At 37.8% G+C, this 288,358-nt stretch overlaps 5 protein-coding genes across 11 annotated transcripts in view; 3 read left to right on the top strand and 2 right to left on the bottom strand.

Moving 5' to 3' along the window:
- Positions 1-14,032, top strand: part of LOC114647132 (ectonucleoside triphosphate diphosphohydrolase 7-like) — a 36,878-nt gene extending 22,846 nt beyond the window's left edge. The window contains exons 6-13 of the mRNA XM_028795672.2: positions 586-689; positions 777-836; positions 3,468-3,619; positions 4,158-4,324; positions 4,663-4,990; positions 12,052-12,137; positions 12,380-12,541; positions 13,477-14,032. Coding sequence (XP_028651505.1) covers positions 586-689; positions 777-836; positions 3,468-3,619; positions 4,158-4,324; positions 4,663-4,990; positions 12,052-12,137; positions 12,380-12,541; positions 13,477-13,693 — 1,276 coding nt within the window. The 3' untranslated portion in view covers positions 13,694-14,032. The remainder of the gene's footprint in view (positions 1-585; positions 690-776; positions 837-3,467; positions 3,620-4,157; positions 4,325-4,662; positions 4,991-12,051; positions 12,138-12,379; positions 12,542-13,476) is intronic.
- Positions 14,033-14,082: 50 nt separating this feature from the next.
- LOC114647134 (CREB3 regulatory factor-like) lies at positions 14,083-89,144 on the bottom strand. Of its 5 annotated transcripts, none has more exons than XM_028795675.2 (9): positions 88,742-89,144; positions 62,995-63,143; positions 62,606-62,725; positions 54,510-55,236; positions 37,548-37,721; positions 32,751-32,940; positions 32,025-32,098; positions 27,137-27,259; positions 14,083-15,008 (listed from the first exon to the last, which is right to left on the bottom strand). In XM_028795675.2, exons 2-9 carry the CDS (start codon positions 63,001-63,003, stop codon positions 14,914-14,916), a joined length of 1,512 nt encoding a protein of 503 aa, XP_028651508.1. In that variant the 5' UTR covers positions 63,004-63,143; positions 88,742-89,144; the 3' UTR covers positions 14,083-14,913. The 5 variants fall into 5 exon arrangements, with proteins under 5 accessions (XP_028651508.1, XP_028651507.1, XP_028651506.1 ...); XM_028795674.2 differs by lacking the exon at positions 88,742-89,144 and adding an exon at positions 88,160-88,455; XM_028795673.2 differs by lacking the exon at positions 88,742-89,144 and adding an exon at positions 88,082-88,454.
- Positions 89,145-104,496: 15,352 nt separating this feature from the next.
- Positions 104,497-113,898, bottom strand: atpv0e2 (ATPase H+ transporting V0 subunit e2). Its single transcript, XM_028795671.2, has 4 exons — positions 113,658-113,898; positions 111,996-112,043; positions 106,242-106,345; positions 104,497-105,178 (listed from the first exon to the last, which is right to left on the bottom strand). Exons 1-3 carry the CDS (start codon positions 113,759-113,761, stop codon positions 106,252-106,254), a joined length of 246 nt encoding a protein of 81 aa, XP_028651504.1. The 5' UTR covers positions 113,762-113,898; the 3' UTR covers positions 104,497-105,178; positions 106,242-106,251.
- Positions 113,899-122,098: 8,200 nt separating this feature from the next.
- Positions 122,099-185,669, top strand: pyroxd2 (pyridine nucleotide-disulphide oxidoreductase domain 2). 2 transcript variants are annotated; one of them, XM_028795670.2, is made up of 16 exons: positions 122,101-122,435; positions 123,373-123,392; positions 123,903-123,996; positions 135,462-135,535; positions 139,558-139,713; positions 139,904-140,057; positions 142,823-142,884; positions 143,307-143,404; positions 149,076-149,217; positions 149,452-149,586; positions 149,812-149,884; positions 163,175-163,331; positions 172,875-173,029; positions 180,489-180,595; positions 183,561-183,681; positions 184,425-185,669. In XM_028795670.2, exons 1-16 carry the CDS (start codon positions 122,321-122,323, stop codon positions 184,499-184,501), a joined length of 1,740 nt encoding a protein of 579 aa, XP_028651503.2. In that variant the 5' UTR covers positions 122,101-122,320; the 3' UTR covers positions 184,502-185,669. The 2 variants fall into 2 exon arrangements, with proteins under 2 accessions (XP_051778905.1, XP_028651503.2); XM_051922945.1 differs by lacking the exon at positions 180,489-180,595 and having other exon boundaries at positions 122,099-122,435.
- Positions 185,670-194,321: 8,652 nt separating this feature from the next.
- zgc:123010 (uncharacterized protein LOC641500 homolog) lies at positions 194,322-257,111 on the top strand. 2 transcript variants are annotated; one of them, XM_028795666.2, is made up of 16 exons: positions 194,322-194,505; positions 210,225-210,328; positions 211,025-211,108; positions 211,588-211,650; positions 215,408-215,575; positions 218,061-218,186; positions 219,907-219,949; positions 220,857-220,947; positions 221,080-221,221; positions 221,335-221,439; positions 234,863-234,953; positions 235,519-235,555; positions 245,291-245,368; positions 251,870-251,972; positions 254,393-254,520; positions 255,396-257,111. In XM_028795666.2, exons 1-16 carry the CDS (start codon positions 194,448-194,450, stop codon positions 255,529-255,531), a joined length of 1,557 nt encoding a protein of 518 aa, XP_028651499.1. In that variant the 5' UTR covers positions 194,322-194,447; the 3' UTR covers positions 255,532-257,111. The 2 variants fall into 2 exon arrangements, with proteins under 2 accessions (XP_028651499.1, XP_028651501.1); XM_028795668.2 differs by lacking the exon at positions 194,322-194,505 and adding an exon at positions 194,544-194,638.
- The last annotated feature ends 31,247 nt before the right edge of the window (positions 257,112-288,358 follow it).

Genomic DNA, 288,358 nt, shown 5'->3' with positions numbered 1-288,358 from the left:
TTTTGAAGAAATCTCTCCATGGACAGCGGAATTCAAGTGATGAAGACGTCAAGGCAGCTGTGATATTCTGGTTTGAAAGTCAAACAGAAGGTTTTTTTTTCAAAGGGGTTAAAGTCATTGCAGGAAAAGTGAATGAAGTGTATTGAGATATCAGTGGACTATATTGAAAAGTTAAACAAACATTTTTTGAAAACTCTTCTCTTTCCTACTGAGGTAGATAAATTATTGAATGCCCATTGTATGTGTCTCACAGCCTTTTTTCACAGCCCAACTTGCCTCTAGACTCACAATATCCTTTGGTTTAAAATGGCTTTTAATCCAACCCCAGTGGTGACTGAGAGGTGAATCTGAGGTGATCATTCGTTCTCTGATCAAGTAGTGTGTAACTTTCACAGAAAAATGTCTTCGCACTTAAAATAGTATGATATTTGAGATTGTGCTCTTTGCATAATGCAAAATGCCCTTTCTTTTATTATTTTAAACTCAAAGCCGTAACTGGTGACCACTGTAAAAGGTGAAAACAATGAATGACCTCCACCCATCGTTAATTTTTTACCTATTTCAATGGTCACCACTGTGTTTTAGTCAACAGTTGGCAATCCTTGAGGACTTGAATACTGATGTGCCCTTGGAGTTTGATTTTTTATATTCCAGCTCTCATGCAGAGGTGATTTCTGGAAAACAGGAAGGTAAGAGACTACATGTGTTATTTTTCAAAATACTACTAATCTTTCTTTTAGACTGACAATTAAATACTTACCTTGTTTCCCCCCCAGGTGTGTATGCATGGATTGGTATTAATTTTGTACTTGGCCGCTTTAACCATGCAGAAGATGGTAAGTGATTTATTGTGATGGGTTATAAGTGTAACAAATGTTAAATTCCTTAAGATTCTTTTTTTAAAATGATTCACTGTTTTTTAAGTGTCTCATTAATGTTCTGTTTTCTGTGAGTGAAAGAGTTGATGATGATGATGATTTTTAATATGCAAATTATATCCATACATTTTACATCATAAGCACAGTGTCTTTAATTTGTTAACAATATATTCAAACATATCAGTAAATGTCAATAAATTTATTCTAATTGACATCCTCCTTTTACAAATGGTGTAATTTAAAATGTTTTGAGCTGGATTTAATATGGGAAGCATCAGTAAAACCAAAGAAATTATATTTTCCAAGATATTCTCATGAATAAAACTACAATTATTTTAATGACTGCAATGCTTACATATGCCACTCAAATAAAAACTTTTGTCTTGCTTATATAGCCACTCTACTGGAGTTAGCGTAATAGTTTCATTTTTGGCGTAGTGGTTCCCACTGATGTAGTCGTTCAGAATGGTGAACAGCTGGTGGTTAACAGGGTCAAGTCTGGAGTTTTGGGTGAGTGCGGAATCTCATTAGATCCACATTTTTTGAAACCTCTGCAGTGTGAGTGAGGACTTTGTCGTAAAAAAAAAAGAGAGATGATTGACAGCTTTCCTTGCCTGTTTTCCCGAGCTGTCTGTTAAAAATACCAAGGCAAGTAGTGTAATATTGACTGGTTCTCACTGGGCACTTTGAGAGATTTCATCAAAATAGACTACACCTTGGCTCCTGCTGGCCATGAATGTATTGGGAATTGGAGAATTACCACCATATTTCCATTATTTTCACAGATGTTATTAATCTGATCAGAGTGATGCTATCCAAGTTAAATCTCCAGCTGCAACATGCTTCTAAAAAATTCTTAATTCATTAGCTTGAGGTAGTTCTTGAAATATTGGATGTGCTGATGCTTCATTTCAGGACTTAACATCCTGTGCACCCAGCATGCACGGACCTCAATGTTTAATTGATCTTTAACTAATGGCAATAATGTCTGGTTCTGAAACAAGAAAGATCCACCTTAATAAAAGCATAAGCGTGTATCAGTTCGTGCATCCATCCGGTTGCTATGGTTCTGTCATTCCAAAAGACGGAGCATCATAAAACATTTTATTAATAAAATATATTCCATTTGTCATTTCAACAGAGGACACATCACAAACATTAACTCTGCTCTTACGAATCCCATACCAAATGGCATATGCATTGCATGGTGCACAGCAAACATTACTACTGAGGTCTTCTTTGATTACTGAGAGATCAACCCACCTTAGATGATTAGTGCAGCTAGTATACTATCAACCCCAGAAACTTTCCATTCACATGTTCTAGTTCACAGAAACTCATTTTTGGCCATTTTAAAAATCAGCACCACAGAATACACCTCTTAGGTTCAGGTTCAAAGCCTTTTTCATCTCCCCTCATACGTTGCATTATAAAGGGTAGCTGACAAAAATGTTAACTTTTTGAAATTTTTTATTTATAAAAATGGTTTACTTTTTGTTTTGTGCAGAAACAATAGTTTGTTAACTGCTGCATGAAATTCTAGGCCCAGTTGACAGAAGCAAACATTCAGTGCTTACCAAGAAATCTGCTGGATAAATTTTGCACAATTGTTAGTCTGATGTCTCAATTCTTAAAAGAATTTGTTGTTTTAATCACAAATAACAGAACCTGTAAACTGCATCTTACGTTACTTGTAGGCTAAGTACATTTTGACTGTAAAATATTCTTCATAAAACATAAAATGATTATTCATATTGTATTGATTTTTTATATTGCTAACTTATAAAATTGCGTAAATTATAATAGTGGAAGAATGTGAATTTTCTTCTTTGATAACATGGATAACTTCAAACCTGCTGTGTATTATTTTGAGTACGCTTTCTGTTTTGTTGAAGACCAGCTGTTTAAACAGTGTGGCAAGCGGCTGGGGGTGGCACCCAGCCGGGATGCCCGGCAGGACCGGAGGAGGGATTACGCCTCCTCCAGACCACAAGGGGGCGACTGCCCTGGTGGCTTTGGGGACCATGGGAACAGAGCTTAGAAGCTCAACCCTATAGGGGCCCGTGGTCACCGCCAGGGGGCACCCCAGTGCCTGAGGAGCCCTGGCCCTCAGCACTTCTGCCACACCCAGAAGTGCTGGGCGAAGACGACCAGGGAGACCCGGAGTGCTTCCGGGTGCACAGCTGGTACTTCCGCCACACTTGGGAGGTCCGGCAGAAGCTAATCGGGAGGCACCTGGAGCACGTCCGGGTGTGTATAAAAGGGACTGCCTCCCTCCATTCGATGGCTTGAGTCGGGAGGAAGAGAGACGGAGCTTGTGAGGAGAGGAGGAGTAGAGGTGGCCTGAAGAGAGGAAAAGGCATTGTTGAGGCCTGGACTTTGGGGGAGTTTTGGGGTTCTGTGTTGGGTGAACCATCGGTGTCCACCTGTCTGTGTCTGGGCCAGTTTCCACAACAATTAAACAATTAAACAAAATTATATTGTATTGTATTTAAGTGCTAACCCAATTCTGCTTTAAGGGAATAGCATTACAACTAGAAGAATAATTCCTTGAATTTTGTGTTAGTCAAATTTTTTTTCCCTTTTCAGACAAAGATGCAATATCATCTGTGACGTTAGGCTTTCAAAGTCAAAGTCCAAATATGCGAAAAAGTACAGTTGGCATAATAGATATGGGTGGGGCTTCTCTTCAGATTGCCTATGAAGTGACCCCCACAGTTACATTTAGTTCTCATGAACAGGTAATTTCAATAAAATATATATTCTGCTGGACAGGCTGTCTTTTTTTGCTATATACCGGTACATTAAAATTGTACCATATTTCCCACTTTTATAAACTTTATCCCAATTGTTTATTTTATAGTGGCTTCCCTATCTATCTATCTATCTATCTATCTATCTATCTATCTATCTATCTATCTATCTATCTATCTATCTATCTATCTATCTATCTATCTGCCTTATCACAGTTTAATTTGAGGATACCTATTTATTTTATTAATTTTCTAAATCAACTTTTTCAAATCCAACTTTAACTACTTTTTCATGATCTAATTATGTTGCTATGTAAAGTAATCAGCTTAAAAATGATACATTTTAATGCCATGAGTGCCAAATTAGACTTTCACTTTACTAATTTATTGAATGTGAAGTGTTAATATAACTACCAATTGACCAAGCTGTAGCAAACCCGAGTTATCTCAGTATGCATTGGACATAACATATAACTGTACCATGCTTTTGATATTACTGTAATGAATGTGATTTTTTATCCTGCAGGAGGAAGAAGCAAAGAGCCTTCTTGCTGAGTTTAATCTTGGCTGTGATGTTCAACATACACAGCATGTGTATCGTGTGTATGTTACAACCTTCTTGGGTTTCGGTGGAAACATGGCTCGACAACGTTATGAAGATATCATATTCAATCAGACTGTAACTGAAAGCAGGTATGGTCTAATTAAAGCAGACTGTTGTTTGTAAGTGATACATGAGTTGAAACAACAAAAACGTTAGTCTGTTGGCAAATTTAAAAATCACATTATTTTGATGTATTTTTGTGTATATCTCACATCCATTTCAGACTTTGTACATGTACATTTAGAATATCTGTTTTATAGTTACTGTATCTATTCATTAAATGTTTTATGGGGTTTTAAATACAACATTTTAAATTATGTCCAGCATATTCAGTTAATTACTTCCCATATAAAATTTATATACCACTTCGCTGAAGGTAAAAATTGTTATTTTTGTAATTGTGTAATACAACATTCTCTGTTTTCAGGAACACTGCTGATCAGATTGGTATGAGCATTTCTAAACCTTACCTGGACCCATGCCTTCCACTTGGTCTAACAGATACTTTGGACAGAGATGGAAATAAAGTTTTTCTACGAGGAAATGGGGATTGGCCTCAGTGTCTAGGGGCTGTAAGACCTTTGCTTAACAAGTCAGACAGTAGCAGGAATACTTCTCTTGGTGGCATATACCAAGCACCTATTGATTTCAGTAACAGTGAGTTCTATGGATTTTCCGAATTCTACTACTGCACAGAAGATGTGCTGCGTATTGGTGGTCGTTATAGCAGCAGAAAATATTCCAGAGCAGCAACGGTAACTATGATTAGATTGAATAATATACCTTTACAGATATTAAAGGCAAAATTAACCATTTTTATTTTTATTGCACATTTTAATTATAGATTAGTAATTTTAAATGTTACAATAAATAGCCAAGTTGAAAAGCTTCCGTATGGAGTTCTATGCTCTCAGATGATTTATCTCTACAGAACTTTGATTCTGCATAGTCCTAGCTTTAGCGGAGATTCATCCATACCACCCTGCTCTTACAGCAGCAAAAGAGCAAAATATATAGAATTTTTTCCAAAATGAAGACCTGTTGTGACAGCAGTGTGAGCTGTCTTGGCCAGACAAGTTGTTCTCTGTGACATATGTGCATGTGCCGTGAATTCTGAAGTTCAGTTTTTGTTGGGTCTGATACTGTACTGTATATGGTGTGTGGTAAGGTTGATTCCAGTGACATTATTTTTCATTGTGGTAACATTTTTGTGGAATGTCATATTTTTCAAGTTCAAGTTTACTGTCATGGTTACATAATACAATGAAATGCTATCAACAGTGAATACCATACCATACATTAAATACAATATCAGGCGATAAATATGCGTAAGAAACTCACAGCAGGTATGAAGTCGTCTGTATAAGTAGCTGTTGTGTAGCATTATCATCTAACTGTCTCTAAACCTAGCGGTCCTCTACAATATGGTAGTACAGAAAGGATGGGAAAAAAGTGACTTTGTAGGATGGCTTACTTCTTACTTCTTTCAAGATACCGATTACCTTTCTGAGGCACTTTGTGTGGTTGATATACACTGCTGAGCCAAAACATTATGACCATTCTCAAATGAAGTGAATGACATTAAATGTCTGATAACAATGGCAATGTCAGGGATATTTTAGACATTAAGCTGATTTTATCTACTTGTAGTCGACATGTTGAGTGAAGAAGGTATGGGCAGCAAGGCTTGTGGAGTGTGCACAGTCAGCCACGGTGAGTACCTTCAAATTATAGTTTGAAGAAGGAAAACCACAAGCCAACAAAAGGATGTCAGGTGGCCAAGATTCATCGATGAGAGAGTTAAACAAAGGCTATCCTGTCTGGTATGAACCAGCAGAAGGACTATGGTGACACAAAACACAGATAGTTTTATTGATGGTTGTGGGATTTATTCTGTCACAACACTTAGCGCAAAAAACTTTACTGTGCATGGGGCTGAGTGGCTTTAGACCAGTAAGTACCTTTGCTGTCCACCATCAAAATTCCCACAATGATCACTTGAGTGTCAGAACTAGAACTTGAATCAATGGAAGAAATTCATCTGGGGATGAAATTGCACCAGAATGCACTGTGGGAATAAGACAAGCTGGTGAAGGGAGTGTAATGCTTTGGGCAGTGTTCTACTGGGAAACCCTGGATCTGAGCATTCATATGGATGCTAATTTTAATTACCTAAACATTATGGCAGACCTGGTACGCCACTTCATGGCAGCGGTATTACCAGACTTCGTGAATTGTTTGGGAATGGTTTGATGAAGGTTTCAAGGTTCTGTCCTGGACTCCAAATTCTACAGGTCTCAATCCAATCAAGTTCAGTCTATGGCAGTTCCAATTCACACCTTGCAGGGGTTACAGAATGTGCTGCTAAAGTCCTAGGGCCAGATAGCACAGGACACCGTCAGAGGTCTTGTAGAGTCCAGCAGATCGGAGCTGTTTTGGTGCAACAGCATACTAGGCAGGTGGTTGTAATGTTTTGACCCATCACAGTATACAGTGGGTACGGAAAGTATTCAGACCCCCTTCAATTTTTCACTCTTTGTTATATTGCAGCCATTTGCTAAAATCATTTAAATTAATTTTTTTCCTCATTAATGTACACACAGCACCCCTTATTGACAGACAAAAAAAATAATTTTTGAAATTGTTGTAGATTTATTAAAAAAGAAAAACTGAAATATCACATGGTCCTAAGTATTCAGACCCTTTGCTGTGACACTCATATATTTAACTCGGGTGCTTTCCATTTCTTCTGATCATCCTTGAGATCACCTTCATTTGAGTCCAGCTGTGTTTGATTATACTGATTGGACTTGATTAGGAAAGCCACACACCTGTCTATATAAGACCTTACAGCTCACAATGCATGTCAGAGCAAATGAGAATCATGAGGTCAAAGGAACTGCCTGAAGAGCTCAGAGACAGAATTGTGGCAAGGCACAGATCTGGCCAAGGTTACAAAAAAATTTCTGCTGCATTTAAGGTTCCCAAGAGCACAGTGGCCTCCATAATCCTTAAATGGAAGACGTTTGGGACGACCAGAACCCTTCCTAGAGCTGGCCGTCCGGCCAAGCTGAGCTACTGGGGGAGAAGAACTTTGGTGAGAGAGGTAAAGAAGAACCCAAAGATCACTTTGGCTGAGCTCCAGAGATGCAGTCAGGAGATGGGAGAAAGTTGTAGAAAGTCAACCATCACTGCAGCCCTCCACCAGTCAGGGCTTTATGGCAGAGTGGCCTGTCGGAAGCCTCTCCTCAGTGCAAGACACATGACAGCCCGCATGGAGTTTGCTAAAAGACACCTGAAGGACTCTGAGATGGTGAGAAATGAAATTCTCTGGTCTGATGAGACCAAGATAGAACTTTTGGCCTTAATTCTAAGCGGTATGTGTGGAGACAACCAGGCACTGCTCATCACTTGTCCAATACAGTCCCCACAGTGAAGCATGGCGGTGGCAGCATCATGCTGTGGGGGTGTTTTTCAGCTGCAGGGACAGGACGACTGGTTGCAATCGAGGGAAAGATGAATGCGACCAAGTACAGGGATATCCTGGACAAAAACTTTCTCCAGAGTGCTAAGGACCTCAGACTGGGCCGAAGGTTACCTTCCAACAAGACAATGACCCTAAGCACACAGCTAAAATAACGAAGGAGTGGCTTCATAACAACTCTGTGACTGTTCCTGAATGGCCCAGCCAGAGCCCTGACTTAAACCCAATTGAGCATCTCTGGAGAGACCTAAAAATGGCTGTCCACCAACGTTTACCATCCAGCCTGACAGAACTGGAGAGGATCTGCAAGGAGGAATGGCAGAGGATCCCCAAATCCAGGTGTGAAAAACTTGTTGCATCTTTCCCAAGAAGACTCATGGCAGTATTAGCTCAAAAGGGTGCTTCTACTAAATACTGAGCAAAGGGTCTGAATACTTAGGACCATGTGATATTTCAGTTTTTCTTTTTAAATAAATCTGCAACAATTTCAAAAATTCTTTTTTTTGTCTGTCAATATGGGGTGCTATGTGTACATTAATGAGGAAAAAAATTAATTTAAATGATTTTAGCAAATGGCTGCAATATAACAAAGAGTGAAAAATTGAAGGGGGTCTGAATACTTTCCGTACCCACTGTATATAATGAAGGAAGCTCTGCTTCAGGAATAAATGCAATTAATTATACTAGCCAACCCGCGGCGTAGCATACACCGCATAATTATGTATTGATGGGTGACCACTTCCTGAAAGAAACCGTTGTCAGTACTTGTAGTCACAGTTGAGAAACACTTTTTTAATGTCTTTTAAGCACAGGGGAAACACTGAACATGTGAAACATCCGTAATGTAATAAGCCACCAAGAAAAGTAAAATTGCAACAATGGTATCTACAAAAGTGAAAACAAATTCGAGCCCCGTGTATTTTTTAACTGCCTTGTGGGGCTGTAGTAGTGTTGCTGCTTTGCGGTAAGGAGACTCTGGAAGATTGTGTGTTCGCTTCCCGGTTCCTTCCTGTGTGGATAGTGCTTTGAATACTGAGAACACCGCTATATCAATGTAAGGAAGTATTATTATTCCTATGTGTCGAGCGCGCTCTCTCTCTTGCGCGCGCGTCTATATGTATGTATGTATGTGTGTGTGTGTGTGTGTGTGTGTGTGTGTGTGTCACACGCTCTCGCTCTCTCGCTGCACGTGGTCCTGTAGGCAAACGCCGCAAAAATAATATATTGATAGCTGAACACTTCTGGAAAGACACAGTTGTCTAAAAGGAGAGAAAAAAATGAACATTTGCAAAATCCGTAACGGTGCTTTCAGTAAGAACAATGCACATGCGTTTAATTTCATTCAGCGATTCAGTTCTGAGACAAACATGCCTCTTCTTACCTGGTCCTCCCCCGTCCACCTTCGTTCTCTAAGCTTACACACCCCCTGGTCATGTGTCCGCTTGCAAGAGCAAGTCACGGAGACCCGCCCACCAACATTAAGACCATGGCGTAGTTGAGAAACACTTTTTTAATGTCTTTTAAGCACAGGGGAAACAATGTACATGTGAAACATCCGTAATGTAATAAGCCACCAAGAAAAGTAACATGCTATGCTATGCACAGAAGTGAAAACAAATTCAAGCCCCGTGTATTTTTTAACTGCCTTGTGGGGCTGTAGTAGTGTTGTTGGTTTGTAGTAAGGAGACTCTGGAAGATTGTGTGTTCGCTTCCCGGTTCCTTCCTGTGTGGATAGTGCTTTGAATACTGAGAATCAGTATCGGTATATCAATGTAACGAAGTATTATTATTCCTATGTGTCCAGCGCGCTCTCTCTCCCGCGTGCGCGCGTGCCTGTATGTGTGTGTGTGTCACACACTCTCGGACTCTTTCTTGCTTGCTGCACGTGGTCCTGCAGGCAAACGCCGCAAAAATAATATATTGATTGCTGAACACTTCCGGAAAGACACAGTTGTCTAAAAGGAGGGAAAAAAATGAACATTTACAAAATCCGTAACGGTCCTTTCAGTAAGTATAATGCACACGCTTTTGTCGGCCAGTTTTTGCCAGCCGACCATCGTCGTACGGTCATTCAGCGATTCAGTTCTGCGACAAACATGCCTCTTCTTACCTGGTCCTCCCCCCTCCACCCTCGTTCTCTAAGCTTACACACCCCCTGGTCATGTGCCCGCTCGCAAGAGCAGCTCACGGAGCCCCGGCCACCAACTTTAAGACCATTGGATGAAGCAGGTGAGACGCTAATGAAACAGAGGCACAGGGCTTATTGATTTTTAAAGACTGCTTACTTCATTGTGTTTTAACCTCAGTTGTAAAGGATTGTTTTAAGGATCCCATGGGATACCCCTCGCAAACCGTTTTTCACGCTGCATATGGCGATTCACCTCCGCGAGAAACATGCCTCTATGAACAGTCAACGTGGCTTGGAGGTGCATGTGGCCTCTACGACAGACGAATATAAATGACGCCGTTTTTTCTGTGTCGTCACATCCGAGTTGGTGGGCGTGGCTCTGCGAGTTGTCGTCGCATCCAATGGTCTTAGAGTTGGTGGGCGTGGCTCCTTCCTGCATGCGCCATGGGTGTCTTACTTGTTGGCGGCTTAGTGAATCCACGCCCCTTCCGGCGTGCTTTCCATAGTCGGCTACTTGTCTTCTGGCTTAGTGAATTATATATATAGATAGTATGTACAGTTACTTAAATATCTTCCATAATGGATACTGCTAGCATTAACTGGCAGTCAGCTTACTGTTCAGTTGTACTGTTTTAAAAGAAAAAATTAACTATATTTCTCTTAAATACACTTAAAATATTTGTAAAATGTCATGTTTCAACCAGGGTTCCTCCCTTGGCTGAGGTTCAAATTCATGTTTTATTGATTTTTTTTATATACTTTGATTTGTTGTTTATGTGCATCATTCCTTATTTTTAGTTTTTTCATTGTATATAATCTGCATTTGTTATATTCCATGTGTTTTGTGTGTGGTCCCCCAATAGGCGTGGCCGCCTGCCAATTACTGCCAGAAACTGCCCACCTCCTTATAAATCTGGAGGGTCTCCCATAGTTCCTGGCGGTTCAGTTCAAATGTGCTTGGAAGTTCGGTGAGTGTTTCTTAGTTTAGTTCTGTGCTTTTTGGAGCATTTGGACTGTGTATTGAGCCTTGTTCGCCTTTCTGGTAACTCCTTTTTTGCCTTGTGTGCTCTATGGAGCTTCATGTATTTACAGAGCTTTTTGTGAATTAAGCCCCATTTAATAAACATTCGGTGCTTGCCCATATCACTAACCAGGGTTTGACAGATATATCCCCCTCTAGTGGGCATTTGATGGAAGTGCTTTTGGAACTTATTGGGACTTAACTGCTTCAGAACCCCCAGCTTACACCATTTATTCATATAACAATGTCTTATATGAACACTGTGTTGGAAAATTCGGTTTTAGACACTGAACTTCAGTCAGCTTGGACACTACAAGCAGGGCCTGTTCTTTTTAAATTAAATATAAACCTGTGGTCCAATCTGAGTAGGTCTGACCTCATCGTACTGCCACCAACAAGCCTGTGTTTGACAGCAGCTGCTCTCTGTTATCCAAGCCAGAAAAGGTCTTATATGTGTTTGGAGGGTTCTTTGTTTTTATTATAACACACAAATACATACATACATATACAGTATATGTTTATTTTGAGCTTCTGTAAAATTTCCCCTTTTGGACAAGCAAAACATCATCTATCTCTAGCTGTGGAATACGTTTTTAATATATTCTCATACTGCTAAGTACAGCAAAGTGGAAACACTGTTCCCACATGCTGTCTATAATATTGGTAGTTTAGAGGTTACATATCACACATTAAGTAATAAAATCTATTATTTGTACCTTTATAGTATACCTAAAGTAGCTTTTATATCTGACGAAGAAGAAGACTCTCTTTCATATGGTGTCATAGCATTCACCTGCTATTTGCTCAATAGAGAATAAGCAGAACTCACCATTTTTATTTTATTATAGGAAGAGCAAAATACTCTCTGCAGATCTAAAAGAATAATCAAAATGCTAGATTGGTTTTTCCAGTGACCGGATAACCAAAGTGCAACAAAAAAATGATATATTCTTTGTACATAGATTGTTCATGTTATGGGTTCTTGGAGAAGAAATCTGGATTTGTATGTGAGAGGAGTTCATTATTTTTGAAAAAGGAAAATTGTCAAAATTAAGATCAATTTGAATTTCAAGCCCTTTAAAGCCCAGTTTAAGTTGAGCTTGTCAAGGAAGGACTTATGCCTCAGCGCTCCCAAGATTTATTCATTTCCTTCAACTTAAGTGTTATTTTCTCCCTTATGTAGGAGTATTGTGGCACCCAGTGGTTAACATTAAAACAGCGATTGGATCAGAAACTTTTTTCTACACAAGCGGATATTCATAGACTGAAGTAAGTGTCATTCATTTTTGGTTTAGATTTTTGTACAGTTATCTTATTCACCTAGAATGTCATACTTTTTTGATGTGCTATATTATTCTTAAGAAAAGTCAGAATCAATCTAAAATGTGATTATAATTAACAGTTCCGACTAGAAAAGTATGGTTTTAATACCATTATAATCATCATGGCATCACTTCTGGTAACGAGTTAGTCCCAATAGTATAACATCTTTGAATTTTTTTTATGATTAGGTACCAGTGCTTCAAATCTGCTTGGATGTATGAGGTGCTACATACTGGTTTTAAGTTTCCAAAAGATTACTCCAGCCTTAAAACTGCCCAGTTGGTATATGATAAGGAGGTACAGTGGACATTAGGTGCTATTCTTTTTAAAACCCGATTTCTTCCACTCAGGTAAGAATTACATCTTTTAAAAGCAGTAATGGGAGTATGCATTGTAATTGCAGGGCAGTATATTAATTTAACACTTTGTTTTTCCTTAATGTCAGATCATTAAGTCTGTGTAGGACCAGAACTTATTTTCAATTTTTCTGGTTTAACAGAGCTCGAGTTGGGCTAGTAGAATTCTTAAAAAAATTATTTACACACTCATTCACTGCATTGCTTGCTGCAATGATATTTCAAATCTGAATCTATATGCTGTAGACCTTTAGAAATCCATTTGAGCTGTGTGATCATGTACTGGGAAAGAAGCAGGGCTTTTATTGTTTATTTTTAAATGTCCAGTGTACAATTGCAGCAAACCCTCCATGACCAACTCTGTAACTGGTACATTAAATAATGGTGGCATCAGGCTTATAGAAGCTACAGCAGCTTTTCATGGTACACATCCAGATTGTTGTTGGTGAAAATGGAACTATGGGCCTAGAATTTGTGCTTCTTTTTAAACATCAGTTGTTTGTCTTAAAATGTTTTTAGCTATTCTAAATGAAAAAAAAAATGTCATGCCAGTGTGCATCCATTGTTTTTATAGCACCGTTTACATGATTGGATACAGCCTGCCATTTTGGCTTCAGTGTCTGCATTTGGCTAATCCTGTTTTATGAACACAATACACTACAATGATTTTTTCTTTTCCAAGGAATATTTTCAGTGTTAATATTAATTTTCCTCATTGACCACCAGGTGTTTATGTACTAAAATAAGTATCAAAATAACAGTCCTTGTAATTTTGCCACATATATTTTTTAGAACAGCATTTTGAAATGAATTGATTTGCGCAGATATTGGCAACCCGTAATTCTTTTAACTAACTGACTGACTATTTATAAGGATGAATGTGTAAGGGTTGAGTTCAAAAGTTTCTTTTTGCTTCAATGTCTCTACAGGGATCTTCAGCAAGATGGTTTCAAACAAGTACATTCCAGCTGGCTTCGCTTCTCTGTTGTCTATAACCACTATTTACTGTTTGCTTGCATCCTAGTAGTGGTCCTTGCCATCTTGCTCTATATCCTCCGCCTGCAACGAATTCATCGGCGGGAGCATCGTTCAGCTGCCACATTGGATCTGCTCTGGGCTGAAGTGACAGAGCCATTGCCTGTGTGAATGGACACACAACAGTTTGGAGAGCAGTTGTGTGGGAGGAAATAATTTTATGAGCCAGGATGTTTTTACATCATCATTTTATAATGAAGTAGTAGGGTCCAAAGTCAAGTTTGTTTGAGAGCTAAATATTTTTCCATTAACTGTGAATAAAAAAAGTTAATTTCTTTCTTTGGAATATTCATAAATGAAAAACAGTATAAATTAAAATTGTGATTCAAGTGTAATATTGCAGTCCTCAGGGTATATGTATTTTGATGTCAATTTGTGTGGATAATAGTAAATTTGAAGAAAAAAAAATTTAATGATTAATTTAAATAAAGTGCACATTTTTATAAAGTTGTCAGATTAAGATTCTTTTTTTTAACACCTTAAATAAAGGCTACAGAGTATGTGATTGTAAAAATATATATTTATTAATAAGAGGTGATGCATATAAATAGTATATTATACAAGTTATACAGTATACACTGGTGATGGGGAACAAATAATATTTAAAATACAAGGCTGTTCTATTTGCACGGCACTTAAAATGGTTTTAATTTAACTTTACACATTTTGGTAAAGAATTTAAGGAGCAGACTTAAAACATTTACATGTCAGAAGAAAGCAGGCTTTCCATTAAAGTGGAAATAAATACTTAGATCTAAAATACACCAAATCCCTGCTGAGTTAGCTTCTATCGAATACAGTACTAAGATAATACAAGATTTAAGTGAAATTTTATATTATTGATGATTCACTATATAGTTCTGGAACGTCTGGAGCAAGAAAGAATGCCTCCCTTAATTATTACCTGTACGTTTTCGGGAAGGTAAATAAATGCTTACCACACTTACTAAGGAATAAGAAAATAATTATGTCTGACTTCATTTTGGAACACAAGTGATTTGCATGTGACATTTCAGATTCTCTATACGGCAGACAGTAAAATGATCTATGAACCTCTCAATAGAACCTACAAACAAGTGCAAAAAGCAAGATGCCTGCAAACAGGTGATCAGAAATTAATTCTTCATTAGCATATAAAAAGATTGGAATATTTTGCCTTTAATCTCATTTCAGATGATTCATTCCTGGTGAAATTCACTCATTCATTTATCCTGTTAAATCCATCTCGCTTAAACAAGACAGACAAAGAAGGTGAAGAGTGAGTGTTGGTGGTGCTGCAGGGTCTCCCAACAAAAAAAGGCTTAAAATCCACAGCCAGTAGTGTGGACCCTTCAGCTCTGGCCCAGGCTCTCTTGTGCTTCTCCTGTTGCCGTCTTCTCAAGTATCTTTTGCACAAACTCTTTGGTCTGACCTGCCACCTGTGGCCCTGTCAAGGAAAGTATTTGAAAGCATGAGACTTCCCAACCCAGCAGAGAAAACAAGACACACACAGGTAGGTACTAAACACAGTAGATAGCCGAAACTTGGAATGACTTCATTCTACCATAGCCTGCCTCGAGCTGAAATATCCAGAACTATCTGAAAAGATGTCACATTTGTCAGGTACAGTAACTTGTACTTGGTTGTAGATTTAGTGGAAACTCTAATTTGTTCTGGTTTGAGTTTTTATATACAGTATAGGAGTTGGAAGTTTTGTGTTCCTGCATGTCTGTATTGAAATAAGGAAAAAAAATGATAAAATATCTGTAAAGATAACATTGTACATTGTGCTTTATTTATTTAAAAATTTATATTGTAGGCACTGCGGTGGGTTGGCACCCTGCCCAGGATTGGTTCCCTGCCTTGTGCCCTGTGTTGGCTGGGATTGGCTCCAGCAGACCCCCGTGACCCTGTGTTCGGATTCAGCGGGTTGGATAATGGATGGATGGATATTGTAGGCAGCAGGCAGTTTTTTTATTCTTTATTTTGATAAATCTAAACACAACTTAACACAATTATGGCAGTAGGGTTTGAAACTGACCCGTATGCTACTAAAATTAATAAAACTGAAAATTTTGATTGAATATCAAGAATCCTTAATCAAAAGATTGTTTTTGTTTCATTTACATGTGTAAATTTTGAAAAGGAAACCAGCAACAGACAAGTAAACATAATTTTGCCATCTCCCAAATATCAGTACTGCTAGGAAAAGTATGCCTGTCATGCACCAGTTAAATAAGCGTAGGGAAGTCTGCATTGCCACCGAGTTTTGATCTAGTTTGAAAAAATAAATTTGAAATATGCCTACTTATTTGAATTCTTTGCTTTGTTTTTAGAGGTAGTAGCTTCAGATGACTGGAATATTTGCTCACATGAAATGTATTTAATTTTGTTTATTAGATGGTCAGATGAGAAGCAGATGTTTTATCTCTTTTAATGGCCCATTTTTTTGTAAACCTCTGTTAATTCAGGATGGTAAGGTGGTGCCCCTCAGCTGAAGAGTTCCCACCTTGTGATCCACTCTTGTACACCCACATTTACTCACATAGTGCTGGTTAGCCAAACATGCACATATTTTGATTATGGGTGGAAAACCAATGCAAACACACGGACAATGTGCAGGCAGATTTTATGCATGCAGTGACTGAGCCAGTCATCCGGAACCTTAAACACTGCACCACTTTGCCACCTTCACTTCAAAGAGCCAACTTTTATAAATATCTGATTTCAAAAATCATTATCAAAATTTGAAAACAAGATGCTAAAGTTTTACTCCAATAACACACCATTTGCAATATGTGCTCCGTCACTACAGCATTTGATTTGCACTCATACAATACCAAGGTTTGGTTTTCTCCTTGTGGTGGATGCTTCCTTTACTTTTTTTTGAGTAAACTACTAACAGCTTGAACGGCAGGGGAAAACATGAAAGTTCAGCACAAGTAAAAATTGCCAATTTATCCTGTGTAATTAATAGTATATAAAACAATCTGTTCTTGTTGAATAAAGGAATAATTGTTACGAGAACACAAAATATTTAGTTCTTTCCTTTATCTATACAGCGATTTGATCGGACCACTACAACAGAAATTTCAAACTTTACCAAAGCTAACTTCCAAAAGGTGTCATAGCCGAGAGTGGTGGTGGTGGGGACAAGCTCCTATCATCTACAAATGCTCCCATGACATGTGTCTCATATAGCTTCTGACAACTTAAGTCTAGTTCTTGGCCTTCACATGTGGCTTAGTTTCTAAATCCGGCGGAACTGTTTCTGCTAACAGGAGAAGTGGTGACAGCGTGTTACTGGCACCATAACCAGTTGCTTTGGGCAGATGGGACTCATCAATCCGGGAGGACCGCTCATCTAAGAGAAGGAAAACATGGATTATAAACCTATGCTGCCTAGTAGCTATACCCATTCATAGAAAAGGCTTTGGGAGTCCACCCTGAGGAAAAATCCATAGTCAGAGTCCTGAAGGCAGCTCGATGTCAATACTGAAGCTCTTTCCGGCAACTCCTACAATCAAGCTGGCTCCAAATGTAATGTTTCGCATTTCTTTGGATTTAGTCATCACGGCCTAAAGGGAAGTTTGGGGAATCTGTTGTCTGGGCAGCACAAGACCCTCATATACTGTTGCCCAGGCATGTGCCCTGGAGAAGTCACTCCAGTCTCACCTCACGGTGCAAGCACAGCATGCAAGACATCAATTACGGGTTACAAGTCCCTGCTCAACTGGCGCACAGCTGGATGCCATGAGCTGTCATCGATGGTGGGAGGGATCTTTGTTTCCCATTGGTCACCTGCCCTCAAGCCAGGCAGCCCTCAGCCAGTAAGGTGTTGACAGTCCATGGTGTTCCTGAAGCTCAGAGTTTTGCTCAACAAGCAGATTGTTAACCACGCACTAGGAAAATCTCACTATATCATCAAGCTGTAACGTGCAAACAATGTGCACTGGCCAGTCCTATGACTTGAAAGAAATTGAGGATGCTCATAACGCAGTAATTGATCATAAACTGCACATTGTATGTTGACATAGCAGCACTGTAGGAAACAAGGCTACCAGACAGTGGATCCCTGAAGGAAGAACATTATACCTTCTTCTGGCAGGGGAAGGGTGTCGAGAAAACCAGGGAACAAGGAGTTGGTTTCGCCATCAGGAACATCCTGCTCTGCACGATTGAACCTCCAACGGGTGGCACAGAAAGAGTTCCCATCCTACGCCTCTTCACATCAGCAGGTATTGTAAACCTTCTTTGGTATCTATGCACCAACCCTAAAAGCCACTTCCGAAGTCAAAGACTATTAACACCTAGGTAGCGCTGTTAACAGAATCCCAATATCAGAGCACATTTACCTCTTTGGAGATTACAGCGCTAGGGTAGGTGCAGAGCGAGAAGCCTGGCCAAGCATGTCAGGTCATCACAGCATAGGAAAAATGAATTAGAATGACCAGAGCATACTTGAGTTCTGCTGCCATCACAGGTTGTGTGTTACAAATACTTATTCTCAGAACAAGGCACATCGTAAAGCTTCCTGGAGACACCCAAGGTCAAAGCACTGGCACCCACTAGACATGACTTCCTAAACAGCATATGCAATACCAGAGTTTACCACAGTGCAGACTCTGATACTGACCACTCCCAGATTGTCTCAAAGGTAATGCTCAAACCAAAGAAATCCCATCTTTCTAAGAAGAACTGTCAACCAAGAATTAACATCAGCAAGACCGCCTACACAGACAAAAACAAGGAGTTCAGAGAGGGACTTGAAAAGTCCCTGGCTAGCGACCAACAACAGTGCACAGGAGCAAGATGGAATTCCCTCCGAAACACCACCTACGGTGTTGCCATCATGACTTATGGCAAGAAGAGCGCAATAATGCAGACTGGTTTGAGGCTGGCATATCTGTGTTAGAGCCAGTCTTTAACGTGCTTATCATTTACAAGTGCGACCCAAGCCAGAAAAATCTACAGAATCTGAAAGACGCCTATCGCATAGTCCAACAAACTGTTTGGCACTGTACAAATGACTATTGGCTTCAACTGTCAGGCAATATTCAAACTGGCAACATCAGGAGCATGGATGAAGGCATTAAACATGCAATAGCTAAACAAATGAAGAAGTATGCAACTCTGACATCTAAGACAGGAGACGTAATCACAGATAAAAACAAACAAATGGGACAAACACTATCTAGACCTTGTGGAACACAGCTCGGACACAGACAGGCGGACACCGATGGTTCACCCAACACATGTTTATTTACATACTCCATATTTACAAAAGTGCAGCACAACCCCTAAACTCCCCCAAAGTCCAGGCCTCACAATGCCTTTTGCCTCTCTTCTTCAGGCCGCCTCCTTTCCTCTCCTCCAAGACCTTGTCTCGTCCTCCCGACTCCAGCCATCGAATGGACGGAGGTGGCCCCTTTTATACACACCTGGACGTGCTCCAGGTGCCTCCCGATTAGCTTCTGCCGGCACTCCCCAGTATGGTGGAGGTACCGGCTGCGCACCCGGAAGCACTCCGGGTGTCCCTGGTCTTCTTCCCCCCAGCACTTCTGGGTGTGGTGGAAGTGCTGAGGGCCAGGGCTCCTCAGGCATTGGGGCGCACCCTGGCGGTGACCACGGGCCCCTATAGGGTTGAGCTTCTAAGCTCTGTTCCTGTGGTCCCCAAAGCCACCAGGGCGGTCACCCCCATGTGGTCTGGGGGAGGCGTAAGCCCTCCTCCGGGCATCCCGGCCAGGTACAACCCCCAGCCTCCTGAGACAACCTGTACTCCATAGAAAACTCTGCCACTCTCAAGTAGTGTTAGATGTCACCAAAGACCTACCAGTCCTAGAAGACCTAGATGCAGAACAAACTGCAAAGCCCTAATATGTGGAAAGGCAGCGGGAGAGGATCATTAAATGTGCAAAGACAGCCTTACTAAAGCCACTTTATGAGTTCCTGTGCCTCTGCTGGAGGGAAGGTAAGGTACCACAGGACATGCATAATGGCAAGATAGTCACCCTGTATAAAAATAAGAACAGTTACCAGGGCATCTCCTTGCTGTACAATTTGGGCAAGGTCTCTGCTCGTGTGGTTCTAACTCAATTGCCAAGTCGCATGCTGATCGCATTTATCCAGAATCGCAGTGCGGCTTTAGGGCTGAAAGATCCACAGTTGACATGATCTTCTCTATATATCAGCTCCAAGAAAAATGCAGAGAACAAGACAAACCATTATACATTGCAGTTATCGATCTGACAAAGGCTTTTGAGCTTGTGAGTAGGACAGGTACACTTCAGCTGCTAAAGAAAACCGGCTAACCAGTTGCTTAGTATTATAATCTCTTTTCACGAGGATACACAGGGTGTGGTCAGCTACAATGGATGGATGGATTATATTATATATAAAATTACTATAAATTATACATATACTTTAAGAGCCTAATACCAGTATTTAAAGTGGCAAGATTAAATGTTGTAAAGGAAATGCTGAAATTTGATCTCACCTAAGAGGAGGCAGATACTCAAATTTCTCATTACAATAAAAGCAGTCTCAGCTTTTTGAACAAGCAAGTTTAGCTCAAAAGTTTCTTTTGTTTAAAGGTGAACCTCATACGCTAATGTTTTCCAACTGTGTATTTCAAAAAACTCGTATTATTTCCAAAGTCCAAATGACAAACAGAGTAACAGTCAATGGCTGTCAATACCAGTGAATATAGTGCACAACATTGCACAGGAGGGGTATGAAGATGTACTGTTCAGGATGGCTTACGATATTGGTTCTATACAGAAATAACACCGAACACACACACACTCGTGTCTGGAACCTTGCACCGCTTACTAAAAGGCAGAAAGAAATTTAAGGTACAACTTAACTATCAGTTATAAAGGAAAAAAAAAGCCTGTGCCTATTCTGGTGTGTTCAATTTGACATTCATACAGACCGACATTCAAAAGCTGGTACCACTCTTAGCTCTGTTATTTTAGATTTATGTATGTAAATATATAGTATTCTTTTGAATGGAAGTATAAGTGAGAAGACGACATTTGGCCAATACAGGTTCTTCCATTGCTGACCAGCTAATCTGCATTGAGTTCTATCCTTGTCGCCAACAGTCTGAACAGCTGTGTGCAATAACAGCACTGCAAGCTACTTTAAATATATTCAAAGGTTCAGTGCTGGGCAGCCACAGAGTCTGGTGGTTTTCAGTCTAACTGTTCTCTAAATTAAATTCATGCTCACATTTTTAAATGTAGCGACACCAAGAAAGCATGGTTTTCTTTCCGACAAAGAATTAAGGAAAGTTTTTCCTGTTTATTACACAATTGTAGATTGCTTTTGCTGATCTACTTGAGATCTTGCTTTCTCGTATTTTTTTCACAATGTTACTTTTCACGTGTGGTAAATTACAGGTGCTGGTCATAAAATTAGAATATCATGACAAAGTTGATTTATTTTAGTAATTCCATTCAAAAAGTGAAACTTGTATATTAGATTCATTCATTACACATAGACTGATATATTTCAAATGTTTATTTCTTTTAATGTTGATGATTATAACTGACAACTAATGAAAGTCCCAAATTCAGTATCTCGGAAAATTAGAATATTGTGGAAAGGTTCAATATTGAAGACACCTGGTGCCACACTCTAATCAGCTAATTAACTCAAAACACCTGCAAAAGCCTTTAAATGGTCTCTCAGTCTAGTTCTGTAGGCTACACAATCATGGGGAAGACTGCTGACTTGACAGTTGTCCAAAAGACGACCATTGACACCTTGCACAAGGAGGGCAAGACACAAAAGGTCATTGCTAAAGAGGCTGGCTGTTCACAGAGCTCTGTGTCCAAGCACATTAATAGAGAGGCGAAGGGAAGGACAAGATGTGGTAGAAAAAAAGTGTACAAGCAATAGGGATAACCGCACCCTGGAGAGGATTGTGAAACAAAACCCATTCAAAAATGTGGGGGAGATTCACAAAGAGTGGACTGCAGCTGGAGTCGGTGCTTCAAGAACCACCACGCACAGACGTATGCAAGACATGGGTTTCAGCTGTCGCATTCCTTGTGTCAAGCCACTCTTGAACAAGAGACAGCGTCAGAAGCATCTCGCCTGGACTAAAGACAAAAAGGACTGGACTGCTGCTGAGTGGTCCAAAGTTATGTTCTCTGATGAAAGTAAATTTTGCATTTCCTTTGGAAATCAAGGTCCCAGAGTCTGGAGGAAGAGAGGAGAGGCACAGAATCCACGTTGCGTGAGGTCCAGTGTAAAGTTTCCACAGTCAGTGATGGTTTGGGGTGCCATGTCATCTGCTGGTGTTGGTCCATTGTGTTTTCAGAGGTCCAAGGTCAACGCAGCCGTCTACCAGGAGGTTTTAGAGCACTTCATGCTTCCTGCTGCTGACGAACTTTATGGAGATGCAGATTTCATTTTCCAACAGGACCTGGCACCTGCACACAGTGCCAAAGCTACCAGTACCTGGTTTAAGGACCATGGTATCCCTGTTCTTGATTGGCCAGCCAACTCGCCTGACCTTAACCCCATAGAAAATCTATGGGGTATTGTGAAGAGGAAGATGCAATACTCCAGACCCAACAATTCAGAAGAGCTGAAGGCCACTATCAGAGCAACATGGGCTCTCATAACACCTGAGCAGTTCCACAGACTGATCGACTCCATGCCACGCCGCATTGCTGCAGTAATCCAGGCCAAAGGAGCCCCAACTAAACATTGAGTGCTGTACATGCTCATACTTTTCATGTTCATACCTTTCAGTTGGCCAACATTTCTAAAAATCCTTTTTTTGCATTGCTCTTAATTGATATTCTAATTTTCCGAGATACTGAATTTGGGACTTTCATTAGTTGTCAGTTATAATCATCAACATTAAAAGAAATAAACATTTGAAATACATCAGTCTGTGTGTAATGAATGAATCTAATATACAAGTTTCACTTTTTGAATGGAATTACTGAAATAAATCAACTTTGTCATGATATTCTAATTTTATGACCAGCACCTATAGAATGAGCACAGAAGGCACAAATGACAATGAATTAGATTATCTTGATTTGGATGTATTGTTTTTATATCTGTTTGTCTATGCTTAAGATTTGTAAGTCACTTTTAACAAAGTCACTCTGATCCTTCAGAAGCCATACCTTTTTACCCCCAAAGCATACACATCCATAAATCCATTGTTCAACTGGCTTAATTCATTTTTTTTTTTACTACTACTTCTTGGCGGAGACCCGAGATGCAATTGATTACATTTCTTTTGTTTTTCTAATAGCAACACAAGCAGGATTTGAACCCAAAATCTCAAAGTTTGAAGTCCAAAGCCTCAGTCACTACAACACACTGCCATTTCCAGATCATGGGTGGCTGCAGATGATCCTGGCAGCATTAGATGAAATGCAAAAAGCAGATCTAAACAGAAAATATGGACACAATACAGTGTTGCTGCCATGCACTTGGTAACCTGAATATTGTTTGATTGCATGTTTGATTGATTTTGCTTGCTTTGTCATTATTTACAACAATCATATTCTAATTTGTTTGGTACAGCACAAAATGTGGTGCAGTTTGATCTGTAACTAATCAGACTCTGGGCAGGATAAACCAGTGCCTGGTTCTGGTGTTAGAAAAGCAGGCGAAGCATTCTCAAAGGCATGCAAGAGATAGAATATTCTTAGACCTCAATATGTTGAAAAATACGCATTTGTATCTAGACTTCCAGAGTTTAAAGGCAGCAGGCTACATTTGCTTACTGCTTGCTTGTGTTTTTGGTATAATCTCCTTTCTTTGTTACTAGTGCCAATGTGCACTAAACAAACACTCATGATGCCCATAACACGTGGTAGTGCTTGAGAAACCCTGACTGAATGATCCCCAGCTGCTTATATGAAATCTAAAAAAAACAGCTCTTGGCACCAAAGCCTACTTAAACGGAGCAATATCTCAATCAGGAATTCATTAATCACAAATTCGCAATTTTTTAAAATTTATTCATTCACGATTCACCAAAAGTAGCCAATGTCTTCAATTTTCTTGTGTTTGTGTTCCTTAATATTCCGCAGTAGAACCATTATATTTATGCTCCATGATAAAGTGTTTTCAGGGCTTACATTTTCAAGTTTTTTAGAATCATGAAATATGTTAACTCCATTAAACCATTTTAATTAAAAGCCGCAACAACCAAATGAAAATGAATTAATGCAGAATTTTATTTTGAGTACGCTGTAATAATTCACTGGCATCATATTATTTTTGCTCCATCAATAAAAAAGTGTTTACAGGGATTAAGTTTTCAAGAAACTGCCTTTTAAAAAAATCTGAAAATATTTAGTCCATAAAACTATTAAAAGCAGCAACAACCAAGTTAAAAAGCATAAACAGAGGTTTTATTTTGGATACTTTAATCGTATCTTTCCAATTGCCAGTGGTATGCAAGCAGGATAGTTTTTTAACCAGTCAGCAGTACGCTGCTTTCTGTCTGTTGTGGGAAAGTGGGATTCAAAGCTGGTTAAGGCTGGGAAAGACATAAGAGGAATAGAAAAAGATGTTAAAAATAAATGGAAGTAGGCTTGATTAGAGAAAAAGTTGGGTGATGGACAACACTTTGGTGTCACCAACTAAACTTACTTGCCACTGTTTTTTGCAATTTTGTGGTATAAAAACCTGCGGTGCCACTAAAGTGGACAAAAAGGTACTGTTACAGCATGACATGGATCAATGGCAGCAATTTGTGTTGCCAAGTTTACAGCACCATTGCCAGGAGTGTCAGCCACTACAACTGCCATACTGTGTATGCAACCAAAAAAAATTATACTGCCAAATTTGTTGCAAAGCATGAAGAGTCACTCAATGCTACTCACTGACTTGCATATTCTGCTGCCAAAGGACTGAAATGCTCTCTCAAGACTGGCGTTTTAAACATACAAACCCACTATTCAATTACATGTGGTACTGTCCAACAGTTCAGTTACCATTTAGAAGATAAGCTTTATAATAGTCTCACATAATGTTATTGAAGCCACAACTCTTAACATTGATAACACTTCACACATCGTTGTACAACTTTATGACAATAAGGTGGGTAAAGTTAGAACTCTGCATCTGAATGGTTAGATAAAGCAGGGACTGCTGAAGCATCAACCATCCATTTTCCAACCCGCTGAATCTGAACACAGGGTCATGGGGGTCTGCTGGAGCCAATTCCAGCCAACACATGGCACAAGGCAGGAACCAATCCCAGGCAGGGTGCCAACCCACCGCAGGACACACACAAACACACTAGGGTCAATTTAGAATCGCCAATCCACCTAACCAGCATGTCTTTGGACTGTGGGCGGAAACCGGAGCGCCCGGAGGAAACCCACGCAGACACGGGGAGAACATGCAAACTCCACGCAGGGAGGACCCGGGGAGCAAACCCAGGTCCCCAGGTCTCCCAACTGCGAGGCAGCAGCGCTACCCACTGCGCCACCATGCCTCCCAACCATCATACTAGAGCTAAAAAAGAAATATACAGTGATCCCTCGCTATATCGCGCTTCGCCTTTCACGGCTTCACTCCATCGCGGATTTTATATGTAAGCATATTTAAATATATATCGCGGATTTTTTGCTGGTTCGCGGATTTCTGCGGACAATGGGTCTTTTAATTTCTGGTACATGCTTCCTCAGTTGGTTTGCCCAGTTGATTTCATACAAGGGACGCTATTGGCAGATGGCTGAGAAGCTACCCAACTTACTCTTCTCTCTCTCTTGCTCGGACTTTCTCTGATCCTGACGTATGGGGATTGAGCAGGGGGGCTGTTTGCACACCTAGACGACAGGGACGCTCGTCTAAAAATGCTGAAAGATTATCTTCACGTTGCTATCTTTTGTGCAGCTGCTTCCTGAAACGACATGCTGCACAGTGCTTCGCATACTTAAAAGCTCGAAGGGCACGTATTGATTTTTGACTGAAAAACAAACTCTGTCTCTCTCTCTCTCTCTCTCTCCCTGCTCCTGACGGAGGGGGTGTGAGCTGCCGCCTTCAACAGCTTTGTGCCGCAGTGCTTTGCATACTTAAAAGCCAAACAGCCCTATTGATTTGTTTGCTAGAGATTGTTTTCTCTATCTATGTGCTCCTGACACGCACTCCTTTGAAGAGGAAGATATGTTTGCATTCTTTTAATTGTGAGACAGAACTGTCATCTCTGTCTTGTCATGGAGCACAGTTTAAACTTTTGAAAAAGAGACAAATGTTTGTTTGCAGTGTTTGAATAACGTTCCTGTCTCTCTACAACCTCCTGTGTTTCTGCGCAAATCTGTGACCCAAGCATGACAATATAAAAATAACCATATAAACATATGGTTTCTACTTCGCGGATTTTCTTATTTCGCGGGTGGCTCTGGAACGCAACCCCCGCGATGGAGGAGGGATTACTGTATATATATTTGTCATAATATTTAAACTGCAGTGGGCTGGCACCCTGCCTGAAGTTTGTTTCCTGCCTTGCACCCTGTGTTGGCTGGGATTGGCTCCAGCAGACCCCCATGACCCTGTACTTAGGATTCAGCGGGTTGGAAAATGGATGGATGGATGGATGGACAATATTTAAATATGTGCAATTGATGTGTTTACAGAAATGTGTCCTTTGCTTACATTATTTATAAAATGTAGACATTTTGCATAATTGAGGATTTTCATGTTTCAGTTATTGCAGTTTGTTTTAGGCTTAGGATTTTTTTTTTTTTGCTTTAACCAATCGGGCAGAGTGGTGGCTCTGAGGCTAAGGATCTGCGCTGGTATCCCGAAGGTTGCTGGTTCAAATCCCCATCACTGCCAAAAAGAGATCCTACTCTGCTGGGCCCTTAACCTTCAATTGCTCCAGGGGCGCTGTACAATGGCTGACCCTGCGCTCTGACCCCAAAGGGTTTGCGAAAACTAACAAATTCCTAATACAAGAAATTGTATAAGGCAAAATAAAGAACAAAAAAAGTGTGTTTATAAGCACCTGGTTAATATTTAAATGACTGTTTACCCTCCATTACTCTGCACAAGTTTTGTAAGCCTTCAGTAGTTTCTACAGAAGAGCCTTTGGATGAATGCCTTCTGACTGGTGACTTATTCTCAACACAACCATAACGTTGCCATGCCTGAAAATCCCAGCAGAGTTCCTGGTCCTGGTATTCTAATGTCAACACATGAAAGCCACTTAAATCTGTTTTTCTTGCCTGTTCGCACTTTGAATTGCACACACGTGATCTGTTGGTACTTGGATTCCTACTTTAAATACCTTGTATTGACTGTATAGTTGTTACAACCCTATTACAACTGCATACTTTTCTTTTGAGCTTGCTCATACAGAAGTTTCAGCTACTTCTCTTGCAAGAGAGTGTGTGTGCCACTAGTGTACATTTGTGGTAGCTGTTATTGTCATTGACCTCACAATCATTAGCAGTAACAATCTGGCATATGTTAAGTGATTAATTTATAATGTAAGCCAAACAAACACAGCCACCACGGCTGCAGTCTAGAGACAAGATAAATTACCTTTAAGAAGTACAAGGATAATAAAATTAAAATGAGTACCAGTCATTTCTTTCAGAAGACATTCAAGCTGCTCAGTCATCCCCAGTTGTGTTGTTCCTTCCCTGTTTTCCACACTACTTCTGATAACTTCTTTAATCTGCAATAGTGCCCCCAACAGGTTGTCTGTAGGAATGTATGGAAGAATTTTTTTATGTTTTGTGTCTTGGCTGTGTTCATATAACTGCATCTTAAATAACTATGTCAGCCTTGAAAGCCGATACACATTTCAAAATGCATCATTATTTAAGACTAACAATCTCTTTTCCACTGGAATTCTGTTACGGATTTTTAAAAGAAGATTATCACTTTATCACCACTACACCATACTTGAGAAAGAGGGCAATACATTTGTGGTGAGAAGAGCAGGTGCTTACTTTCCATTATAATGAAAAAATGAAGATGTGCTTGACTAAAGCTGTCAAAATACCGACAATAACTTTAGTGATTGCCTTTGATTTTTATTTTTTACTGTAGGTGGTACATTTAACACATTGGCTCACTCAATTTGCACAGAGGGGGTTGGGGAAGAGGTTTCAGAAATATTGGGTCTGCAGAACCATGAAAATAAATTATTTAGAAGTCACACAGCAAAGTAATGGAAGTATCTGCTCTTTAATGCTAAGAAAATAAGAAAAACAAAAAGACACCTACCTGGTCATTTTGATGGAACAAAAAAATTAACATAAAATAGTGAGAGAAAGGTTTCCTAAATCTACTAGTGATTTTCTCATTAAAGGTTTCACTAGTTTCCTTCTAATAAAGGGAGCATGTACACTATCCCTGTGTCTATGTGGGTTTTCTTGTGGATACTTGGTTTTCCTTTTAAATATCTAAGGTTTCCTGGCATTTCTAAATAAGCTCAGCATGACTGAACAGGGGGTGGATATGATGAACTGGAACGGAGATGGCTTGTGGTGTGTGTCAGTCCACAACAAAACAAACCATTTTAGGTGTGTTCGCATATAATGCACAAAGCACCTATTGCGAAAGCCCACATCTGCCTCACTGTTCGTATGGAACAGCTCAGCCCCCCCCATGGACCAGTTTTGCCAAGATGTAGCATGTATAATCTTCAAAGAAATTTGTCAAGATAGTTTCATTCAAATATCTCAGACTGCGCTGAAAAATTTTAAAATTTCCCTTTGAAAAGCATTGGCAAATCTTAAAACAGAGAAACATTATGTGCAGCTACAACTAGGAATTAGTTAATGGTTTCAGTTTTACCTTGAGAGCATTTGCTTGAAGTTGTATATTTTGTGTATTTTCCTTTTTCACTCATCTGGCAGTGAGAGCTCACACACAAATAGCTCATACAGCAGTACCTTCTGCTGCTTTAGGGCAACTTAACCATTAAAGTACAAAAAAGGTTACTTCTTTGAAAATAAATGGGAAGGGAAAGCAATTATTTAAGCATATACTGTATAAGACTGAACATTTATCTGCTGATTATTTTTGTAAAGAACGTGAGGTTTTCAACTTGCAGCTAAATGGTGTTTGAACTAATTAATAACATGACCAATGTGCAGCTAGACAGGTTTAAAAATGGACTGTGGAGTTGGGAGGCTTCAGTGGTTTAAGCTCCTGATGTTTCAGTCCCAGATATACATGAACAATTGAGGTAAGCTCCTGATCTTCTTGTCCATCGTGTACCATTTGTGTTCTCGTTACACAATAAATCAATTCCTTTGCAACTCTTTACTTATTTAATTTTAACAAATTATTGCGTTTTTACTTATATTAATAGATTATGAAAGGAGAAGGGGAACTGAAATAAGTTTCCCATGGTAGTACTGATTTTATGCTAGCATTGCTAATTTTGATTTAAGATATTTTTCAATTGCTAATTATTGGATACTTTAAAAAATGATTAAGAAAACTGAACAACAATTAGTGATAGGTCCTTCACCACTAACACACAATCGATGTGATTTTCACATGTAGTCTCCTATCACACGTAATTGCATCCTATTATCACTATTTTTGAGTATAACTCATTGTTAAAATGTTTAAAACTGTAATAACTGACTCTTGAATGAACTAAATAAAAAATATGAAATGCTCCCCCTTTCATATCAGTTAACTTGGTCGCTAAATGCATCCAAATACTACACCATGCATACATTGTCTGACTTGTTTATATTTATGGTGTGCTGTAAATACAACGTAAATGCTGCATTAGTTTCCTTGAATTCATCAGACAGCAGTGGAAAAGTTTTCAGACAGGAAAACCAAGAAGGTTAAGACCACAGTCCTTTTTAATCAATACAATCAAATCCATTTCCTTTCCTAGATGTAAGATGGGGTTTGGGTGGGTGGATGGCTGCACCTGGCTACCACCCCTAATGACCAAAAGAAGTTTCATTGTCTGGCCCATAATTTGTCTTTTTAAATAAGAATGGACTTTGCGAAAAACAGATCCTAGATCTAAGTAGAAACTTGATGCAAATAATTGCCGATACAAAATGAAGTAAAGCAATGTATCCTGTATCATTTCATTCATTTTTCTGGATCCATTTTATAGTACAGTTACATTTGGACTGAAGTCTGACATGACAACATACACACAAAAGCAAAAACCAAACCTTCATTGGAGAACTGGATGATCTCAGAGCACACATTCACCAGACCAGGGCCAATTTAGAGTATTTTTTCCAAACTGAGCTAAATGTCCTTTGAAGGAAACCAAAAAATATGTGGAGAAACCCAGGCAGACACAGGAAAAGGTACAATTTCCACACAGATAGTTACCATGGATGAGATTAGAGCCCACATCTACAGGTATGAGGTAGCTGTGCTATCCACAACAACACCCTGTTGTCTTTCTGAAGTATTAAGTCTATATATAGTACATGATATGTCTAAACTGCTCTCAAGCATCATTGTATAAGATGTGAAATATAGTTCCCAAATATCTAACAGTATGAAACTACATGGTTATAACTGTATGCAATTCTTAGGGTAAAATTGTATTTTCTTGAAAAAATATGATGTTTCAGCTTCATCTCAAAAAATTGAAATCTAATAATTCGAGATCAAAGTACGAGGGTTGCACCAAAAGTATTCAGCATATTACAGCTACTAGTTTCATCCATCATTTCAGACCTGAAAGACAAACAGCATCACCTAACTCAGTCGCTTATTTTTACTTCATTGCAAGATCATGACCATTAGATGCCTGTGTGGTGACTGAATTGCTTAGGAAGATGGAAATGTCTGTGACTGAAATAAGCAGAAAATTGCTGTTCGGCTTCCACCTTAACATAAATTTGCCAGTTGTGGCTTGACTGTCCAAGCCAGTGGTGAGTCATGAAAAGCCAGCATTTCTCACAATAATTGGAAGAAAGAAAGAAGTTGTGTCAAGAACAGCTTTTTGTTTCAAGAGCACAACAACCATGTGATTTCTAATCGCTTCGAATGTGGCTGCGATGCACCTTTTAATCATCACTCATTGAAAATGAGGGAACCACCATATCTGGCTGAAGGGGCTAAATTTGAATTTCAATTCACTTTCAAAGAAGTCAACAAAGAATGTTGACTACCTGTAAGAGGTTTAACTAGAACACCCCTATTTTTTAAAAAAAGTGAAACGGTTTCAAAGGTTTGCCTGATTGTTCAGATAAATCCTGGTTGCACAGTAATTAGTGCCACTACTGCATGCTCTCTCTTTCTATTTGTTTGGCAAGATAATTTTCTTACCAAATCTAATATTATGCTGTGAAGCAATACAGTTACATCCTGTCTTTTTTGTAGCACCCAATGAATGGATGAGTATTTGGGGAACCTTCAGTAACACCAAATCAATGCCGATTACTCAGTAAGGGAGAACAGAACCTACTTTCTGCTGTACAGATGTTGATATACTTCACTGCTCTTGTAATTTCCCATTGTCTCTGTTCACACCAAGGGATAAACCAAAGTAATTATTTATTTAAAAAGTGTCTATATGCATAACTTTGACATGGATCAGAGACTATTGTTTCATCCAAACATAAAAAAATATTTGGAAATGTACTCCTGTACTTCCTGCATCTTTAACGTTCTAGTGTGTGATTGGGGTATGTATGCATTTTCGCCTTGTGATGGGCTGGCACCCTGTCCAGGGTTTGTTCTTGCCTTGTGCCATATGCTAGCTAGATAGGCTCCAGCAGACCAGTATGACCCTGTTTAGGACATTCCAAAATGAGATGGAATTATAGAAGTGTTCCTGGGCAAGATCAGAGGTTGCACACAGGTGGTTAGCAATAAAAAGCCTCTTAGTGGTCAAACAAGAACAGCCTCTACAGAGCACAACAAAATTACCAAACATCAATGAGCACATCAGGGCAAAGTGTTGAGCAAACAGAGAAATGGCAATGGGGAATGAGAAACCATAGTATTTCATCCAGGTGATCATGTAAAGCTTGGATTAATGGAAACTACGCATTACTTTTGACATGTAGTAATTCATATCTTTATTGAATGTTAAAACTAATATTCTCATTACTTTTGGTATGACCCTCGTAAAACCAAAACCTCACAGCTGAATTTAATGTATGTCAGTAACTCATTCAATAATGTGTTTATGGCACATATAAAATAAACATGAGGTAAAAACTAAAAAGGGACAAAAGTGGTTCAAGGGCAGATAGCAACAATTTAATGACACTGATTGGCTCTTTAGTCCCACCTAGAAAGAGGTCTTCCACAGACAATCTTAAAAGTTTTTTTAAATTTTTTTAAACTAATTATGTATTACTTTATTGGCCTTAACATGCCTAAATAAACCACTACTGATGTTATCTACCTCCATTCAGTGATATTCAAACAGCAGGGTCTGCACATACCATATTGATTTTTGAATAATCTTGATGTTGGTGAAGAAGACATTTTTCTGTTGGCATGCACTCACCGTGTTCCTGGTTAAGACCCCACAACTTGATTTTGTTTGCTTCATGCTGTGCCTTCTTTTTCAGACGACAAGCCCTTTTGTGTTGGGAGAAAAAGCAAGCAGGAAGATAAGCGACAGAGCCATTTCTTCTCTGGTGTCATTTCTTGAACCAGTCAAATGAACCTAAAGCTTGTCATTACTTACAGACTTTATGGGAAGCAGTGATCAGATCATTTCCTGACCTGCTGAATCTTGTATATATGATTACAGCATGTAAACCTCAGTGTGAGAGAGAGAGAGATAGAGGGGGAGCTGGTCTTTATATTAAGGCATGGGGAAAGGGAGTAGATCAGTTGGTCTGGTACACAGTTTGATTACTGGGACTTTGTGAGCTTACTTCACTGCCAATTCCCTCTCCCTCCCCAACTCCTCAAAAAAAGTGATGATGTAGCTTTGACTCCTAATGCCTGGTACCAGTCATTCCACTGGTGCCACCATAGGTGTCAGCAAGAAAGGGCATACCAGGCTTCAGATTACCCACCATGATGGAACTGAATTAGAATTCACCTCCCCTAATTGTAGAAATGCCCTAGGCTTTATGCAGGTGCATTTAAATGCCAAGTTTATAGAAAGAGCTAGGAAAAAGAAGAGACCAGATTGCTCCACACAAACAGAACTTCACAACCCAAGCAAGTGGTCACTAAATGCGCTAACAGTATCCACTACTTACACCAGACTCTGCCTCACCTGGAAGCCAGTTTGTTTTTCTCCTTTCGGGAGCGGGCCCTAGCAGTAACAGGTAGATGGCCAACAGGCTGCATGTCGTCAATGGCTTGGTGGAGTTTGTGCAATTGTTCTCCAATGTTCAGCAGTTTTCGAGGATTAGGAGTCAAGTCACTGGCATCTGTTCGACGAACCTTCTGCGCACCATTCTTGCCTTGAGGGGGGAAAAATAAAAAAAAAGATTAAAGTAAGATTTTTAAAAACTGTTGCACGAAGAGTAAGTCTGAGTGTCAAGATGGTTTATATTTAGTTCTTTATACAGTAATTTGAAGACTAGTTAACAGGTACTAGTTACATTGCCAATACCTGACACTATAAATAAAGAGTCACACAAAAATGCATGAAAAGTAAGAGAATGTCAAAGTGAGAAGCAAATTTTTTGAAGTAAAAGCAAATACCATTATGTGTATTTCCAGGAAACGCATAAAAAACTCCTATACATAAAATGCATTATTATTATTATTATTTATTGAAGCTCTAAGTTGTGTTAGTGCTGATATCTGTCTTTTTGATATATCTTGCTATCAGACATAACAATTTTTCTTCCTTTTCTGCATTTCTTTGAATATTAACTAACACACATAAATCCCAATTAAATTGTTTTAGTTAAAGCAAGATTTATTTGGGGAAACAACTATGGCATATACAGAATGTCAATATTTAAAGATACTAGCAAATTTTAGCTAATAGAAAATATTATCTGTCTTAATTTTCATTTATAAATCTGTCATGGTGTGATCCACCAAGAGGGTAGGGTGTAACCCCAGGAAAAATTGGCATATGTCCTAGAAGACAATAAGAGCCATATGACTAATGTGTTATGGTATAGCCAGAATTTTCTTCCCCTGATTCAGGTGGATGTTTTTTGTATTTAGTCTTTGTTACCTTTTACATACAGTATGCCTTTGTAAGTTTTAATAATTTTATTTTTGCATATTTATTCATTATTTCTACCTTTTTTATTTAATGTAGATCTTTTGTTTGTAATATTTGCTGCTTTTTCTATGTATCATGTCTTCTATGTGTTGAACTGGGGAGTGGGTCCTCCTGACACCATAGCTGTGGTAACACAACATCCTCTATCATGTTTAACTTTGGATTTACATTGCATTAGTGTTGTCACATTGTGGCTTATGCTTTTGTTCTTCAACTTCTTCAACTGCTTTTTCTTTGTTACAGATTAAGATTTCTCATTTTTGGACTTGGTATTGTTTGCTTTGGTTTGCCTTGTAGACATTCCCTTTTTGGTTCAGTTTTTGCTTTATGCTCATTTTTTATTAAGTGTTTAAAATAAGGACATTTTGGCTTTGTGTGAGACTAGGGCTCTGCTGCTTACTTGTGTAATTGTATTATGTATGCTTGAATTTATTTATTTATTTTTTTAATTTACTGTACTTTATTGATTGTTCTTCATAATTCTAAAATTTTCTTTAACTTCTTGTAAAGCACCTTAAGTTACATATTTTGTATGAAAATGTGCTATAGAAAAAAAAATGATTCAATTTCTCTTTTCTCTGTTTGACTTGTAGAAAATTTTCAGTCTGGTCCTTTTTGGGCCTGTGCAGTCTAAAATCATGATTCTTAAGTTTAAGGCCACACTGATTTTTGTTACTAGGCTGAATTTGGAACCTTGTGACTTAGATGTTGGGTAAGCCTGTGTCTTGAGTTTCAAGGTGCCCAGCACTTTATAACAATGGGAAGATGGCAAGGAACATCTCCAATTATAGCATACTGCATGTTTGAGGAATACTAATCTCAACTGCCTGATAAATGAGTCAGCTAAAGGGAAGCGATCTTACATTGGATGGAACTCCGTCAGCAGCCTGAGTTGCTAGAATATACAACAGGTAGTCGAGTGCCATTTGTGGATGCATAATGCAAAACTCAAAACTGAAAGGTATAGAATGGTGTCAGAAGACTCTAGGGCAGGAAAAGTAAATCAAGTAATGAGCTAGATGTGTCACTGAAAATTAATTAAAATGGCTGCAACCAGTCAGAGCTCACTGAAGAAGTGAGTAGGAAAGTGCTTAAATGCAGGACTGTTAGTGTTAACATGGAGGAATAGGGGTATTAAGAGCCTGTGGGGCAGGCAGTAATAAAAGAAATGTGCTTTCTGAAAGTCTGAAATAACTGAACATATTATACCAGAAAGTGCTTGACTAGTCAATGGGCTAGAAATGCTGGTTTTTCAAGGAAATCTAATAACTGATGAATGTAGACAATAACCATTCTTCACTGCAGAAAACTTTTGAGTTTCAAAAGTGGTACTTTAAATTTTGAGTATAATGACATAAGAGAAAGCATTAGCTCATTTAAGAAAAAAGTCTTAAATTCAATAAAATAAAAAAAATATTAAACCTATTTAAACCACTGCTGAATACCTTACTTTTTTAAAAAAAAAAAAAAAAAGCTACATATTAAATTTATGTTTTACAAGCACGGTTTCACATCTAACGTAATATACCATACTCACATATAATTAAAATTACCAAGGGAAAAAATGTTTGTATAGAAGAGTTTTATAAAACACTCAAAATACAAATAATTTGTCCCACGCTCTGATTCCTATCCCTCCTGTGGAAGAGGAAAAATTAGTAACTTACTGTGGCTTGCTAAATTAAAGGAATACTGTCACAATTTGTCTTCTTCAATGCAGGATGGTGACATTACACTAATACAGTACTAGATTAAGCTGAACTGCAATCTTATGCAGTTGTTTAAAGCAAGATTAAAAATAAATCAACCTCAAAAATGTTTTAAGGATTATTAGTAAAATTCTTATACATTATTAAAAAAAAAAAAACAACAACACCTCTAGTAAAAATTTATTTCTTGTTATAGAAATAGTGTTGAAACATTAAATGGAAGCATAAAGGAAGTCATTGTTTCCAAGATGAAGCATAACTGCTTTGGTTTTCCTTGCAAAGAAAGAACTCTGGAGGACTGACCCAAACTCGGGGGTGATATTTAAAATGGGCACTGAACATTATATTGGCATCTACAATAAACCAATAGAGATGAGACCCATTGTCAGTAAAAATCAGCAGCAAGTCCATTCACAATACTATCTCTGTGATGAGCCCAGGCACACCATTGCCTATTGTTTAAAAGTAGAGGAGGCCACAGACTGCTCCTGGGGAAGGAAGGCACTATATGTGGTACTTTCAGAGCTAAAGGAAGGCTATGCACTCATTTATCAAAAAATATCTGGCAATGTGAAAATAAGGGCAATTCTGAACATCAGCAGGGGCATACCTACTACTGTCACAGGCAGACTCCTCTTTCTACAACTAAAAAACAAAATCACAAAACCTAGATTAAGGGGATACAGTGGAGGTAGAACACACCTTTAATGGAGTCTCACACTGCATCTGTGCAACAAGAAGCAGTCCTCTATCAAGACTAACCATACAGCATACCAAGGATGAACAAATAAAATCCAGTCCCCCGAAAGTACATGACAATTCTCCAACAAATCGTAAAGTGACACAAAGCCATGTGACATCTGCCTCACGTGCGGAATCAAAGATTGTTACCAACATTATAGCAATGTAACCACACAAGATCAGCCAACACCCAAAGTGATGTACGGGTATTTATAACAGTACTGTACCCCCACCCCCCGTCCCAATGCTGTTACCGATCTTTATAAATCCCACCCAGGCAATGTCTGAGATCTTTTTAGTTATTGTTGACCTTTCTATATGAAAAGTCAATACCATGCTCAGAAAAACAAGTGGTGCATGAAAAGCCAAAATGCACTGCAAGAGCTTGCTTGGAAACTAAACCGCAAGTTCATTTTAGTTGATCCTAGTAATGTCCCTGCCTCAGCCTCGCCCCATTAGGGAGGACAAAAAAGAAACTCATTAAAAGCCTCTCTCTCATAAATCTTGATCTCTAAAATATTTTCTAAAATAATGATATGTCAGAGCAGCAAAAGAACAAGTGTTTTTGTCATTAAATAACTCAAAACTGCCAGCAACAAAAGCACTTGCCAATTCCTAATGATTATGTGCCACTCACAGTCAGCACTGGCTACATTAAACCAGTTTCGTCACTGTTAAATTGGAGTTTAAAAGCTTTCAAAAAGTAAAATCCCAATGCCTCTCTGCAGCAATACTATTGACATAAATGTTTTACACAAGTCTTTTTTCCATTTTATTGAACTTGGGAGTATTTTAAGAGGCTGCCAACAAAAGTAGGGGAATGGCACAAGAAAGACAAATGCAAATTTGCAAATGGAAAGGACCTCAGCAAGTCATGATAGGAAGACACAGGTCATTAATAGGTGATAACCTCTGGCAACATTAAAGGGTACTGCAAAATTTAATTCTCTGTGTGCAACAAAACAAAAGGGAGAAGTAGAGACAGACTGGAAGTACGCAGACTAGCCCATCAAGGGGTCAGTAGCATCTCTTGCTCAAGACAGAAGATTGCAATATTGACCATTCTTTTTAAAATGGTAAGAACTAGGCTGTCTAGTTGGCATTCAAAGGCACTATATCCTTAACCTCAGTACTGATTTTTGGGATAATTCCAAAGTTACTTGGAGATGGCCTTAATGTACCATCATCTGGCAGTGGCAAATTATACCTACAATTTGGAACAAAGGCACAATGGTAAGATGGCAGATAGGCTAGAGATTATTAGGGGTGAGAGAAGAGAAATGGACAGTATTTAGTAATGGGTAAGGAATGTCAACAGAATAAAGAACGCATCAACGCTACTCTCAGGCACCATACTTTGACCTGCTTTGCCCACCTGTGGACAAGGTGTTCAGTCGCTGGTACAGATTGCTTGGCAGCGTGCTGGCATTCCAGGCTCCAGCAGAATCACTTCGGCCTTTTTTGCTTGTTGACTCATATCCGTAACTGTACTCCCAGAAGCATTTCCTCTTCTGAGTCTGTTCCAAGGGCTGCTCTCCTGGCTCCAAATCTGATAAAAACAAATGTAGGTTTAACATTTAAAAAAAAAAAGGATTATTTTCATGAAACTGTTGAAATCAGCAGTCGCCAAAAAATAAATATTTGATGGGAGGGGGGGAAATCATGGACAAGTTTAAAAATAACATGTTATTTGAGGCTAATATCAAATATGAATAACGTTTATCTAAAATTAGATCGTACAGTAAATACTTTAAAATAATACACACAAACCTGGACATATGTCAGAAATGAGCAGATACGGTATGTGGCAAACATATGTAAATGTCTTTACACATTTCAAGGAAAATATTAGATAAAATTCCAGAATGAGAAGTCTGAAACTTGAAAGAACAGCTTAAAAGATTTGAGTCCCAAAGGACTTACCACTGTCCATGAGACTGGCACATGCTGTACGAGAATAAACACATTGCTGCAGTAAAGATTTAAGTATTGAATAAAATGCACTTTGATTACAGGCTATGTCCCAGTTCACTAAATTACACCACATGTAGCACACTATAAAGGAGCATCTTATATAGCACCCTGCAAGTAAACATTCTTAATAACCACTTTGCACTGGCGCAACATTACCACACTAGGTCCAAGGGGAACGCCATAGCCTTCTCACTTCACACCAGTTATGTTTTAGCCAGGGTTTATTCCCTGGCTTAGGTACATTTTCTTTTTTGTTGTTTGTTAATTGTGTTTTTTCCCATGTCTATGCAATTTCAGTTGGTTTTGCTTATTATTTGTTATTTGTGTACTATGTTTTTAAATGTTCAGTGATTCTGTGTTTTATGGATAGAACCCCAGGAGGTGGGGTCACGTTGATGTCACTGATTACTTTTTTTTGTGTGAATTTTCACTTATTTGAATGCATTTTTCCACTAATAAAGCTTATTTTTGGGACTTGTCTATTCAAGCCAGACAGTCTCTCTCTCTTGAAGGATATGTTTTTGAATATTTAAAAGTATATTTTGAAGTTTAAGTCAGAGATTCCATTGTAGACCTGTGCAGGCCAAAGCCTGCCTGTAGCAACTAAGTGCGGTTCGTCTTGGGCGAGGTCATACCTGGGCAGGTTGCTGAGGATCACACCTTTGTCCATCATCCTTGCTTAAGAAAAACTTAAGCCAAAATCCTGTTTATAGGCTACCACTTGATGGTTAACTTTGATTGTACAACAAATTCCTAAAACTGAGGCTTAGTACCACCCTTTGAAACTGGATTTACGACTTTCTAACATGGAGATCTCTGCATATGTGGATTAGCAGTAGGGATGCCAAAACAAATGATACTTTTGGTACCGGTCAATACTAATGTTTCAAAAAACAATGATTCAGTTCTACTGAGACTGAAAAAAGCTACAATGAAAGTCAGTACTGGACAGCACTGCGTGATTGAAAGTAAATAAATTACAAGGCAACGTAATATGTGAGAAAAACATGAATAAGAACTACATATAAAAATGACTCATGGTGATGATGATACAGCACCGCATCTTCACATGTCAAAAAGAAAAACAGAAATCATGTCTAGGAGTACTTTATCTTCAAGAGAGAAGAATAACAGCACATGAAAGTGGGGCTCATGCTTAATATTTTAATAAAGTCAAAACACACACACAGACTTTTGTTATTACAACATTTATCCCATTACAGAGTTAGTTCATAAATGGCTTCATGCATGGTTTGTTAGTGTAATGAAATGATTGATCAGATTCAAGTTTTAATAATTCAACTTGTAGTGTCATGATGTTGTAAGAGGAGGTAAAATGATGGCATGATGAATTGCTTTTTAATTCTTTGTTCTATACAGCCCCTAGAAAGGAACAAAATGTTTTACACTCTTTATCAGATTACATCAGACATGTCTGCAGATGTGCATTTAACCATCCATTTTCTATTAGGTTTTGTACTGTACAGTTTGTGGTAGTCAGGGAAATGTTGCATCCACCATGCACTGTGCATATATGATTGCATGCACTGGCAGAGCGAACAGCTATAGCAAGCAATAGTTCAGGCAAGTTACTAAACAAAATGGCTATTTGGCTTGCCTACTCTGGTAATGAAAATGAGCTGCTCCAATTATTAATACACCAAAATAAAATGTATTTAGTGCTACAAAGCACTGAGATTATGCCAGTTAGCTGGACGGGCAAAACAATATACTTCATTGTTAAATACATATATGTAAATGCTAAATTTGTGTCATTCATTTTGTATTTGAAGCTAATATCCATTTGTATAATCTCTTAAAATATGAAAAAACATAGTGAAAGCACATATGTCATATAATTCAAAGGTATATTGGAAAGTGTAATGCAGTCCACCAGCTAAACTTCAGGTCCAGTTAATATTTTACTTCTGGACTTGTATACAGTACTGACTAAGCAATAACAAAATCCAATCAGTCATACAAGATACTCTGAAAACAGCACAACAAAGAGCATCTTACAGAAGTTCTGAAACAATAGATAAATGTAAAGCTGACAAGATTTCATGCAGGAAATTAGTTTAGATAAATGTATATATGGTAATAATAATAATACTAAAAAAAATATAAGTCCTATTTTGTAAAAATAAAGTTCCAGGATTTTGTGACATTTGAAAATTGAATCAGCGATTTATCCATTACTCTTGTTTATAACCACTTAATACTGCAAATAAATATAAATCTTACAATAGCAAATGTTACAAACCTAACAGAGGGATTCTCGGACAAACCATATTTTAAAAGCACATTGTTACAAAAGTAGATTTAAAGAGTTTGTTTAATTTAAAATATTCTAAATTATATTGAATTTCACTAATTTAACAGTATAAATAAAATACATTTGAATTTTTAGTGGTACTTTTCAGTTACTAGAGAGATGTCAGAGAATAAATTTGTAATGTGCATATGATAAGAAATTAGGTAGTCCATGTTTTGGTATCATCCTTTAAAAACCTACGCTGAAGTCCCCTCAAGATTACACTATATTTTGATATTTATAAATGCCTATACTAGTTTACTTAAATGATAGTTGGGCAACTTCTTGATATGTATACCACTCTTTAAAAACTGCTGTTATTACTGTGGCAGTATAGCAAAATTTTTGGCAGGCATTGTGGCTTAGTGGTTAAGGCTTTGGACATCAATCCCTGAGGCTGTGGGTCCATATCCCACTACTGATACAGTGTGACCATGACTTGGTCACTTCACCTGTATGTGCTCCAATTGAAAAAACAAGAGAAATGGAATCATTTGAATCTCAAATGTTTTACGTCACCTTAGATAAAGGTGTCAGTCAAATAAGTGAATGTATTAGAGTATAAAATATATAAATACTTATTACAGAGAAATGCACAATACTGTTCACTTTAATAGTGGAAGTACTGTTAAAATAAAAAAAGTGGTTAAATTGGATATCTGTTTTTGTTATGGTATCAAGGTATGGAGTATCATGAAATTTTACTAGTATTGGCATTGAATACCAGAATTCTGGTATTAGGTCATCCCTAATTAGCAGCATGTGGACCCTCACCATAGGCACACCCACAGGTAGTGTACTCAGCCCCTGTTTTCTACTCATCATTCCCCATATGACTACACGGCCAAACACAGCTCCAGCTCCATCATTAAATCTGCTGATACTACTGCTATCACAAACAATGATGAGATCAGTTACAGAGAGGAGATTTACCTGCCGACACAATGGTCACAGACTTCAAAAAGTAGAAGGCAGACTACACTTAAATCAATTAAATTTCTTGGGAGTGATTCAAAAAGTAGAAGGCAGACTACACTTAAATCAATTAAATTTCTTGGGAGTGAGCATCATTGACCAACTGAAATGCATACAAGACATCTCAGCTATTGTCAAAAGGCTTAACAATATTTTTACTGCTTCCAATGTCTGAGGGCACCTCATATTTCTCTACTACTAACCTCTGCAGCTGCACAGTGGAATTCGTCCTGACCAAGTGCATCACATCCTGGTACTGTATCTGCTCAGGTCAAGATCACAAAGTACTGCAGAATACCTCAAACATCCTGCACAGCTGCTGTTTGCTCTTCGGTGCTCTGGCGAGCAGTACACAGTACCCTGTACGTGTGACAGTATTAATACTTCTTGTTTTGGGCAGAGACTACATAAACAAGAATGGATAGGTTTTGTTGGATCAAATGTTTTGTTTTTGTCATTTATTCTTGTATAGATTTAGGTATGTATGTATGTATGTATGTATGTAATTATATTGTGAAAATTAGCCTTTGCCCCTGCATATTCTTGAGAGTCAGGCAAAGTCTCACAGCCTCCAGGGTTGAGAGAGAGCTACAATGTCAGCAAAATAAAAACAAACTGTTATGGCAGTTGTGGATATGCAGGACTCGGTGCATTCTAGGTATTCCGAGTATCCCAGCAAGGCCAGAGGCATGGCCTTGATTGGAAGCATGTAATGTTTCCCAAAACCAAATTACTAATCAGAACCACTAGTCAAAAGCAAAACAAACTCAAAACCAGAATTTTTCTTTTTTAATTCTCAATAATAAATCTCATCCTTTGTGGGTCTCCTCCTTAAAGGAATACTCCAATCAAAAAATTAATTTTTATGTTTATCACATTTAGTTTGTAGTGATGGCTGAGAAATATTTTCAATCTCCCGTTTATGTGTTGAACAGATATATAACTGAATCAATGAATGGGACAAAATAGTGAACAACCCTGGACAATATAAAAACATCCATAAAAAAACCCAACAGGTTACTTGTTTTGTTGATACCGTGATGATGTCATGGAGATAAGTAAATGAGAAAAAATGACAATAGTAACACATAAAGAAACTTCAAAAAACAAATAAGGAAAAGACCTAATTGTGCTTCTAACAATATTGACACAATAAAATATTTTGAAAAGGAAAATCAATAACACTCAGGAAAACAGAGGGGAAAGAAAAAAAATGATCACAAATGCATTCTTAACATTCATGGCAAGAGGAGAACTGAGTCTGCAGTTGGAAGAATAGACTGTGCAAAGGGCCATTTGGCAGGAGGAAGAGGTGAAGTTTGAGAGAGAAAAAGAGGAAAGGACAGAGAGAGCTGAGAAGGAGAGGGTCTGTGTATTTTAATATAGCAGGCAAATGGATCAGTCACTGCTCCAGAGAGAAAGGGTTATTGCAGTAAATAAAGGGACTGTTTAACTATCTTGCCTTTTTCTGCCGTTTCTGTAGTCAGAAACACACTGCATTATAGGATTTGTATTTTATGTTATATACTGGGAGTTTCTTTTTTCATTTGTCTTTTCTTAAAACACATTTTTACATTTTGTAAGGTAATGGAGTTACGCTTTAGTAGATCATTTGTCTCTAATCTGAATTTTATTTTTAACGAAAAGCTGAACACAGGGTCTTTATCATTGATCCAGATCTGCAGCTGAACAGAAAGTTGCTTAAACTCCCTCCCACAGAAAACAAATAAAATACTGGCCACCCTCCTAGTTCCACCAAAAATATGACCGTGGCAAAGTGTTCCAAAATGCTTTACAGTGGATGGAATGCTTCCATCTAACAGAGTGCAGAAAAAAATGTTTCACTTTCCAAACTGCAGACACAAAAGTTGCTGAGGCTAGACAGGACTTTCGGAAAAATGTTTTTGCTTAGACGCATTGGGGCTATATAATCTGCTGGCAGCACTCCGGTAGGTTCACACAACTAACTTTTGGATGCATTTCTAAACCTTTTTAAACTGAGTCACAAATGCCGCTGACAATTTAAAATCAAATGGAAACACAGCAGAATACAAGTCACCCAGTATAGAATTGCAATGACATTTGCATTTTAACAGCTTTACTTACTCAGCAGGAAATATCACATTTTAGAAATCTAAAACCATTTAGACTCATAGAAAAGGCGACGTTTTCTCTATTTTGTCTACTGATGTGAATTAGCCAACTCCTGGCTTTTTTTTTTTAATTTTAAGAACAGCTCACAAACACAAAGATTAGATTTAACAAAACGTTTATGAAGGGCAAGGATAACACCAAAAAAATATGGCAGGATAAAGTTCCACACACAAATTTAAAAAGAGACAGAACTGGTAGAAGACACAGCCATATAGTGGAGCAGTTTGTAAATGCTGGGTCTGCCAGGGTGTGCTAGACCCTGTCTGGTAAAGTAACTCAGAAGGCAACATGCAAATGTATCCATTACAACCAGAAAAGAGAAATGGTCTCTGTCAAAACGTACAATGTTGCTTAGGCCACAGCAGAACAGGTGACAGACTATTCAGAGTGAGTGATGCTCTATTGAGCATTGGCAAGTACATTTTCACAGCACCCTAACATACATGTCTAATCTGTGACAGCCTGGCAAGGCCACAGTAAATTTGTGGTGACATCACAATTACAGACCATATTGTCAACTTACAGGTGAGCCTGTAATAAAAGCTTTCTGGCCTCTGACTTTCTCTCAGTTACATCTGATACCTTCTCTTTGATGTTGTTTTAAATTGTATATATAAAAAATGCTAAGATCTGTCCATCTGCCATGCAGTTACATACTAATGGGGCTAGAACCTTAATCTTGGTCTTAATTGAAAGCTTACAACCAGATATGTTCTGGAAATTTTAAATATCTAAAGCAGCAACAACCTTGGCAAAGTGACCTGTGGTCATATGTTTATTACAGCAAAGTGTTTGCACCTCCAAGTAACATGGCAGAAAGAAAAAGAAGAGCAGTGCTAACTGCTGAGCAACATGCAAATCACAGAAGTCAATTACGTGACAAAGAATATGAAAAGTAGCAAAACCTGCTAAGTGTTAAGTGCGGAATACAGAATACAAAAAAAAAAAAATGTACTGTATGTCAACGGATCATCAAATAAAATACTTCATAATCAAGTGTAAGCTTTTATATGTGTAAGCAGGCAGAGTTTGTAGTTGTTTATATCTAGTCTAGTTTTTTTGTTGTGCCACACATCCCCCTTCCTAATTCATAAGGATCCTTACTTTGCCTTCTGTATTTATTGATCATCGAACATCAATAAAAACACATCAAGAATGGCAAAGTGACCTGGGGTCAAGTGGTTATAGTTTGTGGGGTGCTAACCAAAATAATGGCAGGAACAAGAAGAAAAGCCACATCTGCAAACCATCAAGCAAATCGCAGAAGACACAAGTGACAAAGAAAGAGAAACAATAAGACAATAACACACTGAAGCATATAAACAAGCAAGATGTAATCCTGAATATGGACATTGACTCATATATACATATACAAGACAAAGTGAAGGATACAGAATGCAAGAATAAGAACAAGACAGAGATGTATGCCGACAAAGACTCAAAAGATCCCACCATGTGTAAACATTGCATTTGCATCCTTAGATCAATGATTGTTTAAAGAGCATTCCTTAGGAAAGTCAGACGAACAATGTGATCACTATGCAGCTGTATTTTAAAGGGAGAAGACAGAAGAATTGTTGCCAAAATGGAAAATTTCAGCTTGCTTTATTATGAACTACCTGAGGTAATAAAATGCATTAAAACTTCTAGTGGAAGAGAAAGTAGTAACTATGAGGAAAACATAAAAAGTATCAACAACTTCTTATCTTTGGCATCAATGGGAGCCTCTGTTAATCTCCCAGGACACAGTGCATACATGTTATTTGCATTTTATTTTAGGACTGTAGTTCCATGTGTTTCACTAGTATTGTATATTTTTAAAACTCTAATTTATAGTACTTGCTATTAAGATTTGACTATCAGGTATGAATTAATCTACATGGTGCCTTTCTCTTCATTTATTTCTTAACTTCTATGTATTGAACTGATAAATGTGTTTGTCTGAAACAGTGTTGTAATTAATGTATCATATATTATTTTTAGTTGTTTTCACTTTACCATTTTGTTTTCATGGGCCTCGACATTCCAGTTATTTTTATGGCTGTGGCCATAATCCAGATGGCAATGGTACATCATTGTTATCTGGAGACAATACGTTTCATCACGCTATGTCTTCCTCTAGTCAGAGCATAAGATGATGGTGCCCTACTCCTACGGTAGAAGATTTTGGATTCAATTAACAGCTAGTGCAAAAATCACTTTAGGAATTTATACAGTTGCTGAGTTTTAGATTACATATTGCATTTAGGTATCCTTTTGTCTGTGACCTTAGGAGGTTTTTTGACCATAAGTTCAGTCCTTTTGTTTGTCATAACCATACTGGCAGTAATTAATGTTTGCTCAGGAAATTTCCTTCTGATAGTGCATGCAGTTAATAAGGTAAACTAAAGACTGACCGATTGAACAGACATTGAATGGGCACAAGAGCTACCCAGAAACCCTTTTTTGCCTCTGATTTATTGCAGAATTTCTTTAACTTACAGGATAGCCAGATGAATTTCATGGATTCCTCATTTTTTCCCCAAATAATCTTCAACAACTTTGCTTCATCAAGAAAAGCACGTAAAAGTATCTCCTTGTGCTGGTCTGAATTCTGATTCACAGCAACCTCTTCACTGTGCCCAACCATCATCTACTCTCAACATGACACCCAAGTAACAGAACATCCCTACTTTCTCCAAAATAACTAACCCTGCTGCTAATATCTAAAATTATACTTACTACATCAACCTTCTGCACCCTTTGCACAGACTTTCTGTGAACAATGGTTGTACCTGCCACCTGTAGACTAATTGTCACATTATTACATCTTTTATGTACCCATTTCCCACAAACCATGCGTTGGATTGAGTTTCTCCTAACACCTTTACCACATACATCTCTTCTTCTGTGCCTCCTAACCCTTTGTCTTCAACCCTCACCTCAGTCTTTCCTGTATTAAAACTGAAGCCTATTACATCCAAACTAGCTGTCCATTTCAGCATCTCTTCAAATCCATTTTCAGTTTTAGTCATCAATGTAAGTTCATCAGATGTCCACACGCTTCTCTGGTTGCCACTTCATCGCGATCATGAAACAGAAGAGATTCAGAACAGATCTCTGGTGTAGCACCAATAGCACTCACTATCCCCATCTTATATTGACCACCATTCATGCTTCCTCGTAAATGGACATCACTGCAGATACTAATCATCCACACAACAGTCTGTAAGCCCATTTCACCACCTGTTATTACATCCTACAAATGTATAATGGAGTGCCTTTCCCTTTGACAGATACTTTTCCTGCATTTGCATGACAATAACAATCCCGTGGTGTTCCCTTCCTTGGCATGAAACCAAAGGTCATCTAGTTACCTTTCATCTGATCCTTGATTCTTATCTTGCACTCCCTCAATCACCTTCATTTAATTGCTCTAAATGTTTGGTTGTTTAATATGATTCACACTCCAATAGATCACCCTTATCTTTTTGTATGGGAAGCAATAAGCATGCTTCTTTTCCAATCATTGGGATTCTTTCTTTCACAAACAACTACATTGCACAGGTCTGAAAACCATTCATCTCTGCATGCAACATTCCTGAGACCACTCTAGAGCCAGTGCTTTACCTATCCTTATCTTTATCAGCAGTTTTATGACATCATCTTTTGAAACCTTACAGCCTTTTACCATCTATTTTTCTCGCAAATAACATCATTATCCTATTCATTGTCCTCATTCAGTAACTTCTCTGTGTACTTATTCCAGGTCTCTTAGAAAAGTTGTTGCAAGTACACAAGAAGCTAACATTTGGCTTTGCTTCCTTATTGATCACCCTTTCATCATGTGCCTTTGTTTTCGGCCTATCCTTGCAGCATCTCTTCTTGGTATCGACTGCCAACAAAATGTTTTAGGCAACCCTCAAATGTATTCCTGGCAACAACAAAAAGGATGTTGCCTTCCTGGTTAGCTAGCCTATTTGAAAGACACAATTTAACTGTGTAAGTTTTAAAAAAAAATAAAAACAATAAGGACATCAACTTACTGATAGAGTGGGGGAAATAATTTGTGCTGAATTTGTAAGTTTGCTCACTTACAAAGAAATGAGTAGTCTCTATTTGTATGGTAGTTTCATTTTAAGGAAGAGAGACAGAATATCAACCAAAAATCCAGAAAAAACACATTACATAAAAGTTATAAATTGATTTGCATGTCATTGAGAGAAACAAGTATTTGATCCCTTACAACCCAGCTAGAATTCTGGCTCCCACAGACAGGCTGTGTGCCACTCAATCAATCAATCACAGATACTCCTGATCTCAACTAGTTATGTGTATAAAGCACACCTGTCCACAGAATCAATTTCTTCCATTCCAACCTCTCCACCACCATGGACAAGACCAAAGAGCTGTCAAAGGACGACAGGGACAAGATTGTAGACCTGCGCAAGGCTGGAATGGGCTACAAGAACATTAGCAAAATGTTTTGTGAGAAGGTGACAACTGTTGGTGCGATTATTCGGAAATGGAAGAAATATAAAATGACCATCAATCGCCCACGGTCTAGAGATCCATGCAAGATCTTGCCTCATATGGTGAGGATGATCATGTGAAAGGTGAGGGATCAGCCCAAAGCTACACGGGAGGAGCATGTTAATGATCTGAAGGCAGTTGGGACCACAGTCACCAAGAACACCACTGGTAACACATTACGCCGTAATGAATTGAAATCTTGCAGTGCTCGCAAGATCAACCTGCTCAAAAAGGCACAAGTACAGGCCTGGATGTTCACTGGCAAACTGTATCATCTATGACGGGGTGTCCAACTCCAGTCCTCGTGGGCGGCAAAGGCTGCAGGTTTTTATTCTAACCATCTTAATTTGTGAGCCATTTTTGCTGCTGATTAAATTGTTTTGTCTTAAGTTTAATTGACATGACTCTGACCCCTTAGTTGTTTCTTTTTCCTTAATGAGCAGCCAAACAATAATGAGACAAAACAAGTTAACCAGCTAACCTGAAAATAAAGAAAAGTGAAGGTGTCTGTCACATTTGGTCTTTTCAGATCAACAAAACATCTTGACGGTGGTCTTAGAAAAAACAGAAAATCAACAGTCTGCTGTGGCAGAATGAGAGCAGCAACAAGTCATGACATTCAATAATGGCTTTAATTAACAGCAAGAATTGGCTTCTCATTAAAAAACTGATTGGAGTGAAACTGGAACATCAAACCCCAGCCAATTTAGCTGGTCATCTGTTGCCTCTTTTCAAGTCTCATTTCTGTTTGGCTGCCATTTAATGAAGAAACAAATCAATTCAGAGGACTGAAACCTTAAAAACAGGGCTATTAAAATGAAGGGAAAAGGAATAAATTAGCAGTGAAAACTGCTCGCGGATTAGGAAAAGGGTTAGAATGAACACCTGCAGCCACTGCGGCCCTCCAGGACTAGAGTTGGACATCCCTGGTCTACGCATAAAGGACGGCTTGGATCAGACTGAACTAGAAATTGTTTGTTCCTTCTCTTTCCTAGCTATAGTCTAAAATTAAATAAACTGAAAGTAGATTTGTAGACAAACATTTGAAGAAACTGTTGGGATGACAAAGATGGGATAAAATCTACGCCAGTGTCACATCAAGCCAGTCCCGATGATAAATGAGAAGGGCTTGAAAAAATGTGCTCTCTTAATGAACAGTTATAACCCTTTGTTTATATACCTGTCGATTGTTCTATTATTTATATAAACAGTTTCACATGTTTACAGTACATTTGCCTTCATATGCATGCTGATCATTGGAAATAGGTTGAGTGAGGTATAAACATTCAGACAGAAGAATGAATTTATGAGCAAACATTATAATTATATTGAATATTAAATTTATGCAAACATAATCCTATTGAGTGACTTGTTTTAAAAACACAGTGTAAATATGTCACTTGCTCCAAAGATCATCTACAAATATGAAATGCATGTGCTAAGTGTATGACATTTCGATTGCCGATTACATGGGTAACTTTTTTGTTTTATGATGACAGGCTAATTTTAATTAATCATGTAGTGCTGTAACCGCTGTATAAACCTTATTTGTAATGGCCTGTATTTCTGCAGCCTCTAAACCAGTTCTCTGACTGCCCAATCCTCTCTGTCACTGGCAATTGCTTATACAAATCACACTACACATTTCCGAAAACTTCTTTGGGTTGCCTCATATTTTATTATTTATTTGAATTATACATAATTATGAATAAGAACATCATGGCATTTAATCGTATTATTTTATAATGGCTACATACTATTGATTAAAGATACCTTGTAAACTATTCTGTATACCTGCTTCCTGCAAGAAAATAAGGAAACTGGACAATAACACAGATTCTTAAATTGACAAAAAAATGAGTAGCCTTAAAGTATATTTTGAATAAAAACATGGGAATCCATCATGCAGGTTTATATAATCAAAACATGGTATACTATAATGATTTGGTAAGAGTTCAAATGTAGTGAAGGCCGAATAGAACAATTAAGACCAGAAGATTACATTTACAGGATCAGAAGATGTGATTATTGGAAAGAATAATTCACAAAAATTATCAAGATTTTACCAGTTCTGAAAAGCATTAATTCTGCTTTTCTGGAAAACAGGAGCAACCTGATGACCTAACACCAGTTATTACAAGCAATTATGCTGGATTATTTGATTACTGATGATGTAAATTATAACATACAGATATTTCCAGAATTACCCATATGGAATATATGAAGAAAAATACAGTGAAGATATTTATTTTTTGCCAGTTTTCTGTATGCGCTTATTTTAGTTTTATTTATTTTTCTAAGCACTGTTTTGTACTTCTTTAATATTTTCAGTACAAAGTCATACTAAACAAGGTCAGCCAAAACAACGTTTGTTTCTTACAATATTGGATATTTATTTTAAAAAACGGGTGATGATAATCACAGTACCTTTTACTGTTTTTTTCCATTCGAGTCAGTATGGCATTTGGAGCATGAATGTAACGAGCTGAGAAATTTCACAGGTTAGAGACACCCTTCAATAAAAACAGCCAAAGTAAAATAAGACCCACAGTTAGTTAATTTGGTTCCACACGGTTCCAAATGCTATCGGAAAAAATTGGGAGTGGTCTCCTCTAAACTTTCTCTTATACTCAGATATGGGGATGGATATTTGAGGAGTAAACCGCAAGAAAATTACATTTTTATATCATGTGCATTAAAGAACCACCAACAACAAATCAAATTAATAATATATTGAATAATTATTATAAAAGTAAAGTTGAATAAATCGGACTCCGGTTAACGGAACTAGCCCAAATGTTGATAGAAATGTACCTAATACTTGTATGCAAAATTTGGTACTGACGTTATCGTGTTTACACACACACACACGCACGCACGCACGCACACACGCACCCACACACACACACACACACACAGACGTAATTCCAAAAATGGTATCTTCGGACTCAGGGAGGTCTAAAACATCGATATTCATAAAAATCTCTATATCCAATCTTATGGACAATTACAATCGTTTCCCTATACTTCGTATACTTTTAATGTCGGACATAAGTGCTGTATAAATGCCAAGCACTCATTTTCCCAAACCATAACGGTTGTAATTATAAATTATTGTGTCCCTGACTTCACTGTCGCCTGATGAACTTGATTCACAACATTGAGACTTCAAGGAGACACAAGCGCATGTTCAAAACAAAACACCTGAATAATTTTTGGAGGTTATGCATTTAGTATGTTTTGTTGATGTCCTAGAACTTTAAATAAATTCTGTATTTGTGCATTTTTCCCCCATTTCCACTTTTTTTTCTTAAAAACACAAGTTTATGACAAAAAATTTAAGCGGATTAGGCCATTCAGCCCAACATTGCGAGTTGATTTTTATTTATCTAAATTTGGAAAAGTATTACGCTGCGTGAGTTCCCATTATCCATTGCTAAATATTTGAAAGACTGTAAAGTTGTAAAAGGATTTAGTCGTACCGATGGGTTTGTTCTTGAGTTTCCATCTGTCCACCTTCCATTTCAGGGGTGAGTGGATGCCGGCAGGCAATTTAAATGCAGCGCTGAGAAGAGCCGCGCAACTGCAGAAAACTGGGTGCATAGTAAGACAGCCACAGGGGGAATTCCAATGGTTCATGTTGATTGATTCTGATGTTTTATTGATTTGTGGTAAAGAACCTTGTTTTTGCAAGCGATTTCTTTTTATATAAAATATGTTAAGTTGTGATTAGTCTTGTTATTTGTGTAAAGAGTTATGTTTGATTAAGTTTAAGGTTTTGGTGTGTTGAATTCCTTTGCACAGCGAAAGTGGTAGCTCCCTTTGCCAGTGCTGGCAGAACACAGGATCGTTCTGTCAATCACTAGTGGAGATTCAGAGCGAGAAATGCGTGCACCAGTGTTTGGGAGGAGAGAACAAACTCTTGAATTATGTTCTAGGTCTAGGAGAAACTTTATTTGCTGAAATGGCTGTCTTAGAGCCAAGTTTTTTGTTGTTATTTTTAAAGGCTGCTGAACCCCACTGGATTGTATTACATTTGGACAAGACTTTTTTTCCCTTGTTTTCCATCGCTGTTCTCACCAAAGGTTTGTTTTGTTTTTTGCATTTATTTTTATTTGAATGATAATTTGTACTGTAAATATTTTTGCACCAACAGCTCCAAGTTTTTAACTGTCATCTTGTGAAATAAAATCTACTTTTTTTTGTACATCTGCATCTGTTTTGCCTTACTTTTAAGACCTACAAGCAGGATATCTGTTATAAAAGAAAATCTTGAGACGAGACTATTGCCAAGAAATTTTTTCAAGTTCCGCCCTCCTCTCAATCAGTTTAGGATAACGGCCCATGCCCACAGTCCTCTCACCTCACATTTGTGTGAATGCTTTTTTGTCAGACAGCAGTTCCTTCGCTCTCAGCCCTTATGGATTTTTACGTTTTCCTCACTTTACACTTTAAGAAAAGAAGACTTATTATGTCCAAATCATATTGAAGAATTTCATCCCAAAGCATTATCAACAGAAGAAATGAGTACATGGGCAATCCTAGCACCGAGAAACGATGAAGTCAAACGAATTAACATGAAAATTGTTAATTGGTTACATGGCAAATTGGTTAAATGCGTATCAATAGACTATGCTGAAAAAGTTGGTGGTGATGTTGCGGAAGATGAAAATATCAACTTACAATATCCCGTAGAATATCTACAACCGTTAACACTGTCCGGTCTTTCACTGACCAAATTACTGTTGAAAAAAGGATGTATTGTAATGTTATTGCATAATTATGTCTGAGTGATGGGCTATGCAATTGGACAAGATTAGTTGTACTGTATTCAAAATTGGTCGAACAATTCTGACATGTAAAATTTTAACAGGAGACAAGAAAGGTAATGTAGTACATCTTCTGCGGATAACATTAGACACCAAAGGAGATCTTGATATGCCATTTGTATTAAAACATTTACAGTTTCCCGTTAGAATAGCTTTTGCTATGACAATTAACAAATCACAGGGACAAACAATCGAAAAAGTCGCTTTATTTATTAGAGAGAAAGAAACGATATTCATTCACAGGCAGTTATACGTTGCGTTGTCACGATGTAATTCCAAACACAGATTCAAAATTCAATGCTATATTGACAAAAGTTAATTTAAAAAATTGGTTTTACTGAAGTTTTACAGTAAAAGTATAAGTTTAAAAAGTATTTGCGCATTAATTTCAAAGCCAAACAGAATGAAAATGTATAACGCAACAAATACATTACCTCTAACGCAACATGAAACATAATTTTCTTTCAATTTATAACATTTTACTATTTTTTACTATGGTTGATTACTTGCTGTAATGTAAAATAGTTAGTTCTATTATGCATATAAAAATTCCCATGAAAATAACAATCTGTTTAAATTGTACATCCGTTTCCCCATACACGAGCGGCAGATCTGTGAAGTGGCTAGTGGGTAGTGCCTGCCCGGGGGTTGGCGAGCAAAGTGAGCAGGGGGCAGAGCCCTCTAGCTGTTAAAAAAAAAGGTTTTAAAGCAGATTTAAGTTGCAGTCATTCTAATTTTATAGATTTAACCAACTACTAAAAAATTAAAAGGCCACAAATTTACATGGAAGGGATGAAAAATCTTATTATTCTTTTGTACAGTATATAACCATTTCTTTTCAGTTTTTAATACAAGGACCAATTCCTTATTTCTAAAAGTAAGAGAAATAAAAAAAGACAAATGATTTCTCTTAAAAATGGCACAAAGCCCATAAAGTACAGTTTTTGTAGCCTTCAAGTAGAAAAACAAAAGATGCTGTTATAGATCCTGCTGCTCACATTGAAAGCTCTGAAATTAAACCCCCGGTGTATCTGTTGAGGCTTTTTAGCCCAGGTAAGTGTGTTCAGCAGCTATTCCAAAGCCTTAAAGCACTCCTTTGGGTTGACTGTGCCTGCTCTTGGAACTCTCTTTTGTGCTTACTTTGTTAGACTCCCATTAATTTGAACAGTCTTATCCAACATAAAGTGAAAACATTTCTCTGATGAATTTGGAAACTGACAATTTTATCCCTTTTTCTGCCTTCCTTTTATTGCATTCTTGTTTATTTTGCCAGATGTGTTACAATAGTGCCTATTTAAAGAGGCTGATATATAAAATAAAATTTAAAGGATAGGCAACATCCAACTAAGACAGAAGTCACATCCTTTATAGAAAGTGACAATCCACATACTAGTAAAGCAGTCAGAAATCCCATACAGGAGATAGAAACTGACATCATACAGTATGTCAGCTGATACCTCCACCACTAAAACCAGTAAAGTACTAAAAAATACATAGGGTGGACTTGAAAATCCATATCTCACTGACACATATAATTTCTAAAAACATATCACAAAATCAGTCTCTATCAGATACTCACCCGACTCATCAAATGAACTGGATTCATTTATTTCCTGGTCTGCCAATTTCATGTCCTCTTCTTCTTCTTCTTCTTCTTCCACTTCACTGACGGTGCGTTCGCTGTCTGAATCCTCACTGTGACTTGACTCTGCATAAGCCTGCATCGAGTAATTGTGCTCTTCGTTGGTGAGCTCCAAAACTGCATCTAAGGATTTCTGGTTGTATAAAGACGAGCAGGTCTCTTTACTTCTTTTTCTTGGCCTCTTCATGCAAGCCACATTGACCTCAATGTTTGTACTCATTAGATTGTCACTTTTGGACGTGAGAGTCTGCTCAGCTTTCAAACACTTCCATGAGTTGGTTAGTACCTTTGGCAGTTTTGCCTGCTTCTCCAGTTTCATCCTGCTACCATGTTCATCCTCCTCCTCTCTCATGGATTCTAAGCAAGCTGTGGTGTCTTGACCACTAGAGCTATCATGTGTCACATTTAGTGCTGGGGTTCCTTGATGCTGAGGGGCCTCATGATAAACTAGTGCCCCCTCAGAGCTTCCAAACTCTTTCTCCACTCCTCCTTTGGCATAACGAGTAATATCTTCCAGGGCAGAGATGTCCCAGCGCTCTGACAGATGGTCTTCCCTGACATCATCATCAACAAGGTCACTCAGCAACTCGATTGGTCCTTTTGGTGGAGTCCCACAAGAGCCTAGCATTAGAACTACACCCTTACTGTTGGCTGTTGAGTCCAGCTGATAAAAAAGGTAAAAAAAGAGACAGTAATGACATTTCTGATTCAGACATTTATTTAGCACGCCATTTTTTTCCTTTTACACATGTGCATTGATACTCTCCGACTTCAGACACATGAAGCAATTAATGTATTCAGTTTCAATGGAGAAGAAAAATGCATACATTTTAAATTAGATGGTACTTATTTTCATCCTGGCTCCACCCTGTGTAGAGTTTGCATGGGTTTATTCTGGGTGCTCCGGTTTCCTCCCACTGTCCAAAGACATGAAGGTTAGGTGAACTGTGACACTAAATTCGTCCCTGTGAGTGTTTAATGTGTGGGTGTGTGTGTGTGTATTTGCCCGGCAATTCACTAACGCTCTGTCCAGGGTTTGTTCCTGCCTTGTGCCTTGTGCTGGCTGGGACAGGCCCCTGTGCTCCCGTCACCCTGTTCAGGACTAAGAAAGTTGGAAATTGACTGACTATAAAATGAAAAAATCAAGCCATAATTAGTTTAAACCTGAATTACACTGCTATACTGTTTAAGCTTTGGATGGGAATAACTTATTGATAGTGGAATGGCACGTACAAGTAGAAGTGCAATGTCCATGTAGCCACACATAGGATGATTCTGGAGTAGCACATCATGCAGAAAATGATGACAGAGCTAACAAAGTTTTCCCAGCAAAATGTATGTCTCAATAATATCCATTTGAGCTCCAACTCACCAGCTTGTTTCATGTAGTTATTCTCCTCCTTCTGCGCCTTCCCTACAGTTTTAGCAAAATCCACTTTTTGGAAGGCTAAAAGATCTAACATCAAGAATGATTTAGGTCTACTTTTTAATTCTGAAGATTTTTAAATATTCTCAGAACAATGATAACCATTTTGTTTAGTACTTAAACTTATAATGACATTTTGAAATCAATGCCGCATATAGAACATATTTTTTGAGTGACAGAATTAAAAATTAATTTTACTCTATTACTCTTTCGAGCCATAATTTGCTGATCACGTGAACGAAGTAATGCCAGAATTTTGGTTAGCCCAGAAAAAGAATCTATTCATTTATGCAACAGTTTCACACTTACATATCAATCACATACCACATATGTAAACTGTGGTTTCTTTAGAATGCTATTGAGCCAAACTCAAATATTGACTGTAAGGCAACAATAAGTAAAGCCAATGTCACAATACATGATTTCTAGTAGTGGAGTATGTCAGATTTGACAGCTGCAGTTGCTGATCTCATCACTGGACCATGTCAGTTTAAACGACTGTAAAATCGCTGGCCTGGTCACATTTACTGAGTGAGTGCCTTCCAGTGCAGTCACACTACGCCTTTTTATGACAGCCAATAACATTCTGTTTGACGGAGCTGAAGCTATACAAAGGGTTAACAGGTATGGTGAGTCTAGCCACAGTCTCTCCCCATTTTTTTCCTTTTCCATTCTGTTCTGGTATGTAAAACATGAGACATCAGACAGACAAGCATTCTCCTCTGATTGTGAGGTCCAAAACACCAATATGTTCCTTATTCCTATGCACTGTTACATATAATGCACTGTACTTCCAGATGAGTATTCATTGGTTATCAGCCTTTAAAAGAAAAGTCTGTTCCTTCATGTAAAAGTTTTATGCATGTAAGGGGCTTGACTGGTAAATCTGTATTGAAAGGATAATTTCATAATAGTTTACGATTACAAATGCAGCATTCCTAACTTCAGAATGATCCAAAATGTGCATATTTGCAAAGATATTGAAAATAACAATGCAAACCACAATCCAGATGTTTTGGCCAGAATCCTTTATTGGCACTGTCTGTGCTGACCTCGGACAACTGAACAAAAGCTGAAGGGGTGATTTGTTTTTTATTACAATCAGTCTGTATTCTTTACTATGGCATTTTCTGAGAAATCAGCTGCTAGCAAAGAGCCTGTTGTTAACTTTAAACTGATAGTATATGGCCAGTTGATTAACACTGGCTAAAGGCATGTCTTCAAGTAGGACTGATGAGGATTGAAGAGACCTAAAGTTGACACACTGCCTTTTAAATTGAAGCCAAAACATGGCATTAATTTACAGTTTAGTAGATCAGTCAGAGCGTGAGAACATTTACAGCACAGTGAAAAAGTTAATTCACCCCTGAAAAGGATTGTATCTTTTAACATACGTGAACATTTCAGCTTCAGTGTATTTTTGTATAGTATGAAACATTGAATACAAGCTTGGAATGTGTGGATATACTGTATGGACGTCTGGTTCGTATTTCTATTCTATACATTTTTCCTTTTTTATTTCCTTCAAAGTATTCTTACAATGCAATAATTTTAGATCAATAACAAATATTAAACTCTCTTTAACAGTTGTATTTGGATGCTGTAGCTGCTGGTGGGTAACGCAGGATCAAGCAAGGGTCAAATGCATGCCAAAAGAAATCTCTCAGTCCAAAAATCCGTTTTAAAAGATTTAGTGAAAATTCAAAGCAAATAGTCCACACAAGAATAAAGAAAAAGGGTTGTTACAGACACAGAATAAAAAGCAAAAAAACTGGAAAAATGTCTCTTCTCTAAACTTAGCTTTTATTGTCAAACTTCAGTTGTTTCTATACTTAAAGATGCTTTACTTTGCCTTCAGTATGCTCTAAACATATGGCATTGCACGTTCAATACAGCATGTTAACTTTCATGCTATGGGGCACACGTAAGGGCATGGTTTAAAACTGTGTGCCCTCCATGCCTTACACACGGCAAGGCAGGTCACTAGTCAGAGATACTAGAAATAGTTCGAATACACCAATTCAATTCTATTTGTGAGGGATGTAAGAACCTCCTACAGACTATGCACTGATATATAGGCAAACATTCAATATAACTGAAATAACTAGCAAATGGCTCTTACAGATGCCCTGACCGAACCTTTGACGATTCTACCAAAAATGTAATTTCAAACAAGTAACATTTAAAGATCATACGTTGTGCTTAATTATTCAATGAAAATCAACATAAATGCCATTTACTCAGTGACAAAGTAAGTATATCTGTTGCCTTCACTGTTTGCTTTTGCCCTTTATGGCAGAAATACAATAACATCTTGCAGACATTTCTTGCAGTCTTCCATAGGAGACAATTACATAGACTGGAAGGAATCTTTACTCACTCTTCCACACAGACTGTTTCCAGCTATGGGATATTAGGGGATTTTCTTCCTTGTACAGCTCACTTCAAGTCCTTGTACAGTATTTAGGTCCAGGCTTTGACTTGGTCACTACAGACCTTTCTTCTTTTTTGTTCCTATTGAGCTGTTCCATTGTACAATTCGGCTATAATCAAGCAGTGTGTATGGTTGATTCAATGTTGTCAAGACCCTTAAGCAGCAAAGCAGCACCAAATTGTAATAATGCTACTATCATGCCTTACTCCTGGTATGTGGTGTTATGATTCCTGTTTTTTCATTCAATGTTTCATTTTTGCAGAGGTTTATACATTTTTGTTTACTATAATTATTATGTTTAGAAAATATGTACAATGTCACCTTGTTTCTAGTTGGCCTCTCCATTCTGAATGATTTGTTACTATGATGTGATGGCTCATTGTCAGGGGACACAGTACTGGAGGCCTGCTGTTTGATGTCAACAATGTGACAATATTTAAGTCAGCGGCGCATGCGCATCTTTGTCCAAGTTTGTGGATACATTAGTTGAAATCCCTTATAAACAATTTATTTGGTTCTATGGGTTTGCTGACTTGTGGCTTTTTCCTTGAGATTTGAATTCTTGGTTAAAGCATTGGGTTCTGAAAGACGATTTCTGGTTACTATTGGATGAATGGTAAATACAAGTATTTGAGTCGAACCTTTCATGTGAACACCCTACAAACTCAGAGCTACAAATTGGACAATTCAGTTAAAAACAAAGCTATCCAAATTCTTCATATTGTGATGTAAAGCTGACCTTTCATCTTAAGTCAATGGTATAAGATAAATAGTGTATCCGTAAAGTATTCACAGCGCATCACTTTTTTCACATTTTGTTATGTTACAGCCTTATTCCAAAATGGATTAAATTCATTTTTTTCCTCAGAATTCTACACACAACACCCCATAATGACAACATGAAAAAAGTTTACTTGAGATTTTTCAAATTTATTAAAAATAAAAAAAACTAAGAAATCACATGTACATAAGTATTCACAGCCTTTGCTCAATAATTTGTCGATGCACCTTTGGCAGCAATTACAGCCTCAAGTCTTGTTGAATATGATGCCACAAGCTTGGCACACCTATCCTTGGCCAGTTTCGCCCATTCCTCTTTGCAGCACCTCTCAAGCTCCATCAGGTTGGAGGGGAAGCGTCAGTGCACAGCCATTTTAAGATCTCTCCAGAGATGTTCAATCGGATTCAAGTCTGGGCTCTGGCTGGGCCACTCAAGGACATTCACAGAGTTGTCTTGAAGCCACTCCTTTGATATCTTGGCTGTGTGCTTAGGGTCGTTGTCCTGCTGAAAGATAAACCGTCGCCCCAGTTTGAGGTCAGGAGCGCTCTGGAGCAGGTTTTCATCCAGGATGTCTCTGTACATTGCTGCAGTCATCTTTCCCTTTATCCTGACTAGTCTCCCAGTTCCTGCCGCTGAAAAACATCCCCACAGCATGATGCTGCCACCACCTTCACTGTAGGGATGGTATTGGCCTGGTGATGAGCGGTGCCTGGTTTCCTCCAAACGTGACGCCTGGCATTCACACCAAAGAGTTCAATCTTTGTCTCATCAGAGCAGAGAATTTTCTTTCTCATAGTCTGAGAGTCCTTCAGGTGCCTTTAGGCAAACTCCAGGCGGGCTGCCATGTGCGTTTTACTAAGGAGTGGCTTCCGTCTGGCCACTCTACCATAGAGGCCTGATTGGTGAATTGCTGCAGAGATGGTTGTCCTTCTGGAAGGTTCTCCTCTCTCCACAGAGGACCTCTGGAGCTCTGACAGAGTGACCATCGGGTTCTTGGTCACCTCCCTGACTAAGGCCCTTCTCCCCTGATCACTCAGTTTAGATGGCTGGCCAGCTCTAGGAAGAGTCCTGGTGATTTCGAGCTTCTTCCACTTATGGATGATGGAGGCCACTGTGCTCATTGGGACCTTCAAAGCAGCAGAAATTTTTCTGTAACCTTCCCCAGATTTGTGCCTCGAGACAATCCTGTCTCGGAGGTCTACAGACAATTCCTTTGACTTCATGCTTGGTTTGTGCTCTGACATGAACTGTCAACTGTGGGACCTTATATAGACAGCTGTGTGCCTTTCCAAATCATGTCCAATCAACTGAATTTACCACAGGTGGACTCCAATTAAGCTGCAGAAACATCTCAAGGATGATCAGAGGAAACCGGATGCACCTGAGCTCAATTTTGAGCTTCATGGCAAAGGCTGTGAATACTTATGTACATGTGCTTTCTCAATTTTTTTTTTTAATAAATTTGCAAAATTCTCAAGTTAACTTTTTTCACGTTGTCATTATGGGGTGTTGTGTGTAGAAATGTGAGGAAAAAAATTGATTTAATCCATTTTGGAATAAGGCTGTAACATAACAAAATGTGTTCAGCAAGAAGCATATTTTTCCTGGTTGAATTGCATTTGGAGTGAAGTGAATTTTGATGAAGCTCTTTTATCCCACATCCAGAAGACATCCAAGAAGCTAGTCCTGGACTATATGAGTTCTCTTGTACTGTATCTCACCTGGATCCTCTGTAGTTTGGCAAAGATCAGAGTAGAAGTTCAATTACCTGTCTGCTCCACAAGGCTTTTTCCCATCTGGACAAAGCTGCCAACACTGTAAGGATTATATTTTTTGATTTCTCCATTGCCATCAGTACTATCCAGCCATGCTTGTTAAGGTGTAGGTAAGTTCAGATATATGCAGGTGGACAAGCCTATGGTGTCCGGGATAATGAACTCTAATGTACTAGATAATGGTGTCCTCTATAATGGACATAATCTGTTGGGAGGCTACAGTTTATGAGGCTGAAAGACTGTGTCTCTGATGTGGATGTGAGCAACACTGAAACACCATAAGGAACAGTCCTGGCTCCTTTTCTCTTCACTCTGTACACCTCCAGCTATAAATATAACACCAGGTCATGTCACTTGCAGAAATTCTCAGATGATTCTGCGAGTGGCAGTGTATTGATAAGGGGAATGAGACAGAATATAGGATTCATGTGGAGAATTTATTATAAGCAAAAACCAATGAACTGCTTGTTGATGTTCACCACACCAAAGAGACTCTGCTGCCAGTCACTATTCAGGGAATGCATGTGAAGATGGCGCAATGCTAGAAGTACTCATAGTTGAGGGTCCACATCAATGACAGGCTGGACTGGTCTTGTAATACAGAATAACTTTATAAGAAAAGGAATAATGGATTCTTATCTTTTGAGATTGCACTCCTTTAATGACAGTAGTCACGTCCCTTACATTTTTTTATAGATCTGTGATATCCAGTGCAATTTTCTAAACTGTAGTGTTGAAAAAGATGGCCCTTGTGCTAGGGTGTGTACTGGGCCAGTAACATTGCCTCAACAGAGGCCCTCTGAATCAAAGAGAAGGTAGGCTCAGTTATAGAAGGCACTCTCAACATGGTCGATGTAGTAGTGAAGGAGAGAATGAAGACAAAATTGAGTGCTATTATGAACAATGCTGTGCATCCTCTCCCTCCAACACACTGAGTACATTTACTAAACAAATTATTCAGCATAAGTGTGTCAAGAACCGTTTTTCCCTTTGTTGTAATTCTTCTGTGTGTGTGTGTGAGGTGTTTAATGCTGCTGTATGTGTTATAATATTTGCATATTTACTGAACTAAAAGCTAAATTCCCTTTTGAGACAAATAAATTACTATGTATAAAAAAGAACAATAGATGGACTTCCATTTTACACTGCTACTGTCGTAAAGCAAGTCATCTTTAAATGTGGGAGGAAATCCACACAAAGTCAAGGTGGTACCACCATTCGTTTAGGCCAGAAGTGCTGCTTGTGTGCAGCACTTGATTGCACTCATGTGTCTCGTGCTCATAAATGTAGAGTTGGTATTGTCTGACGTTTGTGAATATCCTACACTTGTTTGGACCCGAGGATGGCAGTCTGAGATCATGAAGTGAATAGTTCAATTTCAAGTAAGCAAACATGACCTGCATTATTGATGAGGAACACAGCCTCACAATAATCTTCTCTTTGCTTTATTATAAGCCAAACTGAAAGACAAATACATTTTCCATTTTTATTTTTGTTTATGTATTATTCTGTACAGTGACAGTAGCAAGCTTTGCATTATTTAACAGTTCAGAGCAAGAGAGATTTAGCTGCATTCACATATTGCAATCCACCCACTGCAAGAAATTACAGATTTACCTGCTCATAAATATCAAGATCAGCTCGGCAGCTTGACTGAGAGGCTGTTTGGTCAGAACTAATAAAAGTCTGGGAAATCCTGTAGGAGTCTCCAAAAGCAGGTTCCATCCCATTTCCAGGCTAGAGAGGGAAAAGAAACAATTTAAGGCAACAGATGCACAGGTATTAACAGAGTGCGTGAAGGAGCAGCTATCAGTACGGAGACAATCAATGAAAACCACCCCAAATAATCATCATCAGGCAGGGCCACTGGGACATTCAAAAGATTTTTTATGTATTTTTTTTAATTCCATTGAACATAAATAGCATAAATGAAAATTCAAGTTAGTCAAAGGAAGTTCATCACAAGTGCAGAACTTAAAGAATGTGTGTAGCAAAACAATACGCACCTGAGGCATGTCCAATGCTTCTGAAGACTGTTCAACAATTCTGGAGTGAATCAGTATGGATACAAGAGAAGTTGGTATTTACACAAAATGCTGGACTACTGAGATGTATCGACATTATTCACATCATAGCTGTGTGACGTCATTGCAACCTGTAAAAATGAGTCTCCCATTAAAATTAGGTAAATGTGAACCCCTGCAATACACAAGCCCAGCGCATTAAGAGATCAAGAATAAAACAGTGTCAAACTTCTGAATGGTGGTGGTTTTTTGACTTTCAAATACGTTGATATCATGCCAGTTCATCAGAGGACTAATCCCTAATAATAATAATAATGATAAAAGGTTGATATATTTGGATTCATTTAATGTAGCATTTTTGCAAGTTCCAATTACAATCAAATACAGTCTAATCAGTCATTTTTAAACTGGTATTAAGGAGGACACACTATAGACCATCACACATATTTACAGGTAAAATACTTTTTATACTTTGGCTAAATAAACAACTTTTAAAGGAAGAAAAATAATAGCGAGAAAGCAAGAACAACAATGAATTTTTGCATGGAAAAGGCTATGAAATGCAGCTAGAGTGAAAATTATGAGTACCTTTAAGCAGTGGCACCTCTGGATTAAGGGTAGGTGAAGCACTGCCTCCATCACTGAGTAGATAGTACTGCTGTACAAAAACCGCATGGAAAAATCAGAAGTGGTCTCCCCTAGACTTTCTCGTATACTCAGATAGAGGGATGGATATTTGAGGAGTACACCCCTAGACAATGATTATATTTTTCTATTATAATAATAATAATTCATTACATTTATATAGCGCTTTTCTCAGTAGTCAAAGCGCTATCCACACAGGGAGGAACCGGGAAGTGAACCCACAATCTTCTGACTGCAAAGCAGCAGCACTACCACTGCGCCACCTGTGAGGACATTATATACTATTATATACATTAAAGAACCATCAACAACAAATTAATAATATATTGAGCAATTATTATAAAAGTAATGTTGAATAAATTGGACTCCGGTTAACGGAAATAGAGCAAAAGTTGACAGAAATCTATGTTTTGTATCTAATACTTGTATGTAAAAGTTGGTTTACTTAAGTGAAAGAGTTATCGTGTTTACACACACACAGACACAAAGACATAATTCCAAAAATTGTATTTTTGGACTCAGAGAGGTCTAAAACGTCAGGATTCGTCAAAATCTCGAAATGGAATTTTTAGAGGATTCCAATACTTTCCATATACTTTGTATACGAGAAAGTAAAAAACCCTAACTGATTAATGTTACTTCAGCTGCTAAATGTAACTAGAACTATGTCATAAGCTGTGGCATCTCTGTATTACGGGAAAGTGGGGACTGCCCCCATCTCCCAAGGAATGGTGCTGTTGTCTAAAAATGAAATAAATAATAAACTCAGTTTAAGCCAATGTCATATTATACAATTTTTTTGTGATAGGGCATTTCAGGTTTGCCAATCACAGTTGCTGATCTCATTGCTGATCTGTGCGTCGCAGTCCATGTGATATTTACAAACCAAGCACCAATCTTCCAGTACAGTCGTGCTTGCCCCTTTTCTGACAGCCAATAGAATTGTTGCCTGACGGAGAGGTGGTTTATGCAGGGTTAACAGTTACAGCAACTTCAGCAGCAATGTCTGCCCTTTAATTCTTTTTTCCATTCTGTTATGGAATGGAAAATACAAGGCATCAGTCAGAGAAGTTCTCTTCTGTTTGTGAGCTTCAAAACACATCTTTTTCTTATACTTCCTCACTACTTTCTATACATTGTACTTACAGATGAGGCTAAGATTTTTTTTCTAATTTTCTATGATGAGTGCAGTGCAATTGCCAACATGTAGAAACTTCTTAATGTGAAATTTTCTTTGTGCTTGGTACTACTAGAATGTTTCTGGGTTGTTTGTGTATGTCCTTCAACTGTACAGTGTGAACAAGTACAGCCTGAACTTTTCCGTTTTGCTTTGGGACTTGAGGCCAGCTGCCATCAAAGTGAAACATTGATTAATTTTTCTGTGACAGGGCGCATGGACTTGTATAGATTGTTACTGTGGAGTTGTTGTCATCAATATCATGAATCATGCTGAATATTTCTGTACAATACAATTTAGTACTTTGTCCAGTGAAACAAGTTTGCAATCTATGAAAATGTATTTGTGTTTTTGATCTATGTGTTGATTTTGACATATCCTTTGGTGAACGTACAGCATGACAAAAATAATATATTGATAGATCTTCAGTGTGTATGATTTGGTATAGCATTATTCAGCTGACATTGTGTCATTACTGGTACTCTTGCCTAATATTTCTTGAAATGCAATGACTTGATCCCCCATGCAAACTTTACTGCAAGCAGTTTCCTTCCTTAGCTGACCATCAACACCTCTGCCATTGCTCTAATCTTCCATGCCTCCTCCCATGCCGATCCAATGATCTTTTCTCAGCTACATCCTTTTCTTGTTCATTTATGCTGCTCATTGGGGTCAGAAGCTACATTATATGCATTCTCTTTCTCTAACTACATGAGCGTATTCAAGCCAGGATTCTTTCTGAGAATTGCTGCACTGGCCAAGAATCCTGTTTTCAATTCAAAAGCGAGACATTGTTTGAAAGGGCTCCCAGGTAGTAGGTTTCTTTCATTTTACCGGAATCGATTAAACAATATTTTTGCAAAAAATGCATGCATTTTGCATGTTGGTAGTATAAGACTGGATGATCTGGCATTGATTATACAACACAAGTAATGTGAAATTTCTTTCATGAATGTTTTGATAATGTTTGCTGTTATCCAGCATTGACCACTGTCTGCATCCATTAATGCATAAACTTTGTTTATTCCTTTCAGTTCTTGACGATATCTCCTTCTCTCTTACAGACACACACACAGATTCTCAAGATGGCTCCTCCCCTTCTGAATGTCCATCACACTTTTGCAGCATGCCTTCTCTCTCTCAGGTCTATATTGCCCCCCATAAATTTTCAACCAGATCTAATGAATGATTACTTAGCCCCAACTTTAGTCTGGTCTGGGCCTAAAAAACATGAGGGTCTCTATAAAAGTTAAAAGATATAGGAAGCCTGCAAGAAGAGCACAACCAAGTACAAATGCTGACTTTGGCCCTTTGTTTAAATAATGTTTGCACAGTAAGCTACATTCTTTGCCCAAATGACAGAATACTTAAGAACAACACATATTTCATTTGCTAGCAAGACAAGAATATTCTAGTGTTGCAATTGCACTTTATTCACATCTATTATATAAAAAAATCCTGGGACGAGACAAGACTTTTCATCCTGGGACGAGACAAGACTTTTTCAGAGAGATAATTTCAAGTACTGCGAGACAAGACTTTGTGCCAAGAGATTTAACCACGCCCAGGTCCAGCAATAAAAGACAAAGAGTAGAAGACAAGGTTCAAAAACATTGGTGTGATTCACATGCAGGGCAGGTTAGAGATAATGAAAGTACTAAAATTCGAAAGTCTCAAAAAACTGATAGTGAAGATCGCATTAGAGCAAACAAACAGAAATTATTACTCTGTGAAATAACGGAACAGCGAAAAGAGATCGAATATATGGACACAGGTGATATGACAGAAGTATGTAGATATTGTTCGGCTTTAAAGTTTAAGTCAGAGACTTGCAGATTGTCTAATCCGTGTTGCCATCACGGAAAAGTAGTGTTTCTTCACAATGAAGAGGTGTATCCGCGAGAAATAAAAGATTTGTTATTTGGTGAAAGTGAAATCCACAAACACTACAGGCAAAATATCAGAATCTACAATAATCTGTTCGTGTTCACATCAATCAATACTCAAAACGTAGATTTACACAATTCAGGACCATATGCTATGAGAATCTGTGGTCCCACGACAATTAAAGCTACTACAAGTTTAATTTCAAAGAAACCACGATTCGGTCAGGTTTATATTTATAATCACGTAGAAGTGATGCAACATAGAATCGAAAGAGTTACACAATTGGATGTATTAGAAATTCTACAGCCAATAATTGATAAAAATCCATACGTCCAAAAGTATCGCACTTTACACTAAATTTATCTTAAAAACACAGACAAAGAAGGTTTCTTGGATTTCTATATGAATCCGAAAGATCATGCTCACATATATAATAAACATGCATATATAATAAACCAACATGTGACGAATTGATAGTTTTGAAAGACGGAGATATCAAAGACAGAGTTGATATTCAAGTTTATCCAAAAGCACAACACGATTCGTCGCAAGCGGCAGATCCGGGAAATGACTAGCGTGTAGGGCCCGCATGGGGGTTGGCAAGCGAAGCGAGCAGAGCCCCCTAGTTTTTTATAAAAGCTGGCTGAAAATAAATAAGGCTTCTATACTACATTTCTCCAAGTGTATCCAACATTGGCTTCAGCCTCCCACAACATTGAATTGAATTAAGTGAGTTTAATAAATTATGTTTATTTGTAATTTATCTACAGTAAAAACATGTCTTTAGAGTATAGAGGTACACCAAAGTAAGCCAGAATGGACATGGATGGGGAGACAATGTACAGTCACCAGACAAACAGTAACCATGTGAGGAATTAAACTAAGCCTGTTAAGCAGCTCATATAATTACACAGTTTACTTAAGTATAAGTTTAAGCACTCATTTTATAGAAAGTCTTACTGTTGACAACAGAGGAAACACAAAAGTCTAGTAATATTTTGTAGAAAATAACCATAACTGGCCAATTATCCATGAGAGGGATTAAAGTTTAATTCAAATAGGCCAACTGACAGACCTTAGTAACTTCCAATCTGACTAACAAGAATAAAACGGGCAAAACAGACCAATAACACTGGGATAGTAATAACTTCCTGTGAAGCTGGAAAATGAATGAATAAACTCAAACTGTGCTGAGCTCACAAAGCATGTCTGCTTGAAGCTTCTGACACATGGCACTCTTCTGTCAGAAAATGCTGCCATGTAAAGCTGGAGGATTCCCTGAGATAGCATTCTTCAGACAATATAGAACACCTTCAACCATGGGAATAGAAACAATTGTATCACAGTCTTCAGTAATCTATGTAGGTGTAGAAGGTACTGTCTTAGTCACCAGAGAAATAACAGATAGCACCAATAGACATGACCCTGTCAATGGCTGGCATACCACATAAGGTACAGCAAGACACTTCAAAAGTTTCATTGTGTTGTCCAAAGAAGGTGTATTCAATGTGCTCCAGACAGGGATGCTTCATCAGCATGGATCCTGTGATAAACCCTTAGACATAATCCCTAAGAGAGAGAGAGAAAGAGAGAGAGAGATGGCCAGCTTCTGCACATCTCCATTTCTCACTGTGCCTTAGAGAGAATCTGTTTATTTGAAGCCTGTGTCTGTGCCCTAGATCCCCAAAATAGCCTTCTAATCTCTCTATGTTCCCTGTGTGAGAGACAGAGCAGGAGGGATGGAAGGTGAGAATACTTTATGAGAGATTTGTATTCGATAATGCCAGTCTCTAACAGTACTCTTCAAGAATCCAGTACTTCAAGTGAAATGAAGGAGCAGGAAGACAGGAGGATGGATAAGTGTGGGATTAAAAGGGCATGTCTCTTTATCCTAAAAATGAGTGGTAAAGGGTATACAGTACTGGATTTTTTAAGTCAAAGTGAATTGCCAGACTGTTGAAAAAATTATTTCAGTGATTCATGTGGGTATTGTTGGGCAACTCAATACTTTTCACTGCATTAGTATGCTTGAAGTGTTTTAGTTGGACTCTTTTGTGCTAGTGGTACATTTCATTGTTCTGTTTCTGGAGCCGCTCTTTTTGTGTTTGCTGCCATTTTATGTTAAAAAGCACAGTTCAGTGTAAATTCTTGAAATATGAGACAGTGTGGCTGAAATGTTTTGAAAAATTTATGAAATAGATCACAGTGGCACAACTTTTCATTGTAGATCATTTCCAAAACAAAGCAAAAATGTGAATAATTTAAAGCAGACATGTAGAAAATGTAACATTAATTTGAGCTATGCTAACCTAAAATGGTTTTAGGGGTGTATAATAACACAACATGTTCATTGTCTAAGGAACAGTTAACGGTGGTTACCATTGCTGCCTTACAGATCTGTCCTCCTGGGTTTAAATCTTGCACTGAGTTATGGTCTGGAGTGAGCACTTTCTCACAATGGGGGTGTGTGAGTGGGCCCTGTGACAAACTGGTGTCTTTTCCACAGTTTGGTCCTGCCTTGCTCCCTGTATTGCTGGGCTAGGCTCTGCCCAGAACCCTGAACTGGATTGAGTGGACCTAAGAATTTTATGTTATAGTGTGAAAGTTGCTGAATATAAAACAAGGGACATTATGCTCATATAACGCTAATGTTAATGACAAACAATAACAAAGAAACTACTTAAAAGAATGTGGAGTTGAATATGTCAAAATGTTGTTACGCTCAAACAGTATAATATGGTTGTGTAAGTATATTTGCAGTACTGTGCGCAGTTCAGGTCACTGCTCTACAAAAGACATAGATAGCAGCTCTACAAACTGTGCAGAGAACAGCAACTAAGTGAATCTGGAACAAAAGGACATGTCCTACTTTGCAGGGGTCTTTAGTTTTAAAAAGAAGGCTACGTAGGGATACATTTCAAGTTCCTTCCTTAAGTTTTCATAAAATGGATTCAACAGAATTATTTAATTTAAGTAACAATGACATACTCAAAGATAGCAGTGTAAATTAGGGGAAGTGTATTTAAGAAGGAACCCAGAAAAAAATTAATCACATAAAAAGTCATGGACATCTGGAACAAACTCCCAAGCCATGGAGCTGAAGTGAAAACTGTGACAACTTTTTAAAAAAAAGTATATGGATGAGAGATTGGGACAGCCTGGCTGATGTGCTGAATGGTCTCCTCTCATTTTCCTGACTTCTCAAGTTCTTATAATTTTGTGTGCAATTCCTAGCCAGTATGAATTCTGAAAGTTCTCCCCCTTTTCATGTTGTTATGACTCACACACACAAGAATGGCAAAAAAATGCAAGACCTCCAAAACAGAGACAAAAAGCAGGCCAGACTCCCTGCCAACCTGCCAAAGTAAGTTTACTCCCAGGCAGCGTAGCTATCTACTCTGATGGATGGCTAAGGCCTACAATGGGTATAATGAGCTTTGGATTCAAAATTTCATATTTATATATAAATCCCAAAATATAATCAAGATGTTTTCACAAGGGAAAGGCTTACCATAAACCCCTGGCTTTTAGAGATATAGATGCCAAAAGGATCTTTATTTAAAAAAACATTTATGTAAAATAATAAGAAAGTACTCAAAGTACTCAAAAATAGAACAAGGCAAAGAAGTTTGCCTTTAAATACTCAAAAATAGAACAAGGCAAAGAAGTTTGCCTTTAAAAGGCAATCCACAGTGACAAAGTTCCAATGTAAAATCCAGCAATCAAAATCCAAAGACAGGCAAAACTTCCAGAAAACCAAAAAAATCTAAATAATGGCAATACTAACATTACAAATCACTCTCTATCACCAAATTACAGTTAAATGAACTTCAAGGAACTTGCTTTATCAGCCAGCCTTTATAGGTGTTGAACAAAAAAGACATTAAAAACAAATTTAAACAGAAGGCTTAAATATGACACGTGGGCTTTCTCCAGAAAATCTCTGAAAACATACACATTTGTGTGCACAAGCGTGTGCCTTGTGATGGACTGTTGACTCATCAACTTCATTAAACAGGTTCTGGCTCAACATCACAATACAGTGGACATCTGGTGCAGTTAAAGGATGGCTGAATTAGTTAAATCACAAACACTACCAAGTTAGTATACACGTTCAGGGAAGGCACCTACTGTATCTGTCTCTATTCTGATTCTAATGGTTATGATGCAGTCTTTTCACCACTGTACTGATAACTGAACCAACATGACTGCGATTGTCTGCTTCCTCTGCCAATACACAGGTATGAATATTTTCTTTGAGGATTGGTATTCAATATTATCACAAAATGTATTAATTCCACCAAAGGCACATTTTTTGTACAGCAGTGTTAGCACTTAGCACTTCACTTGGGTGAAGGCTTTATATGACCCTGAACTATTCCTGTTCAAACCACACTTCTGAATCTTTCTATTCTTTGATCATAAAAAACAACTTTTTTAATTTGGCCTTCTTGTGACTACAATTTTGTTCTACCCTTAACAAACTATATATGCATGGAATTATCATTCTCTTCAATGAATCTGCAATCTTTTTTCATCTTCTTTTAAACTAAGTGTTGTACAGCCACTTGTGATGTTTAATTGTTTGAATTAAAGTGGATATCCCAACCTGTCACAAGACCCATCATTATCATTAGACCTTCATTTAGAGACTTAAGGAAAAAAAAACAATTTTATATAAGGACTCTGTTTCTGTTAGTTATATATCTATCTTATGTGTTTTATTTATTTTTGTATACTATTTGTGCATTCGTTTCCTTATCAAATTTAGTTTGTTTTTCTTTGCATGTACTGTAATTACTTCTTTAACACCTTGTAAAGCACTTTGAGCTACATTATTTGTATGAAAATGTGCTATAGAAATAAATGTTGTTGTTGTTGATAAATGAAGCAGCATGGAAACACCTAAAACAACAAAGCAGGGTGTGTCTTTGTGGGCAGTGGTGCTCTTTTCACATTAGCAATCCTCTTCAGAGCAGTACAGGTGAAAACAACATGAAAAATAAATCTATCTGAAAGATCACTCATAAAGAAAAGTTTATTTACATTAGGAAAGGCACTGTGAATATGTTTTTAATAACCATGAAATTTTGATTTATTGATTATGTTTTATAGATCCTGTTTAATATTCACATTTTTAGTGTGGTAAGGGCAGGTGAGCTCTTGATGTGAAACATTATGCGTTGTAATGATCATTATAGGAATGACATTACAAAACATCAAAGGAGAAGGGTGAGTGGTAATGGCTCTCCTTCAAAAACAGGTCTTAACAACATAACTTAGACCAAAAAGGATAAGTGCTCAGATACATTCAACTCATTCAACTCCCATCATTCCATGCACATGCTTGTTGTTCAACACTGAATTCTGCTTCATCAAAATATCAGACAACACAGCTGCGCCACATCCATGTTGTCTGTCAATTCCTCAATGGCAACGAATGTATGATTAACTTGACTGACACCAACTATTACTTATTTTGGATATTCTCTGCAAAAACATGAACATGATGTGCAGTAGTCACAGCTGACAAAGGTACTGTACCTGTTTCACAGACTCAATATTATTATCACTAGCAACTTGGCATCTGCATTCACACCAAATTATCATCATTTTGGACTAAAATCTTTAAGTGTCTTTCAGACAGCCTTGGTGTCACAATCCCATTAACAGTTGTGTTCGGTGTTCTTCCAGACGGACTTGAGGTGGAAAAGGACAAGCAAACGGTGATTGCATTCACTACACTTTTGGCACACAGACTTATTTTGTTAAATTGGAAGAATCCTAACTCTCCTCTGATAAGTCAGTGGGAAACCGATGTTTTATATTATTTGAAATTGGAAAAAATCAAATTCTCAGTTAGAGGATCTGTACAGAATTTTTTCAAAACCTGGCAGGATCTAATCAATAATATTTTAGAATAAGAAGAAATAATTATTTCAGCATTTCTTTCCCTTTTCCATTTTTTATTTACCTATATATATTTTTCCTTTCTTTTGTTCATTTTTGCCCTATTAAAAAAGCCCTAAGCAATTCTCCTTTGGCCATGCTCTCCTTCTCAAGGGTGGGGTTTGATTTGTCTTCAATTCTTTTTTGTATAAATCGATCTGTTTGTATGGAATGATTACAATAAAATGAATAAATAAAATTTAAAATAAAAATGATTCATCTGCATTCGTAAAGGCTTTTTTTTGTGCTTAGCCATTCTCCATGTAACGTGGAGGGAAGCACTTATTGCTCATTCTTGTAGAGTTAGTGAACAGGCGAGTATTTTGCTGCTGTGATTGTAGCTGTCATTGAAAATACCATGCTTCTGAAGATAACGATACATCATATTGTACTCATTTGCGATAGCTACTGTTTCATTACAGTTCAGACAAACTGGCTGAGCTTAATGACAGCATTAAAAAGACATTCACCATTGAAATAACAATTCCTTGTATGAATTTTCCTCTTAAGGTATTTTTGTTGACTAACTCATTTTGATAATTTACTTGGATCACACATTTTGAATGTTTCTTCCCAACTATTTAGTAAAAGTTATTTGATTGCTTTGGATTTTCATGAATAAAAATATGAATTTAAATGATTGAGATTTGTAATTTGGAATTATAATAACACCAGAATGAACTCAGCAACATATGCTTCATGATTTACTGTGTAGTTATAATCTTAATGGGTGTGAACTGACTTAACATGTGTGTGTAATATGAATGAGTGAGTGATGGGATGAGAGTGGACAGGAGTGAATGAGAGTGTGTGAGACATGTGTGCCTATATATGTGTAAGTAGTAGTCTTTGTTTTGGTGAGGTCTAGATCAAAATGTACTGTATTTGCTGTTCAGGAATATAAGAATGTAGATGTTCTAGTTCCAGGAGGACATGCAGGTGGTGGGTGTGACATAGCAAGATGCAGAGGGCAAGGAAGATATGGAAAAACATGATCCACTGTGGCAACACTCATGGGAGCAGCCAAAAGAAGAAGAAGACGAGATCAGGAGAACAATTTGCATTGAAATCAAATTTTCATGATTCCTTTCAAAAAGCTCAAGACCTAGATTATGTTCCAATGTAGCCTTCTCTTTTCAGAGCTATGATGTTTATGTGTCTTGCCATAGCCAGAGCTGAATCAATAATCAATACGTCACTGTTGTCATATTGCTGGGATTTCATGTCCATGTAAGACAGCCAAGCACAGCTTCCCACATTCAAGCCTTGGATATTACAGATCAGTCATTTTCTCTTGTAAGTTTTTGTAGTTCAGGCTAGGAATTTTGAGCTATAGTTGGGGGCTTTTTGTTACACTATATTTTTACGTTGGTCTTGTATTTTTGGATTGACTATCAGTTCATCTGCTGTTTCTGGTTACCACCCTAACCTTTTCCCTAACCATAATTTTTGCCTACTGCATAGGTGCCATTTCTCTCCTTATCCTCCCTGTATCGAAATTTTTATTTGGGCACTCTCCTTTATCTCAGTGTCCATAGCACATCCTGGATCCAAGATGGCAGTAACATTGCACTTTTATAGCATTTGGCTATATGATGCTGTAGATGTGACCATGTAAGTGGAATGCAGCCATTTTCTTTCAAATAACACAAGAAATAGAAGCATGGTGAAATCATTGGTTTTTCTGGTCCTTTTTTATAAGCAAAACTGTTATCCTAATACTCCTTTTTGCTTACTTAAAAAAAAAAAAAACTTCTTTAGCACTTTCTGCTTGGTCCTGTCTGGCTGGTGCCTATTTATTTGATTAATTTATTTGTTAGTCACTTAGAGGATAGTTACCCTTGGCAGATGCATACATCTGATTATAAAGGATCAGATGCATGACGTAAAGCCTTGTGGGTTTGACTATAAATGACCTTCAGGTTTAGCTGTTTCATCAGGCTATTGCTAGGGCCTGTTAAGCATTTTTTGGCAACCAGTGCCTTTTTTTTCTTTTTATCCTCCCTGTTGCTACTGACAACAATTTGAAATGTTCTGGTATTTTCAGAATTTTTCTTAAATTTTTGTTTTTCATGCCTGTTGAATCATGACAGTATACCATGTAAATATTTTAAAGCCTTTTTTCTGACACTTTATTTTATGTGTTTTTTTTAATTGATGCAGTATTTACTTATTCCAGGTAATGTGCAGATTCGACATACACCCAAAGTCTCTTCAAACTATTCTAGTCGAGACAAGTATTTACATTAATGACAGTAATAAGCATATGTGACATTAGCTGTAAAAAAGTTTAAAAAAAATGAGATTTAATAAAAATAATAGAAAACACATCTTTACACAATAAGATAGCACAAATATGAAAACAACTGCATAACACTGTCATAGAAAACTACCTCTTGAAGACCTTAAAACTTGACTTATTATTGACCTCAGCATACATCGGTGTGAGGGATTGTCAGTTACTGTCACAGATGTGTGCATTCTCTCTTATGAATTACACCTAACACTCTTGATACTTTGTAATCACTAAGAGGTTATCCACTTATTTCTATATTGTTATTAAAGTAAACACAAGGAGAGAGCACATCTTAGGAAAAGCCAATATTCTTCACTAGTATCTATTACATTTCTTCTCAAAACTGTTTACACAGATTAAAGGAGCAGTCTCGTTATAGAGCCAAGAGTGGAGACTTGAATTCAGCCAAACATGCAAAGAGGTACAGAAGGGGGAAAATTTTTTCAAAATAAATACAGATAGATTGTAGATATACAGATATATATTTATATTATGAACGGGGTCACCAAAGGATTGGCAACTCACCCAGGGTGATTAGTGTTACCTTTCCCAGACAGGAAGCCACATTGAATGGAAGCACATTGGAAGCACATTGAAGGATTACCTACCAGGACAGTATGTTCTACCAGCTTACTGAGTAGCAGCACATCTCTGGTGCTGCTCCAATTTGGACTTCCATACGTTAGCATGTGAAATATAGTTTGAATAAGAAGCTCTGACAAAAGCCTACAGAGCCACTGGGGGAGGCTCAATGGAAGTAACCTCCATATTGATGGGAGGATTCAGCTAACCTGGAATTGCTTCAATTGTATGTGTTTGACAAGCCGGAAGTACTTCTGGGTCAGGCTTTAAAGAAGCCTCTCCTCTTCAGCCATACGAGTTTGAACTCATGGAATATAGTAGTAGCAAGAGCTCAAGAGCTCATCTGGGGTAGTGGAGGAGGAAAAGGCCAAAGACTAAAAAGAAAATGGCTTAACTGAGGACTGACTGGCAAGAAATTAGAATAAAGGTAATTTTATATCTAAGACATATTCTGTTCAGTTGTATTCTGGTTCAGAGCTATGCAAGGACACATTGAGTCTCTCAAAGTACAGGCATGCAGTTCCATCCAAAAGGCTGGCCATACCTAGCCAAATTGTTCTGTTAAATATTTAAAGTAGATAACAATAAATACAACTTTAGTAAATAAGTTAAAGCTATTACATTTTTATGAAAATATCACCTGTAAGGTCTCAGAGCTTGAACATGTAATTAGTTGGGTCTGGTATAGCTCAATATGCGTTAAACTGGACAATAACTGTCTTAAGGAATATCTTATGACAATTCCAGACCATAAGTAATGTTTTGACTTTTCGAACATTTTGGAATACTCAGCAACCATGGGCTTATTTAAGCAGCTGACTAAGGATCTGGAAATTAAACTAAGGTCAGGTCAGGTTGGGGGACATGCATGGGAAAAGTGCATTGCTGCACCCACCACACAACGAGACAGCTTGGGATCCTGGTTGGCAACCCCCCAGGCAGACACACGGTCCAGTCCCACTCCTCAGAAATGACCGTCTATCTGCTGCAGCCAGATGTTATGTGGGTATCCCCTTGGCATGGTCTAGTCACGCGGGTCCATCTCCATATCTTGCAACCATATAGCAAAACAGGAAGCACCAAGACTCTAAAGACCTCTATCATTTTGCAAAGACATTGAGAGTGCCACACATCCCTTTCCAGCTACCTCATGACACCCCATGCTCTCCCGATTCATCTACTGACTTCATAGGAAGAGTCACCAGAGACATGAATGTCACTGCTGAGTTAAGTAAACTTCTCGACAAGGTTGACACTCTCTCTGCAGACAGACACACTGCTGATGGCTCTCTCCCCAAGAGGTTACTAAAGGCCTGGATCTTGGTTTTTATCCAAGACACTTGCAAGCCCAGACACTCAGACTCCTCATTCACTCTCCTAGAGCCCTGATCAGAGCCTCCATTGACTCTGCAAAGACCACAGCATCGTCGGCAAAGTCAAAATCAATTAATCTTTCTTCACCAACAGATGCCCTACAGTCACTGGACCCCACGACCCTGCCCAACACCCAGTCCATGCAAGCACTGAACAGAGTAGGACCAGGAACACACCCCTGACGAACCCCAGAATCAACTGCAAAAAAAACAGGTTCTGCCTCCACTCTGCACAGCACTCACAGTGCCAGTTATGATTAAAATTAAACTAACTGATGCCTATAAAGCAGGAAGTGTATAACAGATAACAGTTTCCATAGTCTGAAATGTCATGAAGAAATAGCTGGTAAGGGGAACAATGGAGGTCAAGACAAGATCTGAAAGACCAAGAAAACTAATAGAGCAGCTTGTGATCTGTACAGGAAAGCAAAACAGACTGTGAAGCATTACTTATGTGGACATGGCCTTCACAGAACAGCCATCAGAAGGAAACCTTATTTGTGATTTCATCACAAACAACAATATCTTTAAGCATGCAAAACAACCACATAAGAAAGAGGTGTTTTGGAACCAACATGTGGTGGAAAAAAAGGGATAGATAGATAGATAGATAGATAGATAGATAGATAGATAGATAGATAGATAGATAGATAGATAGATAGATAGATAGATAGATAGATAGATAGATAGATAGATAGATAGATAGATAGATAGATAGATAGATAGATAGATAGATAGATAGATAGATAGATAGATAGATAGATAGATAGATAGATAGATAGATAGATAGATAGATAGATAGATAGATAGATAGATAGATAGAAAAAGCAGTTTACACATAGTAACAAAAAAATACAAAATTTACTTAAACTCTAAACTGCAGACTAAACTTGCCTATAAGCTTGTAGTCAAACCATTAGTCAAGCTCACTGTGCTGCTCCTGAGTGCAAAGTAAGTATCTTCATAGTGCACTCCAAAGGACTTGTCCCATCAAAATTAGGATCACAGTTCATCTCCTTGGGTCATTGCTTCCACATTAATTGGAGTACCACACACTAAGAATGGTGAAGTGGGCACAGGAACATGTACTAATAGATGGATGTGTTTATATGGGATTTTTTTTTTAGGATGTTCAGTTTCCTGGTAGCCATCAAGTGTGTGATGAAGAAAACCACCAGTGACCAAAGAGGACTCACATGATCAATGTTCTCAATGTTAAAAAACCTTGTACTGCGCTGCATATTTATTATACATTATGTACAAAGCTTTCTTATATTGTTTCAAAAAGTGCTTTATTCAGCGGTCTTCAAATCACAGTGTCATGTTATTTATTTAATACAGCTGTTCACATTTTTTACATGCATGACTCACTCAGACACATCCTGTGGATCAACACTACAAACGTGTACAGGCCACTGCCCTTTCCATTAGATAACAGTGCTTGTACTTTAAGTGTTGTTGGGCTCTTTATGTTTTGGTCTCTTGACTTCAGCAGTGTGTCCATCAGAACTAAATTTGTCCACAAGAATTTCTGATATTTAAAATATTGAGACATGATCCAATTGACACAGTTTGAAATGCCCCCAAGACAGAAGCGTGAATGCATTTCTTCAGAATAAATGGTGACAGGAATCTGGCACACACTGCTGAGTCACGTGATTGCAAAAGAAATCCTGACAACTAAGGAAATGTGAAAAGAGTGAACTTTCAGAATGTTAGGTATACACGTGTATGGAATGGTCTTCACTTGTTTTTAAAGTTTTTTATGCCTATTATTATGCAAATTTCCAATTCTTTAAGAATTATCAATGTTAAAAACTGCTTTTGGTTATGTATGAAGACAAATTGTGAGAATGCAATAAATAAAGAAAAGCTGTGCAGTTATTGAGAAACTAATGCCTGTTGTGAGGTCCTTCAAAGAAGAGTAACCTGCAGATATGAACTCCACCCAGAAGCTGAACATCTCATGGCAGAACGTGCTGTCATGCTGGCCTTCTTACTACAGTTTTTTCTTGATGCTGCCTGGATAATCAGTGGTGCCACATAACCCATAATTGGACTTAGACGTTTTGATGGATGAATGGACACCTATTAGCTCAGAGAAAGTTTGTCATGAAGAATATATGTATGTTTTGTATAAATATATCTCTCTATTATAAAAAAAAAATCCTAGGAGAGAATGACTAGGGAGACGAGACGTGATCTTCACGTGAAGATCACGGAAGACACTTAAAAGACACGCAAGATGAAAGAGATTGGCCACGGAGCGTCTCACGGGGACCTTAAACATGAGACTTTGTGCCAAGAGCTTTACTGAAGACCGTCTCGCGGGGATGTAGAACATGAGATTCTTGCAAGACACGCCCTACTTACAAGCAATATCAAATAAGACCACGGGCAGCAAAACACTCAGTTGTGTCAAGGCTTTAAGCACACACAGATCCAGGGCTCTCAGCGCATATAAAGCATATAAGGACAATACATTATAGATAAAACATCGACGACTAAGCAAAGAAGAAAGAGCAGCGTGGAGAAAAGAGACTCAAAAGCGTTGGAGAGAAAAAATGCAAAAAAGAAAAAGAATAATCGAGGTGCAAATTCAGAAAATATGGAAAGTAATAATCAGCCCAGAACAAGTGGAATTGAAAAAAAGCACATCCAATCGAGCTCAGAATTAAAAGACAAAGAGTAGAAGACAAAGTAGAACTTCATAAAGACATTCACAAACATTGGCACTTTACACATGCAGAGCAGGTTAGAGATTATGAAAGCAGTGGAATTCGAAAGGGTCAAAAATAAAAAAGGCGTGATACATATGCATAGAAAGGTAAAGAATATGAAAGCAGGAAAATTAGAAAGTATTGAAGTGTCCCAGGCACTATCTTTTTTTTTGAGTGACTATTAGGTTCAATTGAGGGAGGGCGGAGTACAGTATAGCACGGAAGACTGACAGCGGGGTATTGATTGATGCAGTAAGGGGGAGGGGTCCCGGGACAGAAGGAGGGGTTGGAGAGGGTGCTAGAAAGTTGTGTTTGGGGTTACGAAGTCGGCGTTTTACTTCTTCTCTTTTCGAGCTGGAGGTGGAGGTCGCTACAGTATCAAAAAAAGATAGTAAAGATGGCATTAGCACAAACAAAAAGGAAATTATTACTCGAAAAAAGGGAAAATAATCATCACAGACCAGTTGTAATTGAAAAAATAGCAGGACAAAGCGAAGTCATAAATAAAAGACAAAGAGTATAAAACAAAGTAAAACATCATAAAGAGGTTAAAAAACAAGGGGGCCAAACACGTGCAGAGCAGGTTAGAGATAATGAAAACTGGAATTCTAAATACATGCTAAGACAAGATACAGAATATTATAGCAGAAAAAAACGAACGTGTCAAAACAAAGAAAATAAACATTGCATTAGTGCAAACAAAGAGAAATTATTACTCTGAGAAATAAAGAAAAGGTGACTAGAGATCGAATATATGGACATTGGTTTAAATGTCTGAAGTATGTAAATATTGTGAGGCTTTGAAGTTTAAGTCAGAGAATTTCAAAAATGGGCTTTACCTCACATGGTTAGTTTGCAAAAAAAATTATTAACTGCTGATGATGTTGATCGTTTTGTCTGTGCTGAAATTCCAAACAGAGAAACCTATCCTGAATTATGGTACAAAGTCATTAAACACATGTCTCACGGACCTCATTTAAAAGATTCAGCATATTGGGACTCTAAAGATTCCAAATATTGTTTTTAAAGAAGTTCTGAAATAAAAGTGAAACTAATGAAATAGCAACAATTCAAAAAAAAAAATCTTAAAAGTGTGTATTTGGAAAACCAAACACAGGGGTTGGCGAGCAAAGCGAGCAGGGGGCAAAGCCCCCTAGTTATAAAAGACTTGCTTTTTAATGAGGCACTTTAAATACAGCCAGTGATAGTAGTAATACGTCAATGTAAAGTTACATTTTTTGTTTAGAATTTTATTTTGCTATGAAATATATTTTATTAAAACATTTCTCTAGGGGTCCACTGTTTTTATTATGTATTAACTATTTCCAGAGGCGAGATTGCGTTGGTTTGGACATATGCAGAGGAGAGATGCTGAGTATATTGGGAGAAGGATGCTAAGGATAGAGCTTCCAGGTAAGAGGAAAAGAGGAAGGCCTAAGAGAAGGTTTATAGATGTGGTGAGAGAGAACATGCAGGTGATGGCTATAACAGAGAAAGATGTAGAGGACAGGAAGATATGGAAGAAGATGATCCACTGTGGCAACCCCTAATGGGAGCAGCTGAAACAAGAAGAAGAATTAACCATTACAATGTCTTCAGGTCAAATTTGATTTGGCTTTGTGTTTGAAATCAGTAAAATCACCCTAAATTTTATTTGTTTAGGATGACACTTTGTGACTTTTCCCACATTTTACATCAAATAACAGTTTAAAAAAATAAATATCCCATAATTTAGATAGCTTCTAAAAAATATCTTGTCATGTCTTTTAGATCGGTTTTGACCCACCAGTAACTTTAATATATTTTCCACTGCATTTAGATAAATAAAGTTTACTCACAATGTAAAAAAACATCTTAAATGTTATTTTTTCAGTTCAGAAATATTAGTACTAGGGTTTTGTACTGTGTAAGCCATTATGAATGTAGTGAGAAGTCAAGCAAAATGACACCTTTCATTGGCTAACTAAAAAGATTACAATATGCAAACTTTTGAGGCAACTCAGGCCCCTTCTTCAGGCAAGATGTAATCAAAGGGGCCTGAGTTGTCTTGAAATCTCAGAAATGCAAAAGCTTTTAGTAAAGCACCCTTTTATTAAATCAAAAAAGTTTCTAAATGTCATGTTTTGTAAAGTGTATATTGTGCAAAGATATATAAATTGTATATATACATATTTTGAAAACAGACATGTCCTCCTGTTTGACTCACCATGTACCTTAGTGGATTTTATCCTCCATATAATTTAGCTTGTTTGTTCTCAAACCATAAAGATATCATAAATGTAATTTTTTCTAAAACAGAATAATCAATGCTGCGAGTTAAGATGATTGACCAGTATAAAAGCTTGAAGCTACAAATTTGATCTCCAGGGCACCTAAAATGGGCACCAGAATTGGGTCAAAAAAGACCCATATGGCACAGCACTCAGAGACATTGTGAGTTAAAGCTATATGAAACTCTTCAGAATGAGCTCTCTGCTGCCACTTTTCCATTAGCATACAGGAACCAGATGGAAACTGGCTAAGCTTGATACCTTTTTTAATTTCAGCTTTTGTTTTCCTGCACAATTTCCAGGAGAAATCTGAGAGGGGTGTAAGCCGTATATCAATAATGAGCCCCTTTGCATTAAGGGTGCAAGGCAAAGACCAAAAAAAATAAATTATATCCATCCTTTTGTTGAATTCGAGAACCTGAAAGCATATTTTGACAGCATGTTGCCAGAGGAAGGAGGAATTACTAGACTAAGCCAAAAACGGTATGTATATTTAAAAGTGCTAAATTATATTGTTCATATGATTATACATTAAATTTGGATTGATAGATGGATCAATGGATGGATGGATTATGTAACACTTTCAATGATGAGGCTGTCCATTACAATGCACGTTATCAACAGTGCAAAGCAGCTACAAATGGCACCTTTCATTGAGATATTAGCAAAGAGCTGGAAAAATCATGTGACTTTCTTCTGGTCACACCAGAATTACGACGTAGTGCTACTTCAGGTGAGTGCATATTTAACATTTCAGTCAATAACAGGGCTACATTGTCTAATTTTTTTCAACACTTGGCAAGCATCTCGGACTCCAGCTATGAAAAGTCGAGATGTGATTCAGCCTTGGGGTTAATGTTTCCACTAAAAAAAAATGCAGTTCCTGAAAGGAAGCACTGCAGTCACATCAAGGACTCTACATGGAGGAATTTTCTGTCCTGTAGGCAGAGTGAAGGGGCAGCTGAGACTTTTCCGTTATTAGCAACAGAGACGGCAGACGGTTTAAGAAAACACAAAGCACTCCATGGACCACTTGAGATCAAAGCTAGCGATGCCGCCGCCGGATTTCGAAGGAAAGGGCGTTGTTCCAATCGAAGATCACGGAAACCGAAGGCACTCTGTTTCAAACTTACAAATGCTACGGGGATTTTTTAAAACCTTTTCTTTTCTTTGGAGTGCCTACAAGTTGATCTTTTATAAAGATTTTTTTTCAGGGATTAATATGACCATTGTGCTTCGCAGCGCCTCGTAATCTTACATAGTAAGGTGGCTTTGTCAGGTAATCGCAATTTGAGAATCACAAGAGCGCTGCGCCTGCCCCGTTTACTCGGCCCTCTGTCAGCCCCTTTGAAGTTTCGCTTCCGAGAGTTTTGGTTTAACTTGGTTAAAGGTCAGCTGGTGGGGTGACTGGGGACTTTCCAGGCCTCTTAAAGCACAATGTGTTCCTATTTCTAGAGAACACTTGTCACTTTCCCGATCCCCTACATGCAGTTGACCTTCTAATGCATTAAATACCAGTAATATAAATACATTTTATTAAAAAATAATTTTGGGTGGTACAGCTACACCGGGTATGTAGAAAAAGTATGTTCTCCCCGTGTGGATACCGGCTTCCTTCTGGATGTTCAACTGTTCCTCCTCCATCCCAAATCTAGTTTTGCCCGACATGGTTTGTGCGCAGGTGTGTCTCTGATGGAACAGAACAGACGTTCATCATACTGGGATTGACATCGACTTCCTACAACTTTAAACGACATATGCGGATTAAATGATAATGCAACAAGTTTGAGAACGTGGTAGCCTAACACAATTAATCAATGATGAAACAAAGTCCTTCAGTTCATTTTCTTATAACCGAGGCGTAATCAGCATCGGGGACTTTTGTAATTAGTCACTTATTTTATCTTCATCTTACTTTAAAAAGTGAACACATTTTTAGACTTAAAACACGATATGTTCATTTTCACTATGCACAGTTGCATTAAGTGGATTTAATTTAAGATAAGCCAGTTTTATTTAGAAGATTATCTTATTTTGACCCCGTGACCCTGTAGTTAGGATATAGCGGGTTGGATAATGGATGTATGGATCTTATTTTGCATATAGTATGATATTTGCATAAATATCAGGCTGTTTTGTTGAATTGTGCGCCAGAGAATCCCCACACAGTTAAACAGCTGGAAAGAAAATGAAGACTTTTAGTGAATTTATATTTGTTTCGAATGCTGTGGATTTTGGGTGATTGCATAAGATGATTTATCTTTTTTTATATGATAGCAAACTTGTTACTCATCCTACATCATAACAGCAGTTTTTTCATTGCTTCCAATACAACATGGTAAAATTATAAGCAAAAGATGTATGCAATTAACAGAAATGCATGAATTTTAAATATTACTTATTGGTTTAAGTAGTGTAAAGGCCAGTTTAACAATCAATAATAATTAATATGCCTTATTAGCTTTAAAATAACCTCAATGCATGGCGTTTGAGACACCGCTAATCTGTTTTTTTTTTTGGAATTGTTAGCTATCTACGTGTAGATTAATTAATCAATTTAGAATAAAATAAGTATATATAATAAACACAACGTAACGTATTAATTTCATTAAGATTTACAATCGACATATAAAATTAATATCAAGTGATTTTTTTCAGCTGCAAATTAATGAAACTGCAAACTCAGCGTACAATAGAGGAGCTCTTAGTACTAAAACCCTACTTGCAAATAAAACATAATTATAAATGAGTGGATTTACATGGAAAAAATTCTGCAATCCATTACCATAAAAAAAAAAAAACTTCATAGGCCACTTTTTTCAGTACAATTCACCTCATTTTTTGGCTGAATGAATGAATGCACAGGCAAGGAATGCATCCATGCCTTTTCTGAACACGCCCCTTAAATATAATGTCGCGATATTCAAACCAAGGCGGGAAACAAAACATTTTCACACAGAGCTTGGACTTTGTGGCTTCAGATTCCGCTACTGACTCTGACACTGTGTGACCACGAGCAGGAAAATATTAAATAAATTTTGCATGCCGCCTTGGATAAAGGCCTCAGACAAACAGTAAGTAATAATAAAGGCTGGGGTCTATACAGTATACAGTAAATTGAAAACAAGCGCCCAAAGAGAAACAACGGAGGACGCTGATTAGCAAGGGGTCACCTGAGCCTATCACGTGCAGCACTGGGTGCAAAGTTCACGTCAAAATTCAAATTGTTCGCATCATTCGTAAGATGAATCTTGTTTGAAAATAGGCAGTTTAAAATAAAGAAGCCCGCGATTGCTGTGTAGTGTGAATTAATTCCCTGGATATTTTTATGATGCAATTTTAGTTATGTGTTTGTCCTTCTACGAAAGGAACGTTCTGATTAATGTACTTTGTACTGGAAGATTTTCACGCCGTCCTTTATGAGGCTTTCGAAAGCAATGAACACATACTGAAAAATACGTATTGATTAAAAGAGGGCGTTAAAGTGTGCATTTAGACATTCAATTTAAATTCAAAACTCCGTGGGTTTTAACCTTCTGTTTAAAATTTTCTATTGCATTGCATCGTCAAATGTTTTCTGCATGAACTTACCGTCACTCACATGTCAGCCAACCATTCTCAAATACGGTTTTTCCAGTTCAGATTCCCAGGCTGGAAGGTACCCAACCTGGCAGCACTGGGAAGACGATCAAAATCTTTATTCACCCTCACTTGGGGCACTTTAGAGTTCCCAGTTATCCTAATCTCTACGTCTTTGGAGATGTGGGAGAAAAAAATAGTACAAGGAGAAAAACACATGTAAACACATGTAGAATGTGAATCGTCCACATGTGCAACAATCGGGCACGGGGTTCAAAGTTCAGCATGCCGGATCTGAAAGGTTGGAGCGCTACACACTGCGCTACCCTGTCACCTAATACAGCCATAGCATTAAGTGATCTGTTAAATATATTGATAAAGAAACGACCAATTTCCTCAATCTGTATAGGATACTATTTCGCGGAGACACACAACCCTCATTCGGGTATTAACGAAAAAAAAGATTGGGACCAGCTAAGATCAGAAGCCAGACCATCACTGAGCCCAGTACCTCAACGGCAAATGTATAAATTTAGTCAAGTACACCAAATGGAGTCACGTAGAATTCGTACAAGGAAAACCTGTCAAGAAACGAACCGTTATGCCACCAGCTCTCTCTAAAAATATCAGTTCCTTAACGGCACTTTACTGGGTTGTGTGGTTTCTCGCCATTGCTTAACAAAAACCAATCTTGTACCGTGAAATTGGTACTTTGGATTTTGAAAAGGTTCCGAATAAGTGGACAAAACAGAAATCTTCACTGTTTAGTAGGGTAAGATGCTGGCAAACCAACAGAACCAGAACTTAACGTGTTACTGTTTGCAGCAAGAGTCCTTTTAAAATCATGAAGCAATTAGCATTTTAAAAATATGTTATTATCTGTTCATAACTGTTTAGGGAGCCTGTAACGGACATAAAGGAACCAAAAAACGTGTCCTTGGTGGCATCGTTCTAAAGACCACCCCGGCACCTTTCTTTTTAAGTTTGTGGCAGCTGATTATTGAACCATTTACTTTAAAAGTTTAGGTTGAAAAAAAAAAACTGTATAAAACTAAAAACTAAAATCCACAAATACTTAAATGCATCTGTCTAGGTGTTTTATTCCACGACCCAGTATAATATATTGTACTGCCGATCTGTATGTTACTATTCTCATCTTTATGACTGCTTGTTATAGATGCGCCGATTCCTATAGCAACCTTGCTGCACGACTGTAAAGTTTAATTCATTCATTCTATATTTTGATCATTGTCTACCTTATTCATTTGTCCATTTTCTGAACCTGCTCATTTCACGTCAAGGTCGCAGTGACACAAGAGCCCATCCTCGCATAACAGTGAGCACAAATCAGGAACCAAAAGCAAACCATCTCAGTGATCACACAATAAAGGATCACACACAGATACACGGCCACTCACTGCTGCGCATGTCTTTATGGTAAAACATTAATAGAATGTAAAAACTCTATTGGAACTGTGAGGCGACAGCGCTATCCACTACGCCACAATGTCTCCCGGATGTGCAGACAATAACAGTAAAAACAATTTAAGAAAAAGATCCTTCTTGTGAAAATATGGGATTTCGAATTACGATCTAGTAAAGCTCACATCAATTTCAATTATTATAAAATTTCCTCTTTAACCTAGCACTGAGGTCGCGGGGCGTCAGATCCCGCCTAGGCAACAACACCGATGCCAGTCTTGGCTGGAACACTGGGCACATTTACACACTCGAGGCTCTTTAAATTGTCACGGGTTGGGCAGCGCCGCTGTCTTCACAATACTTTAGATTTCTATAGGCAAAATCCTTGTTTTTTATAATGATGGAAAAAAAACATCAGCCGGTCATGTGAGTCATTTTGCCATGCAAAACAGAAACAATAGAATTCGATGAGTATCTGATCGTTATCTCTCATTTGTAATGTGGGTTTTTTAATCTTTCGGAGTTGGCAGGAGGCCTTGCGCATGGTAATATTTTTATTGCCCTATCGTTTAAGTATTTTAATGTACATAACACCCTTTCTTGACCATTAAACGTGTTTCGTGTACTGCTGTTGACATGTGTTAAACTAAAACTTGTAATTTAACCTCATGGCTCAGAACGGCAAGTGAACTCGTTCACCTTTTTGTGTTCTCTTAACAGGTTACTATGGAAACCGACCCACGCCCTCCTTTCTCGGGTCATTGACAAGGCTAAAGAGTGAACTGATTCGACCTGTCACGATAAACTGCAACTATATGAAATACCGGACCCGATTCTTAATACATTAGAATTTAAGGGCTGCATTACCAAGCGTCGGGAAGTTGCATTTGTCGAAACGGGAAGCGATTAAGCATACGGTTAGTAGATGTTGCTTACGAGTGCGAAAAGGGGACTCCAGGCGATTATAAAATTATAAAGGAAAGTGACGAGGGCAATGGGGCCGGTGGCATGTACAGTTGCCATTTAGCCCTCTGCAACTTTACCTTCCACTGTCTAAATCCTCGCCAAGCCTTCTTTGGCAGAATCGACCTTACCCACCACACATAAGGAGAACTCGCTATGGAAGTTTCAACTCGGCGCTGCCCACCCCGAACGCGCAGTGACCTTACTTGGCTAGAGAAGAAAATCGAGTGCCAGTGCCGTCGTCTCGCTACGTTGTCAGTAAGCCCTCGGCTCCGCTCACTCACCGTCGCCTCCACTTCTCAGCGCCGCTCGCCCAGTGTTGCATTCATGAGGCTCGCGTCAGGCAAGTCCACCGGTCAGCTGCTAGGGGAAGTCTGTCAAAGTGGAGCGGCTCCCTTTGCAGGCACTCTGGGCTTCCCCATGCTTCTTATCGCTTGTGCTTGAGACCAGCTATTAACTCCATAAATGATATAATGGATGTACAGACGTGACCCTGACTCCAACCGTCATTAAAAATAATTATAATAAACAAGAAAAGAAACAGTGTATTATTTCTCCAAAAGGAAGTTTTTAACAGCTGATGTTGAACTGAACCACGTAGTTAGACCAAAGGGTATATATAAAGAGACTCTGATATCTTTCGGTTTCATATTTCTATTTTTAGCTTAGCATTTCAAGCTAATTCTGTATTTACTTTTATCTAAAGCACTGACCGTAAACATTAGAGGGATTATCAGGTATATCCGTAATTCACGGAAAATATATTAAAGAGACGGTAAACCACCGCCCCCGCATTTTGATACAGTAACGAATGGTTCATTCCAAGTTGGCTCAGAACAAGAAAAGAAAGATGCAAAAAACGTTACCGATCCTGTTGTCTGGAAGAAGACATTGGTGTTGGAGAAGAGAAAGTGAAATTGAAGCCCGTCCTTTAATTTTCTTTTCACTGAAAATCATCCGCAGGATCCCTTTCACAAAGCTTTTTGGCTGAGTGATGTAACGGAGAAACTATTTGGGCAGTAAACAGGGTCAGTGCGGCGTGAAGGACAGAGCACCGGACGACGGGAACACGTCTCCACCGATGGCGGAGTGAGGATCGGTGTCTTCATTAAAATACCGAACCCCGATTCGGTTCCAGAGTAAATGGATTTGAAGCTGTGTATTAAACAGCTCAAAATAAGTTACACAGGTTATGTACGCAAGTTAAACGAATTACTCGCACTTTGAGAAAGCGCCAGGAGTGGATTTAAGCCGGTTATCCTGACCTTTACAGTCCGCTGAGTTATTTTGTTTCTACAACACCTTCCCTGTGTGCCAGAGGTCCCAAAGTTTCGTTAGTTCAGTGTTAGATGTATCCAAGCTGCAATGTTTCGTTTTGAAGAAGTCCATTTCAAGAGGTGTTTCTTTTTTTTACACCTGTACAGTTCCCGGTTAACGGTGGCACCTTGACAGCTTTGTGCATTGGGGTGCATCGCTCATAGCAGAGGGGAAAGGCCGAAACAGGGCTGTGAAGGAGGTCATGTCTTACATTACACCACCTATTTACAACGTGCTTCCTGAATAATGGACTACCTATCTGACAGATCGCAGTTTGTGAGACTCAATGACTGTGTTTCTGATTTGAGCAACACTGGAGCACTGTAAAGGACAGTCCTGTTTCCTATTCTCTTCATTCTGTACACCTCCACCTATAAATAGAACACCAGGTCATGTCATTTGCTGAAATTTTAAGGTGATTCTGCCCTTATTATGTATTGATAAGGGGAATGAGACACACATGAGTCACATGGAAATCTTTGTTTATTGGTGCAGATATGTCTGCTGCATAATATCAGCAAAACAAAGACATGGTTATTAATTTTCACCACACCAAGTCTGGTCACCAGTCAGGGAGTGAATGTAGAGGTGGTGTGCTCCTAGAAGCTGGGCAGATCTACTTTGAAACTAATGAAGCACCAGGTGCAACTTTAGTCCATATTGCTTAAAAATGATAGGGGTCTACTGTATGAGAAGGGTTTTTAAAAATAATAATATAGTGTAATTCAATATAAAATAATAGTTAAAATAAAAATTAAAGGGTTAATAAAGTATCAAAAAATTAAAATTTGCAGTGATCTGTCATGGAACGTACCCATTGAAGAAGATAACAGTGGTTACCCAAACTTCATTGCTGGTTGTGAAGGGACCCCCATAACATTTAAATATTCAGAGCTCAGAAAATGTATGCCCACCACTGCCTAGAAGTGCTCAAGGTCTAAATTCATGACAGGCTGAATTGGTCTTAGAACACAGAGATAGATAGATAGATAGATAGATAGATAGATAGATAGATAGATAGATAGATAGATAGATAGATAGATAGATAGATAGATAGATAGATAGATAGATAGATAGATAGATAGATAGATAGATAGATAGATAGATAGATAGATAGATAGATAGATAGATAGATAGATACTTTATTAATCCCAATGGGAAATTCACAAATGTAAATTTCACAGGTCGTAAAAGTTTAATCACAACAGGATCTTACAAAACTATGTAAGAATGGGCAAAACTCGGGTAAAGTTTATTTTTGAAAATTCACCAAAAATAAAGTAAGCAATCTGAGTATTTCTAAATGTTTAGTTACCATTCACAGCAGCCCTCATTTTGGCTTTTGGACCATTATCTAGCTTTGAGCCATTATATTAGCCTTTTGAGGAAGATATGGCAGCACTCATTCCACTTTACATGACCATGTCCGTTGTTTGCTATACTAATCTTAACTAAGTGTAATTCATATATGAAAACACAGAGATCCTGAGATAAGTTCCATTTACCTGTGACACCTGTTGGGGATAAAGTTGGTAAAGAAAATAAGGGAAGAGGTGGATTAGCATGATTGTGTGTTTATAGTTTGTTTAAAAAATAGTCTAAATTACTAAGGTTGAGAAAAAAAGAATATTAATGTGGATGAGAATTAATGTATATACAGTACATGTAAGGGCCCAAGAAGCACATAAGAAAGTCACAATCCAGCTCCTCCTGGTTTTTCTTTTTACACTTTTATGTTTTGAGTTAGAGAAATGGATGGATGGATGGGTTTTCTTTAGCAGGCTGACACAGTTTATGTGGTTTAAGTCATTCACAAAATTATGACAAAAATCTCAGAGAATCCACAATTCTAAAAAAAAATCTGTAAAAACCAAAGAAGAAGGTGAGCTGCCAGCATTGGAGGAAAGATTAGCAATTCAATTCATAAAAATGTTAAACTATTGTACTTTCATTATACAATAAAGCAATAGCCTTGATTTTTTTTTATAATCTTCCTTACTAAATGTATCGTGCACCCCATTAGGATGTCGGTGGTCACAAAACTAAACCATCATAAAACATCAAAGCAAAACTTAATTAAACACATTTGTCCAAGCACCTTCCCAGACGCCCTGATCACATTATACTGTACATTAAAAATGTAAACTTAAGGTATGCCAAGCAGCCCCTTAATTGGCCGCCCACAAGATTCCAGTAGTTGCCGGCAGCTCCCAACTGAGACACCCTGTTAATTAGTGCCTGTAAAACTGTCTAACAAATGCTGAAGGGGAAACTCCAATGCTGATAAGCATGGGGGCTACTGGTTTTCATCCCTGCCAGTCTGAGGATTGGTTGTTAAATTATGTTTGTAAATTAACTCATTGATTAGTTGCATACTCTTTTTAATGTCTGTTTGCTTTGTTCTTTCAACATTTATTAGCACAGAGTCATCTTAATGTGAAGCTCAGTGCTCTGACCAGGGGCATTTTGTACCAAACCATCCATCCATGCACAGAACCTAATTATAAGGCTGCAGTGGGCTGGAGCCTACCTTGACAGCATTGGCCACAGAGCAGGAATAAACCCTGGATGGTGTGACAGTCTGTCATGGAGGGCACCTACATCGAGGAAATTTAAAATAATGAATTAGCCTTGCACATATGACTTTGGGAAGAGGAAAACTTTGCGCATAGACAAAGGTTCAAATTGCTGCGTACCACAACTAACCAGACCCAGGGGTTTATATACCTTAAAGATACGTTTCGGATGTGACTGAAATAAGAGACAAAGGGGTGCCTACGTGAGACACATGAGGTGAATTGTATTCAAATGTCTATTATGGGACATACATGCTTTGTGTGAGTTTCATAGACATTTATAACATCACTGTGCGTGTGGGACATGACTGACAGGTGTGTTAATAAATGACAAGACAAATGGGGAGCACAGTTCAACAAATAACAGTAATAGTTACAGCATGTGGGGCAGAACAGGTACATTCAACAGATACAGCGAAAAAGCCTGAGATGGATGGGGCACTAATTAAGGATGCCAAAATCAAGAATCACAAAGTAGCCCTTTGATGGACACCACAAGGCCAGATACCTAAAGGCAGACCAAAATCAAACTGGTGAAGTACAGCAGAGAGAGACCTGAAAAAGCTAGGAATGTCCTGAGGTGAAGTACAAAGGCGAAAGCTGGTGCAGAGTGGAGTGCTCTTGTATGTTGTATGTTGTATTTTATGCTCTGATCGGAGCGAAGACCGTAAATAAAGTAAGTAAGATTTCTGCTGCAACCCACAGATGTGTGTGAGTGCTGGAAATGGATTGTCACCTTTCCAAAATCTGCTCCTGCCTTGCACTTGATGGGTTTCAAAAAAACTTCCGTCCATCCATTTTATTCACTTACCTTGTGCAAAACAGGGTCACTGTGACCAATGAGAGCCTCTTTTCTAGTAAATTTATTTTATTTCACAGGTCCTAAAGATTTAATCACAAAAGACTGAAATTATAACCATAAAACAAGCAGGGTCAATCAATTGAAGAATTTCTCCTGTTTTGGGCAAATGAGAAATAACAATCAATGAGGCAAAGAGTTGTTATCAATGGTTGTGAACAAAATAATTACTTTTAATATTTTTAGATTACTAGGGGTCTTCACCCCCTGCTCACTTCACCCCCTGCTCACTTCGCTCGTTAACCCCCCGGCCTGTGCTACGCGCCAGCCACTTTGTATCTCTGCCACTTACGTATGTGGATTTCATTTTCACCAAACAACAAATCTTTTAATTCTTGTCGATACACCTCTTTATTGGGAAGAAACACTACTTTTCCCTGATGGCAACATGAATTAGATGATCTACAAGTCTCCGACTTAAAATTTAAAGCCGAACAATAACTACATATTTCTGTCATATCATCTACTATATGTCCATATATTCGATCTCTTTTCACTGTTCTGTTATTTCACCCAGTAATAATTTCCATTTGTTAGTGCTAATGCTATCTTTACCATCAGTTGTTTGAGACTTTTGAATTTTAGTACTTTAATAATCTCTAATCTGCTCTGCATTTATATTGCACCAACGTTTTTGAACCGCTTTACGACGTTCTACTTTGTCTTTTATTGCCGACCTGAAATTATCTCTTGCAGGACCTGAAATTATCTCTGAGAAAGTCTCGTCCCAGGATTTCCTTTTATAATAGAGAGACAAGGCTCTTTCTTTTTATTTCTATGTAATGCATTTATTTGCATACATCATAAATTAGTTCTACCTGCAATATTTTTTCAGTCAAAAATCACATTCTGATTACACAGAATCAGGGTAATGTGATAATAAAGCTGCTACCCCAGCTACTACTAATATGGACTGCAAGGTGCAGCCTGCATGATGTATAGCAGGTGAGGCAGTGACATGACAATTCAGTTTAAGAAAGACACGATGAGCCTACTTCTGACCACACATGTTGTTTATTGTATTTTTTAGTTCATGAAGTAATGGAAGAAACCAGACCACTGAAATTCTGGATTTGTTTTTATAGTAAACGATAGATTCAATAAATCTCTAGAGTTGCTTTATTGATTTAGGCATTGGCCATATCAAAACCATTTTTGTCATTGTAATATCCATGTTTAAATCCTTCCTAGTCATCACATAATCTAAAAGTCAATAGCAGATTTACGATATTCATACTTTTCAAATTCAACGAATAATTTATATTTGTGTAAGTTTTTCAAGACTTCCCATAAACAAAACTGATGTTAAATGAAGTCATAAGAACAAAACAAAAATATCCTCAAAAGAAACAACAACAAAAACTCAATACACCATGAAATATGTCATCCACCAACTGCAGAAAAGAAGTCCAAGCATTAGCTAAACCATATGGCATTAATAAATATTCATAACAACCTGTGGTTAGAAAGCATTTTCTAGTCATCCTACCAACATAATGTGTTATTAAATTAAATGCACCACATAAATCCAACTCAGTGAAGACAGTTGAGATATAGACTTGATCCAGTAGGGAGAAAGGTAAGGGAAGAGGCTGCTTGTTCTTATCAGTGATTTCATTTCATTTCATATGTTAAATGCAGGGCCACAGAGACCAATCTTTAATTCTGTGAAAAAGTTCAGTGACAACTGCACTGCTAGATGGGTCAATAAAGTAATTTGCCAATTTTTCTTAATTCTTCCTCCACATCTTAGTTTCCAGCAGCTTTAAACAGAAATGCTCTTACCAAAATGATATTCTATGAGTGCCAGTAACTTCAATTAATTCTCCTTGGAGAACACAACAGAGGAGAAATGGTAGCAATCTGGGAGAGTAAGAACTGCATGGCTGAAAAATGATCCATGAACAGAACCTGTGCAATTCTTGTAAGAGAGCAAACTCCATCTAACAAGATCTTTCTTATGTCAGTCCAAACAGAACTGTGTCCAAGAAAGCCATGGATAAACTAACATGCCGTATGTATATTTGGGAACTGATGCATCAATAAACTAATCTTTAAAATGTAATAAACCTACGTTCATTACACTTGAACCAATAGGTCCCCTATCAATAGAAGGTAACCTGATTATATCTGTCACGTCAAATATCTTGACATTATTATTTTTCTTAATCAAAAGGGACTCATTAAACAAATGTTTTGAAAGACAAAGCTGTGTATGACAGTATGAAGAGAAATAAACCTTTGCTTTTCTGAGGTCTGCTTACCAATCTGATCTTGTGATCAGGAGAGAACATTAGACACTGCAACCTAGGACGGCTCACTGAATCACCACAATAAAACTTAATTCGGCCTTCATGCACCTCTTCTCCCTTCTTCCATTGTGGTCAATATATTCTTTATAACAGCCAAAGAAAAAAAAGTGTTTATTTCCTTCCTTCCTTTCATTTGACTAAAGTGGAGCTGTTCCAGACGGAGTTCACTGACAGTGTCTAAATAATAGCTAGATAGTCACTAATGGACATATGGTGTTCCACAAATGACTTCCAGTTGACTCTTTTTCTTGGGTCATCAAAAACAAGTCTTGAATTCAGGAAAAATAATGGGGAGAGATGTAAAGAGTCATAGTTGGTGGCATTACCAAAATGTTTTATTTATTTCCTGTGAAAGACAGGTAATTGATACATTTAAAAATGTTGGAAGTCTCTTCCCCTATGTGCATTTTCAGCTACTTTACTCAATATTTTCATGTGTGTGAAGGTTTCTCTTCCGGCACTCCTTCTTTCGAGTGCATTCTAGTAAAGCCCGCTTCTCAGATTCTGTCATTATTTTTCAGGCACCTTTCTCACATCCTGGTTACTTTTATACTTTGCTGCCTTTGAAGATGACTCTCCTCATGCCTCCCATGCCATTTCTAACACATTCACACTTCCTCTTTCATTGTGTTACCAAAGCCAAACTAAGCAATCAGTTTGCTCAGAGGTACTGGACACACAGACTTAATGTTTTATTATATATTAGGCTAGCTGTGCTACCCATCTAAGATAGGCTGAAGTCTAAGTAACTAATGTAAACCTCAGCATTAAAGTATGCAGTGCACCATCTATTGGAACTTATTTTGTAATGCATGTAGTAATAAAATGCATTGCATTTGTCATTCCAACAGATGGAGTATCACAACCATTTGTAGTAATAAAATGCATTACTACAAATGTTTGTAATGTGCCATCTGTTGGAATGACCAATGCAATGCATAACTCTCTGTTATATGCCATTTGGTATGGGATTCATAAAAGCAGTGTTAATATTTGTGATGTGCCATCTGTTAGAATGATAACTGCAATGCATTTTATTACTACAAATGTTTGTGATTGGCACTCTGGTGGAATGATAGAGACATAGCAACTTGAAGCACACACATGTACACAGACACTTATCCTTTTATTAAGGTGGATTTATGTATGTATGTATGTATGTATGTATTTATTTATTTATTTATCATTGTGTCCCCCAAGCCCTTGAATTGGATTAAGTTGACTTAGGAATGCTTGTTATGTTTGTGTTAATTATTATGGGCTGCTGACATCCTCCTGCTGCCTCCAGCATAGGGAGTTGTGTAGTCTGTGGTCTTGTGTGCACAGTTGCTTTGCAGTGTTTGCCTTAAATGCTACAAGAGGAAATCTGCAACTGGCAAGTTGTCAGCTTTTTCCTGATCTTCTCTAGTAACTGCCTGACATTATCCTTGACACTTTCTTTGCTGTTTGTTTCTGAAAATTATTTTTTTTCTTTTATGCCTCCTAATTGACTTTTTCTTATATATATATATATATATATATATCATACCAGGCGGCATGGTGGCGCAGTGGGTAGCGCTGCTGCCTCGCAGTTGGGAGACCTGGGGACCTGGGTTCGCTTCCCGGGTCCTCCCTTTGTGGAGTTTGCATGTTCTCCCCCCGTGTCTGCGTGGGTTTTCCTCCGGGCGCTCTGGTTTCCTCCCACAGTCCAAAGACATGCAGGTTAGGTGGATTGGTGATTCTAAACTGGCCCTAGTGTGTGCTGGGTGTGTCTGTGTGTGTCCTGCGGTGGGTTGGCACCTTGTCCAGGACTGGTACCTGCCTTGTGCCCTGTGTTGGCTGGGATTGGCTCCAGCAGACCGCCTTGACCCTGTGTTCGGATTCAGCGGGTTGGATGATGGATGGATATCTCGTACCATTTTTTTATATAATATATATATATATATATATATATTATATAAAAAAATGGTACGAGATGGGACTTTTTAGCCTGGGATGAGACGTGACTTTTTCAGAGAGATACTTTCAAGTCCCGCGAGACAAGACTTTGTGCCAACAGATTTAACCACACCCGGGGCTGGAAATAAAAGACAAAGAGTAGATGACAAAGTAGAACGTCGTAAAGAGGTTCAAAAACATTGGCGCGATACACATGCAGAGCAGGTTAGAGATAATAAAACTACTAAAATTCGAAAGTTTCAAAAAAAAGATAGTAAAGATCGCATTAGCTCAAACAAACGGAAATTATTACTTGGCAAAATAACAGAACAGTGAAAAGAGATTGAATATATTTTGCAGATTTAAATTTTAAGTCGGAGACTTGTAGATCGTCTAATTTGTGTTGCCATCAGGGAAAAGTAGTGTTTCTTCACAATGAAGAGGCATATCTGCGAGAATTAAAAGATTTGTTGTTTGGTGAAAGTGAAATCCACATACGCTAGTGGTGGAGACGCGAAGTGGCTAGTGCGTAGCGTAGGCAGTGGGTTGGTGAGTGAATTGAGCAGGGGGCGAAGCCTCATAGTATATATACAGTCATATGAAAAAGTTTGGGAACCCCTCTCAGCCTGCATAATAATTTACTCTACTTTCAATAAAAAAGATAACAGTGGTATGTCTTTCATTTCCTAGGAACATCTGAGTACTGGGTGTTTTCCAAACAAAGAAAAAAACTGGCTGGGCAAAAATGTGGGTCCCCTTGTAATTTTGCTGATTTGAATGCCTGTAACTGCTCAATACGGATTACTTGCAACACCAAATTGGTTGGATTAGCTCGTTAAGCCTTGAACTTCATAGACAGGTGTGTCCAATCATGAGATATAAAGGTATTTAAGGTGGTCAATTGCAAGTTGTGCTTCCCTTTGACTCTCCTCTGAAGAGTGACAGCATGGGATCCTCAAAGCAACTCTCAAAAGATCTGAAAACAAAGATTGTTCAGTATCATGGTTTACGGGAAGGCTACAAAAAGCTATCTCAGAGGTTTAAACTGTCAGTTTCAACTGTAAGGAATGGAATCAGAAAATGGAAGGCCACCGGCACAGTTGCTGTTAAACCCAGGTCTGGCAGGCCAAAAAAAATACAGTAGCGGCATATGCGCAGGATTGTGAGAATGGTTACAGACAACCCACAGATCACCTCCAAAGACCTGCAAGAACATCTTGCTGCTGATGGTGTATCTGTACATCGTTCTATAATTCAGCTCAATTGCACAAAGAACAGCTGTATGGCAGGGCGATGAGAAAGAAGCCCTTTCTGCACTCACGCCACAAATAGAGTCACTTGTTGTATGCAAATGCTCATTTAGACAAGCCAGATTCATTTTGGAACAAAGTGCTTTGGACTGATGAGTTATTTGGTCATAACAAAAATGTGCTTTGCGTGGCGGAAGAAGAACACTGCATTCCAAGAAAAACACCTGCTACCTACTGTCAAATTTGGTGGAGATTTCATCATGCTGTGGGGCTGTGTGGCTAGTTCAGGGACTGTGGCCCTTGTTAAAGTCGAGGGTTGGATGAATTCAACCCAGCATCAACCAATTCTTCAGGATAATGTTCAAGCATCAGTCACAAAGTTGAAGTTACGCAGGGGTTGGATATTCCAGTAAGACAATGACCCAAAACACAGTTCGAAATCTACAAAGGCATTCATGCAGAGGGGAGAAGTACAATGTTCTGGATGGCCGTCACAGTCCCCTGACTTGAATATCATCGAAAATCTATGGGATGATTTGAAGCAAGCTGTCCATGCTCGGCAGCCATCAAATTTAACTGAATTGGATAGATTTTATATGGAAGAATGGTTAAAAATACCTCCATCCAGAATCCAGACACTCATCAAAGGCTATAGGAGGTGTCTAGAGGCTGTTATATTTGCAAAAGGAGGCTCAACTGAGTATTGATGTAATATCTCTGTTGGTGTGCCCAAATTTATGCACCTGTCTAATTTTGTTATGATGCATATTGCATATTTTCTGTTAATCCAATAAACTTGTCACTGCTGAAAAATGACTGTTTCCATAAGGCATGTCATATATTAAAAGAAAGTTTCTACTTTGAAAGCTCAGCCAATGATAAACAAAAATCCAAAGAATTAAGAGGGGTTCCCAAACTTTTTCATATGACTGTATATATATTTTCACTTTTACTTTAAAACTTTTGTAAACACAATACTTGTCCTTTATTTCCCACCCCAGGCATGGTTAAATCTTTCTCACAGGACGTATAACGCTGCTCGTGTTGTGAAGGGCGGGGGGCGGATGAACGCACGCTAAGGAGATGCCTTCAGATCTGCTGCTGCTGCTGCTGGCGAGCTGCATGTTCTTTTTGTCACGCTGCACGTCGCTCATTTAAAAGCCAGTACAGCTGCTGTCCTTATGCCACTTCGTGTCTCTGCCGCTCGCGTTTTAAAAGGGGGGAGGGGGGCACTGATAGCACACTAAGGAGAAGCGGTTGGATCATCTGCTGGCTTCCTCCTGCTGGCAAGCTACGTGTTTTGCTTGTCGCTTGTCGTTGTTTTAAGATTTGGATGTCTGTCTGCCAAAAGCATTCCAACAACTGCTTGTTTAGATGTCCGTGAACTTGTTTTAAATGTTGTCTCACTGCCTTGTCTCACATAATTTTAAAGTGTCTCTCGTGGGACGTCAAATTGTCTTCCGAGAAGATCATGTCTTGTCTCCCTAGTCTCCCTCCCAGGATTTTTTTTTATAATAGAGAGATATATATATACAGTACTGTGCAAAAGTTTTAGGCAGGTGTGAAAAAATGCTGTAAACAAAGAATGCTTTCAGAAATATAAATAATGATTGTTTATTGTTATCAATTTACAAAATGCAAAGTGAGCGAACAAAAAAAAATCTAAATCAAATCAATATTTGGTGTTACTACCTTTTGCCTTCAAACCAGCATCAATTTTTAGAGGTACACTTGCACAAAGTCAGGGATTTTGTAGGATTCTAGTCAGGTGTATGATCAACCAATTATACCAGATAGGTGCTAATGATCATCAATGTCACACGTAGGTTGAAACACAGTCATTAACTGAAACTGAAACAGAAACAGCTGTGTAGGAGGCTTACAACTGTGTGATGAACAGCCAAACTCCTACCAAGGTGAGATTGTGGAAGACAGTTTCATGTCATGGCAAGATTGAGCACAGCAACAAGACACAAGGTAGTTATATTGCATCAGCAAGGTCTCTCCCAGACAAAGATTTCAAAGCAGACTGGGGTTTCAAGATGTGGTGTTCAAGCTCTTTTGAAGAAGAACAAAGAAACGGGCAACGTTGAGGATTCTAGATGCAGTGGTCGGCCAAGGAAACTTAGTGCAACAGATGAAAGACACATCAAGCTTATTACACTTCGAAATCGGAAGATGTCCAGCAGTGCCATCAGCTCAGAACTGGCAGAAACCAGTGGGACCCAGGTACACCCATCTACTGTCCGGAGAAGTCTGGCCAGAAGTGGTCTTCATGGAAGAGTTGCAGCCAAAAAGCCATACCTCCGACGTGGAAACAAGGCCAAGCGACTCAAGTATGCACAAAAACATAGGAACTGGGGTGCAGAAAAATGGCAGCAGGTGCTCTGGACTGATGAGTCAAAATATGAAATATTTGGCTGTAGCAGAAGACAGCTTGTTCGTCGAAGGACTGGACAGCGGTACAATAATGAGTGTCTGCAGGCAACAGTGAAGTATGGTGGAGGTTCCTTGAATGTTTGGGGCTGCATTTCTGCAAATGGAGTTGGAGATTTGGTCAGTATTAATGGTGTTCTCAATGCTGAGAAATACAGGCAGATACTTATCCATCATGCAATACCATCAGGGAGGCGTATGATTGGCCCCAAATTTATTCTGCAGCAGGACAACGACCCCAAACATACAAACAAAGTCATTAAGAACTATCTTCAGCGTAAAGAAGAACAAGAAGTCCTGGAAGTGATGGTATGGCCCCCACAGAGCCCTGATCTCAACATCATCGAGTGTGTCTGGGATTACATGAAGAGACAGAAGGATGTGAGGAAGCCTACATCCACGGAAGATCTGTGGTTAGTTCTCCAAGATGTTTGGAACAACCTACCAGCTGAGTTCCTTCAAAAACTGTGTGCAAGTGTACCTAGAAGAATTGATGCTGTTTTGAAGGCAAAGGGTCGTCACACCAAATGTTGATTTGATTTAGATTTCTCTTTTGTTCATTCACTGCATTTTGTTGATTGATGAAAATAAATGATTAGCACTTCCATTATTGAAAGCATTCTTTGTTTACAGCATTTTTTCACACCTGCCTAAAACTTTTGCACAGTACTGTATATAAACACACACACTTTAAGGACTCACATTGTGTTATAAAATTCTTTTGTTTTACTGTCACATTGTTTAAGTACAAACACTGAAGACGGTTCTTAATATAAGTAGCTATGACTCCACCAAGAATTTTAATAAATGCCAGAATCATTTTCTTATAAAGCTATATGAAAATATAAAAGCCCCACATCCATATGAAGTGCTTTTAAGTGGGATTTACAACAGAGCAATAAGCTTATAAATACAATGCCAACCAAGAGACACTGATATAACAGCTGTTACGCAATCTTGCTAAGTGTGACTGCAGAGTTTCCATCTCTACTGTAGGTTCACAGTGAAATTAGGGCAAAGGCCACTTCACAGGAAGGCTTAGTGCAACAGCTCAATTAATCGACTATGGAGCTTGGGGCTTGGAGTTAAATGTGTGATCACAACTTCCAGCATATGATGTGACATTACTTTTAAAATAATTGGTGAAATCATGTGACAGTACATTACATTAGGAGACACTTTTATCCAACATGACTTGCAAAAGAAGTCAACATGAACAGGCATTATAGGACAGAATTTATTGTCACAAACAAAGAGCTCAGAACAAAATATAAGATAGTAACACTTCCTTGGATAAAATTGGCTAACAAAGCTGGTTTCAGTTAGACAGAAATCCACCAAACACAAGGGTCTTCATATGCTTCCTAAACATGTTGAGAAATTTCAAATGGAGGTGGGTAACTCATTCCACCTGCTAGGAACTACACATAAAAAGAGTTTGAACTGAGACTTGATGCCATGCAGAGGTGGCATCACCAGACACCAGTCATCAGCAGACCTGAGTGATCAAGAAGGAAAAGGGGACCTCACAATTTTCCCCATATATATAACTGCTGACCCACTGACTACTCCCTAAGCAAGCATCTAGGGCCTGCACTTAATACATGCCACTACAGGGAGCCAATGTAATGTTCTGAAGAGAGGAGTGATGTGCACAACTCAATTGGCTGAACACCAGATGTGCTGTGCATTTTGAATCAAAAATGACTCTTAATTAACAAAATAAAAAAAAGATAATGACCGTGATGGGTGAGGATAAATGAATAAATGTTTTTATGTGTATGTGCATTAAGTATACATTAAAATGAAGTAGCACTGTGGCATTATTAGAACAAAAATAATATATGAAACCTTACTGTTGAGTCACTTAGGAAATTAATATACACAAAAGACATTCCGATACTTACAGACCCTAGGAGATGGTATTCACCTTGAGTTGCTCAGGGCTTGATGCTTTCATTCCACCACTGAGACTTTGCCTTATAGTCTAAGCAGACTGTTTGACTGGTCTGTCTTATCTTCTACTTTGACAGCTGCACAGTAACATGGAGGCCACTAAGTGTTGCTGCTTAAGTGTGGGCCTAGTCGTTTATTCTCCCCTCACTTTACCAAACTGTGAAATGTTTATGACTACTTTTCCATTAGCTTGTGCAAATCTCTCTATTATTAAAAAAAATCTTGGAAGGAGACGAGATGTGATATTCTTGGAGACACTTTAACATCCCACGAGACAAGACTGTGAGACAAAAGGCTTTTAAATGTTTGAAGCACTGTGCAACATGCAGATCACACAGCAAGCCAGCAGCTGATCTGACCGCATCTCCTTAGCATGCGTTCTGCCCCCCCTCTTCACAATGCGGGTGGCAGATACGCAAAGTGGCTGACGCGGTTGGGTGAGTGAAGTGAGCAGGGGGCAAAGCCCCCTAGTTAATGTACATATGTAGATGGCGCCCCACTTTTTCTCAAAGACTGTGTATTCATATATAATTCCATCAAATGAAAAACTAATTTCTATTCTGACGAAAAAGACTAGAAAGAACAGCTGCAGTATCTCAATTCGAATTTAGAAGTCATGCTACTAAAGGACACTGTCCCCAAATAAGCTGAACCCGAGGCAAGTAATACAGAAGGGCATTCTCTGCTGTGCTTTGATGTTTTTCCTGTGTTCCTCCAGGAACCCCCTTCTCTTTTTATATTTCAAAGACACCAACCATATCAGCTTCTAAACTGGCTGGTACTTCTTTCTTTACACTAATTGCTGCTAAGAATGCTTGCTCCTGGTGTCCCAAGGCAGGATGTGGATACAGAAAATTGATAGATGGAGAAATGTAACAAAGATATCACATAAATACACTTCTCAACCATAATGTTCTGTCCTTTATATGGCATGGCATTTAATGGCTGGATGCCAAAATACAGGTATGAAACCATGGGAACAAAACAGATTTGCACAGGATGCTAAAGAGAAGCTCTACAGCATATTCTGATCATCAGCTCAGAGAATGGTTCAAGCAATGCAGGGCTGTCTGGTGAAAAGCACAGTAGGTGGCAAAACATGCTGTCTTAACTGAGGAAGCTAGAAACAACATAGAAAGAAGTTTGGAAGAACTGGTAAAAATTCGGTATCTTCTCGCCCAGCAGCTGAAGGCACCACAAGGCAAGTGTGAAAGCAGGTAGAAAGTAGACTCAGCCATTTAAAGCTTACACCAGGACATTAGGAGCTGCAGAAGAGAGTTCAGACCTGGTGTCCCTGTGCCAAAGACAGCTGCCTCTGACCATAGAAGTGTCTTCAGGATGTGATTAAAATCAGCCTCAGGAACACAAAATATAGTTAGATTAAAGCTTGGTTGAAGGCTTACTAGCAGGATAAGACAAGGCAGGCTTGTGAAAGTTAAAGAGAGACAGGAAGTAAAATGGAATGGTTTGGTATGGTAACTGACAGCAGGGCAAGCAAGCAAGTTAACCATTACCATTGAAAGCTGAACCAGGGGTCAAGAGGTAGCTTTGTTTGTGTACTTTGACTTTTAACTATGTGTGATTCAACACTGTGTACTTTATTACTGTAACTAGTGGTGCAAACTGCTTTCAAAAGATGAATATCTTGGCATTTATTCCAGCTATGGAGAAACACAAGGGGACATCTCTCTTATTACAGTTGGCTCTTGTGCCAGCATAGATAAAAGTTGGGTCAGATTCCACAAGCAATAACTGATGTTTTGTTTTGCACATTTTCACTCTCTGCTCTTTATCAAAATAACTCTTCATACTGAAATATATGGGTGGCATTTACAGACTTAGAATAAAAGGGAACCTTCCATATTCTCTTTCTCTGGCATTTTTAAACTGAATTAAATGTTCAGCACAGAATTAACTCTTCTCAGGAGAGAATATTTCTTTCATTATTTGTCTGAGATTTTGTTTAATATAAAAGTTGAAAAATGAAAAACAGAAAACAGGTTTAAATATATTTATTTGAACACCAGCATTACACCAATGAATCTTATTTTAAGTAACTTCATATCACGCTGTACTTATTTGATCATTCAGATCTTTCCTTATTTTCATTTGCAGAAACCTTTTACTATTGCTACCTAATTGCTCTTATTTTGTCTGGCCTTGATTAAACAGCAGCAAAGCAAGCTAAAAAAATGAAATGAAGCTCAGAGTTTTATCCTACCAGTTCCTAGGTGAAAGAGGAAACATTCTGCAAAGGAAAGATCGTCTGGAGTGCTGGTAAGACAACAAGATACACCCTCAGGGCAAACAATGGTGAAGCAGACTTCACATACAAGCTTTCTCCAATAAATTATAGATGTTTTCATGTTATTATATTAAGATAGATGATCTAAAACATAACAATTGAAACATACATATAAGTAAAAAATAAATATAAATAAATACATAAATAGTTCTGTAGTGCATTAGTAATATCACATTTAGTAAAATGTCTTTAAACACTGACACATTCTCACACTTTACATTGTTTCACACTTAAAGGACCATTTTTCTTGGTTGGTAAAACAGACAAAAATAAATAATCACTTTTGAATTTAGGTTTGCATGTACAGCAAAAGCATTCAGACAAAAATGGAAGAATATTCAACCGGAATCATGACTGGTCCTGACACACTTATTCCTGAAATTAAATAAAGGCACAATAATTAAATTGTAATGTATTCAATAACTGTTAAAGAGAAAATCCACACAGAAATTCTAAATACATGTGTGCAGAGTTACCATATATACTCGCGTATAAGTCGGGTCTTTAAACCCGAAAAATCGATCAGAAAATCAGCCCCTGACTTATGTGTTTGTTCAAAAATACGACACTTAATTTTTTTTTTTACACATCTTCTTGCCTCCTCCAATCTTGCATCAGTTTCTCAGACGCATCGAATTTTGTTGCAGCAGCACAGTTACCAATTTCTTTCGCAACTTCAATGACGTTTAATTCAGAACCAGCTTCATATTTTCTTCTGATCGAAAGCTCCATCTCAGATAAGGGATGCTCTTACGATAAAGGTGTGTGAGGGTGTGAGATACAAAAAACACAAATAAGTGCTAAGATCATTTCGGAATAGTCCGGGTATTACCGTGTGGTCATGTAGGCACAATACATAGAAAAAAAAAAGGCAGTGTGCTCTGTGGTTACTCTCTCAGGTGGGCATTAGCATATCATAATCTCTTGGACCAATAGCGTGACTTTTTTGACTTATACGACCGACATTATAAAATACCAGAAATTATACAGTAAAATCAAGTCCCAACTTATCTGCAAGTATGTATGGTAAATAGAATAAATAAATACTTTCTGATCTTACAACGTTAAGAGTGTGGCTCTGATGAGTTTACAGAGTATGCTTTTAAATACTAAAGACTAAATTTAACACTCTATCAAGTACTAAGAATACTCACTGCATTTAAAGCAATAATTCCTCATCCATATATAGTCTGTTATCCAGTTAAGGGTTGTGGGAAGCTGGGGTCCATCCCACCAACACCGGATGCAAGTTGAGATTCAACCCTAAACAGTACCAGTTCACCGCAAGGCACATTCACAAATACAGCACCAAATTGAAAGTAGTCAAATACCCATACCTGCACATTTTCCTAATTCAGCTGGAAAGCTACACTAAACTAAACACAAAAAAATGACTATTATAAGAGGAGATACAGTTTTTACTTGAAATGCTGCTTACCTGTAAGATTTTATTCCCAGTAATACCTCAGATACCATATAGTCTCATTCTTCAACTGAGGCCCAAACAATGGGTTAGCCTGGGCGAGAATTGCGATCAGCCAACTGAAAAGCAATGCAGTAAACAAATATAATGTTAAACTGAATTTATTTACTGTATATGACAATAAATTAAGCTATGCCTAGTGGGCCAGAGCACAAACAAATAATTGTAGGCCTGTTCCATGGCAGTCTTCTTCAAAGCACTCACCAATAAAACTGAATGTCATAAGAATGACAGCTTCTCAAGCTTATTTTTTTACATCATGGATATAAAAATTTGGGATTTAGACAAATTTATTTAGTAATAGCCCATTTCTTGTCTTACCTAAACAGACATGCCATAATTTGTGGTATTTTGTATATTTGTATTAAATGGTATTTGGAAAAGGTGTATAATGTTAATGCTAAACTCTTGGTGGAGGAAACTGGCAGCTCTCAGTTCTTTTTCTTTGGTACTTGTTAGAATACTGACCAATACACGGTAACTTCACATTGCACTTGGCCCTAGTTAATTTCATCACAGCTTAAATATTCACAAATGTACTACAGAACACTGAATAGAGCTCTGTCTTCCTCCACTCCCAATTTCAAGAATGTACCTCTTATCCTCTCATTTTTAAATAAATTTCCCACACCTTATATTACTCTTACAATGCACACAATACAGATGAGTACGAGTACTACATCTAATTAGGATCAGATCAGATCATATAGTGCATGTCCCCTACTGATCTAAAGAGCAGAGAAAGTAAACGGTTTAACACATAAATATCAGAAATGCCCACTGGGTGTTACCCAAACAGTATTTCCTCTACCAAAAGCAAGAAAAAGAAAAAAAAAATAGTTAAATGAGCTCATGAGAAAGAATGTGTCCCAATCAGGGAAGTGTCAGCTGTTATTAGAATAGAGCATTATGCAGTTCAGGAAACGGGAAAATCTGAGAGATGGGAAACTTTGTACTCTGTACCAAGCTTACTGGTTAATGAAAGAGCACAATATTTGAAGAAAAAAAAAATCACAGTTTCTGTAATACTTCAGTGTTATTCTCTTAACTTCCTTCGCAGTGTTGAGGGATGACGATACCTGAAGTCATTACTTTTATCCTCAATTCGAAAAAACAGAACATTGTACGGTATCACATAACATTGCCTAAGATAAATACATGGAGTACTCCAAGATTACAAGAACTGCCTTGTGGGAGAACGAGGAAGCTTTCCTGAGTGAATGTTTGTCACCAGGTAAAATCAACAGTGTTGCCTGCTATGTGTAGATGCCCAAAAAGCTCTATTACACATTGTGTGACAAATGTTAAAGGAGGAAAAAGATCATTCTACAACAACACAGTACAACGCCCCATACTGGTCAAATCAGCTTGAAAAAAAGTGAGAGGAATGACCAGGAACTTCTTCCACATCCCTCCTACCATCTGGACATGTTCATTCAGATTACCATGTATTCGGACTCCTAAAAGATCAGATGTGAGGCTAACATTACAACCCTGATAAGACTCTCTGGGCAGCAGTGTGTTACTCTTTGCAGAAGGCTAGAATAGTGCTCTGCCACCAGGGAATCTTGAAACTTACAAAATGGTGGCAAAAATATTTCAATCAGGATGACTGATTTTTGAATAAAATTAATGGTTATGTAATTGTGACTGAGAAGCAATGATTATCCAGTCATATATTTACTGAATTATAAGATGAATATGCTTATTCCTTTGGCATGACATACGGTATGTCTTGCCTATGTCATCTATAAAGATAGTGAGCTGCATAATCACTTTGGTAATGAAAAAAGCAGTTCTGTTATGTTTCTCACTAGCCCTAAGATAATTTTATGTATCTCAATAGTGCTTATGATAATCAGCCAACTCAAACACAAACTACTATGAGAGTTACAGAGAAACATTGTAGAAAATGCAAAAGATGGTCTAAAGGGATTTTCATATGCTAATAGTAAATGAGCAGTCAAACAGGAGAAGATTAAAGTACTAGAACTGGCAAGGCCACACTAAAGTGTATAAAGAAATAGCACACACTCTAACTTTACATGTTTGTGATTTTTTTTTTTACTTGTAAATATTTCAACATGGTTTTGAAACTGTACAGTGAAGTGCCACTTAAATTATAAAGACTGAAATCAAAAAAAGCTACCAGGACCAGATAACAGTTATCCTAGAATATTTAGGGAGGTTAATGAGTATATATTTAAAGAATCTAGCAAATGCCTTCCCATAATATAAAAAAGGCATTACTGCCAAATAAGGCCTTCCTTATTATGATTCTCTTGCTCGTCATACTAGTACAACAAATTAACAACACACCAAATTCCAGTATGTTTGTATTAAAATGTATTCTTTTTGTACAATTCATTATTAGCATTGTTTAAAGTGGAACATTGAAATATAATATAAAACCAATACATATATGTCCTTCTGTATAACCATTTAAATTACAGTCACACAGAGCTAAACACTATACAAATATTATTCTTATTTCTAACAATTATTTGTTTGACTGCGCCTGCAAAAAATCATTTGGATTCTTTCAAGTTGGAGACTACATTAAACCTTTGAACAAATCACCCAATTCGCATGAAATTCTTGAACCAAATAAAACCAGTGATTCCAGGGCAGTTTGCAAACTACATAGCAAATCACAAAATCAAAAGCGTTATTAGTTAAGGCATTTGTTCAACATAGTGACATGAATTTCTAGGCTGGCATATACTAATTATGAATTTTTCACTATTTGTCTTAATTCTTAGTTATTCCAATTCATGTATGTGGGGGCTTGCATTAGCAGTTGTGGGAAACTATGAAATGGTGTTACATCAGCACCCACAAGATTAATTTTAGATGGCCCTGAACTGAGGTAAGCAGTGATCAGTGGTCATTTAGGTTATTTAAAACACATGTGAAAAAGTCAGTTACAGAATCATGGATGTGTATGGGTGGTTTCATTTGTAAACAAAAGACCTATAATGTTGCTTAGTGTGACAAATTCTGTCTGCACATTCAAAAAGCATTAAAAGCACCCGATTTATAAATAACATAGAATACTAGGAACACTGAAAAACATGAAATGTCTGTGGTCTCTGTACTGAAATGTCAGTTTTTCAGGGATTTAATCTCCTCACTTTTAAAAATATCTTATGGTTTTACTTATATAGATAATTCTTAAACATGGCACATGTTCACATGATCATCATGGGTTTTACGATGTCTTTCACTATAGATATAGGCAGGCTCAGGTGCTAATCATTTTTAAAAATAATAAAATGTATTTATGACTTTCGTTAGTTCACTAATTTGACCATTTGAAGCAATAGCTCAGATTACAATACTGATGCTCTATAATATCTAGTTTTAATAGGAATTCTAAAATTGTTTGAATTTTAAATTAGGGGACCAAAGGTAGTTATACTAAATTATAGTGCCAGACAGTAGTGACGTGTTGCACGTTAATTATCAAATGCAAGTAAAAATGTAACCACATAAGTGACAATAATGATCCCTACAAAAATATAAATCCACTTCTGAAGTGGTGTATGATGTATGGCTGAGCTTTAACAATAAAAAATAATTGAAATAATTATAAAAGAAGGGGCTTCCTTATAGAGTGAAATGGCATAATTAAAACATTAGAAAAATTGTGACGAGTACAGACTCATAACCCCAACAAACTTGCCCATTTTATTCACCTAGATTGTCCAAATTAACATCAAGTCGAAATTTGAACGTCCCTTAAATCCCGCTCTCCACTATACCATTTAGCAATTTATTCCATGTGCGTATGGTGAAGAAAAACTTCAGCTGAGGTCTTGCTAAAGTGTTATATAACTTATGTATAATCTCCCTTGACTTGTACTTCATGCATGATGATACTTAACATCCTATTTGCTTTCTTGATCGCTTCTGTACACGGTTTGGATGTACGTAGTGATTAAAACACTGTGACTCCTAGGTCCTTCTCATAATGGCTACTTTTAAGTTTCAGGCCTCACATTGTGTATACAAATCAAATATACCGAATTCCTACACGTAATACTTTACATTCACTTAAATTAAATTTCATCTGTCACAAATCTGCACAAAATCTGTATGCTGTTCAAATCCCTTGGTAACAATTTAGCTGATTCTACATTATCTGCCCTTCCAGCTAGTTTTATGCATTTGTGTGGGACTGCATTTAAGGAGACTGGTTAATAAAATAAGGAACTGAAACACCAGCTAACAATTTGCTTTTACTAAACAGATGTACTGACCTCCTGATCTTTAGTACTTATGTACAGACTCAAGAAGTTGTTCATTTGCAAAAAAAAAAATTAACTACTGTATATACCTGCATACTCGTCATCTTTGTGCAGTTAGCTATTCTCAAGTGACCATATGTCACTTCAGAAACAGTACAGTCCTCTATGACAACTGATCCCCAAGTCTTTGGTGATGCATCCATTACCTGATATTTAGGTAGTACTAGGGTTTTGTACCATCTTAGCCATTATGAATGTTGTAAGAAGTCAAGGAAAAATGACACCTTTTATTGGCTAACTAAAAAGATTACAATATGCAAGCTTTCGAGGCAACTCAGGCCACATCTTGCCTGAAGAAGGGGCCTGAGTTGCCTCGAAAGCTTGCAAATTGTAATCTTTTTAGTTAGCCAATAAAAGATGTCATTTTGCTTGCCTTCTCACTGATATTTAGCTCATATAGTAATCATACTCATGTGTAAAATAAATGCAAAGCCTCTGTTTTATTCCTTTTGAAATTATTAATTATATCCATGCTTCTCTTTCTGAATATTCTATAAATCACTATGCAAATTTTAAAATGTATTTAATCCTTTATTCAGCATATACAATTTCTTGTATTAGGAATTTATCATTTCCAACATACCCCAACTTACTCTCCTGAGACACACAAAGTTTTTTTTTTTGGGCTCAGAGCGCAGGATCGGCTTTTGGCATTACATCCCTGGAGCAATTGCAAGTTAATGGCCTTGCTCAAGGGCCCACTGGAGCAGTACTCCTTCTGTCACTGCCAGAATTCGAACCAGCAACCTTCGAGTTACCAGCCCAGATCCTTAAGCCAGAGATCTACCACTCCACCCTACCAATTGATTCTGTCTTACCATTGTTTAATGGTTTGAATTTAACATTATTGCCTGTATTTTTTATCACATGCTAGCTTGTTCTATTGTACCCAGCAATTTTGATCTTTTCTCATCTACTAGTTGTCAGTATCGCTAATATGAATCCATGCCTTAACATATTACTAGTTGATATTGTAAGGGGCTGTTTTCCCATAATAATGCTTCAGTTTAAGCATGTAGCAAAATACTGTATTTAATCCTGAATCATCACAAATTCTTATCTAATATTTAAACAATCACTTTCTGTGACATCATACACAGCATCTGTTTCAAGGAACAGGGATGGACAATCAGTGCTCTAAGGAGCAGCTCACACAGCTTAGACACTTCAGAGATGTATTCTTTATCTTTGATAAACCTAAAGTGCAGTCTTATCTTTAACTATTATTACTACTAATAACCAGGTAGCAAATACAGTAGCTCTACCATAGCAAACCACAAAATAACATATGTAGTCTTTCCATAGTGCACAATTAACACTATTAATTTTTGTATATGTTTATATTACAACATTCAATTTCAGAATCAACAAACAAAAAAATAAAAATGATTCCACTCACAAGAGGTAGCAGCATACTGCTGTTGTTATCAGCATTGTGATGATTACCCTGTATGTGAAAACAAACAAAAAAATAAATGAATTACTGAGCAGTTGGATAACTCTAATAAGAAAGTGCCAAGCAAACATTTCACCAACACACAATAATGCCAAAAATACTTCAATTGTTACAAATGCATGTTTATTTGAAAATCTAAAGAAACAAAAAAAAAATATCTCCTGTTTCATAGGGGTCAACGTCCTGCCTACCAGAGCCACCTCAATATGAAAAAGATTTATGCTCACACTTTCCCACATTATGTTGCCACAACCTTTTCCTAAATCACTTACCAACTGCAGACTTAATTGACCTCTGACAGGGTGCAACCTTTCAAAGTCACCAAGGTATATTTCTGTGCTGAACTCCAGAGCCAATTCCAGGAGCTCAGTGGTGTACTATAAAACCTAATTCCCACATGATGATGTCCTACAGGCTTTAGAGGAATAAACCCCTGAACCCAATGTCTCTTAAGGGACAAAACTATCATGTTGATTTCCAACCTGCTTTTTCTTTACATTTGCCAGATGGGTCCCATCCATGTCATTGTTACTTGCATAATTTGTGTTATGTGTCAAATAGAAATATTTAAGTAAATTTCACTATATAAAACAAATGATTTCATTCTTAATCAAATACGTTTCTTTTGTATACATTAAGATTATTATGAACTCATTTCTCAGTAAGATTGTTAAACACTGATTCTGATTTGTCCAGCTATATCAGAATTACTTTAATTACTAGGATTTAACCTGGCAGGTTTGGAAATGCTTAGGACAGGACATAACATTTTAAACAACATACATTATAAAATCTTGCAAAAATTATGTTCATATAAAACAGCGTGTGTGTATAGTCTATATGTCGAAAAATGATGCTGAAATCATTTTACAGTGTTCTTTTCTAATTCCAACCGTTATGTACTTTTACACGTAAATTCCAAAGGGATAACACTTTCTGACTCCATATCACAGATGCAATTTATAACAAAACTAAAGACACAAAAGATCGATAATCCTAGTGTATGCTGACCAGTAAAAATAAAGTATGTGATCTTACATTAAAAAACACCTCTATTAAAAGTGCACATGCGTAGGAAAAAAAATTAAATTGAGCAAAAGGTTGGAAGCATGCGCTGATTACAGCAAATTGCCGAAAAGGGTTCAAATAAAAATACTAATAGGAAAACGTCTACACTAGAAACCTACTGGACTGGGAAATATGATTTTTCAATTAGTCCCTGAAACAATATAGTTATTATGTTATTTTCTCCTAAACAATCGTCATGGGGTATCCGCATTTAAAATGAAGAGTGCAGCACATTAAGCCCCAACATAAAATTTTCTCTTTCATCTACTATACTGTCTTATGTAATTTCAGGTATTATGTAAACATCTTAAGCACTTTATCCTTTCGTACACGTACTTGTTTCAATATTCTAATATTTAACCTTAAACGTAGGACGATAAACACCAAAGTAGAGCTACTCACTACGCAGATAAGACGAACAAATGTCATTACACAATGTGGAGGAGTGAGGGGTATGCTGTTCTACTCACACGACAACACAATACGCACACTCCAACAGTCAACATATGGAGATTTATTTTTCTGTGAATTATTTACCCCCGGTTAGGTCCCTTCGGCACGAACAAAGGTGCTACGATTCCAACAAGCCCCCACAATATGGTGAAAATAACCATTGGCAAGGTTAACGAATGAGAAACCATTTTATTATCCAAGATTCAAATGCAAACGCAAAAACAGCTCTTGTTAAAAGAAAAAGACAATAATGATTCGAGTCGACTATGCCCGTCTTCCTTTAAGGCCGCCGCTGTTTCTGCTGATCCCGCATATTCACTTCCTGTTCGTAGTTTGACGTCAGAGGAAGTATTGACATAACTGTCAATCATTAGAGTCGGTGTTTTTAATTCGTCGGCCAAAGTTCTAGTCATTGTAATATTCTCCAGCTGTTGGATCCGATTGTTAAACGCTCTCGCATGCTGCTTGTTATTAGAATTTAATAAGAACAGACAAAAAATGACAAACGAGAGGTGACGATGCAGTCCATCAAGCTCATTTATATAGTTATAGCTGAGAATAGCTGTTGTGTTAATTGGTTTTTGGTTTTGCTAAAAATATAAAACGTTAGCAAAACTGTGTGTACAGATGAGCTTAGACTTAAAACAGTTACACACTAAGGAAAAAATAACGGCGGTGTTATGGTTTTATTTCCTAGCTTTGGTTTTTTGCTCAGTACTGTATAACTATCAGCTCTATTTGTATTGGTTAAGCTTGCCATTTTCCCAGTTTGTAAAAAGTGAAAAGAAATACTGAAAAAAAAAAAATTTGTCCGTTTTCAAAGTTCGAGATCTTATAGAGACACCGGTTATCCAGGCAGCGTCAGGCTCATTCATATGGGCACAATTAAGCTAACAAGTCCATCCATCCATTTCCAACCCGCTGAATCCGAACACAGGGTCACAGGGGTCTGCTGGAGCCAATCCCAGCCAACACAGGGCGCAAGGCAGGAACCAACCAAGGGTGCCAACCCACTGCAGGACACACACACACACACACACACACACACCAAGCACTCACTAGGGCCAATTTAGGATTGCCAATCCACCTAACCTGCATGTCTTTGGACTGTGGGAGGAAACCGGAGCACCCGGAGACACGGGTAGAACATGCAAACTCCACGCAGGGAGGACCCAGGAAGCGAACCCAGTTCTTCTTACTGTGAGGCAGCAGCGCTACCACTGCGCTACTGTGCCGCCCTAAGCTAACAAGTCTTTGGAACATAACAAGTGTGTAGATGGAGTGCAGAATCCACGGAGATTCCGCTGATGGCGACTGGAGAAGGCAATTGCCTATGTGACCAGTACGGTGCTGTGGGTGCCGCTGGATTTCGGACTTGTTTTATAATGCTTTCCCATGCTTTGCTGTCCATGGTGATGGTCCTGGCCTGATTCAGATCAAGTCGTCGGATCTTTAGATCTTCCTCTACTTGTCTGGTCCATTCTTGAGCTCAGTCTGTTGTATCCTCCACTAGATGGGTTGCTGTCTACAGAGGAGTCTGTGTAATAGCCTGTTGGTGCCCATTGTGCACACATGGCCAAACCACCTTGGCTTTCGCTGCTGAATTTGTTAGTCGATAGTTGGTTGCTGTTATATCTTGCCCTAATGGTTTTGTTGGTGATGTGATCACAATGTGAGAATTCCAGGATCTGTCGCAGACATCACATTTGGACTACTTAGGGTTGGTTCAGATCCAGTGTGAGTAAAGGCCATGTTTCCACCTAGAGTACTATACATTTTTATATTAAAAATATATATATATTTCATCAAAACAAATAAAAATATCCTTTAATCTCAAAGGAAACCTTTATTTTCATCCAAGCCAACATGTCCACATCGGAATAAATGGGTTTGATGAGATCTAAGTGGGCATGGCCTCTAAATGGGCAAATTCAAGCGTTGTGCTCAGGGTAACTGTGGTGGGTTGGCACCCTGCCCGGGATTGGTTCCTGCCTTGTGCCCTGTGTTGGCTGGGATTGGCTCCAGCAGACCCCCATGACCCTGTGTTCAGATTCAGCGGGTTGGAAAATGGATGGATGGATGCTCAGGGTAATCTTGGGCTAATCATGACTATTCTTAGGCTTCAGTTGGGCTGCCCCATGAGGAATCTTTATTGGCATTGTCAGGGGGTCAGAAAGGGCTAAAAACAAATACTGATGGGTTTCAAGCCCAAACTGGTTATTTGTAGGCTTTTCTGTAAGTCCCACCAGGGTGCCATTTAGGCCTTAAGTTTAAATGAGTTGCACTGGGCAAGCCAAAATGGGCTTATTGTTGGCTTTACAAATGAATGAGATCGGATCCATTTGGGTTAAGTATGAATATTCATGACCTTTATTTGGCAAGTCCATGCATATGCTTTGTGGGCCTTTTAAAGGATTCTGCTAGGGTCTTACTTAAGCTAACAACAATACTAATGGAAAATCATTGGGCAAGCCCACATAGGTACTTTGAACCCTGTATTGTAAGGCTTATTAGGGTCCATAAGGTTTACAGGAAATTTGTTTGGCCAAGCCCAATTTGATTTTTTGTGTGATATCCATGGTTATTCTCCCTTGGATTCACCATGTATTAGAGAGCTGGGATTGGTAAAACCCAGGTGGATTTGTTGAGTGGTGGGTGAACATATGCTATATGCAACAGGGTGATGAAAGGATTTAAGTGTGTTTGTGTGATTTGATAAGCCTATTTACTTTGAATAACTCTATGGAAGAAAGTTCATAATATGTAGTTCTGTGTAAGTGTGTGTTTTTAAATACTCTTAAAAATACCTACCTGGCAAGTACATCTTACTGATGCATAAGAGTGCTCTGATATCCTGTACAATTTGTGTTAGCCATCAGACATGTGCTCAGGTGGGATCCATCAAGGACTTGACCCTTGTTTTTTTGATATGAGACTAAAAGTGTACCTTCGAACAGAAGTAGCTTTATTATGCTAGTTTTACTCATTGATATAAATTAAGAACTGACAACCTGTAGAGGTTTTTATTATTACTTTTATTGATTTTAATTAGAAACAGAAAACATTCCATACAGTCAAGTTATATTTAACAAATCAAAGCAAAATTCAACCTCCATCCAAGAGAAAGAAAGTGGAGCCAGCAACCGAAACTACTCTATAAAAGGAGCAAGAAAAGGTGGGTATCCTTTTCCCCAAAATGAAAGCTTATTCTAAAATGTTATTGATTAGATCCTGCCAATCCTGTAGAGTTTCTTAAAGCACAGACATTAGTGGTGCGAAGTCATCAAGATACAGAATAATGCACCTCTTCTGAACCTATTTTTTCTCAGTACAAATCTACAAGTTGTCAGCACAGAGCCAAGAAACAATTTCAGCAAAGAAGGAACAAACCATATACAGGTTGTTAGCACCTTTTTTTTTTGTTATTTTAAGCCAAAATTAGGAATGTGTAATTTGTCTAAAAAAAGTATTAGTATTGTTGTAATGTTTGCATAAACCAGAATCACTGATTCTGTACTAAATCAATTATACAAATAATACTCAACTAAAACTCCACACCAGTGAAGTTGCATTAAATTATAGGAAGCATTCAGTTGTACTCATTGCAGTTGACGGTGGTGCAAACAGTTATTAAGTACAAAGGCCAAATTACTTTTACACACTGCCAGTTCAACTTTGTACATAAAACACATTTTTAAAAGCGTGATTGTTCACTCAGTTGTATGATTTAGTATTTATTATCTCTTTTTGGTCTGTTTTAGTATAGTATTACTGTCAGTCTGTGGGAAACATGCAAGTAAGATTTTCATTATACTTTAGACATGACAGTAAACTTGAATTTGGGATAAAGATAGATGTTACAATCTACTTTCAAGCAAGTTATTATGAAAAATGCAGCTTACCAAACCACACTCACAGGTTCTTTTAAATTCTAATCGTGCTAACACCCTGACATTTAATTGGAAATCATTGTGGATGACCTCCTGTAGGACAGATCGGTGGGTGTCTTGCCTTTGACTTTATCTGACCATCTCATTACACACAGATGGTGTCCTGCCACTCCATGAAGCATTTACAGAATTTTAATGTGTAGAATATTATATCTCTATATATATAAAATCCAAAGTCTATCTGTGTGTCTGCTTTTCATGAGAGAATTACTTAATGGATTTAGATCAGATTTTTTTCTATAATTTGCTTGAACATTCCGGTTGATTTTGCGACTTCTCGCATCACGCTAAGTAAGTATCATAGTTCGCTTGCAGGAGCAATATATTCATGCTAATCTGAGACAGAGACTGTGGACTAAGGAGAGGGGGAAGCGTGATGTCAGGAGTGGGGAGCTGGGTGGGGCCCTTCTCACTCACACGCCGGCCTCTGTTTGAATGGGTCTACCTCTGGCCACGTTTTGGAGCATACCTTGTCTCCACTTAGCTAGCGATACCTGTTTGATTATTGATTTTTAAAGTTTGTCCTGTTTCACTACTATGCAGGCAGAGCCGTGGAGGACAGCTAGTACTGTACAAAAATATAAGGCTCATCCTTCGCCATTTTTGCCTTCTCAATGTCCTGCTAATCATTTTTCATGGCCCTCACTATCTGGAGTTCTCCATCCAATTTTGAATTTGAAGCAAAAACCTTAAAATGAGCTATTTACACCTGTCCAGAGGTGGCATAGTGGTGTGGTAGTTAGCACTGCTGCCACATAGATCCAGTGTCTGGTGTTTGACTCCCATGCCCAGTGGCTGTATGTGTGGAATTTACATGTTCTCCCCATGCCTGCATGACTTTTTCTCCAGTTAATCAGTTTTTTCCTTCATCATCCAAATGACGTTCATGTCAGATTAAGTGGCTATTCTCCTAACATATCAATCCCCAGTTTCTGTGCTTCCCCTTTCTTTCTTCCTGTTTCTCCTCATAACCAACTGCAACACAGAAAACGTCTCTATGATAGCAAAACAGACTGCAACCTTAGAACACCAGCTCTTCAAAACTTTTAATGAATGTAGAAATATTAAATTATGAATTTGCAATTATTAACAGTCTTAATATTTAAATGTATTTAACAATGTATATTTGAAATGTCATACTATCTTTATTGCATTTCATCATGAAAATAATATAATCTCAGGAAAAACCTTAGCATTCAAAATGTTCAGGGAGGTGTCATATGTGATTTTAATGTACAGTACATTCTGTGTTACAACTGTTGCCTTTGGAAGGGTTTGGCTCAAGTGGAAGCCCATTTAAGAAGAATTTATCAATTAATGACTGGGTGGGAAACAGGAGGATTACAAAGGCTTTAACGTACTACTTTAGTCACAAATGGGTTTGAGAGACACTCATAAATTACTGATCTGTCGTAAGATGGAGTTAATGCAGCTTTGAGTTTGGAAATTCAACTCCACTTTACAACCGATCTGTAATTTCTGAGTGTCTCTCAAACTCCATTGTAACTAAAGTAGCACATTAAATTCTTCACAATCTACATGTTCCTTGACCTAGCAAACATACTGACATTGGGGCAGTGTAGGCCCAGTGTGGAAGAACATGTTGGCCCTATATGGGCAGCAAACAATGGCTCAATTGAGATTTGCACATCGGAGCAACAATGGCCCCAAAACACTCATGCAGTGTGGGCAAACAGACCAGATTTGGTCTTGTACATGTAAAAAGTCCTCTTTCTCTCCAGATATTCCCTTTGCAACAACAGGTCTTAGTATACCAGGACTCTTTCCTCCTCTGGGTCAAGGTACAATGATGTTAGATGTCCCCCACCAGTCCTCGACTCGTCTTCGTCCTTTAATTCTGCTCCCCTCCTTTTGGCCAGATGTGAGATGTCTTGCCATTTCACCTTACTTAGCATTTTACTCTTTTCACAATTTCTTGACATTTTTTCGCATCCTACATAGAAAGCCTACCTAATGCCTTAGTCAACATGAAGTCTGTTGTTGGCAACTTCGTCCAATAAAAAGCCCACTTTACGGCCTGAGTCTTGGAAACAAAAGCTGTTCATGTTTATGCATGTGGAGGTAGCAGAGTTAAAGATGCTAAGATTTGCACTGGGTGTGATGAGGATGGATAGGATTAGAAATGAGGACATTAGAGGGTCAGCTCAAGTTCGACGGTTGGGAGACAAAGTCAGAGAGGCGAGATTGCGTTGGTTTGGACATGTGCAGAGGAGAGATGCTGAGTATATTGGGAGAAGGATGTTAAGGATAGAGCTGCCAGGGAAGAGGAGAAGAGGAAGGCCTAGGCGAAGGTTTATGGATGTGGTGAGAGGGGACATGCAGGTGATGGGTGTAACAGAACAAGATGCAGAGGACAGAAAGATATGGAAGACGATGATCCGCTGTGGCAACCCCAAACGGGAGCAGTCGAAAGAAGAAGAAAAAGATACGCTTTCGCTTAACTGGCCATTAACTTCTGTTTACTTTTAACAAAACCGACATCTCTGCATGCAGTTGCTCCGTCCCGAGTATGACGCTAAACTGCATCCAGCCATGCAAGCTGGTCCTCCAAAAAAAACCCTCATACTGTTCCATTCCATTCGAACTAGTGTGGTACTGGGGTGTTGCACGGCTGCGCTCGGGTCCTAATTTGGGATCCTGAGGTGGTTCGTCGTGTGGTGTGTAACGGGCAGTGCATTCTGCCAACTCCCTCTCCCCACCCTCTCTCTCTCTCTCTCTGTCTGTCTGTCTGTGTAACATCCCTCTCAAGGCCCCCCAAAGAAAAATATAATGTTATTAATGGAGTGTTTTCGAATTGACTTGTGATGGTTTTTGTAGGCGACTGCTGGGGCGGGATTAACTGTAGCACTTAACGCACGCTCATAAAGTGGTTGCTTAACTTGCTTAACAAGGTTTTCGAGAAATGCTCTGAAAAGTAGCTTGTACTTGTGACTACGTGCGTAAATTGTGCTTGTTATTTTCTAACAGGAATCGTTTTCGGCAAACATACCCCTGGTGTGAGTTTTTTTGAAAGCATCATAAAGTGAACAAATACATAAACTCGATGCTAAGATTAATTTACGAACATTTCCTTAAATTCCATTAACTATGGTACCTCTGTGCTACACAGGCCATCGGTGCTACCGTTTTTAAATGATTACGTTGCTTCCTTCACTGCCAATCAGAATTTCTAAACCCGAGTAATCATGCACAGAGTCGTGGGAGAGAGAGAGATAAAGAGGTTGGCAGCATGTACCGATTGCCGCGGGAGAACTGGTAGATCCTAAATGACGCGTGAGCACGTGGAGATCCTTGACAATCACATCATTGTGCGCCTGCGCCAAATCAGAAGGGACACTGAATTCCACGGAACACCGATATCATCATAAACCCGCAAGCGCAAGGCGCACGGATGAAACTCTGGACAGATCGACAGTTCATCGCAAGGCAGATATACTCACACACCAGAGCTAGTTTAGCGGCACCAATCCATCTACCCTGCATGTCTTTGAAATCGTGAAATAAACAAAATGATGAATGGGAATTTTTAATTCATAACTGAATGTATTCATTTATTTAAGTATTGTGACAAAATATAGATTATATAAATTAAGCATACATTATACATAAACAACTGGCAAATTTGTCACCTTGCTCACCAGGTGGTGTCAATGTACCTGAAAAAAAGAGTGCGGTTAGGTAGCGATGCAAGTTGATTCTCTTCACTGCCACCTCTTTCGTTTTCCTCACTTTTCCATTAACGACATTGGGTGGTCATCTAAACGAAGGCTAAGATATTCTTTAGAAAAGTGTGGTTTAATTATGCGGATCGTGTTATTTACTTTACGTTCGCCTTAGAAAACAATACATAACTGTATATGTGGCTTAGGCCTACTTATACGTGTTGTCTTATTCAGTAATTAACTACAAATGTAACATTTACTTCGTAATATTTTTCACAACTTTATTTCATCACAGTGAAGGATCAAAATATTAGCATATAATACATAGATTGACAATCGATCGTTTCCCAGTTGCTTTTTTGTAGGCGACTTCAGGTGCGGGGTTAACAAAGTAGCGTAGTTTAGACTGTCTTAAAGTCTCCAATTGAAGGGTCCGTCACTGACACGGATCGGGCACTAACAGGCGTTTGGGGAGCTCCCACGAAAAAGTAGCTGGATTGCGCTCCTCCGTGCAAACGTTGCTCATTATGCCCTAAAAGACACTGCACAGGAAACTTAGTCTACCCGAGAACTCAGGAACAGATTCAAAACATGAATTTATTTTCTAAGTTTACAGTAAGTCAGACGGTCTATGTGTGTTTACTGTTAGTTATTTCAGATAAGTTTATGCCGTATTTTGATAATTTACGCAATGATTTTGAGACAGACCTGTGGCGAAAATGTTGTTCTGTAAAACTACCATATGAAATATTAATTTTCTAATATAATAAGTTGAATATTTTTATTCGAAATACATTGAGTGGATTATTTGTCTGTATACGTGTAAAACCAGACTAAAGGGTTAATGATAATTTGATCCGGATACGAAGGCGTTAAGCGATTACACTTTGCTCGGAAGGGGCCCAGTGCCTTGCTGAGAGGGAAGACATGCTGACAACGGAATCTTGAATCGAAGATTCTTCTTGATTCTTGCAACGAGGCGATGGTGGCCTTAGTGGATTGCCTTTAGCTAACTTACCGCCTAAAACTTAAAAAAAAAAACACCCATAAAGAACAGTCTGCCCTGCTTGAGGGTGTTTCATGGAAGGCGGAGCGCAGCTCTGAGTTGAACAGAATGGCAGGCGTCTGGTGTTGCAGAGCTGAGAAGGCGTTTGTGTGTTCCACTTTAGCACGTGGCAACCATTCCACAGCTCCTAAACTGGACTATGACGCTGTGATTATTGGAGCAGGTAATCGTAATGACATATCTAATTTTGCTGCAAAGAAAAGTGGCTTGTATGGTATTATATGAAAATATCAATTTTAAATACAGAATTCAAGTAATATTACAAATGAAATTCTAATATGAAAAGAATTAGATGTAGAATACAATGATCAGTTTTTTTGTAGATGCAAGTACCTTACCCTGCACAAGGTCCAGGAATGCAAGTGATTACAGTTAGCACAAGAACTGAAAAGTTAGTGAAAACTTTAGTAGTTAAACATTTACACTTTGAACTACAGAGTTCTGCTTCCATAATGAGGGGATTTTTATGCTGAGGTCTGCTACATGATGTTTTTGCCACTATTTGTTGTAGTTTAAAAGTGATTGCATTTTTTTTTTTTGCAATGGTTATAAAAGTATAGTTTAGTAGTGACACCTGGTACACTCCTGGCTGGTAAACCTGAACAGCTGGTTTTTTTCTATAATTCATTTTCCTTGCAAATTTCTTATTTTTGTTTCTCCTTTTGAAGTGAATAGGATCTGTTTAGATGTGCCTAAAATTAGGAAGGTGGAATACTTCCCAAAATTAAAATGTAACAGTGTTCTTCTATTATTATTATAAAAACACTGTAAATAATCAACTAAATTAAGGGGATTCTTAAACAAGATAAGCTGTATTTATGAATTATCTGCTGTGGTGATTATCATCATGAACTTTGAATCTTTAAGTCACTTTAGACTGAAACATCTGCATACAAATGTTTAAATCCATCTGCTGCCTATAATAGCAGAATTCAAAACAATTTAATCTTCAAATACAGCTTTTTACAGTCATTTTAGTGTAGTGCAAATATTGACAACATTTACTCTTTTAATAGAAGGAAAGCAGTTATTTTTAGAATGCTGCGGAAACGTGAGATTCATTGCTTTCAGTAAACTTGTTATTCTACATCTCTTTTCAGGTCACAATGGCCTGGTGGCAGTAAGTATATTTATATTTTTCTTATTCTTGCCGTCTGTATTGTAAACACCCATCCATTATACAAAAGGTTTTTGTATGGTTATGAAAAGAAAAGCTTGATGTGCCTTTTTATGTGGTTATATAAATGTAATTATTTTCACACTTTTCACAGGAAAAATACTTTGTGCAGCATTAAACTCTTTATTTTCTATAATACATTTAAAATGACCATTTTACAATTTGATTTAAAATTTTTCACTTGATCATTTTTTTTCTTGTTTTTTTTGTGTCTTGATGATCTGTACCACATTTGCATTATCACTTGTTGCTGGATGCTGCTTTCTGTGTATTCTGCTTGTGTACTTCTTCAGTATCCAGTTTTAAATTTATCCACGTTTCCGGTCTTGTATCTGCTAATGATGTGCTCTAATTGTACACATAGCTGTAATTATGCATTGTTTTACTTAAATGCATTTTTTGCTTGTATGTTTATGCCTCTGCAGTTCTTAATGCCAGTTTGTTTGTGTGCAGGCAGCATACCTCCAAAAAGCAGGCATCAACACTGCAGTCCTTGAACGGAGAAAGGTGATTGGTGGAGCTGCTGTGACAGAGGAGATTGTTCCAGGTAAAACACTTATTAAAAGAGCAAATTAATACATTGAAGTGGCAATAGAAATTAAAGATGAGTAAGGGAAATGTTTATCAAAACTATAAGAAAGCTTGATGCTGTAGGAAAGGAAGGTACGGTATATACAGTAAAGGAGAGATTTAGTCTATATTTATATATTGTGATGGATAGCTGGCATCCTGTCCAAGATGGTCTGAAGTTCCTTACCTGACCAGGAGGCCAGTGTAATGGAGGGACATGAGGTGAAGATCAATTCGGACCCCGATAAGCTAGAAAGCAACATCCCTGGGCTAGGATCCCCACACGGACACCTGCAGGACATGCTAGGACCTGTAGTTCTATGGGGCAACCCTGTTGAATTCCACGGGGGCCATTGGGGGAGAGCCACTGGGATTAATAACCCAAACTTTGTGAGACTTCCATTTGACCCAGAAGTGCTTCAAATGGGCAGTGCCCTAGCACCAGAAGTAGTCCTGAGTGCAAGATAAAAGAAGCTGCTTGACCTTATCCAGGTGAGTTGGAGTTGGGTGTGGAGGATGGACAAAGCACGCCTAGGAGGTGTGGAGGAGGATGAGGAGAAGAAAGAAAAAGAGAGAAGAAAAGAATTGTATTGTGCTTGTGCCTTTGTAAGGTATTTGTTTAATAAACCTTGCATTTGCACCTGAGACTTGTGTCTGTGTGGTTTGGGCGCTGCAACTGGTCACAATATCTATATAGTTATTAGTGGCAGTTTGTAATGTGTGGCGCTTGGGTGCCCCCCCAAATATTTAAAAAACTGTACTTCAATTAATTAGGTAATGTGAAATAATCACAAAATAAATGTTTATTTGCACAACCTGCCAGGTGTCATCACATGTCAACATCCATTAAATTTGTTTAATTTCTGTGAGAATAAAAAAAAAAAAACCTGTGTGAATACCTTTAATTGGTTGCTTTCGAATTTTTCCAGGGACACAGCTCTGTGTGTCCTGGACACTCCCACATTTATTGACAGTGAATTAAAATTGCTTTATTAGTTTTTTTTTTAATCTAATATGATCGGACAGTTGTTGATTCACTATTTCATATTCACATCAATGGTTCACAGTTCACACCTGTCATTAATGTAACTACAGATGAGCAAGGGCGATTTTAGGTAGATGGCAACTTCAAGTGGAACTTCAGAAATCAAAGAAAATTTGGTTATTTCTTTAATGAAACACCCCTTCATAATTTGTTCACTTGAAAGAAAAAAAAGATAAAGGAGCTTGGATCAGACCGACCTGACTTAAGAATTCAGCAGCAGGCAAGTGATTGAGAACGATCTTACACATGGACTTTTTCTGCTCTGGTTACGACAAACAGAGTTGGCTAACTGTATGTGGTGTAAGTAATGCCTTTTTTTGCTTTTTCTGTTTGCTGTTTCAAAGTGTCAGTACCAAAGCATTGTGGACAACGACAGGGGTACGAGACCTAAAACATCTTTCTGAAAACTGCAAGGGCAATGAAAGTAGCTGCAGTTATCTAGACCACTGTTTTACAACTAGTGCGCCACAGCACAGTGCTGCACATTACTGTGAAAATAGTGTACCTCACTTGGGTCGGAATCTGAGAGGGACAAGCTCCGCAGGTAGTCGAGACCTGTCTGAGGAGAATAGGAGAAGAGAGCATAAAAGCAGCCCCATAATCGCCATGTTAAAGCACCTAGAGTCCATCTGCCCTGGGAGTACAGTTGCCAGCGAGCCTCACAGGGCTAGTTAATAGTGGGCATACGAGTTGCCTCTAAGACAGAGTAGGGCGAACAAAAGGGCAAAGCAGCTTGGAGATGCCAACAAGTGCTCACTAAGTGCCATCTCTACAAATGCTGATCTCTGAGCCATTTTTTTTTTACCAGCTTCTTTGGTAGTTCTGGCCCTTCGGGAAATTGAGCAAATGTATGAGATATACTGCAGATGTGTTTTTGGTTATTAAGATAGTGGTGTGTCTTGACATGATTTTGGTTACAAAAAGTGTGCCATTACAGGAAATAAGGTTGGGGAACACTGATGTAGATAATATCATAAGGCTAAATTTTTTGGTAGGCTTCATGAAATGTCTCAATTTAGGCAGAAAGTAACAGAAAGTTTCAGGCCTAAATGAATGGAGGCAAAAGTTCTGTTCAAGGAAATATAGGTATCCTGATCGTAAAGGCAAAATAAGATTTAGGTTGGACTTGTCCTGTGGATGAAGTACAAGACAAGTTGGAGGGGTGAGTTATGTTTTAAGATGAGGGTGTCTGTGGATCTTACAATGTGAATTTGTGTCAAGGTGAGGGTGTCCAAAATGATAAGCTGGGGTGCAAGACCTGAGCAAAAATCAGAGGAATAGTGATTGTATGATGCGGATTTATGGAATACAGTGGAAATGGCCAAGGACTGGGCACTCTATTAACAGAGGCAGAATAATATTTGGATTGGACTTATGATGTGGATGTGTTATAGGACAGATGGAAGTTCATGTTATTGAAAGATTATGGAGTTAGGGGTGCAGATATTATGATGTGGGTTTTGGCAGAATGGGGAACTGGGCAATTTGGCAGAGGATTTGGAAATTTAGAGGCAGATGTAGTATAAAATTTGGGTGGCAGGTGCACCTGTTCCTTTCAATATCTATAGGGCAAGTTATAGGAAGAATAAAGGGGACTGTAGATGTCATGGACTGCGGTTTTAGAGCACTGTAGAAATAGGAAAGCTGGCATCAGATTAAGCAGCATGATGGAAAGGGTATAATACATTTTTGCCTGGATTTGTCCTATGAGTCTGGTAGTGGACAAGCCAACATGTGCATTGACACTATGATGAAAACCATGAGAGCATGTGGAATGATCAGATAGATAGGTAGATATGAAAGGCACTGTATAATAGATAGATATGAAAGGCACTATATAACAGATAGATAGATAGATGGATGGATGTAGGTGCTGCTTCAGTTTGTCCCCCCAGAAACTGTGCCCCTGCCCAATTTTTTTTCAATAGCTGCCACTGATATTTATATAGAGATGTATAGATTGAGTAGTGTATGGTGCACAAATATATGGCAATATGTTGTTTTAATACAGTAGGAATTTAAATTTGTGTGTGTGTATACATACTGTATAATAAAATGCTATTGTCTGTGTGTGTGTGTTTGTGTGCATGAGATCCATCCAAGCAATCTGATTAGTCAGTATGGCTTTGGTTTGTGATAGGAATGATGACATGATACATTGTGATCTTTTTTATTTTTACATAAAAGGAGTTAATTGGAGCATTTCAAAGACAACAATGCAAAACACTTGCTGAGCGATGTTTGGTCACTAAATACTAACGAGGTGCAATCTGAATCACCTTCAAAGATGGGAAGTATTCACAAGGATATGAATGATGTTTTCACAGTGAATAATGAGGGCCTGTCTAATGTTGGTGATCGTCAAAAAGTGGACAGGAGGCAAGCAAGACATATCAAAGTGATAGCATTTGAGAAGCAAGCTTTACAGGAATGCCAGAAGAGACATACGAGGATACCAAGGAAAGGTGCAGGAGGAAGGCTAACAATGCACTTGGGTCAGCAGAGGTTGAGACACGCAAGGATATCTAAAAGAGGGCAGGAGGAGAAATGCTGAAGGTATATTTTAGGCGAGAGAGGTTGAGCTACATGAGGATACTACAAGGAGAACTGCGGGCAGAAATGGAGCTAGGAATATACCAATATGTAATAAATTAGGAGAGAGAAATAGGCATATATACCAAGCTGTCTAACAATAATATTAACACCAGCTGCTCTAGCAGCACACTACCCATCTGGTATCGTCAGATACCACTATTAACTAAATGTTAACAAAATTCTACTTTACAATAACATGTCTGTAAAAATGGAAGGAACTTGTCCTTGGGAATCTGTAAAATAAGTACTAGTGAAACAGTACAAAACAACAATAAACATGAATATGTTCTCAAAACTCAGTGAAGCCTCTAGTGAATCTTCTTGCAATCTGAAGATGGTGTAGCTGGTGTGGCCACTAAGGGTTAAAGTTACATCCACCTTAGCAGAACTGGATTGATACCTCAAAGAAAGTAACAGAACAGTCTCAATGACTGGCCTGAAGAAGGTCTTAACAGTTCCACTTCTGGCAGCCTTCAGCTCAAATTGCATCATCATTGGAAATAATCTTTATGATGAGGCCCATAGGCCAATTGATATAATGAACTTGCTGGTCCTTCAGTAAGACCAAATCTCCATCTTGTAGGTTAGGCATTTACACTTACCATGTTCTGCAGTCTTGTAAAAGGTTCAGATACTCTTCTCCATCTTTTCCAGAAGCAATTGACAAGGTGTTGTACATGTTTCAACTAGGATTTGTGAAGGTCGTGGTTGTCAAAGACTCCATGTGGAGTGGAAATTACCCTGATTTTCTAAGTCAAAAGGGGAGCTGGACTCAGAATAATTAGAGATTCTGGATATGAAGAAATTGGGCTTAAGGGTCTTAAATTGATTATAGCTGTCACCTCAGCATGGAAAGTGGTTAACACCTCATGAGATAGGTTGAAAGAGTTCACATCAGTTAACATGGAATCCAGTTTCATCCTATACCCATATGTGAGGATTGTGGTGGATTAAACTCTGATTCAAAACCTTGACTGTGCAAGTGGTTTTCAATATGCTTAGGGTCAATCTGTAACTCCATTCATACGGTTCTGTGCTCAGCCCATCTACTAGTAGGTTGGCAATTTGTTGATGTTGTTGCTTTCCACCTTCATTTTTGGCAGTTGTGTATGATGGTGGCAACATGTCATTTTGCCTCAATGGTCAACAATCTTGCAACTTTAATGGCACCTTCAGTGAAGTGTCTACCCTGGTGGTAAACTTGTTTGTGATGATGTCTAATGAGCAAGATGGTCAGGTGATGTTTACTTGCATTTATTAAAGGATTTTACTTCTTTCCAAAGAAGCTTACTCTTTCCAAAGAACCACCCATTTTCAGCATTCCATGGTCATCTATCAAGGGGTTCAGTCTGAACAGGGGACTTCACTTGGAGACCTGTTTTCTGGTCTTAAGGCACTTCATCTCTTCTAGGAAGATTTTCTCGTATACATGATGGATGATATTTATCTCTGCTTGCTTGGGTTCAGAAATACTTGGGTGCCCCCTGTACATGTGCCATCCGTGGCAATTTTTTGGCTCATTTGTCTTCCAGAAACACCAAGCAACGTTAATTAAGTGAGCCATGGTGTATACAAGTTTTGTCCAAGAAGAAGAGTGTTCAAAGCATTGTGACTCAAGGGTTTTATGGCTGAGTGAGTCTTAGTGCTCAGAGAGGTAACCTCGGGCTGCATTTCAGTATCATTGTCTGGAACTATGTGATGGTTGGTATTGAAAGATACTGCTGTAGGCCTATTTAGCAAAAACTCCAGTCCCAACAACCAGTAAGTCTTGATGAGAAGAGCAGCTGAGATGGGCCTGGTAGCAGTATCTGTAGAGATTATTTCAGATGGAACATACTGCCATTGTTGAGGTGTTCAGTTCTTCTTATACACACTACCTTGTTGGCAACAACGTACACATAAAATCTCTTGGTGCAGTTATATATGTTACCCAAGGCAACTTTATTGTCCATATCAAATTTGGTAGTATCAATTTCAGTGTCCACTTCCTTCAGCAGGAAGTCAGCCATTTCTACAGCTAATGTTGCACCACACAGTTGTGAGGATAGTATGCACAGGACTTGGAGCCAGTTTGACTTTTGCCAACAGAAAATTTACATTATACTGGCCTTCAGGATCAGCTACCCTAAAATAGGCTAATGCAGCTAGGGCTGTGGTAGATGCATCAGAATAAATATGCATTTCTTTATTCTGACATATCTTTCTACAAACTGTCAGGCACCAGAGCCCCATTCTTCGTCTCCTTCTCTAGCTGTTCTACTGAGCCCACACATTGCTACTGCTGGTGACAGACTGTTACCCAAAACATGGACTCTTGTACGGTACTCTGACTTCATTGCTGTCATTGTTGTGATGTCATAGGAACCTTAGGTAGTTTCTGTGATCTTTCCTAATGGAACAGTGAAAAATGTGTTGGATGTATGCTGTCACTGCAGTGGGTTCTTCCCTGAACCGTGTAAGCACTCCAATAGGTTGTTAGACCTGTAAGAGGAACACTATTGGGAGATATGCCTCCTTACTGTGCACTTGAGTTGAAGACCATTCTAACTTGTCCTGGCTTGTGAGTATTGTATATGCCAAAGGATGGGGGATACCATCATACTTCATCCTTCCTTTAATGGCGGAGCTGATTCTGCACGATTGTTGTCCAGCATCTTTTGCATGAATGCCATGGAGTGTTCTTTCATTTCTGGCTTGTTCTTCAGTGTTCTCTTTAATGAAGCAAATCTTGACACAGCTTGCTCACAATTATTTGGAAGAATGAGTCTTGGTGTGTGGAAAGTTAAAGGTGCCACTCAACTGTTGAAGCTCTCCTTGAAGAATTCCTTGTCCATGATTTTAATGAACTCTTTATCTTCGACAGAAGGATCTATTTTAATTGACATCAGTGGAGTTCTGGAAAACTGTTTTCTTCAGACATTAATTATGATGTCTTGTGTGTCAATTAGGCACCTCTTTGTGCAGATTAGATCTCTCTCTCTCTCACACACAAAATAGCTGTATGGACATTGCCTGAAGTAAGAGACACACCCTCTTTCAATCACACTTGTGTTGTAAGAATGGTTGTTACAGGGTCTGCATGTTTTATTTATGCAGATATCCCCCACAATGACCCAGCCTAAACTAAGCCTCTGAGCATACAGAGCACCTTTAGGGCCACTGCAATGTTGTCATACCTTCTGGACTCGCAGATTGTCTCTGCCCAGTAGGAAAAAGATGTTAGCATCTTTGTCAGGAGGCGGGATATTATCAGCTACGCGCTTCAGATGAGGATGGTACTGTGCAACTTTGGGTGTCAGAATCCCCTTCCGATCACTTGGTATCTACTTACATTCAGACACTGTAGGAAGAGGAAAATTGTACGTTCCCTTGGATCGCTGCCACAATAAACTTATTTGCACACCTAGAGCATAGGAGGTAGATTTCCCTTGTATATTATGAAAGAACTCTGGGCTTGCAAGTTAATGGTTGCTCTGGTCATCTAAGATAGCATATATCTTAATGGCTTTCTCTGGTTGTTTCTTGGCATATTTTAGAATAGAATTTTCAACAAAGTCCTTCTCCACATACCTCGGCACATTTAGTTGATACTAGACTTGATAGTTTCTCAGATATCTCCCTGCCATGTCTGGGGGTAGAATCCTTGATGGATTTAGAGGATTCATGGGAGTATGGGAGTATGGATGGAGAACAGTAACATGCTGGTCAGTACCACATTCAGAGCATTTGATTTTGGCTTTACACTCTCTGGCAAAGTACACCGTTGAAGCACAACATCTGTAAAAGATTTAATGCTTTTGAAGAAGTTCTTTGTGCCCTTGTACATTTTTTTCTCTGAATGCACAACACTTCTTAAGGGGTTGTGGTTTTCTATGTATCGGGTATTGGTGACTGGGATTGTTGAGTTTCTCTTCTGTCACATCTTTGGTGGCAGCTGATATGTTGTCTGAGATTTCTGTCTTACAAAGAAATAGTACCTTTAATGCCCTTATATTTAGCGCTTAATTTCTAATACCTCATGAGTGCTGAGCCCAACAGATTTACTTCATTCACTGACAAGTGTGGATCATTGTAGACCTTGGCAATCTGTCTAATGAATTCTGAGCAAAAGGAAAAGGGTGGGAAAGAGACTGGATGCTCTTGTATTTATCTGAAACCCACCAAAATCCACTTCTTTTGATGATGGTATGGTAATTTTTCTACCAAAGGGCTAACACCATGAGAGGTATCTAAATAACTGAGACCAGGTAAATGTGGATCTGTTTTAGCAATCTGAAGTTCAAGGAGAATATCACTGAATTCCTAAAGCTTATGGCCATCTTTGTTGGACAATTTAGATATGTTATGCAGTCTCTTGAATAAGACAAGCTAAATTAATTCAGAGGTTCATTATGTTTGATTTAGTCTCTCCCAGGCAAGGGTGAGGCCTGTGGATGGATTATCATCATGAATACTTTTAATCCTTTTGTCACTTTTTTTCTGATCGGTGCCCAATTCATCTCACCTGTAGCTCTAGTGCTTCCATGGGTCAGATGTTTAAGTCTTGAACTGCTGTCTTAAAAGTGGATCTCAAACTCCTGTAGTTCCCTGGGTGGCCATCAAACCTTGTGTGACCAGTACTGATGAGCTCTCAGGGGATCATCTACTTTACAAAGTCTGATACTGCAATTCTTAAGGTTTTCATGCCCGTATGAATTCCTTGATTGTTACTGTACCTAATGGCATCTAGTGAATTCTGCTTAGGTGCCTGTGGGCTAAATGGAGTTCTGTATGAGTTCAGCTCAGGTTTACTTGGTGTCTGAGTGTCTTGCAACATGTTTTGTTGATGAAAACTGAGGGTCATTAAGCATATTAATGGTTCTAGGAGGTTTAATAGGGTTCTGGTGTTCTGCATCTGGGAAGTTTCATGGCAGTGTATAAATAGTTAGATTACGTATTGAAGACCTGAAGGGATTCATAGCACTCACAATGGGGAGTGCATTAGAGTGATATTCACCAGTGGATGTCATGACACTTTCTGGCAGATGACATGCTTTGGACGTGTGCTCAAAGCCTTCAAGAGTGGGCATTGTCGGTATTCTGACTTAAGACAAATTGCAAAGTCATTTTTGCAAGATCTTCCAAGGCAGTTAAGATGAGAGACGTTTAACATCATCTTTCTCTACTGCTGTTCCAAAATGCTTAGTTTGACCAAGACTGCTGCTTCTTCTCGTTCCTTTTGGAGGACCTCTAATTGAGTCTATGCCTCTGCCTGTATGCATGCAGCTTCCTCCTTAAGGGCTGTTTCCTTTTAAATGCTAGATGTTTGAACCTTTGCTGCCTCTGCTTCTGCACGGTGGCTACTTAGGTTTGATCTTTGAGAGTTTGACTGTAGTCGCCTAAATGATTTTTCTTGAATGCCTAGATGAGACTAAATAGCAGGACATGGTATCATGCAACTGCCTAGTCCTATTTTTAAACCCTGACTTGGCTTCAGGAAACGTGCTGATGAAGGGGAGTAAGGCTATTCAAATCCTGTAATGCTTCTTTCATGTTAGTATTTAACAGAAAGGCAGAATATTTCACAAAATGTCTCGTGTTTCTCATAGGAATGTTTATTTTGCAAAGTCATCCTTTAAATGCTCTTGATTGCCCCTGGCATCAATGGCAACAGCGATTCAGTGAGTAGTTTTATTCTATAAATCTAACAGTCTGTCAGACATTTCTATCTTTTGACTTTCAAAACCTTCTCTGCCTATAAAGACAGCTTAACTGTATGGTTAGGCTGGGCAGACAGTTCTTTCTCTGTTCCAATATCACCTATAGGTGGGGACAATTCACTGGGTTAGTGCAATTCTAGTTAGTGCACTGATTCCAGCTGAGACATACTGTGATGAGAAGAGCAGCATGAGTTTTCATGCTGAGGAGCTGTGAGTGAACATGCAGGGGTAACGGAACATTTATCAAAACAAACAAAGTGGCAACAGCAAAGAGAGAGAAAATTCCAGATCTTTGGTTGCACAGTAAGTCAAATATATAATGAAATATGTAGACATCTTTTCAACCACAGTGATACTCAAATGGCAATTCCTTAAATAAATTGCACAAGCACAACAGTGGTGAAATAGACTATTGTCCATTGCTTGTTTGAGCAGCGTTAAGTGTGCAGTGATTTAGGTACAATGCAGGCACACAATTAAAGCACAATCCTTTACTAGCCTCAGAGTAATGCAGGCAGGCGTATATTAAACAATCTTTTGATTAGCCCCAGGCAAGAAACATTCCATCCCTAAATGCTGTGTTAGCAAAGTGTCACTCCTAAGACCCAGTCTGTGTGGAGTGTGTGTTTCCCTGCTGACTGCAGTGAACAAGGACAGATAACTCTACTCACCAAGAAAGTCAAAGGCTGAGTATTTGTATACTATAATACTGGGTACTAACAAGAGGTTATACCAAGTATGGAAGATGTATTACCAACCACAGCTTGAAGGTAAAAGGCTCACTAACCTGAAATACAATATGGCTGAAGGTAAACTAAAACTGAAGGAGAGCTGGGTGGAAAAGTAGCTAGGGATATACAACTATGTAACAGAATAGGAGGGGAAACAGAACTATAACAAGATGTCTAACAGAAATATTAATTCAGGCTGCTGTAGCAGCACATATATTATGTGTATTTCTGTGTACATACTGAATAACATTTTTTGTTTCAACAATTTGTTTTTTCATTTACATACACTACATTTGTAATTAGTGAAATTTAAGTGAAATTGCAATTCATAACATTTGAACTGAACTAAACATTTGACAGAGCTGCATGTCATAAAAAACATGCTTCATGTAATAACTGAATGTACTCGTAAAGTAAGTTATTTCTCCATCCCTGGACACATATGATGAGCCAAACTATTATGGAATTGATTGTAGTTAATGGTGTGCCACTTATGTACCTGAAGAAATGTGTTGAAAGCATGCAGTAGTATATTGTAAGTCACAAGTCAGTGTTTTAAAAGACTTGTGATCATGTATTTCACTGTTGATAGACTTAAGATATACTTTTGTACTGCCATACTGAAAAACACACAAGCTGTTGTGGGATGTGATACAAAATGAGCCAACATAAAAAAACAAAATTAAGAAACATCCAATACCAGTAATGACGTACTGCACAATAATGTGCAGTGAATACACTTGACTTATAGTTTTCATCCTCTTTCTCTGTATGTTTAGCATTAGTTTGCTCAGAGGTTGATGTGCTTGCTGCTTTGTGAGCAGCTCTTATTTTCTCCACTCATGCGGCCCGCTTCTTTTCTTCTTCCGTTGGCATCTTTTCGTGTTAAAACTAATTGTTAGTTTTTGTGTTGCAATTACTTAGTACGTTTTTCTTAATTTTTCACTTAAGCTGGCACTTAAGTGTTCAATCTACCTCAAGAATGATTTAAGATATGAACAGGTAGAGATGGTAACGGTGAAGGTGGTAGGGAGGAGAACGGCGCCCGTACGCATGCGCCACACGGCCGCCCTGCTGCGCGCTGCCGAGAGTTGATTCTACAATAAAATAAAATAAAAATAAAAAGAGTAATAAAAATCATCACCTTGAAAGCGGACAGTAGACGTCACATAGTATATGTGTACCAAATTTCAGGTCAATAGGTCAAATGGTTTGCGAGCTACAGGCGATTTAAAATCCTGGACAGACAAACAGACAGCCATGGTAGCATATTATATAAGAAGATATATATATATATAAAAAAAAAAGAATTAAAGCAAAACATATTTCCTTTTGAAAACTTCTAATCTAGTTCATTGTCCATTACATTTAGGATTCAAGTTCTCCAGAGCATCATATCTACTCAGTTTGCTGAGGCCTCAAATATATAAAGATTTGGAATTGAAGGTAAGATTTTTTTTTTTTTTGATAACCACCCATTCATACATTTTTCAGGACCTGCTTATTCCATTTTAGTGTCAGAGAAAAGCAGTTTCTATCATGTAGTTGTTCCTAATAATTAAATTGAATTTGTTGTTTGGTATTATTTGTATTTTCTGCTCCTGCATGTTAAAAGCAGGAGGTAAAAATACTAAAATGAAAGGAAATGTATTACTTACTATTTCAAAGGAAATTTTACAAAATCAGTCATAAATATTGCAAGAGGAGATTTGAAAGTAATGAGGATATTTGCAAGAATAGCTCTCCTGTCAACAGTGCAGTATGATATTATCCAGGTAATTACACCCTGCACTCTGACCTCCAAAGGTCATGCGAAAAAACAACAGTGTGGAAAAAGTGTCCTATAAGTAAGTAATGTTTGTGTCAAATCTGACCAAAGAAAACAGTTAAATGCAAAAATCTTATAATTTATAACAGAATAAAAATGACAACAGAAAGCTTAATATTTATTATAGTTCCAAAGCCTTGAGAAAATATACAGAAAAATGATGGATAGAAAAAGATAAAATATTCAATGAATTTAAGTAAACAACAACATCAACATTTATTTATATGGCATGTTTTCATACAAGTGATGTAGCTCAAAGTGCTTTACAAGATGAAGGAAGAAAAATGAAAATATAAAAATAAGATTAAGCTATACTAAGTAACAAAGAATAAAGTAAGGTTCGATGGGCAGGAGGACAGAAAAAACAAAAAAAATCTCCAGAAGGCTAGAGAAAAAAAAAAACAATCTGCAGGGGTTCCAAGGCCACGAGACCACCCAGCCTCCCAAATAATCCATCCGTTTTGTAAATTTGGAGTAGATAGCAATAACATAAATTTCAACATGCATAAACAAAATTCATCAGAAGTCAAAGTTGTGTAATTTTCTAAGAATACTTTACATTTGTTCCCCTTGGGATTAATAAAGTATCTGTCTATCTATCTATCTATCTATCTATCTATCTATCTATCTATCTATCTATCTATCTATCTATCTATCTATCTATTTCAGAAATTCGTGTTAATAAAATGTAATGGTAAAGGCAGAGTAATACTTGCTATATTTTGGATTTTTTAGTTAATATATCATAATCTTTTATAATCGATTACAATATATATATATAATATGTAAAATATTAGGCCAAAAATGTGAAATATATAATATATATATAACATAATGTATAATATTATATATATATAATATATAATATTGCAATACAGATATATATATATATATATATATATATATATATATATATATATACAGTATATATATAAATATATATATATATACATATATATATATATATATATACTGTATATATATACATATTATATATATATATATATATATACAATGCATCCGGAAGTATTCACAGCGCATCACTTTTTCCACATTTTGTTATGTTACAGCCTTTTTCCAAAATGGATTAAATTCATTTTTTTCCTCAGAATTCTACACACAACACCCCATAATGACAACATGAAAAAAGTTTACTTGAGGTTTTTGCAAATTTATTAAAAATAAAAAAAATTGAGAAAGCACATGTACAAAAGTTTTCACAGCCTTTGCCGTGAAGCTCGAAATTGAGCTCAGGTGCATCCTGTTTCCCCTGATCATCCTTGAGATGTTTCTGCAGCTTAATTGGAGTCCACCTGTGGTAAATTCAGTTGACTGGACATGATTTGGAAAGGCACACACCTGTCTATATAAGGTCCCACAGTTGACAGTTCATGTCGGAGCACAAACCAAGCATGAAGTCAAAAGAATTGTATGTAGACCTCCGAGATAGGATTGTCTCGAGGCACATATCTGGGGAAGGTTACAGAAAAATTTCTGCTGCTTTGAAGGTCCCAATGAGCACAGTGGCCTCCATCATCCGTAAGTGGAAGAAGTTCGAAACCACCAGGACTCTTCCTAGAGCTGGCCGGCCATCTAAACTGAGTGTTCGGGGGAGAAGGGCCTTAGTCAGGGAGGTGACCAAGAACCCGATGGTCACTCTGTCAGAGCTCCAGAGGTCCTCTGTGGAGAGAGGAGAACCTTCCAGAAGGACAACCATCTCTGCAGCAATCCACCAATCAGGCCTGTATGGTAGAGTGGCCAGACGGAAGCCACTCCTTAGCAAAAGGCACATAGCAGCCCGCCTGGAGTTTGCCAAAAGGCACCTGAAGGACTCTTAGAACATGAGAAAGAAAATTCTCTGGTCTGATGAGACAAAGATTGAACTCTTTGGTGTGAATGCCAGGCGTCACGTTTGGAGAAAACCTGGCACCATCCCTACAGTGAAGCATGGTGGTGGCAGCATCAGGCTGTGGGGATGTTTTTCAGTGGCGGGAATTAGGAGACTAGTCAGGATAAAGGGAAAGATGAGTGCAGCAATGTACAGAGACATCCTGGATGAAAACCTGTTTAGAGCGCTCTTGACCTCAGACTGGGGCGATGCTTAATCTTTCAGCAGGACAACGACCCTAAGCACACAGCCAAGATATCAAAGGAGTGGCTTCAGGACAACTCTGTGAATGTCCTTGAGTGGCCCAGCCAGAGCCAAGACTTGAATCCGATTGAACATCTCTGGAGAGATCTTAAAATGGCTGTGCACCGACGCTTCCCATCCAACCTGATGGAGCTTGAGAGGTGCTGCAAAGAGGAATGGGCAAAACTGGCCAAGGATAGATGTGCCAAGCTTGTGGCATCATATTCAACAAGACTTGAGGCTGTAATTGCTGCCAAAGGTGCATCGACAAAGTATTGAGCAAAGGCTGTGAATACTTATGTGCTTGTGATTTCTCAGTTTTTTTATTTTTAATAAACTTGCAAAAACCTCAAGTAAACTTTTTTCATGTTGTCATTATGGGGTGGTGTGTGCAGAATTCTGAGGAAAAAAATGAATTTAATCCATTTTGGAATAAGGCTGTAACATAACAAAAGGTGGAAAAAGTGATGTGCTGTGAATACTTTCTGGATGCACTGTATATATATATATATCCATCCATCCATTTTCCAACCCGCTGAATCCGAACACAGGGTCACGGGGGTCTGCTGGAGCCAATCCCAGCCAACACAGGGCACAAGGTAGGAACCAATCCCGGACAGGGTGCCAACCCACCACAGGACACACACAAACACACCCACACACCAAGCACACACTAGGGCCAATTTAGAATCGCCAATCCACCTAACCTGCATGTCTTTGGACTGTGGGAGGAAACCGGAGCGCCCGAAGGAAACCCACGCAGACACAGGGAGAACATGCAAACTCCATGCAGGGAGGACCCGGGAAGAGAACCCTGGTCTCCTAACTGTGAGGCAGCAGCTCCACCGTGCCGCCCCCTACTGTGTATATATATATATATATATATATATATATATATATATATATATATATATATATATATATATCTGAAGTTATAATTTAATAAATTGCTAAATAGGAAAAGGACTGAATGTAACTCAACGGTTAACTAAATATAACTTAAGGTTTAAATGCATGAGATTTCTGCCTCATCAACGTAAATTTCCAAGGTTAGAATGAGGTAAAGGAGTAACGATTACCACTCCAGAAAGTGTGCATAAACTGATGGTAAAGGCCATACACCCGCCTATGAAGTGGTGACAAGATCAATAGGACAATCCACTAAACACCCCTCTCAATGAAGCAGTGTTGGGAATAATGGGAGAATTGACATGAGTCAAAAATAACTGGTGAATTTAGTTGATTGGAGGAGATGATAAAGTTCTACTTATTAAGAGTCAGATGGTGTGATGTATTAGATTAGGTGATGTAATTAGAAAAAAGTATAGAAATAAGATGAATTATTTAACTCTGGGGTCACTCAATGGACTGAGACATTTGTGCATAACACTGTGCAAATAAAGAACTATTCTGCTTTCTCATCTGGACTCTGTGACTGCCTTCTCTGAATACAGGGAAACATACTGAGTTTAGTTATATTTAGTTCTCATATGCCTTATGTTCTTGCAGAAACATGGTCTTAAAGTGTATCTGCGCAATCCTCATTCGTTTACACCATTGCTGGAAGAGGGGACAGCAGCTCATCCTCCTCGATCTTTGCTTCTGGGAAATGACATGGCTGAGAACCAACATCAGATCAGTGTGTTCTCAAAAAAAGATGCCAAAGTAAGATATTCGGTTTTGTAAAACTGCATGTGTTTGTTTATCCTGAGTTTTATGAAAGTATTTAATACTGCTTTGAGAGTCTTGAAGATACATCACTTGTTCAGTCTTGTTTAAAACATAAAAGCTAGGTTAATGATCACAATATCTGTCCTTAACATTCTGCTTTAATGCTATTTATTTTTGTTTGTAGGCATACCCCTTGTACCAGACCCACATGGAAAAGATTGCCAATGCAATTGAGCCTTTACTTGATGCCCCTCCTGTAAATATAGCAGGCATTTATTCTGGGGCACTAAAGGAAAAATTGGGTGCACTAAGAACGTTCATGCCACTTCTACAGACTGGTATGTTGTCATAATAATTCTTGGCGCATTGTAGGCTCCACACAGTTATTCATTTATTAACTCTTCTGTTAAAAAGGTATGCAAAAATGGTAGAACACACAGGCATTTGGCTGACCACACATAATCTATGCAGTCAAGTGCCTTTACCCTCTTTGTTATGAATCCTAAACTTTTTCCTGAGACAATTTGTTCTGTGCATTTCTTGTTATATATTATATTGAGAAGTAATACAAATCTGAGAAATTTCTTCTTACAGTATATCTTCACATTGTGTGATAAATATGGAATCCATCCGTCATTTCTTTAAACCACTTATTTTCTGTTTTTTTTTTCTATTAAAGGATTTCAAAAAAGGGACAGCATAGCATAGTACAGCAAGACTAAAAACTAGCCCTGGGTAAAGCATGAACTTATCACAGGGGCACAGGCCAATTTACAATCATCAAATAATATAATCTGCATGTCTTTGGATTCTGGGTGCAAACCAGAGTACCCAGAAAAGGCACCCCTGTGCTCAGCCAAACATGAGCACTTCACAAAGAAGGCTTTCCACACCATGCTTACAACCAAATCTGGAATCCAACAAAATAAAAGGTTAAAATCAGAGTCATTATATGAGTTGTTCGAGAAACACTTCTGCCTCTGTTTAAGAATAACAACTTTTCTTAAAATAATTGCACAAATATAGAAAATTGCTTGGATTCCTTGAAGCCATATAACTGGGCATGCAGTCACTCTTTCATAAGAACCACATGGCCAAAAGTAAGTGACCACAAGTCTTTGGTATTACATCCAAACACCCTAGTGATACATAGTTGCTTTGAAACTAAACGTGACATTCAACATTAAAAACTGTATAAAATAATATGAAGGTGAAAATGTAAGAAGATTAAAAGCACTTTAATGTAAAGTATACGATCTAAAAATATTTGTTGACTATTTATCCTCTAGTATATCCATATAGAGGGTATGGTTGTTCAGAGGTTAGCCCTGCGGTCTCACAATGTACTTCCTCCCTGTATCCACATGGGATTTTTTCAGGTTCTGTGATTTACACACAGATACAAAAGGACTGAGCGTTAGGCTTATCTGCAAGGCTAAACTGGCCTAGTCTGGATGCTTATGTTTGTGACCTAGAATGGAGTTTCATTCTCTGTTCATTCCTTTTTTGCCCTTAGCTCACATGGTATTTCAGAACACAATCATGTTTGGGACGATTGGCGTCACAGGTGTTTGTGATTACTTTGATATGTTTCATTGCTTCATTAGTGTAGGCATAAAATAGCTAGCCTGGCTTCTACACTTTGGAGTCTGTAGTTGACACTGTTCAACACGAGGGCAAGAGCTGTGTCAGTGAAAGTCAAAGAAGCCATTATGTGGCTGAAAAACAAAAATAAAACCATTAGAGACATCAGTAAAACCTTACGATTACCTAAATCAACTGTTTGGAATATCATTAAGAAGAAAGAATCCATTGTTGACCTCAGTAATTGCAAAGGCACTGGTGGTCAAAGGAAGTCATCCACTGCTGATGACAGAAAAATCCTCACTTGGTGAAAAGAAAGCTCCAAACACCTTCAGGAGGCAGATGTGGAAGTGTCAGAGACTACTATCTGCCGAAGAATTCATGAACAGAAAATATAGAGACCACACTGCAAGATGCAAGTGCTAGTTAGTCACAAGACCAGGATGGCCATATTACAGTTTGTAAAAATGTACTTAAGATCTTGCAGAATTCTGGAATAAGGTCTTGAGGACAGATGAGACAAAGGTTAATCTGTATCAAAGTGATGGCAAGAGCAAAAGGAACTACCCAAGATCCAAAGCTTCCCAGCTCATTTGTTAAACATGGTGGTGGGGGTGTTATGGCTTGGGTATGTATGGCTGCTACAGGTACTGACACACTTATCTTCCTTGATGATGAAACCGGTGACGGTAGCCACACAACAAATTATTAAGTGTAGAGAAACATCTTATCTGCTCAATTTCCAGTAAATGCCTGCAAACTCATTTGATGGTTCTTCATCGTTCAACAAGATAATAATCCAAACATACTGCTAAGGCAATACAGGAGTGCCAGTCACCCAATTTAAATCCAATTGGGCATGACTTCCATATACTGAAGAGAAAACTTAAGGGGACAAGCCCCTGAAACAAACAGGAGCTGAAAATGGCTACATTAGAGGCTTGGCAGAGCATCACCAGAGAAGATACTCAGCATCTGGTGATGTCTATGAATCACAGACTTCAAGCAGTCATTGCATGCAAAAGATATGTAACAAAGTACTAAGTATGACTGCTTTAATATTCCTGCCATTGCCGAGTTCCAAACATTATTATGCCTTGAAATGGGGGGTGAGGGTGTTTGTATGAAAAGTGTTGTCATTTGTACATGGTGTGACCAAAATGTACGCAAATAATCTTAAATGTAAGTCTGCAATGTGCACTTTAATCACATCTGAATTGTATGATTTGTAATTTTAAACTGTGGAGCAGAGGGATAAATCAAAGAAAATGTGTCTTTGTCCCAAACATTATGGAAGACACATCTATCTATCTATCTATCTATCTATCTATCTATCTATCTATCTATCTATCTATCTATCTATCTATCTATCTATCTATCTATCTATCTATCTATCTATCTATCTATCTATCTATCTATCTATCTATCTATCTATCTATCTATCTATCTATCCTTATTTAACTCATCTCATCTTATTTATTAAAATATGCAGTGTTGTCTATTTTGTATATTTAAAAAGGAAGAAGACTTGGAAAGAGCATTCCAGATTTCTATGAACTTTTAACAGCACCAACAACTAAAGTAAAATATCAGAGTTTAATTATTAAGCTTTTTCAATGTCATTTTTCTAGATATAAAAATGTGATTACTTTAATCAATCTATTTATTGTATAATTTATACATGCATCACAATTTTTTAAACAAACTGAAATTCATATTTTCTTGATGTTTTTCTTGTTAGATGTTAACCAAATGTCAGTAAAATAAGTGTGCTACAAGTGCTGACATGTACATTACTGATTAATGTTTAAACACGGTTACATTTATAATTACTATTAAGATGTCTTTCAATAATAATGCATTTACAACTGATTTATATCCCTTTATAAACACCTACAAAGGAATGACTAAAACATAGCATAATTTGCATTTGAGTAAGCTACAAAAAGTCCAGTATTTTCATTTATTTCACTATACCTTAAGACAGGTTATTCTGTTCACAGATTTTAAATCGCTGGTTTGATTCGGAGCCCCTAAAAGCTACTCTTGCTACAGACTCTTTGATTGGTGCAATGCTTACGCCCAGCACACCAGGAAGTGGGTATGTAAGTTTTCTTCATTATCTTCTCACAGCAGATATTATGCAGTTGTTAATAATAGCTTCATTTTACATTACACATAAAAATGTCTTTACATAAATCAACTTATGGTTTAACCATATTCGTGATAGGGCTTCAGAAAGTCAATTCTTGAAACATAATGAACAAACTGCTTTGATATTGGTACTTAAATTCTGAGTTTATTTTAATGTAACTTATCCACATTACTTGTTTCCAAGTTCACGTTGTTTCTTCTGTTTAGGCAATACCAACGAACATTTATAAAAACAAAAGACTTTATGTTCAAGTATGAGAAAACTCAGCCTCTGTACATTCAAAGGAGAATAAACAATGTGTATAATAAGCAATAATCAATGACTTTGTGACATGAAGGTTGGTGCTGATGCCTCACAGTTCCAGTACTGACTTTTACAGAATCTCCCCCTGCCTGCATGGGTTTTTGTGTGGGTACTCCAATATTCCAAAGATGTATATTGTTAAGACAATTTTTTATTGACCCTAAATATTCTCCATTATGAGAGATTGTGCCCCATGATAGATCAGCAATCTGTCTGTGGTTAGTTTCTTACTTACACTCTAAGTTGGATTAAATGGCTACGAAAATAGATAGATGATAATCAGTACATGTATATGTAGAATATTTTTATTTGTTCAGCTTAGTGTAACAAGAAAAATATTAAGATATTTTAGTAGTCAATGTATGCAACACTATACAAAATAGAGTGAGGTTATTAATGGCAGAATGCGTCTATCAGGAATTCTGCATGGAACTGAGTCAAGAAGCGGAGGGCATGAAGGGCATCAAACTGGACTCAGGAGTGATCCTTGGGTCTGTTGCCCTTTCAGTGGATTCAACACCTGTGGCCTGCCTTCTTGAATCACAGTGATCTGTATTTCAAATTCATCTGAGCCATCAGCATAATAGGAGGGATAACAGGGGCAAAGTCCAAACTATTATGCATCAGTTATTGCCAGAGAATATGTAAAGTGTGTAGCTAGAGATAAGCTACAATTTGCAGGTCCAACATGTTTTCTAAAGACATAAGGTCCTATGTAATGAATTAGGAGCCAGTTTACATGATGACCCATAAAGACATTCAAAAGGGGACATTTTCCGTGTTGAGTAAATCAATGTATTTCATGACTTCTGCATCAAGAACAAAAATCCAGTCCAATTCTCTTGGTTGGAATAAGCAGTTTATCTCAAACACTTTTCTAAATCTTGGTCAACTCACTCTGTCTGGCCATTGGCCTCAGGATTATAGTGAGCTGTTAAATTGATGGAGCATCCAAACCTTATACAAAAGGATTTCCAAAATCTAGAAACAAACTGAGGTCCTCGATCTGACACTATTGATGAATGAAACCATGAATATACAGTACGTTGCAAAAATATATCAGCTGACAGATGGTAACCCCTTAAAAGGAATGAAATGAGTGTATTTAGAGAACCTGTTGACTATTACTAAAATAGTAGTACACACGTTAGAAATCTGTTATGAAATCCATAGCATCATGTTCCTATGGATGAAGGGGCACTGGTAGTAGTTACAATAATCCAATAGACAATCCACACATGGTTTAGCAGAACAAATTTTGCATGTAGCAATATACTTTTGTACATCAGAGGTCATTCCTTTCCACCGAAATATACTTTCAATAAGGTTTAATAATTGTGCAACTCCTGGATGATTGAAAATAGTAGACTGATGACGTAACTTGAAAATCTAGGCTATGAGATAAGATAGACACATTTGCTGATGTATTTTCTTGATTTTAAGAAATTCAAACACTCATCATAACTTCTTTAATATTGGGAACAATTAATATGTCTAAAAAATTTCCTTTGAGAATAATCGCTACTGTATCTTCCAAACTTTCATCAGGCTCATACAGTATATACAAGATAATGCATCAGCTTTTCTTTCCTGGTTTATGTGAGATAATGAAACTGAAATTCAACCATTTTAAAAGGAGACTGCACTTTAGTCAACCGCTCATCTTCCTCTGTGGCATCTTTCAGGATCAGGAGCAGGAATTCATCTTGGAAAATCAGTGTCAAGCGTCATTATTGACATTTGAGTGTTGATACCCAGATGTGAATAGCTGTCTCTGTTCTGTAGGCAACTAGGCAATAATAACAGGAAAATTCACATTTTCTATCGCTTCTATTCTTTCATGCTACGGAAGCTATTTTCTTTATTTTACAAAGATATTCCCTTCTGTCACTGGATTGATTATATATGCATGTGCTTCACTGAGAGAGAATGTTGTAACGACACGGTAGGTGCGAGAGACGAATTAGTTACTTTACGCGAACTGCTGGTGAGGTGGCCCTAAAAAAGACTTTTTGTTTCTTCAGTGGCTGCTTCCCCCATGCTGCCTAGATGTTCGGTGGCAACACATGCTCCCAGCTGCTTTGTTCTTTTGTCCAATCATGCATGCCACCCGGCTGTGTCTCACACTGCTCAGTCAGGGACAGAGGCAGCCCATTTATCACTCTTTCCCTTGGCACCTCACCAGCAACTGTGCATCAGGGCTAATGTACACTATTATCCAGGACATGCCTCCAAAGTGCTCTCTAAGTGCTGTGTCTGCATGCACCTGCCCACCTAATCCTCCCCCAACAAATTCCCCACCTCCACCACTCGGAGAACTTCTTTTATGCCAACTTTACCAGGTGACTCTGAGCTGCCATTCTTGTCTCATATCACCAGTGTCCACATGAGTTTTACATGTTCTCACTGTGTTTTTATGGATTGATTGGTATGAGTGACACTGTCACGTAAGCACATTGTTTTTTTATTACCATGTCCTCAGCAAGAGGGACTGATTATGCATTAAAAAAAGTTGTTTGTTTGTGGAGCTTCAGTATGATCTATAGCACACTCCCTGAACAGTCATTCTAGCCTAATATTATAATGTGAGTTATACACAGGTGTCAAGGCCATCAGGGAATCACTGAAAGACATTGTTTTTTAGGAATATAAAGTTAATGCAAAGACAAAAACACATAAATTAATCTTGATTAAACCAAGTTGTAATTGATTATGTTTCAGAATGTAAGGACTATGTCAAGTATATATTTTAAATAAGTGTATACTTAATAATTATATTGTGATTATATGTGGTCCATGTTGTGACATGTTCAGAGTACAGTGAAATTCTTACTTGCTTGTGCTTGTCAACATGCAACATGTTACCACTCTGTGGCGCTATGATTTATTTAGCATATCTACCTTACCTCAAAACTTATATCTTTTCTTTATCTGAACAATTATAGAAAACTTGATCATATTCTCCTGATTCTAATTCTTAAAAATAATAATAATAATTCTTTGCATTTATATAGCGCTTTTCTCACTACTCAAAGTGCTCAGCAATTGCAGGTTAAGGGCCTTTCTTAAGGGCCCAACAGAGCAGAGTCCCTTTTTGGCATTTACGGGATTCGAACCGGCAACCTTCCGATTGCCAGTGCAGATCCCTAGCCTCAGAGCCACGTATTGCATTTTACAAGCCTGAGATTTAATTTATAAATCATAAATTCATTCTATTCATTTTAATTCAGAAGGAGAGGAATAGAAAGTATCATAAAGTTATAGTGTCAGTGTTTAGACCTCAGGGCATTCGAGAGGAACAATTGACAGATGGAATGATCTATAAAGTTGTAAATTCTGTCAGCTGAATTCCTTAAACCATTCTTAAATGTAGATACAACTGTGTAGAATTTTCAGTATAACAAACAGCCAACACATACAGTACCTTGTTGTGAAAATTGAGAAGCCCAAGATCCTCTTTACACCAATGAGAATCTTCAAAAGGACAGGTGCTTGATTGGAACTGAGAATGTGAGAATTGTGGTAGTCACAGCATCTGGCAAACAAAAGAAATGGGTGTGTAAGATTTTCTTTTCTGTTGCTGTTACTTTTTACTTTGTATTTGCCATTTTAATAGTTTCCCCCTATTCATTTGGCTAATAATGTTTATTTCTGCTAAGTTTGGACTTTATTCTTTCTGAGTTTGCCCACATTGGATGAGTGTTACTACGTATAATTTATATACCATCAGTCTCTCAGGAAGGGTCGCTCAGCCCTAGTGTATCTTTCAAGAACTTTACCAATCACTTGTTTCTCACACCTTGTCTTCTTTTCTCTGACACTCTCATGACATTTGAATGTCTTCTTCCTCTAAGTTAGCCTTTACTTTAAATGCCCCCCCCCCCAACCCCACTCCCGCTATCATTCAAGTAGACATCTGGAACAGCTTTTAGCACCCTGTTTGTGTTACTTCTTGCCAAGCTCTCGATCAATTCAGTATGGTCCTTTTTGGCTACATGGTCATTAGGCTGGAATTCTCTCTAGCAGCCATTAGTGCTCTGGCTCCCCAAAACCATTAAAAGGCAAGTCCTCCTTGCTAGCACCACACAAGCCCATTTCCTTAATGATAACAACAGTTCCACTTCTCTAAAGCTGCTCCCAGTACTTGGATGGAAGAATAGTGGTGCCCTGCCAGTCCTTCCTGAACTTATCCTTAGACCCACTTGCTAGGAATTGTATGATACCATCTGCTGGTGATAAGGCACACAGACATTAATATGCTAATTCTCTCAAAGTGTTGAATTCGGGTGAATATAGCAACCTGGAGGAACATACATGCTCCCTCAAAAGATTCTAATCTTTTTTTCTATGTCAAAGGAGGACAGTTTAATAAAGAAATAGTCTTTTTTATTGAATCATAAAATTATCATACTTATTAATTTAGATTCAGTCCTGCATGGAAGCGGCATAAAAAACCTTTGACTCCTACTCTTCAATTTCTGCTACCTCCCACTCAGACTTCTCTGTTTGTAATTAGAATAATATATTTACCATGTTGACTGAATGCACAAAACATACAAGATACAAGACATTTAATTTCTGCCAGTGTGAATAATGAGGCTACTTTTTGGCACTCTAACCAGTTAAAGTTCAGGTTTATTGTTGTTGTGGCATACAAACACTGAGTAACATCTCTCTATTATTAAAAAAAATCCTGGGTCAAAACGTGATTTTCTCGGAGAGACTTTAAAGTCCCGCAAGACAAGGGCAGCTGCTGTACACGCAGCATGGCACAAGCAGCAGCAGCAGCAAGATAGCTGATCAAGCATAGAGGATGTAAAAAAAATGTATTTGTTACCCATTGTATCACCGTTTAAGAGGGGGTTTAGGAGAAGTGACCGCATCTCCTTAACTTGCGTTCAGCCCCCCTCTTCACAGTGCGAGTTGCAGAGACACAAAGTGGCTGGCACGTAGCGCCCCCTGGCAGGGGGAAGGGGGTGGGCGAACAAAGCGAGCAGTGGGCAAAGCCCCCTAGTTTAACATAAGATTAAACTTACAAAGTGAAAAAAGAAGCTATATTTGTATCAAAATTCTAAAAGAAAAATTAGTTTATTCGAATTAGTATATGCAAAACTGGAAATTTTAACACATTATATTACAATTTGTATTTAGTTGATCCATTTTTTTCTGACTCCAACTGCAGTAACCTAATAATTGCTTCTTCCTCTGACCCCACAGCCCTAGCCATATGTATGGGTGTGTAACATTTTAAATTTATATTTTAAATTCATGAATGTATATTAGAACTTGATTATTCTGCATTTTTTCTATATAGGTATGTGCTTTTACATCATGTTATGGGAGAGATTGAAGGGATTAAAGGTGCATGGGGTTATGCAGAAGGAGGAATGGGTGGTGTATCAAAAGCAATTGCCAATTCAGCCCAGGCTCATGGTGCATCAATCTTCACTGAAAAGGTGAGGACTGATTAATTAGAAATGAATACTCAATGGCTTAAACCATAGCTTTAGTAACGTTTTAAAGACATACACTAAACTTTGAATAAGTTTTGATGTTATAATACTTTTTTTTCCATTTCCTTAATATTTATGTATTTCCTTAAAGATTTTTAATCACTTTGTGGCAAGCTGTGGTCAAACTTTAAATATAAAATCAGTCATATGCCTTTTTCTGTCTTCTGCTGATAAAAGGCCGTGCAGCAGATTCTGGTGAATGACAATGGCAGAGTGAAAGGGGTTCTTCTAAAAGATGGAACAGAGGTTCGCAGTAAAGTAGTTCTGTCCAATGCCACTCCACATGTGACCTTCAGGGAGCTTACGCCTCAGGTGTGTAACAGGTTGGTTTATCAACAACAATTTTCATGTCCTTTGAATGTGTTTTACCAAACCCAGATTACAAAAAAATCACTTTTTTACTGAGGTAATTCAAATTAAATTATTTATGTGCTCCCATAAACCATTATATAAATACCTATGTGTAAATAAATTTTAAAAATCAAATAAAAGTGTTCCTTGTGCTATCATAAAATTATGTTATACTGTTTATTGTAGAATTTCCTGCCCCCGGAGTTCATTAAAGCTGTTTCTCAGATTGACTATTGTTCTCCTGTCACTAAAATTAACGGTAGGTACTACAGAACACTGGTAGGTTCTAAAATATACTCAGTGGGTCATATATGACAAATTCAACCAATCTTTGGTTCTGAGATTACTCTGCCATTGCTCAGAAACTACACTGCTACACTGCTTTACATCCAGCCAATATAGTGTTTGTTAATGGCAAGCTAATATTGGGTGAGGTGAGGAGGTATGTAATGGCACTGTGGTTAGCACTGTTGCTTTATGGATCTAGTGTCCAGTAAGCTACTGTGCATGTGGAGTTTGTATATTCTCCCCAAAAATTGTGTGAGTTTTTCACTAGGTATTCTGTTTGTCCTCCCATACCCCCCAAGGCTGTGTGTGTTCCTTAGATTAATTTGTAATTTATGTGTGAGTGTGATTGTGGGTGTGTGCATGAATCAGCATTGAAATGGTACAGTGGCCCATCCAGGACTGGTGGTTACATTGGAAGGGCCATGGCCTCCTGCATCTGTGAAATGGATTAAGTAGAGTTTGGGAATGCTATGTTATGAGTTTTTATAATATATATTGTACTAATGGCTGATGGTGATTCTTTGTATGTGGCAACATGGAGATAGAGCAGATAGCACTTTGGCACTGGCTCATTTTAGGGCTGGGTGAAGGTAGGGTTGCCTGTGTGCTATAATGGAAGTTCTTCTAATCCAGGGTGCCTACAGTGGCTCCACATAAGTTTTGTAAAAGTGATTTTGCATGTTGTTCTTATGTTTGCATTATGAGGCTCATTTTTGTAATTCTGGGAGACAACATAAGTGCCATATTTACTGGCAACTGTACATTTCCCTTAGGAAAATGTGTGTTAATGAGGATGTCTTATTTGTTGAACTACAATCTGATCCAGAGGTTGTTTCTGCCAGTACAGCCTCCGGCTTTCTATCTGAAAAATTAAAATTGAAGAAGAAAATAGATGTCTGTAGCCTTTTTTATATGATGGATTCTTGAAAAGCACTAACCAAAGGTAATAGCATATACTCAGATTTCATTTCTTTGAGTTAGTGAACTTTAAACACATTTTAATAGAATATCTAGATTTCTTTGTGTACAGAATATATATATTTATATAAAATATAAAATAACAGTTGTTAAAGACAGTATATAAAGATCCTGGAATTAATTCAAAATATACAGATTTTTAACTTTTACCATGTAAGGATTTTCTTTTTTTTGCATATGTATACAAAATAGTTTTAGTTTAAACAGGTAGTGAAAGATTTATAGTATGTATCTATAAATACATTTGTGAACCTCATATGTTTACAAAAATTCTAATCACATTGGGACATATTTAAAATCATGACCAATTCTGGGAATTGCAGAAACTATAAAACTCGGCTTATATTTTAAGAAAACAGTTTAATGAAAGCATCTCTTATTCAGGCTTGAGACTCATTACAAAAAAGCTAGACTACCTAGTAAACAAAATACAAAACAAGAAGCTCTTCATTTCCTATTTTTTCACATTTTTTGTAGAAGAAAACCATGAAAACACTTAATAGTTTCTTGCCCAAAAAAAACTGATGCCACCCCTTGAGGGCCTGATTCAGTGACCCTATTAAATACAGTTTTGTTGTCTTTTCAATACTTTTCTGTCCTATAGTTAACATCTCACTTATTCATTAAAGATCAGATGATGCTGGATGATTGTCCTTAAATTAGGATTATTGTTAAAGGGTCAGCTTAAGAGATCATCTTTGGAGACATGAAACTGCATTGGGTTTATGGGAGCTGCTTATTTCACAGTATTTTAAAGGCTTGATACCCTGGAGTTTTACCAGCCTGCCTGCGTCACTGCATTCATAAGGACACAAATGCTCAGACTGAAGGCAACCTGCGATTGAAGCCAAAAATGTTAAAAGAACCCAAATCTTATATCCAGTTTCTTATAATGTGCCTAAATAGGTGTTTATATTCAAAGGATACTTATAAAATAGCCTCACTAATAATAATTATAAAGCAACCTCATAAGGATGACATGCTGATGTTACCGACCTCAGGCCTAGGGGAACCTGGGCCAGGTACAAGCCACTGTTGCTACAGGGTGTAGCCACAGCAATATGGTGTAAAACATAAAAGAAACAGACAGCAGTCCCAAGTCTCAGACCATACTTCTCTGTTCTCTTCTACCTTTATTCTCCTTTTCCCAGAAATATATATATGCTTCAATTTCTGCATAGATGAACATGGTAATCAGTGAAAACAATGGTGCAAACCAATTTACTCTGTATAACAAATAGTGTAAACACATTTACTTTGAGTACTTGATTAGAAACCAATGTCCCCAGAACTCGTTAATTTTCCAAGGAAGCAGACAGTTCTGTATCTACACATTGTGTGTAGATAAGATACTACATCAAAGCAGTCTGACTATTCAAAGCAGGTGACTCTTTAGCAAGACAGGTAAATATTTGTGTCCTGTAGATAGCCATCAGCAATAACCTGTAGCAGAATTTTCCAGAAATTCTGCCTTTTCTTTAAAACACTGGTTTATAGCCCATTACACTCTCCCCTATTTTTTTTTGAGATGTCTCCTGACATCTTGCTCCAAAGGCTCGGCCTTTAGTTCAGTGTCTATTGTGTTTCAACCATAATAATCAAATTCTGGGTATGCTGGATACATTATGGTGGGGCTTGGTAACAGATACCTAGGATTCTGTATAACTGCATGGACACCAGGATTCCAAGGCTGGTATGATGGCTGCCCCAGTCTGTGGTATGTGAATACTTCTCTGGGTCTGACAGTGCGAGTCGATCTTCTTAAAGTGTCCCCTTCTCTGTCACTCTGGTGTTCTGTTGCTAGGTATTCTTGACCATTTGTGGGTTCCACTGCTTCATCAATATTCCCCACCTGGGGTTCAGCAACACTGGTCTCCATTTCCAGTCCTAATTCCCTTGATGTTCCTTGCAAAGGATTTCTGTCAGTTTCTCGTGGTTCTCGTGGTTCAGGGTAGTCCTCTTGGGCCTTGGCTCTGAGCCTGGAGCGTGACTCAGATTCTATGACCTCAGATCTGACATGTGCAGGAAAGCATGGCAAGCGACGGGGGCCATATGAGGTTTCTGCTTCCTCATTGGAGTGATCAGATGCTGAGTCTGGTGTCTCACTATTTGTTTTTGCTGGTCTTTGCATTTTCCTTTTCACTGTGTTCAATTTAGTGTCTTTTTCAAGAGGTAAGTCATTGACAGGGAGCAGGAGGTTGCGGTGTAGTATCCGGGGTGTTCTGCTACCAACTTCTGGCTGTACCTTGTACACTGGGCTGTCTTTAATTCTCTCCACAATACGACATACCTCTTTTTCCCAGTAGTCACGGAGTTTTCCTGAGCCTCCTCTCTCAGATAGGTTTCTGACTAAGACTCTGTCACCTGGTTGAAGAATAGCGCCCCTCACTGTACGGTCATAATACTGCTTACCCTTGGCCGATGCTTTCCGACTGTTATCTGCAGCAATCTGGTAAGCTTCTTTCATCTTGGTTGCCCATTTTTGCACAAAGTCCTGGCTGTCTGTTTCCTCATTGTCAGTTGTAAGATTAAACAACAAATCGATAGGTAATCTTGGAGCTCTGCCATACAAGAGGAAAAATGGTGAATAGCCAGTTGATTCGTGTCTTGTACAATTATATGCATGCACAATTTGTGGTAGGTAGTCTTTCCACTTTGACTTTTTCTCTTCTTCCAAGGTTCGGAGCATCTGAAGCAGAGTTCGATTTAATCGTTCTACTGGATTCCCCTGTGGATGATAGGGGGTGGTGCGGGAGTGAGTTATTCCAGATAGTTGTTGGAGCCTCTGAAATAAGTTATTTTCAAACTCACGCCCCTGGTCATGGTGCAGCTTTGCAGGGTAGCCAAAACGAGGGATAAAGTCTTGGAAAATCTTCTCAGCTGCGGTTTTTCCAGATTTGTTTTTGGTGGCATATGCTTGTGCAAAGCGAGTGAAGTGATCCATCAGAACCAGAACATATTCATAACCTCCTTTACTTGGCTCAAGATGTAGAAAGTCCACAGACAGCAGTTCAAAAGGTTCGCTTGTAGTAATAGAGCCCATAGGTGCTCTGTCTGGGTTACTAGGGTGCTTCTGCTTGATGCAGATGCATTGTCGAATTACATAATCTTCAATCTCTTGCTGCATGTAAGGCCAATAAAACCTTTCTCTGGCCAGATGAATCACCTTGTCAGATCCGATATGTCCCATATCATCATGGAGGCTTTTAAGGACAACTGGTTTCAGCTTATGTGGCAAGACAAGTTGCTTTCTTTTTCCTACTTGCCTGTACAGTACTCCCTTGTCAATGGTGAGTTTGTTCCATTCATGTATCAGTCTCTTTGTTTCAGTTCCCATTTGTTCCTTGTCCTTCTTATTTGGACCCCATCCTCTGCTTTTGAGGTTAATCACTTCACTGATGGTAGCATCTTCTTGCTGTGCAACCCTAATATCATTTGGTGTGATTTTATCAGCACTTCCTGGCAACACATCGTTCTCCATTGAGGTGAACTGTAGAGCAGCCACCCATGGCACTTCTTTATCTTTAGCTGCTTTGTCCCCCTGCCAGACAGCTGAGACGACTTCTGGAGATATTGTTTCCTTATACTCAGTGATAGTGGCCTGTAAATCCACAGGGAAGCGGGACAGTGTATCAGCATCTGTATTTGCTTTCCCAGGGCGGTATTTGATGTCAAAGTTAAAGTCTGCTAATTCTCCAACCCAGCGATGACCCACTGCATTCAATTTTGCTGTACTCAGAACATATGTCAGAGGGTTATTGTCAGTATATACAGTGAAGGTGGGTGCATAATATAGATAGTCTCTAACTTTTTCACAGATTGCCCACTTCAGGGCCAAAAATTCTAACTTGCCAGAGTGGAGATGGTAATTTCTTTCAGCTGGGGTGAGTGTTCTCGATCCGTAGCCAATTACACGTAGTTTACCATCCTGCTGTTGGTAAAGTACTGCTCCTAGTCCTTCGTTTGATGCATCAGTGTGCAAAACAAAGGGCAATTCAAAATTTGGAAAAGCCAGTATGGGTGGAGTGGTGAGTATATCCACAAATTTAGAAATGACTGTACGATGTTCATTAGTCCATTGAACTGGTGTCCTTGAAGGTAGCTGTACATTGGATTTTATCCTCCCTCTTACTGTAGTCAACAAGCTAGATTTTCCAGTATTTCCAATAGTTCCATTTAAAAGTTCAAACAAAGGTTTTGCCAACCTGGAAAAGTCCTGTATGAAGGAGCGGTAATAACTAAGGAAGCCCAGCAATGATCTGACTTCTCCAACTGTTGTGGGTTCCTTTTCCACTAATTGTCGGACTGCTTCCAAATCCTTAGGGTCAATCTGTACCCCCTCTTCTGACACTAGACGACCTACGTACCGGATTTGTTGTCTGAATAACTCGCATTTCTCTGGTCGTAATTTTATTCCGTGCTCTCTCATTCGACACAGTACCCGTCTCAAGTCTTCCACATGGTCATGAAATGTTTTGGAAAAGCAAAGTACATCATCCAAATATGGAGTGCAACATTCATCTCTCAATTGTTCCAGTACCCCTTCCATGCATCTTTGAAATGCTGCAGGAGCGTTGCTCAAGCCAAAAGGAATGCGTACCCACTCATATAGCCCCCATGGGGTACTGAAAGCAGTGACAGATCTTGAGTCCTCATCCATGAAACCTTGATGATATGCACTTCCTTGATCCAGGATTGAAAACCATGAGTAGCCCCCAAGGTTATCCAGTAGGTCTTGAATGCGTGGCAGGGGGTGTCTGTCAGGGATGGTTTTACGGTTTAGCTCTCTAAAGTCCACACAAAGACGTAAACTTAAGTCCTTTTTCCTGACACAGACAACTGGAGAAGAGTAAGCCGAAGCGGACTTCTTTATCCAACCATTGTCCAAAAGGTTCTGGATGTATTCTTTCACCTCTTTGTATAAGGGCTTTGGAATAGCATTGTACCTTTTCTGCACAGGAGTATCATCTTTCAAGTGGATTTTTAGCTTCAAATCTGGAATGCAACCAATTTCACCATCTTCACATGAAAATACATCTGATTCTTCATATAACATGTGCTTGACTACCTCTTGTTCTTCCTCTTTTAAGTGGGACAAATCTACTGGTGGGTTCCATTTCTCCCTAGCAGTAACCTTGTATTTGTTGCTTCCCTGATTAACTCTACTGTACTCTGGGTGTGCAGCATTGACTTGGCCATCAACTAGCTGGCTGAGTATTACTGGGTCAGATGGTGGGGGAAGGACTGGCCAGATATCAATAATTTCTTCTAGAGTGCCTAATAATGTTCCACTAGGAAGGTAGATATCATGTAAGGTGTAATTTTGGAGAGGTATGGTAATTAGTTTTGAAGTACCAGTTGGATTGTCAACAATGGCAGGGAGTAGTTCAATGCCCTCTGGGCAATGATTCTCTGCTAGTGGCTCAAAAGTCATTGTGCCTCGTCTAGGCAAAGCCCTAATTTTACATCTCACTTGACATATTTGACATGCTGGGATAACCAGCCCCTTTTTGCCCATCCTTACTGTAATACCTGGTGATATTGCTTCCCCAGGTTTTACTCCTACTGCAGAGATGATATTATCTGCTGTGTCACCTTTCAGGTTTAATGCCTCACTCAGCAGTGCGCTAAGACTGGTGGTATCGGTCTGGTCACAGTTCTCTCGGATCAGTTCCTCTATAACATTGAAGCCTAACAGTGGACAGTTAACATGACTTTGACTTACTAACAAAGGAACATCAATGGCTACCTGCCCATGCCTGGAGCTCAGTATCTGAAGTGACACCTCAATCCACCCTTCAAATGGAATCTCAGTGCCATTTGCTGCAGTAATACAGAGTGCACTTCCTGTTAATAAACTCTCAAGTGACTGAATCTTAACATCAGGCAATGTCTTCCTTACCCACTCTCTCCCTACTATGCTAACCTGTGCTCCTGTGTCTAACAGCATTTGTGTTTGAATTCCATTGATTACACACGTGACCATGCAGCGACTCCCAATTAGTTGGGCAGCACGTTTTTCTTTAGGGGGCAGTAGATATGTGTTTTGCATTGTGGGAGCCTCAATCTGGGGGGATCTGTTACTCCTGTTGGTCACTGGTTGTCCCCTCTCCAGTGACCTTCCCCAGTTTCCCGATTCCCATCTCTTAGTACAGCCAACAGCTCTGTGTCCCATCAAACCACAGTGAAAGCAGTGAGTACACCATTCTTTTCCCTGCTGGGCACATTCTTGACATCTTCTTTTAGGACTATCTCTTGAGACCTGAGTGTTTAATTGTGGCAGTGCACAGACATCTGTCCGAGTACTGTTACCAGTATGCTTTGTGATCTTTTCAAAATTTTTTTTTAGCATAGACACTTGAGCTGCCAGCTGCTCAAGGATAGTATTATGAGCTTGATGTCCACAAAGAACTTTCAAATTATCATTATCGTTATGGTTCACAATCTTGTCAAATTGTTTTGCTAGTTCGGACACTCGAGTAGTTAACTGCTTTATAGCTTCACTGTCAACTTGCATTCTATCGCTTGCTTGACTCAGTTCAGTCTGATCAGCCTGTGAACTGTCCTTTTGTTGTACTGAATTTACAGAGACTGACCTATGTTCACTCGGAGTGTGAAGACGCTTTATTCTCTCTGCTTCCTCCTTGGTAGATTTAGTTATCTTCTCTACAATTATATCATCAGTCACCTTCAAGTCAGTAAGAAATGGTTTTATGTCTTGTCTGATGTTGTTATTTTTTTCATTGAACCCTTGATAAAGGGTATGAAGAAATATGCCCTGAACTAATTTTCTGTCATAACTGAATTCAGCTCCATGCTGTTCTGATGCCTGCAGCACGCGTTGTCGAAGATCCATTATCCTATATACAAAATGTTCGGGTGTTTCCCTATCTTGTTGCTTTGTGTAGCTCAGTTCCTGAAACAGTTCTGTGCTGCTTTTATCCCTAATGTGTAACCTAAGAAATCGTTTGAGCTCATCTAATGTGAGATCATCTCTACTCATAAGAAACTTTTTGAAGATACCAGGTTTAACTACTTTTAGCACAGACTTAACAACTTCAAACTCAGTAAATCCCTCATGTAACCCTACATCTATTTGTTTGCAAAGGTTACTGTATGACATTTCAGAGCCCCCATCATAGATTTGCCCACCATGGACTTTGAACTCCCTACGAGGCAGAAAAGTAGCAATATCAGTGAGTCTTACCACTTGATCTGAAGTCATGTAAGGAAGACATCCTTTCTCCAAGTCCATAGAGTTCCTCCTAAAATTTCGGCCAAAATGTTTAGCTCGGCTCAAATGAATATCTTGATCCGGCCCTGCAGTGGTAATACCTGTACAATCCATACTCCTAGCAGGGTTGAAATCCTTTTTGGTTAGGAGTTGTGAAATCATATCCTGGAAATGAAGTAAGTGTGACATGCCTTCGTCCTCGAAATTTCTCAACTTTTCACTCTTAATATAATCAAAAAGGAAATAATAAAGTTCTTGTTCACCTAGTTGTGAGAGTTCTACAGTTTCATCTCCTCCTTCATCTCCTATACTTGCAGCCAGAATGCTGAGTTGATTGTAATCCAGCAATATTAATTTCTTATGGATATCCCAGATCAGCATCTTGCGTGGTCCGGATGTTGCCATCTCTGAAGCTGGGCTCTCTGGATGACTCAATTACAGGAGTCGTCCCTGAAGTTTCACAACAGGAATTACCAGGTGTAGTGATGACTGTCTCCATGACAGGGTGCTGATCCCGGACGAGCCCCCAATTGTTACCGACCTCAGGCCTAGGGGAACCTGGGCCAGGTACAAGCCACTGTTGCTACAGGGTGTAGCCACAGCAATATGGTGTAAAACATAAAAGAAACAGACAGCAGTCCCAAGTCTCAGACCATACTTCTCTGTTCTCTTCTACCTTTATTCTCCTTTTCCCAGAAATATATATATGCTTCAATTTCTGCATAGATGAACATGGTAATCAGTGAAAACAGTGGTGCAAACCAATTTACTCTGTATAACAAATAGTGTAAACACATTTACTTTGAGTACTTGATTAGAAACCAATGTCCCCAGAACTCGTTAATTTTCCAAGGAAGCAGACAGTTCTGTATCTACACATTGTGTGTAGATAAGATACTACATCAAAGCAGTCTGACTATTCAAAGCAGGTGACTCTTTAGCAAGACAGGTAAATATTTGTGTCCTGTAGATAGCCATCAGCAATAACCTGTAGCAGAATTTTCCAGAAATTCTGCCTTTTCTTTAAAACACTGGTTTATAGCCCATTACACTGACATCTTCCTTTCGAGCTAAATTGGAAGAAGAAACATGGAGTGTGTTGTGTTACTGCTGTGTTAAAGTTAATTAAAATACAAAGATACTCCTAAACACTTTGTTTTTTGGAGACCACAAAGGAGCCATGTAAAGTTTTTTTTCCATGTAGATGGGTTTTTTGCTTCTGCATAGGAACAAAAGTAGCTGAGTGTTTGGATAAGCTACTTGTATTAGGAGTAGCGTCGGTGAGGCAAGGTGGGTTAAAAAGAGCAGGAAGTGACAGCTGAAACCCCCAAGTCTGTAGTAAATAACTATCATCGTAGTGTGGAATAATTTAATGTAATAGTAGGAAGAAGTTAAGGCATATAAAGAACAATTGGATTGAGCACATACATCACTCAAAACGGTAATGCACTATCAATAGTAGAAAGCGAGGACATAAGCATTTATTTCCTATGAAGAAAGCATTTATTTTAAGTTTAGGTAGGTGTCTAGCTTAAAAGCATTTAAGAGAGGAACTCTGGTAAGTAGCTAGGCAACTAGTGAGAGAGCACTGATCAGGCACAAGCAGCAGTAGAAATAGACAAGTGAATAAGTAAATAACTAGCTGCAGGTATTCAATAAGCAAGTTTTCTTAGTACAAAGAAAGTAATGTCTACATTTGAACCGGAGTGGCACCACTGTATTGTTGAGGTGTATGAGTAGGTTAGTTGAGGATTGTCTAAACTAGGGAATGCTGGTTTTATGTGGGGGTAGGGAGATTAAGAAAGGTCAGATTTAGAACTGTACATGAGGAGATGAACAATATGCATTATAAAGTACATTCAAGCCCAACGTTTAAGCGCAAAATTCAGTAAATAACACATTACATAGCTTGCCTTAATGCTAGACATCTCAAAAATAAAACAAGGGAGCTGGAGTTATATGTAAATGAGTATAATTATGATAGTCTAGCAATAACAGATATCCGGCTAAATAACAAAGATTTGGATGAGCATAGTTACACATTTTTATCAAGGCTAGACAGAACAGAAAAGGAGGGGGTGGTGCTGTTTAGGTAACACGGAATTTAAATGCAAGTATTTTTCAGTTGAAGGATGAGACCCATCTTAGTGAGGACATCTGGATTCATCTGGAAAAAAGGCAAGTTTACAGGGGTTATTATAGTAATGAGGGACTTTAACCACCCAAATATTAATTGGGTCAGCCTTGCAAACAGTGGAGTACTACAGCAGGAGTTTATAAATTGAATTAATGACTTTCTAAACACAGTATGTTAAACTAACAACATGGGGGGAAGCCTGTCTATATTTAGTATTTTGTATTAATCAGGATATTATTGAGAGTGTAGAGGTGATTTAACAACTAGATTCAAGTGACCATGATATTATATAATTCTCAATGTTTTGGAAGAGCACAGATGCAAAGGCTAAATCTGTTAAGTTTAACTTTGGTAGGGAAAATTTTGATCAGATACAGTAATCCCTCCTCCATCGCGGGGGTTGCGTTCCAGAGCCACCCGCGAAATAAGAAAATCCGCAAAGTAGAAACCATATGTTTATATGGTTATTTTTATATTGTCATGCTTGGGTCACAGATTTGCGCAGAAACACAGGAGGTTGTAGAGAGACAGGAACGTTATTCAAACACTGCAAACAAACATTTGTCTCTTTTTCAAAAGTTTAAACTGTGCTCCATGACAAGACAGAGATGACAGTTCTGTCTCACAATTAAAAGAATGCAAACATATCTTCCTCTTCAAAGGAGCAAACAAATCAATAGGGCTGTTTGGCTTTTAAGTATGCGAAGCACCGTGGCACAAAGCTGTTGAAGGTGGCAGCTCACACCCCCTCCGTCAGGAGCAGACAGAGAGAGAGAGAGAGAGACAGATAAAAAAATCAATACGTGCCCTTCGTGCTTTTAAGTATGCGAAGCACCGGGCAGCATGTCGCTTCACGAAGCAGCTGCACAGAAGGTAGCCAACATGAAGATAATCTTTCAGCATTTTTAGACGAGCGTCCGTATCGTCTAGGTGTGCGAACAGCCCCCCTGCTCAATCCCCCTACGTCAGGATCAGAAAAAGTCAGCGCAAGAGAGAGAGAGAGAGAAAAGTAAGCTGGGTAGCTTCTCAGCCATCTGCCAATAGCGTCCCTTGTATGAAATCAACTGGGCAGACCAACTGAGGAAGCATGTACCAGAAATTAAAAGACCCATTGTCCGCAGAAATCCGCGAACCAGCAAAAAATCCGTGATATACAGTATATTTATATATGCTTACATATAAAATCCGCGATAGAGTGAAGCCGCGAAAGGCGAAGCGCGATATAGCGAGGGATCACTGTATTTCCAAATCTAAAAGAAATAAACTGGGATAAGATTTTAAGTGTGGAAACAATTAAGCACCGGTGTGACAGGTTTATAAACATTTTACATATAATGCAGGACAGGTACATCCTAAAATTAGCAATTAATAGTCAATTTAAAAAAAAAAAACTACACTGGATAAGTAAGGAGATTAAAATGAAGCTGCAAAGGAAAACATAGCTGCCATGTTTTTTTGCTCTTTACATCACTCTTTTAGGTAGCTCACTATCCTTAAAATGACTGCTCATTGTACAAGTTAAAATTCTTCTGTGACTTTGGCAGGTTTTCCCCTTTTAAAGGGTCCTCTTCAGTGGTTCCTGAAGCTGGCCATTTGCAGTCTGAAATGCCAGCTCATACTGCGGGGTCACTGATCCCCAGGCTATTGCAACTTGTCAGCAACATTATGCTTTTTTTGCAATTTTTGTTTGCACGCATGATACGAAAAGGCAAAAATCTATGATCACAAGAGGTAATAATGAAACAGAACGATGTACAAGTTTTTATATAATACATCCTGAACTTTCCACGGTACAAGGATAGAGCAGCTAATTATTTTAATTCACCACCATCTCTCGAAATCTTCACGACCCACACAGGCAGTTGTATCATACATCAGCAATGTTTTGAAATGATGATGTGAATTTTTAATACATTACACCTCCCTAATGGGAAGGCCTTTTCTGTTTATGTTGTACACTGAGTTTTCCAGAAGTAAATATTAATAATACTTCAGCAAAAAATGCATGCATTTTGCATGTTTTGATCATACAAATGGATAATTGAAGTGTGTATTATGCAACACAAGTTACATGAGATTGCTTTTCTTTTTTCCTTGGACGTTTTTCACATTGTTTGCTGTGGTCCCATGCTGGTGACTATTGAGTCACGTTCTGTTTGAGTCCGTGTTATGTTTCACAAAGCACGTAGTCCCTAAAACACTTCCAAAAATGCACACTAGTTGGGGATATCAATCTCACACCCTAGCTAATAATAGGACAAATCGAGAGTCTTTATGAATGAAAATATTTATTCTTCACAAAATTACTTGTAACAAGAATGAAGTTCCATAGGATCACAAAAGGAAGAAAAGGTGTTTCCTGTCAAAATGAACCGCCAGGAACTATGGGAGACACTCTCAATTAACAGGGCCGATAGCAGTTCCTGGTGGTGATTGACAGATGGCCCTGCCTTTTGGGGACCACCCACAAAACACATGGGACATAACATAGGCAGCTTACATACATAAAGAAAATCAAAAACAAAAAATAATGCACATAATCAACAAAAGTCACATTAGCATATTAAACATAAATCAAAGAATCAAAAGTGAAGAGACATAAAACATGTATTTGAACCCTAGCCAGGGGAGGAATCCTGGCTGAGACATGTGTATTGTGAATGTTGCAGGGGTTTGTGGAATACAGAGCTCAGCATACCTGTGAAACATTTTGCTATCAGTCAGTAAGCCCACTGATCAACCTTTGGGTAGTCAAGTCAACCATTGGGAAAGAAATAGCACCAGTGGAGACAAATTGTTTTATGCAGACAGACAGACAAAATGACAACAGTAGGTGCTTTTCACATTTTATGCTAACAAATCAAAAAAGGCTTTCTAAACCTTCTGTGTTTTATTTTCTTTCTGTTTGTCAGTTGCTGTTGACAAATTACCAAATTTCCGAGCTGTTCCAAACTGTCCCAAGGAGAAGCCTGGGCCTCATCATCAGTGCTCAATCCACCTAAATTGTGAGAATATAGATGTTTTAGAGAGGGCTTACCAGGATGTCACCAAGAATCTTCCTTCTGGCAGGTTGGTATTAAAAAACCTAAAAAAAATACCCAACAAAATGGGATTTGCTGATTGAACTTATCAATATGAAATGCTCCAACTGAGATAGAAAGATTTGTGGTTGTTGTTTAGGGTGTAATTGTACCTGTTTTTTGAAAGTACAAAAACGACGTAATTTTTAAAGTCACACACAACTTGAAAAAGAATATACCTATTTATTAAGTAAATTACCTCAAAAAATGAAAACATTGCTTTTCAAAGAATAAAGAAAGAATATTAAGAAATCTTTCCTATGCCCTAAAGAATTATTATGAAATTATTCTTTCTGGTATATATTTTACTAAAGCATGCATTGTGTTATTTATTTAAAAATATCAATTTTTTCCTACAATTTTCACTTTTGTAACAGAGAATAATGTAATGGATAATCAGGAGTTTTGTCAGTAGCTTTGTGCAACCCTTTCTGTTGAGCTGGAAATATCATTTTTTTATTAGTAAATTCAAATATATTTAAAGTACAGCATACTGTATAGTGAATTTACCAATGTTTCTTTAGAATGACTGAAAATTCTGTGACACGTTTATTTATAATTCTGTTAGTATTTCATCATGACTTTGTGTTGTGCAGTTTTTGTGTGACAGCTGTTGTAACACTGCAGTTTCGTCTTGGATCAATCACATATTTATTTATCTGCTATTGAAACTTCTTAGCTGCAGCTATAAGGAAGTCTTTTGTTTTAGCATGTGGCTAACTGCAAATTAACTGGAAAGGGATCAACACAGGGTCTTAGGACAAATTTAGACATAAAACAATGCATTGGTGCTTCAGCAAGCTTGACCATTGGAATGTGTACAGTAGCTTAACTTACTGCCTGGAATGAGTAATGTGTAATTTATTTCCAATAAAGGTCATTTCACTCATTGGCAGCTTCCTTTTCCTGCCTGAGAATAGGTCATCTAGCAATCCCAGACAAAGTTGCGCCATTAATCAAAGTAGTCAATGAAAGAACAGGAAATGTGGTCTATTGGCTAAAGTAGCACTTTGTAAAGTTGTAAAGTTACCAGTTTGTTCTTCACCTCTGACCCATTCTGCGACCTGAGCAAGTCACTTAACCTGGAGGGACTTACATTGTAAAAGGAAAATGTAAACAATTGCATTATGTCTCTGTGCTTGTGAAACTGCCTTGCAATGGCACTTCATTTAAAAATATATAGCTTATTTATTGTAATCCTTCCAGACCTCCAAACATACATAACTTAGCTTCCGTCCCTGATGGCTTCTGTCTAGAGATGTCTAGAAATAACATTGCTACCTAGAATGTGGTTTTCTGCTGAGAAGGAAAAACAGTTCTCAAAAGGAAAGAAAATTTGTCAGATTAGAGAAAATTGCAGTTACCCTGGACATAGAATTGGAAAACCAGTGTCACTGGAAGGTGGGTGCTGTTAATAGGTGGTGTTGTATGCTATGGTGTCATTTCTCAGTTCAGATATGTGTGGCTCCTGATATCTAGCTGTTGTAGGCGTCACTGGGTAGAATTAGCATTTTTGTGTATACCTGAATGACATGCATTTAATCTATTTCAGTCTGAAAACTGGAAATCAGGGTTTTTTTGTGTCTTAGTATGATCTTTGTTCCTGGAAGCTATGGTCCCTGATATTTACCTAATGAAAGCTGCCACTAGGTAGCATTAGCTTTTCTGATGTATACAGGCAGCCTTGTGATTGAATGATGTGCATTTAATCTATTCTAGTCTGTAAGCTGAGAATCAAGGTTTACTAGTGCTCAGAAACCAGCAGCGTGTCTTAGTGTGATCTGTGCTCCCAGAATTGTCACTTGAATAGATCACTAATGTCTGCTTCCTGTCAGGGATGTATGAACAGTATACTGTACTGGCAGGATGAATAAAAAGAAGGAAATTGGAAGTGTGGGACACATTTTGTTAAAAAAAAAATTATTGAGCAAGTGGGTAAACAACTCCACTATGTCTGTTTATATTGTTCCATTTCTCCCTGCTAATTTATTTAATTTTAAGTTTGGATCCAGGACAGTACCACTATGTCTTAATTTTCTGATTAGTAGAAGCTCTTCTTTCATCATTCCAGTGAGGTGAGGAAAATCTGAGACACACGTGGCCACAGTTGGCAGCAGGTTGTTGCAATCAATTTTTTGTTAATGTTAATGTTGTTGTTAATTCCATGCCTCGTTATAAGAACTCTAGCTCTGTGTCTGCTGTGTCAAAAATTACTTCTGCTTTTATATGTTTTCTAAAATCAGGAAGATGCTTACTGCTTCCATGACTTTAACTCAGTGGCAGTCTCTTAATTTTCTGCCTGCTTAGCTTCAATTTAATATGCTTGGTTTTCAAGGATTGAAAGTTTATTTATCCTTTTTATTAATCATAAGCCACAAATGTGGAGGTAGGCAACAACGATTCAACTAAATTAATGCTATTTTCATGTATGTGTTTTCATTATTAAGTAGTGTGAGAAGGACGCTATATAGCGCCCGACCTGACACAGATTGAACATGGGAGGCACGTGTAAAATAAACTATTTATTTTCTTCCCCTGTGGGTGCATGTCTTCCCCGTGTCCCACAGGCAATACACAGTCCCAAGCACAGTGCTTAAACAAAACACCACAAGTCCACACACTTTTTCTTCCACCACCACTCCTCCCTGGCAACCTCTGTCCTCTTCCTCCCAATTCTGGCCGTGGAGTGGTGGTCGCTGGCTCCCTTTTATTGGGTACCCGGATAAGGTGAAACCAGTGCCCAAAAGGGGCCAGCAGCTCCTGCTGCAGCACCCCTGGTGGCGCCTGCGGAACCCCACAGAGCTGCACAGAACTCCAACCCCCATGAAGCCCTGAGGGAGTCCGAGGCATCGCTGCAACCCAGGGAGGCTGCCATCTAGCATCCAGGGGGAGATACTGGGCTTCCCACCCTTGTCCCCCTGGCAGATGTGGTGAAGGGGCGTCCTGGCCAGGCATTTACCCCGGCCATCCGTTACAGTAGCTACTTTTAGTAAACAGTTTAATAAAAGGGTAGTTAAAAAGAATTGAAGAATTGAGGGTGTTATAATCTTTCACAGTCCATTTTGCTCATTTTGCCACAAAAGTAAAATATAGTCTTGAAGGTATTTTTGTCAATTCAAAATAGTAACATGTACAAGAAGCAGAATATTTAATTAAATGTAAATGTTATCTAAAAAGGAGCAGTATGGTAATACAGTGGTTAGCACTGCAGATTTACGCATCCAAGATCCTGGGTTCAAATTCTGTGGGCAGTAAGTGTTGGTGTGAAATTTGTACTTTCTGCCCATGTCTGTTTCCTAAACCAAACATAATTTAGTGTTTGCAGTGTCCGGAAACAGTTGAGAACACCATTCCGCTACAAGTGTTTCAACATTTTCCATACCATCCTTTTAACTTTCTAATCCTTGCTGATGCACTGAGTGCTGATCACGTACTTTGCAGTTTTTGAACCCATTCGCACCTAATTCCAGCATTTTAGCACTAGACCACAACGCTGCTAAACCACTAGAAAGTTAATTGCTATTGTTTTTAATTACACTATTCACAACTAAGCATTATAGAACCAAGTGGTTTATAAAACTCTTGCATGCAACGGTTTTTGAACATTTTCGGTCAAACACTTGTTCCATTGAAATCAATGGTAATGCTGATAAAACACTGGTAAAAGCATTTTTGTAGGAAGTCAATGCCTCTTCCTGGATGAGGCAGCACATTGAAACTAGAAAAAAAATGGCGGTACTGACATGAACGCACATGCATCACTTTTCTAGTGACAGTTACCGAGGAACAGATTAAGGTATCTAGCATTCAATTAAGTGAAAGGAATTCAACAAAAGTTATACACTACCGGTTAGAACACCTCGGTTCTTCCAGATTTTCTTCACGTTTAATCATTTGAACTGCAATGAATGACCTAAAGTGGTGAAACAGTGACACAGTCTGTTCCAACTCTGCTTTAAGACAGACAGAGGGTTTTTATTAATCAACAGAAGCTGGGACACCTGTGCAAACTGTTTGTTTCAATTTACTTACCGTAATTTACTTTAGTTGCTGCAGAACATCTGTAGGTTGTAACCTATTAGTTGTTACCTGAAGAAGGTCCATTTATAATAGTGTGAAATTTACTTTTTTGTTTCAGTTTTTGCTAACTTAAGCTTTGCATTTAACCTTCTGGCAGTTTACTGCTTTCCTTTTTCACCATTTTACATCATTCATTCCATGTCATCTGATTAAATTTGATGAAAAACTGAAAAAACTGAGGTGTTCTAAAACTTTTGACCAGTAGTGTAGGTATATATCGAGATTTAATCAGGTTAAAATTTAGTACAGATGTTTTAACAAATGGACAGAGTGGTAGTACAGCGCTCTTCCTCAAAGCAGCATATGAGATTTGCATATGCACGTGCATTCCTGTATTGATCAGAATTACTGAGCACACCGAACTGAATATTATTACCCATTTTAACACTGAATATAAAATGTGTCACTGATGTTTTTCAATTAAGAAATTACTTTTAGTTCTTCATGAAGTAAATAACAGCCATCCCTAATCCGAGCCCCCAGGTGAACAATGGCTGGCATGTCACTAGATCATACTGTTTCAAAACATCTTTAGCAATTAACTGGATTAAAACTAAACAGATATTTTATTAATATGTTTCTGTGGCCGGATTGCACACAGCACATTCTTTTCTGCTTGGCGCTATGATGGAGCCCTAAAAATAATTGATGCACTGTGTGCCACATGTGCTTCTTGCCTTACATCCAGTGCTGCTGCAATAATAACTGGTTCCCAGTGACCCTAAACTAGGCAGATTAAATTTACCCCTCAGCACATGAAGGATTAAGCATATATATGAACACAACATCTGTTTATTTCTTTTGAGTCGATTACCATAGTGAAAATAGCCCCTTCCTCAGTAGCTGTTACTAGACGACTGGTTCATGCCAGTTTGCATGATGTTTCACTGACAGTAGCAGGCAATTTTTTTGCCAAATAACACATTTTTTTATTATTAACATATTGCTGCATGCATGCTTATCAACATTTGTATGTAATCCTGGAATAATCCAAAGTTGTCTTCTTGACTCCCTTTGCTGCAGAACAGGATTCAGCCAATATGTGTGTTTATGATGCTCATCATGACACCTGCTCTTCATTACTGTGAACGCCAGGATAAAAGCACCAAAGTCATAGAAGACATTACTAATAAACACAGTTTGGAATACCATCCCGGACACAGACAGGCAGACACCGCTAAGTCCAACACACACAAGTTTATTTACAGTAAACTTACAAAACAGTCCCGCACAGCACACAGTCCCCTGACCCAATCACCCTTACGTCCTGGCTTTCCAATGCGCCTTCCTTTCTTCCTCTCTCCCGAGCTTTGTCCTCTTCCTCCCGACTCCGGCTAATGACTGGAGGAAGGTGGCCTCTTTTATACTCACCCGGACTTGCTCCAAGTGCCCTGTGATGGTCTTCCTGCGGCACTTCCTGGTGTGGCGGAAGTGCCACATGAGCACCCGGAAAAACTCCGGGTGTCCCTGGTAATCCTTTTGGCAGCACTTCCGGGTGTGACGGAAATGTTGACGTCCAGGGCTCCTCAGTTCTCTGGGCGCCCCCTGGCAGTGGCCACGGGCCACTACAGGGTTGAGCTTCCATGCTCAGTTCCCGTGGCCTCCATACAAACCAGGTTGGCTGCCCTCTCGTGGTCCGGCGGAGGCATAGCCCCACTCCCAGTCCTTCCACGTGTCCCAGCTGGGCACAGCCCCCAGCCAACCGCCGCAACAGCAATCACTTTACAACATGACAGCACCTGACAACCAACAAAATGGAAATGATGTCAATCATATTTTCCCTATAAAACTTAAAAAAAAACTTTAAAAACACCTGAAAAATGACCCAATAAAGCCAGGAAAATGCTTGAAAAATGACATTAGAATGCTTGAAAACACCAAACACATACTGGAAATCTACAACATTCAAGTGTGAATCAGCCCTTAAGATTAGCAGCTCCTGTTTTGTTGTGTTCCAAATCTATGGAAGATCAAAAAATCAACCTTTGCGTACGACATTAATTCAGATTGTCGAATTCTGATTATGTGGAAGCCTGAGAAGTTCAATGATGCTTTTCCTGAAAGCATCATAACGCTAAGAACTTCACAAACTCAGTGTTAAGACTATTCATTTATAATTGAGTTTATATCAAATGTGTAAATGTATTTGTAGTCTTAAATAGTTAAGTTGATTTAAATCATTTATAGTTTTAATTAGCAGTGGACAATATTTCTTGCTTCTTTAAAAGTTTTGAAGAATCTGTGTCCCAAGGCTGCAACTAACATTATTTTCATGGAGTTGTTTTTTTGTAATGTAACTGTTATGGGGAGAAGTAGGAAGAAAGAACAGAGAAGGATGGGGTGAGTAGGTATGTTTTTAAGTAGACACACAGCAGCACTTGAAGCTGTGCAGAGGAGAGCAACCAAGTGCATCCCAAGACTTAAGAACATGACCTACTCTGAGAGATTCAGAGAATGAAACCTGTTTAGTCTTGAGCAGAGGAGACTGTGTGGGGACCTAATCCAAGTATTAAAAATCCTCAAAGGCATTGATAAAGTAGATCCAGCAAAATGTTTTCATCTTAAGAGTGAATCACATACTCAATTAAGGGGAAGTGCATTTAAAACTAAAGCCAGGAACTTATTTAGGCAAAGAGATGAGATATAGGCTTGATGGACTCAATGGTCTCCTCCCTTTTGTCAAATTTCTTATGTTCTTATGTCCTTCATTGTATGAGAGCAGTAAAGAAAACCTACTCAGAAGAATATCTGTTAAACTTTGTGAATTTCCGACTACCACCTCCTCACAAACCCAGGACTTACAGAACACATCTCTCTATTATAATAAAAAAAATCCTGGGACGAGACAAGACTTTTTCAGAGAGATACTTTCACGTCCCGCAAGACGAGGTTTTGTGCCAAGAGATTTAACTATGCCCGAGGCCGGAAATAAAAGACAAAGATTAGATGACAAAGTAGAACGTCATAAAGAATTCAAAAACGTTGGCGCGATATACATGCAGAGCAGGTTAGAGATAATGAAAGTACTGAAATTTGAAAGTCTCAAAAAAATGATAATAAAGATCGCATTAGCACAAACAAACGGAAATTATTACTCGGTGAATTAACGGAACAGTGTAAAGAGATCAGATATATTGCTCGGATTTGAACTTTAAGTCGGAGACTTGTAGATCGTCTAATTCGTGTTGCCATCAGGGAAAAGTAGTGTTTCTTCCCAATGAAGAGGCGTATCCACGAGAATTAAAAAATTTGTTGTTTGGTGAAAGTGAAATCCACATACGCGAGCGGCAGAGGCGTGAAGTGGCTGGCGCGTAGTGCAGGCCAGTGGGGTTGGCGAGCGAAGCAAGCAGGGGGCAAAGCCACCTAGTTATTTCAGTTGACAGCGTGTCAAAAGGCAAGAAAGGACAAGTGCAAAGGCAGATGACTACTGGGTGAAAGTGGGTATCCCCTTTGTGCATTCCTGTTGACAAGTGTGATGAACTTCTTAACAGCAGCCGAAGAACAATACAGTTCGGCATATGAAGAAGTCCACAGCATAGTGAAATGCAAGGTACAGGCATCAAAAGTTGATATTTTACTTTATTTCAGTGTCCAGTTAGTTTGGTTGTCTTTCACACTGCCAACTTTCAAGCTAACTAGAACGTAACAATAAACACCCCGTGGACGTTTCAGAGGCTTTAGTCATTGGGCAAAAAGCTATTTTTCCAGGAAAAAAATTTATGTATGGTCAACAACAGCTACATTTGTGTACCACTGTATTTGTAATAATAATGTGGTTTGTTTATCAATCGCAGATCTGTTAGCTAAATCTCTATTATAAAATAATTAGAAGAGTATATAAAAAATATGTACTACTACTGGGGGACATGCTAATTTAAGCAGCCCTGCAGAAGTTGGCAAGCTCTGCTAAGGGCACACAGAGCTGTGTTTCAATTTCTTTTAGATAGTAGATGTATCAGGTGATATCCATTTCAGTGTTTGATGCTGCATTCTTGTAGCCTACTACAGTATATGAAAGTAGTCACTTGTATTTTAAATCACATATCCACTATCTGTAAGAATTTGTTTATAATATTAATTTTGGAATATTTTAAAGAAAAAGAAAACATGGAAAAACACATATTTTATGAAACTGATCAAGTTCTGTTTACCTGGAAAGGTCCTATTCACTTATCACAAGTGAAGCAAACAACACTTAACAAACTCCCTGCCAAGCTCATATTGTTTTTGCTTTGACCAGTCTAATTATTATGAGACTCTTGTTTGAAAGTATTGTATGACTCAAATCTCATACTTCTGAAAACTTGGTGGCAGCATTTTTTTGTTTTGTGCTTTGTTAAACACTGAATTTTCTCTTTCAAAGATTTTTTTAAGTTTTTAGGGACAAATGAATCAAGTAACCATTTAAGAGTATGTACTAAGTAGTTTGTAAAAGTTTAAAAAATTCATCCATCCATCCATCCATCCTCTTCCGCTTATCCGAGGTCGGGTCGCGGGGGCAGCAGCTTGAGCAGAGATGCCCAGACTTCCCTCTCCCCGGCCACTTCTTCTAGCTCTTCCGGGAGAATCCCGAGGCGTTCCCAGGCCAGCCGGGAGACATAGTCCCTCCAGCGTGTCCTGGGTCTTCCCCGGGGCCTCCTCTCGGTTGGACGTGCCCGGAACACCTCACCAGGGAGGTGTCCAGGAGGCATCCTGATCAGATGCCCGAGCCACCTCATCTGACTTCTCTCGATGCGGAGGAGCAGCGGCTCTACTCTGAGCCCCTCCCAGATGACTGAGCTTCTCACCCTATCTTTAAGGGAGAGCCCAGACACCCTGCGGAGGAAACTCATTTCAGCCGCTTGTATTCGCGATCTCGTTCTTTCGGTCACTACCCATAGCTCATGACCATTGGTGAGGGTAGGAACATAGATCGACCGGTAAATTGAGAGCTTTGCCTTATGGCTCAGCTCCTTTTTCACCACGACAGACCGATGCAGAGCCCGCATCACTGCGGATGCCGCACCGATCCGCCTGTCGATCTCACGCTCCATTCTTCCCTCACTCGTGAACAAGACCCCGAGATACTTTAACTCCTCCACTTGAGGCAGGATCTCCCTCCCAACCCTGAGAGGGCACTCCACCCTTTTCCGGCTGAGGACCATGGTCTCAGATTTGGAGGTGCTGATTCCCATCCCAGCCGCTTCAGTTTAAAAAATTGTACCCACTAATATGTGAGCCTTCTAGAGTTGTATACCATCTATATATAAAGAAAATATTTAGTTGCAGAATTCTTTTTTTACCATTGTCAGATAAAACATTGATCAGGTTTGAGATTAAATAATTAACTATCATACTGTTATGGTCTGAGAAAAAGATTAAAGTGAAATACAAAACCTCTAGAAAAATATTTTAAAGCTGGAAAACTGTGGACTCAACTCAATTTTTGCTTTTCCAATTTTTTTTTTATCAGTCCTGTTATTGAGATGTGCATTCCATCCTCTCTGGACCCCACACTGGCTCCTCCTGGGTGTCACGTGATATCTCTCTTCACTCAGTACACTCCTTACTGGTTACACAGGGAGAGACCTTGGACTGAGGAGGACCGAAATGCCTATGCTGATACAGGTAAAAGAATAAAGGTCATGTTGTGTTAACTTGTGATAAAAATGCTCTTTAGATAAGCATGGCATAACTCCAAAAAGATTTTCAAACTATCCAGTAAATAGTTAGATGAATACTTAATGGATTAACTAAATCCCATAATTAGAGTGCAAAGAATAAGAATGTAATTACAAAGTAATTAAACAAATCTCTAAAATCACTTGAATACATAAAGAATTACTTGTTCGCTGAGACAGAACAATACACTCTACACTTCAGATTTTTATTTTTTATAGTTTGCCACCTAGTGGTAAACTGTTGTTGTTACAAGTAGTCCACTTTTTTGGTTTATCTAACAAAATTTCAATTGATTACAAGTTGCCTGAAGAAGGGGCCTAAGCTTCCTCGAAAACTTGCATATTGTAATCTGTTCAGTTAGCCAATAAAAGGTGTAATTTTGCCTGATTTCTCATTACTAACAAGATTTTAGTAATTTTAATTGCTGTAGTATATGATTCATTCATCTCAGTTCCACATTTTCAAATATAGCTTTTTTCAAAGAATACAAGCGCAGAGTTTAATGCACTAATTTGTTAATAAAAATTACAAAAATATTAACATTAGCATACATATGCATAATATGTATTTATTCAGACAAAGTGGAGCACTTTAGTAGGCACACTGGCCCTTCACATATATTTGACTGCTCAGTCAGTGACAATCATATGTGTAGACAATGCCATTTAGAACAGGTACCAATGACATTATATGTGTGTGTGTATGTGTGTTTGTGCATGCAGTGCAGATATAGAATTGTGGTGGGACTTGGACGCACCTGCATTAGGATTTTCATGTCCAACATACAGGCCCTTTGGTGTACAGTACACTTACCTTAGGGCTGTATCCCTCTTCAGTCCTCTTCTCTGTGTAGTTTTGCTGCCCTTCACTGGCTGTGGGGATTCAGTAGCTTAGCTGGCTTATGCCAGGAAATGGCCCTGTTGTCACATTTGTATAAACAATGAGCCACCACTCACAAAGCATCCCACCAATGGCATTCCTATAGTTAGAAACAGTTCATGTAAGAGGCCTGCGGTGGGCTGGCACCCTGCCCGGGGTTTGTTTCCTGCCTTGTGCCCTGTGTTGGCTGGGGTTGGCTCCAGCAGACCCCCGTGACCCTGTAGTTCGGATATAGCAGGTTGGATAATGGATGGATGGATGGATGTAAGAGGCCTGATGGGGCAGAATTTTAGTAGAAATGACAGCAAATGACACATTTTAAACCAATCACATAAACAATAATAATGCAACAGTAACAAAACTGGTAAGACAGTATATAAAAAGAAGCACTTATTCCCACAATATTTATATGTTCAACACCGGGGGGTATCACAAATAACTCTGTGGGCATCAAAATTGATTCTGTAGTTGCCGAGACGTGACCCTGCAATATGGATTTATTTATATGTAACTGGCTACATAGAGGCAGCTCCTAAACTCCTTGAACTTTATGGCCCTTCTGGTAACAATCAATGATCCAACCACCATAAGGATACAATCTCATAATTATCTATGGATTGATCTGTGGATTAATGGAGTAATTACTAAGTGACTAAGGTATATCTTTGAAATATTATAACATTTTCACATTATTTATATTTTGTTTTTTCTTTAATTTTATTTCTTAATAGTAATATGTTGATTTTTTATGTATATTCTCTGACTTATAATTACATTGTACATTACTTGATCTTTTTTTTAAAGTAGTAGCAGATTTTCTGTTAGGTAATTGATTTATAATATATAATGCCTACCTTCTTCTTGAGGTGATTACTTGTAGGTATTCAAGTTTAATGGGACACTTTATAGTTTGATATGAGACATGCAGAATAAAAGATGGGCTACAGACAGTCAACTAATATATGAGTACAACAGCGGTTTTGAAACAAACATATCACAATTTTCACCATTTCTAGGACAGTGTTTCTTAAACTTGTGCTCCGGGGAACCCTATAGTTGTGCGAAAACTATAACAGATCCATGAGCCATTAGTCATAATACATTCTACCAGTTGTAGCCACTGGAAAAATTAGCGGCAATCAATGAGTCGGTAGAGTTTGATGTAGGACTAATCTGAGTGCACCCAAACCAGAAAGCTGAGGTCCCATTATCTGTCATGATAGCATCTCAATCTCCACATTACTATACTAAGCCTATTAATATTACTATGATTATTAATTTTTCTACCAATTATGAGTAAACAACTCAAGTTAGATTACTTTTTTTAGTATTATTATATGCAGATGTTTGTTGGTTTTCTTAAGGCCAGATTTTTAAAAAGAATTCTGTGATGATCTGAGAGCAGAAATAATTATTTTCCTATTAAATAAAAACTGTGACCTTGTGCTGTTCTTTAAAGATGCATATTGGAACATAAAGTTATGTTACCCTGCAAGCACACTTTGGCTTTTGAAAAAGTTTGCATAAAATAAGCACTTCACAGGAATCACATAAAATAATAATTGACAATGCTAATAAAATAGAAAGCCCAAAGATGAAAATTCAAGTTTGGATACAAAGAATTGAAAATCGTTTCTTTGATAACTTCGTAACTTAAGTAACCAAATGAATGAGGCAGAAACATGAAATGAAGATTAGAGTTTTAAACAACAAAAACTTATTGTGATTGATTATGTACAGATGTTATTAGTTACATTTGAAGACTATTTTGCTGAAAGTTATTACTCAAGAGAAGTTTCTTGTGAATTCTGGATCCATTTAATCTCAATTAACAAGAATGATTTATCAACGAATGAAGAAGATATCTTGGATAACTTTCCCTCATATGTTATTTTAAAAACCTACTACAGTTTACATACCAATGTGAAAGTAGATTTTCGAATGTTACTGCATCAAAAAAATGATTAAATAAGCTAAATACTGTAGGACAACTGCATTAAGGCTATCTTTAACAGACCTTACATCATATATTGATGATTTGTGCCATACAATGCCAACACATCCTTTTCATTTACATTTCATGCCTGAAACAGTTTGTATTATTTAATCTTTTTTTCATAAATTTATACAGTATATGCATATATTCATACTTTTTTTCTTAAAACATTTTTACATAACTCATTTTTTTCTTTCTTTTTTAATTTCTTTGAGTATCCGAGGAATAAAATGTTTTTGTATAGGGCTCCACCGTCCCAAAAAGTATATGAAACAAAGGTCTGTGGGTATGATTCGCAACAATTTAACTAAGATTCAATTCCTTAAGTGAAAAATCAAGTTGTAGCCAGCTAAGGAATGAAAAAATAGGGGATTGTATAGAATTATCATTATTATTAATATTATTAAACCTTGATCTTGATTAATTATAATTACAAACTTATTTTTTGTATACCACTTTTCACTAAGTGTAGGTGCAGAGTGCTGGGAACAATTCTCAGTTAAAACACAAGTATAGGTTAAAATAAGTATATATTATTATATTATTTAGTATATATTACTAAATACAGAACTGGTACACATATACTGTAAGTACAGATTCGTTAATACCCACAGAGAACAAGGTAGACCTGATTAAACAGAAATGGAAACCAACAATATTGCTCCATTAGTTAATTGACGAACTATGGCCAGTTGACAATGGAGGAGATTAAAATTGTAAGGGTGAAAGTCAAAAACAGTCACAGTCCTGGAGTCCTCCTTCTGAGCATTCCATAGTGGTGTCTTTTGCTGGTTGTCCAATCTGATGATAGAATCCTTCCATCAGATGATTCCAACGCTTCTTTATCCAAGATGAATTTTCCATACACAGAAGAGGAGCTTGGCAGGACAGCAGTGGCACCAAGTGCTCCATCAAGATACCGAGGAGAGAAACAGAATAGAGGAGGATTAGAAATGGTTTAAAAATATTGTGATACTTCTATTTCAGCACAAATGACTAACAAAAAGAAATGCAGTATGTACAGCTAATCAGCAGCTCTAGTCAGTGAATGCTAGTCTAAATTACTAAGCTGAGACTGAAGGGGCGTTTCTTATACTGGAAGGCAAACCTTTCCACTGCTTTGTGGCCTTGTAACTAAAAGCTTGACCTCCTACTGTCATTTTAACCAAAGAACAGGATCCTCAACATTTGAAATATACAAAGGGTCAGCATAGCTGAGTCAGCTACACTATCAATGGGTTTAAATCAAATCAAGTTCTGAAACATCATTTTGTAAGTACTGTTTAGGAAGACCCTTGGAAAAAGAAACACTGTACAGTAATCTCAAAGAGAGGTAATTCAGCTACGAGAAAGTATTTCAGATTCTCACGAAGAGAGGTAATGGTGAACTTAGGTGATATTTTAGATAACAAAGTGAAGACTTTACTGTTAACAGCTTATAGCTTCTAGCCTAATCGTGAGAGTGATTATTGGATAAGTTAGCAGCATTCATCATAAAGGAGTAAACAGTCACACTTCCTGATTTACGATGAAGAACCTATAAAAAGCTGTTTCATTTTCCTGGTTATTTGTCAAAAGAGGTTTACAGACAAACATCAGTAAAGCAGGCAGTAAGCTTGTTCCTGACCAAAGTATATTTAGCAGTATTCTTTATGAAGCAGTAGAAGTGAGGTTTCATTGGGGAAATCAAGTTAACCCAGTGACGCATATGAATATCAAACATAAGCTGTCCTTTGATGGACTCCTCCATGGAGAGGCTATAGAGACACAACATCACAAAATAAGAATACCTGCTTTATGTGACCAGTGAGGTTGGAACATATATTGCACATTCCAGTCAATAAGAAAGAACTACTAAATTTTGCATTGGTTAACCACTGTGGTCAGTGGTTAGGCAAATTTTAGTAACAAAACACAAGTCCAAATGCCCCACTGCTGCACTGCATGACCCTGAGTATCTTAGTTATCATGTCTGTTTTCCAGTTTTTTAATGGGTGTTTCTTCAAGATTTTAAGTTATGTACACATAACAGCCTGGAGATTATTTAAATAGTAAAGAAAACATCAATTTTCTTTTTTCAGCATATTCACCCCCACTACACACTGATCACAGCAGAAAAAATCTACATACTACATCTCTGTTTTCACAGAAGCACTAATTGCCTCACATATCTTCTGTACTCACCAGGTTTCTGTAGCTTACACTAATAATAGTCCTTCTGCAAAACTCTGTGTTTGATGATAATTATAAAATTGAGTGATGTCACTCTACAGTATGTGCAATGTGGCAACACAGTAACACAATTGTTAGTACTGTTGCCTTACAGTTGCAGAGTTCAGGCTGGAATAATGTCTGTGTAGAATTTGCATTTCCTCCCCATGTCTGTAGGCTTTTCTTTGAGGTCTCCTTTTTTCTTTCACATTTCAAAAATGCATATGGTCAGGTTAATTGCTAATTGAAAACTTTCCCTGTGTTCCTAAGTGCATATGTGATTGTAGATCTCCTGCGATGGACTGTGGTCCTGTCTAGGGTTGGCTCCTGCTCTGAACGTTTCTGTGTTTGGGTGCTGGATTTTCTAACAGGCAGATCTCAGGTGGTGAGAGCAGGGAACTGCTTCTCCGGCACTACTATTGTCAACACTGGAGTTCTACAAGACTATGTACTGAGTCCCCTTCTGTACTTCATTTACACACATGATTGTGTGGCCAAGCACTATTGTTAAGTTTGCTGATGGTCTTAGGCCTCGTTTCCAACAACTACAAGGAGACCTATCTGGACAAGGTAGGAAGCCTGGTAGTGTTGTGCCAAGCTCATAACATTTCATTGAATGTCAGCAAAACCAAGGAGCTTGTGGTGGACTAACAGATCTAAAGCCCCATCAGCATAAATAGAGTTCATGTTGTGAGGGTGAGCAGGTTGAAGTACCTGGATGTGTACATCACTAAGGACCTGATATGGACCCAGCACACAGCGTGAAGAACCAGGGCAATTCAAATAATAATGGACTCTACCCACCCCAGTGACAGACTGTTCAGCCTACTCAACTCAAACAAGTGGCTACGCTGCCTAATGGTAAAGACTGAGAGACTCAAAATGAGCTTTTCACCTCAGGGCATCAGGATGATGAGCTCGGACATGTCAACAAACATTCAAACCTAAAACTAATTGTACATTTATTTTAACTTGCTTCACAGTCACTTTATACTTTCTTCTGTTTCTGATTTCAAATTTTACTTTAACTTTAATCTAGTTTAACTGAATTTAATTTAGTCTTTCTTAATTTAGTTAATTTTATTATCTTAATTTTATTGTTATTCTGTTGTGTATTTGCTTATGTTTTGCACAAAATTGGATAAGGCCAGTTTTTCATTACCTGTATAACTGTGTGTGTGATGAATAAAACTCTTGAATCTTAAATTTAGTCTTAACTTTAGAGATCCTTGAAGAAATGTGCCTTCAAGGATTCAACATTCCTAGGTTTGAATACTGTACTCAGTTGTTGTCCATGTAGAGTGTGCATGTTCTCTCTTTGTCTTCTTATTTTTATCCCATATCCACAAAGACACGAAGGTTAAGTAAGTTGTCAGTTCTAAACTGGCCCTGTGCAAGTGTGTGTGTGTGTGAGTGGGTCCTGCAATGGATGGGTACCCTATCAAGTGCTGGTTGTAGCCTTGCACCTAATGCTTCCAGAATATACTTCACCACTCCATGAGAATGGACTGAGCAAGTCTGAAAATGTCATATTTCAGTTTCTTTCACATATTGTGTTCATAAGAATTACTTAACACTTTGAAATCACTTCAGTTTTCTGCCACCTCTTGATGTGCTGATATGAGAAAAACCCCACATATGATATACCACTCAACTTGTCTTGATGTCTAGTTATGCAAGATGTCAAAATATTTGGGGTTCCCCCTTATTTTTGGCCCTCTAGACCCAAACAACCTGCAGGCAATTTTTGGATCATATTTTGTGCAGGAAATTACACCCTTATGGTAAAGAATAAACCAATAGTCGTCTTCAGCACTTGGACTTGAAGTTGTACTTGCCTCATCAACAATCCCTAGGGGTTCATAATGTGATACAAGGGGTTAAAGTTACTCCTTTTCTCTAAGACAAACTCTTAGAAGGTTAAAAATGACAAATTTCAAACATAAGCATAATGGGTATCATTTCTGGATTATTTCAAGGCCAGTGATTATGACTATGATGTTATTTTTGACTTTTGATCTAGTCCCCTAGGGATCTAGTCCTCTATGGACCTCTATCAGAGGGTGAAAAATTACAAATTTCTATTACAATTTTAGACTTTAAACTTTAAATTGAAGTACACATTTTCACATTTCAAATATATGATGCAACTATTCTTGTTTATTATATACTTCTACCTTATGAAGTAAATTATTACATTTTGTATGAACACCACAAGTCAGGGTTGCTTATGTTAATTCAGACTTTTTAAATTTACTTTGTACATGTTTGCTTTAATATTTTGACATTTCTAAAATGTCTGTTTCTCTCTCTTTTTAGTATTTGATTCGATTGAACAGTATGCACCAGGTTTCAAGCGTTCTGTGGTGGGGAGAGAAGTCTTGACACCACAGGATCTGGAGAGCATTTTTGGACTGACGGGAGGGGTGTGTATCAAAAGATAATCCTTGGAGGGGACTTTATCCTTTTGTCTTTCATTATTAGCCTGTTTCAAGCTTGTGATACACTAACAAAGGTTTTAAGTGTCAATTTCTTATGCTGGAATTAAATAACTTGCTTACCAAATGAGAGCATCTTTTTAGTGTCTTTTGTAGGAAGAAACCTTGAATGATCACTCAGATAATTATAAGTTTTGGCTTTGGCAATGCTAATAATTAATTAAAACAACTAACAAGACACCCATCAAGGAATGCCAAATTAATGTAAGCTGAGTGAGGAATCTCTGTTCTACTTTCCAGCCAGGAGGCCAGACACATGAAGAGATCTGTACATTTCACAAACAGGGTTCATAAATTAGTAAAAGTCTACATTAAATACTTTCATTTTCTCTGCTGTGATGATATAAATAACCCAACATGTATCTTGCAATAAACTAAAACATACAATTTATTCATAATGTAAGGATAATATAAGATAAATATATGTAAGTATATGGGTTATTTTTATAATAATAAACAACAACAAAATAAAATAAATGTTAGCGTAGCTGAAATTTTTCTTTCCTATATAAAAGGCACATAACTTATGAATTTAGATCTTTCAATTTATTTGGTTTGGGTGTATAAGTTCTTTAGCTAGTTATTAAACTTCTTTTCTGTTCCGTGGCATTAATTTATTCACAGTTAGTCCGTACTGGTTTATCTCCCCCCAAACTGAGTTTTTGGGTATGTGAGATGTTACTCTACCATTTCTTAATGTATTTAGGATGAAATTTATAAAAACTAGAATGTAACTTCACAAGGTTATTACAGTTCAGTTACAGTGACACCAAAACCATAATACATTAGCTGGCTTTATCCTATGTATTAACTTACAATTAATAGTTCTCAGAATCAAAGCAGGTATGCTTACGGTCTGGTACAGGCGATGTTTTTTTTCCTTTCCTGGTCAGCTTTGTCCAGAAATGTGGAGGAATGTTCAGCATGCTTTTCTTTCTTTGTTCACCTTGGTTGCTGTATTGCAGTTTTCTCTTTGAGGTTTTCACACAAAGTGTCCTCGGTTGGTAGCAAATTTTCACCTGCTGGGTCAGCTGGTGATTAGTCAGCACCGTGGTTAGCAATGTGAACACATGGCTCTATGTACAGTTCATCGTATATAACATAGTATTGGACTAATGACACCCCTCATCCAACTTCTTTTACAGGTGGACTTCCATTTTTTCAGTCCAGAACCTGTTATCCTTTGGAATAGAAGAGATTGCTCCAACCTTTGTCATGGCCACACCTTACAAACTATGGGGAACACCTATGGAAAGCCAAAGCTACAGCTACGTTTAAAGCAATTAGCTAATAGAGCAAGCTCAGATCTGGGTTTTAAAGAAAGAAATGGAAGCCTTTAAATTGGATTCTTGAGTGCTCAAAAGCCCATCCATTTTTTACAGTTGGTGCAAAGTTCTGTGAATCAAGGTTGCCATTCATTCAAAAATCAGCTCTTTTTTCAAACTTGCATGTCCAGGTAGGGCCTCTATGAGTTCTCTCAAAGTACTACATAGTTAACAGTCATGCATTGTATCAGATAAGGCACAGACACTGCATTTCCGAAGAGGTGCTCCATTATGGAAACTGATACTTTTTAGCTACCATTAATAGTTTTTGCCCCTGGATTGCTAACCCAAGAACTTGTGTTCTGGCAGATCAGAATGAATAATTATAGTTTGTCCTACATTTTTTAAATTTAGAATGAGGGGAACCTCAAATATCCACAATGGTACAGTTATTCTGAAATAAAGTGAGAGTTAAGGACACCAGTCTAGAACTACTTTTGGTAACCCCAGCTGCCCCACACCACTGACTTCTTTGTAGCTCTTAAAGGTAAAGCTTAATCTCAATTCACTAACTCATAGATCATAAGATGACCTCTGTGTGGCTAAATGGAAAACCAGATTTCAGCTTTTATGGTAGGGAATATGTGCTGCTTAGCAACTTTGTAGAGTCTTCCTCGGCTTCTGTCATTTGATGGTGTGTCAGGTGGTCCAAGCATCTGTTAAATTGCTTGTCTTCTAGCATCCCGGTGAGATTTGCTCAGGCTTCTCCCTGGTTTCAGCCCTTTGTGTTAGTCTTGCTACCTGGTACACACTCTCTGGAGCCTCTTTCTCTCAGAGGCTACTCCAACCTAGAGACAGCTGTACTCATACATTGGCATATTCCTGACCTTTTTATGTGAGTTAGATTCTTTCTTTTATTTAAGTTTTTTTAAGGGATTTTACCTCATTCTGTTGCCATGCTGAGTTTCCACTTGCTCCTGGCGACCTCTTAAAAGGCAGACACCTCTTCATGCCACTTTACAATGATTAGAGGCATTGTGGTCCTTGTATCAGGGTGATGTTTTAACTTCAAAGATTTTTTTCTAGTAAACCCACACTTTCAACATCAGCATCCATTGCTGCTTAAAAATATGGCTATAAAGAGTTTGATCCACTTGCATATCTCTAAACGTCCTAATTATTAATTAATTACTTGGGTGTCTTTCCACAACCCAGCATGTTAATTTATGACTGAGTATTTATTCATTTTTTTATGAATGAGTGTGCATATATACATCAGTTAGCCCTACAACAGATCAACATACCATCCATGGTTGGTTCCTACCTTACTGTTAATTCTCCAAGGTTGTCCTCTGATTCTTTTTGACCCTGTAGTGGAAAAATCAATTTCACAAAATGGATGGCTGAACTTCCCAAAGTCTAATAAAAGATTATATAGCCAAAGTAGGAAAATAACTTGAAGTTTTTGCCATACAGGTGAATGACTGTAAATTGGGCTATAAAACAGCAGGGAACCGATGTTTGACAGGGTTTCTCAAGCAGTGTTTTGATATTATTGGACATAAATCAAACTTGACTGAAAAATAAGACAAAAACTTTAATTATACTTCCTTATTTTACTCTTTCAGAACATTTTTCATGGTGCCATGTCTCTGGATCAACTGTACTTTGCAAGACCTCTAACCTTATATTCAAACTATCGTTCCCCAGTCAAAGGCCTCTATTTATGTGGCAGTGGCTCCCATCCAGGTATGTGAATATTTGGTGAAAATAAATAACTGGTTCCTATCAAAGTGCAATAATACTCTTGTGGCTTCATAAAGTACAGGTTTTACTTGTTCTCATCAGTTCTTAAAAGGATAAGCAAGGGTAAAATAAAACAAAGATTATGGCCTGGACAGCACAGTGGCAAAGCATTGGGTGCTGCCATTTCATTCCTCCAGGGACAAGGACTCAGTTATCAGTGTGGTCATATTCTCTGCAGAGTTTAGACATGGCTATGAGGGTTTTGTACTCGTATCCCAATAAAGTGAATTTACTAAAAATTAACTGGCAGCTCTAAATTAGCATGCAAAGTGATATCGATGGCTTATAGTAGTGTGTTTTCTGACAGGCTGGAGTTACATCAAGGACTGAGTCCTGCTTTGCTCCTCCTGCTACAAGAATAGTCTCTCTCTGCAAAACCTAAATTAAAATAGTAAAGAAGGTGAAATATTGTTCTAAGAATTTGGGTAAAGCTAACCCAAACATGGGTTTGTAACATGGACATGTTTTTAAGGGAATGAAGATAATTTGTCTTTCAGTTTAGCTATTGGCATCTGTATAACAGAATAATGTTATTATATTTCTAAATTTTAAAAAGTGCCCTCAATTAGTCCTTTGAATTCCTATTTTACTAAACTTTATTAAATTATTTCATATTTAAATGTTTACTTTTGTTTGAAAAATGTTATTCATGAAACTGAATACTAGTAATAACACTCTCATCCTAGGTGGAGGAGTCATGGGTTCATCTGGCAGAAATGCAGCATGCACAGTCATCTCTGACTTCAAGAAAAGTAAAAAATAAGGAGTATGAAGCAGTATATATTCTCAAGATGACAAAGAACAATAACAACATTTATTTCTTTAGCACATTTTCATACAAAGGATGTACCTTAAAATGTTTTACAAGATGACAAAGAAAAAAATAAGAAAACAAAAACAAACTAGAAATAGATAAAAAGAATATTTAAACAATACATACCAAAAAATTATATAAGAATAAATTAGTATGTATTTACATAACACAAATATGCAAGTAATAGAAAAAATAGACAATTTGTTTTGTTTTTAATTCTCTAAAGTCTGATGATATGGTCACATAGCCGGGGAGACAGAACAAAATAATAAAAAAAAAACTCAATATAAGTTGGAGTTATATATCAAATCTACATGGATTTGCAACACCAAAAGACCACATAGCCCTTGCTGGGTGTTCTACAGTCCATGGAGGTGTCCAGTTTCAGGACACTCTTGCCCAGCTCTTTCTCTTCACCTTCCCAGCATATTTAGGCCAGGGGACAATAGCGCAGAGTGCCATCCCAGAGTGCCAGAAAAATAAAAAGAAAACACACAAAAGTAGTGATTAGTAACCAGCCTATAAAACAGCAAATAGAATTACATTTAATAAAAAATAACCAATTTCTCCTTCCCTCAGGAAAAGGTACTTTGATTCAAGAGAGAAAACAAGAATAAAGAGGTGCGTTTTTATGATTTTTAGAAGTGTTCTTTCTACTGGTCTGGCATATCTCAAATGGTAGAGTATTCCAAATTTTTGGTGTGTAGAAGCAGAAAGCCGCTACATCAATTCTTTTATTCTTCACTCTCAGAATATTGAGTAAAACAGTGTGAGAGGATATGAGATTACAATTAGGAATGTAGGGGGACTAGCAGTCCAAATTAAAAGATGGTGCTAAATTGTTTATAGCTGTGTATACAATTAAAGGTATTTTAAAATCAACCCCAAAGGACATTTATTGACATTTACTGAGCTTCATGCAGCTTGTTGAGATAGGTGTGTGCTTCCAGTCCCTATGCTATTCGTTGCTTAAGTTTTTATTTCTTGATGTATGTCACTCCACTAGGGCTGGACAATATATTGACTTTTTGTTTTGATATTTAAGGAAAATCAATATGCAAAACCAATATTGCAATGTACTACAGTTTTATTTAATTGCCACAACTTCTTCTGAACTTTAAACAAAATCCACAAAATCTCCAGCATTTTTTCTAACCATGTCAATGTCGTGTCCACACAAGTTAATTGGTGGTGATGAGTGTGGGAGAAAAAATGGAGCGAGGATCAGAAAAGGAAGAGTTTAGAACAGTTACAGTTAACGCTTCTGTTTGCAAATAGTTTGATTTCACCAAAGACGACAGTTCAAATAGCACCTTAACTTGGACCCAAATACTTTTACGTTTTCAGTTGTCAAATAACTACATCAACCAGTAATTCATATCACACCAGAACTGACAAGTCGGTGCAGCGTAAGGCTTCATCAATTCATGTCACTCACTCTTTCTCTCTGTGTTGAATAAAAATAACAACTTTTGTACTTTTCTGTGAAATGTTTTGTGTCTGTGTGTCAGTTATGGGGTAAACTGCATTACTTGTGGTTTTTACTAGCTTGTAGGTATGAATTCTGCTCTGTACTTCTAAATTTTTTTATTTTTATACTGTATTGAGGATTTGTTCTGTTCTGTGTATTGAATTGTATTGCCCCCCCCCCCCCCCCCCCCCCCCCCCCTTCTTTTGACACCCTCTGCGCGCCCAACCTACCTGGAAAGGGGTCTCTCTTTGAACTGCCTTTCCCAAGGTTTCTTCCATTTTTCCCTACAAGGTTTTTTTTTTGGGAGTTTTTCCTTGTCTTCTTAGAGAGTCAAGGCTGGGGTGCTATCAAGAGGCAGGGCCTGTTAAAGCCCATTGCGGCACTTCGTGTGTGATTTTGGGCTATACAAAAATAAATTGCATTGTATGTTTTGTTTAGCAAGTAAGTGAATTGAGCTCATGAATTACAGTAATGGGATTTTCAATGTGTAGCATATTTAATTTAGATTAACATTTATAAATATATTGCCCTGGTGATCTTTGAATCTGTTAAGATTATTGGAAGAAGTCAAATATATAATCAAGTTACTTTGTGAGAAGAAGTTAGTCATAGGATAATAAAATAGCAGTTAATAAAATAACAGACTGCATGATTTTATAATGCCAAATTTTAATAGAAAGATGCTACTTCTCTGTTCATTAGGATTGAATGGGTAATTGAAACATCACTGCTTCAACATAAATATCACTGCCCTCCTCTTAATTTCAATCAACACTTTACACGGGTGGCACCAGGGAAGAATTTGTAAAGTATCAATGTATTTATTAGAGAAATAAGGATTCAAGAAGCACATATATGCAAGTGCATAATTTGTAATTGTTACAGATGATGTAAATTATAAAAAAACATAGCACTTTTGTACACTGCAATTAGTACAGTAATGAATCAAGAGCCTGCGGTGGGCTGGCGCCCTGCCCGGGGATTGTTTCCTGCCTTGCGCCCTGTGTTGGCTGGGATTGACTCCAGCAGACCCCCCGTGACCCTGTAGTTAGGATATAGCGGGCTGGATAATGGATGGATGGATGGATGAATCAAGAGCTTTGTCTTTCCTTCTATAAAAAAGTCAAAACAAAAACTGGCAGACACAAATGCCAGCAAAACATCAGGAAAGATGTTGAACGCCAATACATACAACAGAAACTCAAATATAAGTAAAGGAGATATAAGAAAAAAGTTTGGAAAAGCTTGTTATTTCAGCTGACTGCTTATTTGAGCTGACTGTGTCTTTGAGGATTAGCTATTCTTGAATTTGTTAAATTTTAAAAACAAACAAAAAAAGTTTCCTTTGCTAATATCTCATTATTCTAATAAAACAAACCAGCTTTTGCACTTTGTAGAAATCGTGCATATACATGTTTATATGGTGCTGATATTCATTGTTTAAGGTGGGCTGAGAACATATCAAGAAATACTGAATGTCACATTTTAAGCAAAAATAATCACAACAATTCAAACCCAGACCTACAATTCCCTACCTTTTACAAAACCATGAAACTTTATTATTAATTAAACACAAAATTACATTTTGTACAACAATCATTACCAAAAAAAAGGAAAAAAAATAAAATTAAACATCATAACAAATGCTCTTGCTTCTGATAATTTTCTGAATAATTTGACTTACTCATGAAAAGATGCTAGTTACAAAGATTTTTCCCAATTTGTTGCACTTGTGTCATGTAAATCAGTTAAAGGAAATGTGATTATTTGTTTCCAAGGAGAATTGTATTAAGGAGGTTGTCAAAGGAAGGGAAGACACATTCAAACTGTAGTGCATGGCATCCGCTTGTGAAATTACAATATGGACAGAATGTATGTGTTAAAAGAATTTTAGACTAAACATATCAATAGTGACCTATTTTACTATCTTGACTACTACTAATATTGGTTTTTTATTTTAATTAAAAGCAGATAACATTCCATACAATTAAGTCAAACTTAAAGTAAACAAACAAAGCAAAATATAACCCCCACCCAAGAGAAAGAGAGGAGAGCCAAAGCTACTCTATAAAAGGAAACAAGAAAGGAAGAGCATCATTTTGGTTTGGCAAAATCAGGCCAAACAGTAAGAAATCTGAAATTGCTGCAGAATTTACATTATACATATTATTTAATTTTTGTTTGTCATTTTTGACATTTTGTGAAAGCATGTTAATATTACCCAGTTGGTAAAGCAGATTCAGTACAGTCTGTAAGTCTCTGCCTGCATATGAAAGTGGAAGGGGGAGTGTTATTATTTTAAGTGTGTTGTGATATGCTGAGGTTCACTCTTTTAGACAGAACTTCAGGTCAATCCCTTATTTGCTCACTTATCCTTAATTATGTGAAAAATGTAAGTTGCAGAAACACAGCTTCCATAATAAGGTAATACCTTAGTAGATGAGCAGACTGAAGTCTATGCCACTAATGTAGCTTCTCACCAAGGGAATAATGTTTTCAGTTTGGACTGCTACCTTGCCTGCACAGCATGAGGTTTAGTATAGAAATGAAATGCAGTATTAACTTAGAACCGACCTAATTTTATTGTTTCTTTTATAAGCCTTGTGCACCATGCCTATAGGTGGCTGAGGCTGAGAAAGACAGGTGTGTCCTTTTTTATTTCATCACTTTAATGTTCATTTTAGACTTATTGTTCCTTTGGTTTCTATATTTTGTTACTTAACTCTATCACATATTCCATGTCCATACCATTTTCATATAAGCAGGCAAAAACCAGGGCTTCCTTGTCATATCCTTATTCAGTGATGGCAAGAATAGACTTGGAGGCAAATTTAGCGAAGATGTGAAAAACCTAGTTTACACAAGGAATTCAACAAAAAGGGCAAAAATGCAGCTAACCAAACCATCCATCCATCCATCCATTTTCCAACCCTCTGAATCCGAACACAGGGTCACGGGGGTCTGCTGGAGCCAATCCCAGCCAACACAGGGCACAAGGCAGGAACTAATCCTGGGCAGGGTGCCAACCCACCGCAGGACACACACAAACGGGCCAATTTAGAATCGCCAATCCACCTAACCTGCATGTCTTTGGACTGTGGGAGGAAACCTAACCAAACCAAACACTAAAATTTCAGAATGTCTCATTCTCAGACCCACTTAATCCAAGTCAGGGACCCAGGGAGCTGGAGGTTATCTTTAAAGAACTAGGCGCAAAGCAGGAATCCACTCTCAACAGGGTGCCAGACCATCACAGAGCAAAAATAAAAATTTAAATAATTTAGAGAATGTTGAAAGGAGCCCAGAGTTAGCTGAGAAAAACAAACAACTATGTGTTTAGCTAAGAAAAAAATATTGTGTAAGAATGGAAATTACAAAAAAATGTACATTGGATACGTAAAAGGTAAAAAGCTTGCTTTTGCTTTAAATGGCTTGGTTCTGACCATTCCATTTGTCTCCTTAAAAGTGGTTGCCCTGTTTAGATGAGATGATTCTGATAGTAATTTCCAGCTTTGAACTTGCTTTGATACTTGATGTAGTGAACTGTATGTCAAATGGATAGTTCACCTAACCTCTGCTACTTAAGAAAAAAAAAATGGCATACTCACTCACCATCAGGCCAGGCTGGCATCACCAAGTGAACCAACACGTCTTTTGGCCATGGCAACAAACACGATATGTGGCAGTGGTGACAATCCTGGTGGTACTTGGGAGACACTCGTTACTTCAGTGATGAGTGATGGTCCAGCTACAAATTACATTTCCTCTAAACACCATAATGATTTACAAGACATAAAATCCAGCACTTCTTACGTAAACATTTAAAAATATGTTTTAGTGTGGCTGAACACCTTTATGCGCCATTTTATAAGCATAGTACAATTCTTTGCAAAACTATATATGTATTTTATTGCAGGTGGATTAAGGGGTTGCACCAATTGACAGATGTCCAATTGATTTATTTTCCGAATCTGTCTATCAAATTACAAAATCACAGAGAGATAGAAGCCTATGACAACAGAATCAGACACAAAGTGTGATCCAACCAAGGACAATTCACCAAACTTCACAAAAACTGGCACATGCTGTGTTAGTAAAACTGTACATTTTGTTTCATATTTTTTAAAAAGCGATGAATTCAGAAAGAAGCAGGGACTATTCTACTGCTCTGTAATAAAAAGAAAAATATACAAATATTTAAATAAATGGTGCCCTAATAGGTCATAACAAGTAAATATATGAAAGTATTCCAGGCTGAGTATAATAACCAATATTCATTTTAAAGTATAAATTATAATGAAAGAGTCAAAAGATCAAGTTCAAGTTCAAGTTCAAGTTCAAGTAGGCTTTATTGTCACTTCAACCATATACAGTTAGTACACAGTGAAACGAAACAACGTTCCTCCAGGACCAAGGTGCTACATGCAACATAAATTACAACATAAATTAACAGAAAAACTAAACTAGCTAACTAAGAAATGTGCAAACAAAAGCAACAAAGTGACAGTGTGACAAAAACACAAACGTAACATAATAATAAGGTGTTGTTGTGATGAGTTGAGGTAGTGGAGAAACAGTAAACATTCCTTAGTGTAGCAGCAAAAATTAGGAAGTAAAGAAGTTAGTGCAAAAAGTTGTCCAGTAATGGATATTGTGCAAAAAAAGCATTGACAGGTTGGTGTATACGATAGTTTGGTAGTGTAGGTCAGTGTGTTTGCGCTTGTGTTGATTAGTCAGTCCAATCTCAATGTTTTGAGGTAGTTGAGTTAAGCTAAGTGATAATGTTTGTGTGTGTGTGTGTGTGCATGCGTGTGTGTGTGTTTATCAGTCCAGTCCCTTTTTGTTGAGGAGACGGATGGCTTGTGGAAAAAAGCTGTTGCACAGTCTGGATGTGTGTGCCCGAATGCTTCGGTACCTTTTTCCAGATGGCAGGAGGGTAAAGTGTGTGTGAGAGGGATGTGTCCGATCAGCCACAATGCTGGTGGCTTTGCGGATGCAGCGTGTGGTGTAGATGTCTTCAATAGAGGGGAGAGAGACCCCGATGATCTTCTCTGCTGTCCTCACTATCCGCTGTAGGGTCTTACGGTCCGATATGGCACAATTCCCAAACCAGACAGTGATGCAGCCGCTCAGGATGCTCTCGATAGTATCATAACTCTTTGGGGCGCCTGAAGGTTAACCCTGTATAAAAAACACAAAATGTGGGTTCAAAACACATTAAAAAGCAAAAGAAAACATCATATCAACACATGTCTCAAAGTAAACTGCTCAAGATGGCGTAGCTTCTGGTCTTATGCACTCCTAGCAGAAAGAGGTGAGTCCAGGCAGATGGACACCAGAAGTGATGTCAGAGATGTTAATTTTCTGGTCTGCAGAGAGAGGAAGAGAAAAGGCATCAAGTCAACAGCCCCCTCTGGTGATCCAGTGGAAAATTACAATTATCTGTACCCTTAAGCTGTCTCCCAAGCATACCAGTGTGACAAAGTATTTGGTATCTGTCAACTCTGTTAGTATGACAAACTAAATATGCAGTAGATTACGAATGAAGATAGCAGTTTGGGATGCAAAACAGGTCTGTGACAAGATGGTCCAAAAAAGAATGGACAATGGCAGTTTTGCATTAATTATTGTCAACTACAGTATATGCAGTCACACAGAAGAATTCCTACCTGCTGCCGTAAAAGAAGCACTTCATCAGGAGAAGGGATTGAGCTGGTTCTCAACACTAGATTTCTGATGCAGTTATTGACAGGTGGCCAGTTTTTACCTTTCACACTGATTTTGTGGCCAAGCAATGGTTACTGTCTTTCTGGGAGGCAGAGGGGCAGAGAGTTAGGTGGCCAGTGTCACTGCAGTCTTTTCATTATGAAGTCCAACATTGACGGAGCACACACCATGGGCACATCCTAATGGACTGCCAGTACTGTCATTGAAAAGGAAAGGCAATAGCTAGTCAGGAAGAAAGAACACCGTTGTACAGCTCTAATGGTGCCCAGTTGGACAAATTGACTTGTAGATGTGGCAGGACCAAGAACATGAGCAGAAGGTTTGAACCTGGGTAGTAGCTGGACACTGACCCAGTTGGGAGGAGATTGTACCTGACAGCTTGGGTCATTGGGCTAATTGGGACAATTCAGTAGTCACTGACTACAGGTGGCAAATACTTGCTATGCAATCTGGCAGATGGTGGTACCTATGGAAGTATAAGAGGTACATCTCAAAACAATGTATGTGGGAAAGGGGTCTGGCCATTTCGGGCTTAGTAATATCATTAAACAAATCTGGTGGAACCTTTATTGGGGACAGTGCAGCCAAGATGCAGACAACTACTGACACAGCTGTGATATCTCCATGGCCAGGGAGGGACCCCTTCGGAAGTGCCTTGCCCCGCTCAAGAAGTACCACATTGGCTTGCCAATGGATTATGTTGGCATTGATATTTTGGGTTAATTCCCCCTATCTTACCGGGGAAACAAGTACATTTTAGTGGTGGAATGTTTATTCGCTAAGTGGCAGAAAGCTCACTCTCTGCCTGACCAAGAAGCAAAGCCTATACCCAGTGCTCTTATTGAGGGTATGTTCAGTAGATTTGGCATGCTAGTAGAACTGCATTCAGATCAAGGGTGGAACTTTGATAGCAGGATCTTTCAACACACCACCTCACTTTATCTGAACTTTGACCACACAATTGACAATGGTGATGGACAAAAGTCACTATGACTGGGACCAGCAGCTTTGCAGGAATCCACACAAAACATACCACCACAACTAATGTTAGAACAGTACCTGCTTCATTGGCATGTGGTTGCCTTGAGAACTGGATGGGTCTAGGCCTGAATAGGCTTCCTCCAAAACTGAACTGATGTTAGCCACACTTTTGGAGACCATGGCAATGGTATTACCTGATGACAACAACATCTTTAAACTAGATAATACACCTTGCAAAAAAATGTTCAGGAATGGTTTGAGGAAAATGGCAAAGAGATCAAGGTGTTGATTTGACTTCCAAATTACACAGATCTCAATCTGATCTAGCATATTTATTGGATGTGCTGGAAAAAACAAGTCCATGGAGGCCCCATCTCACAACTTCTAGGACTTAAAGCAGGGGTCCTCAATCACAATGTCAGGCATGTGGTTTTAATGTTGTGGCTGAATGTGCACTTGTGTGATTTAGGTGTTTCTGAAAATCGTTTAAAATACAATTCGCGTTTCATCTCTCGACATGTTTAAAGCAACAGCCCAGCCTACCGACAGTGTTGTAGTTTGTGTAAGTTGCACACTATCTTAATCATCGTGTAATGTTCCAAGAACACTGTTTAAACCAAACGATGCCAGCTCAGTCCATGACTGTGAATGCCTATTTTACGTGGCTTGTGATCCAGACACACACACACACACATAACGGTATTGTATACTGGCCTTGTAGTACTTCAATAAATAAATAAGGCCACAATTCGAAATAGACAATGTGAAACTGTCTGCTTTAATAATTTATGTTTGCGAATATGTGGCCATCGACAGGCTTGTTCAGTCGACAAACTGTTAAAATGAATTTAGCATAAATGTGAACTGCTTTAAAGGGACATTCTGTTTAGTGACATAACACGCGTCTACTGCACAGTTCACTGTTAGTTCGCGGACAGATTGAGCCGCCGGCAAGTGAAACACGAACTTACATTTTTAAAATCGGGTAATTTTAATGTGTATTCATGTGCTATTACGCATATAAGTTTAAGCGGAGATGTTTTAGTTACTCGTTTCTCCACAGACCTCGTTTTGGCAACACAGAATTTGATCTATAATGCCCGGCAGCGTTTAATTCTTCCAACAAAATCGAAGGAAATAAACGGTCATGAAGTTTTACTGTAATATAAGGAACATTTAGAGTTCAGCGTTTTGAACTCTTGCAAAAAGAAATAGCTGTTACTAACATCTTTTATAGTTTTACCAGAACTGTACTTCACTCCATATTCACCTCAGGAATGACAAAGGGAGTTATTTTTGGCAAAATTGACAAGAGCATAAGAAATGGACTGGGTTGCATTGCAAATAAGCTGCAAAAGACTTGTAATTATGTCGTTTTTAACCACAAAAAACTGATAACATTGATAACAAAAACAAAATTCAACATTCCACTAGGTTTTTCCGCACCCAGAGGCAACAGATGAGAAAAACAGAGTTTAAGGTTGAAAGGAAGTTAACGCAACACTTCAACGCACAAATATGCGGGGGCATTTCCATCCTTCCGCGGTTCCTTTAAAAATGTATGAAAGAGGGTGGAGCTGGCACGATGACGTCATGTGCAGTGAGGAAGCGTTTAGAGCGCTGAGATTCCCACACAGCACTTTGTTTAGGGATTTATTTTCTATTTTAAAACTAATATTTATTTTTATTTAGTGGCCTTTGCATCAATAATGCCGAATGAATGTTCCAATGAGAATCACCAGGGACATCTTCAGGTTACTGGGATTTGGCAGCGGTAGGAAATTTCTTCTGGTCACATTTTACTTCTACTTTTCTCGCACTCCTGATTTAACGAGTTTGGGAAAGCGGCGCTGATTCTCAGTGCCCCGCGGCTCAGCCTTTTCGAAGTAGCGGTGTAATTAGTGACGGTCTGTAAATGTCCTTAGAGTGTCTACTATTGTGTTAATCCATGTTTTCGGTGCGGCTGAAATCCTTAACAGGGTGGAGGTTACAAAGTCGCTGTGAGTCAGTCTGGCGTGGGGGATGCACATAAACGCGCGTGCGACTGAGGGGCCGTAGCTCCCAATCGGTTATGTTTGAGGTGTTTCGTGATGCATTTCAATTGTTAGGGTATACCATGCTTCTTTCTTTCTTTTATTCCTGTGTAACCTTACTAGCTGTGGTTAAACCGAATAAATTTCTCGTTCTCCACAGACAAGTCTATAGAAACATATATTTTCATGAATGTGTAACCTTAACGTATTACTTTAACGTTCGTGCAGATTGTTAAAAGTTAATTTTTAACTCTGCAGCAGCTATTTATAATCTTGGCCCTGCCTGCGCCCTTATTGCTTTTGGGGTTTGGTCCACCTACTTTAAGTGGAGCCCTAATGCTGCCAGTGGGACGTGATTTAATTTCTCGGCAATTAGTGTGAAGTACATACCCGTTAATGTGTTGATTCCCAGCCTCTTTTTTGGGAGGAACCCGTTTGAGGAATGTTGTTTTAAACCGCTCTCGAGTTAACAGGTCAATCGTCCATTTTAATTGGCTACTAGTAGTCAATAATGCTGTACTTACTTAGCCAGTTTCTTTCTTTGTGGCTCCAGTCTTGAAAATGAAATGCTGTTGAAAGGGATGTGGGCAGTAAATTTGTGTCTTTTAGTGGAACCACGAATCAGTGTGGCTCCCCTTAGGCATGTATTGTCATTTGCGCACTTTTCTGTACTTCCACTAATTGGTCCTATCGCAATCTAAACCAGGAATGTCCAAGAGAATCAAATAATAAACGTGTCAAATCTTAAACGGGTTAATGCGTAACTTGAACTGTTTGAGAGAGGACAGCATTAGGAACAGCAATGACTTTCAATTCCTGTCTTTATTTGTGTTCCTATGATTTAAAATGCAAACAATGGAACTTTGTCATGAACATGTATGTTTTTAAGAATCTATAGTAGGTGTCACCCAAATATACTGTATAACCATAACAAGGATATTTAACATACAGTTGCAAATAACATGGAGTCAGTGGTCTCTGTATACAATGCCTTATTTGTTCCACTTGTTTTAGTTTGTAAGCTTAAAATTTAAAGATTACATGACGTATAACAGAAAAGATAATGGTGTCAATTTTTATACTGTATAACCATAACAAGGATATTTAACATACAGTTGCAAATAACATGGAGTCAGTGGTCTCTGTATACAATGCCTTATTTGTTCCACTTGTTTTAGTTTCTAAGCTTAAAATTTAAAGATTACATGACGTATAACAGAAAAGATAATGGTGTCAATTTTTCAACTATTTACAAGCAGAGTGGTGGCTCTGAGGCTAAGGATCTGCGCTGGTATCCCGAAGGTTGTCGGTTCAAATCCCCGTCAGTGTCAAAAGAGAAATATGAATTTCCCCCTGGGATTAATAAAGTATCTATCTACTCTGCTGGGCCCTTGAGCAAGGCCCTTAACCTTCAATTGCTCCAGGGGAGCTGTACAATGGCTGACCCTGCGTGCTGACCCCAAGGGATATGCCTATTCCTAATACAAGAAATTGTATAAGGCTAAATAAAGAATAAAAAAAAAATTGTGGAAATTGGTATTAATTTACATGTAGACCAGGAGGGCCACAGCTGCAGTGTTTTGTTCCAATCCAATCCATTTTTTGAATTAGCTGTTAGTTACCGCTGAAGCAGTTATTGTTCAGACAACATCTTTGCTGACTCAATTGTTAATATTTCCAACCCTTAATGGCTTGTTTTCATTTAAAGGTCTGCATTCACTGTTTTAATTGCTTCTTGTTTTCTTAGCCAGCTGCTAATTAATAATGAGATGATAAAGGAACAAGCATTTCACATCTTAGGCAACATCCACACTAATTTGTTTTCATTTAAAAGTGGCATTTTTAAATAAAAGCGATCTTCATCCACATTAGCATTTTCACATTTACGAAAGTATCTCCGTCTACACCAGGGGTGTCAAACTCCAGGCCTGGAGGGCCGCAGTGGCTGCAGCTTTTCATTCTGACTCTTTTCCTAATCAGTGACCAGTTTTTACTTCAAATTAACTTCCTTTTCCATCATTTTAATAGCCCTGTTTTTAAGGGTTCAGTCCTCTGGATTAATTCATTTCTTCATTGAATGACCGCCAAACAGAAATGAGATGTGAAACAATGAGATGTGAAACAAGCCAACAGATGACCAGCTAAATTGGGATTTCAAACTCCAACCAGTCTCTTAACGATGGAGTTCGATACCTGTGGTCTACACCAAAACAACTGAAAACATATATGACATAGACGTTCATCTACACTGGACATATTCACATCAGCAGAAAAATCCTTAAAGGAACTGTAACACCAACGGGCATGGGATATAGTTAAGCAACACAGCAAGCGCAATGGAAAGTAACTGTTCAACATCTGCTGTGTTGGAATGTGTTTTTTCTTTCGTGAAGTGTGACCAAGCAGGGAAAGAGATGTTGTAATGGGCAGGATCCAGTCAGGGAATGTATTCGTGATAACAAATCAGAGCCCAGTTAGAGTCCGTGTTTTCAAAAGTCTACATTGTAATGCTGAGTTGGTATGTCCAGTGGTGTAAGGCTGTGAAGGGCTGTTTCAAAAGTCTCCATTATTGGGTGTTAAAAACACCAGGTTATGTGGACAGAAGGTAAAAAAGGAGACTGATCATTTCATTTTTAAACAAAAACAGTAGTAGTGTGGACATAGCCTTATTTGGTCCCGTTTACAGTTGTGTGTTCACAATGCAATATATGTTTGAATAAAGTACTTGGAAATTCAAGTAGAGAGAAAAGGGAATTGCTGAGAATTACTAATTATAAAATAATGTCTCTTACCTGCAAGGATTTGCTTCTAATTAAATAATTGGTTTGGAACAAAAGCAAATTTAAGCACCCTTGATTGAGACCCACCTGTTTCTTATATCATTTTTTAGACTGGTTAGACATTTATCAGTCTATTTAAAGAATTCACTTTAAAGCAGGCAGCTACTTGAAACTGATAAACTGAAAGCCAAGGTCCTACGATAAAAACGGAGTTGTTGAGAATCTTACTGTTATAACAATGTGGTAGCTGGCAAATGTTAAGTGATATAAGAATGGATAAATAAGAAAAATCCAAATCTTCAGAAACTGATATTTATATTTTTAATGGAAGTGTGGGGTTAGCACATTTGCATGGTAGTTAATACTGCTGCTTCTGATCTTTCTTCAGTTACTGTGTGAAGGTTCTGCATATTTGAAGTGTCTGTGTGATTTCCCCCCACCTGGTGGCACATCCAAAGACTTGTGTGTTGAGCTGTTTGGCAAATTTAACTGATACAGTGTGAGTGAGTGTGTTTGTGTAAAAGTACCCAGAGGTGAATTGGCATCCTGTCATGATTGGTCTCAGCCTTTCATGTAAGTATGTCAGAAGGGACTCTGTCTCTCTGTACCCTTCTAATGGAACAGACTGGTTCAGAAAATGGATAGTTGTGTAACCAAGTGGAAAAGTCATTGAAATGAAAACTGAATGGTTGCAATTTCTGTGCTTACCACTTGTTCTGTAACTGTAAGTAAGTCTCTGAATCAGACATTGCTTCAGTTGTAGAAAATGTGAACAGTTTTAGTATGGTGAGTGACTTTCCATAAAAGAATTGCTTGAGTATATTCTTACATAAATAATATCTCTCACTCATTAGCAGCTTATAAGGAACTCGGTTAAGAAAATATCTGTATATATGGCACCACTAGAACAGATCATAAAGCAGACATCCATTTCTCTTTTTTGTTGGTTGTTTTTAATTGAACACCAAGTTAAATTATGTCATTTTAGAATTGTTAAACTGGTCTTTTGTAGAAACCTTGGAGTTTATACATTGTAGTATATGCTTCTGCAATGTTAAATACACAGGTGTCAGTTTACTGGGCTGTTCACTTTTGTTGCTGTTGGTTTTATGATTGCTACTTTGTTTGATTAAAACTTCAGTTAAAAATAAGATAATGGAGTTGTTGATTTGTATGTTTGACTGTTTTACTGCAGGCAGTTAGTGCTGCTATATCAAATTTAAATAGTCAACTATAATTCAAATGTATTAAAAATTACATGCAAAAAAATAGCAAATGTACAAGGACAGGGATTTGCTTTGACACAAGTTAATTTTTCATTATGTTAAGCCTGACAAACAATACAAAGTGGTGTTAGTTTTCAGGAGTAGCCTTTTTGCTTTTATAACTGGATTAACAAAATGGACAGCCTTCTGCTGCTCCTGAAAACACAGTCCTTCATAAACTGTTTTGGGAAAGCCTTTTCAACCACTCACTTCTTCTTCTATCTCTAAAGTTGAACTGACTACAAAGCAGCACATAATTGGCTTTTTATTCTGCACTCTAAAAGTATTATCCCATTCCTGCTCCCATGGTGACAAATGGTATAAAGTTGTAAAATGAGAATTAAAACGATATTAATGGCATTCTTGCTAGTGGAACGTACCAGATAGTAACATCTTTTTGAATTTGTATATTGCAATGTGCAATGAACACGCTTTTTTTAATATGTACATTCAAATCTGCAATATTGGCTAACTTGATAGCTATAGATGCAAAGACATTCCCATCCAAGCAGATTTCACATTCACATATTTTTCTGTCTGGTATTTTTGAATACAGAAATGGAGAGAGAAAGTGAGAGCAAGTAGAAATATGTTTAAAAGGAAAAGATTCATCCTGGGTATAGTACTAGTTGCAAAAATCCCAGCTGCCACCCATATTATTAGTAATCATGTCTAAGAAAGTTAAGTGTTTGCTTTTGGTATGTAGAGTAAAATGCACAATATTTAATACTTTATCATGTGTGGTTGGTTTATCTTTCTGCTAGTTTGGTATATGGTTCTCCATTTACAGTTTCTGCTTTAAATGTTTTAATTCAGTGTAGTACAATGTAGTTCAAGTAACTATATTCTTAGGAGGGCCAGTAATTTAATGACCCCAGAATCTGTTTGTTCCCTCCTATAAATGGAAAAATAATTTTTTCAATTTTTTTAAATAACTGATTAAACTAATTAATCAGATGATTTAATTAGTTTCAGCATCTAACTTTTTTTTTTTATTATAGGCAGGTACTAACTTCCATATTTTAAAAAGGCAAAGAAATGATAGAAGCAAAGATCATCAAAGTGATGTTCTCCTCTCATTTAAATCTGAGAAACCCTAAACTCCCTTATGTGGAATTTTTAGGGAAAGACCTCTAATAGAACAATTATTGATGTTTTTTAATACAGTGTGTTTTTCTAGTGCCTAACAATTGTTATTGTTTTGCTATAAAATAAATATTGATTCATCATGATATAAAATACTTAATGCTACGTTTAGGTACTGGTAATTCAGTCCACTGTGGACCCGCTATACCACATGGGTACTTGGGGGTGTGTATTCCCCAGCGTGGGCGCCCTGGTCGCTGTGGAACCCAAGTCGCTGTATGGAGAAGTCTACCAGAGCCAGGGGTCGGTGAGGCGATCTGAACAGCAGAAGCAGGCAAAGAGAAGGTCAGCTGCATGTAGGGCGGCCCAGATGGGAGAAGCGGGGTGCCGCCAGCAGTAGTAGAAGGATGCACCGGATTTTTAAAAGGACAGCTTCCAGCATTGTTTTAACCTTGTTGTTTTTGGAAGACTTTTTTCTAATGGATTTTAACCTCCACGTTTCAGTACTGTTTTTATGGATTATTTATTTAATGAAGACTTTTTGAATCACTGCACTTTATTTAATTTGAACATTGTTTTGATTGTTGCTTTAATAAAAGCACTTGGCACTTTTATACACCATTCCCTTGCTCCATTGTTGTTGCCTCACTGCCTAGCTCATCGGTAGCATTACTGACGGTGACGGGTTCCAGGGCTCCCGGACAGCAGATGGGAGCATGCAGCAAACCCGCATCGTCACATTCACTTGTTCATATGTTTTCTGATTGTGATTTTTCTGATTCAGGGTCACAAGTAGCTTTATTATTTGAAACTATAATTTCTTGCATACTCGGTCATTTAAATTGGTCCTGGTGACACTGCTGTAGCCTCTTGGACAGCACAGGCCATTTTGATTGTGATATTCAAGAAGGCCTTTTTGTTGGTAACAGTGAGTGTGGGTATGTACATGAGTGTGCCTTCTGATGAACTGGAATACTGTCCAGGTTTAGTTTCAGTAATAGCTGGATAACTTGAGGCTGCCAGCAACTCTGAACTCAGAAAATAGCCAGTATCAATATTTTAAACATATATAAATTACAATGAAGCTTGCAAATGATATGGTAAAATTTTATCAAGCTGATATTGTTGTCATTTGTTACAGAGCTAACTGCAAAGCACTTGGTGTGTGCTTATCACCCTTCAGTGGTTAACAAAAACCAGGTGATTGTTGGTTTATATGCATGCTTAAAAGGTAAGCACAGTTATGATTTAGGATACACAACAGTGTTGCAAGATGTTCTCACCTCTTGTGTTCTCTTATGCACAGCTGTTTTTTTGACATATTACACATCTCATTTTTTTCATGGACACAGAGGCTGTATCTGTATCACTTCATATTGGTGATATAATAATTTGTTCATTAGGAGACACTCTTGTTTTTTCTAAATTTCAAAGTTTAGGACCCTGTGGCGGACGGCCAGTGCCTTTGCCTGGCCGGGACTCCTCCACAATGGAAGGACAAGGGGAGAGAGCATGAATCCTAGAGGGTAGTCCCCCTTTGTGCTGAGTCAAATGAGGACCTTGCATGCCTCGTCACCATGAGGCAAAATGTTTATTAAATCCAGAAATGTTAATTTTCAAAAGGGAACCCATTAAAAACCAATGCCATTCACTAATAAAATTTTTCAACGGGAAAGACCGGTTAAATTTAATTTAATCAGTTCAATGACTTACAGAAAATACATCCTGTGCAATTAGAATTGCCTACATAAAAGAATTATCATACAGCCAAATGTGTACTCGCCTTTCACTGTGTTGAGAATGCTGTGGTCTTGGTTATCAGTGGGTTCATCAAAAACATAAATTTTCTTGCCACGAATCTTTCGAAGAATGGCGTCTATACATTGTTCAAAGACACGTGGCACATGAGTTTGACAAAGACTGCTCTCATTTTCTGGCTGCGTGCCTCCCTGTTTATAGTGCTTAGTAAAGAGAGAACACATATTTGTCATTTTTCCGAGCTGTATGTCTGACTCTGCACACATGGTCGCAAAGTCCTCCACAAAATTGTGTCTTGCATCTGACAATTTTGTTGCTTCCTCTGTTGTTACTTGAAAGGGAACACTCATTGATCTTAATTTCTCCTTGTTCTTGAGATGGGTTTTAGACTTGACGTGGTCGTTGCAAGAATCTTTTTGTGTCCAGTCTATGATATGCTGGCAAAACTTGCAGAAAAGTTGTTGTCCAGATTTGTAAAAATCCCCGGGATATGGTTGTGCCCTCAATTTTGCAGTTAAGCTTGTGTTTCTTAGTTTTTTGGATGAAGTTGGGGTATCTGATACTGCTCGCTTCGACATTTCCACCTGTCTCATGAAGCTAGCTAACATGTGTGCCTTTAACAAACAAACATACAGAAACATGCTCACAAACTGATAGAAGCAAGATTGAATTTCTACAAAGAATTGCATTCGCTAGAAAAACAAGAAACTAGAAAATAGTATCTGGATGATAGAACTACAGTTTACTCAAACTGTTGATATTTTGGGAAGTTTTTTTAAGAGTTACTCCTTCAGTCTCTGAATTCCGCACATTTTGATTTTGTAAATCTAAAATCCATTTTTTGCGTTAATTCTGTGATTCTGCCTGTGTTATCCATATCACAGAAATCATATATATCTACATGCACAACATGGCAGATTAAAACTGATTACATTTTTTCAAAAAATGTATAGAAAGAATTCAGTAGTAATCTTTATCTGCTGTACCCCCTTGCAAAATGAACACTGGGTGGTTAAAATAGTGTGCAGTGTCTTTAATAAGCATATCAGACAGTCTTTTATAGCATGCTCATATTTGATGTGCCTCTCCATCCCATCCACTGGAAGGGACACTCATTTCCACAGCTGAGTCATTGTTGTTGAATGCTCTTCTGTTTCCAAATGAACACTGGACAGCAAAAATTGAACTAATCCTATTTAAAATGAATCTATTGTCACTTTTTTCTTCACTGTGCCCTTGTGCCCTATCCACCAGAAGGGATACTTATTTCCCCAGAAGGAGCAGAGCTGTAGAAATGCGTGCCTCATGTCTTTTGCTTACAAAGTGAACACTGGACGGCTAATATTCTTCAAAATGTATTTCAAAAAGTTGTTGGCTAACTTCAAACAAGATGAAAAGAACACCAAGTTACACTGGATGGCCCTCTGACACTGACATTCAGTTGCACAGACTCAGAGCCAGAATAAAATACACGGTTCTTAATGGCTGTATATTGTTTGAAAGTTATGACATTCATTTGTACTGAGAAGGAAAAGAATTAGGCACACATACATGGAGATTAGAAAGGTAAAAGACTGAAAGATTAATGTTTTACATATTTGATAATTTGGTACCTAAATCAAAGCTATTTGCTACTAATTTTCTTTTAGGAGCTATTGGCTCCTTGAGGTGAATTTTTGTCTGTAGTCCTGCTTTTATCATTTGCTTGAAAACATTTAATTCTGTAAGACAGAGTACTTTACAAGGTCATGTTGAAACAGTGTGTTCAAGGTTATGTTGAAGCAGACTGCCTACTGACAAATGCTGAGGCACATGCTTGCCATTTTTGGTGTTAACTAGTATGTGTAAGATACATAAACTGCATAATCTGTTTCTGTTTTTCTGTTCCTATTAGTGCTGGGTGGTATGACCAAAATTCTATATCACGGTATTTTTCAAAATTATACCGGCTTCATGGTATTCAATGGCATTTTTTTCCCATGCATGAGTGGATGTTAACCACATTTTCCACTGCACGTAGACTGGCTAAGAATAACCTATTCCACTGTCATGAGAATTGTACATTGTACAAAAAAACATTTTAATGTGCACACAAGTATTAATACAGGTTTGCAAGGCCCCATAAAGTGATAGTTTTCAAGGGGGTGGCACTAATGAAGAGAAGGAATTACATTGCATGACAGTTGCAGTCAAAATAGAGAACCTTTTTATTGAACAAATTTTGCAAACAACTTAAATTAAAATTTTGACAACATATTTTCAACCATCCAAAGAGGCATTTAGACTTGGCAAAATTTGTATTGCTCTGAACATGTCTTAGAAAAGGAATAAATAGTAAGTATGTTTTGTAAACACTTTCTGTTAATGTTAACAATCTGTGTCCAGTGACACTTTAAAGTGACTTTTTAAACAACTTTACCATCATTAAAGTGCATAATATTTAAAGTAATAAATAATAACAATAAAATAAATAATAGTTCAACTTCCAGTAATAATACTATTACTTCAAGACTTCAAGTCCATGTGCATTACACAGTATTCACCAAATAAAAATAAAATAAAACAAGTGCAACTTGGTGGTGACATCTTTACCAACTGGTTAAAGGTCCCCCTTAAACAGTTTCCCGCTGGGCCACGTTCCGAACGTTGTTTAGACAATTTAAACCGGTGTTGCAGTATAAGAAAAATCCATATCATAACAAAAATAAAAAACTGTTTTCGGTATGAACTGGTATGCCACCCAGTACTAGTTTCTATTGACTACAATGTTTAGATAGGTAGATAAAAATAACTTTATTTTTCCACAGGGGAAAGTTTGTTTTTTTACAGATGCCATATAATTAACTATATATATCTCTTGTATATATTTCTCTTCTGGTTCGTCCTGCTTCCACTTCAAAACCAGTCCTGCCGACACGGCATTTCTCGATTCCTATTTGTCCTCTTCCATGTTATGCACTATACTGGCCTGCTGAGCGTAATACATCCAACAAGTACTTGAGGTGCTGCCACAACTGTAAAGTAGCTTTACCACCTGTGCGGGAGCCACCTGTGTCTTTACAACAGCTTCTTACACAGCAAACATCAGAAGCTAAAAATTATCGTGAACACATTCGAGAATACAACTCTTCTCTAGCGTTTGCTTCCATGGGTGCACAGATAACCCAACCTTCTGGCCACGGACCATACTGTTTTAAAATACACTGAAATTTATCACCAAATCTCTCCACTATACGCTAACACTTCTACCTCTCCAGGATATGGACAGTTGTATGTTTTTTGACACAGCGCAAGCTACTGAAGTACGCTTACAAAATAAAGCAAACTCTGCATGCAGCGAAAATGTACTTCTCCAGCTAGACTGCATGCTCAGAACCATCAATCGCTTTGCTAAATCATATAAACACATGCATGAAATTGCTCAGTCCAATCCAACAGCATCTGTACGAATGGTTTTCAAGGGAAACCCTAGGCAGGATTTACGGCGATACAATGCCCCGACATGTCACACCAAAGTTGCAGCGATTTTCGTCAGAGAAGATGGCGAAACGCCTGCTGAAAGGGACATTTGCATCTATCCCATTGGCAACTCCTGTAACACGCTCAATATGAATTGCGATCCTCTGGTTTACCCATTTTTATTCCCTTACGGAGACATTGGCTGGCACAAAGATTTACAACATGTTCCCGATAAAAGAACCTCCAAGTGAATAAGGCTTATTCAATGCCAGTTTTACGCATACAGATCAGCAATGAGGAATACATTTAGTGTTTTGCACTCCAGCGGCAAACTATTCCAACAGTACGTCATAGATGCGTATGTTAAAACAGAGGGCGCGCGTCTCAACTATCTCAGATTACATCAACAAGATCTGCGCATGGAACAATACAAAGGACTATAAGATGCACTGCAAGCAAACGCTGAAAATAACAACGGATGTGTAGGCAAAATGATCATATTACCATCCACATTTCCAGGAAGTCCAAGATACATGTAACAAAACTATCAGGATGCCATGGCCATAGTACGTAAATTCGGAAAGCTTGATTTATTTATCACTTTCACATGTAATCCTGCTTGGCCAGAAATTCTGCATGCACACTGCATCTTTCAAGAAGTATTTATTTCTTCTTGATTTCTGAATTCCTTTCTCACCGTTTTCCGTTCCTATTCTTACACCGCCGTATGCTATGGCGGGTGTCGGCTAGTATAAATATGTAAATATAAAATATACACACACTTACACACAATGTGGCCTGAACACACACCAGAATGACTAAAAAAAATTTTAAAAAGAAAGAGCTTATGACTTGTCAATCAAAATCACAGAGAGACATTATGCAGGCGTATTGCCGTTGGTATAAAGGAGCCCCAGTGGCTTTTCTTGACACACTTCTACTGAATAATTCATTGGCTGACAATATTCAGGTGTTGGGGATTCAGAGAGAGGATGTGTAGCATTGTTCATAATGGTAGTCAGTTTTGCATTTTAATTTTCTCCTTTGATACTAGCTTCAAGGGGACAAAATGTGTGTCCCATCATTGAGTCTTCCATTTTAATTAGCTTGTTGATTTTGTTGGCTTCACTTGAAGATCTGGATAATTTTTAACTGGCACCATTTCCCTATACTCCCTACACTTTTTTGGGGGGGGGGGTGGGTGAAACAGTGTGAGAGAGAGTATATGTGTTATACTTATATGTAAATGAACTAGTAAAGAACAGTGCAAAATGCATAAAGTTGATGACAGTCCTGATTTCTTGAGAGACAATGGTAATGTAATTCATTTAAAGGAAAGAATATCAAATATGGCTGTGGATAATTCAAAGGAAATCAACAGATGTACTTCTTAATACATAAGACATTGTCCTGCACGTGCATCTGAGGGTCAGCTCAAAGACTCATCCAAGGTGCGCAATACCCTGCCGGGGTGAGAAAGGGTGCTGCCGCAAACAGACTTGTCTCTTTCTTCTTCAGCCCAGAGAAGATGCCCCCTGAGGGTAATAAACCATGCCCCCTCAGGTGAGACTGATATAAAAAATGGAGACGTCTCTTAATGTCGACCTCTCATTTGGACCGAACCTTTGAGAAGGACAGAGCTCCTCAGATCTTTTGACTACAATTATTGTTGTAACCATTGAGGCAGTTTTTGTTTATTTTGGCACCAACGATCGCCTATTTACTTTGTAAGTTACAGGAATAAAGGAGGCGATCCGGTTGTCCCCCAAACACTTTGCAACAGCTAAGAATCTTTCTTCCATCTGTACACAACTTGCATAGAAGTAAAGACTGAATAATGTAAATAATCTATTTTTTAGAAGAATGTGGGACAATGTTTTTTCTGTAATAGATTATTTTATAGCAAAAAACTACTGATTTTTGATATTACTTATTTTGTGTAATAGTTATTCTTCATGGTTTTTATATTTGAAAAATAAATAAAAAAAAGGACACAGGCATGACTGTAATGCAAATTTGGAAAAGTAGACAAACTTTTTCTTACTAACGGTGTTAATTTAAAAGCACAATTATGAAGATATTAAACATACTGTGGTATTTTTCTTTTGCTTTGTCAGGGAGTGTTCCTTATGTCGTAGGTGCTGTTCAAAAGTAACCCACGAGGACTGGGACAGTAGAATTCTGAGTACTCCATAATGATGAACAGTTGTGATTTTTCATCTTCTAATAGTGAAATGTACCATTTCTCATAGGAGCTTTGAAATAATCATGGAGTTTAAACATTCTGATATTTTTGTAAAAACTGGCAGAAAGAACCAAATAGGCTTGTGGGGGCTGAAATAGTTTTTAGAGATTCCAACTCAAGTGATGAAAACATTTTCATTGATTGATGTCCTATTGTAAGTTGTTGGTTAGGCAAGGTCTCTAGCTAGTTTTAGTTCAATTATCTTAAACAATATTTCAAATTACTTGATGGACATTAAAAAATCACTGAAGTCTGAAGCTGAAACTGTTGGTTGCATCTGAATTTGATAACAGGTCATTGTGACAGTTTGATAAAAAATTATAGTGTTAGAGAAATATTGAACCATTGTAATGTGCAGACAATGCATCCATGAGGTTGTTTTTAGTTTTGCAGAAATCAGGAATATGGGTGTATTTACTATATGCATAACATGTCACCAAGCCATGCCAAGGACACTGGTTTCCTTTTTAATTAATTTTTACATAGCTTGCTCTTTTTACTTTAACGGTTACGAACATCAGGTAATTTGCCCGCTGTGATTTCAAGAAGCAGGAGAGGTTTTCTGCTGTGAATTAGTTTACTGAATTTTGCTGACAGATAGCCGGTCACACAGACAAACAGACATAGTAAAGACAGTAGGTGCTTTTCACATTATATGCGAACACACCTAAAATGAAATGTGCTGTTTATGTTGCCAAAGTAGGGTAGTACACTAAGATCTCAATATTGTCCACACTGTGCTGTCACAGAAATCTGACCATATTAATTTGGCATAAAAACTACAGTTCTAGAATATAGCAATAGTATATAAAATAGTTCTTTGTGGAGCATTAATGGAATTGACCACTTTTAAGAAGTGTTCTCCTGAGAGGGGTGGTTTTTTTGTCAATTTAAAGGGTTAAAAGGAGTTCCTGGTAATCAAGGCACAGCTTGAAATATTGAAGTGAATAATAACCATGTGTATATAGGGATTGTACAGGGTTTCCAAAAAAACTATTTTTGAGAAGTGAATTTAAAACAGTCACTTGAAGAAAAGTTTGACTAATTTGCAATTCAGCAGAAATAGGGCAGACTTATTAAGTATACCTAATACAGAGTAGTTATCATTGCACATCATAAATTTGTTTCAGTGGGAAAATTAACAGAAATTGGTGAAAATATAAGGAAAAAAGAAAGTTTATACCTACCTAAATAAGGCAGGATTAACTCCAGCATTAACTGTGAAGTTTTGAAAACCGCAAATACAGTATATCTCATTTAATTTTGGCTAATGTGTCCAAGACAATGAATGACCATGCCTTTTCTTTTTGGTTTCCTTTTGTTCTGACTTGTCCACTGAAGTTCGTACTAGATGGTGACTTTAAAAACTTTTGTAGTATATAGTACTTGGGGGTTTTGTTTATCCATTCTAAATTTCTTTATACATGCTTCCAGAAAAATGTTGTTTTTTTTTTTTGTTTTTTTTTTCCATTTCATACCCACTTTCGAGCTCAAATCAACACATACAACTCAAAATTGATTTTTTTGGAACACTGGAGGAAAAAATAACACTTTACCTGACTATTAATGGTGATTTAATTTTGAACATATAAATATTACTTGAGTCCAAGGGCATATAATTATTAGAATGTGAGTCATTAGTACAAAAAAAATATGCAGAGGGTTTTTATTTCTTGCTTGTTGCTGAGTTCTTTGAAACAAGCTCCTCAGCTTCATTGATTTTTGTGGAATCCCTCACCATTTTAAAGAAGTCGTCTGAAAACTCCCCTTTTCCGCGAATATCCACATACTTACTAATGAGGTTTTGATGCAGGGGTCTGTATTTGACTAAGGTGATAACATTACTTCTGTATTGTTGTTTATTTAATTAATTGCTCTTACTATTGTTGACTACAGTAGTTTTGAAGTTCACTCCAGTGAATTTCACTGCAGGTTTTTTTTATAATCAGTTCCATAAATCAGTTGTCCAGTCTTATAAATTGTCTTATTTTTTTTTTTCCTATTTTTTTTTTTATTGCACTCAGAAAACTTTGCTAGTATGCTATTGAGATTTTAAAATATTTTTCCATAGCATTAAGCACTTAACTTTCTTTATTAATTTTATTTTTAACTCACTTTTTTCTGTGGTGTTTTCTCCCTTAATTGTATCCAAATACTTATAATTGGTGGCAATCAATGCAAACGTGGATGAAAATGACACTGAATGCTATAGGGAAGCAGCTACTTCAATGTGTTTATTTTTGACAGAATTAAGATATAATGATGGTGGAAGTATAATTTAAGATTTAGCTGTATAAAATTAAAGGAAGGGACTAGTGCTTTTCATGCATTTTCCCAAATAATTTATTCTTAACTTACTCTGCATGATCCCCACTCAACTATTCTTTCATGTTTGTAGTTTACTAATTATGCAGTTTGTAAACTAATGTAATTTAAACTTTAATTTTATCTTATTGTGATTCCTTTAAATAATACATCCACTTATTAACCATTGTGAAAAAACAGAAGACTCTCTAGTATGACAGCTAGTACACATTTTCATGGTCAATATAAGACAATTTTCTTAAAATATCAGCAAACTTTAACTGACATCCCAGATAGAACAGTGCAGAAAGTTACATCTTATTCCTAAGTTCAAGTTGCACATTCTTTGACAATATTTAAAAATCTGAAAATGAAAGAAATGTAGGTAAATATTGTAAAGTATGTTCTGGCTTATGCCTATGGAGTTAAATGTTGTTGTTTCAGTTTATCACACATGGCATACTAATATTATCATTCATTAAAAATGATACATTATACAGTTGATCTTCATTTCAGCAGATGCAGCTTGTTAATTTTTTCCTTGTATTTTTTTGTTCTATCAGATGAACAGAAAAATCCCAGAGAGGATAAAGAGGAAACTGAGGATGAAGTGGAGTACAGAGGTCATATTATAGAGAATGGTAGCAATAAAATAATGTTAATCAAGGTAAGTCATGTTTTGTGTATGCATTCTTAAAATCAAATGTGGCATGATCATTTTTGTTTTCTTGATAGCCTACTGTAATAGTAAATATCAATAGAATATAGCATAGATGTACATTGTAGTTATAATGAAATGTGATTTATAAGTTATACCTACCATTTCTGTTATGTGCCTTAAGATAATTCTGCCATAAAATTCTGCTGTCCTTGTCAGATGATTTCAGATTTTAGTGTATAACAAATTATTCTTGATCATTCTGGGTTTTAAGTAATTACTTTTTTTTTTTGTGCATCACAACTTTGTATCTTTTTAAATATGATATATACTATATATGTACTTGAACATAGGAAAAGCACAGAGTCTACCAAGTTTGACAAATTTTAAAGCCAGGTCCATGAAATTGTGAGGTGACACTGTCATTGTGCCAATGAGCCCATAAGGTCATGAGAAAAGACAGTTTTCTCTTGGGGATTAATATAGCATATTAACTGTAGGACATACTTCCTCAAAAACATTTACTCGAGCCAGTTTACAGTTGCCAGTGTAGGAACAAATTTGTTTTTAGAAGAAATGTATGCAAACATAGTAAGAATGTTCCAGTTGATTGTTCAAAAGTTAAAAATAATATGTACAACATATGTTTTATTGTTATTTGCTAAGCACTTTAATATTAATGAAAGTAAGATGTATATGATTTAGGATGAGGAAATGAATCCAGATGGGAGCCTTGATAGTGAAGAGCGAGCAAAGAGGCGGGCAGAGCGACGGAGGGCAAAGAAGAAGGTAAATGAGTTCATGAAATGATTCCTGCCATCCTGGGAGAACTCAGATCATAAATTGTGACATCTATTAATACATTCAGTTTTCAGGAGGCATGTTTTGTCGTTTCTAAGGGAATAGTTTAAATTTGTTTTGTTTATTTTTTTCCTTGCAGTTTTTTAATTCTTGGCTTATGTTAAAATCGTAAAGTGAACATTTTTATATATTTTTCCAACCAGTTATAAAGTATTTTCTTAAATTTAAATTGCAAATGATGATACAAGGCAGAAGTTATTTTATTATTTTCAACCTATACTACATTCTGGTAAAATAAAAGTAAAAACACCTTACATCCGGCGTTATGTTTGAATACAAGGCATGGTTTTTACTGATAGCCTTTATATTGTGATGGATGTCTGCTGTCTTTACTTACCAGGACAATTTGTTGTGCAGAATTTCACACATTGCTTAAGGCAACTCTGCTTATTTTTATCACTCTTTAGCGACAAAGACACCGGAAGAAGATAGAAAACATTAAAGATGACAAACATGAACAAAATTATCAGGTAAAGTTTTGGAAAAAATACTATTTACCAATACATTCGGTAGATTGTAGTTGTATGTTTTAAACATTTTGTGAAAGTTTTAGTGAGCTGATTTGAATTTCTTTGCACTGCAACGATAGTAAGGTTGTTATAAATTGATTTTTACATTGTACATTTACATGAAGACATCAAGGGTATTTTACAAAACGGATGTTGACTAAAACCTTTGTCTTACTACCACATCATCCAGAATCATTCCTGCAGGATTGCATCATCTGATTGTGTGTTCTGGTTAGAATTTTGATACTGCTGTTTAGTTAGACTTTAGATTTCATTGTTTCTGCTAAAACTAATCAAAACAGTGGCATGATAGGTTTGTGTGCATTATAGCCAATCATGCATTTCATTTCTTTTAGGTCATATTGGCCAGAATGTCTATAGCCATGTAACCCTGCACACTAAAAACAGCTCAGGTTTGTAAAAGATATCTTTAAAACCTGAAATGAAGTGGCAGTGAAGAAGGTCTACATAATTTAAATCTTTATAGCTCTAGTGTTTTATTATTTTTTTTACCTAAAAAATGTTGTATTTTTATACACTTTTACTGACTTATATAGTAGCACTATGTGGATCATTGTGTAAAATTAAAATATTAATTAATGTTTAAATAGTTCCACTAACAAGTTCAGCACCTTTATATTCTTCACAAATATTGTATACTTAAAATAAAAAACGTCAAACCTATCAGGTTTTTAAGGCTAATACCGATCACCTATTTCATGTTACTGCATGACTCCTCCAGTTCCTTTTTCTCAGTTTAGTACTCCGGTTTTTTTAATGTAAAGGCCAATTTTCCAGTCTTTTCTGTAACTGGTAAAGTCTACCTTGCTGCGCTATTTTTACAGGAAGATCGCAGCAAAAAAATTACTGTAATACCTCAGGTGAAGGAACACTACATCTGCATTCCAGTGAAGCTTAGAAAAGCAGGACTTGGAAAAAATAAAATCACATTTTGTAATCAGCCAATTTATCGATCACAAATTGAGTCTTTTGTAGTGAAAACTGGCTGAATTAGATTAATGGCTGATCGATCATAGCATCACTAACTAAAAAGCACATGCAACAAAAACACAGATGTAACGTTAAACTAAAAGCAGAACATGTACATGGTAATATAACTTTTTTTTCTAAATACTTAATATTTTAAAGCATCAAAAATAGTAGTTGTGGATTCCAGAAGTCTTATGTCAATTGGTGGACTATTATCATGACTGCACCATGTCAGAGGTAAATAATGATGATTTCAGTAGCATACTGTGGGTCCATCAAAAGATGATAATGAACTGAATGGTACTATGTTCTATGTTCTGTAAAGTGAATTTGTAAGTACATGGGGGTTGAGAAAAGATCCTGATGAGAAACTTGAAAATACCCATAGTCAACTAAGAAAACTTGCAGACCCAGTGCAACAACTTGTTATACTGGAGCAGTGCATGTCATTTGTGTAACGATGAATTTAAATTGCTAAACTGCAATTTTAAATTTCCAATTCCATATTTGGTTACACCCCAACAAGATGCATCAGTTGAGAAAGTCTTATTTTTTTCACCATTAAAGGCCATTATCTTTCTGTTTTAGTTCTATATTTATAATGAAATGATCCAACCCTAGGATCATTATTAAATATGAAAACATTGGCCTTCTGGTAAATCGCATAAAATGTCTATGAATAAACACTATTGCCTACCATAAGTATGTCTCTGTTGTAAAAGGCGCTCTATAGCGCCTGACCCGGCACAGACTCAGGCAGAGGCACGTACTTAAATAAATACTTTATTTCTCTTCAGCCGTTTGGCACGCCTTCCCCGTGTCCCACAGGCCCAACACAGTCCCAAAAGCACTTCAATATATAGCACAACAAACCACACTTCTTCTCTCCCACCACTCCACCACAAGCTTTGTCCTCCTTCCTCCCAACTCTGGCTTTCTCGAGTGGTGGTGGCTGGCCTTTTTTATACCCCACCCGGAAGCGTTCCAGGTGCTTGATTACCTGGTCCTAATTGAACTTCCGGGTGGGGCTGACGAGTCGACCAGCTGGGCTGCAGACGTCATGCAGCTCCCCCTAGCGGCCATCCGAGCCCCCAACCAGGCTGTGGAGGACTCCATCTCCCATGGAGCCCTGCGCCAGGTTGGGGAATCATCGTCCACTAGGGAGGCTGCCACCAAGCGTCCCGGGGGAGGTATTGAGCTGCCCATGGTGGCTCCCCCGGAACAGATGCAGCAAGGGCGTCCCTGCCGGGCATGGGACCCGGCTGTCCTTCACACTGTTTATACACTTGGTTACAGATACTGAAATGTTGCCTAACGGAGACAATAGCTAGGGCTTGTGATGTGCATACCCTACATGTTTGTTGTTTACATTGGTTATTGCGAAGGTAATTGATATAGTGTAGATACCAACAGTGTCATTCCTACAGCATGATGCATTCTGGGCAAGATAACGGCCTTTAGCAGTAAGACAGGTTAAGTGTAAATCTATCTAAGTGTGTTATAGGTATAACAGTGTAATTCTACAGTGATTTTAAGATTTTTGCCAATCATAAAAAAGTGTATGTTTTGCAAACTTACAGGTAAGTCACTGAAATATAACAGCAATAACATAATCTACTATATTTGTTTTTTTTTTCTATATTACATTGTTAGTTCAGTGATTAATCTTGCTGAACTGGAAGAATCCTAATGCATTATCATTGACTCAATGTGAAAAGATATCTTGTATTACATAAAACTGTATATCGAAATGGCATTTTCTTAATATTATTTTATTATTCATTAGCTGTCTAAGGCTGGGGTTTTAATTACATATTGGGCTATTTTTATTTCTGATTGGAACAACTTTTTTTTTCTTTTTTGTTTATAGCATTGTGTGTTTGTTGTAACACTTGTTACACATTTTTGAAAATAGAATTATAAAGGATAATTCAAATACATCATTTAGCATAAGAAGGTTTTATCTTTTTAAAAACAGGCTGAAATTACAAAAGATTAGACTTAGAGTTTAAAAACAATTAATTAACAGTGCATTTATATTATTAATGTTAAGTCCTTTTGTTTTAATGAATTCTAAATAAGAGTATGTGTGATGTTTCAGAGTTTAAAAAAAAAAATCAGTTTTGTAAACTAATATACTATAACTTAATAAAGTTTCAAAGTTCAATTTGTCTCTTAAATTACATATATCTAGACATTTTACTTTCTACAATGAATTTTAAGCATTAACTATGTAAAAAATACATACACTTTTGCAAATCTTACTGTTATTAGTAACATTTTGTCTGTTTTATTTTAAATTTGAGTGTCATATTGTTTCTGTGGTTACTACAAATGATTGAGCGTTGTTGTCAAATATATTTTTTTCAAAACTGTGTATCCTGTGGTGAACATATTTGATTTATTTTATTTTTGTTCAACTACTAAATAAATCCAAAGGTTTATTTTCACCTCTGTATGCTTCACTGAATATTCATTCACATAATATCACAGGCCAGAAGAAGTACTGATATATACTCTGATTGATTGTGTCTTTTAACATTTCTCTACCACATCAACAGAACTTGTAGTGTGTTTAACACAGGTTTTAGCTCATTCCTGCATAAAGTAAAACTTGAAGCAATTATACAGGCAAAACTTCTGACTGAAATATAACATTAGAAGTTACTCATAGCCAGAAACAACAGTAGCAATATTTAACATAGTCATGTATTTTTTTTTTCTTCAGGAAGTGCAAAATACATGCAATGTAGAAGAGCAAAATGCAGCTGAAAATTTTGAAGAAAATGGACAGATTGAAATGATTATTTTTCACAGTAAGGAGGAATGTACGCTGCCCCTGGCACCCACGGGAAACAAAAACCGCCATAACTTTAAATTTGACTGTACTGAAGAAGTGAGTAGTTTAGTTGATAAAACTAGTGAAGACTGACTGAGGTGTTCATTGTGTTTTGGCAAAATAGACACCTTCAGACTTAGCATTTCACCTAAATCATCATGGCAGTTATCAGGATAGAAGGAGAAAGGGGTTGAATTAGGTTTTTGATATAGCAAAATGCTAAGGCCTAATTTACTGAATGTTTGTATGACTGTGTGCTGTGTATATTAAAATGAATATGCAAATTTGTATTTATAAAACCTGAAATTGACATACCCATGATTACACATAATCTGCCTGAATAATAAGCATACAAACTCTCCTTTGTAGGCATACCTTGGAGGACTAATGCTTGCTTTCTATCCTCCCAAAAATGCTCGCCAGGCTGGGGAGACTGACTTTTTATGAAAGCTATAACACAGAATGCATTTGGTTCAGCAAACATGAAGTGTGAAAACCTAAGAAAGGACAAATGAAATGAAAGTAACATGTTCATATGGACCAACAGAAGGGAAATTCAGAAAGAGTATTGTGAGCAAGTTCAATTCCTTTTAAATTGTTTTCTTGATATTGGAGTGCACTATAAACACCTACTGGTTGTGTGTCATTATTTCAGATATAGTTAAAACTAGACATACATATATACATACATACATACATATAATATATAGAGAGAAAATATGGAGAGAAATCTTTGAAGACCAAGGAATGTTGGATGCATTTGCTTAACTAGAGCTCTTCACCAATGGCATATTACACAGAGAATTGTTTCACTTTGGTTAGACTGTTTTGTTCATCATGATGATGAATAAATCATCAGATATTATTGGATATGAAAAACCATTCTTATGCTACTCTTCCAGCAGCTGCCCTTTTGAAGATATATTCAGTTCAGTCAAGCTATTCAACTGGAGGTGCCAGTTTGGTCTGTACTCGGGTTCCCTACAATAGGGACCTTTCAGAGAGAACTTAGAGATATGTTGGGAATACCTCATTGCTCTCAGTTGAATCTAGTTTAATTAATTTTGAATGCCTGGTCAGAGCCTGTCAAGAAATATATTTTTCATTTTTCCAGTAAACCAATGCTTAGGGTACCCAAGAAAATATTTGATGTGTCCTTTTTACCTTAGCCAGCTGATTTGGACAGAATTGTTTCTTTTGTACTGACTATTTTTTAAAGGAGCTAAGCACAGGCAATTTCTTCCCATTTCTGTTATAATATCCTCTATAGGGTTGGTTGATAGTGTTCTTTGAATGGAGATGACATACATTTTCATGTGGACAAAATTTAGGATGGCTGGTGATATGTAAAAAGGTTTTGAGTGATGAGAATTTAGGAACATTTTTTTCTGCATGGAAGTTTTATAAGTCATTCACAGGAACATTTAGCAAATATTCATACGTTCACATTTAGAATAATTCTATGCATGTATTTATAAATGAAGTACCTGGATTTTTACTTAACTTTAATTTCACAGCATATTACGGAACCAAGAAAATGTACTCTGTCTTCCACTGTTATATATAAACTTTTTTCATGAATTGTTTTTAAAGTTGCTACTTTTTAACAGTATCCAAATAATAAAACTAATAAATTCAAACTGAAATAGAGAGGGAAATGATCTTTTGCCAAATCAAAATATTTTTATGAAACGCTTACATTCAACTAAGTGCATGAATAGTTAATTTAGCATTTTGAAGCCTATGCAGGATGTAAATCGCACAGATTAGGGTAGGGATACTCAATTATATCATGGGTGGCAGCACTGTAGGTTTTTACTTTAACCAATTTCTTAATTAGAACTTGTTTATTACTTAAGCAATAGGTTTTTTTGGGCTTAGATTTTGTTAACACGCTTTTTACTATTCAGTACCCTTAATTGCCTATTTTAGTTATAAACAGTTAAGTTTTGGTATAATTATCTTTTTATTTAGCCAGCCTCCAGTTAATAAGTGACAAAGGAACTACCAGCTCTCCAACTAATGTGGTTCCATTTAAACCATGAAGTATTTGTGTTAATAAAATGTTTTTGAAATAAATGAGAAAGAAGGGAAGGACCAAGAGGTGCAAATCTTTTATGGACCAGAAAACAAATAGATAATATTCTCAGAAAATGAAAAATATACGGTGTGATGATTTGTCTTGAAAGAATGAAACCACTAACAAGCTATATTAAATACCAAGTTCAATTGTCTGGTAGGCTTAGCTTCTAATTATGAAACTGGTTGGAATGAAAACCTGTCCTCCAGAAGCATAATTTTGGATCCTTCGAGTAAGGTATTATCCTGTATATAAATCCTGCCTGTATTTTATTCAGCTACACAGAAGGGTTTTAAACTAACTGCCATAATTCAATTATGTATGTAAACACTTGACAACATTATGGTCTTAATTGTAGTCTTTTTCAGTGGCAAAGTACTGAAAGTTTAAAAAGCTTGGATTAAAAAACCATCTACCTCTTGGTAAAACATTGTTTTATGTCTTAATACTTTCTTACCACAGGAACCAGAGTGGGACGTCAACAGCGCCTTTGTAGCCAATGCAGCCAGTCACATTAAACCAAAGAGCACAACCAAAGTGATGTGCAAATCCAAAGAAAATAAAGAAAATGAGACCAAAAAGAAGGGGGTAAGCATCCCTAACTGTCTTCCCTAGCCTCCTTTTCATATATATTGTACACATGGAGAAAGTTATAGTATCTACAAAAATCAATTTGCATAAAACATTTTCAAAAGTGCTGTGACATGCTTCTTTCTGTCTGAGCAGAGATGTACAGTACCTCATGAGATGAAGAGATCTTTCAAATCACTGTTCTTGATAACATGTATACTTCATTTAGCTGACATGCACAGATTCCATTCTTAGCAGAACACATTCTTAAGGCAACAGTCAGTGGTGGAAATTTCAAAAAGAAACAAAACACCTATTAAAAAAAATTAAACAATCATCACAGCATCTTTTTTGAAAAGAAAATCTGGAAGATGGTTTTTGCAGGTAATGCAGAAGGCCTTGGTTTGCCCTGCAAGAAAACAGCATTACTTGTTTGAGATTTTTAGGAGGTACAAAAGAATGCTGGCAATAGCATAATGATTTTAGAAAGAAAAAACAGTATAAGATATTTCATTTTTGAGCAGCTTTTCAAGCTGGATTCCTATTAAATTCTGTGCAGTTCATCTCGTATGGTTTACAGGCATATGAGGACAAGTGCACTTGTGTGAACTGTCTGTGCTTTGATAACAAAGATGTACGAAGGCAGAAGTAGCAACAATGGTGCAAGACTTATTTTTTTTTTTTTTAAGAGATCTTTTACAATGTCTGCTGGCAGAGAATTGTCTGAAGAATAGGAATTTGAAGAATACTCACTTGTTAAACAATACATTGCTCATTCTGAAACCATTGGTTGGATTAAAATAAAGTACATATCCAGCCAATAAGTTTGTACTGTATTTATTACTATCTCTCTAACAGTAGCACAATTTAAAGCACTTGGTAAGTAGCTTGTTAATACTGTGTGAAGTAACCCATAATGTTTTCAAGCTTGGTGCATTTTGTTGATGAAAAGTGCAGAATACTTTGGAGTGCAAAAGCTTTTAATTTGTAATTTAGTCATTTAGAGAAGCATATAAACATAATCCCATGTGATGGTTTCCATGTTACTCAAATGTTCCTGTAATTCAAAGTATAAAATTATGCCATGGTTGTGGCTACCGTAATCTATGCTTTCCTCTGGAAAAGACATATATGCTGAAGTAGTGTGTTTGTCTGTAGAATTTACATTGTCCATCTCCAGAATTTCCATGTACAGTTGTGAATGACCTTAAATATTTTCCAGGGGTATTAATAAATCCAATTAATGTAGAAAACAAAATAGTACAAAAACATATTATGAAATATGCTGATTATGGCTTTAAAAGTTTATTTACCTTTGAACAACCAGCACTTACACGTCTGCTAATTTCTTTTTTTCTATTTGTAGGAGAACACAGTTGAATTGCAGTTTTGTCATATTAAGTTTTCTAGTAAAGTATTTGTCACATAATACATGAGAGTGTACTGACATAGAGAGGACGATGAAAATTAACACATTTTTGTCAAAGTTTTGTTTCCTTTTTCTTGTTTTCTTACAACTTACTGTAAGCATTTTGTCATGCTACTTGGCTTTCTGAGGAAACTTTTTGGCTTTCATTTGTGATTCCATCAATGATCCTCAGAAGATTTTTCTTTTATAGAATCATAATGTCATAATAATATTGCATATTGTGGCATAGGATTGTAATTATTAATTCTTGGCCCTCTCATTGAAAATACTATATAATAACTGCAGACTGATGTCAAATTGGTATTTTAGGTGAACCTTACGGATTCAGTAAAAAGAAGCACACCATTTGCAGGTGAGGAATGTTTGTTTTCCATATGGCTGTTATTGTGTGTTGTGGTTTTTGTATTTTCTCATTTGAACAGTGATGTAAAGGCTTTTTTCTATGGTAATGCAGGTGCTAAAGATATGGCTACCAATTTTTAAAATGGACATATTTCAGCCACTTATTCTGTATAACTGTGACAACTTTTCTCTGTGTTTACCACACCCTCTTTTAGAATTTATACCAGAATATGTTATTTATTGCTTCATATCTACATTGTGGTTTGTCCTCCCTTTCTGCACTGACAATGCCTTCCCCTTTAATAATGCTGGCATAGAGTTTGGCTGCTCATAAACTTGCAATGGAAAAGAGCTGGTTCAGTGAATGTATGGATGTATTAACATTTGCAGTTGATTTGTATTCTAATTAAGGAAACTGTTAAAGATAACTTATATCTTAAATTCCTGCTTGCAGTTTCAGACCAGTGAATGGAAAAATCTATATTTATACTGAAAGCATCTAAATGTCTTTACTCCACATTTGAAGCACACATTAAATAATGTACTGTATATAGAAGTGTTCACAATAATTGGGTTTTACTTTTTAAGACCTATCTGTTAAGCATAAAACTAAAAAAAATTGTGTACAGGCACAAAGACTATAAGGTAGTTAAACAAACATTAAACAGAAATTCAGGATGTGGTGAAAAATACTGTATTATGTGATTTTTTTTTTTTCTGTCTCTCTTTTTTCATTTAATATAGACTTCCAAACAAGTACAATTGTAAACTTTTGCTCTTTTATACTGTTTGGATGAGTGGCATTTACTCAGTGTTTCAGAAAAATGTAATATTTTGTACCTCCGTCATCTTTTATAAGTTCTTTTGTTTGATACTGCAGTTATAACATTAATGCAAAGTTGTTTTTGTTCTGTTAGAGAAAGGGATCAAATATGTGGAAAAAGGAGATTTTCCTCAGGCTATAGTGATGTTTACAGAGGCGCTTAAATTTGACCCAAAAGATTACAGGTACAGCATGTATATTTTTCTGTTTTATTTTTCTTTCAGAATCTGTTTTATTTTTATTAGTGTTCATTTTTTTAAAGCTGCATTGGCTAATACAACATAAAGATTTTCTGTTTAAAATTTCCCTGTATATAGATTTTTTGGCAATCGCTCTTACTGCTACCATTGTCTTGGACAGTATGATAGTGCCTTAAGTGATGCTGAAAAATCGATCCAGCTTGCACCTAACTGGCCAAAAGGTTATTTCCGTAAAGGGAGGGCATTGCTTGATCTGAAGGTATGTATGTTGTGGCTCTTTTTGGCATATGTAAAGCAAATAGGAAATTCAGAAATGGGTGGATCAACAGGTTTTGCCACAATGAATAATTTTGTTCTTTCTGTTTACTTTAGAGGTACAGCGAAGCCATGGCAGCCTTTGAAATGGTTTTAGAACTAGATCATGCTTGCCAGGAGGCAGAGAAAGAACTTTATGCCTGCCAAGTGCAACAGCTTATGGTGCGTACAAGTTCTGTTAATGGCATATTTGCTAATTTTTTTGTAATAAATAACAGTACTGGTGGCATACTTTATTTTTACTAGCATCTAAAGATTGTTGACCTTTAATCTGTCTTAATTTTAGCTTCTATCATCAGGATTACACTCCCAGTAACAGGGTTCCCAACCCCTTTTTATTGGCACATCACCCTCATGCATTGTAATAACATCCAGACTATTTTAAGATCTCTGAAATGCTTTTTAAGATGTATTAAATATATTTCCAAGTATCTTAAAATAGCTTCCTGTCAACAATATATTTCAAGATATCTCAAAATTATATCCTTCTTATTTCAAGATATTCGAGGCAATTCTGAAATATCTTGTATTTTAAATTTCTCAGTATCCTAAAGACTTATTTTAAGATATCTTGAAATGTATGTGAAATATTTAAAAATCTACATAAACTTGAAATATGTTTTATACATTTTAAAATGCATTCAGTGTATCCTGAAATAAACATATTTCAGATATCTCTAATTCATTTCCAGATGCATTTTGAGATTTCTCCACATGTTAATTTGACTGGCCATAGGTAGGAGAATTATCCATTTACTACTTACCTGTATAGTATATCAAAGTTTACTGACAGTTATAAATGTGATGAAATTGTTCACACAGACACATTTCTGTTCAAGAGTATTTATCATCATAATGTCTAACACTCAGAAGGTAGTAAATATACAGCATGAATATTGCAAGCTTTGAGACTTTTCATAATCAAAAGCTCCCTTTGGTTAGTTATGAATAACTAAGAATTTTAAATGGAAAAAGATCAAAAAAAAACTCAATATCACAGAAAGTAGTGCAAAGATGCATTTTCCACAGAGTATTTTATTTATACATTATACATGTAAGAATTTGTTTTAACATTAAGTGAAAATATGTGCTACAGACTGTTTCTTTACATTACCAAAAAGCATTTTATGCATACTACTGAGATCTGCCCCATACACGCAGGTGAGTCAGCAGCCACAAAAGTTTGATGTATTATCATAATGCATGTAATTGCTTTGTCGGCAGCACCTTTGCCCATTCTGTTAAAATTGGTTTCTTAGCAAGGCTATCTGCTGTATCGCTGGCAGGCAAATGTTGTGTCTGAAGTAACATCAGCTTTGCCTGTTACTGTGTTTAGTGGCACATTATTGTAGCATATTTCTTGATTGTTATTGTAGCCCACAGGTCAGTTGTAAGCACAAGCCTCTATTGAATGTGGCAACATGGATGTTCACCTTTTGCGTCTTCTCAGTAAAGTATTGAAGGTGAAAGTGCCTCTTGGAATGTGGTACATTGGCTCAAACTATAATTGATTCGCTTCTGAAAGTCTTTGCTGTAAACCGTGTTGATTGCTAACATGTTTTTTTTTCCCCCCTATCATCATACACACCCCGAGTGTGTGTGTTAGCACAGCTTTTCCTCGGTAGTGCTTCCATCATGGTAGGTTGCTGCTTTACAAGGGGAGTGCTAGTTTTGTATGTGATAAATTATTGTAGATTTGCTGCTTTTGAATTGCAGCACAACACTATCTTTAGCAAACTTTGTCACCGTTTTGCCAGAAATACTCAGTCTGAGCTATATTTAGCATGCTCTTTTTTTCTGCCTCTAGACATCAGATGAACTGACACTTACAGTAGCTTAAATAATTTCCTCATGTAGGTTTAATTTAATGTGTTAAAAAAGAAAATGTGCATTAGGTGTGTTAGTGCATTAGGGCAATACTTTTTACTGTGCAAATTTAAATTATTGACATACTCAATGATTTTTCAGTATACAGTAAACTGTTGATGTAAGTTAATTGAACAACAATTAAATCGATAATAGAATATGTGTGCATTCTTGTAGCATCAGCCAAAAAATAGCAACACCTAAATAAGAGTTCAGAATTTTTTCAGTAAGAAGTTAACTGTGATTTGATTTCAAAGCTATTTTATTGTTAGGTAATCTCTCCATTTAGTGTATGCATTTATTGTCTATTGTAAGAAAGAATACACACAACACTGAAGAGCTGGGACACCTGTAGGCAAACACTGTATAATTCAAAGAAAACATTAGTTATAAACATGTTAAAACAGGGCTATTCAATTACAATTTCAGTTGGGCCAGATTCTCAAACCAAGAAATTTAGCTGTGTCAGACATTTTCAGCAGCCAGTAAGCAGCAGGTAATGACAATTTTTAAATTGACACAAATGGATGTATTTAAAAACAAGTAATGTTTATTCATTGTTTCTCTTTTACATTTGGTCACATTTGACACAGGCACAGCAAAAATGTGTTTAAAAAAAAAAAAAAAAAAAAAGTGATAATTGAACAGAATCTGAGGTAGTAGCAATACTTTTTTCCCTCTTTTGAAATTAAAAAAAAAAACAACAAAACATTTTGCCTCTGACCCAGGCACATCTCAAAGTACATAAAATCAAACAAGTATGCAGTATTAGCAATAACCTTTATTTTCCTTTTGAAATATGAGATCCTCCCCCAATTTAAATGGATAGTCCTAACAGGCAAGGCGGGTTTTTTTCTTTTCATAGAACTTAAACTATTTCATTCACATGGTTTTAATCACTCATATGACAACTTACCTGAGTAAATGTTTAAGAGAAAAGCACCACGTATGGCATGAAAGTGGACTGGCACATTTATTTTAATGATTTGTCTTTAAAATGTCTTTGTACAGAGTTCCTGGGTGTCAAGTAATGAATTAATTATAATTATTACTATTTTATTTTTGCACTAAATCTTATTTTTCATGTTTCTATGTTGATGAACTCCCTTTTGAAGAATTTATTGGTAACAGAACATATAGTGTGCATGCCAAAATGACTGAAATAACAATTAACAAAGTGTCATTTTTGATAACCATTTTAACAAAGTGTACTGTCCGCTGTCAATCACAGAGCAGCCCGGTAAAATGACTGTAATACACCTGCAACCTTAAAACACAACAGGCCTGCATTTTGCATTTTGCATGGACTAAATCAAAGATGCAATGATACGTAAACAACAATCACACCTTAGTGTGCCGCTACAAATCAGAAGGTACAACTGAATTCCACAGTGCACAGATATATTCATAACAGGGGACCTATATGAGGGGCAGATAAATTTCAAATGTTTTCCATTCCTACCTTTTGTCTTGATGACAGGTTACATCATATTCAGCCCTTCGTTCATTATTCCGGCACAAGCATAAGCAGCTTCTCGTTGAAATTCATGGCCATCCCATCAGCAGTGGTGTGTTCTTGGAAATATTTTCCCGTGCATGTCTCCAAGTCTCCTGATGTCATTTTCTCTGTGACTTCCTCGCGCCCAGCGTGGGACATAAACTAGCCTTTATGCGGCTCAGGGATATGCAAGGGGGAGCCCGTAACGACACATCTGTTAACCGCACATTCGCTTAACAATTAAAAAAAAAAAAAAGAACAAATGTCCATTTTGCATGCGAGTCTCCAAATAGACTACTCAAGATGGCCAAGCATCCAGAAGGAAGAGGTAAATCCAGGCAGATGAACATCAGAAGTGATGTCAAGAATGTTAAAGCTGTCAATCTTCAGGTCTCTTTAGTCAATGGCACACTCTTGTGTTCAGACAGGAAATTACCATTATCTAAGCCAATACACATGCATGTGATAGGATTCCCCCACCATCAGCCCAGAACGGTGGGGTGTGGCGTGGCGTTGTGGGTCCACAGCTCTCTTAGCAAAAGCCACTTTTAAATAAATAATCATCGCGGTGTAGCGAGGGGGTGTGGTAGTGTGGCTGAAGCGGTTCCCGAGTGGATTCGTGCTGCGGACGTTTCTCACCTAAGTGCACAGGTGAGAGACGGTCCGCTCCGTAATTGTTCCCGGGAACTGTTGATTGCCACAGCTGCCACGTCCATTATAAAGAGAAGCTCGAGACGGTTAAAAGAGAAAGAAAAAGAAAAGAGAAGGAAATGGAGGTTGTGGAGGAAAAGCAGGAAGCAGTGAGGAGAGAGAGAAAGTCGGTGCGGGAGAACAACCGAGCGAGAGCAGGCTCGCGGCCGCTGAGCAGGTAGCCTGGGTGTTTGGCCGACACCCGGGGGAGTAGTAGTTGCGGTCGCTACCGTAGAAATTACTTCGAAGAGCGGGAGTGACCGGAAGGCAGGTGACTCTCCGCGTGAGGCTGCAGAAGGCAGCAGGAGTCGGGACTTGGGACGTGGTGTCCCCAGCATGAGAGCCTTGGTCATTGGGGAATCCCAAGTCGCTGTCAGGAGGAGCTGACCGGAGCCAGGGATCGGTGAGGCAATTGTGACAGCAGAAGCAGGTACAGAGAAGGTCAGCTGCAAGTAGGGCGACTCCCCTATTGAGAAGCCCAGATGGGGGTAGCAGGGGAGTCGCAGGTATTAAGGCACCGGGCTTCTTGTTGTTGGTTTTTAAAAGAATGCTTCCTATTATATTTTAACCTCATTATTTTTTTTCTATTGTTTTTAACCTCCACATTTTCACTTGCTTTTATTGAATTATTTATGTATTGACTTTTGAAACACTGCACTCTTTATTTTGAGCACTGTTTTGTTCAATTCTTTTAAATAAAAACACTTTGCACTTTTTCATCATCCCCTTGCTGTGTTGTTGTCTCACTGTCTAGCTCATCGGTAACATTACCGACGGTGTTGGGTTCAAGGGCTCCTGAACACCAGATGGGAGCATGGAGCAGAACCCGCATCGTCACATGGGGTTGGGCGATCCAAAGTGCAAGGTCATGAATTTGTGAATGAGCATCGGCGTTGGCATGGAGAGAGCCCAGATGATGAAAGACTTTAAACTGAAAAGGTTACAGATCCAAGAACCACCTGGTAACTGGTTTTGAATCCTTGTGAAGAGCCATCCACAGTAATGGAGATGGTCAGTCATTAGAGTGACCTCACAACCCAGGAGGTAGTATTGCAACTGGTTAATAGCCCATTTGATAGCCAATGCCTTTCTTTCCACTACCACATACCTGGTTTTCTGATCAAGTCGCTTCTGGCTCAGGAACATGATGTGGTGTTCAACACCATTTACACTTTGGCTCAGTACAACACTAACACTTGTGTCTGAAGTGTCGGCTTCTAAGATAAAAAGAGAAGAAAAGTAATGAATTATCAATACCAGTGCTGATGTAAGGGCCAATTTTAAGTCATGGAATATGGTGTCTATTTTAGCATTTCATACTACCGTGTTAGGGGCTGTTTTCTTTGTAAGTTCAGTCAAGGGCACAGCTCTGTCAGAAAAATAAGGAACAAACCAGCAGTAGTGGCCCGTTAATCCTAAGAAAGATTTTGAGGACTTGTTTTTGAACAGGGTCAGTTCATGATGGCATCAATTTTGGCACATTGTGGACAAATTGTATCCTTGCCCATCAATCTTCAGATTGATGCATAGGCCAGCTTCGTTTAGTGTCAGGAGCTCTAAGTGAACCTGCAGAACATGTTTTTCCTAGGTGACTGAATAGATGACAGTGTCAACCAGTCACTGGTATTGTGGGGCTGAAGCACACTATTTGCTAGATGTTGGAAAGTCGGAGAGCCCCATGCAATCCAAATGGGAGAACAGGATATTGCCAATGGCAGCTCTACTGCCCGCTGATTTCAAGGGTGACACTGTGTGGGGACAGCTTGAGACACCGATTCACCATCTATAATAAGGCCCAGAGGTTTACCCAGGGTGGTTTGTGTCTTTCCAGTTTTAATGTGTGACCAGTCTCACCCCAGTATCACTGGACAAGGTGGGCTGCACAAGACAGCCACCCTAAGTTTTCCAAGTTATCCTATTATCCCATGGTATGTTATGATACAAGAGGCAGACCTGTACCATAGAGTTTCCCTGTGAATACAGGTCAGACTGGTCACTCCAGACTGGCATTGTCATGGAAGCACGTAACAATTAATATGTTACTACCAGAATCAATAATTATGTTGATCTTATGCCCATTTACTACAACTACCTTGGTGAATGAAAGTGAAAGAGGGTTGGCCATAAAATTGTACATTTTTCCTTGAGCCCAACTGCAGTCCCATCTGCTCATGAAAGTGGGGGCAGTATAGGATGGTGTGGCCCAACTCCCTGCACTTGTAGCAGCGGGGAGGGGTAAGGTGCTTCTACTGACAGTTTTGTATAACATTGAATCGGCTCAGGGGTGGCGATACAGTCTTATCAGGGATTTTTGGCAATCAGCAGGGTTTTCTGAACACTCAGGTTGTAAGGGTGTGCAAAGTTGCTTGAGGGTTGTTATTAGGTCATCCATTATTTTAATTCCTTACCTATGGACTGGCTTGGCAAGAAAACCAGGGAGGGCATTCATCAGGTAGTTACTGGCCACCTTTTCAGTTATGTATTTTTAAATTTAATTTTTTTTTTTTTTTTTAAGGTCCTCTGGTTTCAACCAGCACCCAACTCCGCCCCATAATTCATAGGCTTGGGAACAGATTGGCCTCTCAGGGTCAGACCTCCACTCGACGTGCCCTCCCTAGCTGGTCCGGGCTGATACTGTATCTCAACAACACCTCAGCATTTAGTTAATTGTACTGTATGGCAGCTTGCTTGTCAATGTCATAATAGGCCCACTGCACTGGTCCCCACAAGAACAGTGCCAGTATGTCTGCCCACACTGCACTCTACCAGTGATGACTGGTAGCGGTACATTCAAATACTAGGCAAAAATTCTCAGCATTGTCATCAGTGTGTAATGGAAGTAATGCCTTTGACCGTCCCAGCAGTCATTCCCATAGGATTACAGCATGTGTCGGGTTACCTACCTCTGCCTTCACGAGCAGAGTCCATTGCTTGCCTACCTAGGCTTTCAGTGCCTGGATTTCTTCCATCAAGGTGTGTATAATGTCTACAGTGTCCTGTTGTTCCATCAGGTAGCAACCTTCGAAAAATCTTGCTGACTATGCCACTGTAAGAAAGAACACAAACAACTGCAAAGAGTTTGGGCACCCATAGGCAAGCCCCATATGATTCAAGGAAAACACAAGTTATAAAAATATTAAAAGAAAAAAAAAAAACGTTCTTGCAGACTCAAGATAGTAGCGCTTCCATTGATAAAGACTTCTGGCAGGAAGAGGAGGGTCCAGGCAGGTGGGCACTAGAAGCAACGTGAAGTATTTTAAAGCCATCAATCTTCTGGTCTACAGAGGGGGAAAGAGATAAGGTGTTGGTCAGCAACTCCGTCTTGTGTTCTGGTGGGAAATTACTATTGTTTGAGCCTTTAAGTTTCCCCCAGTGCGTACATGTGTAACACTGTATATTTGAAAGCTTAATGACATTATTTTTCCATAAAACACAGCATAACCTGTTTTTAACATGATGTTCACATAAACACCTTTGATTAGACATTTACCAATCATACATGTGCACGGGAAGGCTTAGGAATTGATAAATTTGTTGCATACTATATAGTACCTGTTCTACAAAAAAAAAAAACTCCTTTGTTATGATAAACTATTATGTTTAACAGTAAAACAATTTTTAGATGTTAATGTAAAAAATCAACTGCTGCCATTAGACAGAATTGACTAAAATGCCCTGAATTTTGCATTGCTATGTATGAAATAAAGGCAGTGATCTCCTAGTGTTTGCTTTGCTAACCGTCTGAGTAGTTGGCTAGCTTTGCAACACTCAGAAAGCCAACAATTTGGTATCAATATACTTAGCTGTGAATGTAATCTGGCTGAATTCTGAGGATGTTTGTGATGTTATTTTGAAAGCCTTTGAAAAATATTATTCTCTAGGTGGAATAAGCAACTGATCACGCCTCTATTCAGTTCTATCTAGCCTTCATGCCATTGCCTTTTATTTAAACTTTATTTAATGACTTGATTGTTGCTTGTATGACTAAAAATAACATTCATTAAACCATATACATCACTTTTTTCCTCAAACTCTAAAGATCAAGGTGAAATGTGTAATTATGAATTTCTTTCTGGAAGCAAATGTCACATATTGTATTTTTCATTTATGTTCAGTGATTCATCTTTGCTTTTTTGCCATTCCTTTCAAAAGATTAATACCTAAGAATCCATCACAAAGTTCAGTTTTATTAAACTAGAGGATTGCTCTGCGTTTTGTATTAGCCATCCTGGTGACCTTCCAAAGCATACATAATTTCCAAGTAATATGACAAAAAGTTTTGAACAAAACTTGCTAAATTACAGTAATGTATCTGAGTTTTATTTAGTCCCAAGTCAATTTACTTTTTTGGCTGTAGAATTCTTAGTAACACAAAACAAATGCTCAGCTATATAGCTGGCCAATTATGAACAAGGTCATTTTTTGTGCCACTCTCTTCCTGCCTGCCTCTCTCGCTCTCTCTCAATTCTAAGGAAAAATTTGAAGATATTAAAATCTAAAAAGGCTTTTCCTGGTTAGTAAAAAATGTGTCCAAAGACAAAAGGATAGAAACAACTAATGAAAAGTATGTCATATAAAACTATCTATATTAAGAAAAAATAAAACGAACACCTTACTTGTGGACTCACTTACTGTTAACATCAGTGTCAGGATGTCCTCATATGTCTCCCTCATTGTACATGTACTGTCATCACCCAGTTTTGAGGGATTTGCTTGTATGTTTGCAAGTATGTTTTTTTTCAATATGCTGTGACCATTTTTTCTATGTGAAGTAGCAAGTGCCAGTGACACGTCTTGATCCATTAATTCATCCATCCTTTCTTTTTCTTAACCGGCTTATCAAAGGTAGGGCCATGGGGAAGATGGAGCCTGTCCCAGCAAGCACAGGGTGAAAGGCAGGGCGACTGTCCATCACTGGGTGTACAATCCCCCACAAGCCATTTTTACAACATCAGTTTACCTAACGTGCATGTCATTGGACTGGGGGAGAAAAATCTGAGCACTTGAAGGAAACTCCCCCAGACACAGGAGGAATATGTAAACTTGAAACAGGGAGCACACAGAGCATGAACTCTGGTTTCCTAGTTGCAAGGCAGCAATGTTACCACTGTAAAGCACCAACTGTCCAAAGTGGTCAGAAGTGGCTTTATGTTTCTGTTATCTTGGCAGTCAAAACACCCATTCTGTTTTGGAACTAAATTTCTGTAATAACTACAGTTATGGGGATAATTGTTTGATTCATAAAAAAGTAGTGTATTTCAAACCAAAGGAAAGTTAAACAATGTAGTAGAATCAGTCATTTTTTACATTACATTTTAGCCAAATTACTTTGCAGAATTAATTTGTTACCACCATTGTCCTTGGCTACATTTTAATCATTTTACTTTTTAAGTGATTTATTTGTTTTCAGATTAAAATGTCAGCTTTTATTGGTTATCTGTCTTATCTCTGCCTACTGAAGCTTGTGCCTTCTGTGGAGTCACTGTGTTGTTTATGTGATTGACCAGTAAACCCCCGATTCTCTAAAGAATCGCAAATCCAAGAATGGCAGTTGCTTTCTGTTCCCTCCAATCTTTGTAGGGATGTAAGATCATGGAGGGTGGGAGCTTCCTGGGAAAGTTTTCATTTAATGAAATAAATATATTTGTAGTAAAGTTGTTTCTTTTTGGAGTCATGACTCGTTTGGTTCTGGTGTTTCAGAAGCGTGTTGTAGGTGCCTTCGTTCATTGTTTTTATCCATGCAGTCTCATATTTGTTTTTCTATGGGTGTGTTGTTAGCTAGAAGTCGTTTGCTGTTAGGAATCATAATTGAACCCCTGACCGCAGGAACTGTGGAGTAGCTGACTGCTGGCACTGTCAGTAGTCACCACTGCCTCAAGTTTAAATACATACACATATATAGATAGACGCCGCATTCACTGTGTTTCCCAGTAGACACGATACGTCAGCCTTATTGCGAGTGGCAAAAGTGCCATTTAAACTAATATAGGTAGACGTGGAAACCGGGTTTTCTGATTGAAAAAAACAATAACGTTTAAAACAGTATCGTTTACATACATCAGATTTTGGCGAATTGTTTAAATGCAATTATTTATATCCATTTATACACTAATAATGGCAATTATTAAATAATAATAATTATAATTATTATTATTATTATTAACCATTCCTCCCATATAAGTAACATTTTGGGGACTGCCTTCTTCTATCTTCGAAACATTTCCAGACTTTGTCCTGTTCTTACGCAACACAGTACTGAAGTATTGTTTAATGCCCGAGTCACGTCACGTATAGATTAATGTAATGGTATTCTATCTGGCATCCCACAAAAACTTATCAATCGCTTAGAACTTCTTCAAAATTCTGCTGCCAGGATAATATCCTGCTGTTGTAAATCCACTGAACATATTACACCTATTCTCTCTCAACTTCACTGGCTCCCAGTTAACTACAGAATACAATACTAAGTACCGCTCTTAACATTTAAAGCTCTCCACAACCTCACTGATCTCCTCAATACTTACACTCCTCTCGCTCACTCAGATCTTGTAATTTGAAAGTATTCATTCTGGCAGTATGGTGCAGCCTTAGTTTGTGGAAGACAGACACAACTAAAGACATGCGCATAAAATGATGGTTGTCAATTTCAAACTGTGTTTCCTCAATGTGCTCCTTGAGAAAAAACATTATCAAGTTTGAGAAATGTTAACAGCTAACAACAATCTACATAGTGACTAAATACGTTTAGCCAAAACGTTGTTTGGAGGCTCACTTGAGCACATAAATGCATAGCTTTGCTAGCTTAGCCTGGCTTAGCTAAAGTAAAGATTATAAAACGGGATTTTCTAATGAACAAATATAACCAAAACAATTGTTCAGCCTTACCTATGAAATGTAATCCCCCGGGATCTGGTTTGGAGTGTACAGCGGTTTATTCAATCCCAAGCAGCACATTATTCATTACTTCACTCCACAGCAGTGCCACTCACAATATGGTGGCGATGTTGACGTACGATTCTGCTAGTCATGAGGCGTCTAGTTGTTCTATGTCAATGTTTAAATATGTCACCATGGCAACTTGTTGGCGTACACGCTTTACGTCAAGTTTAGTTTACAGGTTGTGTTGTGTTGTGTTGTTTGGGCGCCACTTACTGACTTTGGGAAGCTGCTGGGTTTGACTGTTGGGCACTGTGCGCGTGCGTTTTTGCATATATACAACCTTCGTAAACATTACTAAACGAAGGTTTTATATGTGGTGGTGTGCGCGTTCGGGCGGCGGTTGTATTGTGACCAGAAGTTTAGTTTACAGGTTGTGTTGTGTTGTTTGGGCGCTACCTACTGAGTCTGGGAAGCTGCTGGATTTGACCCTGGGGCACTGAGTCGCAGTGCGCATGCGCTTCGATGCGTCCTGCGTCCGTGCATGTATACAACTGTCGTTTAGTAATATAGATATCCAACAAGTATAGTTTGTTATAACTGTTTTGATTAGAATTAAGAGAAATTAGTTTTAGTGTTATGGTGTAATTATTGTTTCAATAAATTCAGCTCTTTCATTAGAATATAATATTAGAAAGCAGGATTGATCATTTATTTTTGGAAGTACACAAATGCTATGTGCCAAAGCATCACCTGGTTTTTAAAACAGGATGGAGGTGAGATGGAATGTTGTATAATAAAATTATTTGTTAATTCATAAGCATAAATAGATAAAACGTTTTGTCCCCAGATTTGCAGTGCTCTGTGGTTTGCATGTTAAGTTGATAGTAAAATCATTTGGAAAGTTTACATATCATCGTTTACATTTACATTCTGTAGCTTTTATCGTCTTGCTGAATTTCTATGTATCTGATTCCACATGCCTGTGTTTGCCCTACCAATGATCATCCATCTAGTGATCAATTAAGTAGGTGTCGTAGCATCCAATCATAAAGCAAATTTAATTAATTTATCAAATCGCTCTAAATCTAAACCTTGAAGAGGATTATACTGCATCCAAGATGTCTATCGTGTTTATTTGTTTGATTCATGCAGTGATGCTCCTGTTCTTATTCTGGCAATCTTTATGTGGAATGGCTGTCAAAATGACCCTATTTTTTTCTGCACACAACGGTCAGCTTGGAATTGGCATGAAGGCTTGGCTCTTGGGCTGATTGTAGTCCTGTTCCCAATTTTATGTTATGTTTTATGTAAATGTTAAATTGTATGATCTCAATTTCTTTTTTCTACAAATGCAGCATTTTTATTTACCTTATAATTTTGTTCTGTTTCTAATCCTCCTATATTTAGGGCACTGAGTTGTCCAAATTTTACATTATATTTTTTTCTTTATTTATTGTGGTTCATTTAAATTTTCATTTATCAAAGCACTGAGGAGGATACAAGAAAGAGTTTTTTTTGTTATTTTAGTTAATCAATAGATAGGTGCTTCCTTCATGCAATTCTATCCGTGGAATGTGAATTATCATATTGTTTGACTTTGTCTTGTTTGTTTCATTTTTCCGTAATTCTTTCTTGTTTTGATTTGGTAATCAATTCTGGTGTAGAATCATTCAATATTAAAATTTAACTTAGTGGTTATTTCTGTAATATAGACTATAGCTAAAGGAACACAATGCAGTGTTATAGTTTAGAACAAGAGTTCCCAAAGTGGTCGATATCGACCCCCTGGGGTCGATCTGAACTTTCTAGGGGTCGATAGTTTCAATAAAAATATTTGGGGGTCGATGACAGAAAAAATAGACCCCCTTACTACTGCTTATTTGTTTGTGTTTGTTACTTCAAAATATCTATGATTCCAATAGGTACCTAATTAAGAAGTAAAATAATAAAAAAAAAACACTTTTTTGATAAAAACACATTACATACCAAACTTGCGAGCGAAAAGGTAAAATGTTTCATTAAAAGAGTCGCACGTAAGAATGCATGAAAATACATTTAGCACAAACATGTCTGAGCATTGTCTTATCGAATGTATCAAAGCAAGTGCGGACATGAAAAAACGTTGCAAGTCACTTCATTTTTATATTTAATATAGTGATTTCAATACAGTATTTGTACTTATTTTGAATTTACATATTTATTTCATAAATGTCAAAAATGTAAATAAACTCTGCTCTTATTTTTTTGCTTTAATTTTCGTTAGTGCAGGTTTCGATATTAAATGTTGCACACGATAATGCCATATTCATTAGTCCTTTTATCTTTTTCAATCATTAATTATAAGTGATTAAAATGAAAAGTTTGATATCTAGTGAAATATTTAATATTGAGTACTGTACAAATTTATTAATTTGAGTAAGTAAAGTAAATGACTAGGGGGTCAACGGTTTTAAAAGTTTTTGGTAAAGGGGTCTGCGGCTGAAAAAAGTTTGGGAACTCTTGGTTTAGAAGTTTGTTATTTACATAGGATTAGTTAAATAAAAAGTCAACTAAAAAGTCAACACAAGTGACAGAACATCTGCAACTTTACTGTACATACACAGCAGCAAACAAACTAGACTTGCCTACATTTATTCTTTTTCTGTCTTTTAGGAGATGGGCTTCTCTCATGAGCACAGTGTCTTATTATTGGAAAAGTTTGACACAGTTCAGGAGGTTGTGGACTCTGAGTTTCCAGAGAAAGGTATTTATTTATTTAATAATGTATATGAGGTGAGCTTCCTCAAGTAGTTTTTTATATTGTCTAAGGCCTGGACTAATATTTCCTTAAATGACTGAAGTACAGTATGTACATTTGTATATCAAATGCTTACTGGGGTTCTTGTTGGAATTTTAAGAGCATTATTTAAGCTATACTACAAATATAACTCATGAAGCAGACATAAAATATAGTTAAAGTTTGTGCACAGTATTAAAACCTAATTTAATTAGCAGTTAAATATTGTAGTATAAAATGAAAACTTACTGGTAAAGCTACAGTATAGTAAAATGCATTTTCCATTAGGATGAAAAGACATACAACAGTTTTGTGTTTTAGAAAGTTTTATTTAATGCTTTAGTAGTTATTTCTAAACTATCAGAAAAGTCAAGGTCAGATTTATTGTCATGTGTACATAGTTAATGACAGTACAGTTATGTACTATTTACAGTATGGATATGCATATGCACATATACACACACAATACACATTGTTTATGTTGCAGTTGGTGACTATGTCAAAATTTCACTTTTTTGAATAATCTCTACAGGGCTGGATGATTTGGAATCCCTACTGCAGAAAACTAGGTGGGTACCAATACATTTTCATAATAGTCCACTTCTTCTTAAATTCAAACAATGTAACCATTAAACATTAATTTCATCAAAGTGTAAATTATTGATATACAGTAAATCTGTAAATCTCTTGCTTTTGTTCAATCTGGAATTCCAGAATAATCTAGTTTTAGGATACTTTTATTTTTACTGTATATTTAGGTTTTAATTTTAGTTTTAGTTATTTTTTTTTTTATCATTTTCTTGTTTTTCTTTTTTTCAGATTTTCATCATAATTTTAGTTTTTCATCAAGTAACTTTTAGCTTTTGCAATATTTTATTAATAGGGATGATCCAATTAGGTTTTTTAAGGATAATACTGATCACCAATTTCATGTTACTTTTATTAGTTTGTTCAGTGACCATAAAATACTTAAATAGCAAAATTTCCTTAATGTACATACTTTACCTAATACAATATGTACAAAAATATTTATCTATAATAAATGTGGCATAAAAGAACATAAAATGATTCTCATAATTACCCAGTGTCATATTGTTAAAAGTTTTCTGTTCTGTACCTATGTGAAACATGCCTTAATTTAAAAAGTACAGTACACCCCCAAAATTTGCGGGGGTTACGTTCCTAGAGCACCCGCGAATTGTGAAAAACCGTAAATTTTGGATGTGTTTAAAAAAATTTGTATTTTTATAGTTTAAACTCTAAATATGCCCCCAAAACACTTTAATTTCAAACTCAACTTAATACATTACCTAAAAAAAAAAGAATGTAAAGGTAAACCTGTATACTGTACTGCTATGTCTCCCGCAGTGCTAGAATGTAAAATACCGATATTTCCGCTATATGTACTGTAATTCACGCAAGCGCGTTTTCATTGCCAGAAGCCTTAGAAGGTGCAGGGCGTTTAGGCGGCATCTTGGGGCATTAAACCCTTAATCTGCCACATACTTGGGGTTAATGCATCCCTGGACGCCAAATACATTTTTGCTGCACTTTAAGTAAACATCACAATTCACAAAGAAAAAGTGAAATTTTAATGGAACACATTTTTTTTCATGCAAAGAGCATCACAATTACTGCAACACTAATCATTTTACACACTGCTAATGAACTGTAAAAACTATTTAAAAAAACTACTGGAACAATATGTACAAGATGCAACTGACACCATGGATGAAATTAAGTAAATCACCAAGCCAACTGCGCTTGAACTGGCAGCACGCAAGCACACAGAGATAAACGCTGACATGGGGAGGCTAGTCTAGTGCAGCGGCTAAATCCCAGAGACAGTGAGGCTGCCGGGTGTCACACTTGGGTCACAGAATTTCACAGAAACACAGGAGATTGTAGAGACAGGAACTTTATTCAAACACTTCCAACAAACATGTCTTTTTCAGAAGTAAAACGAGCTCAGTATGCAGTTAGTTCTCGATTAAAGAATAGACAAACATCATAGGGGAGCACAACGTGAGCGGAACCCCCAACAAGAGCAGAGGATGTCTGTGGGAGGAGAGAAAAACAAAAACAATCAGACAAAAAGGACAGGTGCTGTTCAGGCTTTAAAGTATACGTAGTGCGAGAAGCATATCACGCGACAGAGCAGCCGCAAGTAAGGGAGCAATGTGAAAGTAGTCTATCAGCGTTTTTTATAGAGGGTTTTTTTGAGGAGTGTCCGTGTCTTCTAGGGGTGCATTCAGCCCCCCTGCTCACAAGGGGCTGGCAGTGGTCATGAGCTGGCTGCTCAACGAATGTACGGCACTGACTGATCAGTTACTGCGTGCTCGCAAATGGCACTGGGAAATGACTATAGCTGGTTGTGTCGGTTTAAGGGTTAAGAGGAACAAAACGGAAACAAGAACACTCAGCTGGAGATGCATCACAGTCAATCAGCAGCAAGGAGAAATGAATAATGCCATAGCGGTCCGGTGCCACTAAGATGCGCACCGTCGAGAAGACAGTGATTTATTTTTTTTTTTTTATGGTAGAGATTCCAGGGATGCACCCAGTCTTGGCCCGACCTGCACGCACTCACAAATGGAGACAAAAACAAAGCAAACCGGTTGTCAAACAGCAAATAAAGAATGTAATGAAAACAAATGAAATAAATGAAAACAACGATCCCACCCCTGTTCCCCTTACAGCGATTACACATTAAATACATCAAAGCACCAATAAAACACACACAATAAATCATGAAAAACGTTCATGAAAAACAGCAGCGGATGAAATGTGATGATGAAAATAGATAGTCCGGAGATCCGCATGTTTGAATGGGAATGTAAAGATAGTCCTACCTCTAGTTCCTGAAATGGTGAAGATGGGTTCAGGAGCGCTGCTTTCTTTGCAGGATGGCCATGAATCCACTTACAGTCCTCATGTACACAGGCAGACGGCAGACAATCCAGAAGGCAAACACGAAACGATCCAGGACAAAACGAATAAGTACAGGTAACCCAACAGAAGGCAGGCAGAGAGACAGGAACTTGAAACACAAATTACAAAAACTTTTTTTTTTGCTTTTGTTTACTGGCCCCCTTTTTAAAAGCCGCGCTGACATCCTTTGACCCCAACAGCCCCAGCACCCTCAGCAGAAGACCAATCAGAGCCACTGCAGGGACTGCTGGGAGTTGCAGTTTCAAATTCTATTGGCTACTTTCACTGTCCCAAGCTGCATTTTCCTCTACAGTTGGTTCCTGTTCTCCCTACAGTACAGTATTGACACGAAAAAAGGCATAAAAATTGCGGAGGATATTTGCGGCTTCCGCTAACAATTATTAGATAGGTTCTAAGGAAGAATCTGCGTATGACTGAGGCCGCGAACTCTGAACCGTGATTTTGCGGGGGTCTACTGTAGTATTCACCATTTCTCTAACAACAAAAACAAATTATATATTTTCACATAATCAGTTAATCGATATTGGCAGTTAAACACTGCTTAAATGTAAATATACATACACTTATAGATTTTAATCATTTAAATCATAAATTGCACTACAGCTTTTTGCTGTGTTTTTTTTTTCTTCAGTGTATCAGCAAGACATTCAGAATTCTTGAGGTGTAATTATAAAATATGGATTACCATTTAAATTATGTAGTACTTGTTTCTTACTAAATCTTACGCTGTATGACAACCAGCAACAAATACTAAATACGGTAGAAATCTTTAAAAAAAAAAAAAAGTTTATTAAGGCAGCAATTTTAAATTCATTTCTATCTTTTTTCCAATTAGAAGTGTATGCTGCTGCATTTTAAACAAGATCACTGTATAAACTCAAGCAGTGTCCTTTTTAATTTAAAGGACGAAATAAAAAGGTCTAAATTCTTTAAAGTAGCTTTTCTTGCCGTTTGTCTAATTGCACAGGATGGTTTCTCAGATTTTTATTTTTCAGTTTATCACACCACCTTTAACATAAATATCGTAAGGTTGATATTTCAATCACTTCTTGCCCACTGATGATAAAAGATTCCACTTGCTGCTCTTTGTTTACACTGCCAGAAGTTTGCACCAAAAGACAAAGATTCTGGCTCAACTATCAAAATAAAGGAGCACTGCAACCAAATTGCTGTAATGCTTAGGAAAGCAGGGGCCTGAAAATATCAGTTTTTGTTATCTGCCTTTTTTACCAATTTTTTTTTTTTATATCGTGAAAATCATCCAATTTAGATTGGCGACTGATCAATCGGAGCATCCCTATTTATTACTTTTGTGTTTCTCATCAAAAAGTCCACATTGGCACTGTTTTGAAAATCTAAAAGCACAGTTTTCTATATAGTGAAATTGTTTATCATACAACTTAAAATTTGAGAGACTGTGACCGAGCACAATTTTTTCATGATGTGACATCTTAATGTTTTTGATATATTCAAAAAAAAAATGCAAGAATCAAATAAATTTCTTGCTCTGTTGTTACTTTTTATTTGAAATACAGTATGTTTAAACAATAGGCTATTTAATTTCCAAAATGCTTTCCGGTTGTGCAGTTCCCTTTATGAACAGTAAGACTACTGCATGTTGAAAGTAATCTCTGTATATATCAACACATGCTATTGTGGTTTAGAGTGGCCGAAACCGGCACTCTTGCCAAACTGCTGTTACTTTAAAAATATAGCAATAGCAATGTAGCAATACTTATTTAAAAAATTTACTCTGGTTACTTTGATTTAAGTTTTTGCTTCACCACATAAAATAAAATATGAAGATTTCCTAAAATAAAAAAACAACACAAAAAGCAAATAGTACATCTTTTCAATAAATTAAATGTACTACTTCAATTAAACTGGAAAAGCTGAAAAGAATGATTAAATAGAAAAATAAAATAATGTTATGCATTTTTTCACAAATAATCTTGTTTTTAAACTGCAGATCTTTTTGAAAAGGACCTGCTCTGTGCAACTAGAAACATATCCCATTGCTTTGAGGTATTGTCTGTATCATTCAGCCCTCCATGGAAGCTTACCAAAAGTTAATTTCAATTGTATTATTTGCAAAGATATTGTATTATTTACCTGTTTTATGAATATAGGCCTTTAATCACTTTTGATTAACAAAATACATTTCTTCCTACCTGAGCTATAAAGTAAATGTCATTCATCCACTTTCCACCTGGAAATATAGCTTAACACATTCGTACTAAATACTGATTAAAACTAAATGTGTATGTGTGATGGTGGCTTGGCCAATAGCATTGATTGCATGCTATTCATCTGCTTATTCTGCCACTGTAATACCACAGGCAGCAAGCAGACAGTATCTTTGTGAAATGACACAATATTTATTTTCTAGTGGCGCCAGCGTAAGCTTCTGTACACCTCCCCCAAATGTTAACTTAGATTAATGATCGCTTGCTACTGTGCTCTGATCACACAGTAAGAAATTCAGGGAATCACTGAATTGATGGAAAGATATTACTATATAATATGTTAATAACACTTAATGCAGCATTTTAAAGTGTGTTAGGGTATCCATGGCAGTGCAAGCTTTCTAAAAACAATGCAAGAAGCACAGACCTCGTGTGTATAGGTTTGTGAGGAAAAAGCTGTGCCACCACGGGGATCTTGATGAGGGAAGTTACTAATTGCGCTTAACATGCACGCATGCAGTTAATGTAGCTGTCCTTACTCAAGGCTCTGTGGGTTGTTTACACACCTGCACTCACTGGGAAATTTAAAATGTTCTGGGAATGAGAGCAAGGGGAATAAAGAGCAATAGAAGAAATGGACGTAAATTCAAGTGGAAGACAAAGAGATAGAATAAGGACGTTGGGCAGAGCCCTTATATATATGAAAGGAGATACAGTAATCCCTCCTCCATCGCGGGGGTTGCGTTCCAGAGCCACCCGCGAAATAAGAAAATCCGCGAAGTAGAAACCATATGTTTATATGGTTATTTTTATATTGTCATGCTTGGGTCACAGATTTGCTCAGAAACACAGGAGGTTGTAGAGAGACAGGAACGTTATTCAAACACTGCAAACAAACATTTGTCTCTTTTTCAAAAGTTTAAACTGTGCTCCATGACAAGACAGAGATGACAGTTCTGTCTCACAATTAAAAGAATGCAAACCTATCTTCCTCTTCAAAGGAGTGCGTGTCAGGAGCACAGAATGTCACATAGATAGAGAAAACAATCTCTAGCAAACAAATCAATAGGGCTGTTTGGCTTTTAAGTATGCGAAGCACCGTGGCACAAAGCTGTTGAAGGCGGCAGCTCACACCCCCTCCGTCAGGAGCAGGGAGAGAGAGAGAGAGACAGAGTTTGTTTTTCAGTCAAAAATCAATTTGTGCCCTTCGAGCTTTTAAGTATGCGAAGCACCGTGCAGCATGTCGCTTCAGGAAGCAGCTGCACAAAAGATAGCAACGTGAAGATAATCTTTCAGCATTTTTAGACGAGCGTCCGTATCGTCTAGGTGTGCGAACAGCCCCCCTTCTCAATCCCCATACGTCAGGATCAGAGAAAGTCAGCGCAAGAGAGAGAGAAGAGTAAGCAATCTAGCTTCTCAGCCATCTGCCAATAGCGTCCCTTGTATGAAATCAGCTGGGCAAACCAACTGAGGAAGCATGTACCAGAAATTAAAAGACCCATTGTCCGCAGAAATCCGCGAACCAGCAAAAAATCCGTGATATATATTTAAATATGCTTACATATAAAATCCACGATGGAGTGAAGCCGCGAAAGGCGAAGCGCGATATAGCGAGGGATCACTGTATTGCAGTTGGGGAAGCCCTGAGGCGGAGCAACAGCATTCTGGGGGTCCTGCTGAGCAACAGATAGGAGCATGAGCGGCTGATCGCTTCATTGGATGTTGATGGATTGTGGCGGGACAAGTGACCTGGGCTTGCAGGTTCCCAACGGACACTGACAGTGGTGGTGGGGACACAAGACAAAAATGTTTGATGCTGTCTCATCTCTGTTGTATACCCTATGGGGAAAGCAAAGGAGATGGGGTTTGAAAAGGGATGTACTGGGGACTGGTGGCTTGAAAGTAACTGTTCCTTACAGTGTTTTAATTGTTGATTTCAATCTTTTTATTGGATTATTTACACAGACACTTCTTTATTAGAGAATACGATAATGCACCATATTTATTTTCTGAACACTGATTGTCGTTAAGAAAATTTTCACGACAAACTGTTTGCACCAACCTTGCTTGTTTGTGTGTCCTCACTCCTCTAGTCCATTATAATAACTAGTGATGTCCAGGTATATGAAGATGCCAAGTCTGCATGCAATCCAGGTATTACATGTAGTACATTCAAACCAAACTTCAAAACTTTTCTAATTTTCCAAGTGATATTCCAGGGCTAGCTACATTACAGAAGATAAACAAACTTAGTACTTGCTGCCACGTGTTTTCATGCACTAGAGATGCAGTTCATAAATGCCTTTGGCATTTAATTTTTTATTTATTTATTTATTTTTATTTTTTTTAACTTTTGGAGGCATTGACTTAATTTGAGGCCAGTGATCATCACTTGAGCTGCATTTATTGAAATGGATATTCCAAAGGAGTAGGTTTTAGTAACTTTTTTAAAAATTTTGTTAAAATTTGTAAGTCCCTGACAACTTGTGGGGCATCTGTGACTGACCACCTGTTAAGGCTAACGAAATTTACAGGAAATTGACAGCTGAAAATAACCTTTGAAATTTAAAAATAAGCCTAACCTTCCAGCGCCTTCTTGAGTGTACGTGAGTAAAGGTATAATTGCCAAGATCTACTGTGAATGTACAGTTTTCCCAGTTATTAATATTGGTTGGCCATTGTTGCTTGTAAGCACTGTTATTCTAACTTGAGTGGTTGATGCTTTAATTTCGAGAGTTCATTGTAAATATATTTTGCTGGTTACTGGATGGTTGATGTGATGGTGCAGGCTGGCTCCATTCTGCCAGTTCCATTTGGAAGCCTCTTGACCGTGTCACTGTTGATAGTGTTACTGAGATGAGCCGGGCAAATGAGGACACATACACATAGCAAGGGGTAGGTATAAAAGTGCTTTTATTAAAATCAATCAAATAACCAGTGTCCAAATAATGCAGTTCAGTCAAAATAGTGCAGTGCTTCAGAAGTCTACCATAAATAAATAAATAATCCAATACAAAATGTGAAAAGGTTAAAACCAGTTCAATAAACAATCCTTTAAAATTGTGGCTAAAATCCCCAGGCAGGAAACTGTCCTTTAAAACTCAGTCTCCAATGCAACCCTATTAAATCTGACGTCTCCTCTGTTTACCTCTCAGAAGGCCTCGTAGCAGAAGAGACGCCCATCTGACAGGCATCGCCTTCCATCATCTCTGGGTTTGAGTCCCTGCTGTTCCATGTCTCCCAGTAGGGCACCCCATCCGAACCTCATCTAACCAAGGCTTGAGTGCTTGTGGCCATCCGTGGCCCTGACAGGGCATCTTATTCAAGCCTTTCCGACTCCCACTACTTTCCCAGACTTACAATAGAACAGCATCGGGATCACTCTAGCTCCCTGATCAGTCAGCTGGAGAGGCCTCCTTCAGCCCCCTTGAGCACAGGCCACACAATTCCCCAAAGGGCTCTCCTCACATCTGCTTGCCTCCTTTCTCGATTACTTATTCTCGCACTGGCTATCCCCAATTCCTGCCTTTCTCTCTGTCCTTTTCTTAACCTCCGTCCTCTCTTTCTTGTTCTTTTTTTTCTCCTTCTCGTTTTCTTCCTCCTTTCTTGCCCTGCTGGCTCCCCCATAAATGCCTCTGTGGGCGCAGTTCCTCAATCATGGACCATGGAAAGCCAGTGGAACAATCAAGACAGACCACACCCTCAGATGAATGTGTGCTTCATCTCATGTATCCCAAGACCTCCTGCAGCCACGCACGCACAGAAATTGAGCCAGGTATTCAATTACTTATTTATGTAAAAACTGACCCAGTGCTGCTTAGCCGCTGACCCACCATTTCACACACCCCCCCTTAAGCTGCCAGTTGCACAGGAAGGTTCCACGCCTCAACCAACCCTGTCCCACTGCATTAAAACACCCCATTCTTAAACAAAACTCAAGCCCCCACCACCCACCCCCCTTGCAAAGATCAGGACATTAAAAGCATCAAGATCTTTAAAACAACAATAAAACCATCCATCCATCCATTTCCCAACCCGCTGAATCCGAACACAGGGTCACGGGGGTCTGCTGGAGCCAATCCAACCACCAATAAATAAATGGTCATTAAAAAGTTCAAAGTTCTGAAAAGGTTCTCCTCAGGCTTGAGTCCCTATGTTCTTTATAAGTCTGGCACCTAACCTGCTTGCTGTTTCTCTTTTCTTCAGTCCTCATTGCCCTCAGCTCATGCCACCGCTGCCACAAAATGTGATATCATAGTTAAATAATATACTTAACACTTAAAGGTGTATTGCTGCATTTTGCCAGATGATGATGCCAGTTGAGACAAGTGTAAGTTTAGAGTTTCAGTGAAGAAGCATATCGCAGGTTTGTCACACACAAGCATGAACAAGTTAACATTATCGGAGCAAAGTTGTAAGGAATATGCTAGTAACTGAGCACCCTGGAATTTTAATTAAAAATATGCAACTGCAACCTAATTGTAGTTCATAGTAACTGAAATGAACATCTAGATTAACCAAGCTTGCAAATGTAAGAAGCAGATTCTTTTTAAAAACATAGTAGAAGTTCACCTACCAGTGTTTCCTGTGTTTTTTTGTTTATTATCAATTACTTTTGACTTTGTATCAAAAAACCATTCACAATCCACACCAATATACATAGTGCTGACAGAAACTTTCGTTATAAAGTAGTCAGGAATGTGAATCAGAATACCTGTATATTGCTTATCCAGTATTAGAGAACACTTTCTGATCTCAGGATGTTATGTTTATGTAGGTATAATCAGATATCTGCACTTCAAGTTGAAGGTTGTCATGTTTAAATGAATGAGTGAAATTCTTTCATGTCTTCTCAAAATAGTCACAGTAATACTAACAAAAGACATACACAACCATTTCTACTCTACAGACTCCCAAGCACTGCCTGACTGCATGGATTTTTCTCTCTTTTCCCCTGATTTGTGTTAAGTTAATTGGCAACTCTAAATTTTTTCAGTGCAATCAAGAGTCCTCCACATTGGACTAGTGCCCCACTTAATGCCTATACAGACACTAGTTAATTTTGACCCCAACTGGATAAGTGAGTTAAAAATGTTCTTGATGTAAAAAAGGTTAATTTGTACAATTTTTTAATAGATTAATTGGATGTTTTCTTTATTTTCTCAGTACTGCTTGTGCTTCACTCTGGGTGGGTAACGTTACAGCTGAAGTGAAGGAGAAGCAACTTCTAGACTTGTTTAAGAGGTAAAAATGTTACCTACTTATGCCAGATAAGTTTTTCATTACTACTGAATGCATATTTCTACTTTGGCTTACCTGGGTATTTGTTATTTAATTATCCTTTCTTTGGTTATAAAAATATATCTAGAACAATGCAGCTATGTTGACAGTGGCATAGTGTTTTTTATAACATGAACAAAAATATAAATAAGCATGCAAGCTTACGTCACAATTTTCCGGGAATCTAAAATTAATAAAAGTAGACTATGCCATTATATAAATAAATAAAATCTAAACTTTTAACGTTTCATTCCAAAAATCAGTTTGTTTGTTTTAACTTTCCATGGACTTTGGTATAGAATTTTGTTTATTCAAATGAACTGATGAATTTTCCTAAGTTTCATTACTATATTTGTTATCATCGTAATATGTTCATGATGAGCAATCATTTTTGAGTGATGCTGTTTTGCCCTGGCATCTTTTGTGAGATAATTCAAATTTGTTAACACGTTACAACAGCAGAAGAAGTGGGTACAATATAGTGTCATTTTCCAGACTGAGACATATATTTAGCTGAGAGCCTAGATTTTTCTAAAAAAAAATTTACATATATATGTGTGTGTGTTTTTTTTTTTTGTTTGTTTGTTTTTTTTGGTGTGCTTGAGGTAATCAAGGGTTGCTTACAAGGTTATTATAGTCTTGCCTTTTTATATTAGTTTTTATTTCTGTATTATTTCTGACATTACTTGGAATTTCAATTTAGTTTTAGTCTTCTATAATATATTTGTTTCAGTTTTCGTAATTATGGTATGGTTAAAGAGCTACTATGGAGTTTAGCTTTGTGTTATAATCAGACAGAACTGTACACTTAATGGGTTTGGATATAATATGAGTTTAATGTTTAGTGGAAGCTTACTTCACTACATGGCTTACTATCTGGTTTTGTTTTTGTCTGTTAAAAACAAGCATAATCAAAACCAGATACTGAACATGAACAATTTTAATCCAATTTTTTAATTGTTAAAATATTTTCTATGTCCTTTGTGCTGAACAAATGTATGCTGACTGTTGCCACGTTTCCTCATTTTCTTTTCTTGCAAAGAATGGGCCAAATTGTGGTGAAATTAGGTGAATTTTAAGGTTTTTAACAGTTCTTTACTCTAAATGTCTACAGCACACAGCATATCCTGCTCCAAGACAATGTGCTTACAATTAATGCCAATATTGTATTCAAAAATCTCCTATACTGGGCTTTGCAATTTTCTACCAGCCATATTGATCTCTGATTCCATCTAAGGTACATAAAATTTATAGACAGATTGCAACAATACTGCAATATGCAATATGTATGACATGGCTGGTGTTAAGAACAAAAAGAGAATGATATTTCAACTGTCTATTTTGAGAGAGAGAGAGAGATTGAAAAGAGGGAGACAAATATTTTAAAACATAATTCTGCCACTGGATTATTTTCACAATATCGAGTATTATTAGTTGTGAATGTAAATATAAAAAGATAAATTAATACAGCAGGCCCTGATGGCTACCCTGTAGAATTTTATAAGAAATTCTCCACTCAGCTAGCTCCCCTCTTATTAGCATCATTTACAGAAGCTAGAGACAATCAAATTCTACCTCAAACTTTTCGCTAAGCATTAATCACCGTCTTTCCTAAACAAAATAAGGACTTATTACAATGTGCATCATACAGACCAATTTCACTTCTGAATAATAATGTTAAGGTAGCTAGAAGAATGGAGAAAGTGCTACCTTTGGTAATATCAAACTGGATTTATTAAAAACCGACACTTTACTTCCAACCTTCGATGCCTGTTTAATATAATATATTCACCTGCAAAGTCAAACACCCCAGAGATATTATTATCGTTGGATGCAGAAAAAGCATTTGATATGATTGAATGGAACTACCTTTTCACTACATTAGAGAAATTTGGGTTTGGCCTGAACATTTATGCATGGATCAAACTACTGTATACCAATCCAGAAGTATCAGTTTGTATTAACATCGTTTGTTCAGACTACTTTAAACTAGAACGTGGTACCAGACAAAGATGCCCCTTGTCACCACTGCTATTAGCAATCGCTGTTGAACCACTGGCAGTTCACTGTCGAAATGCTTATCAGATAAAGGGGATTGTCAGAGAAGGACTTGGAACAGAAAATTTCTCTATATGCAGATGATATGGTACTGTATATATTAGACCCACAAAATACTGTGCCTGCAGTCTTAACAGCACTTACAGAATTTCAAAAGATCTCTGGTCTCAGAATTAATTTGAATAAAAGTGTGCTCTTTCCAGTGAATTCTCAAGCATACAATATTAGATCGGACACCTTCCCTTTTATTATTGCAGATAAGTTTAAATACCTAGGGGTAGATATCACAAGTAAACATAAAGCTCTTTATCAACAAAATTTCGCCATCTGTATGGAAAAAATTAAACAAGACTTGCATAGATGGTCAACCCTTCATCTCACTCTAGCTGGAAGAATTAATGTTGTTAAGATGAATATCCTTCCTAAGCTTCTCTTTTTATTTCAAAACATTCTAATATACATCAATAAATAATTTTTAAGCAATTAGATTCAACCATAATCTCATTTATTTGGAACTTAAAACATCCACTTATCCAAAGAGCAACCCTGCAAAGAACTAAGGCAGAAGGTGGCATGGCTCTGCCTAACTTTCAGTTTTATTACTGGGCAGCAAACATGCAAGCTATATAGTAAAATCCTGGACACAAATAGATGAACATACACAGGCTTGATACGCAATAGAAATAAAATCCTGCAGTACTTCTTTATATTCCCTGCTTTGTGCCCCAATAAATGCAAGTTATCGCCAATATACTAATAACCCAGTTGTGCTTCACTCACTCAGAATATGGAACCAATGTAGAAAGCATTTTAAGATGGAGAATCTGTATCTGTATCTGTATCTGTAGCACCTCTGCATGACAACCACCTTATTCAACATCGCAAACATATGCAGTTGTTAATATCTGGAAAACATTTGGGATTAAATTGCTTAGAGATCTTTATATAGACAACATCTTTGCATCCTATTAACAATTACATTCCAAATTTAACTTTCCAGCAACACATTTCTTTCACTATCTTCAAATTAGAAACTTTGTTAAACAGAACCTGCTCGATTTTCCTCACCTCGCACCTTCCTCTATGCTGGAAAAAATATTGCTCAGTTTCGAGGACTCATGCAGCATTTCTGCAATATATAAAACTATTTTACAGTCCCTCCCTTTCAAAGATCCAAGAGGACAATGGGAAAAGGATCTCTCACTCAACATATCAGAAAAGGAGTGGAAGGGAGCAATGCAGAGAATTCACTTGAGCTCCATATATTAAAAGCATGAAATTATTCAACTCAAAATTATATATCGAGCATATCTGTCTCACTTAAAGCTGTCCAAAATGTTTCCAGGGCAAGATCTAATCTACGAACGGTGCAATCAAGTTCCAGCCTCACTAGGTCACATGTTTTGGGCCTGCACCAAATTAACATCATTCTGGACAAAAATTTTTAAGTGCCTTTCAGACAGCACAATCCCTCCTAATCCATTAACAGGTGTGTTTGGTGTTCTTCCAGATGGGCTTAAAGTGGAGAAGGACAAACAAACTGTTATTGCGTTCACTACACTATTGGCACACCGACTTATTTTGCTAAACTGGAAGAATCCTAACTCTCCTCTTTTAAGTCAATGGGTAACTGGTGTTGTATACTATTTGAAATTGGAAAAAATCAAATTCTCAGTTAGAGGACCTGTGCAGAACTTTTTCAGAACCTAGCAGGATCTAATCAATAACATTTTAGAATAAGCTCTTAAAGCACTGAGGAGGTAGATTCTCTTCCCATTTCTTTTTCTTTTCCATTTATCTTTATCCACCTATTAAACTCATCAATTTATTTATTTTTACTAGCTTTAAGTTTTATTCCGTTGACCATGCTCTCTTTCTCAGGGGTGGGGGTTGATCTGTTTTCAATCCTATTTTTTTGTAAAAATTGACTATTTGTATGGAATGATGACAATAAAATCAACAGAATTAAAGAAAAAAAAAAGATAAATTTATAAATAAAGATTAAGTACAAAAACACATTAGTAGGTTTAGTTTTTCACCAGTTGGTACAGTCTCTTCACATACCTACCTATAGTTCGGTAGAGACATTGCCAACTCAGGAATTTTACAAGGATTGTATCGCTTCATTGTTAAACGGTCTTTTTAAAACAATTCGTTGGTTAGCAACAATATGCTGATCTTGTATGTTAACCATGTCAGTCTCTCGATCAGTGATATTTTATTTTCAAAAAGGATTTTTCCCGTGCAAAGTGGCTGGTGAATTATTGTCGATAAAACACAGACTCCTGAGAAATAAACCAAACCTTATGCACTAGTGATTTTTCTGTCCATACAGTAAAGGTTTTGTTGACCAGAACATTCTGACTTCAAGTATTTGAATTACGTCTTGATATACAAGAAGTGCCAAGAAATGCGGCAGCTCATCATAACTGACATCAGACTCATGCAGCCTGGAATTTGACTTAGTGTGTGCTGTTTTAGTAATTGCTGTGTACATACTTTATCTTGCGGGTTGGAAAATGGATGGATGGATGGATTATTTGTGTCTAATATTTCTCTCTTGAGCCCTGGAGATCCAATGAACGGAACACATTCAAAGCAAAAGCATCACCTTGGTATGCTTCACTAACACTTTAATCAGAATCTATCGTGCTGTCAATAGTCAGCTGCTGAGGAACTGTCACTGTTATCACACAGTAAATTGCTTTCTTCAACAAACAATTTTCGTACCCGTATTCAGCTTGCTCTGTCCCTACAAATGCTGTGTCAACACCCGACCTCCGTCACCAGCCGCTGTTCACTGGATAAATATATGTGGGAGGCACATGGTGGGTAACTTTCTCTTTTAGACTTAAAAGTTACCAGAGTTAAAGACTAACAGCAGGAATATTTATTCAGAAACCAAATATGAAATTCTTATTAATACATTTTGATTAATTTTTGGACCCCTGAGCCTAGGTTGTTACGAAAGCTAAAAATATTTTTAGTAAATTATTATTTTATTTCAGTTAGTCTTTATAGCTACTTTAATAATTTTGTTTAGTTTTAGTTAAATAAAATAATTATTTTATTTCAGTTTACTAAAATATTTTTATTAATAGTTTCAGTTTTCATTTTATTTTTCGTTAACTGTAATAACCTTGATTGCTTGATCTCCTAAAATTTAGATCAACACCTTGCATATTTCAGGAAGCAAAAGTAAAGTTAACCACAAGGATGATAGAAGAAAGAATGCAAAGCATGAGACTAGAACTAAGAAATAGGGTACGAAATGAAAATACAATCTGACCATTCCATCATCAGGCTGGCAGCACAATCATCGAGAATCGCTAATATGGTGCTACCTGCAGACCTACCCATAAGAAACTCGTAACTGATTCTCAATAACAACTGTCCACTTTCAACCAGTCTCACCAATATAATCCAGATAAACATAACACATGAAAACCTTAGTTTGAAAATTGTTAGTAGCATTGAGTTTTCTTTTAGATCATACATCCTGCTTCTTAATGCTCTGGGTACAAATGCAGCAGCAAGCACACTTCTTGAGCTCATTTCATTACAGGAGTAATTTTGTTTGTGACTTTAGTCACTGTTAAACTAATGTCAGGGAAAAGATTAATTTGCCTCCTAGAAAAATGTTTGACAGCCGATACAATTAAGACGGCTTACTATCAAAGGCTTCAGGTACAAGGATTTTCCATTAGAAGTATATTTTCTGTTGATTTCTGTCCTAGAAATTTGTTGTTTTGGAAGTTAGAGAAGCATGTTAGCATATCATTGCCTGAATCTGAAAGTTGTGGTAGATCACCATGTTCATTAATGCCCCAGATTCCTTCATCTTAGTATTCAGAGCTTTTTTCGCTAGGCCTTGGACCTTGGAATGGGTTCTCTATTTAAAAGGTAAGTAGGATATAGTATTTATGTCTGGCTTTGAAAGGAAAACTATTTATATAAAAAAAAAAAAAGTGTGAAAAATGAATGGCATCGGATACCTACACTAACTTGTCAATCCACCACAGAGAGTTATGTCGTCCCCCGTTTGATCTAATAAGATTCTCTTGAACCTGTCCTGCATTGTGGCGCTCCTTATAAAGATTTATCTTAAGCCAGATACTTGTGTGGTAAAGTTGAATGTCACAGTGAGTATTGAGGTAGTTTTATACTTAAGGAGGTGTTTGTTATGAGAAAATTTGAAATTCTATCATCTTATATAAAGAGAAAATTTGGGCAGTGTTTTATATAGTTGTATGGCTGAAGAGCACGTACTGATTTAGTTAATTTAAATTTTGTATTATTACTGATAATAGTTTAAAACAAATGTGAATCTCACCATTTGATTTATTTTGAAATATTAAACTTTTTTTCTTGTTTTTAATCATATGTAAAAATATTTTAATTTTCTAGTTATGGAGAGGTCAACAGCATAAGAATTCTTCATGAAAGATTTTGCGCCTTTGTTAATTTTAAGAGTGCAACTGCAGCAAGCAGAGCGAAAGAGAAGCTTCAGGTTTGTTTTTAAGAGTTTCTTACACAAAGTTTTCCTTACCTGAGGTTTTTTGTATGTTTGTATGTATGTAAACTAGTATTACTTTTACCAGCAACCGGAACCTATGGTGAAAGTCCAAGCGAGTAAAACTAAACTAATTATCATAGGTAATACATTGATTCCCATTTTCTTCAACTATTACACACAAAATGTTTTTAGCATCAGCTGCTTCAGTTTTTTTTTGGATTCTTGAGTTAAGTTTGAATAAACTTGGGTTTTAAATTTGTTTTGCTTTGACGTGCAATTTTGTTCTATGTAACTAACAAACTTTTTTACTTCATTCTCAAAAGTTTTTATACATACCATTACAGGAGAAATTAGTTTTTTCATTAAAAACTAGAATGAGAGTTATTTCCAAAATGTATTACTATTAAAAAGCACCCATTAGTATGTGAGAATTTTGGATTTTCTGTAATATGTAATTAAGTGAAGGAGGTGAATTTAAGTGCCATAGCAGCATGCTGAGAAGACAAACAACAGAAGCGTTAATAAAAAAGAGCATTTCATATTGCCGGCAAACCCTTTTTTTTTTTTTTTTTTTTAAACAGTAATATAAACCAAACTGCAAAATTACTAAAGTAATCAAAATGATTATGAAAGTTTAAAAATGTTGTGTTATAATATACCTTCCATCATTGTATCAAACAACCCCTATTTCAGGTGGTACCTTCTTACTTTACGTTAATCTAATAATCTAATAATGAAAATATTCACTCAACCATTAAACCCTGTAATTCCTGTTGTGAAATGTAGAAACTGTCATAGCCAAGTCTTCATATTAAATCAGTCCACTGAACTGTGGACTGCACACAAAAAGGAACAAGGGACAGTCTAATGGCATGCCATGAAAATGCTTTATGTTTGCTAATAGGCTACAGAAGACAATAACACTGTAAGCTAAACAAAAAGGAAACTGAAAAATAATGAAAGTTATGTTTTCCCTACCACATGCTTTAATTAACTAATAATTCTGACAGGTGGATAATTCAAATTAGTCTTGATAGTTAACTTTTTAAGATAATGTAAGAGAAAAGAAAAAAAAACACTTTTTTAAAAAAATACAGCACTTGAATTGAAAAATGGAATAGGTTTCATCTATGTGAACCCTAGTGTACAGTGCGACAGTAAATGGTTATTGGTTGTGATGCAAAGACATTCATCAAAGTATTTTATACACCAATTTTTGAGTAATCAATATAGGTTGGTTTTCTATAAAAACTTTTATTGAATCTTAAAATGCTTTTTAGAGCAGTTTTGTTAAATTTAAAGCAAGAAAATCATTATACTGCTTGACCACATCAGTTATTAAAGATTAAAGGATTTGTATTATTAGGAGAAAGTTGTTTGTATAGCTTAGGCTTAATCAAAGAAATCCCAAAAACAAACTTATAAGGGGGCAGTTCCTGATACATATGGCAGGTCTTTAAAATCTAACCTCAGAGAATATCAACTATTGTGTACAGGTTATTTTAGTTTATAAATTTGAACGAGAACAAATACTTAGGACTTAAACGTCATCCATTCATTTTTTAGAGCCTTGTAAAATTAAAAATATTTATTACAAAACAAGTATAAATCTGTAGAAAAATGCAAGTTATGAAACATTTGCTAGTGTTATTGCTGTTTTCCCCAGTGTGATGTGGTAGGAAACAGGGTAAGTCTGTTTTATTTCAAGTACTTTTTCCCGTAAGGTTCTTAAGCCACTAATTTTGCAGTTCCTACTTAGTCCAACCTGCAAAACCCTGCCCATGTGTTCAATGAGTCCATAGTGCTGTGTCTTTTTTACTGATTCATTTTCGCCTGTGTAGTTATTCAGGAAATCGGCATTAAGCATTGCTATTCTGAAGTTTTTTTTGTTTTTTTTTGTGTGTTTTTTTTTTATAACACTGCCCATGATTATTTGTGTTGGTTTTATGTTAAAAGTGATATATTTACTACATTTATAACAGTATTGCAGTTTAGGCTGTTGACAGTGTTCAACTTCAATTGTAATCCTAAAAAGACAAAAGGAAAGTGAAAAGAGTAAGTGCTGTCTATAAGTAAAATTTGTCAAGGACAACTAAAAAAATTTAACAGGATTAAACAAAAATCAACAAAAAGAGTAACTGACACACTAGGAAATTCCTCTGTAAAGTACCAGGTCAGTAGCATAGGAAATGTCAGTTTCTTATTTTTGGTGTAATGTCGTTATGCAAGTAGTACTAATAATGTAAAACACCTGGAACAAGCCAATATCAGCGGGGTGTCCTCATTTGTTATTGGAAGGGTGGTGTAAGTCTGGAGTTAGAGGAAAAAAATGCATTATTTTTCAAATATACAGTATGTGGAACACTATATGTTATTAATGTTCCATAATTTTTTCTGCATTCATTGTGTTTCAGGGCAAAGAGATTGAAAACACTAAACTGGTAATCCGATATCCTGACAGACATATTTCACGGGCAATCCTAATTCCGCAGCAGGCACCTGAGTTGTCAGTACCCTTATCTGCACAACCTTTCATCGCAGGGTAATGAATGATGTTTCAGTAGAGCTGCAGTCTTAAACTTTACTTGTTGTTAGTGGTCACATTCTTTTGAAATCTTAAGCATCATGTCTATAAAAAGTATTCACCCCCTTTGAAAGTTTTAACACTTTATTTTTATACAGCAGTTAATGACATTAGAATTAAATTGGCTTTCATGATGCTAATTAACAGTAAGACTTTTTAATGTCAAAGTGAAAACAGATTTCAGCAGTGTTATCTAAAATAAATTACAAATATGAAAAACAAAATGATTGATTGCACCCCATTGGGGGTGAAATTGTGTTTAGGTGCTGTGCTTGCAGCAACTGCCTATATTAAACAGATTGTGAATTTGTTACTTTTTATATTAGTCCCACACTGTTTTGACAAATGTAGAAAATCATCCTGCTTTAGGGAAAAACAATTGTAAGTTTTTGGTCAAATTTTTACTCTTTAAATTGAAATCTTTGTATTGCAGGTAGCATGTTGAATAGTCACAAATGCTGCTACCTCATAACTCTAAAGGCCTACTCAATTCCTCGTGTAGTTCCTGCTTGTGTAGAGTTTTTACATTCACCCCATGTAGGTGAATTTCTCCTTAAGTGTCCAATCTTTTACCTGCATCTTATAGACTTCTGTAAGATTAATTTTAACACACTGCATCAAAATATCTTGTATAGATTAGGGTAATATCTAGACTGGAATGAGAAAGCAGGCAGGATTGGTACCTGTTCCCTGAGACCCAAAAGTGGAAAGATGGATTGTTTACAGAGGATAACTTTTGGTGTGTATTGCAGCCATCAGTATATGCAAACTTTTTTTTTTTTTTTTTTTGGACTAGTCCTTATAACGTTTATTTCCTTTATTTCTTCCTTTAGGTCCAAGCGTAGAGGCCCTGTTAATGGCAATGAGTGTTATTTTTGGAGAACCACTGGCTGCTACTTTGGTGACAAGTGTCGCTACAAACATGTTCCTGAACATCGCTGGAGGGACAAGAGACTGTTGCAGTCATAAGCACTGTATTACACAAATTCCAACCGAGCGCTGGCATGGAAGCTGTGCTCTCAGGTCTAAAATGGGCATGAACACCTTTTATTGGAAATTCACCTAGAAGGGTTTTGATAAAAATATATTTCTTCTATTTGGTGTATCAGTATATTTTAAGCAGTTGAGGAGAATCTTGATATTTTTAGCTGTTTAAAAAGGGGTTTGTGTATTGTTTTCTAAAGGTTTTTAAATTTCAATAGCTAAACAGTCTTTTTTGCTGCAAAGCAATGTAAGACTCCCACACTAAATTTGTGGGCATAACTTAAAAGGCAGAGGACTCCTGAAACCAAAATATCCATAAATGATTAATGTGGGATAAGTAGTATTGCACTGTCACTTTTAGATGCTTTGATTTATAACAAATTTATCAGAGTGCCTTTTCTTATTTAGACATCTGGCCATACAGGGTAGTAAAATAATTAGTTGTTCTTTTTCTAGTACTAGGTGACAATCAAACCAGTTAAGGGCTATGGCAGTGAATGCACGTCATAATTCTTAGTTGCTTATTAATACGTGAGTAATATATGATGCATTTATTAAAAAAGGTATTTTTTACTTTATCAAGGGATGGCTTGCTTGGTAATGTCAGTTGTTCCCAAAATTCCTGTGCCCCTTACTTCATACGTAGCTCATGAACTATGTGTAGTATCTCCTTACACACTGCCTAAACTGGAATGAAAAGGCAGTGATCTGATAATTGTCGGAATACCATAACCTTTACTGTTTACATTATTAATTCCTTCAAGTTTATCTGTTAATTCACGCATTGATGTTTCCAGTAGTTTTCTATTCAGTAGAATTCTGTAACACTTTGTGGCCTAGGTGCATTTTGAGAAAGTATCCACATAAAGTTCAAAACAGTAATTCTTTACAGCATTTGTGCAATAACATGCTGGGAGCTGTTACATGAGATCAGATTTCATCACACATAAAACTTGCTTTTTTACCATTATTTTCTTTTTTTTTTAGTATATAGGCAACCTTATCTGAATATTTATTTCTTTAATTTTATTGTATTTCTACAATTTCTTTCTATGGCTTTTTTGCTATTTTATTCCACTTTTTAAAAATGTTCTACTGTAGTGTTTGAAATGCATCAGTAGGTGTCAGGAGAACCCAAAGCTTCAGTCTACAGTTCAGATGCCAGATTGTAGTATAATTTGGGCTGCAGTTAGATTGTGGTTAGTTTGCTGCTACTTGTTAGTGCTACAGTGCACAAGAGACACTTGCAGTGTTAAGGAAGTCAGTTTTGTTTAGAATATGCATCACCTTATCAGCTGTCATAGAAATTAATGCTTTTGAACACATAAAATGCCGATGTATTCATAATCACTGTATTTGTTAACATTTTAATATTTTTAAACTTCTTAAACATTAGTATGTATAAATCTCAGTGCTTTGTATTTATTCATATTTATTTTTTTCTTTTTTGTTTACATGATTTATACTATTTATTTTACTGATTTTAAACATTTGTTCCTAATGCATTACCTTTTTTTAATCACAACCAGATTAAAGAAACAGTTTTGTGGTAACGATATGGAAAACATGAACACGTTATTTCTTTTTATTTCAGTTTTTTTTTTGTGGTGGGGGTTTTATTCATCCATTTTTAAAAAATGGGTTGCTATTTGCCTTTTTTCACAAAGCTTTCAAAGTGTAATATGTACTTTTTTGTTTCTGCTTTAAGTTGAGTATATACACAGATGAAATTTTCACAAAATAAAGTTTGTACTGCCTTTTTTTTTCTTCTGTCTATTTTACAAGAGTGCCATATTTAGATTTTTGCTCAGGGTATCTGACATTTCTTTTTAAGTTATTTGAAATTTTTAGATTACAAAAAAAAATCCTTCATCTCCAGTATTTACTTATAGCATTTGGTTGCTGCTTTCTTCTTGACGCGGGTGTTCAATTTAGGAAGAAATGGCTAAACAAAACTATAGGGAAAGTGAATCAATAAGCGAGATTATACACTTTTTTATCTTATATTTGCTTGCCCTATTTGGTGTTTATCACATTTATGAAACTGGAGTATTCAGTTAAATTGAGAATCACACCGTTTCACTGAGACTCACTTATAATGTCTTTTTTGGGTAGTACAAGTAACACTGTCTCAGATATTCAGTTTTATAAGGATTTGCATTGCTGAGAATCATGTACTTTGTTCTCTTTACCTTTCTGGACTCTTAACAAATCAAACTTTTTTTTTTTTTTTTTTACATTAACAGTATCTATACTTTTCTTACATATTTGTAGCTAGATATTTTATTTGTCCCAATAGGAAATTCAGCTCTAACAGAAGCTCACAAAATAGTAAAACAACAACAACAACCACCGACCTCAGACATACACAAGAATTACAATAATCATTGACAAAAAAAACTCTGACTTGGCTAATAATAAGAAAGTAGTCACAGTGTAGTTGTGCTGATGCTGAGTGGGAGACAATTCACTTTTCACTAAGAAACAAAAGTTCACAACCTGATCCCATACTCATCAATTCTCATCAACCTTTCCATTAGTAGAGAATCATCAAAGATTTTCTACAATTCATATGACCTGGTATTCTTATGCAACAGTAGGTTCTCTTTCTCAGATGTTATGTAATATATAGATACTGTACATATGTGGATATATTAAAAATAGGTAATATTTGGTCTAGCTAAGAAGTTGTCTCTGCTCAGGAATTTGTTCTGGGCAACCCTCCACTCTCAGTACTGACATGGCAGCAGCAGATCTTAAAGTTGGTCCTTGGGATTACAGAACCACATTTTTGTCACTTTACCAAAGGAAGACTCTTTCAGCCTAATGGCCACCCTGTGAAGGTGTGTCTAATGCAGTAGGTGTCACTTTGAAACTTGCTCTGCTTGTAAATCCTTTTGTACTTACTCCTCCGGAGTCAGTCTGTGTCATGCCTCAATTCGTCTGTGCTCAGAAGTTCGATTAGGATGACAAGACTGAATGAGATGCCCTTTTGCTGTGTTTGGTCATTTCTTCTGTTGCAGCAGGGCTCAGAAGCTCATTTCCTTATTTGAGGGTGGAAGGCAATTTGTATTAGCCCAGCTAAAGCAGGACCCTTAATAGTGACATTAACAGTTTGTTTAACAAGAAGGATCTAAGCTAGAAACAAAAGAGAAAAAAATGACCAGTTTTTGGTAACCAAAGAGCGTATCTAATAACGTGGACATAATTTGGTAAACTTTTAAAACAGGCATAACTCAGGTATATAGAAACCTCCCCCTATAGGTGGACTTTTGCTGTCTATTCCTATCTACCAGCCAGTTCCTATATTGCCACCAGAATGCACTTAGAGAGCTTGCAGGCATCAACCTGAGTAAAGGGATAATCTGTTCCTGCCTTCATGACTGTGAGCAATTGTTTGTTTTTTGTGCTGGTATGTCTTTCTTTGCTTTCTGCAACTGGTTGCTCTTGACAAGTTGCAACAGCATTAAAAATGCAAGTTCAGTGCAGTTTTCTTCTCCAGTGCTGAAGTCATCTTTGGTTGTTGTCTAAGGGGAGCTTACAATGTAACTAATGAAGGGCAGCATTTCTAATGGAACCAGCTTAGTAGCACATACAGAAAAAACAGTATCTTTGTATCAGTGTCTTACTTATCAAATTATTTTTTAAACTCTTAAACCAGAGTAAACAGGTCTTGGGAATCTTGAATAGTGCACTTGGTAAAAGTCATTACTTGCCTGTCTAAATATTTAATTGCCACAGACATCCGTGCCACTGAGTGGTATTCATTCAGACGTGTTATATAGGTTTCTTATATGGGAGTAGAATTACTTTGAGCCTTTTTAAAGCACTAGTTACAAATGACAATGACCAGTTGATGTTGTGAAGGTGTAGCCATTTTGGAAAGATTTTGACAACCTTGAGTGATTTGTGGGTGGTTATCTTAAATGACTACCACATATGATGTTTACTTAGGTGTAGAAAACAGTTGTTCACTGTGAGTCTTAATACAAGGCACTTTATTTTAAGCAAAAAGATGGGAGTAAGATTTAATTAGCACATTAGAAAGTAAGGTGTTGATGTCAGTGGTATTTCTTTCATTGTTCAGTACAGCTTGCAGGCCCTGATACATGCACTGTGTTCTCAACTTTTGTTTCTAGTTTGCCTTTTCAAAATCATGCCAAGATTTTTTGTAGAGTTCCAATACCACAAGATTGAAACCCTAGGTTTAAAATTTGATGAAAATGCCATTTTAGTTTTCTTCAGACATTCCAAAGATTGCAGATTATGTTAATTGGCAACTCTACATTTAACACTACACGAGTAAGTCTGGGTGTGCACAAGACTAATATCCAGGGCTTGTTCCAGTTTTCTGTATGATGCTAATGGGATAAGCTCTGCATTGCTGTTCATTGATATAAGAAATACTGTTCTGCCATGACTAGTATGGCTGCCATAATATTCCAGGGGAAATTTGTTTGAATCAGGCTAGATTTACATCCGTGCCAACTCAAATGTGGATGAATGGGGTTATCTAAAATTATCAAGTCTTAGCCCAAGACTAGGTCATGGACTGCTAGAGCCAACATCAAAACAGGAACTAAGCCTTAACAGTGCACCAGTCCATCACAGAGCATATTTGCTCATACATATTTTTGAGAAATAGATGGAAAACAGAGCAACCTAAAATTGGACAGCTGCTTGCTACTTTTTATGGAACCACTGAAAAATCTGTACAAAGAAAATTCATGTTATTGAGAATTCTTTAAATGATGATGAGTACTGTGTTATCTCCACAGATTTCTAAGATAGTTTTAAGAGAAGATAATATTGTTCATTTCTTAAAAGATGATTTTTACTAAAATGTGGTGAAACTTTGAAGCAGACGGAAAAGGTATTTTAGAGGTCACCAGGTTGCCCAGAGCAAATCCTATACAAAGACTGACATGTTCAGGATCAGAGCACTTTAGACTCTGGTACTATAAAGTAGCAGTGCTAAGCATTGTGCCAATATTCCAGAGTTCATATCGTAAGAGACATTGATGTGATTGTGCGTTACGCTAGAGTCTTATAGCTTGGGTGTTGGTTTGGTCACTAACATACATAAAGTAACCCTAAAATCATTATAGAAAGAAAAATATGTCGGATTGCTGGGTAAATTGACTAATCCCAGGAGGACTATTTGGTAAACTACATTTGCTCTTTTGATAAGGAGCTGATCAAGGGGAAACTCTATATATACGGAGTTAGCCTGTAAGCCATACCAGAAGTATTCACTCACAACAGGTCACTCAACATGTAACCTTTTGGAATATTGCAATGTGGGACCCTGATAGAATTTGTACAAGCAGTTCCTAGGTCTTGATCTGAACTTTGTATTCTAGAGGAGTGAGACAAATGTGCTAATCATGCCACTATTCCATTTATACTTAATTAAACTTGAAATTTTGTTTCTATTATGAGAAACATTTTGATGCATTCATTCAGTTTACAGATCTGCCAAGTATGGTTCTGGGGGACCTACAGTATTCTAGCTTCACTGGGGATTGTATGACAGTCTGTCGCTGGGTGGACAGTCGCACTCACGCTGGACCAATGTAGAGTAACCAATTGGTATGCATAATGGTAGGAAAGACAGAAGACACAGAGAGAATGTGCAAATATTAAATAGTGTTTGGGACTGGATTTGAACTGTGGACCCAGATTTAGTTGTGGGTTTAATTCAAAAATATTTATTTTCATTTTTTTCAATTAAAAAATATATACGGTATTTTTATTGGTTACCAATTCTTGTCCTTGAATATCTTTGCCATTTTTCACTTGGAACAAAGGGATGTTTTTGGTTGGTTGTACATAATGTTTTATTGAATTTTGTTTCAGTCTGCTTTGTCTGAAAAAGGTACTGAAAATGTACCTCTCTTTAGTGTTGATAGCACATGTAATGAAAGCAACGATTCTACTGCTGACCAAGTAAAGAATTGGTGGGCTGAAATTAAGGGCTGGCATATTTGTCCATTGTAGGATTTTTCATGGAAAGTAGCAAAACGTAGTGGAAAAAGATTCCAATCTTACCGTGTTTTTTGTATATGGTAATTAAACCAAACTTGTTTTCTGAATTGGCAGTATTATCCATGTTCTAGTAGTAGCATTTGAGAAGCATTTTGTAAATGTTAAGATTACAAGTCAAAGTGTTGAATGTGAAAAAGAGAAAGCTGAATGTGATTGACTTTTTTCCAACTTAAGGAGGTGTTATCATTTCAAAATGCAGCTGTTTATTGTTGAAAAGTACATATTTATTACATACAGCCGCAAATTGTGGGTAATGGCAGAGCTAGTGTCTTAGCATATAATTATAGAGAGAGGTGGAGCAGCCACCGCAAAAACAGCAGCTCTTAAAGGAACCATAGCTTTCCATTCTGGGTTCTGCATCACGTGAATTGTCCATGCCGTTGGAGCAGTTATATGAAAACAAAATGTGACTGAAGGTCCTGCACATATTTTTAAAGCTGACAGTCCACAGTGGCTTGTGCTGTTGCCTTACAAAATAATGGCTGCTGTCTAATGGCGAGAGCTTTGTAGCAAACTGGAGGTTGTACAAAGCCTTCAAAATAAGGACGCCAGCAGTCACTGGGTCCTTTGAAGAGTGAAGATTTTATTCTTAAGTATTATTTTTTGAAACCATGTTATCAAAGGCAGTTTTAGCATCATGTTAGCATTACCAGTGTGTTCGTGGCTTCAGTTTCATTCTCTCTTCAAATTTACCTAATAAAACAAATGTATGTCATGCTATGAATAAGGTGCCACAGGGGTGCAGTGTGTATTGCTGCTATATCACAGCTTCACAGGACTTTGAATCCCAGTTCAGTCACTGTCTGTAAGGAGGTGTACTGCTTTTCTTATGTCTCTGGGTTCTTCCCAAATTCCAAAGACATCCAGGTCAAATTACCTTCATGTCAGGGAGTATGATATATGCATTAGTTTGCCCTATCATGATAGATGTCCACTTCTAATTACCCTATAGCTAGATAAAGCATTTCAGAAATGGATTGATATTTATGTATTAACAAAATGCAAAATCAGCCTGTCCATAACATTCTCAAACTCTCTTCATTCACTTCAGGGACATGGGTTGTCTGGAGCCTATCCTGGCAGCACTGAATGGAAGACCATCAAAGGGGCGACTCATAGCACACATTCAAGCTGTGGCTACTTTGGAATTATCAATTAAACTAACTTTCATGTATGTAGGGATGGGGGAAGAATACTAGAGTACACATGGTGCTATTCATGTAGATCCAGGGAGAATGTGCAGACTTCACATGGGCAATGACCAATGTAATTGCAGGAATAAATCAGAAAATTTGGGGAGCCAACTGGACCAGCCCTTTTAATATTGTAGCAAAGGAAAACAAGGGTATGATGGCATCACGTAAATAAGAAAGGCCCTGCAGATGCCATCTTTCAGTGCCTCAGCAGGGTAATCTCTTCAGAGTAGCTCATTTAGAGCAGATCAGTTTAGGAGCTCTATCCTATTGCAGGCTTGGGTCCAAATGTGATGCCTTCTTCCCAGAGATCCTCATTTTTGTAAGATTCCAACCAGAAGGGATGGTGCCTTTTCTGGGCATGTAAGATACCCTGGACATCATCTCTTGAGATGTTAGAGGGAAGAGATAAGATGGCTAATGACAGTGCCTTCTTCTGTCCTGGATATCTTGGGTGAGCCATTAAGGCACGGGTGTCGAACTCCAGGCCTGGAGGGCCGCAGTGGCTGCAGGTTTTTATTCTAACCCTTTTCCTAATCAGTGACCAGTTTACACTGCTAATTAACTCCTTTTCCTTTCATTTTCATAGCCCGGTCTTTAAGGATTTGGTCCTCTAAATTGATTCTTTTCTTCATTAATCGACAGCCAAACAGAAATGAGATGTGAAATGAGCCAACAGATGACCAGCTAAACTGGGGTTTCAAACTCCAACCAATTTCACTCCAACCAGTTTCTTAATGAGAAGTCAATTCTTGTTGTTAATTAAACCCGTTACTTAATTCCATGGCTTGCAGCTGCTCTCATTTTGCTACAGCAGACATTTCCCAAATTGTTGATTTTCTTTTTCTGATTATTGACCTGAGAGATCAACCTTACCAAGACCCTCACCTTTCTTTATGTTCAGATATTGTGGTTAGCTGGTCACCTGTTTGCTCATTTTGTGTCTCGTTATTGTTTGGCTGCTAATTAAGGAAATAGAAAGAACTAAGGGGTCTGAGTCAAGTTAATTAAATCTAAGTAAAAAGAAGTTAATTAGCAGCAAGAACAGGTCACTAATTAAGAAGGTGGTTAGAGTGAAAACCTGCAGCCATTGCGGCCCTCCAGGACCGGAGTTCAAAACCCTGGACACTGGATCTGTGAAGCAGATGTTACAGCACTAGCCAATGCCATACTGTACTGCCCTGTGTGTATATAATAAAATAATATGACTCTTCACTTTACTAGATGTTGTATTAAAAATAGAATGCCAGAAAGATGAAGGATAGCTGCAGCTGGGGGGCTGGTAAGAAACATACCCTGATGGGCCTTCCATATGATGAGCTAAAATACAGAGAGAGTAAAACAAACACACAGCATAAAAAAAACTTGCATCCATTAATTTGTTACGTTCTGCATTATAATTAGGCTTTCAAATGTTATTCATCCTAGGTTCTCAGTTACTGTCTTGACTAGTTCATTTTAAGAATGGTCTCATATTTGGACCATGTCAATTTCCTCCAGTTTCTTCTCATATATGTGCACTGCAGGTTAAAAGATGGCTTCTGAATTGGCCTGCTGTAAATATGTGGATGAGCATGCTGTTGTTACGGTCAGTGATAGTTCTTGCTGCTGCTGCTACTGTCAGTAACTCAGTAATTGAAAAAGCAGATTTAGAAAATGAATGTATGGATAATTTCTCCATTTTCTATCTAATGAAGAAGTAAAAATAAAAAGGAAAATTTGCTTGTAATCCTTTTTGGTATCTAGTGTTTGAGGTGAGCCCTGCCTTGCACTTGATGCTGATGGGATTGGCTTTGCCACCACATTACCCTATAACTGAATCAAGCATGTTTTAGACTTGTGCTTTACTTGGTGTGTGGTGCTTCATAAAGTGAAAGCTTGATTGACAGACCTAAAGACATCCAGCTGATACTTTTCAATGAACTGAGGGGGAAGGACTTCCAAAGGAAGCAGATTAAAATATTGTTGGCACCACTGATTAATTACATAATAAGGATCATTCTGTTCCTACACTCCGGTCTTGGCCATATGCTCTATTCACCTGCTGATGCTTTACAGTGCAATTGAAGCTGGCACTTGAGTCACAGGATGTTAATATGCAGTACTATGTATCAGCACTCAATAGGCCGTTCTAAAAATACGCCAAGGAACGTGCTGGCAGCGATGGGAGGGGAGGGCTGTAAAAAGGCACAAGATGATATTTTTGGTGTATTTTTTGGTTATTGAGGCTGAGGCAAGTCAGAAGATTTCAACGATTAGAGCTTACTAACAAGGGCTTGCTTTTCCTGTACCAAGCCCTGTCAAGGACACAGTGGCTCAATCACACAGAACTCCATAGACAAACAAACAAGAAAATTACTGGGTTTTCACACTGGAAAGAGGAAAAAAATTCCACTGCTGGAAGCAGGGGAAAAAGAAATGTTTCATATGTTGTCTCCAAAAACAGAGATTTTACTTCCTTTCTCATTAAAGCTTTGAACTGTAATTTGGAGTAGTGATGTTTGTCACTTTCCTGTATTGATGATAGCAGCCAAATTTCTAGTCATGGGTATTTGAACAAAGCATTCTCCATTATGATCAGGATTTCTAACAGTTACAAAACATGGACTCCTTTGCTTTTGCCAGTAATAAAAGTAGTAATTCTAAGTGAAGGTAGCAGTGGCGAGTAAAGTAGCTAGAGTTGTACGTCACAGATCCAGCATCCTAAGAATGAATCTCATAGCCAGGAATGGTCTGTGGTGTTTGTACATCCTTCCCTTGTCTGCGTGACTTTTTGTCAGTCTCTCTTATTTTCCTTCTACATCCCAGCAGATGTAGATTCTAGATTAACCGGTAATTCTAAATTAGGCCAGTGTGGGTGTCAGTGGGCCTTGAAGTGGACTGTTGCCATGTCCAGCGTCAATTGCTCTCTGGATAGGCTCAGGCCTTCTGATATCCTAAATTGGATTAAGAAGGTTTGAAAATTAATGCGATATATTTGGGTGTGTATGAGAGGGCTCCATGATAGGCTGGTACCTCATACTGAGATAATTAGTTTCTACTTTGTTTTTGGTGTATTTGAACAAAGCTGTATCCTTATATGTGATTGTTTTGTATTTAGTGAGTGGTATAATCAACTCTTGCATTTCGCCTTGAGAGTTATCACAGTGCGTAAAGTTGGTGAGGAGCGCAGTACAAGAAAAAAGTATTTTGTATTGTACAATGGTACTTGGCCATCTAGCTCTATGAAGAAGATTATTAGTATTCTGTTTTGTGTGTTGTGTTTACCTCATTTTTTGACACCTATTGTATGTCCAGCCTACCTGGAAAGGAGTCTCTCTCTCTGAATTGCCTTTCCCAGCATTTCTTCCATTATTTTTTCCCCTTTTATTTGATAGTTTTTCCATGTCTTCTTGGGGAGTCAAGGCTAGATTACTGTCAAAAAACAGAGCCTGTTAAAGCCCATTGAGGAATTCCTTGTGTGAGTTTGGACTATACAAGAAATACGTTTTTGTTGTTGTTACTGGCTTGCATCTTGTTTTGCCAGAATAAACACAAGGTTAAAGTCAGCTGAATAACAGAGAAGAATTAATTTTGCAGCCATTCTTGGGTAGAGTATTCTATACCAGTGCTTCTCAACCATCCACTTTTGTGCTATGGTGGGTCGAAAGCTGCTATTGTTTATAATGGTGGAGGTTCCTGAAGTTGCTCATTGTGGGTCACAAGGTGCTTTTGGGTGGGCTTGCCAGTCCGGCTATTGCGTTCAGCTCATCAAAGATTAGAACTGCTTTGAAAAATGCTCTCAATTCCACAAGGGGAATTGCTCTTTCAGTCGTACGTGAGAAAAAAGTTGGTCATGATAGAAAAGCAGAGAAACACTGGTCTACACCACCGGTTCGGAGTGGTGTCTCATAGAGCCAAGAGTCTCTCCAAGTACCCTGGTGTACCGCAATACTAAGATCATGTCTGACTTTAACACGAATATTATCACTGCAGTCTTAAAGAAAGACGGCTACAGGTTTTCAGAATCCTCAAAGCTAACAATGAATTTAATCTAGCAGCTAAACAGTTTATCCATTCATCTTTCAAAGCCACTTCAAAAGAAGGTTTATATTGAGCAGCAGCCACCTTACCTGAGAGCCCCGAGTTCAAGAAATGAAACCCAGACAATGTGCAAGTGTTATCACTGCACACAAGCACAAACTCCACATCGACCTTGGATTCCCGTTGGCTGGGATTTGACCGCATGACTGATTGAGGTAGCAGTGATAACCACTGTTCCAAATCAGCTAAACACTAAGACACTCAGTGAAGGACACACACCAAGAAGGAGCTCTTCACAGAGAATCTCATATGGTCTGTTGCATTACTCAAGCAAATATTCATACTTCAATTATGAATTCAAGTATGAATTGGGATTTGGACAACCTGTCTGGTAGTAGACAGTCTCAAATTAGATTTATGGAGGATACACCAGTCAGTCTTGTACATCCAGCCTCACTGCAGCTGATTTCCATTATTTAACTTAAAAGTATGTCAGCTAGATCTACCACAGCCAAATAATTTTTGGATTATTTCAAATAAAAGATTTGTCCAGTAATATGCCATCTTGGTGACAGGGTGGATATTGTAACTGAGGCACAAAATAAAAACTACAGTAAAGAAAATCAAACATGATCTTTCTATTATTTTCCCATTCGTTGAAAGTTCGCAAAGAAAGTGAAGCATATGAGTATCTCCCAACAATGCACTCAATTGCTTTAGTGACTTTGTCCAGAAAAACAGTTATGTGAAGAGATCCTCATTTTTGTAAGATTCCAACCAGAAGGGATGGTGCCTTTTCTGGGCATGTAAGATACCCTGGACATCATCTCTTGAGATGTTAGAGGGAAGAGATAAGATGGCTAATGACAGTGCCTTCTTCTGTCCTGGATATCTTGGGTGAGCCATTAAGGCACGGGGTGTCGAACTCCAGGCCTGGAGGGCCGCAGTGGCTGCAGGTTTTTATTCTAACCCTTTTCCTAATCAGTGACCAGTTTACACTGCTAATTAACTCCTTTTCCTTTCATTTTCATAGCCCGGTCTTTAAGGATTTGGTCCTCTAAATTGATTCTTTTCTTCATTAATCGACAGCCAAACAGAAATGAGATGTGAAATGAGCCAACAGATGACCAGCTAAACTGGGGTTTCAAACTCCAACCAATTTCACTCCAACCAGTTTCTTAATGAGAAGTCAATTCTTGTTGTTAATTAAACCCGTTACTTAATTCCATGGCTTGCAGCTGCTCTCATTTTGCTACAGCAGACATTTCCCAAATTGTTGATTTTCTTTTTCTGATTATTGACCTGAGAGATCAACCTTACCAAGACCCTCACCTTTCTTTATGTTCAGATATTGTGGTTAGCTGGTCACCTGTTTGCTCATTTTGTGTCTCGTTATTGTTTGGCTGCTAATTAAGGAAATAGAAAGAACTAAGGGGTCTGAGTCAAGTTAATTAAATCTAAGTAAAAAGAAGTTAATTAGCAGCAAGAACAGGTCACTAATTAAGAAGGTGGTTAGAGTGAAAACCTGCAGCCATTGCGGCCCTCCAGGACCGGAGTTCAAAACCCTGGACACTGGATCTGTGAAGCAGATGTTACAGCACTAGCCAATGCCATACTGTACTGCCCTGTGTGTATATAATAAAATAATATGACTCTTCCACTTTACTAGATGTTGTATTAAAAATAGAATGCCAGAAAGATGAAGGATAGCTGCAGCTGGGGGCTGGTAAGAAACATACCCTGATGGGCCTTCCATATGATGAGCTAAAATACAGAGAGAGTAAAACAAACACACAGCATAAAAAAAAACTTGCATCCATTAATTTGTTACGTTCTGCATTATAATTAGGCTTTCAAATGTTATTCATCCTAGGTTCTCAGTTACTGTCTTGACTAGTTCATTTTAAGAATGGTCTCATATTTGGACCATGTCAATTTCCTCCAGTTTCTTCTCATATATGTGCACTGCAGGTTAAAAGATGGCTTCTGAATTGGCCTGCTGTAAATATGTGGATGAGCATGCTGTTGTTACGGTCAGTGATAGTTCTTGCTGCTGCTGCTACTGTCAGTAACTCAGTAATTGAAAAAGCAGATTTAGAAAATGAATGTATGGATAATTTCTCCATTTTCTATCTAATGAAGAAGTAAAAATAAAAAGGAAAATTTGCTTGTAATCCTTTTTGGTATCTAGTGTTTGAGGTGAGCCCTGCCTTGCACTTGATGCTGATGGGATTGGCTTTGCCACCACATTACCCTATAACTGAATCAAGCATGTTTTAGACTTGTGCTTTACTTGGTGTGTGGTGCTTCATAAAGTGAAAGCTTGATTGACAGACCTAAAGACATCCAGCTGATACTTTTCAATGAACTGAGGGGAAGGACTTCCAAAGGAAGCAGATTAAAATATTGTTGGCACCACTGATTAATTACATAATAAGGATCATTCTGTTCCTACACTCCGGTCTTGGCCATATGCTCTATTCACCTGCTGATGCTTTACAGTGCAATTGAAGCTGGCACTTGAGTCACAGGATGTTAATATGCAGTACTATGTATCAGCACTCAATAGGCCGTTCTAAAAATACGCCAAGGAACGTGCTGGCAGCGATGGGAGGGGAGGGCTGTAAAAAGGCACAAGATGATATTTTTGGTGTATTTTTTGGTTATTGAGGCTGAGGCAAGTCAGAAGATTTCAACGATTAGAGCTTACTAACAAGGGCTTGCTTTTCCTGTACCAAGCCCTGTCAAGGACACAGTGGCTCAATCACACAGAACTCCATAGACAAACAAACAAGAAAATTACTGGGTTTTCACACTGGAAAGAGGAAAAAAATTCCACTGCTGGAAGCAGGGGAAAAAGAAATGTTTCATATGTTGTCTCCAAAAACAGAGATTTTACTTCCTTTCTCATTAAAGCTTTGAACTGTAATTTGGAGTAGTGATGTTTGTCACTTTCCTGTATTGATGATAGCAGCCAAATTTCTAGTCATGGGTATTTGAACAAAGCATTCTCCATTATGATCAGGATTTCTAACAGTTACAAAACATGGACTCCTTTGCTTTTGCCAGTAATAAAAGTAGTAATTCTAAGTGAAGGTAGCAGTGGCGAGTAAAGTAGCTAGAGTTGTACGTCACAGATCCAGCATCCTAAGAATGAATCTCATAGCCAGGAATGGTCTGTGGTGTTTGTACATCCTTCCCTTGTCTGCGTGACTTTTTGTCAGTCTCTCTTATTTTCCTTCTACATCCCAGCAGATGTAGATTCTAGATTAACCGGTAATTCTAAATTAGGCCAGTGTGGGTGTCAGTGGGCCTTGAAGTGGACTGTTGCCATGTCCAGCGTCAATTGCTCTCTGGATAGGCTCAGGCCTTCTGATATCCTAAATTGGATTAAGAAGGTTTGAAAATTAATGCGATATATTTGGGTGTGTATGAGAGGGGCTCCATGATAGGCTGGTACCTCATACTGAGATAATTAGTTTCTACTTTGTTTTTGGTGTATTTGAACAAAGCTGTATCCTTATATGTGATTGTTTTGTATTTAGTGAGTGGTATAATCAACTCTTGCATTTCGCCTTGAGAGTTATCACAGTGCGTAAAGTTGGTGAGGAGCGCAGTACAAGAAAAAAGTATTTTGTATTGTACAATGGTACTTGGCCATCTAGCTCTATGAAGAAGATTATTAGTATTCTGTTTTGTGTGTTGTGTTTACCTCATTTTTTGACACCTATTGTATGTCCAGCCTACCTGGAAAGGAGTCTCTCTCTCTGAATTGCCTTTCCCAGCATTTCTTCCATTATTTTTTCCCCTTTTATTTGATAGTTTTTCCATGTCTTCTTGGGGAGTCAAGGCTAGATTACTGTCAAAAAACAGAGCCTGTTAAAGCCCATTGAGGAATTCCTTGTGTGAGTTTGGACTATACAAGAAATACGTTTTTGTTGTTGTTACTGGCTTGCATCTTGTTTTGCCAGAATAAACACAAGGTTAAAGTCAGCTGAATAACAGAGAAGAATTAATTTTGCAGCCATTCTTGGGTAGAGTATTCTATACCAGTGCTTCTCAACCATCCACTTTTGTGCTATGGTGGGTCGAAAGCTGCTATTGTTTATAATGGTGGAGGTTCCTGAAGTTGCTCATTGTGGGTCACAAGGTGCTTTTGGGTGGGCTGCCAGTCCGGCTATTGCGTTCAGCTCATCAAAGATTAGAACTGCTTTGAAAAATGCTCTCAATTCCACAAGGGGAATTGCTCTTTCAGTCGTACGTGAGAAAAAAGTTGGTCATGATAGAAAAGCAGAGAAACACTGGTCTACACCACCGGTTCGGAGTGGTGTCTCATAGAGCCAAGAGTCTCTCCAAGTACCCTGGTGTACCGCAATACTAAGATCATGTCTGATTTTAACACGAATATTATCACTGCAGTCTTAAAGAAAGACGGCTACAGGTTTTCAGAATCCTCAAAGCTAACAATGAATTTAATCTAGCAGCTAAACAGTTTATCCATTCATCTTTCAAAGCCACTTCAAAAGAAGGTTTATATTGAGCAGCAGCCACCTTACCTGAGAGCCCCGAGTTCAAGAAATGAAACCCAGACAATGTGCAAGTGTTATCACTGCACACAAGCACAAACTCCACATCGACCTTGGATTCCCGTTGGCTGGGATTTGACCGCATGACTGATTGAGGTAGCAGTGATAACCACTGTTCCAAATCAGCTAAACACTAAGACACTCAGTGAAGGACACACACCAAGAAGGAGCTCTTCACAGAGAATCTCATATGGTCTGTTGCATTACTCAAGCAAATATTCATACTTCAATTATGAATTCAAGTATGAATTGGGATTTGGACAACCTGTCTGGTAGTAGACAGTCTCAAATTAGATTTATGGAGGATACACCAGTCAGTCTTGTACATCCAGCCTCACTGCAGCTGATTTCCATTATTTAACTTAAAAGTATGTCAGCTAGATCTACCACAGCCAAATAATTTTTGGATTATTTCAAATAAAAGATTTGTCCAGTAATATGCCATCTTGGTGACAGGGTGGATATTGTAACTGAGGCACAAAATAAAAACTACAGTAAAGAAAATCAAACATGATCTTTCTATTATTTTCCCATTCGTTGAAAGTTCGCAAAGAAAGTGAAGCATATGAGTATCTCCCAACAATGCACTCAATTGCTTTAGTGACTTTGTCCAGAAAAACAGTTATGTGAAGAGATCCTCATTTTTGTAAGATTCCAACCAGAAGGGATGGTGCCTTTTCTGGGCATGTAAGATACCCTGGACATCATCTCTTGAGATGTTAGAGGGAAGAGATAAGATGGCTAATGACAGTGCCTTCTTCTGTCCTGGATATCTTGGGTGAGCCATTAAGGCACGGGTGTCGAACTCCAGGCCTGGAGGGCCGCAGTGGCTGCAGGTTTTTATTCTAACCCTTTTCCTAATCAGTGACCAGTTTACACTGCTAATTAACTCCTTTTCCTTTCATTTTCATAGCCCGGTCTTTAAGGATTTGGTCCTCTAAATTGATTCTTTTCTTCATTAATCGACAGCCAAACAGAAATGAGATGTGAAATGAGCCAACAGATGACCAGCTAAACTGGGGTTTCAAACTCCAACCAATTTCACTCCAACCAGTTTCTTAATGAGAAGTCAATTCTTGTTGTTAATTAAACCCGTTACTTAATTCCATGGCTTGCAGCTGCTCTCATTTTGCTACAGCAGACATTTCCCAAATTGTTGATTTTCTTTTTCTGATTATTGACCTGAGAGATCAACCTTACCAAGACCCTCACCTTTCTTTATGTTCAGATATTGTGGTTAGCTGGTCACCTGTTTGCTCATTTTGTGTCTCGTTATTGTTTGGCTGCTAATTAAGGAAATAGAAAGAACTAAGGGGTCTGAGTCAAGTTAATTAAATCTAAGTAAAAAGAAGTTAATTAGCAGCAAGAACAGGTCACTAATTAAGAAGGTGGTTAGAGTGAAAACCTGCAGCCATTGCGGCCCTCCAGGACCGGAGTTCAAAACCCTGGACACTGGATCTGTGAAGCAGATGTTACAGCACTAGCCAATGCCATACTGTACTGCCCTGTGTGTATATAATAAAATAATATGACTCTTCCACTTTACTAGATGTTGTATTAAAAATAGAATGCCAGAAAGATGAAGGATAGCTGCAGCTGGGGGCTGGTAAGAAACATACCCTGATGGGCCTTCCATATGATGAGCTAAAATACAGAGAGAGTAAAACAAACACACAGCATAAAAAAAACTTGCATCCATTAATTTGTTACGTTCTGCATTATAATTAGGCTTTCAAATGTTATTCATCCTAGGTTCTCAGTTACTGTCTTGACTAGTTCATTTTAAGAATGGTCTCATATTTGGACCATGTCAATTTCCTCCAGTTTCTTCTCATATATGTGCACTGCAGGTTAAAAGATGGCTTCTGAATTGGCCTGCTGTAAATATGTGGATGAGCATGCTGTTGTTACGGTCAGTGATAGTTCTTGCTGCTGCTGCTACTGTCAGTAACTCAGTAATTGAAAAAGCAGATTTAGAAAATGAATGTATGGATAATTTCTCCATTTTCTATCTAATGAAGAAGTAAAAATAAAAAGGAAAATTTGCTTGTAATCCTTTTTGGTATCTAGTGTTTGAGGTGAGCCCTGCCTTGCACTTGATGCTGATGGGATTGGCTTTGCCACCACATTACCCTATAACTGAATCAAGCATGTTTTAGACTTGTGCTTTACTTGGTGTGTGGTGCTTCATAAAGTGAAAGCTTGATTGACAGACCTAAAGACATCCAGCTGATACTTTTCAATGAACTGAGGGGGAAGGACTTCCAAAGGAAGCAGATTAAAATATTGTTGGCACCACTGATTAATTACATAATAAGGATCATTCTGTTCCTACACTCCGGTCTTGGCCATATGCTCTATTCACCTGCTGATGCTTTACAGTGCAATTGAAGCTGGCACTTGAGTCACAGGATGTTAATATGCAGTACTATGTATCAGCACTCAATAGGCCGTTCTAAAAATACGCCAAGGAACGTGCTGGCAGCGATGGGAGGGGAGGGCTGTAAAAAGGCACAAGATGATATTTTTGGTGTATTTTTTGGTTATTGAGGCTGAGGCAAGTCAGAAGATTTCAACGATTAGAGCTTACTAACAAGGGCTTGCTTTTCCTGTACCAAGCCCTGTCAAGGACACAGTGGCTCAATCACACAGAACTCCATAGACAAACAAACAAGAAAATTACTGGGTTTTCACACTGGAAAGAGGAAAAAAATTCCACTGCTGGAAGCAGGGGAAAAAGAAATGTTTCATATGTTGTCTCCAAAAACAGAGATTTTACTTCCTTTCTCATTAAAGCTTTGAACTGTAATTTGGAGTAGTGATGTTTGTCACTTTCCTGTATTGATGATAGCAGCCAAATTTCTAGTCATGGGTATTTGAACAAAGCATTCTCCATTATGATCAGGATTTCTAACAGTTACAAAACATGGACTCCTTTGCTTTTGCCAGTAATAAAAGTAGTAATTCTAAGTGAAGGTAGCAGTGGCGAGTAAAGTAGCTAGAGTTGTACGTCACAGATCCAGCATCCTAAGAATGAATCTCATAGCCAGGAATGGTCTGTGGTGTTTGTACATCCTTCCCTTGTCTGCGTGACTTTTTGTCAGTCTCTCTTATTTTCCTTCTACATCCCAGCAGATGTAGATTCTAGATTAACCGGTAATTCTAAATTAGGCCAGTGTGGGTGTCAGTGGGCCTTGAAGTGGACTGTTGCCATGTCCAGCGTCAATTGCTCTCTGGATAGGCTCAGGCCTTCTGATATCCTAAATTGGATTAAGAAGGTTTGAAAATTAATGCGATATATTTGGGTGTGTATGAGAGGGCTCCATGATAGGCTGGTACCTCATACTGAGATAATTAGTTTCTACTTTGTTTTTGGTGTATTTGAACAAAGCTGTATCCTTATATGTGATTGTTTTGTATTTAGTGAGTGGTATAATCAACTCTTGCATTTCGCCTTGAGAGTTATCACAGTGCGTAAAGTTGGTGAGGAGCGCAGTACAAGAAAAAAGTATTTTGTATTGTACAATGGTACTTGGCCATCTAGCTCTATGAAGAAGATTATTAGTATTCTGTTTTGTGTGTTGTGTTTACCTCATTTTTTGACACCTATTGTATGTCCAGCCTACCTGGAAAGGAGTCTCTCTCTCTGAATTGCCTTTCCCAGCATTTCTTCCATTATTTTTTCCCCTTTTATTTGATAGTTTTTCCATGTCTTCTTGGGGAGTCAAGGCTAGATTACTGTCAAAAAACAGAGCCTGTTAAAGCCCATTGAGGAATTCCTTGTGTGAGTTTGGACTATACAAGAAATACGTTTTTGTTGTTGTTACTGGCTTGCATCTTGTTTTGCCAGAATAAACACAAGGTTAAAGTCAGCTGAATAACAGAGAAGAATTAATTTTGCAGCCATTCTTGGGTAGAGTATTCTATACCAGTGCTTCTCAACCATCCACTTTTGTGCTATGGTGGGTCGAAAGCTGCTATTGTTTATAATGGTGGAGGTTCCTGAAGTTGCTCATTGTGGGTCACAAGGTGCTTTTGGGTGGGCTGCCAGTCCGGCTATTGCGTTCAGCTCATCAAAGATTAGAACTGCTTTGAAAAATGCTCTCAATTCCACAAGGGGAATTGCTCTTTCAGTCGTACGTGAGAAAAAAGTTGGTCATGATAGAAAAGCAGAGAAACACTGGTCTACACCACCGGTTCGGAGTGGTGTCTCATAGAGCCAAGAGTCTCTCCAAGTACCCTGGTGTACCGCAATACTAAGATCATGTCTGATTTTAACACGAATATTATCACTGCAGTCTTAAAGAAAGACGGCTACAGGTTTTCAGAATCCTCAAAGCTAACAATGAATTTAATCTAGCAGCTAAACAGTTTATCCATTCATCTTTCAAAGCCACTTCAAAAGAAGGTTTATATTGAGCAGCAGCCACCTTACCTGAGAGCCCCGAGTTCAAGAAATGAAACCCAGACAATGTGCAAGTGTTATCACTGCACACAAGCACAAACTCCACATCGACCTTGGATTCCCGTTGGCTGGGATTTGACCGCATGACTGATTGAGGTAGCAGTGATAACCACTGTTCCAAATCAGCTAAACACTAAGACACTCAGTGAAGGACACACACCAAGAAGGAGCTCTTCACAGAGAATCTCATATGGTCTGTTGCATTACTCAAGCAAATATTCATACTTCAATTATGAATTCAAGTATGAATTGGGATTTGGACAACCTGTCTGGTAGTAGACAGTCTCAAATTAGATTTATGGAGGATACACCAGTCAGTCTTGTACATCCAGCCTCACTGCAGCTGATTTCCATTATTTAACTTAAAAGTATGTCAGCTAGATCTACCACAGCCAAATAATTTTTGGATTATTTCAAATAAAAGATTTGTCCAGTAATATGCCATCTTGGTGACAGGGTGGATATTGTAACTGAGGCACAAAATAAAAACTACAGTAAAGAAAATCAAACATGATCTTTCTATTATTTTCCCATTCGTTGAAAGTTCGCAAAGAAAGTGAAGCATATGAGTATCTCCCAACAATGCACTCAATTGCTTTAGTGACTTTGTCCAGAAAAACAGTTATGTGAAGACAAAAGAGGCATTAGTTCTTCAACCGATTGCCTGGTTCTCTTTCCTAATTGTTTTTAGACCAGGTAAGCATTTCAAATTCAGGCTAAATCCACACTATAAAACAGCGTTTTTAAATGAAAATGTTTTCCGTCCATGTTAGCATTTTTACATTGTTTACGAAAGTATCTCTGACCTCCCTAAAGTGACCAAAAAGACATATGACATTCACCTACACTAGGTATGTTTGCATCAGTGGAAAAATCCTTAAAGGGATTGTAATGCTGCCGGCCTGGGGATTCACCACAAAACTGTAACAACCAGTAAATTATCTGCCTTTTGCACAAGTATGCAGCATTAAAAATGTACAAAGTGCAATTTAGATGCAAACAGGGAAGCAACACAGAAAGCACCATGGAAGGTATCTCCTCTGTCTCTGTGAGGTGGGAATATGATTTTCTTCCGTGAAAGGTGACCAATAAGGGAAGGGCTACGTAATGAGCACCAACATATCAGAGTGTTTTTAAAAGGCTTTGTTTTTACCTGCTGGTGTTTTCTGGAGTACATTTTCAAAAGGCTCCGGGTTGTGTGTACGAAAGGCAAAAATGGATACAAATGAACAGATAGTACAGCTGACATACAGTAGCCTCAGCTTGGCTCAGTGTTGTGAAGCCTTTGGACTGATTTACATACGGCTCTTTGAGCTAGCCATTCAGCATACCAAGTTAAAATAAAGTAGTCGGCTAAGAGCTGAGTGGCTAGTTTTGATTGCTATAATATAATAATTTTGGGTGGGTGGGGGCATTGAGTGGCTTTTCCAAGTGGTGTTTGATCTCCTTCCTTTGCTGAGTCTGTGTGTGATGTGTACATGTCCTGCATTTAAGGGTCAGGTCTCTTCTGTAGTTGTGTTGCCCATAGTAGCTCTTAAATGCTGCTGCTGTGATCACCATGTTTGTGTGTGCATTTGTATCACCAGCACTTGATTTTTCCAGGTCAAGGAGTAAATTATAGTTAACTCAAATCATTATTGGTCACTCACAAGCACTTTTGTATCTATGTTTGGATTTTTTAATCTTACACATTCATTTCCAGATAAAATCAAAGATATTAAAAAAATCCATTAGAATGTATCATATACTGTTAGACTGCTTCGGGTTAACTATTGCCTTGGTACAAGCACACTTTTGGCCAAAGGGATTTTGTAGTTGTTGTGGGGTGAATGAATCTGTCAAGCCTGAGAAAGTAATGCGCAAGAAGAATGCCTTCAGTGTGGATGAGAATGTGTACATTCAAAGTAAGAACAGATTTGGAAAGAGCAGGAATGCTGAGCGTGAACAAGTCTGATAGAGGGAATGAATGAAAGGACTGGATCTTCCATGAGGCGAGGAATTCTGGGGAGGGCAGGAGATGCATTACTTCACATGGGTTAGTGGATCTGAGGAACACTGGAATGGAATCCAAAATATCTGGCCACATTTTCACCTAGATAAGATCTTGCTGTAAAGATCAATATGTTAATGTTCCTTGCCCAAAATCTTGCCATGTAAAGGAATATCATTATGGAAGACTGACCCTTTTTAGCCAAAGTTATATAAGTGTTTTAATTTGTTAATACACAACTAGAGCATTTTGCTTTACACAGTTTGAAAAGGCAGACACTTTTGCTTTATGTAAACATATCCCTGGTCTGTAAATGTCTGTAAATTTTTTACTTAAAGTTTTATATCTGTGACTTATTAGTGCATTATCTACAAAGATAATATCCATCTCTCCTCCAGCAAATCTGCTTATTTCAGTTAAGAGCTACAGGGGGCCAATTTAGAGAGGCCAGTCGACTTAACACTTATGTGGGGGGAAAACCAGACTACCAGGAGGAAAATATGGAAAAACTACCCAGACGGTAGTGAGACAGCAATGCTTACCACTGTGCCACTCTATGGTAGTAATATAAAGTTCATAAACAGTTAATTTAAACCTTGATTGACTTTTTAGTCTGAATAATAATCGGCAACCAGTTGTATTGACCAGTTGACCTTATGACAAATTCTCCCATTTAAAAGAAAGGCTGTCCGGCTGAACAGTGTTTGTGACCGTGGTTACTCTGTACTGGACTACATGAATAATTGCAATGGCAAAACCCACTTGTCCTTTTTCACATTTAATTTTGTTATAATAAGAAGCTTTAAATAATGTAAAATAGTTATTTTTTTTATTTTTATTGTGCAACAGAAACAATTCTAAAATGTTACTTAAATTGCAAAGTGAAAATACACCGATCAACCACAACATTAAAACCACTGGCAGATGAAGCAAATAACACTGATTATCTTGTTACAATGGCACCTGTCAAGGAATATTTTATATATTAGACAGCATGTGAACAGTCTGTGCTTATGGGTGATTTTTTAGAAGCAGGAAAAATTAGCAAGCATAAGGATCTGAACGACTTTGCAAGGGCTACATTGTAAAGGGTAGGTGACCGGGTGAGAGCTTTCTGTGTATGGGCTTGCGTTCCTTGTTCTGCTGGGAAACCTTGGGTCCTGGCATTCATGGGGATGTTACTTTGATGTGTACCACCTACCTAAAGATTGCTGCAAAGCACATACACGCCAAAATGGCAATGGTATTCCATGTTGGTAGTGGCCTCTTTTTTAAGAATAATCAGCTTTTACCACACTGAAAAAGAGTTCACAGTGTTGACTTGGTTTTGAAATTCCCCAGATTTCAATCTGATTGAGCATCTGTGGGATGTGATGGAAAAACAAATCTAATTCACGGAGGCCCTACCTCGCAACTTACAGGACTTAACGGATCTGCTGCTAAACACCTTGACTGCAGATACCACAGGACACCCTCTGAGGTCTTGTAGAGTCCATGCCTCTGTGAATTACAGCTGTTTTGTTGGCACAAGATGGACCCACACAGTATTCGGCAGGTGGTTTTAATGTTGTGGCTGATCATTCATCCAGCCATCAGTTTTCTGTGTCCATTACAGTGGAACTAGAGAATGTTGTAGATCCTGAAGCATTAAGTACAAGCAGAATCAAACCTGCAATGGTTGCTAATCCACTTTAGAGCCCACTTACAGATACAACGCTCAAAATGATATGGCCACCAATATATAGTCATCAGTTAAACTAACATGCGCCTTTTTATATGGGGAAAAAAAGAGAGTACAGTAATCCCTCACTTATCGCGGGAGATAGGTTCCAAGGCCGACCGCGATAACTGAATTTCCGCGAAGTAGGGACACCATATTTATTTAATTATTTAACGTGTATTTGGACGTTTTTAAACCCTCCCTGTATTGTTTACAACCCACCCTTTACTTTATTAATAACAGGGACAACTGCTAAGTAATATGAAATCAGTAGATAAGTTTACACTTACTGTATAGCAAAGTACACGTAGCAGCTTGTAGGCGGTCATGACGTCGTCGACCTTGTTGCAAAGATTCCTAAAGCAGATTCCATCCAGACTACTGCCTTATCACGTCCACTTGCAACTCATTTTGCACCCTGGTTAAAGGACACTGCGGCCGTAGATCTAATATGCTTTTCCTCCTTTTTAAATAAAAAGAATCTTGGACTCATTGATGCTGTGATGGTGTCCTGCAGCGGTGTAGCTGTTCCCTTCCTTCAACATATCCAAAACTATTACCTTTTCTGCAATCATTTGCATCTTCTGTTGGCGCTTGGACACGGCCCCTGCAGCAGTAGCACGTTAATGCTGAATGAGTGAGATGAGACTTCCTGGTTAATGCAGCACTCCGTCGCTGAGCCAATCAGCAGCACACAGGAACTTAACTGCGTGCTCTGATTGGGTAGCTTCTCAGCCATCCGCCAATAGCATCTCTTGTATGAAATCAACTGGGCAAACCAACTTAGGAAGCAAGTACCAGAAGTAAAAAGACCCATTGTCCGCAGAAACCCGCGAAGCAGCGAAAAATCCGCGTTATATATTTAGATATGCTTACATATAAAATCCGCGAAGTCGTGAATCCGCGAAAAGTGAACCGCGAAGTAGCGAGGGAGTACTGTAAAGGAAAACCACCTCAGACACCTGGAAATCAAGCAAATGCCAAGAGACAGCCAGTGGGGCTGTGAAATCAATACAGCACTACCAGCCATTATATTATTCCTAAATTCTAAATTAATTATTCTTAACACCAGAAAATAAGTGATTGCTTAAGTGTTTATTTTCCTTAAGAAATAGTTCTGTAAAATCATTAAGTAATAAGTAATGTTAGTAAAAATAAAGGAATTTAATATTTTTGGGTATCTTTAGATATCTCTCATCTCTAGCAAAACTGATATTATTGCTTTGTTTGTAGATTTAACTAACAGAACAGTACATACACATAGGGTATAGCAGAATTCCATCATTTCAGGGTTAGAGTTAAACTCACCAAAAACATACCTATGTACAGAAATTTGTGTGTATGTATATATATATATACAGTATATACTGCCATGATTTGGTTTTGCTGTTTGTTCTTTTAGCTCATTTGAATAGTTAAGTAGTCCAATCTTGTACTTGAATTTTGGGTTTTTCAGGTCAAGGACTCCATTCCTATCATTATTTGCACATTTTTCCTAATGGTTTAAGTGTTGTGTGTTTTTTTTTTTTTGTAATTTCAGCTAAATGCAGCCACCAGACTTGACTCATACCCCATACCTTGGATTGAAGACACACTAGAATGCATCAGTGGCTCAAGCTGGTTCAGTTCCTTGAACTTGCACAGTGGATACTGGCAGGTGACACTCACACCAGACTCTAAGGAGAAGACGGACTTTACAATCGGGCAGGGATTGTGGCATTTTAATGTCATGCTATTTGATTTATATAATGCGCCCGCCACATTTGAGTGGTGGATGGAGCTGGTCCTTACCAGTGTTCCACTTGACCGCTGCATTGTACAGTTAGGTCCATAAATATTTGGACAGGGACAACTTTTTTCTAATTTTGGTTCTGTACATTACCACAATGAATTTTAAATGAAACAACTCAGATGCAGTTGAAGTGCAGACTTTCAGCTTTAATTCAGTGGGGTGAACAAAACGATTGCATAAAAATGTGAGGCAACTAAAGCATTTTTTAACACAATCCCTTCATTTCAGGGGCTCAAAAGTAATTGGACAATTGACTCAAAGGCTATTTCATGGGCAGGTGTGGGCAAGTCCGTCGTTATGTCATTATCAATTAAGCAGATAAAAGGCCTGGAGTTGATTTGAGGTGTGGTGCTTGCATGTGGAAGATTTTGCTGTGAACAGACAACATGCGGTCAAAGGAGCTCTCCATGCAGGTGAAAGAAGCCATCCTTAAGCTGCAAAAACAGAAAAAAAACATCCGAGAAATTGCTACAATATTACGAGTGGCAAAATCTACAGTTTGGTACATCCTGAGAAAGAAAGCAAGCACTGGTGAACTCAGGAACGCAAAAAGACCTGGACGTCCATGGAAGACAACAGTGGTGGATGATCGTAGAATCATTTCCATGGTGAAGAGAAACCCCTTCACAACAGCCAACCAAGTGAACAACACTCTCCAGGGGGTAGGCGTATCGATATCCAAGTCTACCATAAAGAGAAGACTGCATGAAAGTAAATACAGAGGGTGCACTGCAAGGTGCAAGCCACTCATAAGCCTCAAGAATAGAAAGGCTAGATTGGACTTTGCTAAAGAACATCTAAAAAAGCCAGCACAGTTCTGGAAAAACATTCTTTGGACAGATGAAACCAAGATCAACCTCTACCAGAATGATGGCAAGAAAAAAGTATGGAGAAGGCGTGGAACAGCTTATTATCCAAAGCATACCACATCATCTGTAAAACACGGTGGAGGAAGTGTGATGGCTTGGGCATGCATGGCTGCCAGTGGCACTGGGACACTAGTGTTTATTGATGATGTGACACAGGACAGAAGCAGCCAAATGAATTCTGAGGTGTTCAGAGACATACTGTCTGCTCAAATCCAGCTAAATGCAGTCAAATTGATTGGGCGGCGTTTCATGATACAGATGGACAATGACCCAAAACATACAGCCAAAGCAACCCAGGAGTTTATTAAAGCAAAGAAGTGGAAAATTCTTGAATGGCCAAGTCAGTCACCTGATCTTAACCCTACTGAGCAGGCATCTCACTTGTTGAAGACTAAACTTCGGTCAGAAAGGCCCACAAACAAACAGCAACTGAAAGCCGCTGCAGTAAAGGCCTGGCAGAGCATTAAAAAGGAGGAAACCCAGCATCTGGTGATGTCCATGAGTTCAAGACTTCAGGCTGTCATTCCCAGCAAAGGGTTTTCAACCAAGTATTAGAAATGAACATTTTATTTCCAGTTATTTAATTTGTCCAATTACTTTTGAGCCCCTGAAATGAAGGGATTGTGTTTAAAAAATGCTTTAGTTGCCTCACATTTTTCTGCAATCGTTTTGTTCACCCCACTGAATTAAAGCTGAAAGTCTGCACTTCAACTGCATCTGAGTTGTTTCATTTAAAATTCATTGTGGTAATGTACAGAACCAAAATTAGAAAAAAGTTGTCTCTGTCCAAATATTTATGGACCTAACTGTATATCTGGATGTTCTCCTGGCACAACCCCCCCCTTCGATAAAGCGCTGAAACATCTTGCAGAAGTATTCTCTACCATTAGGGCTGCCAAACTATGGCTTAACCCAGGAAAATGCCAGCTTTTAAGTTGCGAGGTCAAGTTTTTGGGGCACTTGGTCAGCGCCATGGGGGTTGCCACTGACCCTGACAAGGGCTTTGCTGTACACAATTCACCTCAATCCCCTCTGAGCTTCCCAGCTTCCTGGGTCTGGCTGTCATATTATCGGAGGTTTGTTTGGGGTTTTACCCACATAGCAGCTCCCTTGCATTGGTTCACAACCCAGGTCTCCACCTTCCAATGGAAGGAGTACAAGGTCACCTTTTATCAGCTTAACAGAAGCCCTTAGCATCACACCTGTACTGTTTTTTTCAGACCCGATGAAACCATTTAATATAGACTGACGCCAGCAATCAGGAAATTGGAGTGGTCCTGTCCCAACCTGAATGGGATGGCGAGAGAGTCGTCAGGTATTTCAATTGCTGTCTGAGAAAGCCAAAGAGAAACTATTATGTCACCAGGAGAAAACTGCTTGCCGTCATACAGTATATGGTCTGTTCCACTTGTATAGTAAACCCTTCATCCTTTGGAAGGATCACACCTCACTCACCTGGCTCTTACACTTTAAAGAGCCCAAGGGGTCAGTTGGAGAACTAGCTCAAGACTCAGCAAGGATACCAGTTTGACTGGTATTCCAGCACAGGGCTGGAACATGGCATTCCAATGCTGACGCTCTTTCTTGCTGTCCCTGCCTCCTTAATGACTGCCATCACTACACCCAGGCAGAACAACACCAGGTAGCCTGCGCTGAGTGCCATGCATTGACAATAAAACTTAAAGTGCTCCCCAGTATGCATGGTCATGCCACAGAGGAGCTCAAACAGGCGCAGGACTTTCATGGTGACTTCAGCAAACCCAAGGACTGGTTCAAGAAGGAGCAACATCCAACATGGCCAAAAACTACACCACATGTCCCCACCCTGAAATCCTACATGTTCCAGTGGGACTCCCTGGAATTAAGGGATGGAGTGCTCTATTGGTGCTGGGAAAGTCTGATTCCAGGTTGGCTTCTCTGGAAACTGATAGTACCACAGAGTCTCCTGAAGTACTAGTGGGATCCCCAATGGACATCCAGGGCCCATTTCCTCAATTTTAATCCAGAAACTGCTATGTCCTGATTGCAATGGACTATTTTACCATATGGCCAGAGGTGCATGCAATTCCTAATCAGAGTGTGGCTGCATGCGCTGAAAGGCTTGTGGAAGAGATGTTTTGTTGATTCTGAGCACTGGAGGAACTGCATAGTGACCACGACCGTAATTTTGAATCAGAGGTGATAAAAGAGGTCTGCATACCACAAAATGACGGCCTCGGGGAGTGTTTCTTGTGCACCCTGGTCACTCAGGTATCTATGCTCACAGCAGACCACCAACAGTACTGAGATCAACAGCTGCCCGCCATCCTGTGGGTGTTATCAATCTGTGACTCAGGAGTCCACTGTTTTCACTTCCATGATGCTAATGTTCAGACAGGAATTGCGTACCCCAGTACCCCTTGCTTTTGAAACTCTGACCTGCACTCCACACCCAGTCCCCAATACGTTGTGGAAGTGAGACGGAGCCTTGAAGTCATTCATGCCCTCACCCAGATCCATCAGCACAAATCCAGCAACTGTCAGAAAAGGGCACACAACAGCCATTGTCAATAAGAATTCTCCCTGAACCCTGGTGACACAGTGGTTGTATGCTCCACAGCCTGTCTCGACTATCAGATGTAGTGTATCGAGTCAAAACAGGACACTGAACAACAATGGTTCACCATGATCATCTCGCCCCATACCACCACAAGGGTGAGTTGGACCCCCACAGCTCCACAGCGTCAGGCACCTTGGTCGCCCCAGCTCCAACCATCCTGATAGCCAGATCATCTCCTGACTCTCTGAATGTTGCAGAAACAGTGGGTTCTCCAATACCAGCAAGACCGCAGTGCAATCAAAGACCTCGATGGGATTCGTTCGCCGTCTGAGTGCTAAAGAGAACACAGACGGGACAGTGGTATTTACAGGAAGGGTCTGTGTAACGGTGGTACCAGCAACTGTGGGAGCAGTGGCAAACACAAATGCAGTATCATCCGAGCTGGAAAACTCATAGCGGTAATCAGGTGACCGTTAGGTAAATATAGAAGCGGTCTGTCTTCAGTCTAACACTGACAGCTGGGTAAGTGAGTCCTTTTCAGGACAGCAAACCAATAAAACAGCCATGAAAAAGAGATGTAATCCATGTGAGCCATGTGTGCTTGCACCACGCTTTGCTACAGTATATATTAAAAGCACATGCAATAAATCTGCTCATGCGCTTATAAGTACAATTATGAAATTATGAAATGAGTCACTTTTAAGCAGCCTTATAAGCTGTGTAAGATGGCTCAGATCTTTAATAATATTGACAGCCTTTCTAAGGCAATATGTGTTCTGTGTGTCCTAAACAGAAGGAAATTGTGTACCATTAATATTCTGATTCAACTTTAGTGCTTGGTGATCCTGAGCTGAACAGGTGTTGTACCAAGATGTTATATGGTCTATGAGAATGAACTCCATTTAAAGTGGTGAGCATGGATGGAGATATCTGGATTTGGACAACTGAGCTAACCAAACAGACTTGATGAACTAAACAGTCTTCTGTTTTCTCATGCTTCATATGATTGATTGAGTGTTGACTACTACTGTAGATTAACCATCGGTCAGAATTTGTTTGTGTGTGGGTGATGTTCTGTACGGTATAATCACGTATACTGCCCATTTCAGTTGGCACGTTCAAAGTAATGAAATGTTCTAATCCTTTAGGCTAGAATTTTGTTTGCAGCAACAGGAAATCAGTTTTCAGGAGTTTAACCAAAGTCTCACTTCAGCAGGAATTCTTCTCCTACACTGTAGAAAACGAGTAGCTGTATACATATTTACAGGCATTCTGCCTTTTTTTTACTTAAACTTTATTTATTTATTTTTTTACAACCTATTATTTAGCTGGCTGTGTGACAGAAATGAGGCACCGTGGAAGGAGGCAGATCGCAGACTAAAATAAAGACAAGGCTGGGCCTGATGCAATTAAACAAGTGAGCAGTAGGTCTTGCCCACATGCTAAATATGGCATAACAGACAGACCACATCTGTCCCAGTGAATGTGTATGCAGTGGTTGGTTTCTGCTTTGTACCCGATACTGCCAGAATGGGCTTATGATTCTCTAGTACCCGTAGTCAAATAGATTAGTACAGAAAATTAATGAATGGATGTTACATTACTGACAGATTTTTAATGCACTCATTGATACGTCTGTCCTGTTTGCTAATTAATCACAGAGTGGTTTCAAATCCTGGACTTTGTACATTCCCACTTGTGTCTATACAGTCGTGGCCAAAAGTTTTGAGAATGACACTAGTAATGGTTTTCACAAAGTTTGCTGCTTCAGTGTTTTTAGATCTTTTTGTCAGATGTTTCTATGGTATACTGAAGTATAATTACAAGCATTTCATATGTTTCAAAGGCTTTTATTGACAATTACATTAAGTTTATGTGAAGAGTCAATATTTGCAGTGTTAGCCCTTCTTTTTCAAGACCTCTGCAATTCGCCCTGGCAATCAACTTCTGGGCCAGTCCTGACTGATGGCAGCCCATTCTTACATAATGAATTAATGCTTGGAGTTTGTCAGAATTTGTGGGTTTTTGTTTGTCCACTCGCCTCTTGTGGATTGACCACAAGTTCTCAATGGGATTAAGTTCTGGGGAGTTTCATGGCCATGGACACAAAATTTCAATGTTTTGTTCCCCGAGCTGCTTAGTTATCACTTTGGCCTTATGGTTCAGTGCTCCATCATGCTGGAAAAGGAATTGTTCATCACCAAACACTTCTTGGATGGTTGCTCTCAGAGGATGTTTTGGTACCATTCTTTGGCAGCTTTACAAATGTTGCCTCAACTCAATTTTAGTAAAAGCCAATTAGGCAGAAATTATAGAAGTAAGCTTCAGGATAAGTCTCTACCAGCTTTGCACATCTGGACATTAATTTTTTTGCAATTTTTTATTTTATATTTAAGTAAATAAATACTATATTGCAACAACAATGTATCTTGCATGAAATTTGATTTGGTGAAACACATGTAAATATAATATCATCAAACATGCAACATAAAAATGCTCCCTAACAAATACCAAACTACCAATTTAATGCAAATACACTTAGACGTGTCCATCACAAAAATTAAGCTGTTTGCTAGCTGGGAAAAAGAGCAATCAGAGGGTGGGCAAGGTGCAACAGGTCAGTTGCATGAACTTCCACAAGTTGTGTTGAGGGTTGGTGAAGAACAGAAAGTTTCAACTCCTGGATGTATTCTCCACCGAGTAGTGGCTGCCACTCCAGTGTATCTTTTCTATAATATTTTAAATAATTATCTGATTAAAAATGAATCATTTCCAAAGTCCCACATCTCTTGCAGGTTTCACAGTTTCAGTCCAGGATTTCTCTCGGCACTTCACTCTTTACAATTAGTTTCATATCTTCCAAAGTCTTCCCAGCCTTGACGCAGGAAGTCCTATCCATATCATGGTACTGTACTGCCACTGGCCCTGATTTATAGAAGGGGTGGAATCCTCACAAAGATTAACAAAATGTTGGGGTTAATGTTCAGACTTACGTGAGATGTAAAATGGTGCTTAGTTAATGGGTCAGAGTTTAGACTGAAGTGATGTTCAGTTGTTATGTTCACAATGTCGTACCCCTAGGATCAGTTTAAAGAATTTTAATATTCCCCATATGTATCAATGAAAAACTACAGAAGTGAGCATTTTGGAAATCTGTTGATTTTATCAAAAATAGGAGAATAAAAAGAAAAAGGAATTAGGCAAAATACAATAACAAATATATTACTTTTCAGTCCTGTATGATCCAGTTATCAATGAAGAGACAAGAGCCTATCCTGGCAGCACTGAGATCAAAGCAGGAACCAAACTTGGACAATGCAACATTACAATGGGAAGCCAGCAAAACTCATAACCATCTGACATATGGTAAGGAGATTTGCAACAAAGAGGAATGTAAGCTAAAATGACAGGTGAGTGAAAATACAACTTTAAAGTGCAACTCTGGGCAGGATCGTCAAGCCTACTTTTAAAAAGTGTTAAGAAAAATGGTAAAGCAATAAAGCAAAAAAAATGGGTTAGAATATATGTGGTGAATATTTTAATCTGTTAAAAATTCATTTATATTTTAAAAATAAAATTCAAAAAGT

The sequence above is a fragment of the Erpetoichthys calabaricus genome, chromosome 2 (assembly GCF_900747795.2).
Source record: "Erpetoichthys calabaricus chromosome 2, fErpCal1.3, whole genome shotgun sequence".
In the NCBI taxonomy this organism is placed as follows: Eukaryota; Metazoa; Chordata; class Cladistia; order Polypteriformes; family Polypteridae; genus Erpetoichthys; species Erpetoichthys calabaricus.
The sequence above is the reverse complement of the archived record's forward strand: the minus strand, read 5'-3'. Positions and strand labels throughout refer to the sequence as shown.

What these genes read in the sequence shown, in the direction of transcription:
- LOC114647134 (XM_028795675.2), bottom strand. An exon ending in ATCTTGATATTTATGAGCAG is followed by an intron (nt 55,237 to 62,605) that starts GTAAATCTGTAA and finishes CTTTTTTATCAG; the next exon opens with CTGGACTCAACAGCCAACAG. An exon ending in CAGTTCATTTGATGAGTCGG is followed by an intron (nt 37,722 to 54,509) that starts GTGAGTATCTGA and finishes TGTTTTTATCAG; the next exon opens with ATTTGGAGCCAGGAGAGCAG.
- pyroxd2 (XM_028795670.2), top strand. Translation starts at nt 122,321, where the DNA reads ATGGCAGGCGTCTGGTGTTGCAGAGCTGAGAAGGCGTTTGTGTGTTCC. An exon ending in GACAGAGGAGATTGTTCCAG is followed by an intron (nt 123,997 to 135,461) that starts GTAAAACACTTA and finishes CATTACATTTAG; the next exon opens with GATTCAAGTTCTCCAGAGCA. An exon ending in TCAGGGAGCTTACGCCTCAG is followed by an intron (nt 149,587 to 149,811) that starts GTGTGTAACAGG and finishes TGTTTATTGTAG; the next exon opens with AATTTCCTGCCCCCGGAGTT.
- zgc:123010 (XM_028795666.2), top strand. Translation starts at nt 194,448, where the DNA reads ATGAATGTTCCAATGAGAATCACCAGGGACATCTTCAGGTTACTGGGA. An exon ending in TTTGACCCAAAAGATTACAG is followed by an intron (nt 220,948 to 221,079) that starts GTACAGCATGTA and finishes CCCTGTATATAG; the next exon opens with ATTTTTTGGCAATCGCTCTT. An exon ending in GAGCGAAAGAGAAGCTTCAG is followed by an intron (nt 251,973 to 254,392) that starts GTTTGTTTTTAA and finishes ATTGTGTTTCAG; the next exon opens with GGCAAAGAGATTGAAAACAC.
- atpv0e2 (XM_028795671.2), bottom strand. Translation starts at nt 113,761, where the DNA reads ATGGTTTCTCATTCGTTAACCTTGCCAATGGTTATTTTCACCATATTG. An exon ending in CCGAAGGGACCTAACCGGGG is followed by an intron (nt 112,044 to 113,657) that starts GTAAATAATTCA and finishes TTTCACATACAG; the next exon opens with GGTAATCATCACAATGCTGA. An exon ending in GCAGTATGCTGCTACCTCTT is followed by an intron (nt 106,346 to 111,995) that starts GTGAGTGGAATC and finishes ATTGCTTTTCAG; the next exon opens with TTGGCTGATCGCAATTCTCG.